The sequence below is a fragment of the Triplophysa rosa genome, linkage group LG9 (genome assembly GCF_024868665.1).
Source record: "Triplophysa rosa linkage group LG9, Trosa_1v2, whole genome shotgun sequence".
Taxonomy (NCBI): domain Eukaryota; kingdom Metazoa; phylum Chordata; class Actinopteri; order Cypriniformes; family Nemacheilidae; genus Triplophysa; species Triplophysa rosa.
The window spans coordinates 11719778-12008135 of record NC_079898.1 but is presented as its reverse complement, the minus strand read 5'-3'; the positions used below and the strand labels follow the sequence as shown (position 1 = coordinate 12008135).

General features: G+C 38.8%; 19 protein-coding genes across 47 annotated transcripts; 11 read left to right on the top strand and 8 right to left on the bottom strand.

Moving 5' to 3' along the window:
- Nucleotides 1–9862: 9862 nt before the first annotated feature.
- gabrb1 (gamma-aminobutyric acid type A receptor subunit beta1) lies at nt 9863–24734 on the top strand. Its single transcript, XM_057342832.1, has 9 exons — nt 9863–10794; nt 10883–10974; nt 11089–11156; nt 17063–17283; nt 19083–19165; nt 22106–22240; nt 22603–22755; nt 23148–23398; nt 23529–24734. The coding sequence occupies exons 1-9, from the start codon at nt 10691–10693 to the stop codon at nt 23874–23876; spliced, it is 1455 nt and encodes a 484-aa protein (XP_057198815.1). The 5' UTR covers nt 9863–10690; the 3' UTR covers nt 23877–24734.
- A 163-nt stretch (nt 24735–24897) lies between these two features.
- On the bottom strand, nt 24898–29257 carry commd8 (COMM domain containing 8). The gene is made up of 5 exons (XM_057342834.1): nt 29033–29257; nt 28344–28499; nt 27539–27691; nt 27267–27422; nt 24898–27176 (listed from the first exon to the last, which is right to left on the bottom strand). Exons 1-5 carry the CDS (start codon nt 29075–29077, stop codon nt 27156–27158), a joined length of 531 nt encoding a protein of 176 aa, XP_057198817.1. The 5' UTR covers nt 29078–29257; the 3' UTR covers nt 24898–27155.
- Nucleotides 29258–41531: 12274 nt separating this feature from the next.
- Nucleotides 41532–61627, top strand: atp10d (ATPase phospholipid transporting 10D). The gene is given in 22 exon segments (XM_057342830.1): nt 41532–43329; nt 43332–43735; nt 47266–47470; nt 47763–47848; nt 47953–48059; nt 48151–48282; nt 49937–50049; nt 50535–50787; nt 51044–51258; nt 51422–51598; nt 51778–52411; nt 53924–54021; nt 54191–54317; nt 54583–54767; nt 57323–57611; nt 57714–57790; nt 57933–58058; nt 58152–58352; nt 58445–58525; nt 59254–59358; nt 59495–59682; nt 60037–61627. Coding segments are annotated over 22 exon segments (4092 nt in total). The 5' UTR covers nt 41532–43254; the 3' UTR covers nt 60251–61627.
- Nucleotides 61628–62259: 632 nt separating this feature from the next.
- Nucleotides 62260–67617, top strand: dapp1 (dual adaptor of phosphotyrosine and 3-phosphoinositides). 2 transcript variants are annotated; one of them, XM_057342032.1, is made up of 9 exons: nt 62260–62407; nt 63841–63963; nt 64623–64756; nt 64838–64968; nt 65410–65457; nt 65615–65677; nt 65791–65842; nt 66835–66922; nt 67094–67617. In XM_057342032.1, exons 1-8 carry the CDS (start codon nt 62346–62348, stop codon nt 66900–66902), a joined length of 681 nt encoding a protein of 226 aa, XP_057198015.1. In that variant the 5' UTR covers nt 62260–62345; the 3' UTR covers nt 66903–66922; nt 67094–67617. The 2 variants fall into 2 exon arrangements, with proteins under 2 accessions (XP_057198015.1, XP_057198014.1); XM_057342031.1 differs by having other exon boundaries at nt 65757–65842.
- Nucleotides 67618–67792: 175 nt separating this feature from the next.
- lamtor3 (late endosomal/lysosomal adaptor, MAPK and MTOR activator 3) lies at nt 67793–69085 on the bottom strand. Of its 2 annotated transcripts, none has more exons than XM_057342034.1 (7): nt 68993–69071; nt 68763–68803; nt 68636–68670; nt 68488–68546; nt 68268–68401; nt 68123–68186; nt 67793–68034 (listed from the first exon to the last, which is right to left on the bottom strand). In XM_057342034.1, exons 2-7 carry the CDS (start codon nt 68769–68771, stop codon nt 67961–67963), a joined length of 375 nt encoding a protein of 124 aa, XP_057198017.1. In that variant the 5' UTR covers nt 68772–68803; nt 68993–69071; the 3' UTR covers nt 67793–67960. The 2 variants fall into 2 exon arrangements, with proteins under 2 accessions (XP_057198017.1, XP_057198016.1); XM_057342033.1 differs by having other exon boundaries at nt 67794–68034; nt 68763–68799; nt 68992–69085.
- Nucleotides 69086–70556: 1471 nt separating this feature from the next.
- On the top strand, nt 70557–73579 carry LOC130559289 (visual pigment-like receptor peropsin). Its single transcript, XM_057342262.1, has 6 exons — nt 70557–70694; nt 71024–71214; nt 71881–71896; nt 72846–72921; nt 73216–73384; nt 73541–73579. Exons 1-6 carry the CDS (start codon nt 70568–70570, stop codon nt 73577–73579), a joined length of 618 nt encoding a protein of 205 aa, XP_057198245.1. The 5' UTR covers nt 70557–70567.
- A 244-nt stretch (nt 73580–73823) lies between these two features.
- Nucleotides 73824–87350, bottom strand: LOC130559719 (glutamyl aminopeptidase-like). The gene is made up of 20 exons (XM_057342958.1): nt 86647–87350; nt 84444–84585; nt 83757–83888; nt 83541–83661; nt 83279–83433; nt 78435–78548; nt 78028–78162; nt 77866–77931; nt 77716–77781; nt 77462–77622; nt 77219–77298; nt 76989–77125; nt 76834–76889; nt 76539–76689; nt 76282–76355; nt 75428–75532; nt 75173–75346; nt 74933–75073; nt 74761–74842; nt 73824–74090 (listed from the first exon to the last, which is right to left on the bottom strand). The coding sequence occupies exons 1-20, from the start codon at nt 87309–87311 to the stop codon at nt 73944–73946; spliced, it is 2904 nt and encodes a 967-aa protein (XP_057198941.1). The 5' UTR covers nt 87312–87350; the 3' UTR covers nt 73824–73943.
- Nucleotides 87351–111733: 24383 nt separating this feature from the next.
- On the top strand, nt 111734–116540 carry rrh (retinal pigment epithelium-derived rhodopsin homolog). Its single transcript, XM_057342960.1, has 7 exons — nt 111734–112041; nt 112371–112561; nt 113009–113108; nt 113191–113344; nt 113642–113810; nt 114065–114243; nt 116433–116540. The coding sequence occupies exons 1-7, from the start codon at nt 111915–111917 to the stop codon at nt 116536–116538; spliced, it is 1026 nt and encodes a 341-aa protein (XP_057198943.1). The 5' UTR covers nt 111734–111914; the 3' UTR covers nt 116539–116540.
- Nucleotides 116541–116875: 335 nt separating this feature from the next.
- Nucleotides 116876–127958, bottom strand: enpep (glutamyl aminopeptidase). Its single transcript, XM_057342959.1, has 20 exons — nt 127321–127958; nt 125158–125299; nt 124528–124659; nt 124306–124426; nt 124045–124199; nt 122189–122302; nt 121778–121912; nt 121616–121681; nt 121466–121531; nt 121212–121372; nt 121004–121083; nt 120777–120910; nt 120622–120677; nt 120327–120477; nt 120069–120142; nt 118397–118501; nt 118142–118315; nt 117902–118042; nt 117731–117812; nt 116876–117049 (listed from the first exon to the last, which is right to left on the bottom strand). Exons 1-20 carry the CDS (start codon nt 127956–127958, stop codon nt 116903–116905), a joined length of 2874 nt encoding a protein of 957 aa, XP_057198942.1. The 3' UTR covers nt 116876–116902.
- A 1133-nt stretch (nt 127959–129091) lies between these two features.
- Nucleotides 129092–135953, bottom strand: lrit3b (leucine-rich repeat, immunoglobulin-like and transmembrane domains 3b). Its single transcript, XM_057341844.1, has 5 exons — nt 133909–135953; nt 133114–133575; nt 132377–132684; nt 130871–130933; nt 129092–130713 (listed from the first exon to the last, which is right to left on the bottom strand). Exons 1-5 carry the CDS (start codon nt 134031–134033, stop codon nt 130277–130279), a joined length of 1395 nt encoding a protein of 464 aa, XP_057197827.1. The 5' UTR covers nt 134034–135953; the 3' UTR covers nt 129092–130276.
- Nucleotides 135954–136063: 110 nt separating this feature from the next.
- metap1 (methionyl aminopeptidase 1) lies at nt 136064–144697 on the top strand. Of its 3 annotated transcripts, XM_057341840.1 has the most exons (13): nt 136083–136221; nt 136597–136671; nt 137131–137182; nt 137303–137412; nt 137683–137743; nt 139987–140010; nt 141040–141131; nt 142011–142094; nt 142335–142473; nt 142940–143071; nt 143224–143367; nt 143535–143600; nt 143675–144697. In XM_057341840.1, exons 2-13 carry the CDS (start codon nt 136627–136629, stop codon nt 143839–143841), a joined length of 1116 nt encoding a protein of 371 aa, XP_057197823.1. In that variant the 5' UTR covers nt 136083–136221; nt 136597–136626; the 3' UTR covers nt 143842–144697. The 3 variants fall into 3 exon arrangements, with proteins under 3 accessions (XP_057197820.1, XP_057197821.1, XP_057197823.1); XM_057341837.1 differs by lacking the exon at nt 136597–136671 and having other exon boundaries at nt 136064–136221; XM_057341838.1 differs by lacking the exons at nt 136597–136671; nt 139987–140010 and having other exon boundaries at nt 136064–136221.
- A 127-nt stretch (nt 144698–144824) lies between these two features.
- On the bottom strand, nt 144825–149937 carry LOC130559013 (alcohol dehydrogenase 1-like). Its single transcript, XM_057341841.1, has 9 exons — nt 149834–149937; nt 148993–149094; nt 148757–148898; nt 147767–147854; nt 147467–147686; nt 147098–147358; nt 146884–147016; nt 146648–146786; nt 144825–146554 (listed from the first exon to the last, which is right to left on the bottom strand). Exons 1-9 carry the CDS (start codon nt 149849–149851, stop codon nt 146524–146526), a joined length of 1134 nt encoding a protein of 377 aa, XP_057197824.1. The 5' UTR covers nt 149852–149937; the 3' UTR covers nt 144825–146523.
- A 1122-nt stretch (nt 149938–151059) lies between these two features.
- fam241a (family with sequence similarity 241 member A) lies at nt 151060–153778 on the bottom strand. Its single transcript, XM_057341843.1, has 2 exons — nt 153555–153778; nt 151060–152984 (listed from the first exon to the last, which is right to left on the bottom strand). The coding sequence occupies exons 1-2, from the start codon at nt 153747–153749 to the stop codon at nt 152688–152690; spliced, it is 492 nt and encodes a 163-aa protein (XP_057197826.1). The 5' UTR covers nt 153750–153778; the 3' UTR covers nt 151060–152687.
- Nucleotides 153779–154261: 483 nt separating this feature from the next.
- eif4eb (eukaryotic translation initiation factor 4eb) lies at nt 154262–157453 on the top strand. The gene is made up of 7 exons (XM_057341842.1): nt 154262–154332; nt 155118–155221; nt 155623–155718; nt 155818–155881; nt 156266–156379; nt 156493–156632; nt 156730–157453. The coding sequence occupies exons 1-7, from the start codon at nt 154288–154290 to the stop codon at nt 156842–156844; spliced, it is 678 nt and encodes a 225-aa protein (XP_057197825.1). The 5' UTR covers nt 154262–154287; the 3' UTR covers nt 156845–157453.
- Nucleotides 157454–160233: 2780 nt separating this feature from the next.
- On the top strand, nt 160234–178562 carry lingo2b (leucine rich repeat and Ig domain containing 2b). 5 transcript variants are annotated; one of them, XM_057341831.1, is made up of 3 exons: nt 163547–163661; nt 172859–173009; nt 176007–178562. In XM_057341831.1, exons 2-3 carry the CDS (start codon nt 173004–173006, stop codon nt 177834–177836), a joined length of 1836 nt encoding a protein of 611 aa, XP_057197814.1. In that variant the 5' UTR covers nt 163547–163661; nt 172859–173003; the 3' UTR covers nt 177837–178562. The 5 variants fall into 5 exon arrangements, with proteins under 5 accessions (XP_057197818.1, XP_057197814.1, XP_057197815.1 ...); XM_057341830.1 differs by lacking the exon at nt 163547–163661 and adding an exon at nt 163918–164321; XM_057341835.1 differs by lacking the exons at nt 163547–163661; nt 172859–173009 and adding an exon at nt 160234–160480.
- Nucleotides 178563–184348: 5786 nt separating this feature from the next.
- On the top strand, nt 184349–190140 carry c9orf72 (C9orf72-SMCR8 complex subunit). The gene is made up of 10 exons (XM_057341836.1): nt 184349–184453; nt 184935–185492; nt 185587–185682; nt 186111–186175; nt 186288–186360; nt 186442–186558; nt 187142–187377; nt 188390–188447; nt 188547–188656; nt 189546–190140. The coding sequence occupies exons 2-10, from the start codon at nt 185046–185048 to the stop codon at nt 189730–189732; spliced, it is 1389 nt and encodes a 462-aa protein (XP_057197819.1). The 5' UTR covers nt 184349–184453; nt 184935–185045; the 3' UTR covers nt 189733–190140.
- A 2864-nt stretch (nt 190141–193004) lies between these two features.
- kiaa1109 (KIAA1109 ortholog) lies at nt 193005–248013 on the top strand. Of its 11 annotated transcripts, none has more exons than XM_057341825.1 (87): nt 193005–193140; nt 196957–197062; nt 197573–197689; nt 197795–197873; nt 197986–198050; nt 198238–198412; nt 199484–199565; nt 199717–199910; nt 201151–201230; nt 206665–206812; nt 206903–207059; nt 207217–207295; nt 207751–207842; nt 209567–209684; nt 209767–209922; nt 210023–210120; nt 210485–210666; nt 210744–210850; nt 211747–211952; nt 212213–212422; nt 212744–212881; nt 212962–213138; nt 213265–213393; nt 213490–213609; nt 213991–214271; nt 214368–214612; nt 214719–214914; nt 215209–216004; nt 216079–216149; nt 216230–216403; nt 217088–217208; nt 217291–217434; nt 218550–218671; nt 218930–219114; nt 219234–219455; nt 219551–219759; nt 219871–220022; nt 220164–220314; nt 220400–220552; nt 220841–221090; nt 221170–221315; nt 221441–221666; nt 221943–222107; nt 222309–222487; nt 222608–222777; nt 222860–223575; nt 223658–223903; nt 223980–224073; nt 224547–224597; nt 225960–226166; nt 226239–226468; nt 226561–226790; nt 226924–227029; nt 228188–228285; nt 228365–228550; nt 228636–228804; nt 228881–229092; nt 229200–229398; nt 229494–229553; nt 229808–230034; nt 230181–230399; nt 231027–231157; nt 231248–231371; nt 231478–231593; nt 231670–231739; nt 232003–232053; nt 234087–234193; nt 234286–234489; nt 234682–234862; nt 234984–235167; nt 236693–236854; nt 236934–237073; nt 237174–237372; nt 237945–238148; nt 240465–240641; nt 240743–240880; nt 240969–241184; nt 242463–242613; nt 242702–242859; nt 242956–243145; nt 243220–243434; nt 243550–243801; nt 243880–244098; nt 244191–244385; nt 244571–244705; nt 246578–246746; nt 246899–248013. In XM_057341825.1, the coding sequence occupies exons 2-87, from the start codon at nt 196969–196971 to the stop codon at nt 247116–247118; spliced, it is 14919 nt and encodes a 4972-aa protein (XP_057197808.1). In that variant the 5' UTR covers nt 193005–193140; nt 196957–196968; the 3' UTR covers nt 247119–248013. The 11 variants fall into 11 exon arrangements, with proteins under 11 accessions (XP_057197808.1, XP_057197807.1, XP_057197803.1 ...); XM_057341824.1 differs by having other exon boundaries at nt 233961–234193; nt 234984–235080; XM_057341820.1 differs by having other exon boundaries at nt 233961–234193; nt 240975–241184.
- Nucleotides 248014–249484: 1471 nt separating this feature from the next.
- nsd2 (nuclear receptor binding SET domain protein 2) lies at nt 249485–262381 on the bottom strand. 7 transcript variants are annotated; one of them, XM_057341710.1, is made up of 24 exons: nt 262076–262156; nt 259615–260363; nt 259199–259391; nt 258744–258904; nt 257905–258351; nt 257743–257823; nt 257466–257637; nt 257170–257235; nt 256927–257042; nt 256754–256844; nt 256538–256650; nt 256293–256403; nt 256094–256217; nt 255828–256016; nt 255429–255608; nt 255185–255341; nt 254837–255039; nt 254636–254739; nt 253726–253995; nt 253520–253636; nt 253137–253278; nt 252912–253018; nt 250718–250913; nt 249485–250537 (listed from the first exon to the last, which is right to left on the bottom strand). In XM_057341710.1, exons 1-24 carry the CDS (start codon nt 262092–262094, stop codon nt 250197–250199), a joined length of 4449 nt encoding a protein of 1482 aa, XP_057197693.1. In that variant the 5' UTR covers nt 262095–262156; the 3' UTR covers nt 249485–250196. The 7 variants fall into 7 exon arrangements, with proteins under 7 accessions (XP_057197693.1, XP_057197694.1, XP_057197691.1 ...); XM_057341711.1 differs by having other exon boundaries at nt 257170–257232; XM_057341708.1 differs by lacking the exon at nt 262076–262156 and adding an exon at nt 262163–262381 and having other exon boundaries at nt 255185–255608.
- A 771-nt stretch (nt 262382–263152) lies between these two features.
- Nucleotides 263153–282227, top strand: letm1 (leucine zipper-EF-hand containing transmembrane protein 1). 5 transcript variants are annotated; one of them, XM_057341713.1, is made up of 15 exons: nt 263153–263433; nt 268210–268267; nt 268368–268830; nt 271470–271613; nt 271741–271878; nt 272077–272280; nt 272458–272577; nt 272666–272797; nt 273590–273760; nt 273843–273962; nt 275338–275472; nt 275641–275834; nt 276068–276100; nt 276542–276698; nt 276834–282227. In XM_057341713.1, exons 1-15 carry the CDS (start codon nt 263355–263357, stop codon nt 276984–276986), a joined length of 2301 nt encoding a protein of 766 aa, XP_057197696.1. In that variant the 5' UTR covers nt 263153–263354; the 3' UTR covers nt 276987–282227. The 5 variants fall into 5 exon arrangements, with proteins under 5 accessions (XP_057197696.1, XP_057197698.1, XP_057197695.1 ...); XM_057341715.1 differs by having other exon boundaries at nt 268365–268830; nt 276560–276698; XM_057341712.1 differs by having other exon boundaries at nt 268365–268830.
- The last annotated feature ends 6131 nt before the right edge of the window (nt 282228–288358 follow it).

The window sequence follows — 288358 nt, the reverse complement described above, 5'->3', positions numbered from 1 at the left end:
TGAATCCCCTAACCACGCCCCTAAACCTAACATCAGTGGCGCGAAAGCAAACCGTACTAAAATGTACGAATGAGATCGTACAAATTCATACAAATTAGCCAAAATTAGTCACCTTGTAAAATAGTTGCGTTTTTGCAGTGAGATTGTGTTGCTTCATCACAGGTGCCTATGAGTTTTCCGACACCTTCACGCCTCTAAACACATGGAGATATAACTATGTTTCAGTGTTTATGATGTCATACCTCTCTCTCTTATGTGAGGGGAAGACAATATTTAACTGCTTGGACAGATAAACTTCCAGAAATGACAAAAATGCCTGGACACACACATTAAAATGACTGGCGGAGTGTGAACACGTACTGTACACTAGGGATGTAACGATTCACCGTGAGCCGGTTGAAAATTGGTTATAATGAGTGACGATTCAAATCGGTTGAGGTGTGAACTGAATCGCAATACATTTTTTGAACAGCAGGGGCCGCTATTTTCACTGCAAATCTAAACGTGGACATGCTGATATTTCTTAAATGCAAAAAATCCAAGAAAAGCTCAGACAGTATTAGTTTGTTTATATTAAAGAGACTTTTTCTATTATTAATTTGTTATAAAATTGCAGTTTAGTTTTGTTATTTGAAATAAAACATTATTTTATTATACAAATTAACGTGAAGCATTTAAGAAATAATGCAAGGGAAGTTGTTCATTTCTAAATTAGTTTCAACTCATTTTGTAAAAATAAATCGTGAGTAAATCGTGAATAAATCGCATCGTGAGATCAGAATCGTGACTCGCATCGCATCGTGAGCTGAGTGAATCGTTACATCCCTACTGTACACACACTTTGAACATTTGTGCTCCTGCTCATTGTCCCATGAGATGGACTCTGTAGTGGATAACAGGCACAGATGGCCACTGTCAAGACTGCTGATAAAGTAAAACATCAAGAACCGTTTCACATTGCAGAACACACAGACACACACCATCTTCTGATGCTATGGAGTTCACACTGGATTATAAATTTAAACTTACAGTATGATGAACACTCACATCTCCTGTCTGCTGACTGCTTCTGGAGGGTGATGTGATTCAGGACCATGGTAGAGTCCTTTTGACCTACTAGAGATTCAATTGTTTTAGTATAGCTTTAAGTTTAAAAATATTCACACATTTAACTGCAGTATAAATCTTTCATGTTTTAGTGGGGATGGTGTGTGAGTAAAAATGTATGTCCTGTATATGAACCCCGCAGATGGATGAACAGTCTGAATTTCATCTATAGATAGAAGTAAAGCCCATTTGTGGTAAGCCATCTTGAAGCCATCAGCCTGAATAAATGATGCCTTGATGACCGAAGAGTGTGGAACTTCTAAAGATTTCAGCAGAGTGAGAGAGAGTGATCAAGATAAAGAGAGAAAGTAAAGATAACTAGCATGCATCCGCATGCACTATCATGGAGACATTTTAATCAAGAGCTTCCTCAGGATGTAATTTTATACATGTCTGATTTGATAGCGGAAATGAAGTACCCGTCTCGCATTACTCTACTGTGAGCAAACAAACAACACTGATCCTCACATCCGTTTATTGCCACCTCAAACTTATTTGAAATTCCACAGTCGCAAAACACTACAAAATCTAGTACACCTGACTCTTACCGAACTTGAGAAGTGAAGTTCAACCAGGGGCGCGTGTGGGGATTTAAAAAGGTTCCAGGGAAGTATGTGAAAAGATTTTGCTTTGTTAAACCTATAAAACAAATATTACGTCTATAAATTAAGAGGAAACAGTACCATTATTATTTGTTTAAATCGTTACCTTTTTGGGAAAAGACAACACATTTTTAGTCTCAAACTATTAGAACAATATCAAACTAATGATATTAATACACAATGAACTAACACAAACAGTTGTATTGGAATTAATGTATTACTAAAGGGTAAAATTAACATTAGTAAATGCTTCAGGTGTGTTATTCATTGTTAGTTTATGTAAGTGAAAACTTGATTAATTGCATCCAGAATAACACTTTGTGTTTACATAATATATACAGGTATACTGTATATAAACACATACACGTACACATACATGTAGCCTATTTAGGAAATATCTGCATACATACAGTATATTAAAGGGTTCACCCAAAAATTTTAATTCTGTCAACATTTACTCACCTTTAGGTTGTTCCAAATCTGTATGGATTTCTTTGTTCTGCTAAACACAAAGGAAGATATTTGTAAGAATGTCAGTAACCAAACAGATCTCATCCCCCATTGACTCCTTATTTTCCCTACTATGGTAGTAAATGGGGGATGAGATCAGTTTGGTTACTGACATTCTTACAAATATCTTCCTTTGTGTTTACCAGAACAAAATTAATATACACACAGTGCAGACATATTATTATAAACACAAAATTTTTCCTGGATGCGATCAATCGCAATTAATTGTGGAATAACCCTGTGATAGTACACTAAGAGAGACAAATTCTGCTTTGGATCTCAATCTTTGGGGAGAGAGACGGGCTTCACAGATTTATGTGTGCAACGAGGCAAGATGTTCACACATTTCCCCATGGCTTATTTAAACATATACACCAACACTTATAAAACAGACACTCACAGATAGGAGTGGGTTTTTAATGTAAGCGGTTAGTTCTCAGTGTTCTTGTAAAGGCGTGAGTGTGTGTAAATGTGTCTTTAAGTGCAGTTTTTATACTCGTAGGATGGTACAGTGTTTCCATCACAGATGTTTTGGGTGGGAGGCAAGGGATTTAGGATGAGATGTTAATTAATAAATCAGACATACAGAAACAACAGAAATATTAATACAAGCTCAGAAAATAACCTGAACCTGGAACTCATTTCTGAAGTCCACCACACACATCACTGTTGTTTTATGGCAACAGAAACATGCAAGATCAGCCTCAAGAGTAGATTGGACATTTGACATCAAACATTTCTTAGGCTTTCATCTTTGTTACAACAAAAGCAAACACCATTAAATGAAAATATATATACATGCACAGGAACAGCGTGGGATTCAGCGTGTTCAGAAAAGAAAGTGAGAGAGAGAGAACAGTACGTGTGTGCGGATGCTTTGAAAGCAGTGGGTCATGGCATGGGTCAATAAATCTACTTCAGGTCTAGCATTTGGAATAGTTCAGCGTCCCTCCTCTTCTCTCTTTCTCCCTTGTTCGCTTCCTCTCTCCATTACTCAGATTGCTATGGAGGCAGTGAAGAGCTTTTTCCATCTACCCTTTAAATACACAGCGCTATTCACAGAGGACACCCTAACAGCACAAACACACTACAGACACTCATCTAAAGACCATCGGGAACTTCTTCTCTCCAAGAAAAGGCATACACACACGCCCATTCACAAGTCTTGGAAAGATGTGTGAAGTACATAGACGTCTGATGATCAAAATGGTCTGTACAAAACACACAAAAGTCTGTGTCTGTGTGTGTGTGTGTGTGTGTGTGTGTGTGTGTGTGTCACTGTATTGCACACATCTATGAGAACATGTCACATCTCACCTGTCAATTCAGTAACGTGAAGTGAAAAGATATGAAATAAACTAGAGGCATTTTTAGTACTAGCCAAGCCTCCAGATGCCATGTGACAAAGCTAATTTCTCAAATAGTAATGAAAAATATTGTTTCCAAACGCTCCCATCTGCTGTGTTTCAGATAGTCCTGCATTCGTCACATTGGTTAACCAGGGTTGTACATTTTTAGATTTTGAGTAAAGATGAGACGTTTTGTGGATTTTTGTGAATTGTTTAAAGTGTTTATGGGTAAATTTTGTTTTCATGGGGACTTTAAATAAAGAGAAACTTCTTTAAGTTCTTCCTCCTGTTATTCATAATAACGGCCGGAGGTATTATACAATGACACAAGCTCAGAATAATGAAACAATGTGTATGATTAAGCATAGGCGTTTTTGTTGGCTCAGATGTGCAGTTTCATTATCCTCAGTATGACGTGCCCTCTAGATTTTTTGGAGCATAACCAGAAACGCAATATGGTAGCCGTCCAATCTGACTATCAATGACCTCAACACCGGTCTATTTTTCAATTCTCATCAATTCATTCTGACCAGGACAGTGTAGTTATTACGTTAGGGTTTTCAGTCATTTCATATTACGTGATTCATCTCAACTAAGTGACTCATTTACGCACAATCCTCCTTGAGGTATGATGACGTTTGCGCCTTTAGTCAAAGATAGAGATGTTTTTCTGCCAAGTAATAAGGGTAAAAACATTTCTATTAAATATAGACATAACTATCACTCTGAAGTAAAGAAAGGCTCGAGTCGGTTGCCAACTTTCCGTACCAAATTGGGTTGATCTCCATTTGTTCCAGCCAGGGCACAACCCAATCACATCGCTTCTATTATCCAACACATTTTTTAATGTCAGATTACACCAGCAGTATTAACAAGTGTCACAAAAGGATTTATGCAAGTGCCTGTGTAATAATAGCTTTATCTGAAATAGGGTCAGACAACTCATAAACAGACCGCTGGCACGTCGCCATGGCAACACCCAGTCCTGCCACCCCACTGAAGTACTGCCAACACATCTGACATTTTTCAAACGACACAGAAGCACAAAACACAAATACATGTGTCCTCTAAATCGACACAGGATGTCCAGAATGATTGACACAACATCTTTAATTGTGTCTAGGGGGGCCCTACAAAGCAGTCACAGGGGTCTGTGTAGTCATTTATTCAAGCAACACAGGCTGCAGATGCTGAACCATACAGAACAGTCAGAGGTCCAGACCTAACCCACTGGGCCTTTATACAGCGTAATTGCCTGATGGGGCTCTTTTTGATTTAAAAGCATATTTACTTAAATTTTGTCAAAGACAACACAAGTTTTGCACTGTTTACATGCTGCTTTGACTGAACGCAATTGCAAGACCAGTTAAACAGAAGTGATTTGTTTGATTGACAGCAATAAACCCAGATTCATAATTAGCATCTCAAGTAATCTTTCCTGTATAAATGACCCATCTGTGGCATGATAAACACAGCTGAATACACAATCATTAAGATCTTTATAAGAACAACATTCTGTCTGTGGGCCTGTAGTGTGTATGCCAGAGAAAACAACAAGTTAGACAGTAAACAGTACACTGTCAAAATTATGATGTGTAAAATATATTCCAAGTAAACAGATGTCCAGAAATATTCCACAGAGTTATTAGTAATATCTTCTGCCAGCTCTTATCACCAGAAATGTTGTAACAAACACGCACCATTATTTTGGTTTCCTACACAACACATACACTGAGAATAATTAGATTCTGCTTACCTCGTTTCCTCGACGTTTTTAATACTCTCTTCCAATCAGCCTTAGGCTCTCTTAATCTGAGTCTGTTGTATTTTTTTGTTTACCGGTTTGTGAAAGTCTGAACGATGAAGTTACCAATGTATTATTTTGGCAGTAGCGCCACCTGGTGCCACTACTGCAGCATTGGCGTAGCAAAAGTTTTGTCTGGGCATGCTATGCAATATTTTGATTGAACAAAACGTAATGCACGCAAAAAAATATGTTGAAGAGAGAGCTACGTGGCATCTATGGTAGACAGAACCTAAATGCGAGGCCACAATGAAAACATAACGTAAGGTAAATGAGGGAGGAGCTTCATCGTCCGCACCTGTCAATCATCCGTGACGATTCTTCCAGCATTCCTCCTCCACATAAACCCCTCCCCTAGTTTAATATACTTTCAAATTAACCATGAGAAAGTCTTAAAATATTTAAATTCGACTCATTTATTTGATAATTAACTGCCTATGTACCGCTAAAACCACGATAAAGTAATCTTTTTTTGTCTTCCCTAGAGGTGTGCACGTGACTGCTGTCAAGATTGAATGAGGTGAACTGAGTTTTGCTCCGCACACAGTAAATCTACAAAAAATTAAGATGTCATGAAAACTGACACGTGAATTCCTGCAAACTTTTATGTTTGTTATCATGTGGATCCACTGGTGACGAGCACAGCAGTGGTGTCCTATAATTCAACAAGCCTAATTCCTGAAAGCCAGTGGCGGATCTAGGAATTTTTAAAAGCAGGGGCCACATTGGGGCCACAATTTACAGAGGGGGGCCAAGTATAATGCACAATTCTTTTTCATTTTTCAATTGCACAAAACACTGAAGAGGAGGAGTTAGAGAATGATGCAGGATTATTAATGATAAACAACAGAGATGAGTACAGCTCAGTAAGTAAGCCAACACAACACGACACAAAAGTTTTATATACAGTACTTGTAAACATACTTTTGGTATGACCAAATACTATAGGGTTTTAAGTGTCAGACTATCCGTCCCTGAACTATTTTACTTCTCTGAGCTGTTAACTAATATGTGAATGCTATATTTATATCTAGCTGCTAAACAAATAAGGTAGGCTACATTTAGATTACAAACTAGTGTATTGTTGTAGCTGCATGGCTCAACGCTAAGGATTTTTCAACTGGCCCAGGCAGTGATTCAAATGTTTACTTGCTCTGCCAACATTTTCACTGGCCCTGCCACAAAAAATAAATAGTTTTTGTTATCGTTGTTTTTGACCCATTGTGTTATCTTGTATTCTAATTAGCAATCTTATATGACACCAAAATTCAGTGGCGTAACTTTGTTTCGAAAAGTGGTTGGGACAGAGATGATGAAAACAATACTTTAATAAATAGTTTCTGTAATAACTGGGAATATTTATCATAATAGTGGGCAGTCCGTCCATTAGCTACTCCGCTTTTCAACACCAGCTCTCACAGTAGGCCTATGTGGCAAACTGTCATTTGGGGAAGGTCACTTGGCTGTTGCGGTTCATTACACTTAAAAACAGTTTATTCCTATGACAAAAAATGTCACTTGTTCATTGGTTTACGCGTTTTTGTGCTTGGACACTGGATGCACAAGCAAGCGCCGCGAGTGCCGATGATGCACACATTTTTATACTGGCTGCGTTTCTGGAGTCGTGGCTCTTTGTCTTCCGCAAATATAACTTACGAATTAAAAACATTGCTTAAAGATAAAATCAAATGCAATAATCAAAATGCAAAATAATATTTTCAGATAACCGAATGCATATTTTTCACTGTGTTGTTACCAGTGTTGGGCAAGTTACTCTGAAAAAGTAATTAATTACTAGTTACTAATTACATATTCAATAGTGTAATTAGATTACTTTACAAATTACTCTCTCCAACAAGTATTTAATTACTTATTACTAATTACTTTCTATATCCTATATCAACCTTGATTTGTTAGGTGATTCAAAGAAAGGCATGAAATGGCTCTTTTCATTCATTCAAATAAATAATATAAATCTACATAAAGTAGTATTATTAACTGACCAAAGTATTACAAATGTGAGAATTATATATTAAAGCACGGATTTCAAAGTTAGACTTTGAATTTTGATGTCCATTCACACACACATATATTACACTAAGTATTTAGTTTAATACATCAGAAGTAACTGTAATTAAATTACAGAAAAAATAGAGTAATCCCTTACTTTACTTTTTCAAGGGAAAAGTAATTAAATTACAGTAACTAATTACTTAGTAACTAGTTACACCCAACACTGGTTGTTACATATAAAAATGAATTAACTTAACTGCTGTTTTCCAGGATACAAGTTGGGTATTTTGACATACTTCTGTATGTAACGTTATTACACGGAAAGAAAGAAAGAGGTCTGATCGAGCAAGTCACAAATCCGTCAACTGTCTCGAGCGTCTTCCACACTGGCTATCGGGTACTCGCATGAACCATGAGCTGACTAGCTTTCTAACGTTAGACAAGAGAAGTTAAGTGACAGCAACCATCATATGCCTTTTTACTTTAAAGTGTTTAGGTATTTACCGTTAAGGGGACGACGACAGTGAAAACATAAACAAACAGCTGTATGCAGAAATTGTTAGATCTAATGGACGAAATAAGCCCATGCAGTTTACATATAAACGCGACCGGAGATGACAGGAAAACACATTGAAAGCAGCGGTTTTTATTTCTGCTTAGACAGCCGAGTCGCGTCCAAACACTGTAAGTGTGTGTTAGAAGTCTGGAATGGTGAGAAAACATTGTGCTTTGTACGTTTTTTATCTTTAAACCAACTTTTTAGGTCTTCATTAGCCGGAAAAGTTTAAATCCTGGGTGGAGGCTCCAGAGGCCCTGGGATGAGAGGGGCACTTCAGGGGCCAATACGATTCCAAATGGAGCCAGCTAGTGCCCCTCTGGCCCCACCCCTAGATCCGCCAGTGCAAAGCCATACGAGGAGAAACAGCAGGTGAATGATGTGGATGGATGCTGTTATTATATGTGCAGTCTGTGGTGTTCACAGTATAAGAGCAGCTTCTCAGTAAGGTGCATGAACCATGCTGTGAGGTGTAGGAGGTGAATGTGACTCTGCATTGATTCTTTGCTTCTGTTTGCATTAATGATGTCTACTGCATGCGAATGTGATCAGTGTGCGCTCACAATATGTTTTTTAATCATTGTGTTTGTCTTGTTTTATAATGAAACATCTTAAAAACAACAGGATACATATTACATTTATTTTAAAATGAAATATTAACACTTAACGAACTGAAAAAGAATAGCCTATGTATTTGATCCTTTTGTTATAGTCGATTGGAACATTTTTGTTTTGAGACATTTCTCACTGCATAATATCACATATACTTCATATATCTTTTGCTATAATAAGCAGGTTTTTATGAGATGTCAAATTCAGTGCACTTTGCAGTATACATTGGGGGCCTTGAATGCAAATAAGATGGTGCTTGTTGCACTGTTGTCAGGGGATTTCTTTGAATGCTTCTGAATACTGTTCAGAGAGGACCAAATGAGCTTCCCTGTTTGCTTTGGAAAATGTGGCCCAGAACAACTTCCTGTTTCAGCTTTTTAACACTGCACAAACGTTCAGAATACGTTCAGAACGATCAGAACACAACCAACAGAGATTTTTTAACTGAATCAAAACTAAACAAATATCTTTAACGTTAAACAATTTTCTTTTAAGTAAGACACAACACTGCAGGTAGATGTTTCTGATGTTCAAAACTAATTTGGTTCTGGTCCGGCCTGTTCTAATCTCAAAGTAATATTCTCTATTAGTTGGCTCTCCGCACAAGCCTGTGTACACTACCTTGGATGAGCATGCAACCTGCTTTGTATGTCTAGGAGGATAAAAACACAGGCGTCAGCAAATGTCTCACACTCTTCACTCCAGTTTTTGAGTTTTTCAATTGACCCAAATAGTTCTTAAATACTACAAACAGAGGGGGGAGATGTAGGAAATCTACATTATGCTAGCAGAAATTATGTATTATTAATGAAAAACTCAATAGGTTTTTTCTCATTTAACCAAGACTGCACTTCTGTGTCCCAGAAGACACAAAAGAAAAAACAGAAAATGTGCTGTAAATTCTCTGTTGAAGAGTTACAGAATTTACATGATGCACTTTGTTGACCCTGTTGTTTAATTTTAATGATGGCAAGAAAAGGCGCCACTGTTGCATTGCCTTGCTAGAACTTCAATGAGACTCCACATGATGGCACCACACTAGGCTATTTCACTACAGTTTAGAGAAAAAAGGTAATGTTAAACAGCAGATGCTTTTGTATGTCCATGCAAAACCACAACTTGTGCTTTAATGCTATAATGACAGGCAAATCAATGCTGAATAAAATTTCATATGGAAATATGCCACATACTCTCAGGTACTCAAAGCATTTCAAAACACTTTTGAGAAAGTACAGAATAACACTGCAAGTACTATGATTGTTCTCCAAGTCACCTTACGTAATAGTGTAAAGCGTATATAGCCTAGCTATATTTTTGTCTTTCTGTGTGCACTTAAATTAATTAATTAATTAATTAATTGAATAACTTCTGGCTTAGTTTACAGATAATATTATAAAGCAGGCCTATATTTATTATATTAGATGATTTCACTTTTTTGTATGACAACAGAACACATCCCTTTGTATTTTAGACTTCAAAGACTTCAAAGTGGGCTCTTGTAGTTCTTCACATCACCAATCCTGCGCCCTGTCCTCCTCGACGCATAAATTATTTCTACATCCTCCAGATATTAATGCGCTTTTTCGCGGCCTCTGCTGTTTTAATACATTTTTCTAGTTTCTAACAAATATTTCAGTCTGTCTTGGGCGTGTGATGCGGGATGAATTGAACGATGGCGCGAAAGCACCGAGTCGTCCAGGTGCACACACACCTCCAACAAAAAAATGCGCAGTTCATGATGCGCGCTCCTGCGGCGCGCTTCTACAAATCAGAATCATCACTTAGGTGCACAGAACGGATAGGTGAACACATCTCAACGCAAGTGTACGTTCAGGCTGCCGTGAGCTGTCGTGTCCGGTGACCCGCTGGAGCGCAGCGCGCCGGGGGCGATGGGATCTGACCGGCATACTGATACGCTTCGCAAGCAGCATCCCCGCGACCTCGGCGACCGCAGCATCAGCACCGGGGAGCCGATGCAGGAGAACCTCTCCACCTGTCACTTTGGTTGCTAAATCCTTTTGCGTTTCATTATTTTGATGTTGGTTACACAGCCGCGCATGCGTTGCTGTGTAGTGGAAATTGCGGGACCGCTTCTTCAGACTAAGTTTACCGATTCTGTTGCCGTTTATCTCACTCGATGATGAGAGGGATGCTGAGCGCTTGGACTCACTGGCGCGCTGGGATCTTGTGTCTCCACATGTTTGTGGTTTTAACGTTTGGCCGAAGCCCGCCGGCGAACAGGTAAGATGCCGAGCTAATGTGTTTGTCCGTACATGATCCGCCTGCATGCATTAAGTCTGTTTCTTTAAAAGCCCACTTATCTCCCCAGTGTAAACGAGCCCAGCAACATGTCATACGTCAAAGTCACCGTGGATAAACTACTCAAAGGCTACGACATTCGTCTGAGGCCTGATTTCGGAGGTAAAGAAGTTGTATTGTGCAGCTACACGTTTCTTTTACTCGGTTACCATTTTGACGGATGATCAAGTGTCAGATGCTGTGTTAAAGAGATTGTGGTGTCTGTGCGCTTTGCAGGTCCTCCGGTTGATGTCGGTATGAGTATTGATATCTCCAGTATCGACATGGTGTCGGAAGTGAACATGGTGAGTAACGTGAACAGTCCACAGGTGCTGCTTTAAGAGATAGTGGTTTAATAATATTTGTGGGTTAAGATATCCTATTAAAGCTACAGGGAAGAATAAAGTGGGGGAAATGGACTGTAGTTCCATGGACTATAAAATAAAAGTGCTGTTTCTAGTTCACCGAGGAGCAGATTCGATTTTTGTAATGTGTGATCTTTTCTTACACAACCTACACATACATTAGCAAATTGATTTGGAACTGGCACAAAAATGTAATGTATATTATACTGTATACACAATCCTTTATGAAACATAAAAGTAATCATGTAATTTAACATTTTATTATATTATATTATTGAAATTATAACTGCATACAATGTTAAGAAAATGTTTATCAATAATTTTTTTGTGTGGCAGGTGTCTTCGTACAGTACACGTTAGCTGGCTTAGCAAGAATATATAACATTAAAATATATAGCCTGTTTAACCCCAGGTGTGGCCTTCAGGTCTAAGCTGAGGTTGTCACAGGTGAACTATACAAAGTGTCACATGTCCCATGCTGGAAAAAGCTTTTTTTAGTGAATTATTGATAGAGGGCATGAACAAACCCATTTCTGTGTTGGTCTGTCATACATTAATTATTTTAGTAAGTGGAAGCTTTTCAGGATGGGCACAGTGATTGGAATTGGAGATCCACAGCAAGGAGACAGTAAGCATTAGCAGAAATATCTCGGGATTGTCTTTTTAGACGTTTTGAAATGATTTTATGATGATCATCAGAATGAGCATAATTACTGCATACTGTAAAACTCTACCAATTATTTTCATGCCTTCGTTTGTTTGGCAAGATCAGAGCACAATGAACAGTCCCGAAATTAAGTTATTGTGGAGTTTGAAATAAATGAAGGGTGTCACTGTCTTGTGCTGCAGAGTTATGAGTGGAGTTGATTATGGTAAAATTATGGGGGTTGATTTTCTGCATTGTTGGAAGTGTGGAGGAAATCCTGCATCTGGCGTACTGTACTGTAAGTGTTACCCACACATTTTGTGTTGTATCATCTTCTCATGGTTAATTTTCTCATGTTCTAAATGTGCTGTGCTAGTATCTGAAGAGACTAAAATTAATAAAATTGCAGCTTTAATCAAAAATCAGTTTAGAATATTACATACAAGTTCTGTGTTCCCAGAAATACATTTTTCCTATTTCGCTAATGGAGTGCTGCTGGGATGACATACTGTATTTTTGTAGGCCAACCCGGAAGTTAGTGCCGCACTGGTTCCCTCAACCAAAATGATGACGTCTAACGTAATGCCAAACGATGTAGTTGCTTTTAGCAACTTGTTAGCAACCGCCGTTTTTAAGACACGATAAAGCTTTAAAAAAATCACGAGTGGGTTATAACTGGTGTGTTTTATGTCATAGATTAAAATGTGAAAATGTTTAGAGGTTTTGTTAACCACAGATCTTATAGTCTATTTTAAATAGACTAGGTTGACCATACGTGCCATTTTTTCCAGACACGTCCTGGCCAGGATTTCAGGTGCGTCCTCTGGAGGTTCTTACCTTGAAATATAATGGTTGCTTTTCTGAAATAAAACCTGAAATAATAAACCTTGGTGATGAATGCGGTGGACAAATGCAACATGTGAAGCACCGAAATCCTGGCCATGCAGGACGTGTCCGGGAAAAATGGCACCATAGACTTTGCGATGGAACCTGAAGTGCTAAAATGCTAACTCGCTTCTAGGGTTTGCATACAAGAACACATCACTTATTTGATTTGATTGATAATCTACTGTTGGACCAAAAGTTGATCGCAGAAGATCAGCTCTCTTCTCAGTGCTGTCACATATCCAGTGCTTTTAACTACTGGTTACCTCAACTGCACTCGCTCTGCACACTGAATCACTGCAGTGTGCACTGGTGAAGTTTTCAGTCAAAGATGTGAGAAGTAGATGTGCTACAGTATGTTATGGTGTTTTCCTAAATGAATGTTCAAGAGGAACATGGCCATATAATAATTATCCAGCAGGGTATATAAACCACTGTTTATTTAAATCTGGTCTGGTGTCTGTTCTCCCTCCTCCAGCCCACATCAACTCTCTATCTTAGGTGTGTTGTCCTATATAATCTTCCTATATAATTTCAATTACTCTAGTAGTCCCACAGGGTGAGGATTTAGAGCTAATTGCGGCTGGTGTGCATGATTCTCCAGGGTGCATTAAGAGTTGAGAATAACGCAATTCTTTTCTCACCCTTACAGTAGTCATTCTAAACCTTGTATACTGTATATCTATATCTTTGTGTCTACTTTCTTGTTGCAGATAAAAGGGCGAGGATGAGTAAATCATGACAAATATTTCATTTTTAGGTGAACTTCCTTTGTTGTGTCGAGCTGAGTCAGGACATCATGTTTTCATTCATTCTTTACCCAGCATCCCTTTCTTTTAGTCTGTGTCATTTTGTATCATCTGTTTCTGCTCTTTGGTTTGCTACTTTTAATACTGCTGTGTCCCTCTGATATGAGTGTCTCACACCCTTTTTATCTTGTTTTCTTTTCTGTTTTGAATATGAGCAATAAACATAAAGGCACAACTAGGTACAGTTATATTAAGATATACCAAGAACCAAAATAACCAAAATAACAAACCTAGCAGACTGACTTTCAGTTTTCTTCAACTCTGGGATGTGTCTTTCATGTGATGAGTATACTGTAGATAAATGAGGTTATGAACCTGTCAGATTCGGCTATGGCCTTTGCGTGTGTTATTCTGTTGTTGTTTGTGTGTGTGTGTGTGTCTGTCTGTCAGGGTGCTCTGTAAAGAAGTTTAGGTGCTGGAGTGATGATTTTAAGCGGTTGTTAGGGGCAACAGCTGCTTCTAATAATAGAACCTGACAAAGGCATTTGTCCAAGGCGAACCTGAGGCACACCCATCCTCTCTCGCTCTTTCACATCTCTTTTTCTCTCTCTTTTTCTATCCCTGTCTTCGCTATCTCTCCTCTTTGGCCACTCGCATTACAGAACTGCACCCATCAGATTGGCACCTGACAGGTTTGCAAAACTCCCTGAAGAATCCACACAATGTTCTTCAATAACAAAATACCTTTTATACTTTGTTTTTCCAACTTTCCAACTTAAATCTTCTGCACAGTTCTACACCATTTACAGTATTCAGCCGTGCATACATCCAGTAAATCATCTCAAGATAAAAAGAATGTTCAAGGAAAGTTTGTTTCCCAAAGGCATGTTATGAAGTGATTGCATAGGCACTTTAAAAATCTGCAAACTAGGCTGAATGATGTGCGTGTGTGCACTCTGTGAGATGAATCTTAACCGAAGCTTTGCGGTACAGCTAAGTCAAGTGGGGTGGGGGTTTGTTGAGGAGTGCTGGGACAGGGCTTACAGTCTTCCCCTCAGTATAGGGCACCAACAGTCAATAGAAACATTTGAAGTGCTTTTAAAGCATCACCCACAAGGCTGGCCAGAAATCCCAGTTGGATATACAAAATGGTCTTAAGTTCTTTTTAACAATTTATTTTTGGTAGCTATTTCTTTATTTGTTTAATACAAGATGATGAGAATAATATTGAAAATTATTTCTGCATTGCAGCAAACCCCTTCTACTGTGTATTGCGTAAGAGTAGAGTACACCAATGTCTCACAGCAACCTAGTTCATTTTTCTACTGTAAAGTTTTTGCAATCCACTTGTGGCAATTATGACAATAGAATTTTAGGGAGATGTCTTCACTAAAAGATAAAAGTTTCTATTTATAACACTTTATGCCATCAGAGTTTACTTGATGCAGGCAGGTAATGGAAACTTTTTTATGCCTGACTTTGCAGTAAAAGTCCAGTGTATGAAATTTAGCGTCATTTAGCGGTGAGGTTGCCAATTGCAACCATGCAAAGGCTCACTCCACCCCTCCCTTTCGAAGCACTATGGTGGCTGACACAAAATAAGATGTCGTCACATTTTCACTTATTTGCCGAAGGAGATAATGTTTTTACAAAACGCGCTCTGTAGAGCAGTTTGTCCATTTAGGGCTACTGTAGAAACAACATGGTGAATTTCATGTAAGGGGACCTGCGGTGTATGTAGATAGAAATAGGTCATTGTAAGGTAATGAAAACATAACGCTTGATTATATAAGGTCTTTATACACCTCTGAACACATAGTTATGTATATTATATTGCATTTCTGTCAATAGATCCTCCAAAAAATTACACACTGGGCCGTTAATGTTTCATTTGTTTTAATGATGAAGTAATGTGGTCATCTCACACCAGAGTGATTTTCATCATTTTAATTTAATCATACAGTATTAATTATATTACTAATTTTAATTGCATGTAGATGTATGGTTATGTTAATAGATTTTCCCAATTACCAGTTGTGTATGGATATACTGTTTCTAATAACGTTCACAATCATGATTGGTCTTATTTTGGCATTTAGAATCATGTTGACTATGAGCTTGGAGTTAATTGCATATATTGAAACATACACCTGTGAATATGTGAATAAGTTTGTTCAGTCTAACCTTTGACTTTAACAGTTAAGTCACAGGAACATTCAGATTTCAAGCAGAGACTATTTTTCACATGGGCATACAAAGAATTGCACAGTCACGTAAGTGCCTATACTGAGACTGCTGGCTGAGAGCAGATAATGTATGCTAAGGTAAGCATAGAAAAGCAGATGAATTCCAAGAAAACAAAACACAAATCCTATAACAATTGCAAATGCATTGAAGTAACTAATAAACAATACATGTCCAAGATGTACCTGTATAAGTGAATAGCTATGCTTAGTTTATGTTTAGTCTGTATATTTGTTTACGTGAGTTCAGTTCACTAAGAATAGAAAATTTAAAGGTTATGCACCTGAGACAATAGAAACTTTTGTTACTTTTTTGTTTCTTGTACGTCCTAAGTTAAAGAGATACTTCACTCCAAAATTTAAATTCTGTCATCATCTTCTCACCCTTAGATTGTTACAAACCTGAATAAATTTCTTTTTTTTGCTGAACACACAGGAAGAAATTTGGAAGAATGTCAGATCTCACCCACCATTTACTGCCATAGTAGGGGAAAAGAAATACTAGGGAGTCGATGAGATTTGACAATCTTCCAGATACATGTTCAGCAGAACAAAGTAATGTATACAGGTTTGCAAACAATCTGAGGGTGAGTAAATGCTGACAGAATTTTCATTTTTGGCAGTTATTGGTTGGCTGGCAAGGAGAGAGTTGTTCTATAGCAGTATCATGACTTGAATGTGTAATAAGATGAGTAGATTAGTGGACGTTTCGTGATATTCCAGGCCTGTCTAGTAGCTGGTCATCACAGATGAAAGCATTCATTTTTATTTATCTGGAGGCAACGGCTGGCTGACCTTCAGCTGAATAGAGAAGAATTTGGTGAGGGAGATCTTGGCTGGGGGCAAGGAGAGCTCAGCCTGTAAAATAGCTTGGGGTTGTAGACATCCGCTGTGATATGTCAGAGAGTCAGGCAGACAACATCTCTAAGACTGCAGCAAATACAAAGAAACATGAGGAATGAGATCTACAGCCGTGATAAATCATAGTGTGTGGAATATTTACTGTGTGTTGGTGCTGTAAATGTATGTTTGCATATGCTAATGAGAAGATCTGTGGAGTCGGAAACAATTTCATAGTCATCATTTTTGTTGTTTGTTTGTACACGATTGCTACTTTGTGTAAGCTAGATGAATACATTAAAGCTACCATAAAAATATATATTCTTTACATTTACAAATGTTTCAAATGCTATATTTTTTTCAGTGGAACACACACAAATATTTTTAAAAACACACTCAGAGATTTTTTCATACAATGACAGATATATATAAAAAATTGTTTTGTAAACTGTTTTTCTCTTTGCACGTGTGTGTGTTTTACAGGACTACACCATCACCATGTATTTCCAGCAGTCCTGGCGTGACAAACGTCTGTCCTACACAGGGATCCCTCTCAATCTCACTTTAGATAACCGAGTGGCTGACCAACTTTGGGTGCCTGATACGTACTTCATAAATGACAAAAAATCTTTCGTTCATGGGGTCACGGTAAAGAATCGTATGATCCGCTTGCACCCTGATGGAACTGTGCTGTATGGTCTCAGGTCAGTGTGTTTAAGTGTCTTGGTTTTTAGATGTGTTTCCACAGTTGGATTTGTGTTTGCTATTTTGTTTGTCCATGTGGCTCGTCTGCATTTTTGGTTGACCCTATTCCCTGTCCTAATGTTGCTATTTTGGAATTTAAAGCTCAGTGAGGCATACTCACCCTGTCAGGGAGTAGAGGCATGTTTACCAATGAAATGTGAGGCTGTCTCTGTCCTACTTGAACCAAGAAGGTCTGTAATCGCTGGAGAAAACCATCCGTTAACATTTATGTTCATCACAAGAACTAACTTGTTGTTAGTTCGCGTTATAGTTAAAGTGACAGTTCACCCAAAAACACAAAAATCCTGTCATCATTTACTCACCCTCTTGTCATTTCAAACCTTTATGACTTACTTTCTTCCGCAGAACACAAAAGAAGATATTTTGAAGAAAGTTGGTAATCGAACAGCACTAGTCCCCATTCACTTCTATTGTACGAACACAAAACCAATGCAAGTGAATGGGGGCCAGTTAACAACATTCTTCAAAATATCTTCTTTTGTGTTCTGCAGAATAAAGAAAGTCATACAGGTTTGAAATGACAAGAGGGAGAGTAAACGATGACAGAATTTAAATTTTTGGGTGAACTATCACTTTAATGCAAACCTTATTGTGAAGTGTTACTGCTAACACAACCCTTTTTTAGTTTCATCATTATTGATTTGGGCTGACAACCATCACGTCAGATATTTTGTTCATTTATGACATGCTAAAACAGACCGATGACTCATGTCACTGGACAAAAGACAAAGTAAAGAATCAAATGGTATTTCTTCATTGGGCAAACTGCAGACTTGCTTAGTTCGCAGTGTGATCTGAAGCTTCGAGCCATCTCTCTCAATGCTGTATAATTTATGTGTAATGTACTATGCCTGAGAGGTATGGGCAGAGCATATACCTCCTTAAAATACGCAGAGTTTTAGAAGTGCTCTGTATATAAAAATACACAATTGCTGATTAGATAACCATCTTCCTGCCTCAGAAACTCAATATCACATTAATAAGTCGAAACAAAAGTGTGCTACTGTGGATGTGTGGGGTTTTTATTGCAGTGTTTGTGCTTCCGCTGTCTGAAATAAGTGCTTTAAAGCCAACCTCACCTGGGATTGCAGAACGAAGAAGCAATTCCCTCATAAGTTGACACAAAATGCAGCAGTCACGCACCGAAAGGCCACTGTGTGCTTTTCCGTGTTAATTAAAGCTCAGTAATTAAGATCCAGCCAGAGGCATTTCTGAGAGACTGCAGACATGTCTGAGACCGTGTTCAGGCAATTAAACAGAAGAGGGATAAAGAGCGAGAGAAAGTAGGAGATTTCTCAGAAAGCGAGATGTCAGGAATGTCACGTGCGTCTGCAATTATGATGTTTAACAAGCATCACACTAAAGAACATTTAAATGACACGTGAATGAGCAATACTAATAATAACACAGCAAATGCTACCGTGTATTATTTATCAGACAATTATTTTCTAGCTATTTCACTCAATGGGAGTTGATTAGGAATTGATTATATTAGTTGTTTTGTAAAATATAGAAGCATGCACACTGTGCTTGTCATATTAATGTTAGTTCAGCATGACTGTTGTGCAAAGCTTTCCTGAGCAGGTATAGCATTAACTTTAGATCTCAGTAATCTTACTGTACATTACGGTTGTGTTGTGTAAATGACAGGAGAGATTAAAGAATAGTAAATCATTTTGATAAACTGTACTGAACATCTAAAAAAGTGACTGTTGTTTTTTATACCTGCTATCTGCAGGATAACTACCACAGCTGCGTGTATGATGGATCTGCGCAGATACCCACTGGATGAGCAGAACTGTACACTAGAGATTGAAAGTTGTAAGTACTGTGCATGTTTTAACTGTATGATTGCAGCTTGGAGGGCTCGGTTATATTGTATACTGTACCCAGCACTAATATATTGAATTATGGAAAACATGGACCGGCATGGTACGCGTGGTACTGTAATTAGGGCTGTGAAAATATCAGATTTTTACTTCACGGTTACCGGGTCCAAAAGAATCCACCGTAATGATATTATCACGATATCTGTCTGATGTTTTAATTAAAAAACAAAGAATTTTATTCATAATTAATACACAAATAATGTTGTAACAAGAAACAAGAAATATTGTTTATTTTGTGTTTTCACTTTTTTGGACCAAAAAAAATCATCAATTTGAGTGTAGGTGTTAGAGAGAGCGTTTGTAAGCCTTGTGGCTCTTAAGGCAAAACTTTTAACGTGCTGAATTATTAAAAAATGATCATATGTGTAGAATTAATACAGTTTCGATACTCACGGTTTTGTGTATCACGGTTATTTACACCCCAATAATAAGCAGTATTTACTAGTTACAATATAAATAAAAGTTTTAATTTAATTTAAATTTAAATTACAGTAGCCTTTTCCTTTAAATATTTATTGTAATAATTACAAAGATAACAAATGCACTTTACTAGTTGCTTTGAAAAAGTTTTTTAATAACAATATTATATAACTATAATATGTATGCAACACCTTGCTCAACCAAAAATAATCATTAATTGAAAAGTTTCAAATGTCTTTTTTGCTCAAATGTCATGCTTTGTTCATGATATTCATCTCTATGGTAAAGCTGAACATGTTATGATACATCATATATGTTCATCTTTATGTTCAGCAGGCTCAAAGGTGGAGCAAGAATTTTAGTGGCAGATGTCTTTGTTTGATCAACATTTAACACATTATGTAAATATTACATCTTGAGGAGAAAAATCTATGATTTAGTTGAGCAGGTATTCATAAACATGCAGCTGAAGTCAATAAAGATAAGTGAGAAAAAGAGAGGGTGATAGAAAGGAGAAAGAACATCGAGTGAAATAGCACATTATCACCTGAGAAAATCAGAGCTCACTAATGCAGCCGCTCTAATGCAGAGAGGCTTCTTCATTTCTCACAGCACTTACTAATACAGATCCGTTCTACATTTCAAGTTCAAGTTTCACAGAAATCATTCCAGTTGCTCAGAAAGACGCTGGAATTTTTCCATCACATGCTGCAGTTGCAATGCAGCAAAAGCACTGCTGCTATCAGTTATGTAATCAGAATGAATTTATGCATCATCTCATTTATCCTCAAATATACCATGCTGCAGAGAATCTGGCTGTGCTGACTAATCTCTCTTTCTCATCTTTGACTTTACGTCTTTCTTTGTCGGTCATTCTTTTGCACTCTTTCATCTCTTCCTCTCCATCTCTTTTGCTTTTTGTATCTCTCTTGGTGACAGACAGTGTTTGTAATTGGCTGTCTACTCTGTTGGGCAGACAGCTGTAACCTCGTGACCTCGTGAGCCCCCAAGATGCATATCACAGCATGATGGAGAAACCACAAGACCAACATCACAGCAGACATAAACCATGTCGCTTTCACACAGCAGACATAAACCCTTACGTACATCATATACACAGGGAACAGTCGCTGTAATGTGGACAAAACTCCCCAAGCTGTTTTTTATAAATAGAATGCAAAACAAGGCCTGGAGCCTTTTACACATGTCTTTTATATGATAGAAAGATTTGAAACATGCAGTAATAAATTTGTGTTTTTTATCAATAAACATTGACTAAAACAGACAAATTGTATAAATAAACTATAAAAATATATAATGCAAAATAATGCCTGAAGCCATTTACGAGAGTCTTTTACAACTCTCGTAACAAGATTTCAACATTCTAGTAATTAAACCCTGATATGCGTTTCATTACTCAATACACATTGAATAAAAACAGACAAAATGTATAAGAATACAAAATAAACTAAAAAATATAAATGTATACAATTGCTATGGTGAATTTAATATCAATTCGACTAATTATGGCAAAAGAAAAAAACATTGTTGCAGTTATTTTATTGTTTTGATTGTTTTATTTTTTTAATAGTTTGAACTTTTATTTTGTATTTTTAGTTTTTATGTTTATTTTATTTTATTTTAGTAAATATTTGGCTAATATTTTGTTGTGTTTTATGCAATATTATATTATATTATATTATATTGTTATAGGTTTAACTTATTTTCAGTTTAGTTTGTATTTTCAGTTTTATGATTTGAAAGCAGCATTCTAAAGCAGCATTTGCAGTTTTAGTTTTTCACATAATATAATATACATAATAATATAATATATAATATAATGTAATGTAATGTAATATAATATGTTAATGATAGTTTATTTAAAATGTTGGACAGACATTTGATGTATGCTATCTACTGTAGCTATTGGTTCATTTTATATTAGGAGTAAGAATATTCCTAATACAGTAAAAACGTAATAGGACCCTAAATGGTGCTATTATCATAGAAAATACCTCCATTTGATCTGAATGTTAAAAATCTGACACGCAAACAATTTCATCCTCAAATGTAATAGCAGAGAGGACTCAAAATGATAGGATGGCAAATGACTACAATAGGCCTTCATACAGATTATTGCTGTGTTTCGGTCACTAAGGACTCTGATCTGATGTTCTTTTGTTTTAACTCAATGAAGAACAGAGAGAATTGACTTTATCCCTTTAATCAAGCTGTAATGTTCTGGAGCGCTGTGCTCTCCTGTAGATAAGCAGGGTGTGTCTGCAGGGAATATACTGTCAGTCAGACCTGGACAAGCTTCTCAAAGTTCTTCTCAGTGCAATCACATTCTGATTTACAGAACTGACAAAAGAAGTAACTTTACCTTTGTGGTGGATGTTGATGTGTGTTGTGAGTATATTCTGAACCTTTCAATGTCTCTTTTGTCTCTCAGATGGATACACCACAGATGACATTGAGTTTTACTGGCAGGGTGGGAGTTCAGTGACTGGCGTGGATAACATTGAGCTGCCACAGTTCTCTATCATTGACTATAATATACTCTCTAAAAAAGCTGTGTTTGCCACAGGTACAGTGTGTTCTCTGCATAGTCAGACGAATAGCTTTGTGTATAGACGAGTCAGACCTTCTCGGCCTTTAAAAACTACACCAGGGTTACCTTGAGCTGGAAATCATACAGTACACTGAATTGTATGAAGAGTTTATTTGTGCTTTTTGTAGTTTTAAGTGTTTTGATAAAAAAGGGTCTGCATGTGTTCTGTCTGGGGCTGAGAATTGACTTAACCCCCCAATTGTATGTCTTATGTCTAAATCATTTCACACATTTAACACACATGAATGACAGTTTTTATTTACATGTAAATGTGTTTTAATGTCATCATACCCCATTGACATTTAGTAGGCTACTTATTTTTTATTTCTACTTTTCAGGGTCGTACCCTCGTCTGTCCCTTAGTTTTAAACTAAAGAGAAACATTGGATATTTCATCCTTCAGACCTACATGCCTTCGACCCTCATCACCATCCTGTCCTGGGTCTCCTTCTGGATCAACTACGATGCTTCAGCAGCAAGAGTTGCGCTAGGTGTGTGTTTGTCTTTGTGCGAGGTCACCCTGTACTTTTCACCATCTAAACACACCCCCACTCATGTTTTTTCATTCTCTTAAAGGGACAGTTCACCCAAAAATGAAAATTCTGTCATCATTTACTTATCCTCAGATTGTTCCAAACCTGTATAAATGTCTTTGTTCTGCTAAACACAAAGGAAGATATTTGGAATAATGTCAGTAATCGAGCAGATCTCATCCCCCTTGACTCCCATTTGCTCGGTTACTGACATTCTTCCAAATATCTTCCTACGTGTTAAGCAGAACAAAGACATTTATGAGTAAATGATGACATAATTTTCATTTATGGGTGAACTATCACTTGTACTATTCAAAAGTACAGTTGAAACATATTTGAATTCTCTTTAGGAATCACCACTGTTCTGACAATGACCACAATCAACACTCATCTTAGGGAGACATTACCCAAGATCCCTTATGTGAAAGCCATAGACATCTATCTGATGGGCTGCTTTGTCTTCGTGTTCCTGGCTTTGCTTGAATATGCCTTTGTGAACTACATCTTCTTCGGCCGCGGGCCACACTTACAGAAGAAAGTGTCGGAAAAAGCTGCCAAAAGCAACAATGAGAAAAGTCGAATGGACAGTAACAAAGTTCAGGTGGGCATGGATATACATACGTAGACCACCATAATAAAGAGAACAAGTTTTTTAGGAATCTGTCAAAAACTTCACAAACTGAAACAACTAAATAGTGTTATTGTCCTGTTTTCATTTTTTCTTCATAAAGGTTGATGTCCATGGAAACATCCCCCTCACAAACCTTGATCTGCGTCTTAGCGGGGCTGAGATGCTAGGTGCCCTCGGGGACCCACGGAACACCATGTTCTCTTACGACAGCGCCAGCATCCAATACCGCAGGCCCCTTACAGGTCGTGACCTCTACGGCCGCCCCCCCGCCTCTCTCGAGAGGCCAATGCCACGCAAAAAGAGTCGTCTGAGGAGACGGGCCGCTCAGCTGAAGGTGAAGATCCCAGACTTGACAGATGTAAATGCCATCGACAAATGGTCCCGTGTCATCTTTCCCATCACCTTCACCTTCTTTAATACTGTATACTGGCTGTATTATGTCCAGTAGGGGGCGGCATTAACTCAGCTATCCACACATCAGGTCAGACTCTCTTACCCTCCTTTTGGTCATGACTTGATGTCAGGCAGGAGGAAGGAGTGCATTTTATAAATTGCACTTCCATATATATTGTTTACTAATAGATATTAAATTGAAACAATATATCATTTAAATCTAAATTATTATGAATATCCAATGTTTAATGTAAGTGGTAAAATATATAATAATTAGATTTTTGCACAAGGCTTGTGTGGAATCAGCTTCATATGTGAGACTCAACTGCAAAGACTGAATTGGAAACCACAAACTCACAATTAAAGGAAAATACTTTACCCTGCAAACATCCTGCATGGCAGCACTGCACTTCTATGTCAGACCTGTAAAACAGCATTTGGAGGTCATTCTTACAATTCAGATTGTTTATGTAAATGCCTCAAAGCAACATTCTGGGTTCAATGCAAGTAAAAGAACAATTTGGCTAAAAAAGATGCCCGGAACAATGATGCTGATCTGTAAAGCACTGTTTACTACAACAATATCCACCCACAGGAGTTCATAAAAACGTTCATGCACCTAGACACAGCTTTACAGCTCAATAATAAACAGGATTTGTGTAAACAGAAGTGCTTTACAAAAACAAAAGATTTTTTGTGTACATTTTTGTCTTTAAACCTAGGGTTGGGAATCGTTTCAATTTTATCGATTCCGATTCCAATTCTGATTCTGCTTATCGATTTCGATTCTTATCGATTCCCAGTTTCGATTCCACAGTTGAAAATAAAAATTTAGATATCAACCTGTATGGTCATTTAACCTGCTTATTGACTTGTTTGCAATATATATATATATATATTTATGAGCACCGTTTTGTGTATATTTACACATAGAAACACACCTTTTCTGATTTATTACAATTTGTATTATCATAGTTGAACTACATCATGGTTAAACTGCAGTTACTATAATGCAACTATGGTTAATTTGTGATTCCTGTGCTTTAATGCAAATTCTATAGCTAAACTATGCTTACTATAGTAAAAAATATTGATAATTTTCATAAGGGCTTTTATTGAGATATCAGCAGATGATGCAACGCATGTACTTTTCTGAAAATATGCACACAGGAATTGATAAGAGGAATTCAAATTTTAATCTCAAGTATCCGATTCCTATTCCTTTCGATTCCGATCTGATTCCTAGCCTTTCGATTCCGATTCCAAATTGGAATTGATTTTCGATTCCCAACCCTATAATTAAACCCACTTCATTGTTAGTGTAACTATAACCATACTGTTTGCTTAAAGAAAACCTAAAAAATATTTTTTTGTAGTCAACATTATAGCACCTATTAGAGTTTGACCTTACTGTATATCTTGTATTAAACCCAGAAAAGTCCTTCTATATATAGAGTTACCGTATGTACAAGGCTTGCTAAAGATTACACCTTAACACACAATGTAGCTCTTCTGTGTATGTGTGCCAGTGTCTTTGTGTGCTTAACATACTTTTTGTGCTTAAAATCAGTTCTCGCTAATCTAATGCCAAACATAAGTATACAGCAAAATACAAAACACGATGACAAGCAGGAATTTATTGACTTCACAATTCCTCACAGTATATAAATTTGTACATTACAACATATCAGGAAAGAAAAATGATGTCATCATGGTTTTGTGCTCCTTTTTATAAACCCAAGAACCACCTGCTAATCATTTCATTTAAAGTGGCGGTTGACTTTACTACTTTAAAGCCCAGTATGGATAGCAAGAGTTACAAGAAAAGAGAATTTAGAAATATAATACATGGCCTCCTTTTGTTTGTTCCCTTTGATCCAATCTAAGGCTTTACTGTAAACAGGCATTGCAATTTATCTTCCTGACACTAATAATCTGACCTAAATATGGGAATCATATGTTGATATATAACTATTTATATAGTGTAGGAATTTTGTGTATTTTCTGTATGCACATGCGTTTAGCTTTAAACATTCACTATGTTGTTTGTTATGTATTAACGACACTAACCAAAATAATAGTTGACAGGAAATAACAACCAATTTGTTGTTTTTGTCTTTATGGCTGAACCTGTGCATTCTAAGACAGTTCTTTTTACAGGGTTTCACATACAACAGAAGAGTCAAATTATTCTGAGCGAATTTCCATTTTTACAGAGAACGATGATTACGCAGGGGAAGCACAATAACGTAATCAAACATAAGGGTACTTTCAAGGGCTTTTGTAATGCCCTGCATTGATATTGATATCATCATCAGCTATATAATTACATAAAGTGGCATGTAAATAAGTCGCTTGCTGTGCAAACACTAATATTTCAGTGACAAGCTGCCTGGAAGATAATCTTCTTGGTTATCGATCAAAAGTGAAGCAACATTGTGAGACTCTCCATTTAAACTAATCAAAGACATCTTGAGAATGGAAATGTATAAACAAAGCATATTCAAATTCGCTTTAGCATGAATACACAAAACACGTACACATGAAACTACAACAAACTTGATAGACCATTTATCACTAATGCAAGGTGTTTTGGCCTACAACAGCAAATGCCAAAAACAACCAAACAAAAAGCAAACCTATCCTAAGCGTATTTTTGAACACTATCCTATTACAAACCATTAGCCATGTACGATTTCTGTAATTGCACTTAAACCTGTGGTTTGTGCACTCCGATGCGAGTGTGTCGTAGGAGAATGCTTGACTGACTAAATGAGATTCAGAAGGTGCTTGTATTTGAGTGTATGTATGCATCTGAATTGAGGACTGTAAGCACAGTTGTTCTTAAGGATACTTTATTTTAAATCATAGACATTTTGAATGAATTCAAATAAAATCTCACCAAACCAACTGAAATGTGAAGAGCTGTTTTTGTGCTTGCGTTACTATGAACACACACAACTGTGAAAGAAATCAAAACACTATGTCTGCAACTTTATTTGAGGGTTAAGCGTGTTCACAAACCGACGACCCTCAGGCCTCCTGGGATTGGGAATAATGAGGGCATTAAATCAAGAGAACTTGATTTAGAGCACATTGCAGACTGGGCACCTTGGATTTGACTTTATAATAAAGATTATAAATCATTTGGCACCTCTAACCGGTCAATTCTTGTCGATTATGACCAAGCTTTCACCTGGCCAACAATACAGTCTTTTGAGTTCTGTGTGAATAGCCAAGAGTCAAAGCTACCGTTTCCAGAGTCTTTGTGTACATTCCTGTTTGCCGGCATTGTCTCAATACAGACATCAGAAAAAAATACCAGTCGGTGTCTTCATTTCAATTGCAGTACCACCTAGAATAGAACAAGTGTCAGGAAAGCTGTGTATGGATGCTGCTGTTTACTTAAAATCCTCAATATATATTTGAATTATGACTGCATTACCTTATTAGCTGCCTCGAGTGCACTGATGAGTGTTTGTAGCTCCTCTTTGTTCATTTCTATGTTTGTAGATCTCTGAGTTCCACTATCTTTTAAGTCCAGACTGAGATTTAGCAGAGGAGTGTTTAAGGCTGAAAGCTTATCGCTGGATAATGCCAGCTGGAGTGAGTTGGTAATAAAACAAAATAAGGAGAAAAAAAGCAAGCAGTAGTTTAACAAATTGTAATTGTCATTATATTGTCACACATGAATGTGTATCTATGTGTTTGATGGACCTTTATTTGCCAGTTGAAGTCCTGTAGCTGTGTGCTTGAGATGGCATTGGTCCTGTCCACCAAAGCATGTCTGATCTCATCGAACCTGGACCTCACACACTGCAGAACAGCCTCTGTACGTGCCGTGTCTAAATCACTCAGTAGCTCCCGAACCTACACATTCATGCATGCAATAAAATAACTCATAATAACACAGTGACCCCAAAATTATGTTATTCTTTTTCTGTTATGTTCACTATTTCCCAAAAAACACACATAATGGTAAAAATTGTAGAACTTGATTTGCTTTGGATACCAAATGCATAAATATATTTACTGACATGTAATTTCAAACCTATATTATCTCTATGGTAGCTTTTGAATAGTTGATTCTTTACCTATCACAGCTTTCAGCAGTCAAGCATGTCTGAATAATGAGATTGAAAACAGTATAAAATTCACAGCTCAACCGGGAGCTGTGAATAAATGCATGAAAATGTGTTCTGTGTTCCAGGGAAAATCAACACCATACATTGGAACATTGAGAAGACAAGTAGGAAATAGTGCGCTTAAATAGGGTGTACATGATGGTAATAATATGGAAGGACATTGTTGATCATATGCACACAAAATACAATACAGTAAAAGACTTATGATCAGATTAATCCCACAAACAAGGAAAAAATAATTACATATTAAAAGTTACAAACATGTTTAGTCAACCCAACACAAAAGAAAAGAGGTGGTGTTCTACTTCGTTTAAATTCTTCGCTAACTTACACTTAACATAGATCTAATGTGTGTAGATCTGTTCCCCATTCCTCACCTCTTGATCTGTGCAACCTCTCCCTACAGCAAAACGGATAAAAGATGAGAGGCTATTCATTAAATCCATCCATTCAGTCAAACTCCACCGGTCACTGTAATCTGACCGTCTGGGACCCCGTCGCCCGCACACTTCATCTGCCACCATGTGTACGAGCTTAGACAGAAATAAAGGAAAATTCAGTAGGTCATATTCTAATAGCTTCAATTACAAATACTGTACCATTATGAATGATAAGTTGTTTATGATTAAAATCATTACTTTATGCAGTGTTTGTGCCTTACTTAATGTTGTACACAGAGACCATTATATACTTTCTATAAAAACCAATAATAATAATGTATTTAAATTGTTTAATGAACGACTGTATTATTTTATTCTTTAGTCAACTACCACATGCTATGTGGGTATACTGTATGTTTTAGAGAAATTAGCAAATAAATAAACTCAAGACAGACGTATTATACACCTTGCAGCACTCTAGTGTGCAGTGAAGCCGAATCCATCAGTTTGAGAAATAAATAAACATCATTTTATAGTGACACGCATGAGCTGAGCTGCCTAGGCAAGCAAGCAGACTGCGAAGAGCCGCGTACTGATCATGCGAGATTGAAACCACCTACCAGCTTGTCTGTCTGTCTTCTGTATTATTTAATTAATACTATATGAAATAAAGTGCTTCTACTTACTTTAGGACATTCTTCGGGCGATAATTTCTCGAGCAAGTTTATCATTTTGCTGCAGGAAATCCTCGACTTCAGTGATGTCACCTGATAGCATATCACGTGACCTCTAATACGTAGCGTCTTTGAGATTGCGCCGCATGATTTTGTTCCTTGTCATCGAATATGCAAGAAACATTCCACAATTTAATCAAATTTACACATCAAATTCAAAGAAACCTTTTAATGATATTTACACACTGCAAATTTTGTGTTTTTTGATTACGAGTAAACCCGGAAACATTCGCTCGCGAAATTTCAAAATAAAAGCGTAATAAATAAAAATACACAAACACATACAAATGAAATTATAAATTAAAATGAGATTTTAATGTAATATGTCTTTTTATTTAGACTAGGTCCATAGAACGGCAGGTGATTCGTTTTAAGAAGGGATTACATAAATATAACATAAAAATAAAAGTACTTATCTGAACTATTTTGGAGGTGAAAGTAATAGTCTTTTGTTTTGTATTACTTCACTCAAAATAAAAACTATTAACGATAATATGCTGTGCATGTAGACAGAAGAAAGAGAAAGTTTGTGGGCGTTTCTGTGTTGAGAGAAGGGAGTGAGCACACAGAGGATGCTGCAGGCGACTATATATAATGAAGGCTCGTGCAGTTTTCCAATTTAGCTCCCTGTAAACCAAGTTTTCACCCGCTTATTAAAGTAATTCAAATAAAAGACAATGAATGATTTAAACAAGTGCTTAAATAGCCTGAAACATTAACGTTTATTCCACCGTGTGGCTCGATGAGTCGGTAAGTTTAACGTCTTTGTTATCCTCAAGGTTACATCGTTGCGGTTTTGTTTAATAGACGTTTGATGTGAAGTCTTGGTCGGTGTTTAGTTCTTAAAGGCGAGACAAGCGTTTTACTTTAACCCGAACTCGAGGTCACACAGATATGTTCATCTGTTATAAGTGTCTGAAGTAATGGTTCCGTCTGTGCAGTTCAAAGACAGATTAACATAATTACTTTTACAGCTCTTATCTTTTAGATCACCAAACAAGAAGCTCAGTTAAACCATTTTTTCTTGTATCGCGATAAGCGCGTGATTGGCTGCTTCAGTATCATGTGCTACGGGTATTTTTCTTTCCCTTTCAGCAGTATATCCAGAAATACATTGATGTATTAGTTGTTTTATAAAGCAGAGTTTCTTATTGTGCAGGTTGTCTGACTTTGCAAAGGTCTTGTGTTTGATTTTTTTGAGTTTGGATTTCTGTTGTAAATATTAATCTGATATGAATTGTGAAAATTGCTGTTATCTCTTCTTTGTATAATTGTAATTGGATTGGTTAAGCACATAAACACAAACTTCATGGTTCCTGTTCTTTATTTTAGATGTTGTTTCGGATGTGGTAAAGAATTAAATTCGGCGTTAAATGTTGTACAGGCCAGGAAATATAATATACTGAACATTGAGGGTTGAGATTTAGCAAATATCATCACCTTCATATATCATTGCATGCAGATGTCTTTACTTATTTGTAAACCACGAGGCTGAATCCAGCTTCTTATTCGCAGCTTCGTTTTGAAAGCAGTGTGTGTGTGTGTTTATTGTTTTTTATTTAGTCCTTGCACCTTTTGTATGGAAGGTACTTTTTTGCTTCCTCTTTCTGAATGATTTTGGTTCATCTCTCTTTGGACAAGTACTGGCCTGTAAAATACACGAGGTGAGGAGGCTTTACATGAAACCAGTCAAACACTTCCTCTGCATGAGATGGTATGAGGAAGCAAAAAAATGTCTTGAGTTACAGACACAACTTCTGCATGAAGACATTGCGGATTCCGTGGGCTTTCAGCTCTGTCACAAGTTTAGAATATTCAACAGCATGCATATTGTGAAAAAGTACGGAGCCCGTCTGGTCACCCATCGGAGAAAAAAAACAAGACCCACAAATCCGTGGCCACAGTTTTGTAATTCGTTCCCACAGTTTAAAAAAAACGTACTCGCAGATTAATAAACTGTACCCACGAGTTTCAAATCTGTGCTCTCGGTTTTGTAAACCGTCCCCTCAGTTTTTGAAATTTGTTCCCTTCCCACAAATTCATAATCTGTTCCCACGCTTTCGCAATCCGTTCGCACAACAGTTTTGCAAACTGTACTCGCGGAATTGAAGTCTCTTGAAGAACAAGTTTGTTATATTTTAGATTATATTATAAGTAGGGCTGTCAAACGATTAATCACGATTAATCGCATCCAGAATAAAAGTTTGGGTTTACATAATGTATGTCTGTGTACTGTGCATATTAGGGCTGTGCCGATAAACGATATCATATCGAATCGCGATAGAATGTATTTCAAAAACGATGATAAGCTATTGGCATTTTGACTCGATATGGATTAATCTTACAGTCTAACAGAACGCAGAAATAAACGCAACAACAGTCAGTCAGCGTACAGCTTTTATCATGCGCGTCAAAGTACAAAGTCCATTTCATACTGCACTTGGCAAAGAAAACTCGACATGAGGAGGAAAACATTACTGGAAGCGGAAACAAAGGTGAAACTAACCTCGAGTTGTCATCACGCGGTTTATCAAGTGTCTTATTTTTTTTTCGCAATCGCCGGTTAAACAAAACAAACTTGAGGCGCAATTGTTTTTTAGTTTCTTTGTAACTTTTTTTCAAACGTTTTTATATCCATCGTTAACATATCTGCTAACATGAGCTGGTGCTTATGAAACAAACCAGCGCTGCCCTGTATAGATCAGAGATGTAATGAAGTGAGTTTGTGTGCACATTAAAATATTGAACCTTGTATGTAAGATGCTTGCATGATTAAAGAAATGTACTACAGTTTATGTGAGATGTTTTTTTGAAAGACTAAGGTTCACTGAATGCATTGAATAAACTCGAGGAAGACATTATTGCAGCGTTATGTATGTGCGCAGGTGCTGAGCCAATAGCGTTCGAATGTACGCAGTAACGGAGCCCTTTCATTGGTTGAATGTACTGAATGAACACTCCCTTTACTTAACGAGTCAATTGAGTCAAAATGAGACTGAATGAACTGGTACACGTTGTTTATGGCCTAATATCCTCTGTGTTGCAACAGTGCATTTAATTTAATTGAATTTTAACTGGTTAAAGGTTAACTTTTGTTAATAAACTGTATTAGAAAATAGATTATTTTAAATACAGTTTTTTAATTAAATATATATCGAAATAAATATCGTTATCGATCAATATAGAAAAAAACTATCGAGTTTACTTTTTTGCCATATCGCCCAGCCCTAGTGCATATTCATTTCATATGAATAAACATATACGCATTTATTTAAGAAAAAATAAAATATTAATATTAATAAACATTTACATATAATTTAAATTACTGGCAAATATAAATAAATACAGGTGAACACTAGGGCTGTGCGATTTGGGGAAAATATCTAATTGCGATTTTTTTGACAGACATTGCGATTGCGATTTGATTTGCGATTTTAACTTTTCAAATTCAAGCTTCAGCTCAATATTGTTGTGTGGAGCACAATATGGGTATAGTTACCCTGCTGAAAGAAAACAACAACAAAAAACATTACAGAAATTTTAATTGTTTCCATTAAAACCATTACAAAATTCATTTTTGTAGTGTGTTTTTGGGCATTATTCAAATATTGGTTCCCAACTTCCAGATTACATCACACCAATAGAATCCAACCAGTGTACACTATTATAGTTTCCATTAAAACAAATACAACTCCCATTGTAACCCTTAAATCCATAACATTTTCTATTGTGTTAGTGAATTATTAAAATAGTTCATAGGTTACATGGGCTGATTTATACTTTTTTAAGTATGTGGGATTTTTTAAAACAATTTCAAAATGTGCTGAATGTTTAATTTCATCCAAGTGAAATTAGCAAAACAGTTAGATAGAATTTACATTTGTTTGAAACTCGGAGATAGGCTTGAGTTGACACAGGGTGCGCGCGTGCGTCAAGCCTCGTCCATATTGCCAGATGCCCGTGTGGAGCCGGACTCAAGTAGCCTACTATAAACGTCATTACGAAACAGACTGTGTGTGCGCATCAAGTTTAAACGGCTCGTCCGCGAGACGCGCGAGTATGACACAGGCTGTGTGTGCGCATCAAGTTTAAACGGCTCGTCCGCGAGACGCGCGAGTATGACACAGGCTGTGTGTGCGCATCAGGTTTAAACGGCTCGTCCGCGAGACGCGGCGAAGTGTCGAGTGTGTGCATGCTGTGTGTGCGGTCTTCTGAATTGGATGGTTCTTTAGTATTTATTTGCCTAATATGATCGATCTGACTCTGCAGATGCCATAATAACACACTCTCTCTCTCTCCTGCCTTATGTTTTTTTTTTAATGTCGGACGTTTACGCAGTTGGCTAGGGCAGTGCTGATTGGGCATAACAGAGGTGCGCTCACTCAGTTGGTTAGCAAGAATGCCACTCAAAGCGGGCTTGGAACAGACGCGTTTCTTATTTTTCACATCGCTTCCACATCGCAGCCTCTTGCGATTAGCAAATCGCAACGTCTCACATCGCGATTGCGATTCGATTTCGATTAATCATTCAGCCCTAGTAAACACTTTCTAAATATGTACATGTATGTATTTATAAATACAAAATTAATATGCACAGTACACAGACATCCATTATGTAAACACAGACTTTTATTCTTGATGCGATTAATTGCGATTAATCGTTTGACAGCCCTAATTATAAATTATCTTAATGTGCGCGAGGCGTTTCACTGGCATGAAGTTGGTTTGACATTAAAAGTTCGATATTCGTGAATTTAGGGAATAAACTGTACCCACGAGTTTCCAATCCGTGCTCTCGGTTTTGTAAACCGTCCCCTCAGTTTTTGAAATTTGTACCCACAAATGCATTATCTGTACCCACACTTTCGCAATCCGTTCGGACAGTTTTGCAAACTGTACTCGTTGAATTGAAGCCTCGATCTGTCATAAGAACAGAACAAGCTCCTGCAGGAACATTAAAGAATATTGTATACTGTTTTATTTTAGATTATATTATAAATTGTTTAAATGTGTTTACACACACGCGCGCTTACAGCGCGGATAAAGCGTTGCCATTTAACTAACATAAAGTTGGTTTGACATTAAACGTTCAATATTCCGTTTCTAAAGTTACATACACATTATGGGAGATTATATTATAAATTAATCATCAATTAGTTAAAACAATATGAACATGCAAAAACAACGCACACAAGTCAATGCGCATGAGCTCCACATTGGAATATTGACGCACAAGTACGCAACAAGCAGATGTCTTTCGAGGTTTCCTCCTGTATTTATTATAACATTGATTAGGTTTTATTCTTCAACTCCTTGTGAACTTGCATTACAAATAAACAAATGGACTTTGGAAGATTGTGATGCACGGTTATCTGTGCCAAACCTTCTAAATGCCAGGACCCTTTTTTAATAGAAATATAGAAGAAATACACATTTGTTTCTCTTTAGAGCTGCACAATGGCAAAAAACCCCATAAAGGTTCATTTTAATTATTCCACTTGATATTGTAATTGAATATTAGATTTAACGTTAAGTATAACTTTCTGTAAAGCAATTGAATGTCACTTTTTATATAATCATCCAAAAAACCTGATACTGAAATATTTTATGATGTTGGATCCAACTAGGTCAGTTTTATTTAAAACACATTAATTAAAACTCATCAGAACTGTAGACGAAATAGGTTGTTACTAAATATTATAAAATAGTATGTTATAAAAAAGGTGTTATATTTGCAGCAGGCAGATTGTTCCGTTGTTCATCAGAAACGCGTACTGGAATAAAGTTGGTTTGACGTTGGACGTTCGATATTCGTGAATTTAGGGACCGTCTCTAAAGTTACATACCCATTAAAATACATGTTTCCATAGATTATTGATGTTTATTAAAGGGGTCATACGTGAAGAAATACGTGTTTTTCTGTGTCTTTGGTGTGTTATAAGTTGCCCATGCATGTATTAGACACGTAAAATTGCTAAAATTAAAGTGTCGGAACAAAAGATGCATTTTATCTAAAAGCGAATGCGAACCCAGACCTGCCTGAAACGCCTCGTGTAACCACACCCCGACAAATGTACGTCACTTCGTAACATGATTTTACTTAAGACCGCCCAAATCTAAACGCAAGTGAGGTGGGCATACTTCTCATTGTATCGTCACCGCCGCAGCCATGTCGCGGAGACGCTGTGTGTTTCGTTGTGAAAAGAAAGACTCTTTGTTTGCCATGCCAAAAGATGAGACAACTAAAAACGAATGGTTACATTTTATTTACAACACTGTTCCAGAAAAGTACAATCCGAATGTTCAAGTTTGTGTACCGCATTTCACCGAAGATTGCTATACGAACCTGGGAGAGAGATTAAGACCGGCTGTGCATGAAAGCTTTGGTTAAAAAGTGGGGCCATTCCAACCATTAAAACTTCGCTGGCGCTTCAGATTCGCAACCTGTAAGTATATTTTTATTGTAAAAGACTTTGTTACGGACCAACGCGAGTTGAGTTTGTCGTGTGTTTGTGATCTGCAAATGCAGACACGCGCGCAACGTGAAAAAAGACAACATAAGTCCTAATAATCAGTAATAATGTTCCCACTAGAGGCAACAAATGTCGTGTTTATAATGTCTTTTTATATTTAGTATTTATTTTGGGTTTATTGTCTTTGTTGAGTCGCGACGAGACGTGGCGTAACACTGGTTGATCAAGAAGGGCCAAAGTGCTCGCGTTATTTATACCATTCCCTGCTGTAATGTGAGCTTGTTTCTATCTCACACAAACTCTGTATGATGTATATGGTTGTTTGTTTATAGTCTTTATAACGTCGTATATAAAAGGTAAAACAGTTGGCTCAAGTTGCGCTGGCAAAGTTGATGTATCGGCTTGATCATCTTCATTTTCCGTATCAGAATTGGGCTCGAATTTATATAAGGAAGTACCGATGACATTTTATCACCTGTCAGTACAATTGCGTGGGAACATGATGTTCCGAATATGGTAAGAGGCGTTACATTTCCGTGCAAAGCTTGCAGTATTCGACCAATCACTACGCACTGGTTAACTGGCCAATCATAGCACACCTCGCTTTTCAGAGCGATGAGCTTTGTAAAAAATCAGCGTGTTTCAGAGAGGCGGGGCAAAGAGGAGATACAAACATGCACGGTATGTGGAAAATACAGCATTTTTGAACCTTAAATCGTGTATATGCATTGCATTACATCTAAAACAAACGATAATATTAGTTTTAGCCCTGTCATATGACCCCTTTAAGATAAACCGTCAAACCATATGCAAATGTTCCTATGTGTTTCACTGTACAGTTAGTTTTGTGGCTATAAGTCATTCCCTTTAAATGCTATTGAAGTTAGAAACGTGTATTTTAACGTGTATGTAACTTTAGAGACGTCCCAAAATTTTAATGTCAAACCAACTTTATGCCAGTGAAACGCGGCAATGAACGCGTGCTTTATCCGCGCCAGGCGCACATTAAGATAACTTATGATTAGGGCTGTCAAACGATTAATCACGATTAATCGCATCCAGAATAAAAGTCTGTGTTTAATTCAATTTAATTTATTTATATAGCGCTTAGGGCTGAACGATTAATCGAAATCGAATCGCAATCGCGATGTGAGACGTTGCGATTTGCTAATCGCAAGAGGCTGCGATGTGGAAGCGATGTGAAAAATAGGAAACGCGTCTGTTCCAAGCCCGCTTTGAGTGGCATTCTTGCTAACCAACTGAGTGAGCGCACCTCCGTTATGCCTAATCAGCACTGCCCCAGCCAACTGCGTAAACGTCCGTCATTAAAAAAACAAACATACAGAAGGCAGGAGAGAGTGTGTGTGTGTTATGGCATCTGCAGAGTCAGATCGATCATATTAGGCAAATAAATACTAAAGAACCGTCCAATTCAGAAGACCGCACACACAGCTTGTGTCATACTCGCGCGACTCTGCCCCGCGTTGCGCGTCTCGCGGACGAGCCGTTTAAACTTGACGCGCATACACAGCCTGTCATACTCGCGCGTCTCTGCCCCGCGTTGCGCGTCTCGCGGACGAGCCGTTTAAACTTGACGCGCACACACAGGCTGTCATACTCGCGCGTCCCTGCCCCGCGTTGCGCGTCTCGCGGACGAGCCGTTTAAACTTGACGCGCACACACAGGCTGTCATACTCGCGCGTCTCTGCCCCGCGTTGCGCGTCTCGCGGACGAGCCGTTTAAACTTGACGCGCGCACACACAGCCTGTCATACTCGCGCATCTCTGCCCCGCGTTGCGCGTCTCGCGGACGAGCCGTTTAAACTTGACGCGCATACACAGCCTGTTTCGTAATGACGTTTATAGTACTTGAGTCCGGCTCGGGCATCTGGCAATATGGACGAGGCTTGACGCACGCGCGCACCCTGTGTAAACTCACGCCTAGCTCCGCGTTTCAAACAAATGTAAATTCTATCTAACTGTTTTGCTAATATCACTTGGATGAAATTAAACATTCAGCACATTTTTTTACTTGTTTTAAAAAATCCCACATACTTAAACAATAATAAATCAGCCTATGTAAACTATGAACTATTTTAATAATTCACTAACACAATAGAAAATGTTATGGATTTAAGGGTTACAATGGGAGTTGTATTTGTTTTAATGGAAACTATACTGTAATAGTGTACACTGGTATTTGGATTCTATTGGTGTGATGTAATCTGGAAGTTGGGAACCAATTGAACAACAGTAAGCCCTATTTGAATAATGCCCAAAGCACACTACAAAAATTAAATTTGTAATGGTTTTAATGTAAACAATTAAATGTTTTTATTTTTGTTGTTTTCTTTCAGGGTAACTATACCCATACTGTGCTCCACACAACAATATTGAATTGAAGCTTGAATTAGAAAAGTTAAAATCGCAAATCAAATCGCAATCGCAATGTCTGTCAAAAATATCGCAATTAGATATTTTCCCCAAATTGCACAGCCCTAATAGCGCTTTTCACAATGTGCATTGTTCCAAAGTAGCTTTACAGGAGCAAATCAGAAAAACAAAAGCACAGAAAGGTAAAACACAGCACAGTGCATGGTGTTTATAGACCAAGCAAGATCATTCTAATAAATAATATCTAATAAATAAATAAATGCAGTCTCCCGGTGAGCAAGCCAACACTGCCCTGCTGTTTACATAATGGATGTCTGTGTACTGTGCATATTCATTTTGTATTTATAAACACATACATGTACACAAACGTGTATATTACCTGTATTTATTTATATTTGCCAATAATTTAATGATATGTAAAAATGATATTTAAATGATATGTAAATGTTTATTAATATTAATATTTAATTTTTTCTTAAATAAATGTGTATATTTTTATTAATATGAAATGAATATGCACAGTACTCAGACATGCATTATGTAAACCCAAACTTTTATTCTGGATGCGATTAATCGTGATTAATCGTTTGACAGCCCTATTTATAATATAATCTAAAATATAACAACCTTGTTCTGTTCTTATGACAGAGACTTCAATTCCGCGAGTACAGTTTGCAAAACTGTGTGAACGGATTGCGAAAGCGTGGGCACAGATTATGAATTTGTGGGAACAAATTTCAAAAACTGAGTGGACGATTTACAAAACTGAGAGCACGGATTGGAAACTCGTGGGTACAGTTTATTAATCCAAGAGCACGGTTTTGTAAACTGTGGGAACAGTTTTATAATCTGCAAGTACGGTTTTTAAACTGAGGGAACAAATTACAAAACTGTGGCCATGGATTTGCGGGTCTTGTTTTTTTTTCTCCGACGGGTGACCAGACGGGCTCTGCAAAAAAGAGAAGAAATGGCAGGTAGATTATTATGTCTGTTTTTATGTGTTTAGGAGGAAAGCTCTTTGTACTGCACACAGGGACTCCTGCCATTTTGGCCCCCCGGACTCTGCAATTCAGCTCTTATGGAGCGACTCCGTGTTATTCGACACAGATGTCGACAGCTAATATCCAGAGACACAGGGAGAGGCTGGTACTTTCCTCCTTCATCCCTGCCCCCTAAGAGTAGTCTGGATGCTCAAGACCCTGCGGTTCAGCGGCTCAGCGGTAAGAGAAGAGTCGTGGTAGCACGATGGGGTCCGGACCATGCAGAGTACCAGAACATCTCGAAGGGTTTCAGAAACAACAGCATTCGGACCACCAAATACAACCTTATCAGTTTCATCCCCATGAATCTGTTTCAGCAGTTTCACAGGTTAGATGTTCATAGTTAAAGATCTTTCACTGTTGCTAAGTAGTTTCTTTTCCAGATTTGTTGTCTTTGTCAGAATGATTCATAGACTAGTGAGCTAAATTAGTTTTTTTAGTGTCCGGGCCTTAGCTTGCTGGGAATGTGATGTACTTTATTTGTTAGACAGTTTGCATATTAAATTCCTCTCAGGATTGTTTTAATTCATTTCTTAACCACTTTTCTTTTGCTAAATGTTTCTTTTTCGAATGTCTTGCCATGAGCGTTGCGCTTTTGATATTCTGTCAAGTTAAAAACAGTCCACACGCTTTGAACACCTAGTGCATTCTGTCACATTCCCTTGCACTCTATCTAGCTGAAGGCAAAGCATTTCTAATGTAAACAACAGCCAGGTGAATCACAAATCAGTCTTGATTATACAGTCGTTCAGACAACTCACAATTATTAGCTTTTTGGAAATAGTTTTTCCTAGAATTGTCTAAATTATTTGTGTGTGTATTTTATGTTCTGCTGAGAGTACTGATGAAGTGTTTTGCTGACACAGTTTTGTCTTTTCTGTGACAACAGAGCAGCAAATTTATATTTCCTGTTCCTCGTATTGCTGAATTGGGTGCCGGCAGTGGAAGCATTTCAGAAAGAGATCACCATGATCCCTCTCGCTGTGGTGCTCACAGTTATTGCCTTCAAAGATGCCATGGAGGACTACAGACGGTACCTCTACGACAAGAAAATAAACAACACGCTGACACATGTCTACTGCAGGTCAGTGTGTGTGTTTCTAATGTACAGTGGTGGCCAAAATTATTAGAACGTTAGTATTTTCTACAGCTAAAAAGGGTTTTAAGGCAGTTATTGCTATCTTTTGATGTAGTGTGTCAGTAGAAAATATAACTTCCAAACATTCATTTTGCCATTAATTGTAAAAATTAGATTTTTGTTTGCACAAAGAGTCTGACAACAGCCAGTGCTCCACACAGAGATCTGATCTCATCATCCTCCAGTCTGTCTGGATTGGAATGACATGAAGAAACAACAAACTGAGACAGACTAAATCCAGAAGAACTGTGGCAACATCACCAAGATGCTTCAAGAGACCTACCTGCAAAGCTATAATACTGTTAAAAGTTTTAGGCACTTGTGTAAAGATGATGTAAAATGAGGATGCTGTCAAAAATAATGTCATAAATAGATATAGATTTTCTTTATCAATTAATTTCTATTAATAAATTCATTCAACATTTGGTGTGACCATCCTTCGTGTTTAAAGAAGCTTTTGCCTTAGGTCTACTTGCGCATAGTTTTTCAGGTAGCTTTGCAGGTACTGTAGGTCTCTTGAAGCATCTTGGAGACGTTGCCACAATTCTTCTGTATTTAGTCTGTCTCAGTTTGTTCTGTTTCTTCACGTCATTCCAGACAGACAGGATAATAATGATGATGAGATCAGATATCTGTGTGGAGCACTGGCTGTTGTCACTGGCTGTAATCTCAATGGATTAATTAATGCCTAAATTAATGTTTGGAAAGTAAACTGATGTTTCCTACTGACACAAGACACAAAAGATAGTTAAAAGATGACTTAAAGCCATTTTTAGCTTGTGAAAATACTAGTGTTTAATAAATTTGGCCACCACTGTAGATAAAACAAGACAAAAACAACACTGTCATGAACACTGACTGTCTGAACAGTTCTTGCAACTACTTGCTAAAACCTGGGGGCTTCTCCTTTGACAGTGGCGTATTAATACTGTATCATGAGGAATACATATTTTATTGACCTCTTAATGAAAAAGATCATTATGCTTTGAAAACAAACTTTGGTAACACTTTACTTAAAGCCTTTAGGTATAATGCATTATTAAGGGTTATTAAATGGTGTGATGCATTATAATTGTTCATAATGTTTGTTGTATACATTAAATGTTGTAGTCAAGAATTATAACCAAAATAAAAATGTGAAGTGTAACAATGAATTGATAAGTGTTATAATGTATAAACATTATAAGGTGCATTACAAGGCATAATTAATACAGTAAAACTACTTTTATAATGCATTATACATGTATGCTTTAAGTAAACTTTTTTTATAATATGTATTATTTAACATTAACATTTAATACAAAGCATGGTAATAAATACATAAATAATTAAGACGTAATAAGTACATAAATATGTAATAAAATAATATCAAACACAGAGGCAATGGAAAATCGCATAATATAACACCGAAGAACCTACAAAAACATACTTTGTTGAAACTTCCTTCCCATCCTAAAAAGACTATTGAACTTTCTTTTGATCCAGAAACATCTCATTCTACAATCCCTGGGGTTTGATATCAGAAACTGAAATGTGTGACAGGCTGCCTAATACATATCAATGATGTCCGTTTTGATTTCAATAAGCTGGTACTAGTACTAGTATTAGTACTAGTTAGTAAGTACATGAGGACAAACAACAAACTGTTCCTCAGCTGTTTCGAAAATCTTACTACCCCCAAATAAGTGAATAATGAAACATTTCTGGGCATAAAGTATAACTGGACATTTGGAGAAATCAAGACAGATGAATTGATGAGAGTAAAAGTGTAGAAAATTCTGAAACCTTATGTCCGTCCAGGCTGTATGTTACTCACTCTCTAGTTGTTCCAAACCAGTACAAAATTTAAATATAAGTTTGGTTGAACACAGAGAAAGATATTTGGACGAATGCTGGTAACCAAAAAGTTCTTGGACCCCAATTGACTCCCATAGTAGGAAAAATTAAATTTGTAGTCAAACGTGCCCCAGAACTGTTTGCTGTCCTACATTCTTCAAAATATCTTCTTTTGTGTTCAACAGAACAAAAAATAAATAGCCATTTTCCCTACTATGGTAGTCAATGGGGTCCAAGAACTGGTTGGTTACAAGTATTCGTCCAAATATCTTTCTCTGTGTTCAGAACAAAGAAATGTATACAGATTTGGAACAGCTAAAAGGCGAGTAAATGATGACAGAATTTTTATTTTTGGGTGATCTCTTTAAATACAGTACTACAAATGTACAGTATATGAGCCCTTTAACTAATGAACTGGTTATGCTTTTGTTTACAATAAACATGAGGAACCCGGTGCTGTTATTATACTTGAAAAGCGTTCACTGTTGGCACAGATTCACTAACCATACCCATCGCTTCCAAGAAATAACATTGCACAATTCCTTCCAGCTTTATGCAAAACTTCCTTCTAGACTCTCATTAAGATTAATGATTCATGAATGTGTCTCATTATTCCTTATTGTTTCACTTTAGTTTTTTATGGAGAGATCAAATAAATGGTTTGTTTCTCAAAAAATTGATCAGTATGATGCTATTGTATTGTAATGAGATGAAAGGATATGTAGCATCCCCATGTGGAACTTCTAGTGTGGCTGTGAATGTCACAGTTAACCCCTCCCACACCCATGACCAGTACTCGTGTTTGACTGGGGCCATCATAACATGCTAGAAAAATACGATCCTCGCATATCTACAGCGTGTGGTTAAATGTTAGTGTTCATAAAGTAATGCTGGTAATTATGAGCAGTCCTCCATTATGTTTTATAATAGTAATAACAACAACAGTCTCTGCACCTTAGTCAATGGTGAGTGTCCTCTGTCCCACATTAACGTCACTGGTTGCTCATTACCAGCCCATTTGTCTTCTCAGTTGAAAAACCGCCTCTTGAGTCATAAAAAGCTCTACATGAGTTTGTTTATGATGCCTGGGAGTGTTTCCTGGACGAGGAGCGGCCAGTCTACACGCTGTACATTATTTCATTGTTTCTTAGACACGCTTCACTGTTGAAGCAGGTTTTGGATAGAAACACTTCTCAGGTGTCTGATCTGGCAAGTCAAGTCTTTGGTTTGAATAGGAACGGAGGGAGGACAATGCTTGAGCATTTTACCTAGGGAAGGGTAAGACCTGTCGGACATGCTGGGGATAAAGAAGCGACCTGATTTGGCTGGAATATTCTTACGCGCTGTTTGGCCGGAGCCGAAGGATCGGTATCAAGTCCAGTCATGACTCAGGTGTCGGACCCAGATCAAGGTGGCACTATCAAAGATCAGGCAAAAAAGAGAAGGGTTGTCATCCCATGTTGGACCGAAGATGAAGAGGCGAAGGAATTGCAGAAGTCATACAGCAAAAACAAGGTCAGAACGACCAAATACACATTTCTGTCTTTCATTCCCAAGAATCTTTTCGAGCAGCTCCATCGGTTCGCCAACGTATACTTCTTATTCTTGGGCGCGTTGAACTTTGTGCCTGTCGTGAATGCCTTCCAGCCGGAGATCTCCATCATTCCTATTATTTTAGTGATGTCTGTAACTGCTGTCAAAGACCTTTGGGAGGATCAGCGACGGAGGAGATCGGACAAAAAGGTCAATAACCGCTTGTGTGATGTGTATGACAGGTAAACCCATGAAATTTTCTGAAAACCATATGAGAATTTAAAATGCATGCATAGACACGTGCTCTCATCTATAGATGCATGTGTGTACTTTAACCTGTATGGCAGCTGATATCTGCTATCAGCGGGTTATGGCACACTCGTGGTATCATGCAAATCAATTGCTTATGATTTGTTTGTTTTGTTTTTGCACGAGTCATACAGTTTTGTTCTTAACATGTAGGAAAAGCATTATTTAATCTATAGCTGTAAGGTGGTCTGCCCACATATTTCTTTATAATGCACATTTGACGCTTATTTATTTTTTCTAATCCAACACTGGCTTGATCTCTAAACAATGATGTATTGCTTCATAATGGCACGTGAAGAAACATGACTGGTTTGTCAACACGCAGCCATGTTAAAAACAAGGGAATTTGCATATTTAAGTGTCCAATCATAGCAGATTAATTTCTTCTAGCCTGTAGTGCTAAAACCGGTTTCTTGGTTTATGCTGTTTCATAATTGTGATTCTACCTGTGAAAATGCAACTTAAAGTCTCAGTGAAATTAAAAATTACAATGCCTATTTTTTCATGAAATATTGCTCAGTTTATTATCAATGTGGGTCATTCTCTTTTTAAAAATTTGTGGAAATCTGAAAATGCACTTAATTCCTGTAATGACTATCCATCTTAAATGACATATGTTAGATGGCTTGGGCGGAGCATCCGTTAACTTCTCCCCTTCAACTGTCAAGTCTGCTGCCAGTTCCATTTCAAAATGCAACGGCTGTTTAATACATCCAATCAAATCGCAGAGAAAGAGCCACGCCCACTATTTTTCTCATAAGAAATTCCATTTCACTCGGAAATGCGTCAAAATACGGAAGTAAAAACGATCACAACTTCCGGTTCACTGGGACTTCAAGTAATTTTTTATTGATTAATTGATTTTTACGTAAAATCAAACTACATAATGTAAAGAACATTTTGTTAAAATAAAACCTTGATATCTTTGATATTGATTGTGTACAGGCATGTCAAAGATTGAAATCATAGTGAAATTAAAGGCGGGGTAACCCATTTCCAAATTACGCTTTAGACAACTGAGTCGGGCCGAGTACCAAAACAACCTTGTAGCCAATCAGCAGTAAGGTGCACAATGCACAGGACGGACATTAGCCGAGCGCTGACGAAAGCTAAAGATGGGGGTAGGAGTGTGTTTGTTTTGGTGATTTGAACATCAACAACGGCTAAGGTGAAATCGGACACCCCGCCTTTAAAGGGACAGTTCACCTAAAAATGAAAATTCTGTCATCATTTACTCACCCTCAGATTATTCCAAACCTGTATACATTTCTTTGCTCTGATGAACACAGATAAAGATATTAGGAAGAATGTCAGTAACCAAACAGGTCTCACCCATAGGGGATCTCATGCATAGGGGAAATACAGTAATACTGTGGGGGTGAGATCTGTTTGGTTACTGACATTCTTCCAAATATCTTTCTTTGTGTTTAGCAAAACAAAGAAATTTATACAGGTTTGGAACAACCTGAGGATAAGTAAATGATGACAGAATTTTTTTGGGGGGTGAACTGTCCCTTTAATGCTTGAAATCAAATTTGATGCTCACAATCTCATAATTGGATTTTGAGACAGGCAGGGTCACATTATTTCGGTCACAGGTGAAAGTGCACATTTGCAGTTGTGCGAGACTGAGAACAATGGCGGTATATTTTTACTATCACATTATTTGCCTTCTGTCAACAGGAGCTTTGAATTCCCTGAATCTAAGTCACGTCTATTGTATACACTTGCACAAACAGACATGGTGCACTGTTTGTATATACTGAATGTATTTATTATGAAAATGATTTTTAGGTATACTTATAGCACTTTGATACTCTATCCAGTATACAGGCAGCTGTCTGTCGATGACAAAAAACATACAGAAGTGTAAAAATGTATTAGCTGTGTTTGAAGTCTTTCTGTGTTTGTTTTTTTGTTGTAAGCTGTATCAAAACATTAAATACTCTAACATTTGCCTTAGTACAGTTGTTGATGCTGCTGTGTTCAAAAAATCTCCCATGTGATGGTCTTGCCGCAGGGATCATATTAGTTTTCCTGTTGTGTAGCTGTTGCCATGGGAGACAGTGAAGCGCAGCTTTACTTAATTACTCTGACTTTGAGACCTTGGTTGGTGTTGACTTGAGTAGAAACAATACAAGTGTAATGTTAGAATCTGTGCGTGTGGCTTAATTCAAACGATAGACGGATAAACAAAGCAGCACTGGGAAATGCATATTACCTCTATTAAGAGTCTGTTTGCTTTCTATAATAGATTGGGATTTCAGCATGGCAAATACTTCCTAATATTACTTGCAAGACTGGTTTTAGTGCTAGCCAAATGGTGCAGGCCTGTTTTATCATAATAAAACACATACAGTAACTAACTTGACATCACATTCTTTTGATGGTTGTGTAGAAGCAGAAGAGATTTTGTCAGAAAACGCTGCATGGGTTTTGTCAGACTCCTGCTATTAGCTGACAGTGTAGCCACACACAACATCTGTCTACTCTATACCGATTTTATCTCTACAATAATAGCATTAGTAGGTGAAACTAACAAAGTTGGAAGTATTGAATGGTAACACTTTACAGAAAGGCTTTATTGTTAATATTAGTTAAAAGTGTTAGCTGACATTAACTAACATTGAGCAACTTATTTGTCTTGCATTTATGGATCTTTCTTAATCTTAGTTTAAACTAAATATTCATTGTTTGGTCATGTTAGTTTATGCCAACAGACACCACCTTTGATTTGATTCAAGGAACCTTGCAGAAGGTTTGTTCATTGTTAGTTCATGTTACTAGATTGAAGTGATGTTAAAGGTGCTGTGTGTAATTTTTTGGAGGATCTATTTATAGAAATTCAATATAATATACATAACTATGTCTTCAGAGATGTATAAAGACCTTACCTTAAGAAGTGTTATGTTTTTATTACCTTAGAATGAGCTGATTCTATCTACATACACTGCGGGTCCCCTTACATGGAATTCACCATGTTGTTTCTACAGTAGCCCTAAACAGACAAACTGCTCTACAGAACGTGTCTCGTAAATACGTGATCTCCTTCGGCATAGAAGCGAAAACGTAACAACATCTTAGTCCTGTGTCAGCCACCGTAGTTCTTCAAAAGGGAGGGGTTAGGAGTGAGCCGTTGGTTGCAGTTCGCAACCTCACCACTAGATGCCGCTAAATTTCATACACTGTACCTTTAACCAATGGAACCTTATTGTGAAGTTTTGCTGCTGAAATGCATAAAAAGCTGGATGAAAGTGTCTTGCCAAATGTAAAAATAGTGTGTTCTGTATAATATTCTATCAATATGGTGAATAATATCCATAAAGAAATATGTTGGTGTGTTGTCTCTACGAATATCTGGACCTTTTTATGGTTATCTAAATTTTATTTTGAGCACACAAAAGCACATATGAGGATATAAAAAGGTTGCTGTGTGTATTTGTATGTATTTGTGTCTATGAAGGAAGCAGAAGCATTATGTGGAGCGGCGCTGGGCAGAGGTGTGTGTTGGTGACCTGGTCCGTCTCTGCTGTAATGAAATCATACCAGCTGACATGGTGCTGCTACACTCGTCTGATCCTAACGGTGTGTGTCACATCGAGACCGCCAACCTGGATGGAGAAACCAACCTGAAACAGAGGCAGGTGGTCCGTGAGCTGCCACAACAGGTGAGTGACTGTCATCTTTACCACCATTGGCAAATGGTATGAGCACAAGAAAACTGTAAATTCCTAATATTTTTGAAGATATATATATATATATATATATGTATATGTGTATTTTAAATATTTAAAAGCTTTTAAAAACATTGTTGTTTTTATGGAGTTGTTGAATGAAATATACATTGTGCCCTGTGTTTTCAAATTTTACCAAGATAATATCTTGCCTAGAAAACATCTGAGGATTGAGAATGAAAATAAATGTGTCTGTATGTGCATGTACTGTATATGTTTGCCTCAGGGATCCGAATTCATTCCAGAAAGCTTCAGCAGTCGCATCGAGTGTGAAAATCCCAATAATGATTTGAGACGCTTCAGGGGCTTTATGTGAGTAAAGTAGCTGCTTCTGTACATAATAAATAAACACACGGCAACTCTTTAATTATTTAATTTTGAATTCAAAGGTAACGTGTTTGTTTTCACTCACACAGGGAACATCCTGGCAAGATACGCGTTGGACTGCACAGTGAAAATCTGCTGCTGAGGAGCTGTACCGTGAGAAACACAGAGACTGTCATTGGCATCGTGGTCTATGCAGGTCACTTTCACATTTCTGCTCTTAGAGATAAACTTCACCACAGAATGATGTAGCTAACAGATGGAGATAAATGAAATGCACGTGCTTGCAGGTCATGAGACGAAAGCGATGCAGAATAACAGCGGACCGCGCTACAAGCGAAGCAAACTGGAGCGCAGGCTTAATGTAGATGTGCTGTGGAGTGTGGCTTTACTGCTGCTTATGTGCTTTGTTGCTGCTGTAGGTCAGTAGTACTAACAAAGACTATATAAATGAACATCACATTGCAATGGTATTACTAGTATTACTAATGAGGAAATTGTGACACAGTCTTTCACATAAATAGAATTTGTTGTGGTATGAATGAAATGGCTCTCCGGAAGTGTTCCAAATATGGACTTTCCCTAAAGACATCATCATCCATCAGCAAACAATTCTCAGCATCTCAGACCTCTGTACACATTACCCTCACTTAAAACACTGAACTCTCCTCTTTCGCCCCACTCACTGACACTGAAGTCACCAGACTTCTCTCCAGCCACCCCACCACCTGTCCCCTCGACCCAATCCCCACCCATCTCCTTCAGGCCATATCCAGCACACTCACACACATCATCAACATCTCTCGTCTCACTGGCACTTTTCCATCCACATTCAAACAGGCCCAGGTCACTCCCCTACTTAAGAAACCTACATTGGACCCCTCTACCCCCGACAGTTACAGACCTGTCTCTCTCCTCCCATTTATTGCGAAAACACTTGAAAGGGCAGTTTTCAATCAGGTGTCTTCCTGCCTATCCCCGAATAAACTACTGGATGACAAGCAGTCCGGCTTCAAAACAAACCTCCTCTGAGACTGCACTGCTGTCGGTCACAGAAGCACTGCGGCTAGCCAAGGCGGAATCTAAATCCTCTGTCCTGATTCTGCTAGACCTATCTGCAGCGTTTGACACTGTCAATCACCAGATACTGCTAGCAACCCTGTCATCTCTAGGAATCTCAGGCTCTCCTCTCAGCTGGTTCAAATCCTACCTCTCCGGCAGATCCTTCAGGGTGTCATGGAGGGGCTCGCTGTCCACTGCTCACCACAAGATCACTGGGGTCCCTCAGGGATCGGTGCTTGGACCGCTGCTTTTTTCCATCTACAAGACATCCTTGGGACCGATCATACGGGCACACGGCTTCTCCTATCACTGTTATGCTGATGACACCCAGATTTACATCTCATTTCACCCAGATGATACCACTGTAGCAGCTCGCATTACAGCCTGCCTAGAAGACATCTCAGCTTGGATGAAAGAGTATCACCTCCAACTGAACCCTGCCAAGACAGAACCACTTGTATTTCCGGCACACCCTACGGTGCAACACGATCTCACCATCCAACTTGACAATACCACAATCACTCCTTCCAAAACAGCCAGGAACCTCGGAGTAATATTTGATGAACAGCTGTCCTTCAATGATCACATTGCAAAGACAACGCGGTCATGCTGATATGTCTTATTTAACATTAGAAAGGTTAGATCCTATCTCACTGAGCATGCGGCACAACTCCTTGTCCAGTAAATCGCTTTCCCGCTAATTTTCCTTTACAACTCCTTCCTGGTGGAACATTCTTCCTAACTCAGTCCGGTCAACCACATCTCTCACAACATTCAAAAAACTACTTAAAACCCATCTCTTCTGTGAATACTTGACAGACAAATGAAAAAAAATAACCCTGAACTCTCTGTAAGTCGCTTTGGATAAAAGCGTCTGCTAAATGACTATATGTAAATGTAAAGGGCTTTGGTATTTCTCATGCAATTTCTCATGTATTGCTGCTGTAGTTTAAGTTATGAATGTGTTAACATTTCAAGTTTGATTGATTGATGTGGTGTGCTGGTGATTTATAGGTCATGGTCTTTGGTTGAACGGACTAAAGGATCCCATCTTCATGATCCCTGATGACACGCCCCCTGCACTCGCTGCCTTTTACACGTTCTGGACAATGATTATTGTTCTGCAGGTTAGTGACGGTAAACATTTACACATGATATAATCTGAGGGTGCAAAACTATCTCTATTGGTTTAACGCTGTAATGACGTTGTGGAGAGTAGATGAAACTGAAAGCGGAAATTCTACGCCTTACATAGATACCAAACTTGAGTGGGTAGTTCCCAAAGAGCGGTTTGGGAATTATGGCCATTTTTGTTGGCGGTTTTGCTGCATCCAAAAAATAAAGTTTTGATATATTTACAGTGAGAAATTTACTAAATATCTTCATGGAACATGATCCTAATATCCTAATGATTTTTGGCATAAAAGAAAAAATGATTTTGACTCATACAATGTTTTGTTGGCTATTGCTACAAATATACCCGTGATACTTAAGACTGGTTTTGTGGTCCAGGGTCATAATGAATAAGTCTTGTGGTTATAGTATATAGATCAGTATACTGTATGTATATGTTTAAAGCTCCGTCACTCTCTCTTTTTCCTCTGTGTTGCAGGTGCTGATTCCGATCTCACTCTACGTGTCTATAGAGATTGTGAAGCTGGGACAGATTTATTTTATTCAAAATGATATAGATCTGTATAACCCGAGATTTGACACAGGAGTCCAGTGCAGAGCATTGAACATCACAGAAGATCTTGGTCAGATTCAGTATCTTTTCTCCGACAAGACAGGAACCCTCACAGAAAACCGCATGCTGTTCCGTCGCTGTACTGTGGCAGGAACGGAGTACCCTCACTGCGAGAACGGTCAGTTTTCAACCCAACAGAATTCAACCCTTCCCAATTTCCATTTCAGGGTGTGCCATTTATAAAGGGATACTTTACCCGAAATGTTATTCCTATTTACAAGTTAGCATATCACTATTTGCATTTGGAGTAAATAACATCTACCATCTGTGAATAAATTATAACAAAAGTTTCTTTTTGCAACTCACTAAATATTATTTTGGTGAGAGGCTTAATAACTGATAGGCATATGAAAGTTTTGTTTGTCATTCTTCAGCTATTTCTCTGGAGCAGTATGAGGAGCAGGGGTGTGGTGATGTAGATCACTCTCACACACTGAGATCGCGCTCCAGCAAGAAGTCTCTGAGCTGTAAATCTCTCAGCTGCAATCAAAGTTCAGTCTCTCTCAAAACCCTCACGGCAGAGTCTGACACACACTCCGTCCTCGACACGCTCCGCAGGCGCACACTCGGAGCCTTTAGCGGCACCATGGTGAGATGTGAACCCGTTGACCCATAGCTTTTATAAATCTAGCGTGTGTACTTTTCTGTATTAGTCACCCATTAATTTTACTGTACCACACCTCAGTAAGTACTTATCGTCACATATATGTGTGTGTGTGTGTGCGTGTGTGTGTAAATCACGTTTCATTCAGGAGTGTGCAGTTGTTCCAGACCCTCAGCTGAAGGGGAAGCTGGATACCTTGTGTTCACCCATGCATCCCTCTGTCCGCCATGAAGCTGCTGAAATCTCTCACATTCTGGACTTCTTTCTGGCGCTGGCCGTCTGTAACACTGTGGTGGTTTCCTCAGCCACTCAGCCGAGACATGTGGTATGAGCCAAAGCTTTCCTGATATTCAGCTAATCCTGTTAAAATATGAACTCAGGCTCTTATCCACTTATCTATGGTTTTGTTTACTGTAGTCTACTGTTTTAGTCCACTTGCTTCACTTTAGCCTTTCAATGAAAGCTATAATTGTTTTTGTTGTAATTTTGTGAATATAATATCAGGTTCAGATGCCTGTGGGTCGCACTCCCCTACGCTCTCTAGAGGACATGAAGCTTCTGTTGCAGAAGTTGAGTCTACCTCGCTTTCCCATTTCACCCAACCAAAACACAGACAGCCCTAGCAGCCTGACCAAAAAACTCTTCACCCGTGGTCGCTCGGCAATGTACTTCCCCAACAGCGCTTCACAAACGCCCATCACAACCCAACCCTTACCCAACACACCCACTTGCACCCCTTCAGACACTCCCTCCACCCCCTCTACTCCAGTCTTGTTGCGCAGTGGCCCTTGTGGAGATACGAAGGATGCGGAGCTGGCCAAAGGTTATGATGAGACTGACAGCGATGAGGATGATGATGATGAGGAAGATGATTTGCTATATGAGGCAGAGAGCCCGGATGAGGCAGCATTGGTACAAGCAGCAAAGGCTTATGGATGCACTCTTCTGGGCCGGTCTCCAGAGCAGGTCTTGGTGGCTGTTCCAGGTGCAGGACCGCTCTCTATCCCACTGCTGCACGTGCTACCGTTTCATTCTGCCCGCAAGAGGATGTCTGTGGTTGTCCGTCATCCTTTCACAGGAGATGTGATGGTGTACACTAAAGGAGCAGATAATGTCATTATGGAGCTGGCTGAAGGAGGTTTGTGATGTCATAACTTTGTTTTATTAAAGCTGGTTATGCTACAGTTTTGCTAGTGTATGAGTGCAATATTCTTTTGTTGTTTTATTTTTTGTGCAATTGAGTATTTCATATTCGTTCTGCTTAGATATTGTTAGTGATCAAAAGCTACTTTAGGCCCAAAGTATACTATTTTCATTGTATTTACATTGTCCTTGGGCTTTAAAGTAGAATCTGATCTCTTTTTGGATTACTTTAGAAGTGGTTTACTGATATGCGTTATTTAATGGCTGATACCAGTATTGAGAAAGTAATGTGGCTAATATAACAATATATTACAGTAATATTACAGTAAATGAGAGACATACAGAAAATTGGTGAAACTAATGCCGTGTCTACACCGGACGCGACCGGCGCGGCTTGTTCTAATGGGATTGTCGTATCGCGCCGCATCCAGTGTGGACAAAATGTAAAATTATAATAGGTTCTAATGCATTCTATTGTCATTTGTCGTGACGCACCGTGTCACTTGTCTCTTGCTATGAGATCGTTAGGAGGCGTTCCTAGCTTTGGTTGTCCTTGTAACAGTTTGAATAACTGACGAGAGACGGATGACGTGAGCTCCACGTCGTTCATCATTTGCATAAAATTCTCAACTTTTGTCGCTTGACTCCCATCGCTGGACACACCCACTTCCTGTTGCCAACAGTCACTGTCGCCAGAAGTCGCTGGCTCTCCTTTGAAATTAATGAGATCGCGATGCTCTACCGCTGCTAGTCGCTGACGGTCTGAACGGGGCGTACCAGTTATTGTATGATGCTGAACACTTTACAATAAGGTTGTATTTGAAGAGTTTGTTTCCAGATCGAGATAACTCTGGTTAACTGGTTAGATTCTTTTTCAAAAATCATGTTTTTTATTGTGCATTCCAATTAATATCAATCCAACTGCAGTTGGCTTGTTTTGACTTAAGCCATAATAACTAAAAAAATACAGCTAACTAACACAATTAAACAATAAAAACATGATAACATAATACAAAACATGATTTTAAAAAATCTAGTTATCTCATTTTGGAAACAAACTCATTTGTTAACATTAGTAAATGCATAACCTAAAATGAACTAACAGTAAGTAATATAGTTTTCAGCATGTATTAATTGTTGTTACTGTTAATAATTGCCAATGCAGCTGATGTTAACAGGTTCAACATTTGGTTTTAAAAATGTATTAGTAAATGCTGAAACTAACATGAAATAAGATTAATAAATGCTGTAAAAGTATTGCTCGTTACTTCATGTTAGGTAATGCAATAACGGATGTTAACAAAATACAACCTTATCGTAAAGTTTAACCTAAATTCCAAATATTGCCTGGTTGTCTTATCACTAAATTTAACTAAATTCAATTTGAATATTTGTGCAGACCTATTATTTATGCAAAGTTAGATACTATATTGTCACCAATAGTGTTGACCTGTAATAGCTGTAACCCAGTTCATCTGTGTGCTTTGTGTATTCATGTGGGTTGCAGCTAAAGATGGTTTCTCTAGAGAGGTTATGGAACGGACGCAGAGACACCTGGACCAATACGCAAGAGAGGGGCTGCGCACTCTCTGTGTTGCTAAAAAAGTATGCTTGGCTTTCTCACTTCCTTTTTTGAAACAATGAAACTTGAATATGTTCCATCTGCATTCCGTTTGTCAAACTTCATCTGAGAATAGCATCCATTGACAACGCATGAATTTATGTGTGAGTTGTAAATGAAATTGTTTGATGTAATTATTTGTATGATTGAAAGGTGTTAGAAGAGCAGGAATACAAAGGCTGGTTGAAGAGACACGAGTATGCAGAGACCAGTATTGAAAACAGAGAAGAGCTTCTGCTTGAATCTGCCGAGAGACTAGAAACTAATCTCACATTGTTGGGTGAGATTTAAGATTATAGTTTTGCCATCAGAAAAACCTAGAAACCACATATAAGTACCCTAACAAACACCCTGAAAACCATAGCAACCACTTAGAGACTTCCTTTGAAACCATACAAAGCACCTTAGCAATTCCCTAGTAACAACTTGCATCCATTATGGCCTTGAGTTTTGCACTAGACGAGTCAAGCACCACATTTTTTCTCATGAACTGAAGCAAAAATTTAATAAAAATGTAGTATCGTAAATGTTTTCTTGGCTCACAGGGGCGACGGGTATAGTAGACCGTCTGCAGGAGGAGGTGCCCGAGACTATTGAGGCCCTGCAAGAGGCTGGAATTAAAGTGTGGGTCCTTACAGGAGACAAACAAGAGACGGCTATTAATATTGCCTTTGCTTGTAAACTCCTCAGACCGACAGACCAGCTCCTTACAGCCAACTGTGACAGTAAGGTATGAACACGTGTGGGTAGAGGGGGACTGAAGGGAACGTTATTGAACCAAATAAGTGGCCGTTTGCAGTGCACACAGGTATACATTTTTCAGGTATACAGTAATCTGATGTAGCCCTGTAAAGCTTTGGAAAAAATCAACTTTGATGTTAGTAATGTGGACTGGAGGATGGTGCACATGCCCTGCAGTGCCCGTTTCATAGGACGCATGCGCGCCTGACCCCCAGTTAACTTCCAGTTTGTGTTTGGCTTGTGTCTAATAATATAAATGTTTTCATTTATGTTAATATTAATTTGTATTATTATTTTACTGTATAATAACTGTATTAAATAAACGATTTGTTGAATTTTGTATGTTCATTTTATTAAATAAACAATTTGTTGAATGGGTCCTGTAGTTCGGTCGCATTTAAAGCAATATTGAGCCGTTTTGGGGTATGGTTCCCCCAATTGGTTGATAAGCGCAATTGTCTGTTATCAATGTCGTAAATACTGTCACTGTATAAGCTTCCACGTGGCAGCGCAATACACGTGAATTTGTTGAATAAGCAGAAACCGCTGTTACACCATGTCATGCAAAGCACTATTTTGGCTCCCGTGTGGTATACTACTTGGCTATACTAATAGCTCAAACTAGATTCTGAGGTAGCAGCTGGTTGTTAGCCGTTAGCGCATAGCGCGCTAGCTCCATAGCAGCTAACGTTAGTTACATAACACATTTGCAGTCACCCAAAACACAACGCATGGACGTGAATGTGTTTAGTAACCAATGCAAATAATTTTCTGTAGTTATATTTTCGGAAATACACTTGCGACCAGGCCTTGTGCTTTGTGTACTAGGTGCAATCAATAACTTACACTTAACTCGCTATGGGAATAGTGCCTAGCATAGTAACTATAGATACCGATAACATTAGTCTACGTGCATGAACTAAGGAATCAGCAACTTTTGACCATAAAACATTTATTGTGGTTTGGTAGTCATCGTTTACAAGCATAACACTAAATTCATGACCAGGCAAGATCATGCTACGTAAGCTATTGAGACCCGGCAACATTGCATTATCTCTAGTCTACCTTACGGTTATAAATTGTGAACCAGAAACCTTAGTGCGCCAATAAACAACCTGAGCACAGCCAAATTACTAATATGCTCAAAAGTACAGGACAGTAAGAAAAAAATGTACATATAAGGCTTTCAAACCCAGTAGCAGGAAGGCTAACGTTAGGTCTCCATCCGTTTTGCAACCCGTTGCCTCTTGCAGCTCGCCGCACCGAGTGTAAGTCCGTCAGATATTGATTCGTGTTCGGGCTCGAGTCCGATCACTCTCTCTCGTTTCCTCTTTGTTTTATTTGCTGGCTCTGCCATGGTGATGGTTTGGAGACTTGCCTTGAACAAGATCGTTTCGTCTTATTGTTAGATGTTGGCTGACTTCACCCAGGCTATGAGTAAAACGTGACGTGTGCCGTAAAGCAGGTGATGGGCGGGGCTTGGAAACCTACCCGCAAACCAAAGTTACAAGTGTGATTTCAGCTGACAGAGGGCTCCTTAGGTAACAGCGGCAGTAAAATTCGTCTAGTTAAGAGTTGTCTTACCACTAAAATAATTTTAGAGATATTATTTTAAGGTCGAAAAACGGCTCGTTGTTGCTTTAAACAAACCATATGGTACATTGACATCTAGCGGTTGAGCTTGGTATCGGACTCTAATTTCAAAATATTGGAGAGACAAATTTAGGAACAGTTCTTCTCAGTTTCTATTGATTGTTATCAGAAATAATCTACAGGCACTCTATTGTTTGTGAATGTGTACCGGAGGTTAAATTGGGGTCACAAAAGTGCGCATGCGCAGTATCGTTTGTTTATGTTGTTAAGATGAACCCGTTTATATGCAGGTGACCTGAGCTTATGTCCTGCTTGTGATTTTAATTATGTAATTGTCACATTGTTTTTTTACATTGTCTTTTTTCTTTATTTCAAGATACTAAAACTTTTTCAGGTTTAAAGGAATAAAAATTTCATATTTTAAAAAAAAGTTCACCTTATAGTAAAAATTCATGTAAACTTCATGTAAACACTAGTTGTTATGTGTTTTCGTCAAGAGACACAAAAGAACCAATGAGATTTGATGTTGATGACATGTTGCCAAAGCAGATTGTATTAGTATATACTTCTTATGGCTTTAGTTTTGGTAAATAAACTCAAAATGTTAATATTTTTCTTATACCCTACCCTATATTGTTTTGGTTCAGAAGACAAATATTTACTGGAGTTGTTTAAATTAGAAGAAAAATTGTGCCATTTTAATGTAAAAATGTTCAATTAAGAAATGAATTATGTGCAACTGAAAAAATTCTGCGCAAATAAAATAAGTCATTTGTGTGAACTATTCACTATTTAAGAAAATGCAAATAGCAACAGAACATTATGGAAGTGAGAGCTAAAAAAACATTATTGAAGTGGAAGCTCAAAAACAAAGACTGTATTCTAATGTGTTCAACAATCTAATTGGCGTAAAATATGCACAACTGAACTTCTCTGTGTTTTCTCTCTCAGGAGGCATGTGAGGCTCGACTTTACGAGTTACAATGTGAGATCAGACACTTCACCAATGGAGGATCGTCTAGCCATGACATGTTGGAGGATGATAGAAGCACCTCTGACTTTGTGCTGGTCATTGATGGCCGCACGCTGGACTTTGCTCTGCACAATGATCTACAGGAGGCTTTCCTGGACCTCACATGCTGCTGTCGCTCGGTCATATGCTGCAGATCCACCCCCCTGCAGAAGAGCCAAGTGGTACGGCTGGTCCGAGACCAACTCAAAGTCATGACCCTGGCTATAGGTCAGTAGATGAAAGATCTGATTGGCTTCTGGTGAATGAAGCTGTCCATGTAGAGTGTTATGGAGGCTTTGTGAAAATGAAATGCGTGGTTCTCGTTCTCAGGTGATGGAGCTAATGATGTTAGTATGATTCAGATGGCAGACGTTGGCATTGGCATCTCGGGCCAGGAGGGCATGCAGGTATGTGGACAGACACTGAACTATTGTTCTGTTTTTTTCACGTGCCAAGCTAAGCAGTTTTAGTAGAGTTACTAAAAGACATTTCTATCTTACTGAGACCTTATTGTTCATAAAAATATCTAACCTGCTCTTTCTCCTATAGGCGGTGATGTCCAGTGACTTTGCCATCTCAAGATTTAAGTACCTGAGAAAGCTGATTTTGGTTCACGGTCATTGGTGCTATTCACGCTTGGCTAACATGATCCTTTATTTCTTCTACAAGAATGTGGTGAGTTTCATAAGCGTGTAGAAAATCAGGTCAGAATGAATGCGCTGTGGATCCTGTGCCCTTCTTACCATTTTTTTCCTGGTGTCCGTATAGATGTACGTGAACCTGTTGTTCTGGTACCAGTTTTTCTGTGGGTTCTCCGGCAGCACCATGACCAACTCATGGGTTCTCATCTTCTTTAACCTGCTCTTCACCTCCGTCCCTCCACTCGTCTACGGGGTGTTGGACAAAGACGTCTCCGCAGAGACGCTCCTCGACCTGCCTGATCTGTACAAATCTGGACAGAAGTCTCAGGTGGGTTAGATTTCTCCTACACTTCTCTGTTGTATTATAAAATGTGAAGACGTGTATATGGCTTGTTTGTGATTCGTTTGATAACGTTTCAGGCCTATCTTCCCTCAACATTCTGGCTGACCATGCTTGATGCGTTTTACCAGAGCCTAGTGTGCTTCTTCATACCTTACTTTGTAAGTCATTCTCAAGTTTTAGTTTTTAATGATTGTTTGTAAAGGGTTCTTATTTGAATTGAGCGATTTGCATCATTCACAAATGACATTTGGGTGTGCCTAAGAACAGGAAAGGTGCAAATTCCTTTAAAGGTAAAGTGTGCATTGTTTATTTAAAAATACTTTATCTTAGAGCTTTGCAATTAATAGTAATTCACCATTATATTGACAATTTTGCCTTCCGGTGAAAAAAAAATATTGAGGTGAAAGGGTTGTTGTGCAGCATTCCATTTGGCAAGAATCTACTGTGCAGTGCAGCTTTTTTATTTGTTCCTCAGTTGAATTCTATTGAAAAAGACCATTTATTTATTTATGTTTCAAAGGTCAGTGAGTAATCATGGCCGAAATATAATGGCCAAAATAATCATTAATTTTGTCATCGAGAAACCCTACATTCTTCAGTCTGATGTAAATACATGTAAACACACAGTTGCTATCAAAACAATGCTTTTTTTTAAAGGTAGCAATATTGGCTCTAGTCTGTTTGTCCAACCAGTGGATGATGGAAGTTACTAATTTAGCTTTTTCCATTTTGTAGTCCTCACACACCTTTAAGTTTCATATTCATGCTTGAAATCCCTAAATCATTTTCAATGTATTCCTGTAATACTGTATTGTTGTAATGCATCTACGGAGTAATGTATGTACACAGTATAAATGATCACCTAATCTTTTGTTTGTTATGTAAGGCGTATGCAGGGAGTGATATTGGAGTACTCTCATTTGGTTCTCCAATTAATGGCTCCGCCCTCCTCATCATCCTCTTGCATCAGGTCATAGAGAGCCGCACACTGGTGAGTCAGTCATTTACAGTGCAAATTTGTCAGCCACTTTGTTGTTTATAAACACAATATGTATAATACAGTATGTGTATGCTAAATTAAATTGTGTGCAAATCTTTTTTGTGAGGATTATTTTTTTTCTTTGCAGACATGGCTACATGGTGCATTGCTGCTCTTCAGTGCCCTGTTCTATTATGTCTTCGTATTAGTGTTCAGCGTTACATGTGTGACATGCAATTCTCCCACAAACCCTTTCGGCATCGAGACTAAAATGATGTCAGAGGCACCCTACTATTTTGTGTGTGGACTTACCACAGTCCTGGCACTGCTGCCTAGGTACAAAACACACATATTTATTCATTCACTCACCAGTATCACTTTAATTTACAGTTCTGTTCTACATGTACATAATTTAATTGATGTGTAAATTAATAGCTACCAGCCCTTTACCTAAACCTAACTTATTGGGTTAGCGCATACTATAAAACAAAGTGCAACCCCCTTACCAATTGCAATAGTCTATAGCATTCATCTGGTAGCTTAGCAACATGCTGATGTCAGACTTCTGAAATAAGAACTGTCGAGATAGAACATCTTAGTTAAGATGCTAGGCAGTATACATACATGTAGGCACGTATTTGAAGTTATTTTTAGCCTTTTTGTCTCACTCACTGTGTTGTTCTTTCACAGGATTCTGCTCCGTGTCATTTGTAACAGCACCTGTCCTTATGACCTGGTGAAAGCACAGAAAATAGAGCGACTCCCTCCAGTAGACTACTGCTCTAGCGTAAAGCAGTGGAAGGAGAGCAGGGCCGCTGGGAAACTGTCCACAAGAAACATCCCTCAAAACCTCAGTGTGAATGCCGACAATTGTATCACAGAAGCAGGCGCTGTCGTCTTGTGACCAATTACAAAATGGCCACCTTTAACCATATATACAACATTAGTAAAACTAATGACTGTATATTCCTGCACTTTAATGATTGGCAGGAACTCTGACCAATCAGATCACAGATCTGGATTTTCTCTGCCCAATGAGAGTGTTTTTACAGTGACGTGCCTGGACTCTCTCTCTGTCTATGTGGGATACATAGATACCTGAATTGCAGTGCAAATTCGTTTTTTTCGTGGAAGGTGGAATAGACTTGGAGTCGATCTGAGTGGTCCAGCGCTCTATCCAAGCTGCAAGATACACAGAGAGTTGTTTACACTTCACACGTCTCAGGCTGTGCCTGTGGCTTTTTGAATTACACATGCACTCCAGCACCACACAAGAACTGTGTACCTCATGTGATTGAAGAGATCGGAGTAGTTGTGAATCGTGGGTCAGGATGCGGTTTGTGTATGTCAATATATTATGGCTGCTTTGCTCCTACTGTAAGGCAATATATAATACAGTTTTTTATTTTTGAGACTGGGATATTCCCGATATTGCTTGACCATTATTGTAGATGTTGCACGCTTTTTCTCTTTAAGAGAAAACTGTGTAATCTTCCACAAATTTATTTTGTGGTTAAGACAGTTTATGAATTGTCATAGATCAGGAATGATTATAGTCAGACTGACGTGACTTTTAAAGGATACTTCACCCAACAATGATTTCATCATGTATTCACCCTCATGTCATTCTAAACCTGAATGGCTTTCTTCTGCAGAACACAAAAGAAGATATTTTGAAGAATTTTTGTAACCGAACAACACAGGACCCAATTGACTTCCATTGTATAGACATTTCTCACAATATTTTTGTCATAATATACAGGTTTTGAATGATGTGAGGGCAAATAAATGGCAAAATGTTATTTTTTAATTTCAGTGGAGTCGAGTAACTCCAGTTGGAACAAGAAAGTACATTTGCACATCCTTTGTGTTTTTGTTCATCTGGTAACCTCTGAATAATAAGGAAAAGCATTCTTGTTTTATTGATCGTGGACAGCTTTGACATACCAAGATGCTTTTACAAGAAGAACAAAGTGAATTTTCCCTGCTCAGGAATGAAACGAAGCAAAAAAAGCTGATGTATTTGTGACCTGAGGTCTTTGATGCCCATGTTTGTGTACATTGTGCAAGTAAACATGCATTCCAGGTGGATTACCAGTATTTTATTACTTTTTATGTTATGTTATTTTTATTGCAGAAATGAATGCTTGAGTCGAAAATGTGAATGGATAAACAAGATTGATGTATACTTAACTTGTATAGTATTTATAGTTTATGAACATGTTATTTTACATCTCTTGATAGACATTTGTGTTATTTGCGAAATGTAAAATAAAACACTCAAACTTATTCATTGTGCATAAATACAATTCACATACGTATTTCTAATAAGTGTTAGAGAAACATTTTGTCGCATTGGATTTACAAGGTTCTATCTGCACTGTAAAAAACAACTAGTATGATTAACTGTAAAAAATAAGTACAATTTACTTTAAAAAACTGTGTGCAAAACTAATATATATATATATATTATTTATAATAAAAAAAAGGTAAATCCTACTAGTTGTTTTGACAGTGTGCATATTAGCAGTTTTGAAATGTGAACCTCAATTTTTAAGCGTTCCATTTAACTTTTTATTTCTAAAAAAGTCTCAAAAACGTAAAGAAAAACATCACATTGTGTAGGCCTAAACCGTCACAGAATATGTGAAAAACGTAATTTTGACAAAAATGTCAAATAGAACCTTATAATTCGACGAGTTTCTGTGAATATTATTCACTGTCTTAACAACAACATACACATATTAAAGGCTTCCTGACTGCCACTATAAAGTTTTAAATGGTCGTAACTAAACGATCTAATATTACATGTAATGTTACTCCGGGAACTCATTGGTTCTCTAAATAATGGCATCTGTGGGCGGACCTGTTGGACTTCCCCTGTGCTGAACGTGCTTTCGATTGTAAGGCAAAGACAGCAAAGTAACTGTTTTAGTTGAGTCTGAACAGAGATCGGTGTACTACAGTGAATATTTGCGCTGACGGAGTGAACTGAAGAGATGAGCGTCTGCAGTTCAACGCGCAGCTTCGGGGAAGACGTGGACGAGCTCGAGTCTGTCAGGTGAATTTGATCTGTTACTCTGACCTAACTGTTACCCAATAAAAAAAGTAATACCGCCGTGATAGTAAGCGGTGTATCTTTTAAGCTGTTTGTTCCCCTTGATATCCTTTTATCTTATGTTAAGTTACATTTAAACGTGTTTAAGTATTAATCATAATTCGTCATTACCCGTTTGTGATCGCATACAACATTTATGATCAGTCATGAAAATAAAACGCATAGAAAGGACAAATACATATGGTGTGAACAAGCTTTGGTTGTGTTATGTGTTTGTACACCTGCTAAGCCTGTTCTAGAGTATGAGGAAATACTTTCGTTTCATGGACTGTAAAGAAATAGCCTACTGTATAAACAAATCTGACCATTACAATGGATTGTGTCAAGCGCTAAAAGCACCTTTGAATTCAATTTAATTTTATATAGCGCATGTTAATTTAAATGAGTTAGATCATTATTGAACAGTTTTATTTAAAGCTTCAATCAATTTTTGCCTTATTTTATTTATTTTTGACACCAACTACCCTTACGAAAATTTACCATGGTTTTACTACAGTTAAAATTGAAAAATCGTTTACTATGGTTTTTACTGTAGTAAAACCATGGTTTTGCCCTATGAATGCACCAAAAAACCATGGTTACTACACTTGTACCTCAAAGAAAACATGGTTAATTTTGGTAAGGGTAGTTAGCAAGCTGAAGATGACAGGCGCAGTTCTCATCTATAGCCTATCTGTACATTGTGAATTGTATGTGTTCTGCTTGTGGTTTAACATTCTGGCAATTGTTATTCAAATAGTTTTTTTATGGAACGGATATCAGTCTTTTAACTATTGCAACATTTGGAACATAGCAAAACAAAAAGAGGCTACAAAGTAAAAATCGTGATTGTAAAAAAGTGATCCTCCAAAGCAGACAGGAATATCTACTGAACGCAATGGCTTCTTGGGGTTCTGGTCAATGTTTACAAAAAAATCACAATTGTATACCCCAAAATAGAAAGAAAATAAGTTAATATTTAAAATATTTATAAAGTTATTTTGTTTGTTTTTCTATTAAGACCCATATGCTCAGGACATTGTCAGTGTCACATTATACATACTGCTACATCCAGGTCACTGCTCTTAAATAGTTATGACAGAGAAAAAAGGCGCTGTGCAAAACCTGAAACTTACCTGAAACATGTTGCACTCTCAGAATTAAACTTGTTCATTTTGTATCTGATTTTATCATTAGACCTACTCTCTTTTAAAGTGTTGATGTTATGTGCTGGTTTAAGAGATATCAGTCTAATGTGTCATGGGTTGTTATGGGGCAGTTTTAAGAGTAAACACGAGATATGTCGGATATGTTTAGTTTGTGGCATTTTAATGAGTCGGCTCACTGTATGTGTATCTAGTACTCAAGTCTCCTATTTTCTTTGTTGATCTTTGTAGTTGGTATCATTATGATTTGTCCCGGCATGCAGCTGAAGCTCTTCTGCTTTCTAATGGGGTAGATGGGAGTTTTTTGCTTAGAAACAGCAACCGGGGACCTGAATGCTTCGCACTGTCTGTCCGGTAAGATGTCCTTAAATCCTTTATATTATAGTAGTTACATGCTATGAATCACTTTAATATGTATATGTAGAAAACGTACATTATACACATACACAGATTATACACTACATATTCTTTTATCATTGCACTTTACTGTATACTTTTTTGTTATTCCCCCATTTTGTCTGTCGCTGTTCTTTGGTGCTGCTTACGACATTTCAGTTCCCCTTTCTTTTTTTAAAGTGTGAATATAATCACAACTACAGTCTGTTGGTAGCCGCAACCTGCAACCACGTCAGTCGTGCCTATATTTACAATAAAACATGACCTTGAAGGCCTTATTGCTTTTTTTTTTAATTGTGTTAGCAGTCCATCAAAAGATTTAAAAAAATAAACAAATTTACTTATGTTTGGAACAGTCTTTGTGGCCATTTTTATAAAAACAAGAGAGGATCCATTGCAGTCATGTTACATCCTTATTGTATAATGTGAATCAGTTTTTTATTGCCCAGATAACATTTCTCTTATAAGAAATTTGGCCTGCAGTTGCTGGCAGTGGAGAGACATCTAAATCTAAAGAGATCTAAATTTAGTCTTTGTGTTTTGAGCCAATTTAATTGACAGGAGGGGAAAACCTGCTTATCACGATCACATTTCCTGACTTTCCTTGACATGTTCAGGGCAAAGGATTCTGTGAAACACTTCAACGTCCGGCGGCAGTATGGCAGATATTCTTTTGGCTTCAATGAATTTTCCTCTCTACAGGATTTCACCAGTCATATGGCCAATCAGCCCCTGCTAGGCAGCGAGACAGGTAAGTGTACTTTTCCTTCACACAGTTCGCAAACTCACTTTTTATAGTGACCTTGATTCCTGTGTCACTCTTGTAACTAAGGAAATCTCATCGTCCTACGGTTCCCATACCCACGGCAGGTGGAGGAGCCGTCTATATATGAGACTGTGTGTGTGCATACGGCCATGCAGACGGGGCGGCATGAAAATGACTTGGTGCCTAATGCTCCATCAGTAAGTCAATCAGCTTTTATGTGTTAATACTTGAACATATTGAGTGTCTTTTAACATTTACAATTGGGCCGAAAAGTTCGAGTTTAGCATGGCATGGATTTCTCAGTATGGTAGTTGTGTAGGCTACTTGAATGCCAGTAATGACATAGTGATCGGTTACTTGTTTGTTAATATTATACACGTTTGTTAATATTTAGGTGAAGTAAATTAAAGTTGATACAATTGACTAGGGCAAAAAGTCAATAGGATGAATGTTTGAGGCATTTTTATCCTGACTTCATTTACAAAAAAGAAACTGACAGTGCCAGTAGGCAAAGATGGGCACAGAACAGCACAGTTTCACAACGAGAACTATTCGTCCTGATGGTAGAAATGTGCTACATGTCTTAACAGCATGAGCTGTGACCGTGAATCATTAAATAAAACTGTTTTTTTCTACAGCTTGGCACTAAAGAGGGTTATCTGGTAAAACAAGGTGCCATCATAAAGGTATGCATCATATGGTTGTTTGCTCATTACACACATTAGACCCATTTATAGTCAAACTAATGTTTGTGTTAAATGCCAATTCCAGATAATGGGTTAGAGCAAACCCAGTTAAGGAATGTTGGCTGAAAGTATCTCTTTTTATTTGTTTTCTGAGTAGAACTGGAAGCAGAGATGGTTCACATTGCATAGACATGAACTAAAATATTTCAAGGACAAAATGGTAAGTGCATTTTGTGCAGTCAGCCTCAGTAAATAACTGAAGTTGATTATTGGTCTAACAAAAGAAAAATTATTCTTAGTTTGATGAGCCAATTCGAACACTTGATCTGACAGGGTGCTCAGCGGTTCAGTTCGACTACAGTCAGGAGAGGGTCAACTGCTTCTGGTAAGACTTTTATATTATGCCTAATTCACATTGAATTCAAAAATTGAATCAGTGTCAATGAGAATTTAGAACGTTGGTGCTTGTTGGCGTTTGTTGGATCAGTGTGACTTAGCCTTGGTAGCTCCACATTGTGCCCTTTCCCTTACTGTCTTATTTTGAACATTTACTGTATGTTTGTCATCTGTTAATATAAAAAAAGTTACAGAGGAAATTTCCCATGATTTTTCCTCATTTGCATCTGGATCGAAATGTGTTTAGTGAAGATATTATAAAAGTATTCTGCTTTACTGCACATACAAACAGTTGTTGAAATATGAAAGAATGAAACCATACTCTAAAAACGCTGGGTTATTTTGAACCCATTGTTGGGTCAAATATAACAATTTCTTGGGCTAATTACACACAACTGTTTACCTATTTGTTGTGCCACACTACATAACCCTACTATTATTACATCTGAAACTTCTGTAGTTGGGCAAGTGGACAATTACTAGCTATTTTTGACTATTTAAAAATAAGCTATCATATCTGGGTGGCTTGCACTGTTAAGCACAATACACACAATATGTTTGAGTTGGAGAGAACATCATTCCTTTGTATTCAGTTTTACAGTGGGGTGATATAACAAAACATTTCTCGAAGTATAACATTGAAAAAATACATTTAACAGTAATAGAAGTTTAGAACTTTTTTTAAACTAGACTTAAAAGGTCATAACAAGAAATAATTACATATTTGAATTGAATACATATTTGAACCTCCATATTTTAATTTCTCATTATAATACTTTATTCTGTGGACATTTAACATAATTTCTCATATGTAAGTGAGCTTAATTAAGAGGAAGTCTGAACTTCCTCCTGCCCACATGTTTCCATACCATGCTTAATTTCAGAATTTTACTCACCGTGAACACCTATTTAAACTCTTTCTATTAAAACTTGTTATTAAAAATATTTCACTGAACTCTTTTATCTCTGTGTGTCTGATAGTATGGTGTTCCCTGAGAGGACATTTTATCTGTGTGCAAAATCAGGTGCTGAGGCAGATGAATGGATAAAGATACTACGGTGGAAACTGGTAAGAGGAACTTACAAACAAACTGTAACTAGTTAGATACTGAGTGTAAATCCTGGACATTATTTCCTTCTAATGCAATTGTTTACGGGTAGGAATTAAACATCTTTTGTGACTGATCATATTTGTCTTTTGTTAACCTTATCTCTAATGGTGACTGTCCTACATTTTCAGTCACAGATAAAGAGAGGTCGATGACGGTCAACTTGAAGAATAAAAGTATTACAACAACTAAGAGCTGTGCAGTTTTATAGTTTGTAATTACAAAGGGCTGGAACTTCAAAGTTATTACCTCTGAAGGCCTGCTACTTTGGTGACGTGGAGCTAAAAATCCTATGAGCACTGAACCATGCATTAAAGCTCGTGTATATAGAAAAACCAAGTCAAACGAATGTCTGAAGACAGTACACTACTGACATAAGAACTATAATTTAAAGTAGGCTTTGTTTTTTTACTTGTGTTCTGCAAACCAAACTGAAAATGTAGCATAAATATATGTACATACCGCTGCTGTCCTTTTGAAACCTCTTATCTCCATATTTTCATGATGTTTATTTTTTTGCCAGAAATGAGTCACCCTTTATGTTTGTCACTGGGTTTTGCAAATATCTAACTGATAAAAAGTATTAAGTGCTTGTCAACTTTGACAACACAGTATTTAACCATTTTTAAATATTACAGTGCATTTATCATTCCCTGAAAACAGACTATTAGGACATTGGAGGAAGGACAAGTTATTTCTAATGTAATGTCTGAGCTGACAGTAAGTGAATACTCTTGTGTTGTTTAGGAATGTGTACACAGTACCCATTTTCCTATGAAAGAGCACCTTCTGTAAAAATTTATGATGGACCGTAAATAAATATATTTTTCTAAACCAAAGCCTTGGACATATTTATTAATAAGGAGACTCAAGGAACAGGTTACATTCAAAAGAGACATACAGCATCAAGACAATCCAACACAAAATTCAATACAAACATACAGCTCACATTATATATGTACAGATGTATGACCTACAACAGTGTAGTTGAGACGTTTCTAAGCTACTTCCACCACCTGCCTTAATTCTTCTATCAGGGGAACAAGCTCCTTCTCAAGACTAAAGATCAAACCTAAATATACAAAATAATACATATTAGTATAGATCAATCTACTATACTTTTTCCAGATTCTTTCACAACCAAAGTTACTTTGGCTTACCTGTGTTGGCATTACTACTTGCGATGAAACTTATCACTAAGGGTAATCGGTTGAACTGTACAATCTGCCAGGAAATGCATAAAAAACTTTACAACAAGAAATTTTACAAGTAACAAGTCAATAGTGGACTCTGTAAATACTGTACCTGATATGTGTTATAGTAGCAAATGATGCTCTTATTTTTAGACAAGCCCAGCTTGCTGCCCTGGTCAGTTGCCAAAGCAAAGGTAGATAAGAATGTCGGCCGCAGTGCGTATTCAGGTGCATTGTCATTGGCAACTAAAGGTGTAGCACAACCAAGATTTCAGATAGAGTGTGTACAGACAACAAACATGTAAACCAAATGACTAAACTGAGGCGTTTACCTTTGATTACAGGAACCCCATCTCTATCTGTTATTACTATGGCATGGAGCCCTTCAACACTGTGAAAAAAATAAAACTCTTAGGAAACAATATTATTCATTCATTAATATTCTTGTTAGTCATGACAGTTGTTGATGAATCTGTTTACCTTGGCAGTTGTTTATACAGAAAACTCTTCAGATTCTGTAACAGAAACAAACATAATGTCAGGTACCATAATCCACAGAATATACAGCAAGACTTCAAGCGTTAGGGAAAATGTACACTGTACTCACATCTGCCATATTTATGAGAATGGATTGAGTGATTCGCCTGCAGCACCCAAAAGCAAAAAAGACGATAAGAAAATGATACGATATAACACACAATGGCAGTATCTTATTGGGGGGAAATTCTAGGTAGCTACTGACATTTTATACGTTAACGTACAATGCTGACGGGCTTACGTCATCTAATAGTTGTTGGTAATAAGAAACATATTTATAGAAAATGTGACAGTATTACCTTTAATGTTGCTTGATTGAATAGTTCTCAACTTGTTTATGCGCGTTCGTCACATGACAGAAATCGCAAGCTTTTCCTTATACGTAATATCCGTGTCGTAACGTCCGGTCGTTGCTAGAAGGGATACAGCTTCGGCCAGAAGTGGTGCAAAATTTCGCCATATAATTACAATAAATGACATTAGCTAACGCCTACACCTCCCCCAACTCTAAACCTAACCTTACAATAATAAAAAATAGAAATCAATTGTTTTCCGCGGTACTGAAGTGCGCATGCCCAGTGGAGGTATCTGTATCCCTTCTAGTCAAAACCGCCCTCTAGTGGCTCAAGCCAGCTGCAGAGCATCCCTGATTATAAAAAATGACTTTATGTAATAAAGTTGGTAGAAATATATGTTGCTTTCATTATTTTGCATGTGTAAATTAGAATTATATTAGAACTTTATTGATGTTTACATCACACATACAAGGAGTGCCTTTGTGAACTGGTGCATAGCAGAGGCACAGAAATACAATAAATAAACAGAAAAATATTTTCTTTAGAAAAATCAAGGAAATAGTAATAAAGCTACATTAAAGCTACTAAACATTAGAATAATAGTTTTGTTTATTATATCTTTTATTATATATTATTTAAATGGCCTTTTTGCCTTAAATTGGAACATTTGAATTTAAAAATGAATTAAACTTGAGATTATCTGAAAATACTTTTAGCAGCATCACAGTAGTTATTGTACAACTGTACATAGAATTGCGTAAATGCATAGTCAGAGTAACAGAGCACAGAAGTTTAAAAGCAACAAGGGGATGGAAAGATTATCTTGGTTAAACCCAATCCATTCGCCATGGTGGCTTTATTTAAAAAGAAACCACATTTGATAGTATTTAAATGTATTGAATGTACAAAATATATTGTACATCATTTTAAATTAACATTCACTTTTTCAATATGACTTTATGCTGTGATAATTAATCATGAATAATATTACAGTGATGACAATTTATGTTGTTTACAAGTAAGGTAGCTCGTCTTTGAGCGTTTTCGTCTAAAAGTTACATAATAAGATTCCTGAAATAATACTGCCAGATAATGTAGAGTGCATGTGTTTGGCCTCATAAATATTTCACACATAATCCTGGGCCCAAACTGTTTCTTTATCTGACAGATTTAGGATTTTTTTATTAATAGAATGCTACTTTTGTTGTTTTTAAGGTAAAATATTTGAATTAAATTGTACTCACTCTTACAAGAAAGCTTTTCTGCTACTTGGAATGAAAAGCCTTCATGTGTGGATTAACACTGAACGCTCTCTTCAGTTCTCGCAAACCAAGCAGAAAACATAATTAGAGAGCTTTCCATTCCATTGTTTTTCCAGCCTTTCATTCCTACAGTCACCCCACCAACTTCTACATCCCCTAAATCCTACAGCCCCCCTACCCAGCCTCTTCTGTACAGTACAGTTTCATGATTCTCTCACAAGGTAAAACAGTGGACTTCAAGGTTCCTTTAAGATGCAAGATTTGATTTAAATGGATGTGAAAGTTGGAAAAAGAAGAGAAATCTGATTGGTTTGTAAATGGCTTTGTGTGACAAAGAGATGGAATCTGGCTTTCTGAATTCTTCTGAGAGTTTTCCTTATGTTGAAAAGAGTGCCTTCACACAAACAGAGCACAATATTGTCGCTGCATATCTCATCACCGCAGGTAATGTTTGTGCAGTATTTGATTGTATAGCGCTCAAGTTTATTGGCATTTTTATATAAAGAGTTTAGTAAGCTAAAGCCAATGTATTTGTCTTTTACCTTTATTTTCTTACATCTGTGTCCTAGGGTCACATTAGACTGTAGGGTTGTTTTCAAACATTTCTTTTATTTTTTTTTTTTTTTTTTAGCCAAGCGTGGAAAGCAACCAGCAGGGGGAGCCTGTAAAACGGCAAGATGAATGCGTGAAATGTTTTGAATGGACAGGAAACATGCCGGTGTGTGTCCACAGACCTATCAACATCTTCTCTCCTCGTCTGTCTCTCTTGGCAGGGGTGGTCAGTCTGTCTAGTAACATTGTGGTGCTGCTGATGTTTGTGAAGTTCAGAGAGTTGCGCAATGCCACGAATGCTATCATCATTAATCTGGCTTTAACTGACATTGGTGTTGCTGGTATTGGTTACCCCATGTCTGCAGCCTCAGACCTGCACGGGAGCTGGAAATTCGGCTACACGGGTTGCCAGGTGTGCGTCCTTTGCCTGGTTTACAGATACAAAATTAATGATTCTAACCACTTCTCAGCCATATAAAACACAGCACGCGAATAAAAGTACAGTCACGGGTATTTATTGCACAAACTGACCAAAAGCATTACAAAATAACAAACAGCTCGTTTCGCAGACCTTATTGCTCCAAAGCCGTACGACTATACATGAAGATGCCGTGCGTGTCCGTGAATGCATGAAGTCGGTTCCCATTCAAAAGATAAACCGGAACAGCTAGATGCAGTCGGTCGCGGGAGCCAATACCGTTTCACGTTCAAAGCCAACGAACCCTTACAGAAAAGACACATGAATTTCACATGTTTTTCACGTGATCACATGTATACAACATGTGTTTAACATGTGCAAAAAACACGTGTGATCACATGTGAAATGTGTGTTTTTGGAACATTTTGGTGTGAATTCCATGTGAATTCCCACGTGAAACCCATGGGATGACATGTGCAACATGTGGTGACGTGAAGAACATGTGATCATCACATGTGGAGACATGTCGCATATGTTATCCCATGGGTTTCACGTGGGAATTCACATGGAATTCACACCAAAATGTTCCAAAAACACACATTTCACATGTGATCACATGTGTTTTTTGCACATGTGAATTTCGTGCGTCTTTTCTGTAAGGGAAATGACGCCATCGGTCACGAGACATGGGAGAGCCAATGGCATCGAAGGTGACGCAACTTCCTCTGGCGGCAATATTTGAACGTCGTTCTTCGCTGGATTTGAGATTACGGCGGACGGTGATCGCTTTCGCATCTGTTCCTCATTCAATTCAATCGTTTCGCGTTGGCACCCTTGGAATATCTGTATTTTAGTGATGGGAAGTTCGGATCATTTTACTGACTCGGACCTTTGAGTCTCGTTCAGCAAAATGAACAAATCTTTTTTCGAGTCATATCGTTCATTTCGTTCATTTGAGCAAAATATAATTAAAATGTTACATGTTACTTTCCTAACACATCTACTACTTATGCAAACGTTGATCACATTACAAACAATACAAAACTATAATGCTATAAGAAACAGAAAAGATTAATTCATTGTTTACCTGGGTCTTTAGTCTATGATTAGCTCACCACACCTCTTATCTGACAAGTCCTCGGGTTTGACTCGTTCGTTCACGACGTGACAGCTTCGTAAGCTAAACCAATGCAGTCTGAGCCGGAAAGAGAATGGATTAGTTCACCTCTCGAGTCTTCGGTTTCGAGTCGTTCGTTCATCACGTGACAGCCCCGTACGCTTTACCAATGCCGTCTGAGCCGGAAAGAGAATTGAATAGTTCACCTCTTGAGACTTCGGGTTCGAGTCGTTCGTTCTTTTGTCTCAGGACCCATAGAATGTTGCGCAATGTGCATGCACGACTGGACGAATCACTCCCTGAGACGTCATGTAACGCAATTATCCTGTCCATTAAATTTAAATTAAAACCCCGAAACATCATCATTGCAAATTATATTCGATATACATTTTCATAATGACGGTAAAATTCGCATGCCCTTCACGTCGAAAAACGACGCCAAAGGGGTACCTTGCGCGTTCAAAAGTGACGCTGACCCATCGTAAATATGTGACGAGTCGGGATTGAGAATGTGTTGGCTGGGCAGGATATGCTCCTGACCCCACAGGTGCCACCTGCACCATCAACTGGAGGAACAATGATTCGTGAGTTAAGAGTCAAAAACATCAGAAATTATGATTCAGAACATCATTTACTCACCCTCTTGCCATTTCAAACCTGGATGACTTTATTTCTACTGCAGAACACTAAAGAAGATATTTTGAAGAATGTTGGTAACCAAACAACTGCGATACCCATTCACTTCTATTGGGGACACAAGGCCAATGCATGTCAATGGATACTGTACTGCTGTTTTGGTTACCAACATTTTTAAAATGGTCTTCTTTGTGTGCAGCAGAAGAAAATAATGTAAGAGGATTAATCACTTTTTATTTTAGGTCGTTCGTGTCCTACACGATGGCTGTGATCACGATCAACTTCATCATTCCTCTCTCGGTCATGTTCTACTGTTACTACAGTGTTTCTGTTACTGTGAAGAGGTATAAAGCCAATAACTGCTTAGACAGCATCAACATGGATTGGTCAGACCAGATGGATGTGACCAAGGCAAGCAGTTTATTTTTGCACACAAATTCAAGTATATGCATTTCACAGAAAACAATTAATTTAACTGCAAAATCAAAGAAAATGTCAAAAGTTGTTGTATTGTGATATTGTTTTTTTTTTGTAATAATTGAGCATATCATTACTATTAACAACCAGGTTCCAATGACAGCCTCTTCTTCACCTCTAAACCCGTAAATGATCAAAACCCCTAGTGAATTACATATTCATTAGACATTAATGAAATATGGAATGTAATCAGCACTGGACGCTATCTCTACGCTTCACAGTTAATACACCACATATACCATTACTTTCTTATCTTACAGGTTTCTGCAATTCATATCTTAATCTCAGAAATAAAAGCAAATAACAATAGTAAGGAAATGAGCACTTGAACACAATGCTGGGAATTTAAACATCCTTTACAACGTATTTTACAAGCTACAAATTCATTTTCAAGCTGCCCTGAGCAATTAATTCCATTAATTTAACTAAACTTCGTGAACAATGTGTGATGTAATGGCTAGTGGTAAAATCAGTCATGAACTCATGTACAGCACTAAGACACATTGTTCTCCAGCCAGAGCTTTATCTCCTCCAGGTTTCGTTTCATCCATTCAATATTGTTCCTCGCTGTCTCTAGAGCTTGTTTCCTGGGCATCGCACCTGCTCCTGCATTCGGGTTCAATGCAAAAAAGTTCTCCATCTGAAAAGAAATGCGAGATCAATCTACAAAGCATTTTTATAAAAAAAATAACACTGTAAAAAAATCCTGCAAAAAAATGAAATTTTCTGGCAGCTGGGTCACCAGAAATCTTTTTCTGTAATTTGACGTTTTTTGACCGTATTTAAAAAAAGACTAAAAAAATCCCATAAAAAACAGGAAATTTCTGACAGCTGGGGCGCCAGAAATATACTGTAAACATATTTTTTTCCTGTAAAATTTCCTGTTTGTCTTGTAAATTTGCAGTCCTTTTCTGTAATTTGACGGTTTTGACCAATTTTCAAAAATTCGTGAAAATCTGTTAAAACATTTCATAAAATTACAGTTTTGGGGATATTATACGTGAAAAACCTGTAAAAATAACTGTAAAATTACTGTAGTATGTCTAAATTTGCTGTTTTTCAGGAACGGAAAAAACCCTGCACTTTTTGAATGATTAAATACTGTGTTGTTGAAGTTGACAAGCACTTTTTAATACTTTTTATTGGTTAGATATTTGCAAAACCCAATTACAAACATAACTCATAATAATGATTTATGGCAAAGCATACAAATCATGCAATATAGAGATACAAGGTATGATGAGATCATCATAATGCAGTTTTCTAGTAGTAGGCCTAGTGTGTGTAGTATTAATCCAGGTGTGCATTACCTTCCACAGCTGCAGCTTGGTGTTATACGTGCCAGTAATTCTGGAGGGCAGGCGGCCTAAATTCCTGTCATTGATAGTATACCTACCATAGACATGACATCATATACAATATTCGTTTTTTAAAGACCGTTTTTTTTTCATACAACTCATAATTGTTAATGGATAAACTAACCTGTTTACTAAATAGTCCCAGTTAAGCGTGACCCAGTCCCACGCCATGGTTTTACCATATTTGTTTCGGGACACATATTGCACTACGGTAAAAACATCTTGGCTCCTTATAATGCTTTCAGTCTTAGTGGCCTCTAGCAACCTATTAAGAAACATTTTCAATAATTACTGTGTGAATTGTAAAGTACATTTTATGTATAATATTGCAATAGGATTTGAATTAATATTAGTATGGACTTACCTAGACAGAAGTGTGACATCTTCCACTGATACCAGGCCATAGAGCAGCTTGTCTTTCTCCTGTGCGAGATTTGCTGTGAGATATCTCTGGAACATGATCTCCCATCCTGCTGCTGACCCAGAGTTCTTCATACCATAACGATACACCAGCAACCGTAAGTTCACAGCCACACTGCTGCTCCCAGATCAGACAAACAGCCCATTAATACACAGTCTCTAAGTGCACCGGTAGACTTCCTGTGAGTCAATGTATTACCTCAGTGTTCCATTAATCCATTTATTAAAAATATCAGAGGCTTGATTAAGAGCCTCCTGATCCCCCATCTGACATGCGATGCCCAACACCGTCTCTCTCAGGAGCCTGTGCAGACACACACATCATTCAGTTTGTCTGCTGGAGTGCATTTACATTGCAAACTAATATACAGTGGTGTTCAAACGGTCCAGTGTGTCATTTTTTTGGAGGATCTATTGACAGAAATGCAATAATAAACATAACTATGTCTTCAGAGGTGTATGAAGACCCTATATAATGAAGCGTTTTGTTTTTATTATCTTAATGAGCTATTTCTATCTACATACACCGCGGGTCCCCTTACATGCAATGCGCCATGATGTTTCTACAGTAGCCCTAAATGGCCAAACTGCGCGACAGAGCGCGTTTCATATACGTTATCTCCTTCGGCAAAGAAGTGAAAACATGACAACATCTTGTCAGCCTCCGTAGTGCTTTGAAAGGGAGGGTGGAGTGAGCCGTTGGTTGCAATTGACAACCTCACCACTAGATGCCACTAAATCTCAACACTGGACCTTTAATATTTTCATTCATTGAAAAAAATCCATTAGCAAAAGATAATAAAACAGAGTAATACTAAATGATAGTTTTATATGTCCTTATCAATTAAACTTTTCACTATAATCAATTTTTTTGCATTGAGAAAAAATGTAAGCATTTTTACTAGTGGGCATTTTAGACTCACACTTCCCACTCACACACAAACTATTCAGCACATGTACTGTATACATATCCAAGATGGATAGATCCAAAAATGTGTCTTTGGCCTGTGCAATAGGAAAGTCTTTTCACTAGTTCTGCTAAATATCTCTTACCGCTCTGTTTGGGTCCCCTCATCATTCCACCCAAGAGCCTTGGATATCTTCTGCACATGATCACGGAAGAGTTTCTAAACAAATATGACATGAAACACAGTGATATGAAATAGAAATGCCAACATAGTAAATCTCACAGTTAGAATAAAGTCATATTTCAACAGTTTCTTCTACAAGTTTTGTGTCATTTCATTAAAAAGGGCGTTAAAAACACCCATACTCTCAGAAACTTTAAAGTCAAGGCTTTAGAAACCTACCTGGAATTTAGGGTACAGCACTGCATCATCAGCCAGCATGTTTGCCACGTATGAGATTGAAGTTGAGACTCGATCCCACACAATGTACTCGGTTTCATTGATGAGATACTTCATTAAGTTGAAGGCATTTGCATAATCAATGATATCTGCCCTGTTTACCAACAAAAAGCAGCACTGTAAACTTGAAATTCTTAATAACCATAGAAAAATATACGTACTATGTATGCATCTGTTGAAAAGGCATTGAATACAATTGTCCACCATATGCGTTAATGTAAATGTTGCAATGACTCACCGTCCAAATGCAAACACATCATCAATGTAGCTGCTTCGATCGGTTGCGTCATACACCTAAAACACATGTTGGTTATTACATTTTGTTTACTAAGTGCCAACATTGTTTTATTATTTCAATTCGTTTTAAAGAAAAGGATTAGAATAATACAATACCAGATGATCTGCGAGAAGTTGCTCGCTGATAGTGGTCCACATAATGTCATTGTGATGTACTCGGTAAAAGCCCATGTGGTCTTTGTTGACTTTGATGAGACCATCACTGGTAGGAGAATATCCAGGAATGACCAGCTCTGAATAAACACAGAGCAAATGGTAGATCTCCATTAAAAACATGTTAAGAAATGAATCCTCAAAGGTCAATAATCTGAGAAGAAATAAGTTACCTGTCTGTCCCTTGTCAAATATGATGGAGTCATTGTTGGAGTTTAGTGAGTTCCATTTGACAGGAATGGTCCATTTGTAGCTGTGGGACAAGAGTTGAAACATCAAAGAAAAACTTCAGAAAATGCACCAATCGGTGTTGAAATAAGCAGAATCAAACATTAACATGACGTACAGTCAATAAAAGTACTGCACTGATAACCAGTGAATGAAATGTATCGGGATTGCAGGACTGTCAGACTCACCCCAGGGGACTACTGGGCTGAGATGGGTCAGCATTGGGGTCCAGGAGAAACCTGGTCTGGGTGAGTTTAGCATTAGTGTTTGTGGTGGTCAGATTTAGCATAGGATATCCCATCTGCTTGGTCCACGTGTCCATAATGTCTGCTACAGGTCTGCCACTTTCCTAAAATACAGCCAGAGAGATGCGCAATGACTAAACATTCTAAAATTGGACATTAAAGAACGTGGCAAGACATGACCACTAAACGCTGTTTACATTAGTCAAGGCTTTCCAGAAGTCTGCAGTCTTTGCATTCTGGAAGGGGTAAGCCTTCAGGTAACTCTGTGGTGGGAAAAACAAAACGGAAGATTCATTCATTCACAGCCATTGGAAAACCTTTGCAAAAAAAGAGATGTGGTGACTTACTCGACATCCATCCCTAAATGTGTCACGGCCAAGCAGGTCCTCCAGCATTCTTAAAATAGATGCTCCCTAAAACACACAGTGAAGTCGACAATTCACTTTAAGGACAACTGGTAAATGAAGCTGTGAAGCTTTCTGCATCAGCACCACTGTAGGGTACAGTACCTTGCTGTACGAGATGCCATCAAACACTGATGTGATCTCAGCCGGGCTGGACACATCCACAATAATAGGATGGGAGGAGAGAAGTGCATCATCAACCATGACAGGAAACACATCAATGATGAGCATGATGTCACGCTGAAAACAGAAAAAAACCTTTTTACATGACCATCCATTGTTTAACCTCAGAGCTCATGGTAGGTCTGTTTTGAAATATCTTTGTTAGTGTTAAAAATATAATTTCTAAGGAAAAAATGTATCATATATTACGCTCAAAACTGACTCCTGTGCTGTTTGGCAACATATGTGATTCATATTGTGTGCTATATACAGTACATATACTGTATAACATATATAACTTTATTATATTAAATTGTCATGCATCCGGCATGCCTATAGCATGTGCTCACCATTCCCCAGTCGGGTTCTGCTTGTTCCATTCCAACATATTTAAAGAAACTGGCAAAGCCTTCATTCAGCCACAGGTCATCCCACCAGTCCATGGTCACAATATTTCCAAACCACTTCAAATAAAAGACAAAACACTGCTTAAACTGTAGCTCCAAAATAATTCATAACCCAGGTACATTCACGCTCTTGTAACAATGCATTTGACAAAATGTTGTTATTTTAGCTTAGGGACATTTTCTCTTTTGAAGAGAACACTGATGGGGAAAAATGTGTCTCTGCACACTTTTCAGGGAGCTTAACCTTTCTTGGTTCATCCATGCTTTTTATATTAATATACGGTCACTTTTTTGGCCCTGGGTAACTCAGTAACTAGATCATTACCCCAAAAACTTGACTGTGTTGGGCTGTGTGAAGTGTAATATGTAACCGTGTGATGTAGGGATGCTCATTTCGCTTAATTTCCCTAACCGAGAACCGACACTCGTTATCCGAACATTAACAGTTAACCGATAAGATTCTAATAATAAATTGGAATTAGAAAATATATGCCGTCTCATTTCGAAGGCTGCGTCCTCCAGAGGTCGCGTTTGTCCGCCGCATACGCCTTCGCATGCGACATCCGGAGGACGCAGACTTCGAAATGAGACACAGCTACAGTTGACGAGGGTCTGTGACACGTAAAATATACATGTTTTTCACAGATTTATTTTAACGTGCAAACAGCAGCATAACGAATACATTAATAACAGCACCTGCATTCACATATCACATTTTCACGAACCTGCGGCGTTTTGGACAATGGAGAAAATCTAAAATAATATAAATCCAAAGCATAAAATAAACAGGCAAGAAAAAAACTGAATTAAATAACAAATTATGACAAAACGAAAACAGAAGAACCGGCAAAGTTTATTACCGTCAGACAGTTTTTTCATCAAATAAAAATAGCAGGCCTACCTCAATCCAAAGCTTGGAGTTTTTATTTAATAAAGTAACATACGTGTTGTGGTGACAGTCTGGAGCTTGTTGACAATTAGACCCGAGATGCTAGTGCATTTGATAGTATGGCGCTAGCAGCACCTGCTAACATAATCGCCACTGTTACAACATTTAGGATGGACGTGTTTAAAAACACAGATACGTAGGTAATAATTAGTTGCACAAACGCCCTCGGTTATATTTTTAGATTGCACAGATTAAATTTCGGGATAATATGTGATCGAAACGGTCGCAATTTTGAGCTTTCAGGCAATAGTTGTGCGGGCAAATAAGGGAAAGTAAGCTGTGGTGTTTTATGAACAGCAGGCAAAACAAGCTACAGCCGTGTGCCTTTGACAGGACTCAGGAAAGAGAGATCATGTTAGTATACTTTTGCATTACTAAAGCAGATGCACAGATTTTACTGTAGAGATGTATGCTTAGTCTGTCTAATTTTAGAGATTTGATCCACGTTTTTTTTAATGCTGCATAGTCAATTAATGTTTGTTTAAAAAACCTAAAACTATTTCTAACTTATTACTTAAATCAAGTTAAACCACAGATTTTTAACCTTATACATGCATTTTCCTTGTCTTTAGATACCCAAGCGCTTTTGTTACCTGGGGTCTTTAAGCTTCACATCCAGGTAAGAAAAACTTCAGAATAGATACAATTACAGCTATAACTATTCCCAGGTAAGTAAAACATAGGTAAAATTGCAAACAATAGTGTGGGCTCCATACAATTACATTTCTTAAGACGTTTTTATGTACCAACCACCAATAGAAGGCAGATCACCATTCTGTCTCCTCCCTACAACAAACAGTAAAAAATCACCAAATAGAGCAGTTTTTTATTATCAGGCTGTCAGTTGCCACTAACGTTTTCTCAACTTTTTTCTGTGATAATTTAAGATCCTGACATGTGATGACTAAAATCCTTAATCTAGTTAAATATACTGTACAATTAAAAACTACCAGGCTTTAAAAAGTGTATTATAAAAATTTAATTGGAGAAAGGTCAATTAAATGTGCCATCAGCCCGACATGATTGGGATTATCATAGAAGGACAGCCTGTGGTCAGAGGTGTGCCAAACCTGTCGAAAGCATGCTGCCTCCTGTTTGGACTTACCTATGCCCTCGACCTCAAGTATCCCTCAAAACTGGTGTCTACTTTTGAGATATATCAGAGGCTGTTTGTGGGATTGGACCCCATGCGTCCTAAGCCATCATCCAAGTATACAAATCTCCTCACCAAATTGTCTTAGATGATTTCTCAATGGCATCTGGCATTGTTTGCCATCACTTGAAAAAATGCAATCACTTTGGTAGGTGAGTTTACCAAATACCAACTTAAATGTTTTCTTTCTTTTTTTGTTTGTTCTTGACCTTAAGACTCATTTGACGGGTACAAGTTGCTCAGGTAATATAATTTCCATGGTTATTTTCCTTTTGTGTTCATTGTTCTGTGCCTTAATTCATGTGGATTTTGGACTGTGTTCTGTGCCGATCATTACCTCATGAGGTATACAGTAAGTATACTCAACTCAACAGTGTTCTGTGCACAATTTGGGAGTTCTTAAATAATAATAGTTGTTCGAAATATAGAAATACTGTAATAATTTTTGACATTGCAGTTCCAGTGTGATACAATGTGATTTTTATGGCTCACATTTACCTTTATCTAAACATTGCAGATTGTAACAGGTTGAAATTACACTTATAACGTGTTTGTTTTATATTATTGTGTACATGTGTGACCACATTTATTGGTCACACTGTTACAAGTTACATTGAATAAATGTTATTGTCTTCAATCTATCATCCCATCTCTTTCTTCTTCAATTGAATTTGTAATTGTTATTGACAAAGTCTGTTTATGTAAAGTTAATCATTGAAGTGCCTAGAATATAGACATTTAGATTTCTTTTCTGAGGTTATAGCCAGGACTCAATTAAAATGTTTATTCACATATGATTAGGTTAATTTTACTAAGAACATAAAGTTCATAAAACCTCATTAAAATGAGTACAGGTTACTTGTAGCAACCCATAAGTAAGTTACCTGTACCAAGAAAATTAGGTTTATCTAACTGAGTAATAACTGAGTAATACTACTATTAGTTAACAACTTGATTTTGTTGCGTTTGTATTAGGTAATGTTACAGTGTTTATTATACTTAAAAAAAACTGCAAGTTGACTCAACTTAAAACATCCAATGCAGCCACTTGCCTCACTTTTTATAAGTTAGATCTAGTTATTACTTTTTAAAGTGTACATTTAATTCAAAGAATTTGAGCTGGAGCAACGCTGGCAGTGGCACTCCGTTTGGAGGAGTAAAGCCCTGACAAATGTGGCCTCAACAAAGCTGAATTACACGTGTCCTGTTTCGTCGAGTGACTTGCGTGATCGGATTTTAATCTGTCTCGAAAACGTTTCGGAGGGCATTTACACCTAGTCGCACGCGTCTGCACGCTCCGTGAGTTAATGCTTAGCATGTTTTTCTTTCTCCATACAGAAAACTAAAAACATGTACGATTTAATAGTCATTTAAAAATGTATTATGAAATTATTTTGATTATTAAAAAAATATTATTAAACTTAAAATAAACATACCTTTTTTAATCGTTTAACTGATAGTATTAACTGGTCAAAATTTTAATGGTCGGTTAACGGTTCACCGGTCAATATGAGCATCCCTAGTGTGATGATAATCTTTATGGTATCTGTTATTTCTCTTAGGTCTTGTGTTACTGTTAACAGGTCTAATAAACTGCTTTTTTTAATCAATGTTGTACAAGGTAAAATAACATTTATTCTCAGAACAGGATGTTCTGCCAAGACTGACGTATGACTGATAATCAGGGCTGGGAGTAATGAAATACATGTAACTTAGTTACATATTTAAAATACAAAATTTGAGTAACTATTTCATTAGTTACTTTTAAATGGGAAGTAATTAAATTACAGTTACATCTGAAAAGTATTTTAGATTACCAACTTCAATTCTGACTTCTTAGAATTGTGAGACATACACTCACGGTTGTGGACTATAATGTCCAATGATGGAAAACTGTACAACTGATGTTGTTCAAAATAATATGCAGAGGAAAGCCAAGTCATCTGTTTGGTGATCCCTTTGTTTTTACCTTATCAGTGATCCAAAGTATTCCAAATTATTTATTTAGATTAAGTTACAAAATTTGTGTAATCTAACAAAATACATTGCAGATTACTTTTTAAAGCATGTATTTTGTAATCTGCAGTGAAATACATTTTAAAAGTAACCTTCCCAGCCCTGCTGATAATGCCTACTTCAGTATTCATGCTGTGTTCCTGTAGTGTATGAATGACATCAAATCTGCAGTATATGCACATGCAATGATATTATAATGGAACTAACATTACAACCCGTCCACTTTAAACCGGTTTCTGTTTTTTCAGTAGACTTGTTCTGAATAACAGCATGAAAGCACCCCCCAAAAAATACTTTTATTATTTACCGACCCTCATGTCATTCCAAACCTGTATAACTTTATTTATTCTGCAAAACACAGAAGATATTTTGAAGAACGTTGGTAACCAAACAACATCGACCCCCATTGACCTCCATTGTATGGATACAAAACCACAGACATTTCTCAAAATATCTTCTTTTGTGTTCTATGGAAGAAAGTCATATACAGGTTTTTAACCGCATGAGGGTGAATGAATGATGACAGAATTTAAATTAAACAAATTAAAGTGAACCATCTCTTTAAATAAATGTCTCAAATACAATTAAAACAACAGAAAAAACTCAAATGATCACATACATGACCACATATTTATGTGACATCAAATATATTTTTAGTGAATAAGTAACCTGATGGACGAGCTCATGTGCGATGACACTGGCCACACGCTGTTTGTTGTATGACGATGACTCATTCTCATCAAACAGCAGGTTAGTTTCTCTGTAGGTGATCAAACCCCAGTTCTCCATCGCACCCGTCCCAAAATCAGGAATTGCTATCTTATCTGCAACAAAGACAAAACTTATGAAGTCATTTGTGACAACAATGAATCTATGTTCTGTAAATTAGTCCAATAGAGCTTTTACAATAATAAAGATTTCACAGATTTACCTAGTTTCTCTATGGAATATTCCATGTCAAAATACTCCTCATAGTAATCAAATATGATCTTGGTGACATTGGCAGCATAGTTCGCAGTTTCTATCTGTAAAGGCTGAGCGTAGATCCGTAACTGTCAATAGAGAAAGAAAGATTACACTCGGGAATTTTTCTTGTACTCCTGGATTATTATTTCATTGGAATGATCACCGTAAAGCAATTGCTTACTGGTATGTTTCTCTTTGACATCCGCTCCACATATTGAAACTGGTGCACCGCAAAGCATACCAAATAGGTGCTCATCTTTACTGATTTTTTAAAGGAGGTTTTGGTCTTTTGATCTGACAGTGTTTCTATGTTCTGTAAAAGAGAAGGCCAAGAGATGCGTTTATGTTATGAAATCAATTGGAGTGTCCCAAAAGATCAATAATAAAAGGGGAAGACGTCATCCAGTAGAGATAAGATTGACCTCACACACTTTCATACATAGCAGTTGTAAAGCTCCACACAGTTTTAGAGAGTGAATGTACTCAACTTTATTTATATAGCGCTTTTTACAATTTTCATTGTTACAAAGCAGCTGTACATGAGACATATTGACTATAAGCAAAATAATTAAAGTTGTACCTGCAGAAACAAGAAAAAGTTGAAAACACAGAAGACAGACATACCCACATACAAAACACTCCACACACACAATATGCACATGTACTAACACACAGAGACAGAGACATAGACACACACGCGCGCACGCACGCACGCACGCACGCACGTACACAGACAAGTACGCACACACACACGCTCAGTGAGAGCACACATTTAAGATAAAGGAGAGAGAAGCACAGGTCAAATATAACAGACTATAAATTCCTACATGCAATATTAATTAAGTAAAACTTTAAAATTCTAATGTACCTCCACAGGCATGTTGGACAGAGCTTCATATGCACTGTCATGGGTGATGGAGATAGTATAGGTGGCTTTTTTGTTGGGCTCATCAAAACAGGGGAAAGATTTACGAGCGTCCGTGGGTTCATGGTCTGTGGCAGCTATTTTCCTGTAAAACATCAGTGAGGGATTCATTAAACTCAACCTGTGGTTTACATTTACCTCAGTAACCACGTGTGGAGAAAGTTCAAATAAAGTGACATTTTAATAAACATCAAGTCTGATTTAGTATAATCAAACTCACTGCCTGTTATGTGTCCGTGCTCTTGGATTTTACTCAATAGACGGTTTCACTGGAGGCCTATTAATATTTATATTAGGGCTGTCAAACGATTAATCATGACAAATCGCATCCAGAATATAAGTTTGTTTACATAATATGTCTGTGTACTGTGCATATTCATTTTGTATTTATAAACACACACACACACAAACATATATATAGTAAATATTTAGACTACAAGGATTTATTTTGATTTACTAATAATTTAAATTATATATAAATGTTTATACATTTTTATACTTTATATTTTCCTTAAATATATGCATTATGCATAAATGTAATTATGCAATTAAATATATTCATGTTTTATGAATACAAAATTAATATGCACAGTACACAGACATATATTATCTAAGCACAAACTTTTGTTCTGCATATATTATTATTATTATTATTATATGCATTTAATATTTACATTCTTATATTAATATTTGATTGTATATTAATTCTATGAAATTCAATTAAAACTACTCAACAGTTATTGATTCTTTGCGGAGGTCTACCAGAAGTTAAGTTTGGGCCCTATAAAGTTTGTTTATGTTGTTGCCACTGAAACAGTCTATACAGAATTATTTACATCAGGGGTGATACCAAGAAATGCAATAATAGCATTGAAAAACCCATAGTGATACTAACAGCAATAAAATAGTCATTTTAAACTCAAGATATTAAGGGGAAGTTTCCCAGACAGGGATTATCTAAAACCAGGACTAGGCTTTAGATAAATTGGGATATTTAAGTCGTTTAAAAAGAACATACCTTACAAAAAACAGATAAAACAATTGCACTGATATATTTTAAGATATGTTAAAATTATTTTCGATCAAGACACCGCTACCATTTAATTTAGTCTGGGACTAGTCTTAAAACCTGTCTGGGACACCGCCCCTAAATCTGAGAAAAAACTGAGAAGTGATGCAAAGAATAACAGAGCTAAAAACTGCATTACTTCATGGTTGAATTAAAGAGAAATTGATATCTTGTTGGTATGATCTAAACGTTTGGCACAATTTGTTTTAAGAAATTAAGGTGTGAATGAATGACCATTCCCACATCAACAAAAATTCAACACTGCTGAGAGGTTATAAATATTGCTGAATTTTGTTCCATAGAAATCAGTTGTGGAGAAACCAAAGCGGACTGCTCGGCAATACTCGGGCGATTAAAACAAACAGCTCATTTAATATGATTTATGAAGCGTGGCATTGTAAAATACCTAACATCATAATCTCAGTCGGACTTCGCACCAAATTTTATATCTCCCTCAGAAACTATGATTCTTAAACTGTGGGCTAAATTTAGACCTCACATCCAGAGGAAGTGAAGACTGTCCCGGAGCAATCTGTTACCCCCTTACACATACGAGATGTAAGTGTTAGTCTAAATGAGCTGAAACAGAGAATGGTTTGTATCCATCTCGGGACATGCTGGAATATTGTAAGAGGTCATTTATGTTAGTGAGTGTTGGCTGTTGAGGTCAATGAGCAAATCGAAGTTGATTGTTTTCCAACCCAGATATCTCAGATTATGTCCAGAATTTGTTAAGGGAAACATGACTGTTCACCGAGAGTTGAGGTGAACCTATGATCTACTACCCTGAATATTAAAAGGACAGTTTACCCTAAAATGAAATTGTATTTCATGTATTCACCCTTCGTGTCATTTAAAACCTGTATGTGACTCTTCACTCTTCTGTGGACCACAAAATAAGATATTTTGAGACATGTCTCTGTGGTTTTGTGTCCATACAATGGAAGTCAATGTGTCCAATGTTGTTTTGTTACAAACATTTCTCAAAACAAGAAAGAAAGTCACACAGGTTTGGAATGACACGAGAGTGAGTAAATAAAGTGAACTCCTTTACTATGGTCAAGGAGTGATGCTTACTTGAGAACTCCATTAGCCATATAAGTGGTCCTGTAGAAACCCACCAGAGACCCATTGAGCCAGCCTTGGAAGTGCAGAGTGAGAACGTAGCTTTCATCCGTTCCTGTGACTTTCAGTTGCTCGGATGCCTCCACCACCACATACTCTTGTGGCTTGTACTCGAAGCATTCCTTCACTCCGACAGAGGTCAAACTAGATGGCCCTTTGTGCTGTAAAGAGGGCACTGCAGTGACGAACGTCTCCCGGATGTGGAGCCACAGGTGCGAGCTGGGTTGCGTCAGGCTGAGGTGGATGGACACGCTCCCGGTGTAGGTGTCTGTGTTGAGGTCAGGCTCCAGGTGCAAATCGTAATGCAATGGTACGATATGGTCAGGCAGCCGGAAATTGCGCCAGCCACCGTTTGTGCTGTTGGATGGTTTGCAGGGTCCCCGGTCAGCAGGTGGGGGCGGGGTTGATGGTGATGGTGATGGTGTTGGTGATGGTGTTGGTGATGGTGATGGTGACGGTGTCGTGTTGGTTTCATCTTCTGATGAGGAGGTCTTCTGGCTCAAACCGACCCCAAGCCCCACAGCAACAGCTGTCACTACGACAACGGCACAGATGATAGCAGCGTGTTTCCCACGGATAAAGTAACGTTTTTCCTTTCCGAAATCCAGGCTTTCCATGGCGAGCACACAAAGCAAGAATGTGTAAGAAAGTCAGAACAGTCAGACATACACACAACAAACACACACTCTTACGCGTCCTTTCGCCTCCAAGGAGAGAAAACAGCTGTGTCTGGATCTCCAGTCCCACACACACTCATGCAGGGCAGCCTGTGGGCGGCACAGAGGCACGTAACTTAAAGCAGGAGTTACGTTTCACCACTGTCCAAAAAATGGCTTGGATCTCTGTGAAGCCACTGCCACGCAGTTGTCAAATGTCCAGACTGGGAGTGTTTCACGCGCACTGAATCTCACACTGATACATGTGATGCATAGGGGACAGGGGCAGAATTTGTACCGCCCTTCAGTTAAACATAAATCAAAATATGTTAATAAGCATTCAAAGAGGGATGATCATAAACATGCATCCTGTCAGGAAACGTCAGGGGAAGAACACAGATGCAGGTGGCAATGGCAGCAAAAACAATTATTTAAATGAACCAACAAAAACACCCACGATGGGGGACAGACAAAGTAACTAAAAGTATTAAAAAAATGCAAAACCAAAAACTTCCCACGTGGGGGCAAAACCGAAGAGAATAAAAATAAAGACTTAACTGGACAGGACCTTTGGCAAAACTAGACTTTCTTGGTGTAGATCACAACAAGGGGAAAATACAAAACGTACCAGCACAGGACAGCAAACACAAGGGCATTAAACAGGGAGAATAAACAAAGGAGGATAACAATGGGCAGGTGTGGGTAATGAGACACAGGAGGAAAGCTATACGAGGAACGAGAGGGGCGGGGCCAAAGATGAGACACGAGAAAGCACATGGCATGCCAATATCTAAACAATGCCCTTCTCTCCCGCTTTCCGCACAGGCTGGCTGGCTGGTGGTGGGAAGGATCCCTGAGGCCGCGGTTGAACAACGCCGCCACCTCCTCTGCAGCCTCCAGGAACCTGTCCACAAAGTTCATCAGGTCCTCGCAGAGTCGGCGCCAGACCACGACTAACAGGGGGGCAAGTGGCTCCCAGTGGGAGGGCACACAATCAGCATCATTAACACAAAAATGTCAAAACTACCACGTTTACCACATTTCAAGTGAACAAAAATAACACAAATTAAACAATATTACCACACACAGTCACAACAAAAACAACAGATTGACAATTCTAACCTATGCTGTGATATAATGCTCCTTCGCACAAAGGCTTGCTAAAAGTAATGAAACACACGTACCTTTTAAAAAAAGCTGATAGCGCCGCGTGCGAACATTAAACCTCCTTAAAACTGTGTCCTTACATCCGGTTGTAAATTTTCCTTTTCCAAAACTGAACTAACGGAGCCTTCCGTTTGTGAAGCATCGAGAATATGTAACTTTGCTAATTGCTAGCGGCTTCCCTCCACACATATACATACATTAATACGCTGCGTAATGACGCATTATCACAACAACCGGACTAGATTAATCTTTTTTACAAAGTAAACATATAGGCTAGGCTACCATTTTCATTTCCACTTTGTTTAAAATTCTTTAAACGTTAAAACTTTATTATATATTTCAGTATATGTATTACATGAATTTAAAACTGTGTCATGTGGTGGGGGGGCACAACAACCCTGGGGGGCATGGCCCGCGAGTGCCCCCCCTTGGCGCCGGCCCTGGGTCCTCGTTCCCCTGGCGAACACTGCAGAGGAGGCGAGCCTGGAGAGACCGGTCTACGTCCATGGTGCTGCCTGTTGGGTTCAAATCTGGCTGGTTCGTTCTGTCAGGAAATGTCAGGGAAAGAATCCAGATGCAGGCAGCAAAAACAATTATTTATTTAAATGAACCAACAAAAACACCCCCGTTGGGGGACAGACAAGGTAACGAAAAGTATTCAAAAATGCAAAACCAAAAACTTCCCACGTGGGGGAAAACCGAAGAGAATAAAAATAACAAAGACTTAACTGGACAGGACCTTTGGCAAAACTAGACTTTCTTGGGGTAGATCACAACAAGAGGAAAATACAAAACCTACCAGCACAGGACAGCAAACACAAGGGCATTAAACAGGGAGAATAAACAAAGGGAGATAACAATGGGCAGGTGTGGGTAATGAGACACAGGAGGAAAGTTATACGAGGAACGGAAAAGCTATACGAGGAACGAGAGGGGCGGGGCCAAAGACGAGACACGAGAAAGCACATGGCATGCCAATAGGCTTGTTCGACTTGATGCGGCGCCGAAGATCCGACAGGGGAATGACATCAAAGTACCGCGAGAGCGATTCGAAAAACGATACAAAATTTTGCTTTCAAATCGCTCTCGCGGTACTTTGATGTCATCCATTGCAAAAACAATGGTGTTATGAACTGCAAAACGGATTCATCGCGCAGAACCTGTCTTTGTGTATGTAAAATAAATCTGTTGCAAACGTCTTGCCTACGCAGGTGAAAACTGTTTCTTGCAATAACCCGATGTGTACGGTTCCGTCTCGCTTGTAGCTTTTTGGCACGAATGTCTCACTCGGGTAATAAAACAAATATTTCCTTTAATTTGCAAGGTAAAAGTACTGCTTAAAAACGAAAATCATTGCAAGGGACAGGCCAAAAACTTTACACTTACCAGCATAAATACAATTTTAATTATTTTAAATAATATTTATTTGACTTTATTTTTAGGTAATATTGATGAAAGAACATGTAGTGTTGGTATCAGTTTAAATAAAAAATGTATTTGTTGTTATAGTAATTCTATGTCTGATTATTCACCAGGGACACAAAAGGCACCGATTTCGTGGAATGACCCTTGGGTGACTCAAGTTCTCAACACGTTTTTATATTTTTAAACTATTTATGCAGGAAATTTATAAAATGTGCATAGCTAATAGGCCTATGCATAGTATGCTAAATCCTGGGAAAACCTAAACTCCAATAAGTCTTAATCAATTGGTTGTGGACTAAGCAATTAAGTGGGACAGTCGCAAATGAAGCCTATCCAAAACAGCATCCATCATCAAATCCTTAAGAGACAATTAAAATTACAGTGTAAATTCTCATACATTTGGAATTAACAGTTTTAATTATAGATTGTAGGATCAGTTCAATGGTTTAAGCACATTGAACTTAGCACTTTTTTTTTCTTTTTCCGTAAGGGTATATAGTAGTAATTCAACACATGTCAGTCAGGTTAATGTTTAAATAATCGTGTACAAATGAGATATCTATGATTGTCTGGGTGCATGCATTAAAGTACCATTTCTGATGTCTGCTTGACTGGCGCGTTATTGAACCAATCAGATAAGAGAAAACGAAGAGTCATCAGGAACCTCATTTGATTGGTCACAGGAAGGTAGCCCCGCCTCCCCACTCATGCTTGCAAACCCAATGAGTGAGACAATCGTGGCAAAACTGCAAGCCTAGCTACAAGCGAGACGGAACCGTACACATCGGGTTATTGCAAGAAACAGTTTTCACCTGCGTAGGCAAGACGTTTGCAACAGATTTATTTTACATACACAAAGACAGGTTCTGCGCGATGAATCCGTTTTGCAGTTCATAACACCATTGTTTTTGCACGCACACATCTGTTTACAGACTCGCAATGCTTTTGGCCGTATTTCAGCGCAAAAAACGTGTCAAAAGTGTAAGCGTGGAAAAAACGGAGGTCAGAAGAATACAGATCATAATTATTTGACGTAATATGAAGTTGCCGTTTCACAACACATGAATTACGCTTACGAAAAATGATACAATGCTGCAAAACCTGTTTTCTTTCGCTTGCAGCTTGATTTACACCTTTACAAAACTTTTTTGCGAATGCAAATTTATTTTATGCTTGCAATGTCACGTACGCTTTTACAAATGTTATCCTGCGCTTTGAGAAAATAGGGAGTGTTACAAGGCTGTGACTTAAGAAATTATTTTCACATTGTTCATGGGCTACCAAAATCAAGTTGTGTTTGAATTCAACTTTATAGTGGAAATTAGACAATAGAACGTAAAAAAATTACCTATAAAACTTTTGTTCAAGCTGACTTTAAGTTAAATCAAATTGGCTTTACAAGTCACTTGAATTCAAATTAGATTAAACTGACTTTAAAACGTCTAGTTTTGTGTAACTTATAAAAACGTTGAAATGGGTTAAACTTTTAATATAATTTAAGTTCAAGCCAATTTGATTTCATTTAAACATTTCACATTTAAGTTGAAATTTTACAGTGGAATTTATGCTTTCAGTAAAGTTAGAAGTGTCTCAGAATTCTGGGTAATTTTAACTTTTCACCAAGGTGTCATTTAATCACCACAATTTTACTGTGAAAAATGTGGTTTTGGCTTTACGAGTTATTTCAACTTACTACTTCAAAGTAAGTTAAGCAATTTTAACTTATTTGTATAAGTTAAAACAAATATTTTAAGTTCAAATAACTTAGGACATCAAAACATTCAAACACATAGCCGTGGATTATCCCGCTTATACCATGGTTATTTGCCAAGTTAAAGCTTTTATTGATGTTTACAGTGTCATTTTAGATCAAACAGGTGAAAATGATGGTTATTTTGTCAGTTAATTTTAAATGTAATCAAACTGATTGGAGTTACCCATGCGTTAAAGGCTTTTAATGCACACTTTCCAGCCAATCAGAATCCAGTATTCAAACAGACCATGGTATAAATATTTGTAAACAACTAGTAGTCCTCATCCATATGAAACCAACAGATGTAGCCCAATGTGCAAAAGTCAAATAATGTCTCATATAAAAAAACTGCTGTCAAGGTTATTATGGTTTTGTTTTTGCATTATATACTTTTTATTCATCTTTGAATTTTATTTTTATATTTAAGTTTAATTTTAAGTTAAATTTAGCTATTTTGTTGTGTGTTTTTGATAGTTGATCTGCTTTTTTATATTGCTGTATTTTGTTCTTGGTTGTATCATTTTAACGACTCTGAGGCAAGATTTCTCATTTATGTTTAGTTTAAGTTTTTCAAATAATATTCAGGCACATATAAAATAAATGTTTTAATAGTTTTCATTTTAGTAAACTATAATAACCTTGCTGTGTGTTTAACAATGTACCACGTAAGTGTATACGAGGATACCCGTGTTATAATGATTTGGTCTGGCAGATTTGAACCACATAAGCGTGGGGATGGGATGTCCCGTAGCGTCACAGCGAAGCAGAACATTGCTCCCCAGCAGAGCTGTGATCTTTGTGCCAGAGGTCACCACATATGGCCTGCGGCAACGAGAGAGCTCCACTCTTTGAAAGGGAACTCCGGCGAGGCCTGGCGGTCCACTACACGTTAGGAACCGATCCAGCAGGGCCATGGAAGACTCCGGTGCCTTGCTAATATCAAGCAAGGAGGCAAGCCTGCAGTCACACACCCACGGGTTATCCTGTAGACCTGAGAGATAAGGTGACAGAAAGAGAGACAGTAATGACACATTTGAGAAAAGGCCTGTCTGGCACATTGAATCCTTGGAGGTGTGCATGGATACGTAACAGATGCTGTCCTGCATGGCTGAGCTCATTAGAGTCTGGAGCAATGGTTTCCACTGGAGACTAAATGCCGGCGAGCCATATAATGACCGAAGATTCTCAAATCCCACAGAGATAACATCAGTGTTTCTGTGTAAACCAGCCAGATTAGGTAAATATTTCATTACCATAAGACATTAATGACTTCTTTTGGTTTCAGTTACCTTGGTAACTTTTTTCCTTTGACTTACATTTGCATTATTTTCAGTAATACTATTAAAAGTTATGTTCCTATACCGTCTAACTAAAACCTTCTGGTGTGTTTTCAGATCTGCATGCTTCACCTAAAACCACAGAGCGCTGGGGTTGAGTTGTTTCGCTGAGCGAGACGAGCGGCCAGAGAGCGATCAGATGACCGTATCCCTTGGGAGATCTAGTGGAATGACAGCCAAGGCTGGGTTCTTACACAGCACAGTTCTAAGAAAGAAAGAGAAAACAAATAAATAGACAAATAAATTAAGGTGATTTGTAAGCAGCTACCTCATTAAAATAAAATACAAGTCTACGTGACTGCTACAAGCATCTGTTCACACTCAGTTTTCCACTATTAAAAATTCATAAATTAGCTAAATGAACTGTTGAACGCTGCACATGGTGACAGCCATAAGGATGAACCAAACAAGTTTATTAAAATGCTTGTCTGCCCCACACTTCATAGGTGACCTCTTTTAAAGGACGTGAAAACAAGACAACAGGTTAGACCTGGACCTGGTTAGAACATAAGGCCCATAGCCCTTGTTAAGATCAGAGAAGTACATGAACTCTATAACTACCTTTAAATGTATTCTTTTATATAAGAAAACTATTTTATATAAGAAAACTCAGTAATATATTTAGAATATAAGAAAAGTCAATAATATGTCTAGAAAAACCACCATATAATCCCCCCTTTGAGGCTGACAAGCCTCACACTCCAATCAGGTGTTAACCATAAACATAAGGATTTTTAAACTAAGATAAAATGTAACAACCAAAATAGTCAAAAATGATTCATATTGCTCAAAATTATTAATAAATTGCGTGTGCATTTAGTGCATGATATAATAATACTTAGGTTATTAGCAAGCGATATATATTTTAAAAAATCCTTCCACCATTCTGTAAATACTTCATAACATGAGTATTTCTGTATTTTAACCTTCTAAACTTAATTCAATTCTTGACCCTTAGTCGATATTAGCATATGTGTGATCACTATCCATGTTATGTTGACATATAGCATAAACAATCATCTGGCTTGGAACAGTGGCTACAACTGTTCGTTGGAATGACTTCATTATACATGGGCAAATGCATAATGTCACTAAAATGAACGCAATAATGCAAGCCGCAATTAGCATCAAAATTTGTGGTAAACACACTCATGATCCAGTCCCAGTTAAAAGTCTCTGATTTAACCTCAGATTTGGTCAAAGTCTCAATCATTAAAGAGATGTTCTTCATTCCTTCGTCGATGAGATGTCCATCCGCGTCGTTCTCTGGAATATAAGTGCAACAAGTTTCTCCAATGACAGCACAAACTCCTCCTTTCGCTGCTGTCAATTGGTCCAAGACCAAGCGATTTTGCAACACAGTCAATCGTAGTCCACGTAACTCCTCCTTTATGCCTTTCATGACAATGTTCGTGGTATTCATAAATGACGTAAGCTCAAATCTGGTGATCTCAACTTCATTCATCAAGGAACTGACTCCCAACATTCTCCGCCACTGTCCAGATGTGATGATTCTTTGGCACGGGGCTATCAGATAAAAAATCAAACAGTCCTCTTCGTGTCCTCTGTTGTCGTGTCATCTTTTCATGTGGTATGATGATCGCTCCACCATGTAGCTGTACCAAAGAACATAGTCCTGTCCACTCTCTAGGTAATGATAAGTATACTCTGTAGCCGCATAACCAGCAATGTTCTTGTAAGACTCCAGCTCCTTGTCCATCTGGAATATGTAGTGAGGAGCAAACTGCTAAGCACTGATTCCTGATCCATTCAGCGCAAAACAAGAACTCAAGCGCCATTATTGTTTGTGTCAAATTAGGTCGGTTCCATTCATTGACATCCACTTTTAAAGGATATATTAACGCTGTCATCCTCAGACATGTCAGACACATCTGTCGGGTAGTCTGATTAGTTGTAGCTTCATTATGAACAATAAAGCACTTCTCCCTCGGAATCTTTCCCACATGATGTAGTCCCTTTGTTCTTTCGTAGCACACCAACCTGTCTGGTATGTGTCGAACTGTAGCCACTTGACCAAACACACGGTTGATAATCTTGACTTTTTCCAGTGTTTCATTTGCGTACTGTCTGAAGTATAAAGTATCAGATGCTGTAAAAGACGCTACTGCTACTGCTACTAGACACAATTTCTCCACTGTATCTTGGTCCTGATGAGGCCACCAGTCTCCTGCCGCTGTGCTATGAGGAAATTGTGCACAGACATAACAGTTCCTTGGGTTGTTGATTCTCACTTTGTGGTTAGTTAACCTCCACCACAGGTTGTCTGCATAATGGTGTGGAGAGCCCTCCTCATGGTCCATCCAGGTGTCCAAGGATCTGTTCAATAATTCAGCATGATGTCTTTTTTGTCGTAGTCTGGATGGTTGCAGGCATTCATAGTGTAATTCACAGCATCAGAACTTTTGGGATCAGAAAAGTCGGTGTCATTTGAAACAATGTGTCGTTCTGTGATGTTGACTTTCGGTTCTTCATGGAATGATGATCCTCTTCTTGACAGTAAATGATTGCTCAGGTTACCAAAGTTCTTTTCGTTGTCCTTTGTTGTCTCACCATACTCTGAATTAGTTTGATTAATGGTGCCATTGAGTCTACTTTCGTTTATTGTGTTTTGATACAGAATTAATGGCAGAACACCAAGATAGACCAGAAATATTATCACACATGTTGTAAGAAAACGTGTCATTGTCCGTTCTAGCTGTTGATGTTGCATGATCACACAATGTCTTAATTCAACACGTAGTAGGTCGTAGTATATCTCCAGGTAGTACAATCAAACTTGGTGCACTGTAGCGTTAGATGTCCTGTAGCTCTATCAAGCACTGGTCGGAGTGTTGGTCTTGTATGACCAATCTCTGAGTTTATTCCCAGGATGGTAATAGAGAATTGATGTTGTTCCGCTACAGTAGCAAATGCTGCCAGTATACTGCTGTCCCCTCATTCAAAATGTTCAACAGGGACTGGTGTTGACTTAGTTCAAGGAGTGTACTAGCTTGTTCCGATGAAAATGGATCAAACGGAAATCGTCTGGTTTCTGGGGCTTTTAACTTTGGTTGGAAGCAATCATCATCTGTCAACGGCACTGCTTGCTTCCACATATAGTATATAAAAGTCTGTGTTAAAAGTCCAAAGGTACGAATCGATGTCCGTATACGATAATGTCAAATGGCTAGTTGTGTCTAGCCTGTTGGTGAAAGGTGAATCTGGTTCTTTAGAAGAAATTAGTCCTTCTGAGCTTCTTTCCTGATGTAGTGATTGGCTGCTGGTGAAGTTGTGATGACTTGTCAAGACAAAGTTCTCTGTGTCGTAGCTCTGCTCACTCAGCACTCCAGCCGGCTAAGATGATAGCCTCCTAGAAGACTCAGTGTTTCAATGTAATACTGCTGGGCTTTTTCTGAAGTCAGCGCCACTCAGCGTCTTCACAGCTTTGATTCACCAATTTTACGGAAAGGTCAGCTTTCTCGGTTTCTGAGAAAACATAATAAGAATACACACATGTGCACCAGGTGCACTTGCATAACAGTTTTGATTATAGAGCACTTACGATCAAAAATAAAACATCAAACATTTATATGAGTTTTGATGTAAAAATAATAAACAAAGTTAAACAAAAATTTCTAACTACTTGCCTAATATTGTCTAAGATAATGTCTAAACTATTCCCATATATGATTATACAATTCTAAACTCTCACCCTTCCTGTCCAAAAAACAATAAGCAATTCATGGGACACTTCTCAGTCACATTGTTAGACCTACTCCTCGAGTGGTAATTGTAATAACTTCCTCTGTAGCTCCCTTTCTTGAGTTCTCAACTTCATTTCATTCTTTCTGTGTTGTTCGACACTGTGTACGATGTATTCACAAAACTCTCGGTGTGGCTTAGAATTCAATCCGACTACGTCTTCGAGCTTAGTTTTCACTGTTGTTGGCAAAGCGTCGACAATAGCATCTCTGAAGAGTGCTGCCATCACAGGGTCTTCTTCAGGATTTTTCTCCAGTTCTTGTTTCCATCTTTTTAATTGTCTTTGTATGTAGGTGGCTGGATTTTCTTTTTCTCCCATCTGATCTCCCTTTAGTGCCTTTGGGTCTATGCGGGTTGGGTATTCTTTTCTAAGTTCACGCCACATGTCCTGCCTGTGTTTGTCAATTCCTTCCTTCTTAAACAAATTCAGTACATCTTGTTCTTTTTTCCTCTTTACCTCCCGTTTCTTACTTTTGTCTTTTGGCTTATGATTTTTAATCAACCCTTCCATTTCCTCACAGACTGTCATATCAAACGTTCCGCTCTCCTGCCACAAAGTTCTAAGGCTCCTGGTCCGGACAGCCCATTTCTTCGAAACGTCCTCTATCATTTCTTTGCTCACAGGGTATTTACGTCCTAATATTTCTACGGGTGTGGAGGCCATTTCTACTTTATTACTCTTACTCAGTCTGTTAAAGTGAAGCACCCCTCTGTTTTATGGTGACCTATGGCCTTGGTTTTCTGGTGCTATCTGCACGATTAGCTTTTTTAGTGTGAGGGCCTTAAACTGCAGAGGCTCTATCTCCCTCCGTTCATTCGTTGTAGACAATATCCTGCTTTCCCAATTTACGTGTCTTGTTACTGCGTAGACCTGTATTTCGGGATGATTGATCGTTCTGTGGCTTCTTCCTTCACCTGGTTGATAGCCCTGTCTTATTCCTTGCAACAAATAGGGTGCAATTAGGTTGTGTATTGGAATTTTTATAGTCAACGAGACACGCAGTGCCCAAATTTCCAAATCTATTGATTCACGGAAGCAAACTCCTTCCAAATAGTTTCTCAATATCCTTACTTTGCAACACCTGTCTACTATTTCTCTCCAATTCATGTATGGCCAAATTTGCTCAATTTGTTCCAAGTTCTGAACTTCTATTAATTCTTCTAGGAGATAATTTTTCTTGTCTTCTGTCAGTGGCCTCTTAATGCCTGCTGAATCCCTATACTCACTCACTTCCGATCATCGCAGATTTTGCCATTTGCTGTTGCAGAAGAATTATCCTGGCCTTCTCATCAGATGTAACTGCATGCTTATCAAGAAGCTGGTTCAGGAGCCAACTGCATCACAAGAACACACATAAGGATTAAGGAGGGAAAACAAGAAACTTCTATTTCTAATTGCCAATACTTAATCTGTCATGTTATCATTTTTGTGTTTACAGGTCAAGGCACTTCCCATCCCTCTTATGAAGGTTTTTAATAATTTGATTGCAAATGGAATGAAGCCGAGCTATATATATATATATATATATATATACACTGCCGTTTAAAAGTTTGTGATCAGTAAAATGTTTTACGTTTTTAAAATAAGTTTCGTCTGCTCACCAAGGCTGCATTTATTTAATTGAAAATACAGTAAAAACATTAATATTCTGAAATATTACTACAATTTAAAGTAACAGTTTTCTACTTGAATATATTTTACAATGTAATTTATTCCTGCGATCAAAGCAGAATTTTCAGCATCATTACTCCAGTCTTCAGTGTCACATGATGCTTAAGAAATCATTCTAATATGCTAATTTGCTGCTCAAGAAATTATGTTTTATAAACAAGGTTCGGGAGGAACACGAGCATATAATTAACATGGCTGGCTTTCAATAATCAATCACCCAATCTTGGCTTCCGCCTATAAATAGTAAAGACGCTTACATTTCTTCTCCCGGATCTCTCGTAACCCTCCCCCATCCCATCTCCTCAACATACCTCTACAGCTCTCAGCACCAGGGGATAGCCCGGGTCAGGGCTCACTCCGGGCCCGGGACCCTTTCCCCGGTCAAGGGGCAGGCGTTCCGAGCTCGGGAGTATTTGCCAAGCTCGGAACCCTCGCCCCCGGCACAGCACGCCAAATACGCATACTATCTGTCCCACATTAATTATTTGTGAGGAGAACTCGTGAAACAATTATTGTGTACAATTGTACAAAATATTTGTGTATAAAAAAATTCTGGATTCTTTGATGAATAGAAAGTTCAAAAGAACAGCGTTTATTTGAAATTAATCTTTTGTAACATTATAAATGTCTTTAATGTGACTTTTGATTTCCAAAAAAATAAAAATAATAATTCTAACTGAGCCCAAACTTTATGAGAGTGCAATGTTACAAAAGCTTTGGATTTCAGATAAATACTGTTCTTTTGAACCTCCAATTCATCAAGGAATCCTGAAAAACTGTTTTCAACATTGATAATAATAAGAAATGATTCTTGAGCAGCAAATTGGCATATCAGAATGTTTTCGGAAGGATGTGACACTGAAGACTGGAGTAACAATAATGAAAATTCAGCTTTGCCATCACAGGAATAAATTATGTTGTAAAATGTATTCAAATAAAAAACAGTTATTTTAGATTGTAATATTTCATTATCGCCCCAAAGAAAGAAAAAAATCCATTGCTTATTTCTTTAACACTGAAGGGTTAATGAGATCTTGCAAACTGGTCCTAGCACAGAAACACAAAAAGATAATACAGATAATGCAAAAAGAGAAAGCTATTGCAATGTACCTGTGTTTGTGTTGATCATGAGGAGACAGGACGCTGTAGAAGTGCACAATCAATGGATCCATAAGCTTCTGTATTCTGTTGCACACATCCAGCATTTGCAGGAACCTGCTGCTGATGGGACGTATTAGGCTCTTATTCTCCAAATGAAGTAAGGACTGAAACTCAGAAAAAACTTCTTTCTTTTTGGGTGATTTTTCAATGTCATACGTACATCAGAGCAAAATTGTTCCACGTATCCCTGGAAAGGTTTTAAAAGGGCCTTGGCTGCATTTGACACAATATGAACAGTGTCTCCACTTATGTCCAGGAGTGAAGGATTTTCTCTTCTGACTAGTGTCTCTACTCCAGACTTTTCCCCTCTCATCACATTGCAGTTATCCAAAAGTATACCAACAACCTGATTCCAGTTCAGGCTATATGACTGGAGAATATCTGTCAATGAGTGTGTGATTGTTAAGGCATCTGCAATATTCATTTTCCTTGAGGCCAGATGCTGGGTTGCCACTTTACCCATATCCTCGTCAAAGTACCGAACAAGAACATTCAGAATCCTGTCCATGTTTCCATCTGTTGCCTCATCTGCATTTAAAGAAAACATCTTCGTTTTCAGCTTAGTTGACAATTCAGTTTTCCAATGAGCAGCAATGCCCTGTGTGCACAGGTAGGAGGCGTGTGCATTAGATATAGACAATCTTGAAAGTGCACTCTTGTCTTTGACAACTGATTGCATTAAATTAACTAGCGGTTGTGAGACTGTGAACGACAGGTCATGCTCCGCTATGAAAGAACATATGCGCACACGGTCAACCATAGATGCATGAACCTCTGTTGTGGTACTTGTCGCACCAGGCAGGGAGCTTGTGTACTGTAGAGCACGAACGGCAGCATTGTGGCTAGCTTCTGATTGATGGCGAGCTAGCACTTTTTTGCCATTATTACCATATTGAAGTCTCCTGTGGCATACAGTGCAAAAACACGTACCTGGCTGTTTGATTTTTTTGGCCCACAAATTAAAAGGCTTGCCATTCTCTCCCATTTCGCTAAGCCAAGCCCATCTCCATTAATTTTTTGCACTTTTGTCGATCTCCGATACATCGGAGCCTTCCTGCATTATTAATGTGTCCATGCTAGGTGAAATATATATCTACCTCAGCCGCAGCCTGACATGCACTTCTCCAAAACCAAGATTAATACGCTACAGTCAGAAAACACTACTGAAAAACCCGGAGTGGATTCAGAGCGGAGTGATTACAGAAGGTGCTTTCGCTCCCCCTCAGCAGAATACTGTCTTTCCTTAATTGAAGGCCTGTTCAAACTAAAATTAAGATGCGAATTACACTATTTGAGAAATGTAAGCCCATTTACTTTTACAAATAAGTTTAAAATGTTTAGAATAAGCCCCTGGCGTGAGTTTTTCCAAGGTATCACTTCAACATTTCTATGGCGACGCAGCACTGCTTATCATGTGACACACCGCAGAGCCGTATTGCTTTTACATAATTTTTCTTTTTTACTTAATTTTCACAAACTGTTAACTATGTAATGAAATATCTGATCTTCCGATTGTCAAATATGTGCATGTGAATGTGTTTTGTTATTTAAACACTTTTATAATGATCACGTTAAGCGGGCGCTGTCATGTTTCTTTCTGCCGCGGTCTGAGATCTGTCGGATTTACATCACGTGAATTCATCCACTTGTCACGGTTCTCAGGGTGAGACACAGAGACAAGGACAGAGTACCCAAATGCAGACAGCGGGTAAGGGGTTAACACAAACTTTAATAATAACTAAAAATACAAAACAAGGACCCACGTGGGGAACATAACAAAACATAGCAACACGGACAGGAACTAACTAGACTGAAAATAATAACATTTGACATGAACACTGTAAACTAAACTAACTACACAACAAGAACTCACCACAAAGACAAACACGACGCAACAGAACAATGATCCAGCACGAGACAGAAGACACAAGGGCATTATAAAGGGGACAAATCAAGAGGAAGCAGGTGCGGGGCATGAACTAATTAACAAACAATAATGAGGAGACGAAAGGGCGGGAACAGAGACGCCACACCGGAGAGTGGAAGACCAACAGGGACAAAACGTCACTCTCCACATAAAACAAGAGGTTCTATCATGGTTCTGCCACTAGGTCAAGAGAAGCAAGACAAGGTGGGGCAGAACCATGACACTTCTCTCAAAATACACAAATGTAAGTGCCTGGTGAACTGGTAGAAGAATTGAGTGATCTTAACAATTGCTTACATTTCAGATACTGAGTATCTGATGTAAATAACACATCAAATTCTATTTGAGGAGATTGTTATTGCCGCTTCCATAGACATCAGTGTGTGTATTTTACAAACTCTTTTTTGCTTATTTTGTGCTTATAGGCGCGTGTATATGTCTGAAGCCTAAAATAAACTTTATGTGGTTGAAAGCACTGCATAGTTGTGATATGTGACAGGATTGAGTCTGTCTCTGGCTCAGTGCCAGCCAAAGCGCTGAATGGTCTAATCACACTGGTGTGATCGTACGCATCAAAGGGTTAACAACATTATGAAAAGTGAATTAAAGACATTAAGGACAGGTGGGAACCCTGCAATTGACGGTTGATGGAAATCCGTCATAGACTCTATGCAATTGACGGAAATCCGTCGTAGCGACGGAGAACTTTAATCCATGAAGTTACTACAGCTTCAGCTTGAAGAGCTAGCAAAAAGCAAGAAAAAGACACAGGCCGTGGTAAAAGACCTAGAAGAGGAAATGACAGCTGTGATGGCACCTGTAAACACAAATCCTCATGTGATGCCACAAGCCTCAATGGTGGTTCCAGGCCAGCCTGCACCAGGAAGTACTCAGCAACAACAACCTGCACCTATTGTTGTCTATGTGAAACCAGGACAGAGATTTCAACAAAAAGGAAGAGGAAGATCAAACTCACAATCAATAAACTGCTGGGGATGCGGCCAGTACGGACACATGAGGAAAGATTGCTTCAGCAACCCATGGCCAATTAACCAAGGCCAGCAAGGCCCACCATGGCAGAGACAACAAGGCAGAACATGGCAACAACCACAACCTCAGCGGCCTCAACAACAGCAACCTCAGCAGCCTCAACAATGGCAGAGATCGCAGAACCCTGAGTGGCGTAACCAAGAGCCACAGCACCAAGGGCCAGTCAACCCATGGCATGGCTCAAATATAGAATACTAGGGATGCCCAGAAAATCCTACAGGGAGGGGTCAGCATCCAATGCTAACAAGGAGCGCTGATCAAGAACCTATGCTGCAGGTTGAAGTTGAAGGCAAAATGACACCAATGATGATAGACACTGGAACAACTTATACTTGTATAAGTCCAAATTATGCCTCTCACCTCCCCATGTCTGGCAAATTTACAAAGACAGTAGGATTTTCGGGAAAAACGCAGCTGATTCCAGTAACAGCTCCAGTCAGTCTGAAAGCTAAAAATAAAGAAGTAACCATACCCATTTTAGTATCAGAACATACACCTGTAACCTTATTAGGAAGGGATGCATTGTGTAAGTTGGATTTGCAAATACTTTGCTCCCCAGACGGCATTTACATTGAAAACTGCGGGGTGAAACAAATGCTCGTGCAAACACCACAGGCCAATGTCTTTTGGATTGGACAAATAGAGGAAGACGTAGAGAAAACAATTGGAAAATGGGGAACATTTATAAGAGAGCAAATTGATGAACCATGGATACCATGTTCAGAATTTCACTGCACAATGAGATATGTCCCTGAAAGAAGAACAGGCTTGGAAAACAAGTGGCTGGCAGAGACAAAGGGACATAAGGTCTCAATGACCTCTCAACATATAATCGTAGGGCCACAAGGAGCGGCATTACAAAATGACGAATTTGAATTCACAAAGGAATGGTTTTGTGTTCAAAACTCTGTTCCCCATGTCACACTCTACGTGAGGAAGGAAAATGAGTCAAAAGATCTAGGCCCAATGATGAAAAAAGCAAAAGACATCACATGGGAAAACACAGATAATCCATTGATATTTATGTCAGCAGACAAACACTATATGAAGATTGTGTGCACCACATTCATAGAGGGAATCCCTAAAGAAGTGGAAGTGGTTGCTAAAAAGGACCTGGTAGCACCCAGAGAAACAAAGCTCCCAAACGCCGAGCTCCTGAAAGAGAGCTAGTTCCTGAGAACTTATGGGCTGCACACAGCGCCGATGTGGGCAGCATTTTGTCAGCCAATTAAAATAAAACCAGGAGCTAAGCTGCCAAGAAAATATCAGTACCCATTACGACCGGAGGCCGTAGAAGGCATAAGAGAGATGATTGAGGGACTGGTTGCAGCAGGAGTGTTGGTCGAAACGTCCAGTTACTGTAACACTCCAATACTTCCTGTGGCTAAAGCAGACAAGACAAAATGGCGATTGGTACATGATCTAAGAGCCATTAACGAGATAGTAGAAGATTACCCAGCAGAGGTTCCGAATCCACATACCCTACTTACCAATATACCCGCAGATGCAAAATACTTCACCGTGATTGATCTTTGTTCAGCATTTTTTAGTATTCCACTAGCGGAGAAGAGTAGACACTTGTTTGCGTTTACCTACGAAGGTAAACAATATAGTACATACAAAAAATTAGCTCAAGGTTACAGGCACTCTCCACATATCTTTAATCAACTACTAAAAGCTGATCTGGAAGACTTGATAATGGACAGCAAGTTAATTCAATACGTGGATGACATATTAATTTGTTCATCTTCACTCGAACAATGCCACAGAGACTCAGTAAGCTGGCAAAAGGAGGACACAAAGCTTCAAAAGCGAAGTTACAATACTGCTTGCCCCAAGTGGAATACTTGGGAAGAACAATTGCTTACAAGACTCGAGTGATTTCACAGGGCCAACTGGAGGGCATAAGCAAAGCACCCTTGCCACAAACAGTAGGCCAGATGATGACATTTTTGGGCATGACTGGATTCAGCTCAGAATGGGTGGAAGATTATGCTGTAAAAGTAGCACCATTGAGAACAGCAATGAAATTAGCAGGACAGCAAAACTTGAGAGCTAGGATAACGGACTAATAATGCAATGATAGCATTTGAATCAGTAAAGAAAGAGTTGCAAAATGCACCAGCGTTAGCCAACCCAGACTATTCAAAACCTTTTCACTTGTATGTGGCCAATAGGTATGCATCGGCAGTCTTGATGCAGGAAACATACAAAGGCAGAGGAAAGCAACCAATCGCATTCTACAGTACAAGACTTGACAACGTTGCACAGGGATATCCACCCTGTTACCAGGGACTTGCAGCAGTCAATTATGCATATGAAAAAGCTTCATCATTGACCATGGGGTATCCAATCTATATCTACACACATCATAAAGTAGTGGAATTGGTGGAACAAGGCAGATTTGTTCTAACACAGGCCAGAAATCTGGCTTATTCAGCCTTACTTACATACCCTGACATAACAATAAAGCATTGTGCTACAGTAAATCCAGCCAATTTCATGCCTTTGGAAGGTGAAGGAACACCTCATGAATGCATAGCGGAATCGCTAGCTTTTACCCACTCAGACCAGATCTAGAATCAACACCATTGATAAATGCCACTGCAGAGTATTTCATTGATGGATCCTGCTTCAGAGATCATTTAGGCAATCATGCGGGATTCTCTGTAATAAGAAAAGAAGGAGAGAACTTTGTTCCAGTGATCTCACAACATTGTGAGCAACCGTGCTCCACACAACTTGCAGAACTGAAAGCCCTGACTACAGCATGCCAGGCTGGAAAAGGGCAGGTTGTGAATATATACACAGACAGCGCGTATGCTCACGGAGTATGCCATATGTACAGTATGGAGCTGTGTGGAAACAGAGAGGATTCAGGAAAAGCGATGGAGCTCCAATACAGCATGCAGAACAGATTATGGAGCTAATATCAGCAATGATGCAACCAAAACAGCTGGCAATCATTAAGTGTCAGGCTCATAAAAAAGGAAATTACTTCGTGATAAAAGGGAACAACGCTGCAGATCTGGAAGCCAAGAAAGCCTCAGGATGCCTAATTGCGGTCATGGCACCCTTGATATTGATACAGCCAGAGCCACGTCCTGAAGATCTTGCCCGGATACAGGACCAAGCAAGTGTTACTGAACAGGCAACATGGCTTCAAAGGGGGGCAACAAAAGACATAAATAAAATATGGAGAACGCATGAAGGATTAATAGTTGCACCACATGTGCTTTTGACTGTGCTGATATCTGATTCACATGGCTTTGATCACTGCAGTCGAGGTGAAATACTCCGAAAGATCAGAAAATAGGGATACTGGTCCCCTTACATGCAAGCAACAGTTGATGATTATCTAACTGGATGTGACATCTGTGCTCAAAACAATGTCAGAAAAGGAACCACAGCACCCATAGGTCATATACCTGTACCAGAAGGTCCTTTTAAGCATTTAGTAATGGACTATGTTGACATGATAAAACCAGTAGGAGGGAAAAGGTACATGTTAGTAATTATTGACAGGTTCAGCAGATGGGTAGAAGCAGTTCCATCAGCAGACCAGGGATCTGGTACTGTGATTAAGTTCTTGACTAGGGAAGTGTTTCCTCGCTTTGGAATTCCCTCTGAGATCAGTTCGGATAATGGCAGTTCATTCATTAAAAAAACTGTAAAGACAGTTTTGCAAAAGTTGCGTCTTAAGCAAAGATTAGGCTGCATTCATCACCCAGCTTTGCAAGGGATTGTTGAACGCTCGAATGGAATTTTGAAGGAGAAGATCAATAAGATCTGTGCAGACACAAAATTGAACTGGGTAGATGCGTTGCCATTGGCCCTAATGAGTTATCGTATGCAAACTAATAGGACTACCAATTTGACACCACATGAAATGCTCACGGGTAGGCCAATGCCGGTACCCTACTTAAGAGGCCCTTACGATGGACCACCGTTAGAACAGTTGCAAGTTGAGTTAAGATCGTACATGAAGCAATTAAGTGTAATACACAAAGCTATATCTTCACAGGAACACAGACGAGAACCCCAGGTTGACAAGAAAGTCCCATGTGCAGTTGTTCCAGGAGATAAGGTATATCTAAGAGTATTTCGCAGGAAGTGGAATGAACCAAGAAGAGAAGGGCCCTACACAGTAGTAAGAGCCACGCCAACAGCATTACAGGTAGAAGGAAGCACCACGTGGTATCATTTGAACCACTGCACCAGAGTCCCTAAACTAAGACAAAGAGCTCCAGAACAAGCAGAAGCAGAAAACCAGTGAGAAGAGTCTGAGGAAGAGCCTATAAACCAGGATGAGAGACCCCAACCCGCTGACGACCGAAATGGAAGCGGAAATACCGTGGAGTCAGCCACGGAGGCTCACTCCCAACGGGAGCCACTCTCAGAGGCGCAGCTGGAGCAGGAGCTCGTCCTGGAGGCACAGCTGGAGCGGGAGCCCGTCCCGGAGGCGCAGCTGGAGCAGGAGCCAGTACCGGAGGCACAGCAGGAGCCAGTCCCGGAGACACAGCAGAACCAGGAGCCGATCTCAGAGATGGAACAGGAGACAGAGGAGCAGAGCCAGGAGCCAAGAGAACCGAGAGAGCCAGAACAGGAATTGGAGCAGGAGCCGCGGCAGGAGTCAGAGCAGGAGAGAGGACACGAGTCCATTGGAGAGCAATCTGGGGAGAGGGTTATATCAGATCCTGATGTACCTGGAGAACTCCGCCCAGAGGGAGATAGAAACGATCAGGGAGAGACCGAGAGGGGAGAGATCGCACAGAGTATCTCAGGGCAGGACGACATGTGGCCTGGTCCAAGTCAGGAAGGAAATCCACGAGATCTTGATTATAGCACTAACATTGATGAACTTATTGCGAGCCTTTCCGGCAGTAGAGAGTCACCAGATGACCACCCAATGGCCGCAGAATTCCCTTCAATCAATTTCGCAGACCTTAAATGGACAATGCCAAATTGGAAAATGTGAAAGAGAGCAACCACAATTTGAAAGACTTTTGGACATTGCAGAGCATAATGAGTGGTACAAGTGGGCTCGTTTCACAGTAGAACAGACTGATCTAGCAGATTGTGTGCTTTGTACACCATCACCTATGAGCAAATTAATTGTTTTGCCAAACCCATTTGATTTTAGAAACTGTGCTTGATACTAATCAAAAAGTTGCACAATCGAGAGGCAGGCGATTCCTTTATGTCCTGCAGAATGTTTAGCCATGGCTAGTAGTCCAGAAATGCATCATCATGTTGCACATCAACGATGGGGGGTAGAGTGTGTAAAGGTAGATGTGAGGATATCACCTATTGAGGTTGAGGCACCAACAATCTATGACATAGATTACTCATTGTATTATGAGTGCTTTAATAAAACAAATAAATCTAATGGAACACAGGTGGGGATGTTCCCAGGCAAATGTGTAACGATTTGGCATCTGGATAAAGAAATGTTTGCTGAAAAAGAAACAGCAGGATATTTAAATAATAGGTTTGCCTCTGCCACAATAACTGACAACATGAAAATCATAGGTTGGGAAAATTGTGAGAATCAAACATTAGCATGGCCATTGATCAGACCATTTGAAAAACAGATTGTACCTATAGCAGATTATTTTTGGGTATGTGGGGATAAGAAATTAAGAACAACACTGCCTGATAATTGGAATGGAATGTGTGCAAGAGTGAAACTATTGCAAAACATTACTGTGTTTCCCTGGAAAATCAACAAGACTTTAGAACCTGAACTGACAATGAGGAGAGTAAAGCGAGCATATGAAACTGATCCCAATATCTTTTTAGATGCATTTGGCCAACCAAGAAATATTCCAAATGAATACAAAGTAAGACATGAAGTTAAAGCTGGATTTGAATCAATTTTTATATGGATCTCGCAGAACAAAAATGAGTGGATCAACTACTTATATTATAACCAACAAAGATTCATTAACTTCACCAATGATGCACTTGATGCCATAGGAGAACAGTTGGCTCCAACAAGCAAAATGGCCTGGCAAAATAGACAAGTGTCATGGTTCTGCCCCACCTTGTCTTGCTTCTCTTGACCTAGTGGCAGAACCATGATAGAACCTCTTGTTTTATGTGGAGAGTGACGTTTTGTCCCTGATGGTCTTCCACTCTCCGGTGTGGCGTCTCTGTTCCCGCCCTTTCGTCTCGTTATTGTTTGTTAATTAGTTCATGTCCTGCACCTGTCCCCTCTTGATTTATCCCCTTTATAATGCCCTTGTGTCTTCTGTCTCGTGCTGGTTCATTGTTCTGTTTGTGTCATGTGGGTGAGTTACTGTTCTGTAGTTAGTTTAGTTTATTGTGGTTATGTCAAGTGTTGTTATTATTTCTAGTCTAGTTAGTCCCTGTCCTTGTTGCTATGTTTTGTTATGTTCCCCCACGTGGGTCTTTGTTTTGTATTTTTTAGTTATAATTAAAGTCTGTCTTGTTAACCCCTTACCCGCTGTCTGCACTTGGGTCCTCTGTCCTTGTCCTCACCACCCACGTTCATGACAGACAAGCACTAAATTGGCTTTTAGCAGAAAAGGGAGGTGTTTGTATAATGTTTGGAGATGACTGTTGTACATATATTCCAAACAATACTGCCCCGGATGGGTCTTTCACAAAAGAAATGGAAAAGTTGAGAAACTTGAGGGATGAAATGACAGCCAATGCTGGATCAGACAAAGAAATTGGAACATGGTTAGAATATTGGGCAAATAATTTTTGTTTAACTTTGTTTGTTATTTTAACATCAAACCTCATATATACCCATTTGATGTTTTATTTTGTGATCATAAGTGCTCTATAATCAAAACTGTTGTGCGAGTGCACTTGGTGCACATGTGTGCATTCTTATTATGTTTTCTCAGAAAGTAAGAAAGCTGACCTTCCCGCAAGTTAGTGAATCAAAGCTGTTAAGAAACTGAGTGATGCTGACTTCAGAAAAGGCCCAGCAGCAGTTACATTTAAACACTGAGTCTTCCAGGAGGCTATTATTGTGCATAATTCTGATCATTTTGTTGATTGTTGTATTTGCACATTGCACTTTTGGGCTCTGTGTACACCCCAGTTATAAGAAGTATTCATAGGAATGATATTACCATAGATGTGTTAATAATCAGACCAATAACTGTTATACAAGTGAATATATGAAGATGATTTAATGATTTAATGATATAATCAGCATGCTTAAGCAATGATTGAGTGTTGTTTGAACTATAAGTATATTTTTTAATCATTTTAACTAAGTATAGAACATATTTCAGCAATATAAAATCCAGTGATGTCGTTGAGGCCTGTTTGAGGCCTGACCTAGATAAAGTTCAGAAGGTCGAACATGTTGTTCACTTTGTGGCCTGAAAACTGGTACCAACAGGAAAACTTATTTTTAAAAACCAAGTGAAGGCCGACATTCCACCATTAGATACAAACCTTGTTGCCTAGAAAATAATAGTGGCAGACAAGAATGATTGGATAATAAAAAATAAAAGATAAAGGGAATTTACCTGATTGGTTTAGGAAAGCACCTCCTTTCCTAAGTTTCACTATAACTGTAGGCTGGAAAACACTTGGTTTTCAGATGACTGGGGACATCTCACTTTGTTTGGCCTGATCAAATAAAGTTAACTCCTTGACACCTGAACCTTCTTTGTCTGAGAGATTTTTTGAACTTCAAGATCGACTTTTACCACATCACTATCATCTTAGCCGGCTGGAGTGCAGAGTGGGCAGAGCTGTGACACAGAAAGCTGTGAGTTGTGAGCCCAGGTTACTCTGATAGTGGCCTTCAGCTCTTCTGCATTGTTGGGTCTGGCATATCACATCTTCCTCTTCACAATACCCCATAGATTTTCTATGGGGTTAAGGTCAGGCGAGTTTGCTGGCCAATTAAGAACAGGGATACCATGGTCCTTAAACCAGGTACTGGTAGCTTTGGCACTGTGTGCATGTCCTGTTGGAAAATGAAATCTGCATCTCCATAAAGTTGGTCAGCAGCAGGAAGCATCTATCCCTTCTAGTCAAAACCGCCCTCTAGTGGCTCAAACCAGCTGCAGAGCATCCCTGATTATAAAAAATGACAATGTAATAAAGTTGGTAGAAAAAAAAAGAATATTATGTTGCTTTCATTATTTTGCATGTGTAAATTAGAATTATATTAGAACTTTATTGATGTTTACATCACACATACAAGGAGTGCCTTTGTGAACTGGTGCATATTAGCAGAGACACAGAAATACAATAAATACACAGAAAAACATTTTCTTTAGAAAAATCAAGGAAATAGTAATAAAGCTACATTAAAGCTACTAAACATTAGAATAATAGTTTTGTTTATTATATATTTTATTATATATTATTTAAATGGCCTTTTTGCCTTAAATTGGAACGTTTGAATTTAAAAATTAATTAAACTTGAGATTATCTGAAAATATTTTTAGCAGCATCACAGTAGTTATTGTACAACTGTACATAGAATTGCGTAAATGCATAGTCAGAGTAACAGAGCACAGAAGTTTAAAAGCAACAAGGGGATGGAAAGATTATCTTGGTTAAACCCAATCCATTCGCCATGGTGGCTTTATTTAAAAAGAAACCACATTTTATAGTATTTAAATGTATTGAATGTACAAAATATATTGTACATCATTTTAAATTAACATTCACTTTTTCAATATGACTTTATGCTGTGATAATTAATCATGAATAATATTACAGTGATGACAATTTATGTTGTTTACAAATAAGGTAGCTCGTCTTTGAGCGTTTTCGTCTAAAAGTTACATAATAAGATTCCTGAAATAATACTGCCAGATAATGTAGAGTGCATGTGTTTGGCCTCATAAATATTTCACACATAATCCTGGGCCCAAACTGTTTCTTTATCTGACAGATTTAGGATTTTTTTATTAATAGAATGCTATTTTTGTTGTTTTTAAGGTAAAATATTTGAATTAAATTGTACTCAATCTTACAAGAAAGCTTTTCTGCTACTTGGAATGAAAAGCCTTCATGTGTGGATTAACACTGAACGCTCTCTTCAGTTCTCGCAAACCAAGCAGAAAACATAATTAGAGAGCTTTCCATTCCATTGTTTTTCCAGCCTTTCATTCCTACAGTCACCCCACCAACTTCTACATCCCCTAAATCCTACAGCCCCCCTACCCAGCCTCTTCTGTACAGTACAGTTTCATGATTCTCTCACAAGGTAAAACAGTGGACTTCAAGGTTCCTTTAAGATGCAAGATTTGATTTAAACGGATGTGAAAGTTGGAAAAAGAAGAGAAATCTGATTGGTTTGTAAATGGCTTTGTGTGACAAAGAGATGGAATCTGGCTTTCTGAATTCTTCTGAGAGTTTTCCTTATGTTGAAAAGAGTGCCTTCACACAAACAGAGCACAATATTGTCGCTGCATATCTCATCACCGCAGGTAATGTTTGTGCAGTATTTGATTGTATAGCGCTCAAGTTTATTGGCATTTTTATATAAAGAGTTTAGTAAACTAAAGCCAATGTATTTGCCTTTTACCTTTATTTTCTTACATCTGTGTCCTAGGGTCACATTAGACTGTAGGGTTGTTTCCAAACATTCCTTGAATTTGACATTTATAGTTTTAGCCAAGCGTGGAAAGCAACCAGCAGGGAGAGCCTGTAAAACGGCAAGATGAATGCGTGAAATGTTTTGAATGGACAGGAAACATGCCGGTGTGTGTCCACAGACCTATTAACATCTTCTCTCCTCGTCTGTCTCTCTTGGCAGGGGTGGTCAGTCTGTCTAGTAACATTGTGGTGCTGCTGATGTTTGTGAAGTTCAGAGAGTTGCGCAATGCCACGAATGCTATCATCATTAATCTGGCTTTAACTGACATTGGTGTTGCTGGTATTGGTTACCCCATGTCTGCAGCCTCAGACCTGCACGGGAGCTGGAAATTCGGCTACACGGGTTGCCAGGTGTGCGTCCTTTGCCTGGTTTACAGATACAAAATTAATGATTTTAAACACTTAATAAAATATTTAACTTTTGTTTATGCAGCATTATTTAGTTAAAGGAACAGCTCACCCAAAAATTAAAATTCTGTCTTTGTTTACTCAACCTCGAGTTGTTCCAAATCGGTAAAATGTCTTTGTTCTGGTGAACACAGAGAAAGATATTTGGAAGGATGCTTATACCCAAACAGTTCTTGGCCACCATTGACTACCATAGTAGGAAAAGTCAACAGTGCTTAAATTCTTCAAAATAAAAATTTACTATGGTTGTCAAAGGTGGTCAAGAACAAAGAAATTTATACAGATTTTTTTTGGGGGGGGTGGACTGTCCCTTTATGTACTTAAGTGCGTCACAAGGCATAGACTGTATGTTATGCTGTTTTGACTCATTCCTAGATGTCTCCTTCATAGATCTATGCTGCTTTGAATATATTCTTTGGAATGGCCAGTATTGGACTGCTCACAATGGTTGCCATTGACAGATATCTTACCATATGTCGGCCTGACATAGGTATGAATTTATCCATTTTTTATACGGTGGAATGTTTACCAAGTTGCTGATTGGATTGTGTGATATTGTGTGCGTGTTACAGGTCAGAAGCTGACAACCATGTCATACACACTTCTTATTGTGGCTGCTTGGCTGAATGCTGTGTTTTGGTCATTCATGCCCATCATAGGCTGGGCAGGATATGCTCCTGACCCCACAGGTGCCACCTGCACCATCAACTGGAGGAACAATGATTCGTGAGTTAAGAGTCAAAAACATCAGAAATTATGATTCAGAACATCATTTACTCACCCTCTTGCCATTTCAAACCTGGATGACTTTATTTCTACTGCAGAACAACACTAAAGAAGATATTTTGAAGAATGTTGGTAACCAAACAACTGCGATACCCATTCACTTCTATTGGGGACACAAGGCCAATGCATGTCAATGGATACTGTACTGCTGTTTTGGTTACCAACATTTTTAAAATGGTCTTCGTTGTGTGCAGCAGAAGAAAATAATGTAAGAGGATTAATCACTTTTTATTTTAGGTCGTTCGTGTCCTACACGATGGCTGTGATCACGATCAACTTCATCATTCCTCTCTCGGTCATGTTCTACTGTTACTACAGTGTTTCTGTTACTGTGAAGAGGTATAAAGCCAATAACTGCTTAGACAGCATCAACATGGATTGGTCAGACCAGATGGATGTGACCAAGGCAAGCAATTTATTTTTGCACACAAATTCAAGTGTATGCATTTCACAGAAAACAAGTAATTTAACTGCAAAATCAAAGAAAATGTCAAAAGTTGTTGTATTGTGATATTGTTTTTTTGTAATAATTGAGCATATCAATTTATTCGATGCATCTTTTTTAATTCCCAACATTGCTATTGTGATTCTCATTACAGTGGAAAGTGACCCAGAATGCTCCCGTCTTCATTTAAATGAATTTATTTGTCTTTTTTGTAGATGTCTATTATAATGATAGTGATGTTCCTGGTAGCCTGGTCACCCTATTCAGTTGTGTGTCTATGGGCATCATTTGGTGATCCCCTAAAGATCCCAGCTTCAATGGCCATAATTGCCCCGCTCTTCGCAAAGTCCTCCACCTTCTACAATCCTTGCATCTATGTCATTGCCAACAAAAAGTAAGTGCCCCTTGTGCCACCTCTGTTACTACAATGTGTTAGTGAAGTATTTCAATGCCATTAGTCTTTGAAGCAAAAAAGCATGTTGAATTACCACTAATCAAAAATAAATCTGTTGCATTACCAGTGCTTGCATTTTTAGAGTCTGCAATTCAATATGGTTGTATATTTAAGCTGTGAATATTTAAAATTGAAACATTTCACGCACAATTTCACCGTTAAAAAGTTCAATAATCAAAATTCGCCTTTTAAATTTAACTTAAAAATTTCAATTTGTTTTAGAATACAACCTTTAATTTTCGACAGACAATTTTCAGTCCATATCATTTCGGTTTAAAAATTCGCTTCCACAAATTCAGTGGTTCAAATTCGTCTTGAAATTCAAAGTTTCACATCCGGGAATTCCAGGAGAAGCAATAGAGCGCCGATTCCGCCAATGCATGATCTCTACCTGCTGCCTGACGGCTTCACCAGTAGGTGGTGCAAGTCGGTTCTGACGAAGACCAAAGCAAGAAATGCAGTTACTTTTTATATGTTTGCAGCACAGGTATAGGTGTCTTTATTGTTGCAGTATTTCAGTTTTTTTTTATTCATTCGTTCATACAATAGGTTATAATTGGCTTTATTTTGTTTGCGTTCTGAGATTTCAGATGAAAAGGCATAATTATTTCCATTGATTTTCTCTTTTAAGTGGTGTAGTTATTCGTTTGTTTAAGTTACATTTATATCCTACATTTACTAAATATTTTACAATTACGTTTTTAAGAAAAGACTGTTATTTATATTGTAGATTATTTTACGTTCTGATGAAAAATTGTTCATTGTTCTTACATCTGTTTTCACTACTATTTCAGTTAGCCTACTATTGTCTGTTTAAAATGTATAATTATTGCTATTTTTCCTATTTAGTTTTAAACCGAAATAAAATGTTTTATTTGAATTTAAATGTTAAGTTTATTGTGATGGTGTTATGTAACTAATGTAATGATTTAAAATCTTGTTGTCTTGTTTTCTGGCACATTTAATCAGATACCATTGCATTTGTCATTCAAATAGCTTCATGCAATTACTTATTTTATTCAAACACAGTATGATTCTGTAATTCACTGTAACATATACAATTTTCTCAACCTCGAAACTCAAACCATTATTTGATGACTTAAGATCGTGCTTATCAAAAGCACGATTTTATGTTTGTATTTGGCGAGCTACAGAAATTATCTTTTGCGTGCATATGATACGCATGTGTTTTGCGTGCACTTTTTATGTACATACCGACTTAACCCACACCATCTTAACCAAGGGGGTAATCATATGCACGTAAAAAGTAATGAATGCGTATAAATAGCAAGCCAAATACAAACATAAACTCTTACTATAGATAGGCAGTACTAGTAGATCTGGTAGGTTATTTAAATAATTAAATTAATATTGTAAATGTATGAATAGTCCACTGATTCCAGGCCACCTGGAATTGTCCCCGTGCTCCATGTCCGTTCCAGGGCTGATAGTGGTGAGCTAAGCTGCCAGTACAAGAAACAAGAATTTTTTCTTGATGATGCATAAGAAGAGATCTATGAGATCAAATAAATTCACTTAATCGAGCAGATGAGTGGACTGTGCTGCAAACATATAAAAAGTATCTGCATTTCTTGCTTTGGTCTTCGTCAGAACCGACTTGCACCACCTACTGGTGATGCAGTCAGGCAGCAGGTAGAGATCATGCATTGGCGGAATCGGCGCTCTATTGCTTCTCCTGGAATTCCCGGATGTGAAACTTTGAATTTCAAGTCGAATTTGAACCACTGAATTTGTGGAAGCGAATTTTTAAACCGAAATTATATGGACTGAAAATTGTCTGTCGAATATTAAAGCTTGTATTTTATAACAAGTTGAATTTTTTAAATGAAATTTAAAAGGCGAATTTTGATTATTGAATTTTTAAACGGTGAAACTGTGTTTGAAATTTTTACATTTGAAAAAATCACAGCTTAAATATGCAACCATGTTGAACTGCAGAACCTTAAAATGCGAGCACTGTTAATACATGCATTTTTTTTCAGTTAGTGCTATTCAGCACGTCTTTTTGCTTCAAACACATTTGTCTCTATTTTACTTCCATAGGTGTTGTATTATCTAATCTATTTTGTCTTGTCTTACTAATAATATGGAGTTGTTGATTCCTGCAGGTTCAGAAGAGCCATCATTGGAATGTTACGATGTCAAACACGGCAGCGAATTACTATTAACAACCAGGTTCCAATGACAGCCTCTTCTTCACCTCTAAACCCGTAAATGATCAAAACCCCCAGTGAATTACATATTCACTCGACATTAATGAAATATGGAATGTAATCAGCACTGGACGCTATCTCTACGCTTCACAGTTAATACACCACATATACCATTACTTTCTTATCTTACAGGTTTCTGCAATTCATATCTTAATGTCAGAAATAAAAGCAAATAACAATAGTAAGGAAATGAGCACTTGAACACAATGCTGGGAATTTAAACATCCTTTACAACGTATTTTACAAGCTACAAATTCATTTTCAAGCTGCCCTGAGCAATTAATTCCATTAATTTAACTAAACTTCGTGAACAATGTGTGATGTAATGGCTAGTGGTAAAATCAGTCATGAACTCATGTACAGCACTAAGACACATTGTTCTCCAGCCAGAGCTTTATCTCCTCCAGGTTTCGTTTCATCCATTCAATATTGTTCCTCACTGTCTCTAGAGCTTGTTTCCTGGGCATCTCACCTGCTCCTGCATTCGGGTTCAATGCAAAAAAGTTCTCCATCTGAAAAGAAATGCGAGATCAATTTACAAAGCATTTTTATAAAAAAAATAACACTGTAAAAAAATCCTGCAAAAAAATTGAAATTTTCTGGAAGCTGGGTCACCAGAAATCTTTTTCTGTAATTTGACGTTTTTTGACCATATTTTAAAAAAGAAAAAAAAAATCCCGTAAAAAACAGGAAATTTCTGACAGCTGGGGCGCCATAAATATACTGTAAACATATTTTTTTTCCTGTTAAATTTCCTGTTTGTCTTGTAAATTTGCAGTCTTTTTCTGTAATTTGACGGTTTTGACTGTATTTTGAAAAATTTGTGAAAATCTGTTAATAAAACATTTCATAAAATTACAGTTTTGGGGATATTATACGTGAAAAACCTGTAAAAATAACTGTAAAATTACTGTAGTATGTCCAAATTTGCTGTTTTTCAGGAACGGAAAAAACCCTGCACTTTTCGAATGATTAAATACTGTGTTGTTGAAGTTGACAAGCACTTTTTAATACTTTTTATTGGTTAGATATTTGCAAAACCCAATTACAAACAAAGGATGACTCATAATAATGATTTATGGCAAAGCATACAAATCATGCAATATAGAGATACAAGGTATGATGAGATCATCATAATGCAGTTTTCTAGTAGTAGGCCTAGTGTGTGTAGTATTAATCCAGGTGTGCATTACCTTCCACAGCTGCAGCTTGGTGTTATACGTGCCAGTAATTCTGGAGGGCAGGCGGCCTAAGTTCCTGTCATTGATATTATACCTACCATAGACATGACATCATATACAATATTCGTTTTTTAAAGACCGTTTTTTTTCATACAACTCATAATTGTTAATGGATAAACTAACCTGTTTACTAAATAATCCCAGTTAAGCGTGACCCAGTCCCACGCCATGGTTTTACCATATTTGTTTCGGGACACATATTGCACTACGGTAAAAACATCTTGGCTCCTTATAATACTTTCAGTCTTAGTGGCCTCTAGCAACCTATTAAGAAACATTTTCAATAATTACTGTGTGAATTGTAAAGTACATTTTATGTATAATATTGCAATAGGATTTGAATTAATATTAGTATGGATTTACCTAGACAGAAGTGTGACATCTTCCACTGACGCCAGGCCATAGAGCAGCTTGTCTTTCTCCTGTGCGAGATCTGCTGTGAGATATCTCTGGAACATGATCTCCCATCCTGCTGCTGACCCAGAGTTCTTCATACCATAACGATACACCAGCAACCGTAAATTCACAGCCACACTGCTGCTCCCAGATCAGACAAACAGCCCATTAATACACAGTCTCGAAGTGCACCGGTAGACTTCCTGTGAGTCAATGTATTACCTCAGTGTTCCATTAATCCATTTATTAAAAATATCAGAGGCTTGATTAAGAGCCTCCTGATCTCCCATCTGACATGCGATGCCCAACACCGTCTCTCTCAGGAGCCTGTGCAGACACACACATCATTCAGTTTGTCTGCTGGAGTGCATTTACATTGCAAACTAATATACAGTGGTGTTCAAACGGTCCAGTGTGTCATTTATTTGGAGGATCTATTGACAGAAATGCAATAATAAACATAACTATGTCTTCAGAGGTGTATGAAGACCCTATATAATGAAGCGTTTTGTTTTTATTATCTTAATGAGCTATTTCTATCTACATACACCGCGGGTCCCCTTACATGCAATGCGCCATGTTGTTTCTACAGTAGCCCTAAATGGACAAACTGCGCGACAGAGCGTGTTTCATATACGTTATCTCCTTCGGCAAAGAAGTGAAAACATGACAACATCTTGTCATCCTCCGTAGCGCTTTGAAAGGGAGGGTGGAGTGAGCCGTTGGTTGCAATTGACAACCTCACCACTAGATGCCACTAAATTTCAACACTGGACCTTTAATATTTTCATTCATTGACAAAAATCCATTAGCAAAAGATAATAAAACAGAGTAATACTAAATAATAGTTCACTGTAAAAAAATTTAAGCCTTCACAACAACAAAAAATCTACTAGTACTAATTTCCCCTCGCTTTTTCTTGTTCACTCAACTTTTTGAAAAAGAAGTTGTACTGACTTAAAACAAGTACTGTAATTGGAGATACAAAAAATAATTAATTGAGGTAATTTAGGATTATTAGTTTTCTTGAGAGGTACAAAAAAATATCATTAGTCATTAGTTGTCACAACATAGTCAAGTTTACATAATGAACAACATAACAAATTATTTTTGTTCGCTGAACATAAATAATGAATATAAATTGGTTATTTAAAAATAATCAAATATTTCTGTCTTTTACTACAATTTGAGTAAACTTTGATCAAACAACAGTTTAAACAGTTTGAGTTACGTTGGGTCTGCACTTACACCTCAACATTGAACACACAAATCTCAACCATGGTAACAATCAAAAACCATCATTCGTTAAAAAAAACTCTAAACACAACAGATAACAAAAAGTAACAACAAGATTAAAGCATAAATTATTCCAGCAAGAACTAAAACACTAATCTTTAAAAGAATGCTGCAGTGCATCTTGGGAACTTTCAAACTCTTGTTTGTTCATTGTACATTGACGTAACTCAATTTTTTACATTTATAGCGGTCTTTTTGAGTGAACTTGCAAAGAATTTTTCACACAACTCATATTTTTAAGTTAATGAAGAAAATGTTTGGTTACAATGAATGAACTTATTAAAAGAAGTTCTGTGAACTTTTTCATGGACTTTTGCTCAACCAACACAACAAAATTAGTTGTTTGAACTTTTTTTGAGTTGGTTTTTTTTACAGTGTGTCCTTATCAATTAAACTTTTCACTATAATCAAATTTTTTGCATTGAGAAAAAATGTAAGCATTTTTACTAGTGGGCATTTTAGACTCACACTTCCCACTCACACACAAACTATTCAGCACATGTACTGTATACATATCCAAGATGGATAGATCCAAAAATGTGTCTTTGGCCTGTGCAAAAGGAAAGTCTTTTCACTAGTTCTGCTAAATATCTCTTACCGCTCTGTTTGGGTCCCCTCATCATTCCACCCAAGAGCCTTGGATATCTTCTGCACATGATCACGGAAGAGTTTCTAAACAAATATGACATGAAACACAGTGATATGAAATAGAAATGCCAACATAGTAAATCTCACAGTGAGAATAAAGTCATATTTCAACAGTTTCTTCTACAAGTTTTGTGTCATTTCATTAAAAAGGGCGTTAAAAACACCCATACTCTCAGAAAATTTTAAAGTCAAGGCTTTAGAAACCTACCTGGAATTTAGGGTACAGCACTGCATCATCAGCCAGCATGTTTGCCACGTATGAGATTGAAGTTGAGACTCGATCCCACACAATGTACTCGGTTTCATTGATGAGATACTTCATTAAGTTGAAGGCATTTGCATAATCAATGATATCTGCCCTGTTTACCAACAAAAAGCAGCACTGTAAACTTGAAATTCTTAATAACCATAGAAAAATATACGTACTATGTATGCATCTGTTGAAAAGGCATTGAATACAATTGTCCACCATATGCGTTAATGTAAATGTTGCAATGACTCACCGTCCAAATGCAAACACATCATCAATGTAGCTGCTTCGATCGGTTGCGTCATACACCTAAAACACATGTTGGTTATTACATTTTGTTTACTAAGTGCCAACATTGTTTTATTATTTCAATTCGTTTTAAAGAAAAGGATTAGAATAATACAATACCAGATGATCTGCGAGAAGTTGCTCGCTGATAGTGGTCCACATAATGTCATTGTGATGTACTCGGTAAAAGCCCATGTGGTCTTTGTTGACTTTGATGAGACCATCACTGGTAGAATATCCAGGAATGACCAGCTCTGAATAAACACAGAGCAAATGGTAGATCTCCATTAAAAACATGTTAAGAAATGAATCCTCAAAGGTCAATAATCTGAGAAGAAATAAGTTACCTGTCTGTCCCTTGTCAAATATGATGGAGTCATTGTTGGAGTTTAGTGAGTTCCATTTGACAGGAATGGTCCATTTGTAGCTGTGGGACAAGAGTGAAAATGCACCAATCGGTGTTGAAATAAGCAGAATCAAACATTAACATGACGTACAGTCAATAAAAGTACTGCACTGATAACCAATCCAGGATTGCAGGACTGTCAGACTCACCCCAGGGGACTACTGGGCTGAGATGGGTCAGCATTGGGGTCCAGGAGAAACCTGGTCTGGGTGAGTTTAGCATTAGTGTTTGTGGTGGTCAGATTTAGCATAGGATATCCCATCTGCTTGGTCCACGTGTCCATAATGTCTGCTACAGGTCTGCCACTTTCCTAAAATACAGCCAGAGAGATGCGCAATGACTAAACATTCTAAAATTGGACATTAAAGAACGTGGCAAGACATGACCACTAAACGCTGTTTACATTAGTCAAGGCTTTCCAGAAGTCTGCAGTCTTTGCATTCTGGAAGGGGTAAGCCTTCAGGTAACTCTGTGGTGGGAAAAACAAAACGGAAGATTCATTCATTCACAGCCATTGGAAAACCTTTGCAAAAAAAGAGATGTGGTGACTTACTCGACATCCATCCCTAAATGTGTCACGGCCAAGCAGGTCCTCCAGCATTCTTAAAATAGATGCTCCCTAAAACACACAGTGAAGTCGACAATTCACTTTAAGGACAACTGGTAAATGAAGCTGTGAAGCTTTCTGCATCAGCACCACTGTAGGGTACAGTACCTTGCTGTACGAGATGCCATCAAACACTGATGTGATCTCAGCCGGGCTGGACACATCCACAATAATAGGATGGGAGGAGAGAAGTGCATCATCAACCATGACAGGAAACACATCACTGATGAGCATGATGTCACGCTGAAAACAGAAAAAAAAACTTTTTTACATGACCATCCATTGTTTAACCTCAGAGCTCATGGTAGGTCTGTTTTGAAATATCTTTGTTAGTGTTAAAAATAAAATTTCTACGGAAAAAATGTATCATATATTACGCTCAAAACTGACTCCTGTGCTCTGTTTGGCAACATATGTGATTCATATTGTGTGCTATATACAGTACATATACTGTATAACATGTATAACTTTATTATATTAAGTTGTCATGCATCCGGCATGCCTATAGCATGTGCTCACCATTCCCCAGTCGGGCTCTGCTTGTTCCACTCCAACATATTCAAAGAAACTGGCAAAGCCTTCATTCAGCCACAGGTCATCCCACCAGTCCATGGTCACAATATTTCCAAACCACTTCAAATAAAAGACAAAACACTGCTTAAACTGTAGCTCCAAAATAATTCATAACCCAGGTACATTCACGCTCTTGTAACAATGCATTTGACAAAATGTTGTTATTTTAGCTTAGGGACATTTTCTCTTTTGAAGAGACCACTGATGGGGAAAAATGTGTCTCTGCACACTTTTCAGGGAGCTTAACCTTTCTTGGTTCATCCGTGTTTTTATACTGTCACTTTTTTGGCCCTGGGTAACTCAGTAACTAGATTGTTTTTTAAATCCCAGATCTGTCCAACAACCTTGGACCTGTCCATAAAAAGATTATCTTATCAATGCACAATGTGACTGTCGTCATTACCCCAAAAACATGACTGTGTTGGGCTGTGTGGAGTGTAATATGTAACCGTGTGATGATAATCTTTATGGTATCTGCTATTTCTCTTAGGTCTTGTGTTACTGTTAACAGGTCTAAAAACTGCTTTTATTAATCAATGTTGTACAAGGTAAAATAAGATTTATTCTCAGAACAGGATGTTCTGCCAAGACCGTTTCTGACGTATGACTGATAATCAGGGCTGGGAGTAATGAAATACATGAAACTTAGTTACATATTTAAAATACAAAATTTGAGTAACTGTATTTGATTACAGTTACTTTTTATTGGGAAGTAATCAAATTACAGTTATATCTGAAAAGTATTTTAGATTACCAAAGTGATTACTTGTAAATGTAATGTCATTTATTGCATTTAAACATTAAACAGGCAATTAATGTAAACAGCAAATTTTGATTCTCTGACTTTGAAAATCTGCAAAAGCATCCTAAACTACAGTTATGCTCATAAGTGTCATACCTCTTCTCTGTTTCCCACAACTGTGAGTTTATAACTCACAATTCTGACTTCTTAGAATTGTGAGACATACACTCACGGTTGTGGACTATAATGTCCAATGATGGGAAACTGTAAAACTGATGTTGTTTAAAATAATATGCAGAGGAAAGCCAAGTCATCTGTTTGGTGATCCCTTTGTTTTTACCTTATCAGTGATCCAAAGTATTCCAAATTATTTATTTAGATTAAGTTACAAAACTTGTGTAATCTAACGAAATACATTGCAGATTACTTTTTAAAGCATGTATTTTGTAATCTGTAGTGAAATACATTTTAAAAGTAACCTTCCCAGCCCTGCTGATAATGCCTACTTCAGTATTCATGCTGTGTTCCTGTAGTGTATGAATGACATCAAATCTGCAGTATATGCACATGCAATGATATTATAATGGAACTAACATTACAACCCGTCCACTTTAAACCGGTTTCTGTTTTTTCAGTAGACTTGTTCTGAATATCAGCATGAAAGCACCCCCAAAAAAATACTTTTATTATTTACCGACCCTCATGTCATTCCAAACCTGTATAACTTTATTTATTCTGCAAAACACAAAAGAAGATATTTTGAAGAACGTTGGTAACCAAACAACATCGACCCCATTGACCTCCATTGTATGGACACAAAACCATCGAGACATTTCTCAAAATATCTTCTTTTGTGTTCTATGGAAGAAAGTCATATACAGGTTTTTAACCACATGAGGGTGAATGAACGATGACAGAATTTAAATTAAACAAATTAAAGTGAACCATCTCTTTAAATAAATGTCTCAAATACAATTAAAACAACAGAAAAAACTCAAATGATCACATACATGACCACATATTTGTGTGACATCAAATATATTTTTAGTGAATAAGTAACCTGATGGACGAGCTCATGTGCGATGACACTGGCCACACGCTGTTTGTTGTATGACGATGACTCATTCTCATCAAACAGCAGGTTAGTTTCTCTGTAGGTGATCAAACCCCAGTTCTCCATCGCACCCGTCCCAAAATCAGGAATTGCTATCTTATCTGCAACAAAGAAAAAATTATGAAGTCATTTGTGACAACAATGAATCTATGTACTGTAAATTAGTCCAATAGAGCTTTTACAATAATAAAGATTTCACAGATTTACCTAGTTTCTCTATGGAATATTCCATGTCAAAATACTCCTCAAAGTAATCAAATATAATCTTGGTGACATTGGCAGCATAGTTCGCAGTTTCTATCTGTAAAGGCTGAGCGTAGATCCGCAACTGTCAATAGAGAAAGAAAGATTCAATGGAGTCTCAGGAATTTTTCTTGTACTCCTGGATTATTATTTCATTGGAACGATCACCGTAAAGCAATTGCTTACTGGTATGTTTCTCTTTGACATCCGCTCCACATATTGAAACTGGTGCACCGCAAAGCATACCAAATAGGTGCTCATCTTTACTGATTTTTTAAAGGAGGTTTTGGTCTTTTGATCTGACAGTGTTTCTATGTTCTGTAAAAGAGAAGGCCAAGAGATGCGTTTATGTTATGAAATCAATTGGAGTGTCCCAAAAGATCAATAATAAAAGGGGAAGACATCATCCAGTAGAGATAAGATTGACCTCACACACTTTCATACATAGCAGTTGTAAAGCTCCACACAGTTTTAGAGAGTGAATGTACTCAACTCAACTTTATTTATATAGCGCTTTTTACAATTTTCATTGTTACAAAGCAGCTGTACATGAGACATATTGACTATAAGCAAAATAATTAAAGTTGTACCTGCAAAAACAAGAAAAAGTTGAAAACACAGAAGACAGACATACTCACATACAAAACACTCCACACACACAATATGCACATGTACTAACACGCACGCACGCACGCACGCACGCTCAGTGAGAGCACACATTTAAGATAAAGGAGAGAGAAGCACAGGTCAAATATAACAGACTATAAATTCCTATATGCAATATTAATTAAGTAAAACTTTAAAATTCTAATGTACCTCCACAGGCATGTTGGACAGAGCTTCATATGCACTGTCATGGGTGATGGAGATAGTATAGGTGGCTTTTTTGTTGGGCTCATCAAAACAGGGGAAAGATTTACGAGCGTCCGTGGGTTCATGGTCTGTGGCAGCGATTTTCCTGTAAAACATCAGTGAGGGATTCATTAAACTCAACCCGTGGTTTACATTTACCTCAGTAACCACGTGTGGAGAAAGTTCAACCAAAGTGACATTTTAATAAACATCAAGTCTGATTTAGTATAATCAAACTCACTGCCTGTTATGTGTCCGTGCTCTTGGATTTTACTCAATAGACGGTTTCACTGGAGGCCTATTAATATTTATATTAGGGCTGTCAAACGATTAATCGTGACAAATCGCATCCAGAATATATGTTTATGTTTACATAATATATGTCTGTGTACTGTGCATATTCATTTTGTATTTATAAACACACACACACAAACATATATATAGTAAATATTTAGACTACAAGGATTTATTTTGATTTACTAATAATTTAAATTATATATAAATGTTTATACATTTTTATACGTTATATTTTTCTTAAATATATGCATTATGCATAAATTTAATTATGCAATTAAATATATTCATGTTTTATGAATACAAAATTAATATGCACAGTACACAGACATATTATCTAAGCACAAACTTTTGTTCTGCATTTGTTATTATTATATGCATTTAATATTTACATTCTTATATTAATATTTGATTGTATATTAATTCTATGAAATTCAATTAAAACTACTCAACAGTTATTGATTCTTTGCGGAGGTCTACCAGAAGTTAAGTTTGGGCCCTATAAAGTTTGTTTATGTTGTTGCCACTGAAACCGTCTATACAGAAGGGGGTGATACCAATAAATAAGGCAATAATAGCATTAATAGCAATAAAATAGTCATTTTAAACTCAAGACATTAAGGGGCAGTTTCCCGGACAGGGATTATCTAAAACCAGGACTAGGCTTTAGATAAATTAGGATATTTAAATCGTTTAAAAAGAACATACCTTACAAAAAACAGACAAAACAATTGCACTGATATATTTTAAGATATGTTAAAATTATTTTCGACCAAGACACCGCTACCATTTAATTTAGTCTGGGACTAGTCTTAAACCCTGTCTGACACCGCCCCTAAATCTGAGAAAAAACTGAGAAGTGATGCAAAGAATAACAGAGCTAAAAACTGCATTACTTCATGGTTGAATTAAAGAGAAATTGATATCTTGTTGGTATGATCTAAACGTTTGGCACAATTTGTTTTAAGAAATTAAGGTCTGAATTTGTTTAGTGCATTTGCTGAAATTTCGCACCATTCCAAAAACCCAAAATAATGACACCATTCCCACATCAACAAAAATTCAACACTGCTGAGAGGTTATAAATATTGCTGAATGGAGAAACCAAAGGGGACTGCTCGGCAATACTCGGGCGATTAAAACAAACAGCTCATTTAACATGATTTATGAAGCGTGGCATTGTAACATACCTAACATCGTAATCTCAGTCGGACTTCGCACCAAATTTTATATCTCCCTCAGAAACTAAGATTCTTAAACTGTGGAAGTGAAGACTGTCCCGGAGCAATCTGTTACCCCCTTACACATACGAGATGTAAGTGTTAGTCTAAATGAGCTGAAACAGAGAATGGTTTGTATCCATCTCGGGACATGCTGGAATATTGTAAGAGGTCATTTATGTTAGTGAGTGTTGGCTGTTGAGGTCAATGAGCAAATCGAAATGGATTTTTTTCCAACCCAGATATCTCAGATTATGTCCAGAATTTGTTAAGGGAAACATGACTGGTCACCGAGAGTTGAGGTGAACCTATGATCTACTGCCCTGAAGATTAAAAGGAAAGTTTACCCTAAAATGAAATTGTATTTCATGTATTCACCTTCGTGTCATTTAAAACCTGTATGTGACTCTTCACTCTTCTGTGGACCACAAAATAAGATATTTTGAGAAATGTCTCTGTGGTTTTGTGTCCATACAATGGAAGTCAATGTGTCCAATGTTGTTTTGTTACAAACATTTCTCAAAACAAGAAAGAAAGTCACACAGGTTTGGAACGACACAAGAGTGAGTAAATAAAGTGAACTCCTTTACTATGGTCAAGGAGTGATGCTTACTTGAGAACTCCATTAGCCATATAAGTGGTCCTGTAGAAACCCACCAGAGACCCATTGAGCCAGCCTTGGAAGTGCAGAGTGAGAACGTAGCTTTCATCCGTTCCTGTGACTTTCAGTTGCTCGGATGCCTCCACCACCACATACTCTTGTGGCTTGTACTCGAAGCATTCCTTCACTCCGACAGAGGTCAAACTAGATGGCCCTTTGTGCTGTAAAGAGGGCACTGCAGTGACGAACGTCTCCCGGATGTGGAGCCACAGGTGCGAGCTGGGTTGCGTCAGGCTGAGGTGGATGGACACGCTCCCGGTGTAGGTGTCTGTGTTGAGGTCAGGCTCCAGGTGCAAATCGTAATGCAATGGTATGATATGGGCAGGCAGCCGGAAATTGCTCCAGCCACCGTTTGTGCTGTTGGATGGTTTGCAGGGTCCCCGGTCAGCAGGCGGGGGCGGGGTTGATGGTGATGGTGTTGGTGACGGTGTCGGTTTGGTTTCATCTTCTGATGAGGAGGTCTTCTGGCTCAAACCGACCCCAAGCCCCACAGCAACAGCCGTCACTACGACAACGGCACAGATGATAGCAGCGTGTTTCCCGCGGATAAAGTAACGTTTTTCCTTCTTCTCGAAATCCAGGCTTTCCATGGCGAGCACACAAAGTAAGAATGTGTAAGAAAATCAGAACACTCAGAACTTTCTCCCTGTGAACCCAGACATACACACACTCTTACTTCGCCTCCAAGGAGAGAAAACAGCTGTGTCTGGATCTCCAGTCCCACACACACTCATGCAGGGCAGTCTGTGGGAGGCACAGAGGTTAAAGCAGGAGTTACGTTTCACCACTGTCCAAAAAATGGCTTGGATCTCTGTGAAGCCACTGCCACGCAGTTGTCAAATGTCCAGACCGGGAGTGTTTCACGCACACTGAATCTCACACTGATACATGCGATACATAGGGGACAGGGGCAGAATTTGTACCGCCCTTCAGTTAAACATAAAGCAAAATATGTTAATAAGCATTCAAAGAGGGATGATCATAAACATGCATCCAAAAGAGTGATAGCGAGGGAGAAGTGGGGGAGGAAGTTAAAATAGAATGGGCAATTATGAAAAGAGGAGGGGTCTTTGAGAAAATAGGGAGTGTTACAAGGCTGTGACTTAAGAAATTATTTCCACATTGTTCATGGGCTACCAAAATCAAGTTGTGTTTGAATTCAACTTTATAATGGAAATTCGACAACAGAACGTAAAAAAATTACCTATAAAACTTTTGTTCAAGCTGACTTTAAGTTAAATCAAATTGGCTTTACAAGTCACTTGAATTCAAATTAGATTAAACTGACTTTAAAAAGTCTAGTTTTGTGTAACTTATAAAAACGTTGAAATGGGTTAAACTTTTAATAGAATTTAATAGAATTTTTCATGTTTCATATAATTTAAGTTCAAGTTACTGGTAAAGCCAATTTGATTTCATTTAAATGAAATTTTACAGTGGAATTTATGCTTTCAGTAAAGTTAAAAGTGTCTCAGAATTCTGGGTAATTTTAACTTTTCACCAAGGTGTCATTTAATCACCACCATTTTACTGTACAAAATGTGGTTTTGGCTTTACGTGTTATTTCAACTTACTACTTTACATTTTTACATGTTTTTACATCAACTCATCAAAGTAAGTTAAGCAATTTTAACTTATTTGTATAAGTTAAAGCAAATATTTTAAGTTCAAATAACTTAGGACATCAAAACATTCAAACACATATTTTAATGAAAACGTTCGAGTTCACAATTACATCTGTGTAACATCAGAGATCATCTGGAATTTTCTGACCATCATACAACCCTCTGTAATCAATAAAGATCATGTGGGAAAACTTACTGCATGTCTTTTTTGAAATCGCATATAAGCAACATTCAAAATTTGATGAATGGTAATCACGTTTGGTCATTTGAGGCACATGTTACAATTAGCGGATGACAAGCAGGTGTGAGTTTGAAATGTGAAAACAATCATAACATCTTATCATTCACCAGAAAGAAAATCTCACACACTTTGCCATTGAAAACACACACACTAGGTATATTGTACTTCACAGGAATGGTGTGTTCAAATCAGTTGTTAAATCTTTATAGCAGAGCAGGAATGTGGACATGAAAGACCCAATCTGATAAATCTGACATTTTCATTGACTTGTTTTCATTAGTCTGCAAGAGGTGGTGAGCAAGAGCTGGAAATGCTGGTGCCGTAAATTCCTTATCTAAGAGTCTGAGTATCCATAATCTCATACAGACTGTCAGAGCCTCATAAAAGAAACAATCCAACACTCAATTTTATCACTCTATAATCACTCTATTATTTAACAGACTATAAACTTAAGTCAGCAAAATAATCATCTTTGCCCCTTAGGCAACCGTAGTAGGAAAAATTAAAATGGTAGTCTAAGGTGCCCCAGAACTGTTTGCTTTCCTACATTCTTCAAAATATCTTATTTTGTGTTCAACAGAACAACGAAAAAAATACAATACTTTTTTCTACTATAGTAGTCAATGATGTCCCAGAAATGTCAGTTGCTAACATTTTTCCAAATATCTTTCTTTGTGTTTATCAGAACAAAGAATTGTATACAGATTTGAAACAATTTGAGGTTGAGTAAATGATGACAGAATTTTCATTTTGGGTGGAGTATCCCTTTAAATCTGTCACAAAACATTCGAGACTGTATTAAAACCATTTCCTTTCATATAGCTTTCATGTTCTGTATTACATGATGTATAACAACAGTGTTTGGTAAAAGAATACAAAGTTAGCTAAATTAACTCCTTGATTTTGGTGAACGGTCTTTGGCTCAAAGCTGCCACCTGGTGGTCATTAAAAAGTAAAATCGAGGAATGACACCAAAGTAATGAATGATCCTTTAGATTTTGAAAAAAAATTCCAGAAATAAGGAAAATTCATTTCTGTGTTTCTAGTTGAGTTCGGTGTGAATGGACATTGAGACGTGAGGTGTTTGTCTTTCATGTATCTCCGAATCAAAAGAGATCAAAAAGTGACCATCTGCTCTGTCCATCTGCATCTTATCTCTGTTGATTTTAGGGGTGTTTATCACTTTCTTTGAGGCTGAAAGAAGCCCAGTAATGTTTTGAGGTAACAGAGACGCCGAGACTTTAGATTGGTTGGGTTTCTTCTGTGAATAGTTTGATTTTGCAGCTGTTTGCTGTTGGTCTGTATTTTGGGAGTTTGCATATTCAGCCATTAAGCCCACCACATTCAGACTGACAATGGCCTCTGATATCCCTGCCATGTTTTGTGCTCTGCATCGATACTCTCCTGCATCTTTATAGGATACTCCATTAAGACTGACAGCTGACCAGTGGATTCCCACTCCAGGAGAGTCTTGGACATCTGCAGGAAATACAAGTGATCGTACGTGAAATCAAAGGAGACAGATTTATGTGACTGGATTTATTAAATTACAAAATTCAGTCCAACAGTGAGATTTTTTAAGGTAACAGACAGGCACAAAGTACACTTAAGCTAATGGTTACCCATGGTAACTTACAGCCAGAGAGTTTTCTGGGCAGTCTTTCAGGTTCCATGCTGCTCTGAAACGGCTTACAACAGCCTTAAAGTAAAGAAAATATATATATTATATAGTGGAGTTGAAATGTCTAAATAAAAGATAAAACATATTCAATAAAAATTATTTTATTAGTGCACAAATTTAAATGAAAGTAAAAAATAATAAAAATCTTCAATTCAACTTTTCTGTTTATTTCCAGGGTTAAAGGGATAGTTCATCCAAAAATGGAAATTCTGTCATGAATTACTGACCCTCAAGTTGTTCCGAACTTGTATAAATGTCTTTGTTCTGATGAACACAAAAAAGATATGTGTGTTAGCAACTGTGATTAATGGGGCACCATTGACTAGTAGAAAGTAGTTTTGTTCTGCTGAACACAAAATTAGATATTTTGAAGATTTTAGGAAAACAAACAGTTGTGGGGCACCTTTGACTACCATTTTATTTTTTTTCTACTATAGGAGTCAATGGTGCCTCAGAAATCCCAGTTGCTTACATTGTTCCAAATATCTTTCTTTGTGTTCAACAGAACAAAGAATTTATACAGGTTTGGAACAACTTGAGGTTGAGTAATTCATAACAGAATTTTCATTTTTGGGAGAACTATCCCTTTAAGTAAGGGATAATCCATGGCTAGCCGTGCATTAAAGGGTTTTAATGCATGACGTGTAGGCTAAGAACCATGCGAAGCGGATTCAAACTGACTGGAGTTACCCGTGCGTTAAAGGCTTTTAATGCACACCTTCCAGCCAATCAGAATCCAGTATTCAAACAGACCATGGTATAAATATTTGTAAACAACTAGTAGTCCTCATCCATATGAAACCAACAGATTTTGGATTTGGATTTGGATTTGGATTCAATTTATTGTCATTGCACATGTACAAGTACAAGGCAACGAAATGTGACCTCTGCATTTAACCCATCCAGAGAGTAGTGAACACACGTACCCCCGGAGCAGTGGGCAGCTATCACTTCAGCGCCCGGGGAGCAAGTAGGGATAAGGTGCCTTGCTCAAGGGCACCTCAGTTGTTACCCGCCAGCCCTGGGAATCGAACCGGCAACCTTCTGGTCATGAGTCCGACTCTCTAACCATTAGGCCACAACTGCCTAATGTGCAAAAGTCAAATAATGTCTCATATAAAAAAACTGCTGTCAAGGTTATTCTGGTTTTGTTTTTGCATTATATACTTTTTATTCATCTTTGAATTTTATTTTTATATTTAAGTTTAATTTTAAGTTAAATTTAGCTATTTTGTTGTGTGTTTTTGATAGTTGATCTGCTTTTTTATATTGCTGTATTTTGTTTTTGGTTATATCATTTTAACGACTCTGAGGCAAGATTTCTCATTTATGTTTAGTTTAAGTTTTTCAAATAATATTCAGGCACATATAAATAAATGTTTTAATAGTTTTCGTTTTAGTAAACTATAATAACCTTGCTGTGTGTTTAACAATGTACCACATAAGTGTATACGAGGATACCCGTGTTATAATGATTTGGTCTGGCGGATTTGAACCACATAAGCGTGGGGATGGGATGTCCCGTAGCGTCACAGCGAAGCAGAACATTGCTCCCCAGCAGAGCTGTGATCTTTGTGCCAGAGGTCACCACATATGGCCTGCGGCAACAAGAGAGCTCCACTCTTTGAAAGGGAACTCCGGCGAGGCCTGGCGGTCCACTACACGTTAGGAACCGATCCAGCAGGGCCATGGAAGACTCCGGTGCCTTGCTAATATCAAGCAAGGAGGCAAGCCTGCAGTCACACACCCACGGGTTATCCTGTAGACCTGAGAGATAAGGTGACAGAAAGAGAGACAGTAATGACACATTTGAGAAAAGGCCTGTCTGGCACATTGAATCCTTGGAGGTGTGCATGGATACGTAACAGATGCTGTCCTGCATGGCTGAGCTCATTAGAGTCTGGAGCAATGGTTTCCATGGAGACTAAATGCCGGCGAGCCATATAATGACCGAAGATTCTCAAATCCCACAGAGATAACATCAGTGTTTCTGTGTAAACCAGCCAGATTAGGTAAATATTTCATTACCATAAGACATTAATGACTTCTTTTGGTTTCAGTTACCTTGGTAACTTTTTTCCTTTTTTGTTATCAGTGACTGACATTTGCATTATTTTCAGTAATACTATTAAAAGTTATGTTCCTATACCGTCTAACTAAAACCTTCTGGTGTGTTTTCAGCTCTGCATGCTTCAGCTAAAACCACAGAGCGCTGGGGTTGAGTTGTTTCGCTGAGCGAGACGAGCGGCCAGAGAGCGATCAGATCATTAGGCAGCGTGTTCAGCCTGTTGCTCGAGAGGTCCAGATAAGTGATATTGCCTAGGTAACGCGCAGCCAGGGGTGGGATTCGTGCCAGGCGGTTATTGTGCAATCCCAGGGTTAGGAGGCGTGGAACATCCCTAAGTCCCTCCCAGGGGAAGGTGGACAGAAGGTTGCCATCCAATCGTAACTCGTGAAGGGAAGACAGGTTCGTAAAACTCCTTGGATGTAAAACAGTGATGAAGTTATACGTGAGCCACAAATAAAGGAGTTCTGGCATAGCAGAGAAAGCTCCTCTAAATATCCTTGACACAGACGTGCGTTCCAGACGAAACTTGACCGTATCCCTTGGGAGATCTAGTGGAATGACAGCCAAGGCTGGGTTCTTACACAGCACAGTTCTAAGAAAGACAGAGAAAACAAATAAATAGACAAATAAATTAAGGTGATTTGTAAGCAGCTACCTCATTAAAATAAAATACAAGTCTACGTGACTGCTACAAGCATCTGTTCACACTCAGTTTTCCACTATTAAAAATTCATAAATTAGCTAAATGAACTGTTGAACGCTGCACATGGTGACAGCCATAAGGATGAACCAAACAAGTTTATTAAAATGCTTGTCTGCCCCACACTTCATAGGTGACCTCTTTTAAAGGACGTGAAAACAAGACAACAGGAGAAGAGAAAGTGTGTGGATGTAAAAACAACCGTTAACAAAAAACGGACTTTACCTGAATTCCTTGCTATTGCTTCCACCGTGGAAAACACACGTGCATAAAGACGGGCATGTTGGATTCTGTGCACAGGCAACCAAAGCCAAAAACAAAGTGAGTTCAGCATGTAGAAATGGATTCATTGCTATGCATGAAGTATCTCAGACACTACTGTCCAGGAGAGATGTGGCACTCCATGTGTGTGCAAAAACGTGCCATTCCCAAACACCAGATTAAACACTAAAAGGATTAGTTCAGATTACTCGGGTGAGGTGCACATCAACACCGACTGTCTAGAAATGGGCCCTGATACTGCCCTGCTGAAAAAAAACAATACCATCAAAGAAATTCTAATGGTTTTAATGGTTATAATGGGAATTGTGGTTTTAGTGAAAACTATAATGGTATAATGGGTCTTTACTGGTAATGTGTTGGGTTTTGTTGGTGGGATGATATCTGGCAGATGGGAACCAATAGACTCCATTGATTCCTAAAATACAGACAAGAGTGCATCAAAGATATAAAACATTGGATGACTAGTAATTTCCTTTTTTTAAACTCTCACAAAACATAAATATTACTTATTGGACCAAAGACACGTAAACAGAATATTTCGGATTATAACCTGCAAATTGAAGGCTGCACTGTTACTCCAACAAATACAGTTAAAGACCTAGACGTTATATTAGACAGCAACCTGTCATTTAAAAATCACATCTCAAATGTCATAAAAACAGCCTTCTTCCACCTTAGTAATGTTGCCAAATTACAATATGTAAATGCAGAAAATATGTGACACAGAAAAGCTAATTCATGCATTTGTGACCGCAAGATTTGAATATCGCAATGTACTACTTAGTGGTTGTCCTGCAGCATCAATAAACAAACTACAGTTAGTTCAGAACGCAGCTGCCAGAGTTCTAACCAGGTCCAGAAAATATGATCACATAACCCCAATGTTATCAACCCTTCACTGGTTACCCATTGAGTATCGTATTGACTTTAAAGTTCTTTTAATCACTTATAAAGTCTTAAATGGTGTAGCCCCTACCTACATAACAGAGCTTCTACCACACTACAACCCATCACGCTCTCTAAGATCTCAAAACTAAACTAACACCTAGAATAACTAAATCCACCAAAAGGGGGCGGAGCTTTCTCATACGTAGCACCTAAACTCTGGAATAGCCTTCCCGATACTATTCGAGGGTCAGACACACTCTCCCAATTTAAATCTAGATTAAAGACACATCTTTACAGCCAAGCATTCACTTAATGCATAATATGCAAAATTTAAAAAAAAATCCTGAGGTAGGGAGAGATTACGCCAGGCCCAGATGAACATCATATGCCCATCCCTAACTAGAGATTACGCCAGCTCCATCTGAACATCCCGTGCCATCCTCCTGCGAGAGCCTGCGGACTGACTGACCATCCCAGCTCCAGCTCAGGCAATTCCATCCCCAACCAAGAGCAAAGACGGACTACTTGTCACATTAATGCTAAATTTACAATACTTAGTATTTAATGCTAAACTTTAGTTTATTAGCAATTTGAAGTTATAACTGCACTCAGTTACATTATGCCATTACTGTTTTCTCTGCTTATAACATTCCTCTGTTGTCTGATATCGATCACGAAATAAGACAAAATTAGAACTAAACAACAAATACAACTTCCTAAATCACTACCAATAAGCTCTCCTTATTTTTCATAAACATTTACTCAGTAACTTTGAATCAGAGTCACTGAGTGCAGCTGTGACACGTCAGAGGAGACCTGGCCCTCCCGGCTGAGACTGGTTTCTCCCGACGTTTTTTTCTCCATTTATTTATCATTGGCTTGCTCACCGGGAGACTGCTTTTATTAGATATTATTTATTATAATGATCTTGCTTGTTTTATAAACACCATGCACTGTGCTGTTTTTCTTATTTTCTCCTGTAAAGCTGCTTCGGAACAATGCACATTGTGAAAAGCGCCATATAAATAAAATTGAATCGAATCGAACTTCACCACATAAAATGTATTATAATTCATAGAGTTTTCTCTGCGTTGTAGTCATTGGTGTTGGCTAAATTAATGGAAAATAATTCAACTGTCTAATTTTTACAGTGATTCACATGATAGTGGTGGAGTGAGTCCCTCCCTCTGATGATCTCAGATGACTGCTGTCTCCCCGTATTTCTCTCTCTCTCTATCGGCCCGACACAGCAGCATGGCGGCGGTGGAGACACGGGAGTGTGAGACGGAAGGTTGCTGCAGTGAAGCCAAACTCCAGTGTCCCACCTGCATCAAACTCGGGATTCAAGGCTCATACTTCTGCTCTCAGGTGAAGCTCTTAACGCCTCGCAAACGTCCGAAGCTTTTCGGATTAGCAGCGCGTGACACGCTACCGGCCTACGAGAACGAGCTCCAGCATTAGCCAGCTAGCTGTTACATATCACGAAGAGGCACTGTACACCTCAATGTCAGCTTTGACGCTTCCGTGGAGTTTCGTGCATGTGGATTTTAAGGACGACATAATTGCCTGAGATGTTTACTTTTATAAAATTAGGTCAAAATACTGTTTTTGCGAGCTGTTTTCTTGTGTTTTTAGGCTCGTTCAGCGCGCTTTAAATGACTTCAGCTCAACGTGGCCGCGTGCTGAACGGTTCAGTTGACAGATCGTTCAGTACTGAATAACCTTCGGTGGTTTTATTTCCAGGCTCGTTAAAGTGAAATAAAAACAGAGGACATGTATCCGAAAGGTCGTCTTTATCATCTGGTGCTGCGCATGAAGGTTTGTCGTTTACTGTATGTGTGCAGTCTGTAGGGGAGTGTCTCTTCATTCTCATGCTCAGATCTGCTGAGGTTGTCTCAAGACACGGTGCTGCCCACTAACGTTACACCATTTTTTGATCTGTTCGGGTAGCCAGCTCACTAGGTTTTTAAACGCAAGGCATGATCTGCTGTCATTGTTGTTGAGAGATTGAAGAGTGACATGATGATGATGATGATGATGATGCTGCCAAGACAACTGTATTGCATGTGTCTGTAAATTACATTTAATGTGCCTTTAATAAATGCAGCATTGTTACTCCTGCTTATAAGAAATCCTTTTATACGGCACCGTAAATGGTATAGCTCAGTATGTAAATTGATGATTTGTATGTGGTTTATTTCTACATAAAAGGAAAACTTGATTTCTTGTTGTCTTAATGTTGCTTGGGTGACAGCTTGAGTTCTTGTATGTTTTCAGGAGTGTTTCAAAGGCAGCTGGGCCACCCATAAAGTGCTCCACAAAAAAGCAAGTATGTGTTTCCCTGTCATTGTTGAGTTTCATTACTAAGGTCTGTGTGTTTGCCTTTTGTGTATGTATTTTGTGCAAATCTTGCATAGTTCCATCGTCAATGTCTGCCTTGTTTCTACAGAGGAAGATCAAATAAAAGATGAAGGCAAGAACTGTGTGGAGAAGGAAATCAACACAGACCCATGGCTTGGCTACAGATACACTGGCAAACTGCGACCCCACTATCCACTGGTAATGACAAAGCACACACGCACACATGCATGAATTATTACATGACGGTGTGTCTATCATTATTACATCATTTATCAATCAGACAATCACTCGATTAGTCTGCAGCGTAACCTTCTGAATTGCAAATCGGGAAGATGTTATGTCATTGAAACCAGTCCGATAGCATTGATGATGCGTTCCCAGTTCATTCCTATCAATCTGACACAGACCAAAATGGATCAATGCATTTAAATGTTAGATTGGTTTGATGTTCTCTTTCTTTTGTTTTAGACACCAATGCGGCTTGTTCCCAGCAACATTCAGAGACCAGACTATGCAGATCATCCGTTGGGTAAGAATTATACACTGCTAGAGTCAAACAAGTGTCTCTCTCTCTCAGGCTGTCTATCTTACCATGCCCTCCATCTGGGTCACTGCACCATTCTGACCAACTGTTTACTGTGTTAAAATATGCCTGTGAACTTTTCACCCTTTCTGTGGAGCACTGAGATATATTCGCTTTCAAACTAATAGGCCTCATCTCATCAGCTGAATTGCCGTTCGATTTTAAATGGAGGCATGCTTCCTGCAACAGTGCACATCTGCTAACCAAAAAATAACCATGAGTGAACATTGCTAAGAAAAACCTGTCAGATTTGTGTTCTATTGGTGCACCTGTAATACCATAATATATCAAATCAAAATTTACCATATTTACTTTGTTAGTGCACATTACTAATTTTGTGGTGAACAATTCATCCGTGCCATTCAAATTTTTGTCTTTGTAATTTTCAATCAAAATCTTAAAATTTGTGACTAAAGCCCGATTTTTACTTCTGCGTTGGTTTTCATTTATACTTCTATGTCGTTGTCGTAGCGGACCACACGCGGCCCGCAAGCGCTGTGATTGGTCTGTTTGAACCCCTCCCTCAGGTAAAAAAAAAAAACTCCGCGATAGCGTCATGTTTATGCAAACGCATTTCCAAATGAATTATCTAAGTAAATTATTTGTTCTTCTGTATTTAACATCTCAAGCTGCAACAAAAGTGACTTGTTTACTTGCCCTTATCACTGCTAATGCTTCTCAAACAAGCTGCTTCTTCTTCGGCTCTTGTCTTGGTTACACAAGCAATACGCGCGTGGACACTGACAACTAGTGGTCATTGCCTATTGATGCGGACAACGACGCACAAGTATGTAACGCATACTTTAAAACATGTAACAAAGGCACTGATCCCAGATCACTTGGATGTCTTGCGGTGTAGCGGCTTGATATATATTTGTAAGCATCAGAATGTTACCACAGGGAGTTACATACAGTGGCTTTAAAATATATGTGCACACTTAAACTACACTTAATAATGTATGAATGTGAACTGGTGATGAGGTTCAGTAATTTTGTGGTACATAGACATACTTTATTTTGTCTGCCATACACGTGTGTTCTCACATAATGTCTGTAAAAATTATGGAGCAATTTACTTGCCTCCCACTGAATTTCATTTTTAATGCTTCTATATGTTAGTCATTTATTATTTACCCTACAACAACTACACGACTGTGCTGTCGAGTGCCCCGCAGTTATGCATTTAGACAGGAAGTACACGTGACTCCAGGAACTGACTTCAGACATGCACATCACCCTGGACCAGTTGTTTAAATATGGCTAATAAAAAATACATGAGTATTATTTTTTTCACAAAAGTAACTTGTTTTTAGTATGATAGGCCTATATTGAAATGAGATATTATCAAGATATTTGTGCTGAAGGTATAAAATTAAATTTTATGTGCTAAAGTCGGCACCAATTGTCAATTTTACTCCCCCTTTACATCTCGAGTAGTGTAAATATAGCATGTTCCTTTCATAAATAGTAGTATTAGTGGTCACTATAGTGTGTATATATAGTTTTTTTTTGTACTGTGTTTTTGCACTAAACATTTTAAATGTTCTTTTTAAAGTGGGGCAAAACCATCTTTTAAATTATTCTAGAGCAAAAACATCATTAAAATTTGGAAAGATGTCAAATTCTAGGCATATCGCTCAGCCCTATTTGCTTTGAGTGATATTTTGTATCTAATGCTGTGACATCCATACAAATATTTTGCATTCACTGTTGTTGCTGTTCATGATGCAACAACACTTCAAACAGAGATACTCAATCACTGTCTTTAAGAACAATTTGAGTTTGCGTACACAGCCTCAATACCGTTAACCCACATGTACTGTACATTTATTTCTCTTCCTATAGTATAGAGGCGTCTCTTGTGAAACACTGTATTTTGTGAGTAAATGTTTATTTGTCCCTCATTAACTAATGCAGCAGACTCTTCCTGTAAGTAACCATTATGGGTTGTGATGAGTTACCATTAGGCTCCTCCTTATAGTTACAGCCTCTCATTCCTGTTATTAACTATTAACTTTAGTTCCTCAAGCCTCGGCTTTCACATACAGAGTGGTGAGAGAGCCTGAATGTCTTTAAAAGCGTCATTCAGTTTAGTGAGGCGTGTGTGTAAGGGTCCACAAGTCTCTTGTGTGTGTGTGGGGTCGGGCTGGTGCGGCGTGCGTCTGAAGCCTCTCTCTCGCTCTGTGCAGCTGCAGAGGTTGGGTTGTTGGCAGGTACGAAGCTCTTGTTTTTACAGTACCACATGGAGCGGTTCACTCCGCAGTGGGCGTGCGAGTGTGTTTTTGTGTGTGAGAGTGTGTGTCTGTAATGGCATGGCTCTGTCTGTTTCTGCATGGCTGATGTGGTTCGCTCAGCTGGAGCTAGGGGTGGACGATGTGACGAAACGTTTGTAAAAAATCTTTGCGCTGTCAATCGATTAATTATTTTATTTGAAAAAATGACAAGATATGGAAATTTGAAATTTTTGAAAGTGATTTGATAGTAGCTGAATTATTTAATTACATATATATATATGTATATGTATGTATATGTATATATATATATATATCTTAGTATATGACCAATAAAATAGCATTGTATAAAAAAAAGCATTGAATAGACATAAAATGTAAGTTTAGAAATCAATGCATGGTTTTATATAATATTTTCATACCGACAACATATCACAGGCCTACACTCCACAGAAATCCATTTTGCTATCAAGTTTTTAAAATCACTCTTTGGATTTGGCAAACAAGAATGTTTTTGTATTTTGGCTGCACCGTTTCTTTTAATTGTTGGTCAAAACAATGTCATTTGATGATCCAAAATATAGAGTTATTTATAGCATCAGTATTTCTGGCATCATTGTGTGCCATGGAAAAATTACAGTCCTCATTCTCCTCATATTACTCTTTATGTTGTGTTATACATAACATAAAGCTGCGCTGCCCATCAATACATGCTAAGGTCTAGTACGATCGTCAAATTTCTGCGTCATACCACCCAGACCCAGCTGGACGTGTCTGTGGTTACACCATGCCAAACTGTCATGTCAGTAGTGTTCAATGGATCAGTGATCATCATATGTGTGTATGTGAGTGTCAGAGGTGATTGTGATGTGCTCATTAGCTGACTGGAGTTCGTGCTGTAAAGATTCTGTTTTATAGTTAGTCAAAATAGTGGTAGTGAAATGCTTTTGTGGGAATGTGTGCGTATCTGTATATGCTACCATGCATTCACATATTTATCTTTGTTTATAGGGATGTCTGAGTCAGAACAGTCCATGAAGGGGACATCTCAGATAAAGATCCTCAATGCGGAAGAGATTGAGGGCATGAGAGTTGTCTGCAAGGTAAACCAACATCATAACCTTCCAAACCATGTAGTTAATGAAATCTTGTCTATGCATTGAATAGACTTAAATTAGCTATTACACGTTACATCCAGATAGAGGCTAAATAAAGGTAGATGATGCTTGATCAGCGTTCGTTGTGAAGTTGTAAGTGAAGATCACATCGTAGTAGCTGACTCGAAATAACTCTTGTTTTGAAATGGGAATGTCAGGTATGGGAATCTTGTGCTCATCTGTTGAAGGTCTGTCACGATTAATAACGGATCAGGGGTGTCTAACTAATGACTGCCAGTGATTTCTTACTGATTTCCTGTTATGCTGTTTTGGCAGTAAATCAAAATCAAGCTGGCCAAAATAAGAATAGAAGTATAATGCAAATGTAAAAAGATGTAACAAAATTAGAATATAATTCATGGTGTAATTTCATCCGGTTAATGCGCATGATTATGATTTGTCATTTTTCTATAGAAATTATATTCACCAGCTGCACTGCCGCAGTCATCTGTTCTATCGCTCCACCCTCACGTTATTTATCAGTCATGAGTGAAGGAGAAACCAGAAACAATATTATATGTCATGGACATCAGTTAGTGTTACTGATGTGTTTATGAAAAGATGATATTAGATCCAAGCCGGACAATGGCATATGCAGCTTTTGAAGAAGCTGATTGGTTGCTGCAACGAGATTCCAGCTCACCAACTGAGAGTGATAATATCACACTTGCTAGAAGTTTTTTCTGCTAGTCGGCAGGGGATGCTTTCCTGCTGAGAGGCACGGTTGTGTTCATCTGATTTTGAAATATTTATGTGAACACTGTCGTAAGCAAAAGCACAGAAGAGTTATGCACGGTTGTAGAGATGACTGTTTGTGTTTTCTAGCTGGCTCGAGAAGTGCTGGACATTGCTGCCATGATGGTGAAATCTGGGGTGACAACGGAGGAGATCGACCACGCAGTGCATTTGGTAAAGCTTCATCTTTTCATCTTCACATGCTCCTGTTTAAATATTGTATGTGCTTAGAAGCAATACGGAAAGTGTTAATGACGTTTACTTAATAGGACGGTGCAATCAGAAAGAAAATTTGATGAAAAGTGTTTTTTGATCTGATGGTTTGTGCTGATATGCTTTTTTTCTGAAAGCTCACCAATATAAAAAAAGTACTAAGTTGCACATTTTTAACATTTGTCCTGTTTATTGGTGAAGGCGTGTACAACTAGGAATTGTTACCCATCTCCTCTGAACTACTACAACTTTCCCAAGTCCTGCTGCACCTCTGTCAATGAAGTCATCTGTCATGGAATACCTGACCGTCGCCCCCTACAGGATGGGGACATACTTAACAGTACGTATCAGCATACATGTGCAATTTAATCCGTTAAATTGTTTGCACACATAGTGCTGCTTTAAAACACATAAACACCTATTTATATCAAATTATATTTTAACTGTCCTCATGGCAGCTAGATGTGAATTGGTTTAATAAGCATTAAAATGTGATTCATAAGATTTGTGCCTCTTTTTATTAATGCAATAAACGTGTATACACAATTAAATTTACCATTGTAGTTTTCAAATTATATATTTATTGATGCATACAGTTCAATATAACTGATACATGGGAACATGCCAGCCACACAACTCTACAGTGAACGGAGAATTGTGTTTCACACATTATTAAAAAAATAACAAATCTCTGCCAGACATAACACTTTACAAGTAATAACAAATGCAAACGCGAGCATTCAGACTGAAATAAACGCACTTGCTACATGCTCGCTGGATCAATCATTTATCATTTTTTCCCGCAGTTGACATAACGGTTTACCACAATAGTTACCATGGAGATCTGAATGAAACCTTTTTTGTGGGCGAGGTGGATGAGGGAGCCAAGAGATTGGTTCAGACCACTTATGAATGTCTTATGCAGGCCATCGACTCGGGTGAGGACAAAACTTATTGCAAACAAGCGCTACACATTTCAATGAGAGTGTAAATTTGTCTCAACAGACAAAAACAACCATCGTTACATGAATTTGAAATAGCTTTTAGTGGAATATCTTGTGTTAAAGAGGCTTGTTGTTTTTACGTCTAGTGAAGCCTGGTATCCGCTATCGTGAACTGGGGAACATCATTCAAAAACATGCGCAGGCTAATGGTTTCTCTGTGGTCCGGAGCTACTGTGGCCATGGCATCCACAAACTGTTTCACACTGCACCCAATGTACCGCACTATGCCAGTAAGTGTATTTACAGACACCAGCATGCTGTCAGAGAAAAGTTATCTGAATGATACCAGCATTGCACATTGTGATGTAATCAGAGCTGGAGAAATTGCAAACTCGTAAAGCAGATCTAGTGTCCTCTGGACAGATCTGAATTTTATATGTTGTTTATATTTGCACAGAGAATAAAGCAGTAGGAGTGATGAAGCCTGGCCATGTGTTCACTATTGAGCCCATGATCTGCGAAGGTAAGAGACAAATCACCAAATTCTTTACTTGAATCCTTAAATCTTATCGTATGTTTAATAAATGCTCGGTGCAGGTGGCTGGCAAGACGAGACGTGGCCAGATGGTTGGACGGCAGTCACTCGCGACGGAAAACGCTCGGCCCAGTTCGAACACACGCTCCTCGTGACGGAGACCGGCTGCGAAATCCTCACGCGTCGTCTGGAGGATAATGGCCACGCTCACTTCCTGTCCCAAATGTAGGATGGTGGGGTCGTATCAGCCCTATTCTGCAGTGGAGGATACAACAGCTCCGCCCCATATCACCGATCAGCCAATCACACTGGTTCTCTGTTGGGCTGGAGATGATTGGCCATGTGGCCGTGTCAGCGGATTTGGGTGGGAAGAGGAGATTTGTTAACTTCTGAATGTGTCACCTGACAGTCACATTAATTCAGCTTGGATCTGAGAAAAGGCGCTGGCCTTTAACTCTGTTACTCTGTCTACATGGGATGCAGAATTATCTGTGTGTGTGTGTGTTTGAGTCAGAGCGTCAGCTGTGTGGACTCTGCCGTCTCATTCTGCTTCAGTGTGTTCGTATGGCTGGCTCGTTGCAGTGTACGGTTATTATTATTATTTTTTGGTGAGCCATTGAAGTTTGAGATGCAACGAGTAATAGAATATACATAGTAAAACACTGGAGGCTCTCCAAATGATATCAGAACAGATATATTCACAGTTAGAATGCATCGTGACAATGAACATTGTAAAACTGTTTCTACCAGCGTTCATAAGGTCCACTTAAATCAGTCGTGTTTTCTCTACGAACACCTAGACGTGAACATTTGGTTAAAAACAATGTTTTTTTATGCTTTGTGAAGGGGGGATAGTTTCTCTGAAAAGGTCCTCTCACTGCAGTTGTCTTTGGTCAATGAAAAGATGATTTTTGTTTGTCTCTAGCGATAAAATCCGAAGGAGAAGAGAATCCCATATAAAAATAAGGCTGAAAAGCAGTTGTAGGCCTTGCGTCATTGATGCTCTCTGTATGTTTAATGCATCTCATGAAATCATCTTCAGTGTTTCGGAATTCAAGCTGAATAAAAGTATATTTTCTCCTTTATTCTGTCCTCTATTTCAGAACAAATTGCAAAAAAAACAATAACAAAACTCGTGAAAGCTTTAACATGTTGTTAAAAGGGTGGTACTGTAGTAATCAGTATTACTGATGTTTTGTTTCTTTATTCACAACGATTTCAAGATATTCCAGTCATAAAGTGTCAGGAGTCCTTCAAAAGTAGTGATTTATTGAAAGGAATGGTTTGAAAGATTTTTTTCTCAGAAGATAAGTATACCTTTATAAGGAAATAACCAGGCCTAGTTTTTTGGCGATCAACTAAGTGTTAAAATTTTGTGGAGTAAAATATAATATAGTTGGATAAAATAAAATAAACAGAGCTATTAACTGCGCATTTACTGGTGGCTGAAAGAATAATCCAAATGCATTTAATACAATTAATGTGCGCATCAAACGAATCTGTGAAGTCAAAAATGAAAGCAAGTTATAGAATTTTGGGTTATTCATCTTTGAATTATCGTTGATGAATTAGCACTGAGTTCTGCTGACATGCCATTTAATTTTTACATTGCAGAACCTAAATATACGATTAAACCATTTTATGTAACAGTTTTAATAACCTCAGTCAGGATTAGTTTCCTTTGAGTATCTATTGTTTTAAGGACACGATAAACAATATTTTAAGCAATAAGGTCTGAGAGAGGCTATGCTATAAGTTACGGCTGCCTCAAGTATATCTCACTTTTGTAAAACGTTTAATTACCACACAAAGTTAAAAAAGGTAACAATGCAACTTTTCACGAAGTAAAATCACTAAAAGCTGTCACAAAATAGTCCCTGATAGACCATAAAAACAACACAATGTTTTCTTTATGTTGCAAAGAGTGCTGCGCAATGAAGAATTGTTGGGTGTAGCAGCCGAGGCTACTGTATGTTTCATCGTAAATAAAAGACCTATTGACCAATCAGTATTTTAACCGTTGATGCATGTTTTTCACTTTTCCATTTTAGTTTTCCCTTATGTAAAGACTAAAGAGGTGACCGTGTATCGGATGATGCAGTAGCCCCCCCTGTATTGGTTGATGTGCAACTATGCCATTAAAAGCCAGATAAAGCAAGAATGGCTTTTTGATAGCTGCTGTTGTGACCTGCATGTAAGGCTTTATTCATTTCTATCATACATTTCTGTCTGCAGTAAGTCCTGCCACCATACTTTTTCCATTTGTTTTTCTATGAATCGTGACAAAAAAGCAAGACCGTGGCCAAAAGACATGCAATAACAGTGAAGAATTTTGATAAAACATTTTCAGCAAATTAGGACTGAATGGAGAAGCAGAGACAGACATATAATAAAACCTTGTTAAATGCCAAATGCTGTAAAATATTTAGTGTTTATGACAGTTTGGACATGTTGACAGGCTTTGAGTTAGAGCAGCAGGGTCGACTGAGTCCCAACATTCCCATTATGGTTATGTAAGCAGGACACATGTTGAAGAATCAGACACACAGGAGGGAAATAAACTGGCTTGACAACATCATAAAATTGTTATGCCAAAACACAAGTGATTTAGAAGCTAGTTTTTTTATTTGCAAAAGATTTCTTGCTGTTTTTTCAATTTTTTTATATGGCAATAATAACTGCGTATAGTAAGTGGATATACTGTAAAATGTGCTTGGTTATAATGCACTATAGTTTTTTCAATTTGCTGATATGTATCTTTTTCTTCAAAGCAGTTTAACATACTATATAAAGCGGTTGGCTAGATAATGCAATAAAAAATTGATCTTTGAACCTTGCTGTTACACATTGTAAACAGGGACAAGGCCATGAATGCTTTAACTTCAAAAACTGGCCGAGTAAAGATCGCCTCTCATTTGGATATATTCAGGATGGTCCGAATGCTGTAAAATAGGAAACAAAGGTTAGTAGTTTTTCATCGTTTATAAGTACACACTGCAGAAACGTGAAAATAACGTGAGGTTTGAAAAATGTACCATTCTCCAGTCTTCATAAGTTTTATGGCATCATTGACCTGCTCCAGACTCATGTTGTGGGTTATAAACTCATCAAGCTTTATTTTGCCAGACATGTAGTCGTGAACAAGTTTTGGAACACCGTCCTTGCTCTTAAAACCTTAAGCCCAAAGGTTACTTTTTTCATACACATGGAACACACAAAGAGCTTTTAATAAATCAATAAATAAAAAAGAACATTGGCTGGTCATGCTTACCTCCAAACAGAGAACCCTTCCAAGTTTTCCCAGATATGAGCTGAATTGGTCGTGCAGAAAAGTCTGACATATCAGTCCACCCGACCAGAACGCTCACACCCCAACCTTTAACACATGACTCCAGTGCACTCCTCTGTGATCAAAGAGGAATTCATTCCCAATCAAAAACCTAAATACATTCATAAATGCGCCTTATCTATCCATCAAATCATACCATTACTTCCGTGTTGCCCACACACTCCAGAGAGAAGTCCACCCCTCCATCGGTCATCTCTGCTAGCACCACGCTGACTGGTTTATCGTACGCTTTCGGATTCACACAATCAGTGGCACCCAAGACCTTTGCCTTCTCAAACTTCTGTTCGTTGATATCCACAGCAAAGATCCGAGAGGCTCCTGCGTTTTTACATCCCATGACGGCGGCGAGGCCTACCGCACCCAGCCCGAATACTGCACACACTGAGCCTGGCGTGACCTTGATCAAACACACACAACAACTCAATGCTGCAATTTCTCAATGTCTGGAGTCGATGTGAACAAGTGTTTATACTCTACATCACTACAAGAGTGTCTGTGTACATACTCCAGCTGTGTTGACAGCAGCTCCATAGCCAGTAGAGATGCCACAGGCGAGCAGACACACGCGGTTGAGCGGGGCATCATCACGGATCTTTGTCACAGCGATCTGATTCAGGACAGTGTACTCAGAGAAGGTGCTGGTGCCCATGAACTGCAGGATGGGTTTACCGCGGCAGGTGAACCGGGTGGTGGGATCAGACATCACATCATAGCGCTTGCTTGACCTGATAGATAAACAAACTTTGAAAGCTTCCAAAAAGGAAGAAAATGAAACAAGTGTGAATTACATGCTTGTTTTTCTCACCAGTTGCGATCACACTGGTTTGTTTTTGGATGCTTGCAGAACCTGCATTCTCCACACTGAGAGATGAAGAGCGGAATGACTTTATCACCTGTTCACCAGAATGCAAAAATACAGATGAATTACATTTATATCACATTTGAGTGATTCTCAACAATATACTTCAAGTTTATTTTATTAAGCATACTTGAGTGAAGTTTAAATGTATTTTGGGGTATGCTTGATCAGTTAAGTATACTTTTATCAGTGTAAGCTTGTAAGTGTATTTCAATACAACTTGGGACTGAATTGGCCCACTTTTAAAGTTTATTATATTTTAAGTATATTTTAAAGCATAACAGTGGTAAACTTTGAGTACACACAGCTAGTACACAACTAGTTTACAACTTTGTACTGCTGTACTGCAATTGTACTGATATGCTGACAGTTTACTAATTTCATACCTGTAGTACATTTTTTATTTTATGTAAGTACACCTTGAAGTATTCGCTCAGCAAAAGTTAAGTAGTTTTTATACCGCAAGTATACTAGTAAGTTTTCTTCAGGGGAACTTAACATCATTCTTACAATATTATTTAATCATTATATGTGCACTTTTCACACTAAAAACTTTATTTTTAATACAGCAACTAATTAAGGTATTAATTTTTAAACTTGAAATACACCTTCAAATATAGTTTAGGCTATCTGGATCAAAAGATTGAGTTCAAGTACAGGCCAAATATTCCTTCACGACATTATATGACTTTTCTGTCAGTATAGATCACTTTGGAAGACATCAACGCTAGATCATTTTTTTAACACTACACAAACGTTTGAACAGAATACAACCAACATAACATTTATAACCCAATAATAATGTTAAATGAATATATTTAAGGTGCAATTATGTATGTAAGATTAAAATATTAAAACTGGAAGTCCTGCTGGGTCAGTGTTTACATCTTGCAACGTGGTCTATAAGTCAAGCATAGTCAAGTTTTCTTTTGTGACCTGGTTTGAAGTCGGTGACTCCAGATCCCACACTCTCCACCACACCGGCCCCTTCGTGACCCAGCACAGTGGGGAAGCCCTGCTTCTGCTGGCTCTCAAACAGGTGATAAAGATCAGTGTGACACACACCTGTAGCTATAACCTACAAAACAGGGAAATCCTTTTCACTCATGAGTCATGTGTTGTTTGGAATCAGTGGTTTGAGTATGTGACAGCTTTCATGGAATGTTACAAACCTTAATTCGTATTTCTCCTTCCTGCGGTGGCGCCACCTCTATTTCCTCTATCACCAGGGGAGCATTGGGCTCCCAGGCAACAGCAGCCCGACATTTAATCACCTAAAGCACATAAAGAATATTGGCTTGGTGTGTTTTGTTTGGACAGACTGTTTAGTGGTTGACTGTAGATATTTATGTAACCGTTGTTCGGGAGCAGCTGCATGTTCTCTGCTCAACTATAGTTGGAGCTTGTCCAGTCATTTGGTTTTGGCCAATGGAAACATAAAACATCTGCCTTTAGAGCCACAACTATTTGCGATTTCACAATCATGGATAAATATTAACCCAATGCATTTTTTATAGTTTAGGTGCTGTTCAAAGTTTTCAATTATTAGAAGACTAATGAAAATTACAATGTATTTTATATACAGTATTTTGCATATATTTCATAAAATTTTCATATATATTTCTTACATAAATGCATATGCAATATATGTGGAATTTTATATTTTTATATTTAAAAGGTTAAAAAAGGTAAAAATATGAATACATATGGAAATAATATAATAGGTTACATAGGCACTTCTAAACTTGTAAATATTTTTATGTCTGTATTAGACAGGTTAAAGCATAATAGTCTTAAGACAACCATAAAAACTTTAGCATTGCTATCGTAATGGTCATAAATAGATTTATACAGAATCAGAATTGAACATTTTTGGGACCTTTTTGCATTGTAAATTTGTACCCATGTGATCAATAGGTCAATGGAGCGTATAAAGAGACTAAGTTAATATTTAAAATGCATTAAGTGCTCCGCAGCACACATTAAAAGAGATCAAAAGACAGCTTTACGAACCTTCCCTGCAGTGGCCATCTCCCAATGTAGTCGTATTGCTGTGCTGAATACAAAGAGAGCAACGATTCTTTGGCACTCGTTTTTATACTCTGGTTTTATACAGATGAAGCAATCTCTCCACCTATTTCTCCCTATACTCTCTCTTTCTTGTCTCTCTTTTGCACTCTGTATTAATGAATTATTCCCTGAAGATATAGTTTTAGATTGATAATTTTGTTGTCTGCAAGTTTTGATAAAAAGGTCAGCAAGTAAATGATAATAATAAAACAACTTAAGTTGCTTCTTTCAGTTTCCAGGATGTTGCATATAGGAATGACATGTTTTGTGCTGCTCAGCAAACATGAGCTCTATAATAAAATGTCACAGGACACTTTTTCCAACTATGAGTCCAATAGGAATAAATATTCTTTTAAGTTAATGTATCTGGTGGGGTGTGAATTTCCCAGGTGCATATGCACACACTGAGCAGTGGTTACAGCTTTTGTTTACTTTTACATTCACACAGTTACTAAATTAAGTTCAACCAACAAACTATATTGAGTTAGAAGATAGATTTTATTTAACACTAATTATACCAATTAAGTAAAATACTTATAAAATTAAGTTTTTTAAAGTTGAACTTTAATTAAATTATGGACACTGGTTAGTCAAAACTACCTAAAAACTTTCATGTCTTGTTTAGAAGAAAAACTTTTGGATTAAAACAACATTTTTGATCATTCTCAATGAGCCTGTCCTCTCTCTTCAGTGCAATAGTAACCAGAATGCACAGAATATACTTTATTTCTAAATTTACTCTTATTATCCAGTCCCACGCAAAGCATTCTGGGAACTGGAGATCCTTAGTCCAATTTTTGCAATGTTGCTATGATATAAGCATCATTCATGTAGCTTGAACTCTAATATATCAAGTTCAAGATGACTGAAAATGTTGAACAAATGTATTTTCAGAACTTCTCAATGCATGTTAAATGGTTAGGGGAGGAGCCTTAAAATCCTAAACTCAATGTGGAAAAATCAAGATAGGTCATTTTATTGAGTTATACTTAAATATTCTTTTAAACCAAATATGCATTTTAAGTTAAGTATAGGTTGATGTAACCTGTTCCTTTCTTCTATGGAACATAAAAGGAGATTGGACATAATATTAGGGACTGAAAGCATCAGTCATCTCATTTATACTCATATTACAGAATGCTCTTCAAATCAACAGTAAAACTAGTTATTCAAAACATATTTATTATCATAACTTCATTTAAGTTCAATGACATTGCAAAATGATTCAAAATATTGAAAAACTGATTCTTTCAAAATAAATTATCCTTCACAAATCATAATTCCCAACCCGCCACAACCAACTCCACCCAAATACAGCAAAAATCATGTGTAAATGATAGCACAAAGCATGATTCCCAAGAATATACTGTCCCTGATTCATACTGACAATAAAAGAAGCATGTATATAATTCAAATTCTGTTTTAAGAGGCATCAGCAGTGTTATGTTGTTTTACAGCAGTACCACAGATAATCAAACATGATTTACATATGATTTAAACATGACATATATATATATATGATAATGTCATCTTGCAACCAGCAGTTTAACCCTGCGTAGAAAGTTAGCATTCATTCATTCATTTTCAAATATAATATTTGTATAAAGACAGTGTGAGACAGGCATTTACATAAATTCTGATTCCTGAATATGGATATTAAAAAATGTACTAAGTTTTCAATTTGGACCATATAAAATAACTTCATTGATACTGATATTGCAATATACTGATATTTATAAGGAGTTATTCTAGAAATATAAATCAGAAAATAAAATCAGCTGACTGAATAAACTCTTTTCTCATCAACTGAATACAAAATACAGTGCATAACCTATAGGTCATTCAGATCAATAAGAGGTAAGCTTCAAAGGTATTGTTCACACAAAAATGAAAATTCAGTCACTTATTTACCCTCATGCACTTCTAAAGACCTGTTAATAACTGACAGCATAAGCCACAATTCACTTTGCATTCACATTAAATGTAAAAACCCAATGTCGGCATTATTCCCAGTTTCTTGTGTTCTGAAAGAGAGTCACACAAGCTTAGAGAAGTATGAGGATGTGCAAATTTTGGCTGCATTTTCATTTTTGTGTGAACTATTCGTTTAATACAGTCGGCGTTTAGGTATCATCACATATGCTTCTCTGTTTGTACTGTTGGAGGGTTTCGTTTAATGCAATAGATAATGCAAGAGGTGTTTAAGAACCCAAATATATTCCAACAGCCCCAGAACATTCACATGCAGTATTAACACATTCAAGTTTTAATACAGAAGGATTACTATTTCCTGGTATGTTAAGGATAAGGAAGGCTGCCCCCTGGTGCATGGGAACAGTAGGGCTGACATGTGGGCAGAGTATACATTCAATAATTGTACCGTTAGCATTACAACTGATTGATATGTACTATTATGTAACTGTCATTAGAATCAGGCTTGACTGATACTCCACTAATACTTTAAAGTGCCAACTAATGACAGACAAGATATCAATACGTACCAATTTAGTCAATGCCAATACTCGGGAGAAGCATGCTTATAAGAAATACCTTCACATCTACTGCACACCTGTGCAAACACTTAAGTAATCACTCCAAAGCAAATCCTCTTAATATTTTCAACCACTCACCCTCTTGTACATACCCACAGATAAAGATACCAAAACACAGAGACCCGCATATAAGGGTAATACGTTCAAAGGACATTCATAAAGCTCTTTTATTTTAAAGGAGTCTCTCCTTTCTTCCATTGCCACTGTGTCTGACCACTGGATCTGAATGCACGTCCGTCCGTCCGTTATTTCTGGATATAAATGATAACAATGCATAGAGTTCCCACAAGGCCAAGGGCTTGTATACCCAGAAACCAGAGCAGCAACCAAAAAACCAGCACAACCACAGGCTCCACAATTTTCTCTCCAAAGTAAAGCTGGGTGAAGCCAATACCCCTCAAACACTTATTCAGCTCTCCGAACAGAGTGCCCAGTCTCTCGCAGTCATCCACCAGTGGAGCCTCTTGTGTAGGTCCTGCTGCTGTCTGTGGCTCTGCTGTAGAGGAGGCACTGTGTGATCTTGCCCTCACCCTGAGGTCATTCTGAAAAATAGGATTGGGGTAAATTATGCAATTGTTTCAGTAACAGCTGGCTATACAGTACAAGACAACAAAAGCACATAGTTTGTGTGGGTGTATTTAGGGATACGCAGTTTGTGTGGGTAGTATACTTGTTTGTATGCACCAGGGCTATATATAGGTATGTTTGTATATTTAGGTTTTATGATTTAGCTCAACTAAATTATAAACTAGTAAATCACAGACTATTTCTGATACCTAACAGATTACTTAGACATTTGTAACCTGTGGTATATTCTTGGAAATATGCTATAGTGTCTTATGTTATAACTCATGAATGTGACAACATTGCAAAACAGTTATTCATAGTCCAGGCTGTGCAAAGCACTGGATAAAGAAAGGGAGAGGCAGGGCAGTGTCTGACATTACAGATCAATTAAATAAATCCAGAACAGTAGTGGGGCATATGAGAACAAGTTAAATCTACATCCACATATTTATCGATATAAAATCCAAAGCAAAACTATCATAATTAAGGCAACAAGACATGCTTTGAGGTTGTTATTAGAGCATAGTATTAGAAACTCGGCTTACCTGTTCAATGTGTCTAGGAACTCTGACAGCAGGCTGAACTCGAAACCCGCTGTGATTGATCGTCCTGCTTAAGCCGTCGTGGCGGTGTGCCTCTGTATCATTCACCATACGATTGGTGCTTGACATCTTTTGGCTTAAAAACAAAACAAAACTGTTAACGCTGACCTGAGATAGGACCGAAAGGGTGAGTACCATCTGGCTGTTGGCGATACTTCCGGTCTCGACTGTCATCAGAATTCTGACGTCATCAGCCACCTTGTGGTCAAAATAATACGGTAATCGGCTCAAAATTGCTGTAATTATTTTAAAACCTTTATTATTAAAACTTAAAATGACACGAAAGTCATGACATTTAGTCATCAGTTTGAATTATATGACAATTATATGACTACGATTATGTTTTGATAAAAGCAGCTCAAAAAAGTCCATTATTTGATTAGATTTATTAGTTCAACCATTTATTTCATTCATTTGTCTTATTTATTAGAAGCGTTTCACGGTTTATTCACACATAAAAACTAAATTAAATTAAAAAAAACAATTAAAGAAAGTTCTTTGTTTAAAACATTTTAAGCCGCCCACCTAGACAAAAAAAAACGCTTCTAGGCATCAAGCGCACTTGAAACTGTCTGGTAGGCGGGTCGAGGTGTTTTTAAACACAGCCTGTGATTCGCTCTCAGCTTTGTGTCAGCCAATCAGAATGAAGCGCTGAAGTTCACCGTGAACGTCCCTTATGAGGCCTGTGAGCGACTCACGTAAAATGGCGACTGCGGAGCCGGTGAGTCAATAAACTTTTTAAACTTTATTTGACACTTTCCAGTCCCCTTCCCTCTGCATCACAAATCTTCCTGCCATTACCAATAACATCAGAGTTAATTGTATAGCAAAATTACTTTTAAGCGTTGTCTTCAGTGAACTTTCTTAAACTTATTCGGCACGTTTGAATGAAGCAGAGCAACAAGTCAGGCTTAAAGTTGTCAGGGCTGTTTCGAGTTAATGACTTTACCAGATGTGTTTTTGTCAGCACTTCCTTATGAGTATTTAGCTTCACGTTTCGTGCTTTTTCTTTAGGAATAAGAAACCCGTCATATCACAACAACTGCCAAAATAATCGGCAGCGATTGGAAAAGATACATTTATTGGATCGCCACCATGCTGAAAAGCAGTGTCAAACACAGCGGTGTCTCCCAGCTGCTACAACATGCTGTTACAATCCAGATAGACATGACACTTTCAGTGTAATTATGTAACAGCATTTGTAATGTGTCTTAAAAACGATTGAAACATAACATGCTTAAATGTAAACACTACTGTAGTCTTTAGGCTAACATTAGACTATGGTCATACTTTACTAGACGTTAAACTAGGGTTTGCAAGCTGTGTATTGAGTTCTGGGTTGTTATGTTAAAAAGAAAATAAAGAGGCATTGAACTCTTTCTTCTGTCAGTATTGTGTGTGTTTTCTGGTGATCAATTTATTTCTTGCTGCTTTGGCATGATTAGAGCTGACTGAAACTGAATTTTGAATTGTCCAAAATTAAAAGTCACGTTTTAAATGTTCCAGGAAATAAACTCAAATTCTTGTAAGAGTGAGGAGGACAACTCTGAACAGACTGACCAGGAGATTGTCAGCCCTGAGAGCTACATCAAACACCCACTACAGAACAGGTATCATTGAAGTCATTCACTTGTTTCTGCAGTACAGCGGTGGTGTCATAATAAAAGTTTATAATATTTAAAAAAAGAAAAAGAAAGTTCCTGTAATCTGATGGAATTTAAGTTTTCAATGAATATTTATTGTTTTTTATAGACTGTTTCAGCTTAAACAAAAGTTACGTGGCTTGAAGTTAACTTCCGGTAGACTGTTGAGTAGTTTTAATTTAATTTAATACAATAATATACAATAAAATATGAATATAAATTAAATATAAAATACATTTTAATATTATAACCAAGCAAAGACTGGAAGGTAACTTCGGGCCAGGCTCGTACGTCTGAGAAAACCGTCTATTTATGTATCATTTTTTATATATAGTGATTTTTATTTTGTTTATATTATTTCCCTAAAGGTGGTGTTTATGGTTCTTTAAAAACGACAAGAGCAAAACATGGCAGGCAAATCTCAGACTGATCTCCAAATTCGACACAGTAGAGGATTTTTGGGCGTAAGACTTTCTTTTTTGCAAGATACAAAATATAAGTGCCACCAGTATTCTTGGATGTCTTGACCATTTTCATTCATTTGATGAATCATCTCTTTCTAGGCTTTATAACCACATTCAGCTCTCCAGTCATTTGATGTCAGGTTGTGACTACTCATTGTTCAAGGTGGGCTTGCATCTGTTGTCATTTTTAGAGTCTTAAAGAGGTAGTTCACCCAAAAATAAATAAACGACTTCTCCGCCTGGTGTTCCAAACACGTGTGTGTATGGAATACAAACAGAGATATTTGTCAGAAATTAGTTTAATTTTGTGTGAATTATGCCTTCATTAAACGGCTCAGTGGAATTTGCATAATATTACATAAAACTCATTACCATGATTTCAAGAGCTTTGAGCTCTCACTGCTGCAATTATAGTATTTGTAAATATTGTTTATGTTTGCGTGTTTTTATTTCTGTTTGTTTGATTTAGACGTGCTTGCTGGTTTCTAGAGGTTATTTATGAGTTTCTTCAGGTTACTGTGCATTTTGGTTTCTGTTTGGGTTGCAGGATGGTATTGAGCCCATGTGGGAGGATGAGAGAAATAAAAGAGGAGGCCGCTGGCTACTCACTCTCAACAAGCAGCAGAGAAAATATGACCTGGACCGCTTTTGGTTGGAAACTGTAAGAGTTCAGAGTTAGTCATTGAACACCCCCTCACCATACATTCATGCACTAGTCATTCATGTACCCTTGTTGCCCCATCTCTGTAACATGTGTCTTTGTCCTGCCCACAGCTGCTGTGCCTCATCGGAGAGGCTTTTGATGACTACAGCGATGGGGTGTGTGGCGCTGTAGTCAACATCCGAACAAAAGGTGATAAAATTGCTGTTTGGACAACTGATTATGAAAACAGAGATGGTATAACACACATAGGGTGAGTTTTTCAAACGTTCAGTTACGTGTAAATAACAATGTGTGCTTGAACTAGTACAACATTTAATTGTGTGTGTGTGTGTGCGTGTGCTTGACAGGAGGGTGTACAAGGAACGGTTAGGAATCCCTATGAACATGACCATTGGCTACCAGTCTCATGCCGATACAGCCACAAAGAGTGGCTCTACAACTAAGAACAAATTTGTGGTATGAATATCTTCAAGGGCCTGAATCCTCTCTCTCTCTCTCCTCCTTCTCTGCCAGCTGAAACCAAAGAAACATGAGGACAGACTGGACTCAAACTTCCGTGATCCCCTGCAAATAGAAAAAAGAGCCCATCACAAACACTCATGGTCTTACACAAAGTATGAGGCAATGTAACATTACCTCTGCTGCTTGTTACATTCACATACACATCTTATAAGTATTATTTCTGTGTCAGATTTACACTTCAATGCTAATATTGTCTTTATAACCAGACAGGTAGAAAACACTCACACTACACAGTTTCCCTAGAACAGGACACATGACCATTCTTTGTTTGACCTTCAGTTGTTCTGAGTTTGTAAAATAGTTACCTTTTTTGAAAAGATATTGTCAATTTATTTAATGGCAGAGAAACGTTAATGTCTGTGTTCTTTTACCCAGCAGCTTTGCTGCTTCAGTGCCTGATGAACATAAACATTTTAATTTATTCAGATTTACCCTAAACATTTCATTGTGATATGTGGCCACCGAGAGCATATAATCAAGCTAATTTGCATAGCGCTGCCTTGCGTCTTTAAGCATTAACTTAATTAAATTTGGGTGTTTACGATTCAATATAAGTGTTTTTATATTGTGAATTTTTTGCATCATATGTTTTTTGCATCATACATTTACATTCCTTGTTAGAATAGTAAACTTTGGGACTTTTTGCAGTATTGTAACATATGCATTGTGGTTGTGTGCATGTAAGTAGTTTGAGTTGGTTCATAGATAAAATAGCAGCATGATCAAATAGGCCCTGAAAATAAACTAGTTTTATGATGGTTCAATTTATTTTGTTTAAAAAGGGGGAAGCACCTTAGTATTCCTCCTCATTCTGTTGCATGTGTTGTGTTGCAAAAAACATCCAGGTTAATCAGCAAAAAAATGATACACTCTTAGAATTATTATAGACTATTTTTCAAGATCTCATCAGGTGAGATCAGAAACAAGGCCAGATTTTTGTTGATCAGCTTACAATTACCTGCAATTATTTGTGTGCAGACTCCATCCAAGCTTTATTTGCACCCTAGGTGTTCTATTCTTGGTACGTTTGTGAATGTTATACTTTTAAAGAAACCTAAGATTCTAGGTTCGCAGTCTTTTTGGCTTGAGAGTTCCAGAATTACTGAGTATTCACAACACTTGACTCAAACTGGTGCGAGAGCAAAACCTGATAACTGTCTCACTGCCACATTATCATCTGAAACTAGCACCTGTAGCTGTCGATTTAACTCAATTCATAGAGCTTGAAACAAGTTTAACGGATCAAACTGCTTCAACAGATTAGTTTAGATGTTGAACGGTGCTGTATATCACAACATCAATGTCTTGGGTAAACCTGATTCTTTGCTGTGGGTGCATGAAAAAGAGGGAACTGTTCAATCTTCTACTTATTGTAGGTCAATATAGTCATTTGTGAAAATATGATTATGGTTCTGTGGTTATTTATACTTTATGTGGCTACAACATGAGACAAGTAGGCAAATGTGAAGGCCTTTTGTTTGACAAGATCTTTTTGTGAAGAACTGTTACTGTTTTTTTAAATAGCTATATTTAAGTTAAGCTCCGCTTGATGCATACAATATAAACGTTTTTGTCGATATAAGTTGAAATCATTGCTTCATTAACATCTTAATATTTACCATATTTTTAGTCAAGCTTTGTAAACATGTTAAATATTGCAGTGCATTTTTAAGTGGACAGTCGGATGCATTAGCGTGTGTCTTTAAATGCATTTAGGTGCCCACATTTGTTATTTACAGATCTTTTACGCCTTCTTCTGTTGCATTTCTTTAGCTCAGCTTGTTTGATCTTTAAACGATCTCTAAAGACCCTGGCTTAAAAGTCATAAGGCTTAATGCTTTTTAAAGGTACTTTGATCAATAAACAGGCCAGATGCTTTATCAGTTTAACAAACATTTTAATAGCCAAACAAATCTTCCACAAAAACCATCAACAAAATCAAACTTGGCAACCCCAAATCTCCATAAAAATTATTCTGGCTTACTGAATTCCTAGGAGCCAGATCCTCATAAAGAAATGTGTAGTATAGCTAAACTTGTCAATAGTTTTTAACATCATCTTGATGTTCTTTGGATGTTTATTCAGTACTGGACAGCGACATAACGAGGCAACCCTCTGATGTGCTATTTGTGGCTCTTTATCTTATACCTCTCTAGCATCTCTAATGAGAGGCCCTTGAATCTGTCTTAGTGACCCTTACAAAACTAATGAGGCTCGTGCAGTTTGTTCACCAATTACTGGTCCAGGGCCGATGGAGAAATGTAGTGCTGAAATCTTAATTTAGACGTCTGTGTTCCATGCTATGTGAATATTTGTAATGTGTGCATTGAGAGGACAGTCAAGGCTACTATGAAAGGCACATACATACTGAGATAAAAAACTATTAACAGCCAGATCTTTGAACTGATATGATAAAAAGATGAAGAATGGGAGTATTATACAACTGCTCTAAATGGGAAGGTCCTATCAGGCATTGCTTTGACAATAAACCCTCTCTCTGACCTCTGAATACCATGTATATGGTTATTCTCATGGCAGGATGTTCTTAGGTGAAGTCATGTCTTATTACTTTATATGTTTGTTTTTGCCTCTAGCTATACAGAATGAATGCTTTTTTATTTTTGCAGCAATCCTGACATCTGGCCGTGGTTTTTGCCAAACATGTTCAGCGTTTCAGCGGTGGACAGCAAGTAAACAGCATACAGGGATCAGTGAATATGCAGTACATTTAAAATTTAGATTAAGTGCTGTTTTCCTCATGCTGGTTATTATTATACTACATGTAGTGTGGGACATTTTCATCTGCCAATGAGCCAAATGTGAAATTAATGTCCATTTAGAGCGTTTTGGAGGGAAGGTTGTGGGATGCAGATATGAGAATATTGTGATTAATGACCACAAGATGGAGACTCAACCTTCACTTTGTCTCTGACAATTAGTCACAACATAAAGAGCTTAAGCCTTTGGCTGTAGCCTGAAGGAACATTTTCCAATATATTCCCACACTTATGATGGCTTTTTGCTTTTTCTGAAGGCATGTTGCCACATATGTATCCTAAAATGTAAGATTTCTATTTGATCTAGTGCCTGTGGTGAAATAGGCTTCATGAATATCAGCTTCAATGCTTTCCCTTACATATACATACAAACATTTCATTCATAGGCCAAAACGTTATAGCCTATTCCTGCCCTCCATAAATCGCAAAACGAGACCACCTGCGAGACAATTCAAGCACCGTTTTGCACGGAGTTTATTTCGTCTCGTTCTGTAGATTTATATTTCTGCCGTCCCACAATTATTTCATTCTCTCAAACGTCGTGCTCAATATCCGAGCACAGCATGACCCTTTCGCCGGCTGTGTTAGAGCGCTGACGGATGACTTTCTATTTATTTTTATGAGATAAAGGGTGTGAAACCGAATTGTGCAGCTACGGGAAAGCGCGCTTTGTCACACAAGTGTGTTTCGCTGGACAGGAGTCCCTCGAGGACTGTTTCTGATGCGCTCTGATGGTTTCCAATGGCAACCGACTGGCCAGTCAGGAGCTGCATATGGAGTGTGTGTGTGAGCTGTGAAGGTGCGTTCTGTTCCCACTTCAACTCTGACACACTGCACGATTATCACTCATTTCGCTTGCACGCGAGACGTTGATATATGCATCTCATTCCCTTATCGTCACAGTGCGCCATCCCGGGTTTTCTCTGTTTGCTTCTTTGAAACAAAGACGCCTTAAATGATCAAACATAGGAGGAAAAAAAACAATCAAAGCGTCTCCTGAATAATTCTGTTGGTTGTTTTTTCGTTTTTTCTTTGCTTTAGGGTTTTTTTTATTCGTGAACAGGCAACGCATCAGCTGTTTCGTCAGATTTAGTTCTTGTTGTCCAGCGCATACGCAGCAAAAAAAATCCGTTAAAACGAAATTTTCTGTCAGCTGCACTGCAAACAATTCACCGATTTTGGCTGCCTTAAATGTTTACATTAAATCAAATTAGCTTTATGAGTCAATTGAACTTAATACAAAATTAATGAAGCTGAAATTGGTAACGTTTTTTAAGTTTTTTTGTAACCTGTAAAATAGCATTTTTTTGTAAAGTAAAATTCCACGTTCTTCATGTTATTCTACACTCAGCTTGACATTTTTAACGCATTTCCAAAATATGCTAAATTCTGTAAAATAAACTAATTACAGTTTTTTACAGTGACGTCTGTGATTGGTCTTTGATTATTAGCGAATCAAGTCTTCTTGTCTATGTGGGCACATGCAGCATTCTGTTAGTGACTCAAAAGCTTATTAAAGGAATTGTTCAGCCAAAAAAAAAAAAAAACACTGTCATCATGTACTCAGTCTCATGTCTTTCAAAACGTGCATGATTCACTTATAGGAACACAGCTGCTTAATCACAGCTGTCGATAATGAATTTTTTGTGACTATCAAATTGAAAGAGGATAACAAGCTTAATGTTTTGTGTGAGCTATTTTTCCAAAAGTGTTGTGTATAAATGTGTAGCCTATAAATACACATCCCTTTGGCTGTTTTTCATCGAAGTGGAGATGTTCCGTCGTCCAGGTGAATTTTTTATAAACTGCTGTTGACAATGTGCCTTGTTTTGTTTATGCTCATTTAGTGTGTCCTTTAAACACAGCACTCCGCCTGAATGTATGGCTGCGACACAATAGGGCCGAGATGAGATGGGTGTCAAAATTGGCAAAGGACTCAGTCTGCACACGTACCTCCATATCTGTGATTTGCCAGCACCACTCCTGGAGAGGAGCTCAGAAGAGCTGTCAGTGTCTAAAAGAAGTGCTGTCTTTGCATTAACAAGTAGTTGTCCAGTTCGGTTGTCTTTACAAAGTGAATTGAACAAATACTTGAATTCAGTTACACAACAGACCATATGCACACAGGGCGAGGATGTACTTCCGCTAAAATCTCAGCCAGCTAAGCCACTTCCTCCCTCATAGCACTGAAGTAATTTTTCACCAAGTGATAACAATGTATTTAGTAAGCAAACGTTCACATTTCAGCAAACCAACAGCACGATTAAAACCTTTTTGGTTGTCGAGACCTAATGTTTGGATAATTTCACTCATGTCGTTGACCGTAATCCTATGTTCATCTTGAAGCGACTGAGTGAAAAACGCCATTGTTCTCTATAGACGAGATGTAACCGAGCTGGCTGAGGTTTTAGTGGAAGTACGTCATCACTCCGTGTGCATGAACCCAGCGGCCACTCTTTTAAGTAAACAAAGTCTGTGTGCACAGAACATAAGGCCATCAAAATAATGTAACCTTCCTCTCGATTTATGCATTAATGTGCTTTAAAACAGGCCTGCCTAAGCTTTACTGAAACTCACTCTGAGAGAATGCATTGTGCGTGTGGGTTAGATGTTGCGTGAACTCACGGAACATTCAATCACAGCATGCTTTCATCTGTTTGATATCAGATCATCATGACAGAATCAGATGACAAGGCTCTACAATCACTGCTGCACCTTTGAAAGCACATTTGGCATTCTGCAGAGCACATGCTGCATACGTTTATGCCCCAGATAGATTGCACTAACAAGCTACTATAAGATCACACGCGTCATGGCTTCATCTATGCAGACGGCCTATTCAATCAATTGTTTAGTTGTTATGAGGGTCTTTAACTGATGGGGCTGTAATTTTATTACCTGCAATCCAGAATTGCATGTGCTGTGGGGTCCTTTGTTTAGAGAGCGGAATGAGAAGCTTGTCATACAAGTATATGGTAATTGTCATCCGCACCATGTTGATATGAATTGGACATGACGTTTCATGTTTCCTAAAGTATTGTCAAGACAATTGCCCTTCACTTTGTCCCATCAGTAGGCTTTTAAATTGAATCTCACATTACACAGATGCAGGACAGGGCGAGACGGCCTGTGTAATCTTAGAGAAGGCGACAGGTTTAAAGCATTTGGCTGGAGCTATTTTAATCTGAAGGCAAGAGCATTAAGTCAGATGCACAATATAGCTGTAGAAAGGCCCCCCTCGGGGCTAGTGTTTTACATTGAAAGAGCTCACAAGGAGGAAGAGAGAATATATGCATGCAGTCTAGCGTGTTTGCCTTCTGCGTTTTTCATTTCGGCTTGTTATAAGCGACTTTGTCTTTTTTCAGTGATAGTGAATAGAAAGTGTAGTTAAGTATGTGTGTATGTGTGTGTGTGTGTGTGTGTGTGTGTGTGTTTATGTGTGTCTTGGGCCTTTCCTTGTGCCACAACCCCCCTCCCCTCCACATCATTCACCCTACATTCTTCATGGGTGAATATCTCCATGACGACCCCATCCGCTGTCTCTTCCTCACACTCCATCTCTGGTCTCCCTCTTTTTCTCTCCTGCCCTCTCTCTCTCTCTCTCTCTCTCTCTCTCTCTCTCTCTCTCTCTGCTTCTTTACTGTGCGTCATAGACATGAAAAGTGTCTAATCCCCTTGTGGAACTCTAACAGACACACACGCAGAACATCCTCGCTTCTCTAGGTAAGACGTCACACACCAGCACGTCACTCTTTCAGAGTGAGCGCGGCTTTACAGCGGGAAACAGCGGACGGAGAAGCTAAGTGAGGGAGGGTGGATAAACGCTTATTGTTCTTGAGCAGCCTGAACTGGAGGTGTGGCATCTGCCGGGCGTTGTCGTGGAGACAGAGTGCTGGCTGTTCCCTCTTCCTCTTGGCTGATCACTCAGACACTGATTACAGGAAGGCTGATCCTTATGGCATCTAGAGCAGCAGCCACAGGTAAACAGCACACATTAAACACTGCAGCTTGCCTACAGCTACAGAGTTAGTGTTACTGTATCTGAGAGTGCCACTCTCTTAGTGTAGGGAGAAAAAAATGTAAATGTAAAGGAAAACGCAGAAGACCTACCTGTAAGAGACTGCGCGTGGCAGGTAGATCGGAGGTGTGTGCGCGCGATGTGAGTCATAGAGGAGAAAGTGGTGATGTATTCTGCCAGGGGTTTCGGCGCGAGCGGCACATTTCCACAGCCCTCTCCTGCTGCGCTTTAGTAGAGAGGTGGGAGAACGAAGAAGCAGGAGTGCGAGGGAGCGATCGCCGTCCTGAGAAATGCGTTATTTCGTCGGCGCGCGCGGCACGCGTAACTGTGTCAGTAGTTCACTTTGTCTGTGATGGTCAGGCGTCGATGTTGATGCGTACATCCATTAGCGGAGCTCTCGGCGGACAGCACACACAGCAATTCTCTCTCATGTGGCATTCAACATTTCCTCGCTCGCGCTGATAGACTAGAGAAGCAGCGGACAGTGATGGATGCTGTGCCTGGGTAAAGAGGAAAAAGTCTGGATTTCAGGGCTGGAGAAGCACAGGTTTAAGCTGTCAGGCACCATCAAGAGGATAGACACCTGCCTTCGGGAAACACAGAGAGAGGTTTGACTGAATAAGTAAGTAACTTACTGAATAAATTAATGCACGAGCGATTCGCGCATTTGCTGCTCGTGTGCCGTCGCATGTTAGAAAAGCACAATTATTTGGTTTGAACCCTGTTAGGGTAAAATATGAACTCAGCAGATATATGAGATATGGAATTCAATTTTCAGGTCCATTAGGGACTGACGGAGAGGAAAAACGGAAACATTGAGGAGGTTGAGGAAATGGACCTGGCTAGTTGATAGAGGCTATTTAGGGTTGTATTGAGGAAAGCACCTGTTTTATCGTTGGAGAGACCCGGGGAGCATCGGATAATCTCTTTCGCTTAGAAAATACATTTAGGCTTTTAACTTTCTTACCATGGTGTAAATTATTAAATCTGTGAATGAGTTGCGTGTACAGTAGGTGTCACTTGATGTGTGAGTCCGTGATTTTTTTTTTTTTTTGAGAGTGTGAATGGGTGTGTGAAAACGGTGAAGGTAGAGAAAAAGTTTGAAACACAACATACAGCCTTAAAATATGTTATATTCAAATACAGCATTTCTGTTGCTGTAATATTATTGGCCCAACTATTTTTTCAGGAGTGCTTATGTTGAGTATTTGGTGTTTTACAGTAGCCTATCATTCTGCTGTGTTTTTTTTTGCCCTCTAGAGTATATTTGAGGAGTTGAGATTTTATCAGATTTTGTCAGAAACAAAGAGAGGGTTATTGGTGGAGTCTGAGAGTGATTACAGAACACTTTTCAGAGAGAAGAGCAAAAATGCTGTTGCTCCAATTCACTCACATACTGTCTTCCACGGTGTGTTGCTTGGTTACAGGCAAAACGTAAAGGTGCGGTCACACTATAGACCTAGTGCTTCATTCTTTACCTTTATTGGTACATGTGAACACAGGAAAACAGAAATGCATGCACATGCAAAAAGTTTTGTCCTCCAAAATTGAAGCTAAGTGAACTCGGGGCTCCGAAATAATTTCACAGGCACACATCTAATCTGAAGATTGAAATCATAGTAAAATTATTGACAATCACACGTTGATGCTCCAGATTTCTCATAATGGATTTTTATCCATTTATCCGCCTGGATTTCACAGATCATGTCTTCGCTACTGGTCTAAAAGCACTTATGGTTTCTTTTGTTAATTTTTTTACTATACGCATGTAGTTAAATATAAAAAATGTATCATTTGAGTCAGTTATAAATGTTCTATTAATTGTGTTTTGTTCAAACGTTTTTGAACACTCTAGAAAATAAAGGTACTTAAAAGGTTCTTCACAGCGGTGCCACAGAACCCTTTTTGGTTCAAAGAACCATTCAGTCAAAGGTTCTTTAAAGAACCATCTCTTTCTTACCTTTTTATAATCTAAAGAACCTTTTTTGCCACAAAAAAACTTTTTGTGTATCAGAAAGGTTCTGTTACACAAAAGGCAGCCAGGTTACTGTTACTAAAGTTGAACCAACATTTCTTTTTTACAGTGAAATTACTGAAGCAGGAAGTTTTTGTAAACCAGCGTTAGACCAGCTTTTTTTTTACATCTTCCGAAGTGGTTCATAAGAAAAATAAATCATTTGATATGAACTGCTTGTTTTAAAAAATTGCAACGTTCCACTTACAACTGTATGGAACATCAGCGTGACTGTGTTTTAGTGTCTAAATGCCACAGAAAACATTTTGATATTGCTGGTTTCTCTACATGTTGTATTGTGAACAAACACCCTAACACCTACTGCTGTATAATCATTTACACTGTATGTCCAAACTAATTAAATCATAACAGCCCCATCAACATCATGCGTATTACCCCTCAGAGGAATTGTAAGTCATTAAAAAAAGTGTAATGTTTTGTTCTTAATGAAGCCCTATAGGGGAATACATTCTTTAACGTAATATTATTAAAATTGCCATGTAATACCAGAAATTGTTAAACCATTTATTCTGTGCTTCATTCTCCCTTGTAAGCAACACTACACCAACAGGTCTGGATTGTATTGTTTACTGCCTTTGCTTTGCTGACATCTTGTAGCAACTGGACCGTAAAAGAAAAGATTTCTCATTTTTCTTTAGCAAAGCAAAATGGTTTACCTAGATTAGCTCTGCCATATTTATTCCTCCAGACTGCTTACAAAGAACTTCAGCAACGCTACAAGAATTGAAGGCTATGTTTTATAGGATTTCTTAGTGATTTAAATACGTTTGTTTCAAGGTAAACATAACCCCCTAAGACATAACCTTCCGATATGGTTGAAGTGTTTTCCAAGGCGTGCCGACATACATTTACATAAATACATTTCTCTTTTGTGCCAGAATGACTTATTAGAATGTGCATACATTCTATCGTTGCAATTACTTTTCGGCAGGGTGCAAAAGATACAAATCAAGAAGGAATAAAGCCAGAGCCACAATTTATAAAAAGGCAGCAAAACATGGTGCCACTGAGAATATACTGCTGTCTGTAGAGAGAGGGGAGGACTGGACGTCTAGAGAGTGTGAGTTCTGTATGTTTAGGAGGTTATACCACTATAAAAATGTATTACAATATGGATATTTTTATATGCAGATAGGTCTCTCTGTAGTACAGGGCAGCTCAGCCTTAGCTACCCATCACACACTTACTATGATATTGAGTTGATGTAATTGAAAACTAGTGGCAAGTGATGTAAAACCTTTCCCCCCCCAGGGATTTGTAAAGCGTGAGTCCATGCTTCAGAGGACAGGCTAATAAGTCTGACAGTTTAGCTGTTGGTTTGATTAAAGAACTTTGAGAGATGTCAACAGGGTTACAAATTAGATACAGTAGTGTTAACAATTTGCAAAATGTGCAGGGACATATGGGGGGGTATAGAGGAGGTGTTTGGGCATGAAGACTGACTTTTGGTGCTTGTGTTTTATTTATTGACACTCATGTTATGTGTATAGTTTACCTGTGTATGTTGGAGTTTTTATACAGAATGTCCAAGCTGCTCTTTTCCATACAAATTTTTCATTGAATAATAAATAAAGAAATTTCTTCCTTCATATATACAGCCTCTCATTTTTGGGGTTGTGTGGAGTGCGGTTTGTTAATCTTTTGTAATGTAAAATTCATATGACTTTTCTTTCTGTAACACAAAGATGTTAGGCAGAAAATTAAGGATTGACAACCTTCACCATTCAATTATATTGCAAAGACAAAGGTAACTTATTTGCAATAAAAGTGACTAGTGGCAGAACATTCAGTGAACATTCTGCCCATCTCATCTCCAATAAGTTTTTGCCTTATGGTAAAAATAACAAAAGTTTTATAGTATTCACTATGACTTTTGAGACTTAAAACACATAAGAAAGAAAAATCAAAGATGAGTTATCTCAGTAGATATAACAGTGTCACAAACATTTCTCGTCAACTGTACACTGCAAACATGCGTATTTCAACTTAAAAACTTTAGTTTAAAAGCTGCCTTAAAATTGTAAATTAAATCAAATTGTCTTTAAGAAGTCACTTGAATTTAAATTTGTATTTAAATACGAATTGTTTTAAGTTTAACGTTTAAAATATTAAACTTAAGTTTAACATTTAAATCTAGTTGCATCTAGTTAAATCTAATTAAAATCTAGTTAAATCTAGTACCCAAATCTAGATTATTTTACCGATACAAGCCAATTATTTTACAGCTCTATACTACTTAATTTATAATAATTGTATAATTTGTTTTATTTTTATTTGTTTCATTTAAAGTTGATATTTAAATGAAACACAACATAAGAACTCCAAGAACTTCTTCGCTGTAAACAATTTCATCCCTTGGGTATCCCTAGAAAAGGGCGAGACAGACCCTGGTCCCTATCTGCTTTCATTGTATGGAAGAGAGCAGTTTAAGATACTAAACAATAAAGAATTTGGTGATCCACAGAGATGAAATGACAACAAACCTATTTTTGTCTAAACACTCCCTCAAGCTTGAAGGTTTATTTCAGGTTGTGCTAATTTTAAGTATTACAGCTCTTTTGTACAAGGCAGTGGCCTACAAATGTCACCAGCTAATCTCACAGGAGATACTCTCACTATATATTTCTTATGATGATAGTTTTATGAGAGGTTTCACAAACTGTCCAGAAAAGCTCAAGTACACTTGAAGTCCCTTAATAACTAGACAGATTCATTATACTGTCAGACGTATGACAAGCCAAAAAATCTGCTCTGAGTGTTCGTGTTTTTAATTAGGCTCCCTTTCAAAGTGCCGATTGCTCTGTTTCAACTCTAGGGACCTGATGGCCCCAGGAGCTTTCTGAACATCTTCCAGGTAGACGGGCAGACTTTTTTCCTAAATGCATTCCCTCCGTTAATGCTGTGAGTCATCTCTAATTAACTAGCTTCCAAACTTTTTTACATTCCAGTATTTCTAAAGGGAGGATCTTTATTCATATTCAGTTGCTGCAGATTACATCCCATTTGTGACTGAATGAGCTATGGTTCAACTTCACATCTGGATACAGCTCACGCCCACCGAGCGCGGAGGTAGAGCACTGTAATTCTTAATATAATTGTTTCTCAAAACCGCCGTCGCTTTACTGAACTTTGCACGTGAGAATGGGGTCATATACTTATTTCTCCTGCTCACTTGCTAGCTTGTTTGGGGACAAACAGTTCTCAAAAAGATGAAGCCCGATAACTGTCTCGCTAATCTGCATTATGTGCATGAATTTGCATATTTCAAGTAACCAACTAAATATGCATGTAAATCGATGCGTGGCAGTGGCAGTGCCAGTCATGTCTGTATGCGAGAGTCTGTGACCGTTTGGCTGAAGAATCTGTTCAGGAAGTTAGCGGTGGCCACTGCCAAAGTAATTTCACTTAGTGGTCCGAGTCTAATTACTTTAGATTAAATTGGATGGCTTATGCCTGGACTTTAAGTACCTTAAGACTACTTTTAATAATTAATTGGTCAACGCGACTATATATTTGGAGAAGATGCATTATATGAAACTTACAAGTTATTAAGGGTTTAATTCATTTAATTGATGGAGAACTTCACAGTGTTGATCAATGCATGCATTTTATCTGTATGTTTCATTGGGAGTATAATTATTCAACCAAGTGCCAAGATTTTCTGGCAAAGCAAGTTCAGACCCATAATGGAAATACACTTCATAGAATCAAAAACAGGCGGCTGTAAAGAGGATTGCCGCTTAGAAAAGTCAACATCCTCTTGATCTAATTCCCTGGACATGCCAAGTAATGCTCTGTCCCACCAAGAGAAGAGCAATATAAATGTGAGGAGCAAATAATTTATGGTTAAAGTGATTCAAAGACAAGATCAACCTATATATGTTTAGGCAAGCATTACTATTACAATTTCTCATTTAGTTTGAACAAACCTTTTTGTCTACTGCAAATAGGAAGCAAGGAACGTAAATCTAAATTTTCCCCATATTCTATTATATTGTAAACAATGAGACTTACAACTTTTTTGCTTGACAGTAATACAAAAGGTGAAAAAATCCCATAGAGTAATATGAAATTGAATAGTTTACCCCAAATAAAAATTCTGTTATCATGATAAATGTTTTGTGTAATGGAAGTCAATGGGGACAAATCATCCAGAACACTTTTACATGAACAAATCCCAGTCACGGTATCTCTTTCTCTGATGTATTTCTTCATCAAGCATCATTACTGGGTGAATCACTTTTGTTAACGTATAAAAGACAGCATACATACAAGAAAAAAGAAAAGAATACACATCCTCTTTTAAAGTTTCATGCACGGTTATGGATGAGGTCCTGTGTGGGTGTGTTTGTGGCGTTAAGGGTTAGTGCAATGTTGGATTTTGTCTGCTGGGTTAATTAGCATTGCAGAAGCAAAGTCTGAAGGCAGTCGGCTCATCAAACCTCGTCTCTTTCTGTTCGTGTGCATGTTTTTGTACACACAGTCTGCATGAATAGGAGAATTCGGCAAGAAAACATAAATGATACTCAACTACACAGGAGCGATATACATACACACAGACAAAAGCATTGGGAGGGAAAACCTGTTGGCCAAATAAACGTGACTACACATACATTAATGGTATTATCCAAACGCGCAGGTGGAAGATGAATCAGTGCCCGATTTCTTTGTCTCATTGGTTTGTTCTTATTCAGGGCAACATGTTCCTCTTTTTGATTTACCGCTTATATTCCTCTCATTATTCCATCTTATATTCTTGTATCCTCGGTTTCTTTTCTCCATTGTGTCTTCAATTATTTTCTCTGCCCTTACATCACATCTATGTGCCCTTCGTGTTTTGAGTTTCTTTCTTTCAAGACGTTGATCGTGTCATTGTTTCTCACAGAATGTCAATGCCGTGCACCCCGGAAAGATTTTCCCGCACCAAAATCGCAATTGCTATGCAACCCTATGGGTAGCTCATGTAACACTTCACTGTGTCCTGCAATGTCTAAAACTATATTTAACTGCATTATTCAAACACGTTCAGTATATTATGCATTAAATTGTATGACCTTATGTTAGTAATGAGACTACATGAAGTGCACAAGACTACATGGTGTAAACGGTCACACTGCTGGACTATTCTGCTATAAGGTGACTTCTAAAGTCAACATTTTCCTATATAAATGACATTATTACAATCCAGGATTGGGATGTTAAACAACCATATTTCTAAGCTCATAATGACTACTTGAGCTTTATGCGTGTAAATGTTCCTATGCTTATAATTTGTGATTCTTACTCTCTAAAGAATCCCGGTTTTAACTCCTGTCATTTGAAAAGCGTGTGCTGACATCCTTGACAAACACATCCCGAATTAAGGCATTAACAGCTGAGCCCAGACACCCTACTGATGTTCAGTAAACATAAACACATTGCATCAGCCCTTACACATGCCCCACCAGAGAGACGGAGAGACGCACATCAACATACTAATTTATTCTGATAGAAAGCTGAAAAGAACATGCTGGAATCATTCTTAATATTCTATATGGAAATTTTTCGATCAACCTTCTTGAGAGGAAAACAGTCATCTAAGAATGAATAAATAACATGATTTGCTCTGTCTGTGGTTTTGAAGCACGTGAGTCGCTAAAGGAATTATGCAAATCAGGCAACGGCACAAAACACTTACTGGCGAACGCAGTTCTCTAACTTGCAGCCTGGCTTAGTTTGGGTGTGAAATGTGGAGGATGTACTGTATATTCATACTACTATGATTTGTCTTACTTTACAGTATCGCTCTCCCACTGCGATGCAGGCGGCGTATTGCTTTTTAAAATAAAGAAAGTGCGCTTACTTGAGCATCTTACATAAAGCTCTGCTTTATTATTTGATCATCATTTGATGGAAAAACGGCTGCCATGGTCACTAGAAAAATGTGCATGCATATTTTTTTATTTACCACCTGCTTTGCTTTTGGCTTTCAACATTAATTGCACCAGCACAGAGATCTGTGAACAAGATGCAATATGAAACAAGGCGTAGTTTTGCTGAAAAGATCAGACGCAAGTTTTGTGACGAACTACCGTATCGTCGAATTCCTCGTTTAAATGTGCCAACCCGCCGACTCCAGCAGAACCATTTGAGTATTGTTAAAGTATTCAGTAGATTTTCACCTGAGCTCATGGGATATGAAACATTCAGAGATAAGAGCTTGATTGACGGCTGGTTGCCATGGGTGCAGAGCTACACAGCGTTTCAATCTTGTGCAATGCGAGAGACGTGCAAAGAAGTGAATGTGTAATAACACAGAGATCAATAGCTGGAGTCAATAGCGCTCCACTGGGCTGGATCAGAGCATCATAGAGATACTACAGCACGCTGACTGAAAGCGACACACGGGGAACACACACAGCCTGTGGCACTTACATTTAGACACCTCTGTATGAAATGATCACCCAATGTAGATCAAGCTCGCGCTGTAGACCTGAATAAAACATGAGATCCCGAGACCCCGAAGGATCAAGGTCAGCGAGCGCGCAGCGTAGGTGCACGAGCTCGCATTTCCCTGGACTTAACGCTGATATATGTACATATGCGTGTACGCTACGTTCAGATTCTCATTCAGACTCACCAACATGCACCGACTTTTGCTTTTCCCCCTGGTGTCATATAGCTCCGACACACACACACATCTACCCGGTGGGAGATGGGACACTGCTCTCTCAGTGGCTGTGGTGGTTTCACTCAATGAAAAATGGATGAGACTAAAATTAGATAAACTAAAATTAGACCAAGTTAATCTACAGAATTGTCCTCAAAGTAAGAAAAACCGCAGGCTTCACAATCCCCGTCTGTGGAGGCGAGACACTGATGTAGATCAATGGAGAGACGCGGGCACATTTTTTCCCAAAGCTCACCTGCAGTGCACGAGAAAATGCTGTGATGTTTATCTCGATACGCTAGAAAGTTTCAGAAGCCTTTTCAACAGTCACATGCTCATAGCTCACTGTTACGATGTGTGCGTATTTGTGAGTATTAAAGGCATGATTCATTCAAAAATGAAGAATATGTCATTATTTCCTCACTCTCATGTTGTTGCCAAACTCATACGGCTTTCTTTCCTTTCCAAAACACAGGAGGAGATATTCAGCAAAGTACAATGAAAGTACATGGGGACTAGAGGCAGTTGTGGTGGTCACCATTCACTTCCATTGCCTAGAAACGAGCGCTTTGGACATTCTGTGAAACACAAGGAAAAAAGTCATACAGCTTTGGATTGAGATGAAAGTGAGTAGTGAGTTTCTATTTATGGGTGAACTATTCCTTTAAAAGCGTCTGAGCGGCAGTGAGATTCAGGACCGAAACCGTGCATTTGTCCAAGCCCAAAACTGTTCCCCACTGCGTGACAACGTATCCTCATATATGATAGCTTATCTCAGTCCTCGAAAAGAGGACTTTGTAATGATTAATTGATTTAGCTTTAGAAATGCTTCTCTAATCCAGGCACCTTTAGCAGGAATCACATCAACGCTCATGCTCTCCCCTGCTGCTGATACTGTCATTGGATCAGCTGGGATGAATTGAATTATTAACTCATTAAAACTTAATAAACTTCTCCTGGCAGTAAGCTGCGCCCCATAAGGAACCACAGGCTTAGCGTTGCCCCCTGATGTTCCACCCTGACGCATCCTCTGTCTTCATTCTCAAACTCACGCTGGCAGGCAGACGTTTCACATGTCGTGTCGCGACGCACCTGATGGAGTTGTGAATGAAACTGGATTGCGCCGAGGCTGAGAAATGCTTCTCCTGTGCACGCAAGGACATTCGCAAAAAAGCGGTCAAAATGCAGCGGCTAGTGTTGCGGCATGTATTGATATTGATTTTAAGAGGAACGCAGAATATTGATTTTACTAATCACTCGAATGAGACAGACTGCGCTCCTCGCACAGAATTGGAGTCATTTGGACCAGTGGAATCTGAAATAGATTTTTAGAGAATTTACACCTCCAACCTTTTCTTGCTGATTTAATGAATTTGAAGAAGTTCGTTTTTTTTGCTCAGTACACAATGGTAACAGAATGTTCCTGTTCTAACAGAGATTATATGAATGCAAAGTATTTGTACAAATGTGAAGAGATGGAAAATAGAAACACTAAATAAAATATGCATCTGGCACACAAAGGGTTTGCAAGTGTAAAAGTATTCATGTATACTGGATATTGTGTGTATGCACCAAATACAGTATGTGGTAATCTATATATAGTTGTTTTCCATTTTTCATAAGCGTACACATGGAGTACACTGTACAAAGGAAGATATATTATACATTTGTGTTATATTGACAAGCTGAAAGCTACACGTCCAGAAAAAAAACGACAAATTTGATTCAGTGCATGCAGGTCAATCTGTAGCTATATTGGTTTTGTAAGTCTTCCAAGTCCTACCAGCCTTCTAAAAACTGTGTGTGGCCCATTTTTATGCCCACAATTATAACCAGTGGGTATTTCGTTTTACGCCCTTTTAGAGTAATGACGACAGTAGAATCCATTATGATTTTATAATTGACTATTTCTTACAAATTATGTCCGCGTAACTTTTCCCAAACGATGCCCTGTTGTAATGATATTTTCAAAGCAATAACTACTCTCATCTCTTCTTCATTATTAAAAGATGCGTAACAAATCATTTTCTAGCATTCAACAGTACGCATTACGTCTGAGGGAGCATTAAACTTAGTAAATTAGCCTAAAAGGGAAAAGCACATGGAAAAAGAGCTTGTGAAATGGACAGATAGTTAGGGATGTTTTAAGGGTCCATTATCTAAAGCAGGAGACTTGGCTGGTTTCTAGGGAAAATCGGAACATGTTGGGCTTTTACGATGGATGCATCAATTTTTAATGCCAAAACCAAATGACTGTAATTTAGATGCTGCTTTAAACGACGCAATCTCATGCAAGATGGATACACAGAAAATGCAAAAATTTCCCCTGTTGATGATCTTCATGTGAGATGGTTTAATCACGCTGTCTATAATAAGGGTTGTATTTCAACTCATTTTATTGAATGCTAGAGGACGTTAATTGATGGATTACTAGTGTCCAGAAGTGACACTATACTATAAACATATCTCTGTTTAGCTTCTTGTGCAGTCATGTGATATTATCCGGCTATTTTAGAGTCCGCGGAGTGTGATATGACTACATTTCTCCATTAATTTATTCTTCACATTGAACACTTAGAAATTAGCCAAATAAAATCGGTCGACTATGTCTAAATTATACATTTGCAGTCTGTGTCTCACAGACCTGTGGAATGCCTGCCTTTTGCTTTCTTCCATTATTGATTTTGATTGGCAAAGCAGGACTTGTGCCAAGCGAGCATGGGGTTTCCATGGTTATGGCATGTTTGGAGATGTCTTTCTGAAAGCAGCCTTTGTATGTGTGTGCGCACGAGGAGAGAGAAAGAGACAATCGATGTACCACAGGGTTCCTATCAGCTAGAATCAGGAAGGGGTTTTGTTTTAGGAAATTTGTATGGAAGAAAGGGGTCGTGTGCATGTGTGTGCATTATAATGGCATAGATTATACATGTGGATGTTTATTAGGGATGAACATGGGTACTTGAGAACTGAGACATAGTAATTGCATGATTGTATTTTTTTAACTTCGGTTTATAAGATGCTGATCGAAAGTGACACAGACATGTCAAAAAGCGTATGCATTTAATCAAATTCGGTTATGTTCTCAGAAGTACATTTACATTTATGCATTTGGCAGATGCTTTTATCCAAAGCCTCTTACATTGCGTTGCATTATATTATACATTTGTATCGGCGTATGTGCAATCCCTGGGATCAAACCCATGACATTGGCGTTATAGCGCCATGCTCTAACCACTGAGCCACAGGAAAGTCAGTACCAGAGGCGTCTGACCAATGTACTGTTTACAATCACATTTTTCCTCTGAAACAGCTAAACAGAGCTTTTAACCCTCATCTATAAATTATTCATTTATACGCCAAGTACACACAATTACCAGAAAGCCCATCTCTAATGTTTGCATTATCTGGAGTGTTAAAAGTTGTGCATGCATTATTAGCAAAAAGCTGTGCACATTTCTGCAGAATTGAAACAAATTTCTATACATCCCCATCTAGTTGTTTATCTCAAATCCATTCTGCAGAACATGTCTACAGATTTCCATTAGTCATACTAACCATGCAACAATTTCTTTCTCAAATCACGTGTCTCTTTCTTTGTCTCATCTTATTCCCTCTCTCTGCAGGTGGCCATGCTGTTCTCTACTTTCGCTTGTGCTGTGGGGTTCTCCCTCCTGTCACTCCTCCTCTTTCAGAGCCCCGCCCATGCCTGTCCTGCCCGCTGCGAGTGTTCTGTGCCCACCCGTTCCGTCTCATGCCATCGCAGACGGCTGGTGCAGGTCCCCGAGGGCATCCCTATAGAGACAAGGGCGTTGGACCTCAGTAAAAACCGTCTACGGATTGTGACGCCCCAAAACTTCTCCTCGCTGCTTCTGCTGGAGGAGCTGGATCTCAGCAACAACCTGTTGTCCTCCGTGGAGCCTAACAGCTTCCGCGCCCAGCCGCGGCTACGGGTGCTTCGACTGCGCAGCAACCAGCTGACCCTGCTGCCTCGAGGAGCGCTGGCCGGCCTCGGTGAGCTCACCCTGCTGGATGTCAGTCAGAACCGCCTTGTTATTCTGCTGGACTACGGCTTCGAGGAGCAGCGGAGACTGCGTGTTCTGGAGCTAAGTGATAATGAGCTGGTGTTTATTGCCCCACGGGCGTTCAGCGGCCTGCCATCCCTGCGCTCTCTGACGCTGCAGCGCTGCAACTTGAGCACGGTGCCCACGCACGCTCTCGCGCATCTGCATGGCCTGACCAGCCTGCGTTTGCGTGACCTGGGCATCGCCGAGCTTCAGGCACACGCTTTCAAGGGTCTTCCACGACTCAAGCATCTGGAGGTGGACCGCTGGCCTCTGTTAGAAGGGTTTCCCACATCAGCTTTGCAGGGGCTGAACCTCAGCTCGCTGTATATTACACACACCAACTTGACGTCCGTGCCGGTCGTGACGCACTTGTTTTATCTGACGCACCTCAATCTGTCGTACAGTCGTATACGGGTCCTGCCAGCGGGATGGTTGCGGGGAATGGACAGGTTGGAGGTCGTACGTGTGCGACAGGCCAACCTGCTCATCGTGGAGCCTCAGGCCTTCCAAGGAGCCTCCTTGCTACGACTTCTCGACCTTTCGTACAACCGTCTCTCCACGCTCGAAAGAGCCGTTTTTCCCGCTTCCGAGTCGTTGCAGAGTCTCCTGATTGGTCAGAATCCTTTAGTGTGCGACTGTCGCCTGCGTTGGCTGCTAGATAGGAATCCACCTTTGCTCTATGGGGAGGTTCAACCTGAATGTAGTTCGCCTGCCCCCCTGGCTGGGAAACTCCTAAGGGACCTGGCGGAAAATCTAATCTCTCGCTATGTTATCTGCACCAAGCCCAGGGTCGTCTCCATGGCAACATATCCGGCACAGGCGGAAGAAGGACAGAGAGCTTGGCTGTACTGCAGTGCGGAGGGTGCACCGCCTCCCTCGGTCTCATGGCTAACACCGCACAGACGCCACATTACCACAAAGAGTACCGGCAGAGTTGTCGTCCATGGCAACGGCTCACTTGAGTTTCGCATGGCAGAGCCTCAGGATAGCGGCATGTATGTGTGCGTGGCATCCAACCCGGCCGGAAACACTACTCTGTCTGTAACTCTCGCTGTGAAAACTTCTGGAATCAGAGACAGAGCGCTTTATGCCAACCGCAGCTTCATTTTTGACCCCGACTACAACAGTTCTCTGGTTAACAGCACTGAAGAGTTCACCATCAGGATGGTGTTGGACTTCACCACCATCTTGGTCTCCACGGCAATGGGCTGCCTCAGCTTCCTGGGTGTTGTTTTGTTCTGTTTCCTGTTGTTGTTCGCATGGAGCCGGGGCAAAGGGAAACACAGAGGAAGCGTGGATATTCAGTATGTTCCACGGAAGAGGAAAGGAGCGAATTCGGAACTTACAGAAACAAGCGGGCCCAGACGAGTCAACATGAAGATGATCTAAACTGTTTACATGTCCGAGGACTTCGCTGGATTGCATGGTCACGTGTGTGTGTTTGTTGAACTTGTGAATCTTCGGTCTTCTGTACTGCAAAAGAAGGATGTATTATCATGACAGTTTACACATGGTATTCCAATGAAAACATTTATCCACATAAAAAAGGAAAGTTGATGAACAAACCAAACCGTGTTATACGTGTCTTCTGCGATGCTTTGTCCGTGGAAAGCATTATTTGGACAGTGCAGACATGTGTATGTTCAAGTTGTTGTATATATTTCATATTTGTGGGAAAGAATGGTATATTTATACACATATATACATATATCTCTATTTACAGATACATTACAGTTAACTTTCAAAACTCTGCAAAAACTCAAGTTGTCTTCCCCGATAAGCAAAGTATCTACTGGAAAAGCCTCGGCAGTGCTGTGTTGTGAAGTGTTTGGTTTTGCTCGGAATTGCTGTTCTCTTGGGATGTCCTATTGTTAGCAGAACCTCTGTGGGGAACTGGGGAGATTCTGCCATTTTGTTGTAAAGATGTTAAAATGCAAGAAGCTCTTTGACATGGTGGGTTCCAGGGGCTGTATTTGTGACTCAGTGGAAGTCTGTGGAACTGTGTGAAAATGTTCTTTTCTGTTTCTTTTTTATGTTCTGTCAAATGCTGCTCAAATGTTTTTACATACTAAATATCTGTTTATATTTTCCAAAGAAAATAAATATAAATCATACAGCTTGATAAGTGTTACTGTCATCTCAAATCACATTCGCGCCCTTCTCAAACGGTCCCTGTTGCACAAAATGTGTGCCTACACCTTAAACTGTTCTGCTCCCTTGACTCAATATTAAAGCTGGAGTGCTTCCTAAACACTTCTCCCATCTAGCTTTGGTTCGAATAAACGGATAATCTCATCCCAACTTGCTCCATTCCAACTGTTTACACTCCTGAAGGAAATTAGCTTAAAGACACTTCACTTAAAGCTGTCCTCCTTGTTGCTGGAATCCAAGAAAGTATTTTATCATCGGAAAAGTGACACGCTTCAGAATTAACATTAAAAAACACACACTTCCGCTTTAACTCAATTTTAAAGAGGAAAGATGGATAGCCAGAAAATGTGTTTGATATCGCCACTATACTAGAATCCGATCACGCCTACTCAAACAGATTAGTCTTCCTCTGTTTAAAGTGCTTTAGATTGATTGCTTTAAACAAAAGTGCAAGGACAGAGTTTTTCATCAGGAGAACGTCCCCTAGAAATGGCTGGCTGAACTGCCGTCCTCTATCTGCTCTACTGACAAGTACCTCGAAGGTATGCTGGTCCTTATTAGGTGAGCTTGTTACACAATCAGCCGCATCTAAATATACCTTTCGGCCCGCCACGTTTATGAATTTAAACAAAAGTAGTTCAACGATATGAGTGTGCCAGTGTTTGCGTCACTGTCGTATGGTGTTTTTTGTCGAGTGTTTGACCTTGCAGTGGTCTGTCAGCACGAGTTGGCGTAAAAATAGGAGATGGGGGCACTTTTCTATGTGAACGAGTCTCCCTCAGAGAAACATTACAGCATCAAGAACTGATGCATAAAGTCTAGCTTCGAGATGGACCTCGGGAACTGCTTGGTATTTGAGAGCTACTGCAGCAGAGACGAAAAGAGAGATAAACATATCAGGAGGTCTAAACTTCATCACTAATCCCCGGAAGAATATTATGTAACATCACATAATATGCAGGACACTTTACCTTTATTTTTCACACATACCTTGAACTCTTTTTGCTAGAACATCCTGGAGGATAGGTTGGATAGTTGAGCCCCAGCTGGAGAAAACATTTAGAAATAAACTTTCTGCCATCACACTCTAAAAAATTCTGGGTCTAAAAGGGGTTAAATTAGCCTAGATAACCTAGCATTTTTAAGAGTGTCCTGTCGTTCCAAACATGTCTGACTTTCTTTCTGTGAATAAAGCTTTTACAAAAAGCACCATAAATGTTGAAAGTGGTCAATAAAAGGTGTGCATGTACTCTATTATCTGAAGCTATATGTATTAATTTACTTGTTTATTCATAATCTTCCCCTCCATTGAGCTGTTAAATGCTGCCATCAATCAGTTTGATTGCACTGGTAAATGGTAGACAGTTTGTAAGAACTGAATAAATCAATGTATTCATTGAAAAAGTTAACAGAATGTTTCGATAAACATGCCCTATGTGACAATTACAATACCTTACACAGGACAAATTCAGTGCTCTCCAAATAAAAAAAAATTGAAAAGTTACACATATATGAAACCTTAAAGTGATAGTTCACCCAAACATGAACATTCTGTCATCATGTACTCACTCTCACTAATTTCACACCTATATAAATTACCTTGTTCTGATGAACACAGAAGATATTCGGAAGAATGTTAGCAATTTTCAGTTCTGGAGCATCATTGACTACCATAGCAGGAAAAATTAAATGGTAGTCAAAGGTGCCCCAGAACTGTTTGTTTTCTTAAATTCTTCAAAATATCTCATTTTTGTGTGTTCAACAGAACAAAAAAGGATACAATATTTTTTTATCCTACTATGGTAGTAGATGATGTCCCAGAACTGACCATTCTTACAAATATCTTTCTTTGTGTTAACAGAACAAAGAAATTTATACAGGTTTGAAACAACCTGAGGGTGAGTAAATGATGATAGAATTTTCATTTTTGGGTGAACTGTCCTCTAGATCTTTTTTTTTTTGAGTTGGGCTCTGATATTTTTTTCTGTGTATAAAAGACATGATTTCTGTCATACCCAAGTTTTGACGTGAAGGAGTGGGGAGATTTTCAGACTTTCATTTCAGATCTCATTTCAGTATAGGTTATTGTGACTTCAGAATACCTGCAATATTCTATGCCAACCGTATGAACCATAATTATGATACTTTTTTAGTGCATTTTTTTCTAAGCCCAATATCATTTCATGTTTTTGTCATTTTTTCCTATAATACTTTAGACGTCACTTTAGCAAACTATGTCAGAAAATCCTGCAGATAATAAACAAATACTAGCTAAAAGCTGTTGTTAGAGGTTGACTGCAAGCGGTATATTTCTTTCATAGTTGCCTTTCCTGACTGTGTTCCCATACAGATAACATTTTGCTCTGAGGAGGTTGTTCCAGCAGTTAGTGTACTGTAAATCACGTCAGATAAAAGGCATCTGCTAAATGACAAGGAATCAATATTTCTACAGAGACCTCATATTTCAGATCCTGAGGAGAACGTTTCATCCGAAACACTTTAAAGTCATTACCCTGTGAATTAATGTCACTGGAAAATGAATGTCGGCTATTGATTAGCCAGGTGTGCTTCACTTCCCCTCATCCTTAAACTCTGAATGGAGCTGAGCAGAAGGCAGGGAATCTTCAGACAGAGCCCTGCCAAATAAGCACAAGAAAAAACAAAAAGGCTTTGATGAGGGGAACAACATGTCACTAGCTGAACACCAGTCATAAATCTTCGAACTTCTCTTATATCTTCAGCGGCTTCGGTTACACCACCACACAAAACAAGCATTCCCTGAGGAACATCTGTGTGGCGGTGTTGCCAGGTTTGTCATTCTGTTCCGATGTCCCATACTCACTTTTTGGCAGTGAAGTCATGCTCGATTTAAGATTGGGCATGCTAACGTGATGGTCACGTTGGGTATATAACCTCCTCTGTTCCGTGGCATTAGAAGGACTAATTTAGGTAAAATAACCCATTACCCTTCTTCTGCGCGTGGCTTGGGGTGCAGACGTTCATCTCCACTCTTCCACACCCCGGAATGATGGGATGAGATACAGGGTGGAGGAAAATCACTCTTTCAGACGTAATGAACACAGCAATGTCTAATCAGTGAGGGTTACGTATAGAGGCGTTCACACAGCCCCATCCAGCTGCAATCGTAATAACCTACACGCTTGTCTGTCCTAAACAGCAAATAATCTGTATTTCTCAGCTTTATGTAGTCAGGCAAATGATGCAGGAGGTAACAGCCCTTACACAAATGATTTTCTTCCTGCGCTGCCTTGTAACCTGGCCTTCGCATGCAAGGATACGGTTGCTAGGCACCGCCTAAACGTGTCGCTAACGCTGCTTCACACTATTGTTGCCATGACAACTTGAAATGCCTTTCTCTCTCTCTGCCTCTTTTTCTCCCCGGTCTCTTTCTTGCCATCACAATAAGTCAACAAGGTTTGTGGCATTGTAATGGAAATGCGAGTGCACAATATATATCGGCCCTCAACTGTGGTTTGAGGTGGCTTGGGTCAAGAGGTGTATTTAGCCACAAAATTGAGATCAATGAACCAGTTCAGTAAGGCTGGATGATGTGTCTTACATACAAAGAGGTAGAAGGATTGTGTGCCATTCAGAATGATCTAAAGTTTATAGCTGACAAAGTGTGCATAGTACATTTTGGAGTGTATACTACTGTATATGAAAAATAAAGCTATAACTTCTCATTCTATTCCAGTGGTATGGTACATGGTAAATAAACAATAAAAAACTGTCTTATGTCTTCGATTTGTCTTTGTGTTCAACAGAACAACAACAAAAAAATGATACAATGATTTTTCCTGCTATGGTAAGTCAGTGATGTCCCAGAAATATATTTCTTTGAGTTCATCAGAACAAGGATTTTTATACAGTATATTTATTTATATAACAATATATTTGGATATATTTGGAAGAACTTGAGGGTGAGTAAATGATGACCGAATTTTCATTATTGGGTGGAGAATTCCTTTAATGCAGCACTGTGCAGACAGACCGATCGACATTTTACTTCAAAGATTCAAGATTCAAAGAAGCTTTATTGGCATGATAAAACACATTTTTACATTGCCAAAGCACAGGAAAATTAAATACATGCACACATACAGATTAAGATAAAAACAAAATACAAGTATATAAGTATCTATATATACATCTCAATATAAACAGAAAAAGAGCAAAGTATTGGTGAAAGTTCTCAGTGAGGGTGACAGGATCCTTTCATATAGTGTCAGTTTGTGTGTGTTGTGTTAGTGTTTTGTTCTGTTGTGCTGATTGTTCTTTTGGCTTGGGCATGTTTTGGGTTGTAAAGTTAGTTCTGAGATCAGTTGGATGAAGGGGCTTCTCTCTGCATGGGTTCAGCTCTTGATGCCTTAAGGCTTTGTGATGGAGAGTCTCTGTATCGCTGTTCTTAAGGTGAGTGTAGAATTTTATAGCTCTTTTTTGTATTCTAATTATTAGAGGATATAGTCCTAATTCTGCTCTGCAGGTTGAGTTTTTCGCTGTACCCGTAGAATGTTTTTGCACATTTCTGTTTGCAGAGTCTCTATTGGGTGTTTGTCCCATTTGGTGAAGTCTTGGTTGGTGAGAGGTCCCCAAACCTCACATCCATACAGCGCGATTGGTTCTATAATTGATTGGATTATTTTCAGACAGATTACAGTTGGGATGCCAATTTTGATATTCTTTTCGATGGCGTAAAAAGCTCTTCGTGCCTTGTCTCTCGGGTCATTCACAGCCTTGTTTAAGTTTCCGGTGTTACTGATGTTTATAGCAAGATATGTGTAGTTTTGGGTGTGTTCTAGGGGCATTTTGTTTAGTTTGAAACTGTGATGTTGGTTTTGGCGACTGGGCATTTTTTGGAATATCTTGATTTTAGTCTTTTTAAGGTTAACTGATTGCGCCCATGTTTGACAGAAAGTGTGCAGGGTGTCTAGATGTTGCTGTAGACCCTCTTTTGTGGGTGACAGCAGCCCCAGATCATCTGCAAAGCATTTCACTTCAGTGTCTAGTAAGGTGGGACCGGGTGCTGGTGACTGTTCTAGAGCTCGAGCTAATTCATTAATGTATATGTTAAATAGTGTAGGATTTAGACTACAGCCCTGTCTCACTCCACAACTCTGGGAGAGAAAGTCTGTGTGCTTGTTGCCGATTTTAACTGCAAATGTGTTATTTTTGTACATTGATTTGATGATGTCGTAGGTTTTTTCACCGATGCCGCATTGAATCAATTGAAGAAAAAATCCCTCATGCCAGATTGAGTCAAAAGATTTTTTGAAGTCAACAAAACATGAGAAGAGCTTTCTTTTATTTTGAGTGGTTTCTTTGTCAATTAAAGTACGAAGAGTGTAGGCTATATATGATCTGATGTGCGGTATTTTGGTTGGAAACCTATTTGGCATTTTCTCAGGATGTTTCGGTCGTTTAGATAATGGTGAAGTCTGCTGTTAAGAATGTTACAGAAGAGTTTACCTGGGTTGCTAGGTAACAAAACGACTAAGCATAAGGTAATTGAATTGCAACCAAAGTCCCGCGAGAACGATTCGAGGGCTATGTGGTCCTCGCGCGACTTTGACTTTGATATGCGGTTCTCGCGCATACCATGAAGTCGACTACACCACAACTTTTCTTACTATAATTCACACCAAAAAAGTGGTAGTTTAACAAAACGACTAAGCACGAGGTAATTGAATTGCCTCTCGGTCTTTCCTCCGCTAGAGGGCGCTGTTTAGTCTCGAGCGCCAGCAGCGCGCTTCTGCGCGTCCCTGTAATGACAGCGGAGAAGAGAACCAGGAAAAGGGTCTCGAGTCGACGCTACGTCTTGTTTTGACCTAAAACAGGTAATAATCTTAATATGTCTCATGCCAACTGTGTTAGTGGAAGAAGACGCCGTGTAATGACTCGCTTTAGCTCGGTGTGTTTTATGCACCCTTACGAATAATACCACTATAGTTTCACTATAATAACCATAGTTTAATTCGTAGTAAAACCATAGCAACCACAAATTTACGTTGGGCTCAATACAATAACATTAATTTGACCGTGGTTACATTTTTTTAAGCATTTTAAGAGGCAGCTTCACTGTATGACAGCTGAATATAGCCCTTTAATTTACATGATTTCAACTAAAATATTGTTTAAAAACATAAAATATTGTTGTTTCGTCCATTGGTGTCTATAAAACATCAGAACCAAATAATAACCTGACAGAACAAATCAGTAGGTTGGAAATCAACAATGCAGTTCCATGTTTGTGGCATTGGACTGGCGTTACATGTTTCCATTCTCCTTTCTGTTCCTCTCCATTGTTTTCTTCTTAAGTGGATTGCACGCGTGTGGTGCAACAGCAGAGGGATGACGCAATCTGCTTGCCACCTCTGAGATCCGCATTGAGAGACTGACAGTATTGTGACACAGGTGTGTGTGGGCACAATGTCTGCAGCCTGTCCTCCTCAATCTCCCGCTGTGGCTAAGACTGAGGTGCTGGTTGATGATTGGTGTCCCGTGCTGGCCGCCACCTTCGCCTACTGGGACAACATCCTGGGACCCCGCGTACGGCACATCTGGGCCCCCAGAGGTCAGGGATTTTCGCTGCTTTGTGATGGAGAGGTCACGTTTTTAGCCAATCACACTCTCAACGGGGAGATTTTGCGAAGCGCTGAGAGCGGTGCGGTGGACGTGAAGTTTTTCGTTCTGGCAGAAAAGGGAGTCATCATTGTCTCGCTCATCTTTGATGGAGAACTCAAAGGGGATAAGAACACTTGTGCTCTGTCGATCATTTTACCGCAGTCAGAGCTAAGCTTCTATCTGCCTCTTCACAGTGTGTGTGTGGAAAGACTCAAACACATCATCCGCAAGGGACGCATCTGCATGCAAAAGGTCTTGCCTGTTCGGTTGTGACTCTTATACTTATTATCTAACAGTTTTCGTTCACTTTGTATTAATGGCTTCTTGTGTCTTGTTTTTCTCGTAGGGTTACAACATCATCTCTGTGTTGTCATCTGAGATCGTTCCCATAATGGAGCTTCTCACCTCCATGAAGAAACACAGTGTACCTGAGGAGGTGGATGTAGGTGTTTCTGTGTTTTGGGGGGCTTTTGGCCATGTTTAAATCACAGTTTAGGATTTAGTGTGGAAAATGATTCGTGAGAGCCAGACCCAAACCCAATCCGATGCTCCTCTCGAAGTGTGACAACTGCATATGTCATAACAGGCACAGTAACAACTGTACCACAGATGCAATTTCAAAGTTATTTATTGGTGTGATTGTGCACCCACATACAAATAACACAACAATGAAAATCAGTGGCTAAAAATGAAGAGTCAGTAAAGGTATTAAATGATATTTAAGATTAAATAAACATGAGATAAACAAAAGACTGATAAATAGTGTTTAATTTCTAACAATGTTATATATTCTGTTAAATTTGACAGTTTAAAAAGAGTAGTCTCGCCTTCTCACTGACCCACATAAAGACATGGTTTTCCTCGTTACAGATAAAGGACACTGTGCTCAATGATGATGATATCGGGGACAGCTGTCACGAAGACTTTTTGCACAAGTGAGACATATGTCTTTAAGAAGCCAATGATCTGAATTGTCTTCATGCCATCAATCTATTACATTATTTGGTGTCTAGTTATCCAGACAGGTTGTGTTATTTCTGTCTTCAGGGCTATCAGCTCTCATCTTCAGACCTGCGGCTGTTCCATGGTGGTTGGCAGCAATCCTGAGAAAGTCAACAAGGTAAATATTCCTGCATTCACAGGGCTGACATTCACACCTAATTCGTACGTGTGCTTTACATTTCGTTGTTTCCTTTGCTAGATTGTGCTCACGCTGTGTTTGTTCCTCACCCCTGCCGAGAGAAAGTGTTCTCGACTGTGTCACCCGGACGGCTTGTTTAAATACGACACTGGCCTGTTTGTTCAGGGTCTCCTCAAGGTATCTCCAGCATCCCTCTGTGGGACACGTAACTACTTTTCATTTGCACATGATTTTGTGCCTCCTTATGGTTTATAATCATTAAGGTTCTTTGGGGCAAATATGGCTGCAGGTGGTTTGCTTTGCTGAACAGTAGTTTTATGTTGTTTTTCGAATGCACCTGTTATTGTTATGGCATCTCGTACAATGTGTGACCCGACAAAGCTCTTTTATTCGGTTGTACCGGTGGATAACCATAAGTGAATACACCTGCTTTACAGTGCTTTTACACAGTTGTCATTAATTTTCACAGTCCCAAAGGGGGAGTCATTAGCTTCACATTAGTTGACTACAAGCTCTGTCACACACAACACAGCTGAGGCACTGAAAATTGAAATATGTGCAAAATCCATCTATTTGAAAAACTTGAATCTAATACAAAGTTGCTTTCAGCATCTTTGATGTTGACAAATCGGGTATTATAGAGATTTCTGTGTTTCCCACTAGTATATACGATTTGCTTGGCCAGTCATGTGCCACTTGACATTTTGATATTTCTTCCTACGCATTAGAAATAAAAAGGTCCCTGTTTTCTCTTTCCCAGGACTCCACAGGGAGTTTTGTGTTGCCATACCGGCAGGTGCTCTACTCCCCCTACCCCACCACCCACATTGATGTGGACATTAACACGGTGAAGCAGATGCCCCCCTGCCACGAGCACATGTACCATCAGCGACGCTACATGCGCTCGGAGCTCAGTGCCCTCTGGAGGGCCGCCAGCGAGGATGACATCAGTCCAGACAACCTCATCAACGCCCAGGACTCCTTCACCCCAGACCTGTATGACCTTTGAACTCTAAATCCTATCTTTAGATGAAGCTCATGATTGTCTCTCCTATTACTGGCAGGATAGGAAATTCTTGTGGTATTTTGTCCAAAGTCATTATATTTTTTCAAGTATAATGAAACGTTAGTCAGTCATTATGGTAAAATAAACCTGGACGCAAAAACCAAAGGGTCTCGTAAATCAGAAGGTTTTTATTAAAGTAATAATGTGGTGTAATAATAATCATCTTGCTGGGGTTGGGGGACACAAGTGTACTACATCAAAACACTACTGTTTTAAAATGACTATATTTCACAGCTTTGAGTAGCTTATTTCTTCCGTAAAAAGGAACGGCAATGTGAGCATAAACATGAAATCATTGTGTTATGTAATCAAAAAGAGACTATAGATTATTATTCGAGACTTGAAACTAGCACATCGGCCGTATGTGGGATTTCAGTTGCCCTAGTGATCATTATATTGATGTGTTGAGTCCAACACATTGGACTCTAGAATGGTGTGATTGACCAATCAAAATCAAGTATTCCAGAGAGTCCAGAGAGTGATATGAATCAATAAAAGGTAGGGAAACCGGTCTTTTGATCTTATTCCTTTGAATCATAACATTTGCTTTGAGATTTTCTGTGTGTAGATGTTTGGCCTTGAAATTGTAAAAACTCTCCACCCTCTGCTAATGTCATGGTTCACTGCTGTGGCCAACACAGTGCTGCATCATTGATTTGTTTTCAAAGACTGTCAATGACAGTTCGGCTGAGAATTTTTCTATTAAAAGTTCACAGAGTTGCTGAGAGGTGGAACAGAGATGTTTCACTTTTCATTTAACCTGATCACTGTATCACTGACTCAACGGACTTTATACATAGTATACAAAAACGACAAATTTTTGACTTTTATATGTCAAATAGTCAACTTCATTTTTTTTTTTTTTTTGAAAGTTTGTAAAGTTTTGAGATGATTTTTAACCCTCTGAATGTGTTAATTACATGTCTCTTTGGCTTTTCTAAGGAATATATTTCAGGACGTGATGCATAGAGATACTCTCGTGAAGTCGTTCATAGATGAGGTGAGTCTGCACTACTCTCCTTAAAAATTCTCTGAAATACTTTACACCAGCGTTCCCTGCTGTGGCCTTGATAACATACGTGTGTGTGTCGTTGCCTAGGTGTTCCTGTTAAAACCAGGTCTGTCTCTTCGGAGTGTGTACTTGTCCCACTTCCTTCTTCTGCTAAACAGGAAGGCCCTGACACTGCTCAGATATATTGAGGATGAGACGTATGTGCAGCAATTTTGACCTTGTTATCTACCACCACAGATATATTTAGGATATACTCACTCATGCACTTTACATACAGTACAGTCCACAAACATGCAATATATATGAAGAGTTCATTAGCAAAAATTCTGAAATAAAAGTCAAAATTTTAGAGACATTTACTTTGCTCTTTTAAAGGGGTCATATGGCGCGAACACGTGTTTTTCTGTGTCTTTGGTGTGTTATAAGTTGCCCATGCATGTTTTAGACACGTAAAATTGAAAAAATTAAAGTGTCGGAACAAAAGATGCATTCTATCTAAAAGCGAATGCTCACCCAGACCTGCCTGAAACACCTCGTGTAACCACACCCCCACAAATCTACGTCAGTTCGTGGTATGATTTGACTAAGACCGCCCAAATGTATACGTAAGTAAGGTGGGCGTACCTGTCAGTACAATTGCTTTGGAACCTGATGTTCCAAATATGGTAAGAGGCGTTACATTTCCGTCACACACTTGCAGTATTCGACCAGTCACTACGCACTGGTTAACTGGCCAATCATAGCACACCTCGCTTTTCAGAGCGATCAGCTTTGTTCAAAATCTGCGCGTTTCAGAGAGGCGGGGCAAAGAGGAGATACAAACATGCACGGTATGTGGAAAATACAGCGTTTTTTAAACTTTAAATTGTGCATACACAACATTGCATTACATCTAAAACAAACGTTAATATTCGTTTTAGCCGTGTCATATGACCCCTTTAACATTTTGAATTTACTATTTGAAATGATGGTCCTCTGAAAAAAGAAAGTAATTTTACTACAAAAATAGTTGTCACAACAAAGATTTGTGCTTATATAGTATCATTATGTCAGATGTGCTTATCACAGTGTTGTTATTGATTATAGGCAGAAGGGGAAAAAAACGTTCAGATCTCTACGCAATCTGAAAACTGATTTGGATTTAACCGTGGAGGGGGATTTAAACATCATCATGGCAATGGCGGAGAAGCTACGAGCAGGTCTTCACTCCTTTGTTTTTGGGAAGTCTTTCTTGACCAGCGTGCAAGAGCGTGACCTCCTCCTGAGCTTCTGACCTCTGAATGTTGCCAGGATGCCTATGGATAATGTCATTAGGTCTCTCGTCAGGACACTGACATCTTTGTTTATTTTGGGCATATTTGTATGTGCTTTGTGTGCGCAGTGCACAGTGTTCTTGAAAGTACTTGTATAAGTGCTGTAGTGCTTTGTTACAACACCTGCTGCCGAAATGTTAATTGGAACAGTTTTGCTGTGAATTAATTATAATCTGTTTAGTGAGGCTGGCAAATTCTTATTTGTGTACAAAAGCTTTGGGAACACTGTTGATGCTTATGAGATTTTTAGCTCGTGGGCCGTTTCCATTCAGACACGTTTGGTTTGCAGTGAATGTTTTTTTTTGTATTACACAAATAGATGTGTATGAACCATTTCAGACATTTTGTTTACAAATTTATTGTGTGATGTGTAACATTGCAAGAAAATAGTAGTAATTTTTTTATCTTTGTTAGTTGGCCCTTATGTGCACGCTTGTTTAAATTGAAATACCATAACAAAAAAAGTCTTATTTGTGTTTGGGAAACTTTTTGCCTTCTCTTTAAAACTGGGTAGAGAGATGGAGCAGGAACCCTCTGTTACATATTGTATAAAAAAAGAGTCTGGCCTATAATAATAATATTTGTCTCATGTTAATTTATATGCTGTACCTTGTTATGATGCGTACATTGCAAAAGCCATTAAAATAATCATAAATGAAGTGCAGAGTATTTTACAATTTAATTCAATGCTTTATAAAAATTATGTTGCTAACAATACTTAATCTGAATATTTTTATGTGGGTGTGACAATAAAACATTGAATGTTATCTTATTTGCCATAGACCCCCTTCTACCTCTTTGCTGAATATACCTCTGCTGTAAAGTGAAATCTAACAGTTAATTATATGCCTTTTACTTGTGCATCTGGCTTGGGACATGAATAAGAAAGCTTGCGGGAATGTGGGAACAGTAAAAATCTGACTCAGTGTAACTAAGTCTCTCGACGTGCCAGGGAGTCAGCAAATAACAGGAAGAGCCCTTTAGACATTTTGATTTCATTTTTATTGTTCCTTAAAATTTTATAAGCCTATAATTCCTCTTCTGTGCTAAATATCACACAGATGACATATTAATGGACCCTAATGATGGTGCAGTAATGGCTTTCTCAACACACTGAGGAATGGGATACTTAAAAAATTCTCAGACCAGACCGCTGTTATGATTGTAAACACTTTGGGTGTACAGTGGCCTGTATCACGAATCCGGTTTCATTTTTTTACCCAGGTAAGTTCACGTTTAGTTTGAGCATACTCAGAGTTTTCGGGCTCAAGAAAGTGGATTGGTTTTGAGTGGGTTTTCGTCGCTATGGTAACTTAGGTTACACGTCTAACCTGCTCCGGAGAAGGTTTTATAGAGCATTTGCTTAGGATATGGTTAGGCTCAAAGAAAATTACCACAAATGTGGTTTTACTCAAAAAACATCTTATTGGAGATGCTATAGGCACAATCAGCTCTTGCTTTTAATTGTTATTGAGAATTTTGTAAATTGAGATATAAAATAAAAAAGTGTATTTGCAACCAGTGTCTTTGATTAAATCAGTATTAAAAAAAAGTTGGAACAACTTAATAATTTCAATAACAAGCAACAATTTTTAAGTTGGTGTTACTTAAAAATACATTTCATCTAAGAGGAAAAAGTCATCTGTCTGACCCAATGTAGTTTAGAAGTTGTCACAACTCAAAAATATTGATGCAAACTGTTGCGTTATTTTGTTGTTGTTGTTGTTGAGTCTACACAATATTTTTTAAGGTGTAGATTTGTTGAGATGTTTGTAACCGTTATTTTACCATGCGTATGGTTTCTACCAGTACATTTTACATGTATTTAATTACATTGTTAATTGTGTAGGCTGTATATTGAATCTCTATTTGTTCCTTTAAAAAACTGCTTTTGTTGGGTTTTGTGAAAACTGACTTTGCAACGTATCAGCTTTATTTTGAGCAGTTGCTGATGTGGTCATATTAATGGAGATTCCTTTGATTGTAGAAACTGCTACAGTTGTGAGTTGTCATAATCTTAAAAAAAACTTGTTTAACACTTCAGTATACACTAACCATGATACTATACACTAACCATGATAATTCACCTAATAAAGCATTGGAAACCTGCCAGCCTGGCAATCGAACTTGCAACCTTTGAGTTTTAAATCTGGCTCTCTAATCATTAGGTCACAACTATCTCTGACCCAATCAAATATTGCCTAATAATTGGACAAGATTAAATGCTCTGCAGTTAAAATACTTCACTATTAACTAACTAACCCTTAACATGTCACATAACCAGCTTTCTGGAATAGCCCCCAGGTGTACATTGAAAAGCACTATAATGCTTCATTCATTCATTCATTCATTCATTCATTCATTCATTCATTCATTCATTCATTCATTCATTCATTCATTCATTCATTCATTCATTCATTCATTCATTCATTCATTGTGTCTTAATATTATGCCTTTACTATTCATTTAGTCATTCATTTGAAGAAAATAATCATATTATATTATTTCATCTATAATTATATAATCAAATAATACATTGTATGTTGTTATGTTATGTTGTTGTTGTTGTGTATAACAAAAAATGTTTACAAGTTTGGAACAACTTGAGGGTGAGTAAATGATGACAGACTTTTCATTTTTGGGTGAACCATATCCCTTTAATGCTTCTGCACCACATTTTTTTTTTTTATTTCAAATCTGGTTTTGTAAATAAAGCAGATCAATATTATGTATACTGCGCAGTATCCTAATCCATCCCCTTTATTAATATGTAATAGACAATGTGTATTTTTGTTGTGGTTAAAATAAAAATAAAAAAATTCCTAAAAGCAGACAGATAAACAAATTACTATATTATTTTTACAGTTCATTATTGTGCATAGTGTTATTTAAAATATTTAAGCAAATCTTATAATACTCTAATATTAGTGCAGGATAATTATAAAACTAAAATCTTTAATGTCTTTAATCTTTAAAAAAAGTAATGTTTTTACATAAAAAAAACGTATATTTGTATTTAGATTCTAAAGAGGTATTGTATTTAATGGACATTTTGACGCGCTTGATCCACGGAGTCTTGCGTTAACCGTGACACAATTTCTCTCATGTTTATTGGCCACATTCCATGTCACTCACGCCAAGGTTCTATGAGCTCACTCTCTGATTGGCTGTGCTGTCCAAAACATAACTGTGATTGGTCAAACCTGACACATGACGCCAAAACAGGAAGCACAGCGCTGTCCATGTATATACTCCGGAAAAGAAATCATTAGTTTGAGAAATGGGTGCTGTCTCCTGAAAGGGGTACAAGAGAATAGCTTTAAGGATCATGGCGACGTGAAATGTAATTACGCACTCTACAAGGCTAGGTGAGTAAACTGCGTGTTTCTATTCAGATCGTGTCTGAGCAGTAACTGCGGCCTACAATACAGCAGAGATTGAGCGATATCTGCCTCCACTCACCGGATCACCTGCTGAGCCCAAGCGCTGCTGTCATATTTACAACCATCTGTTTCTTCACGTTAAAATAAGACAATGGACCAAATAACATCTACATATCTGTACTGGCTGTTCAATGACATGGAAAGGCTTTTCTAAAGATGCCATAAGGGTTAGCATTGTGTTTTATAAATGTTATACTGTCCTGTGTGTTGCGTTAATCTGGGCAAACTACTAAATACACATCGAGTTTCAGTACTGTAAAATTATTATTTATTGTGAACAGTTTGGCACAATGGTTCAGTTGTCAGTCACACAGAAATAATGGGACCCATTATTGTCTTGCATGCCTCGCCTTTTTGTTTCAGTTCTTGGGACAAAACATTTGTCGTTTCTTATGTTGAATTTCTCAGTATTGATTTCGAATCGCTTGTGTGGTTGTTATTAAAGCTCTATCCCATCCTGACACGTGTTTTGGTTGAGCATCTGTCAGGTTTGTAGATGTGTCTGTGTTCCTGTGATGTTACTGCTGGATACCCGGCTCAATACTCTCAGCTGGCATTGAACTCTAAAGTTTCAAAGGTGTTGACATCTCTGTTTCAGTTTCATTTCGGCTGCCACATTAATAGTTAATATCCTGCCAATTATTTTAACCTGTAGGCCTTGGCTGGGCATATGATACCATGGACCTTTTGTGTAAATAAATATAGGGTTACAAATCTTCCTTTCTAAAGGAGAAGTTACACTTGATTTTCTCTTTAAGCAAATGTCCTACTGCAACACTTTTCCCAAAGCCCTTTTGAAAGCCCCGTTCTTGTAATGTCTTTGGTTGGTTGGTTCGGAGGTGAACATGCCACGACTGATCTGAGGAATTTTTCTGTTCCTCTAGTTGTATCGGGCACCAGACAAACATACACATCGGTCACACTTTAAATCTGTTACAATACAATGCACACTATGCAAAACACTGTTATTAAAGGATGGGACAATTTGTATTACTTTGTTACTTAAGTGTTTTGTATATGGTTATAACTAAATTGATACTATTTAGTGTTTTAGTAATGTATAGTATAAGTGAACCTTGGTGGGAAAAAGATATATGACCCATATTTGTTGATATGACGTATAAATTGTATGTTACTGTAGACATAAAAAGATCTAGTTTTACTTGCATAAGTTTATGAAGTGTGACAAAGTTATTTTGGTATGCTATGTCAGCAGCACACCAATTCCTGTAGGCAGGGGGAAGAAGGAAGTAGCTTTCTTAAAGATTTATACACACTGCAAGTCTTAGCAAACCAACCACCTCACGATGCTTTAGCTGTGCTCTTCATCACAGAATCACAGAAATGCTACATAATCTATGTATTACTCTATAGCGTGGTGGTTTGACCCCATTATTACTCTCATTGTTCTGTCTCAATGTGTCTTTGTATTTGACAAAGATATTGTTCTGGACAAACTTGTCATACTAGAATCCAACAGCATTATACACCCATAGTAGCTAGCTTCTGGATAGTAATATTTTTATTTGTCTTGTCTGAATAAGGCAGGACTGGTCTTTGGTTAAAATAGGACATTAAAGCGTTTTTTACAAACATGCAAAAAAACATTACTTGTGTGCATTTTGAGACAAAACAATAACACTGTATTTTAGGATGTGTCCGTGCAACCTGTTTTCCGTTTAGACAGCTCTAACATTTACTTTAATCTAGGACTAGTCTTAAGCCCTATACGGGAAACCATCCGTAAACCTGGAATATTTACGTAAAAGAAGACATAGAGATAATGTACAGGCAGTGAAGCGGAGGGTCTTGTATCACACTGAAGGGGCTTATTTCGCGATAACAGCCGGCTGCTTGTACATTATCCCGCTTATTACACGGCTACTTGCCACATGAGGAAAAAACTGGACACGTGAATTAGAAATTTTTTATTAGCTCATTTTTACCGAATGCTGACCTTCCGCGAGGAAAAGCCATTTACTTTCGGTTTTCAGGAAGGAACGATGTTCAAATGTCAAGAACAGGCAATTTGGTTTAATCGTTTGTAAATATAATGTCATATATGTCATTAAAAGACATGTTTATATTTCATTTGTAAAAAAGAACTGTCAAAATGATTTGCTGCATCCGGGTTACCGTGTGTTGTTAGTTTTGAGAGGCTGTTATCTGGGAATAACGAACCTGCAAATGTCGCGACTGGCCAATCAGAATCAAGCATTCCGTGTAATAAATTGTTGTATTTAAGACTTTCTTGATGTTAAAGATACAGTATATTTAAAAAAAATGATGCAGACACTTTATTTTTGGTTCTACAGCAATACATTGTTACTCAAAAGTTCAAACTAAGCAAATTTTGAAGACTCGTCCCCACAAATACAAGGAAGACGTGGAAGGAAATACAGCTGCAGAAAAAATGAAGAGATCATTTCAGAGACCTTTTTTCTTGTTTTAAAATGTACTATTTATACAGTAGGTATGTGTTTAGGTAAAATTAGTTTTTGCTTCATTCTGTGAACTACTAACAATATTTCTCCCAAATTTCAAATAAAATATTGTTACTATTTGCATTTATTGAACGAAAATTAAAACTGGGGAAACAGGTCAAAATAACAGAAAAGATGCTGTGTATTTTTTCAGATCTCAAATACTGCAAAGAAAACAAGTTCATATTCACTTTTCAGCAATACAACAGTAATGTTTGTACATGCATTTAGAAAAAGTTCAAAAATATTTTTTTATGTGACGACCTGGATTTTTATCAGAGTTTTCATGTGTCTTGTCATTCTGTCAGTCTTTCACTTTACTGTTGGATGACTTTATATCATTCTTGAGGTTTGATTGGAATGGTCGCTTAATTTTTTCCGCGGCTGTGTATGATATAGGGAGATTAATAACATACGATTAAGAACAAAAAGCTGATGTTAAATGTTCACAAAAAAATGCACCAATAGCCATTTTTGGTGTGGTTACTTTCTTTGTGTGATTTTTATTAGATATTATTACTTTCACCTGTGGTACTAATTTATAAAGTCATCTGGGTAAGTAAAAAAGGGAAGCTATTAATTGGATTATGACAGGATTTGATTCTCCCTTTTCAAAAACAACCCTATCAGCTCACAGTCACTACATGTCGTCTGGTATTTGTAATGGTTCATTAATATGAATAATATTTTCAGTTAATAACACTACTGTGTCGGCTCTGTCTAATCTGAACAGTTTCTTTCATATGAATTTGATTGCAGATCGGTCATAATTTGTTTCAATAATATGTTTTTCTCTTACAGTGCATGAAGAGTTAAATTCACATAAGATTTGTGAAATATAGTTTTTGATAGAGACAGTGTGTGAGAGACATGGAATCACAGAGTGGGCGGGTCAGGATGGGAACATGACCTTGGTCAAACCCAGGTGTGCCATGAGCATGACAGCGCAATGTGTCCGAGCACAGAGCTTCTGCTCTTCATAGATTTCTGCTGCTGTCATCTCAGTAAAAGCTGCTGTTTTAAGAGGCTCAAATAAACTCGCATGACTGCACAAAGATTACAGACCTGTTAGAGTTTACTACACTACACAGCATGGACTTCTAGTTATTTGACTGTCAATAAATAATGTGACTTCAGGGGAATAAATAAAACAGTTTCATCAATAATCGATGTTGTGTTTTTGCTATTGTTCTTTAATATTCATTATGGGGTAAATACTGTTTCATTTAATGGTGATTTCTATTGTACTCCTCTGCAGCGGGGTGTAACCATGGATAGCAAAACCAACAACAGTTTCCCCAGTATTGGTGATTTAGATGAGTACCTCAACAAACGCAACTCCAACTTTGTGTGGCTTCTCGTGGGTAAGTGGCCGGTTGATGGCAGTCATTAATTGATTTTTTCAGTCTTGCCCTGAGCAACGCTTCTTGACACGTTGAGACTAAAATTTCTCACATAACAATCTACAAAGCTGTTTACTCAGGATGTTGCATAATGCATTCTGATGACAGACGACCCATTTCTATTCATGCCATGCTGTGTGCTTCAGCGCTTCATTTCCCCTCCACTGTAATAAATGGAAGTGATTCACAAATATCAAATGTGTGAAGAAATCGCTTGAATTTTTCTCGATTCATTTTTTATGTTTATATTGAACGCTTGCATCAAAATCAGATGATTTTTTGCCGTAATTCAAATCACATGTAAATTCATCATTTGTTACAAAATAAGTCTAATTTAATACCAAAAGATTTCAGCATATTATTATGCAGTGACTTATTTAGATGTGTTATTTTGCTGGATATGAATTATCCTCAGTTATTGGTGACTATGATTTATGCATCGCCATGTGTATGGCTTTCTGATTTCCACAGCCACTATTATGTCCTGCGGATGGATCATATACTTGACATACTACAATTCACGCAATATCGGACTCATCCTCACCGTCATCATTAACAGACTCAATAAGAATGGTTACATTCACATTGGTAAGTTTACATCACTGCTAGCTTCTGTGCCCTGTCTTTAGTTGTTTGTTCAGCTTCATTGAAAATCGTCAGTTTTCAATGACGACTGTGTTTTTGGGTTGGCAGGTTCATTTTCATTCTCCGTGCTCTCCGGCAAGGTCATGTTCAGAGATGTCTATTACATTAATGAAGACATGTCTATCAGGTTAGGTGTATTGGACTTCAAACCTCCTCCTAGTAATGTTTCCTGGGTGCCTTTTTCTCTTTGTTTATGTGAAACATCTGTCCGTAACTGTACTGTACATTTTTGCTTCCAGAATTCAAGATGGTTTGCTCATATTTCGATGGTGGAAAATGTATAACCCCAAGCAGAAACTACATGGTCAGTAGACAACACAAAAAATCGTAGATTGATTTGTTCAGGGAGCCTATTTGTGTTTTTATCGTTACTTCAACCTTACAATAAAAAACACTTTATAATTTGATTGATTTATACTTTTATACGGATATAAGTGATGGAGAATGTGGTTGTAGTGATTTTATATTCTCTGTTGTGACTGTGATTGCAGACCCGAAGGCCGAGACGCGACTCTATGTGACTGTTAACGGCTTTGAGTTCCATGTTTATAATCGCACGGACTTGTACACCCGGCTCCAGGAAATATTTGGCCTGGAGCCCACCCTTATCCCACCCCACCGTGATGAGGAGAAAGGTCAAGAGCAAAGAGATGCAACCATGGAGAGGTAATCGTACAACACCGCACTAATACTAGACCTGTAAAGATAATGCTACAAAAGATTAAAGGTGATTTCTGTTATTCCAGCTTGGTATGCAGACACGTCTGCAAGTCACCTGTAGGGTAATTTTCCTAAAAAGTGTAAAGCGTCTGTGGTACTGTTATTAAAAAAGTTGATTTAGCATCCTGAGCAGCCCAACACGGCAACATTATTCAAGCCAAAGGAAAGAGTTTGGAGGTGGTACAATTTTGGAGCAATGGTGGATGGGTTTGGGGGGTGATATTTGGGAAACATTTTTGCAGTGTTACTGTTAAAGCAAGGGTAGGCAGTTTTATTTACATTTATGCATTTGGCAGACGCATTTATCCAAAGTGACTTACATTGCATTATACTATTCATTTGTTTCTAAGTACTGTATTCAACCCATGACTGAGCTACAGGAAAGCTTAGTTATATGATAGTTATAGCAAAGCTGGCTATAAAAGCATAAAAGGGGAAAAGATCCCGCCTTCCATTCAGAGCTCTCTCCACAGCCACGCCTCCTTATTCACAAGTGAGACATTACAGTGCAAAGCACAATATGCAAATACGAGGTTGACAGGCAGGTTGGACAACCTTTCATTGCATTCGGACCGAAGTCAACGATTGGATGAACATTTTATGGTCCTGACACTTGCTGGTAGTGGTAGTAGAGTTGTTGTTATTATTAGTTGAAAATTTTGACAACTTATTGATTGCTATCAGGATGTGGAGACAAGATATTTGTGTAAAGCATTGCCTACCCTAGCTGTAATATATCAAGAGAGGATTCATTTATATTGCAGTGCAATTGTTTTTTTACCATCTGCAGTCATGATCTATAATTTTGGTTTATAGCTTTTTAGTTGTTGAACAGTTTGGGCTCCAGGGTTTGTTTGTAATGGCTGATTCATCATTAATTGATTGTTTTATCAATCCTCCATCTTAATAAGTGTTTAGAGAAAAAATGTGTTCTGTTTTTGCTTTCATGCAATGAACTCAAGCAGCAGTGCATCATATCCTGTTCCAATAAAAACAGGATGTTTTAATTTTTTTAAGTGTTCACATCAAAGCTGAAACTCAGGACGCATCATCGTCATGGAGGTCTCTCATCCCTGTCATCAAAGTCAACATCAGCACAGTGAGTACCTCATTCAACCATTTCCTCTCTCAAGACAAGACACAAATCATTCAAAGGCCATTCAATATCACTCCCACAATCTGTCTATAAAAATGACATATGATTGAAGTGAAGCCACTTGAGTTAGTCTCTTTCCTGTCCTTGCCTTCAGGGTCGTGTAGCGTTCGGTAATCACCATCTTCCTCAGACCCTTTGCATGAATTTTGATGATGCCTTCCTGACGTATGCCACCAAACCACCCAGCAGCCACCTGGATCAGTTCATGCACATCGTGAAGGGCTCTCTGGAGAACGTCCGTGTCATGTTGGTACCAAGCCCTCGATACCTGGGCCTTCAGAATGACGAGTAAGGCTAATAATCTTTAACTTAATTGTGTTCTGTACGAGTTAAAAATCGTTTAAATACAATCCGCATTTAACTGGGAGTGCAATTTTTTATTTATATAAGCATATGATGCAGGTGGCATAGGGTATAGATGGCCAGATACAGGTTCAGTGGAAATGACACCGAATATAGAGAAGGTGTGGTGTAAAAGTGAAAATGGTCTATGGCAGGTGCTCATGACAGGTTTTAAAAAAATACAGAAGACGCAGTGACTTTATAAATAGCAAAAGGGTATAGATATATAAAGAATAGAAGCTGAGTAAATATTTAACCCCACAGGGATTCTTTGAGTAAAAAGATGATACTAGTGTTAACTATCAGAAATGGCAAGTATAATTTTAAAATACTGGTAAGTAAAAAAAAAAACTACAACTAAATTTATATTTATATTAATTTAATGTAAATTAATAGTAATTTATATTAATTGTATAATAATTGTGTTAAATAAACAATTTGTTGAATGGGCGTGTTACTTTGTCGCATTTAAGTTTAGCCAATTAATGGTTCTTCTACTGGTAACCCAAAATAATACTGTCTAGACATACTTTTAACTTGCTAGCTAATGTAATTACTTGTTATTTCTTTTGCTTGTTATCATATATATTATAAATATATATTCTTTGCGGATGTGTACCAGAAGTTAAGTTTGGGCCACAAAAGCGTGTATGCGCATTAACGTTTGTTTTTGTTGTTGCTTTGAAACCGTCTATAATATGAAGTATTTCGTTCACGCACATTTTAATGCCCATTTTGTGTGTACGCAATGTCTATACATCATGCCCTTAGTCCTTTACTGCTTCGTGAGCCAATGAATTAGTTTTACCCTCATGTGTGTTTTTCAAAATATAATTATGAAGGGTTATTAATGTGCTGTTAATTCAAGGCGTGTTTATTTAGCTTTGGAGTTCATTTGTAATAGTTACTTAACAATTTCATGCACTCTATTGTGTAATTTAATTTACATTCTAAATAATATTAACTTAACGACCTGAACATTGCAGCATTAATCTCTTTCTGTATGGATTGGATATTTTCCATTCTTTGTCATTTATAGTTTAGCTGAAAGTTAGCGTGGCTTTATTTTAATTGGTGTAATGAATCTGTGTGTTAGAGGATTAGTCTTGATTGTCAACTGCTCGATTGCTAATGATGGGCTGAGAGTGATGTAGCAGTTGTTTAAAGAATGATTTTCTGTCTCCAGGCCTCCCAGGCTCATGGGGGAGGGCTTTGTGGTCATGCAGTCAAATGATGTGGACATTTACTACTACCAGGATGAACCAGGTAATCTGAGCCTTTGCCGATCTGTCAATATTATCGCATGTGAAAACCATGTTAGTAACATTTTTAAAAATGTTTAGTCATGACATCAGTTTGTACGCCAACCTAGAAGGTTTATTCGCCATGGATTCCCTTGGGAGTTTCTAATCGTTTTAAAAAAGCTGTAGTCGATTTTTTAAAGTAAAATTAGTTAAGGTTAGTTAGCAAGTCAACATTGGTTGACTATTGTTGTCTGTAACATAAATTAAACATGGTCGTATCTCAATCAAATTTTAAACTAATGTGATTTAAACCACTGTGTGTGACTTGCTAACAGTTTGTCACGTAAGCACTACAGCTACAATGTACAGTTTATATTTTTTATGTATTTATAAATATTTGTATATATAAATATAAGTATGAGTTGTTGTAACACCGTGTCCAGTGTTTCCCATAGAATTTTGACAGACTTGTGGCGCTGGTGACGTCACGAACTAATTAGCATATCTGTGACGTCATCACGTCGTGTTAGTGTTAGCACTTATCTGTTTTCTTCTACTCGCTTATCAAGAAAACGGGATCAGTGGAGACTCGCGGGTGCGGAGCCAGGCGCGTGTATAAACAAGTCATTAGACTATGACGGCTCACCGTCTAATCTGTTTCGCCATAGTTTCAAAACGAACTGAAAATATTTTTACACTTTTTATAATAACACAGCGATAACGTTGTTCAAAATAACAGACAATGAAAATGTCTAGCGCAAACCTCTGCATCGCTCCGTGAGACTGCCATCTAGTGGTAGGCTGTAGTTTATGCACGGTTGTGCGTGGATCTGAAGTTGTTTGTGTGTGGATTGTCCAATGCAAAACCACGTAAAGAACATCTCAAAATCCAAATGTACAGAACCGGATGAATGGTCGCGCGTTGCAGGATACACAGATGCACAACTTCTTATTGGTATGCGCAAAACGATTATATATGAACACAAAATAAAACATTGTATTCACAAATCTGGATCTATTTGTACAAATCGCCTCATGTTTATTACAATCTAAATTTCACAGATTCAAATCATACGGCATTTGTTTGTGAATAGTAAAATACAAGTGTAGCTTGTATCACGTTCACGGATGACTGTGCATGCATTTGTTAATCATTTTGAGATGAAATTAATCCCATACATGGAGCTCATCAGAAGAGAGTGCATGCGAACACTCAAGAGGAGGACGCGCACGCGGCCACGCTCCACTCACATCAGAGCGGTGTGTCTCACATTACACTCACGCGCACCGGTAAACCAAATCCCGCTCAGATCCCGCTCTGACATAAAATGTGTCTAGTAAACCTAATTGTTTTCAGTTTAAAATATACTTCTTGAATAAATGTCTCAGTTTAAGTAGTAGGCTGAAAAAGAGCAGTTATGTTTCAGTCCGACATTCTGTGACATTACACTGATTACAGACAATATTTTTTGTCATTTTTCATTTAAAGAGATTGTAAATAAAAATAACTGTATAATAACTGATAAAGTATATTTGATTTTCGTTACTTTATTTTCGTGAATATAGTTGCCATAGTGCGACATTCAAAATAAACGCACAAAATATGAAATGCACTATGAACACCATAAAAGAAACAGGCTCTAACGAAAAATAGACCAAAACAAGGGGAAATGCGGTCTTAAAACGTCAAACCTCAATCGTTACAGCATTTTAGAATGTACTTTTAGAAAGTAGCTGCGTCTTCGAAGGCTGCATGCGTCCTCCGGAGATCACATTTGAGGAGGTTTATTCAGGTTTTATTTCAGAAAAGCAACATGGTTACATTGGGTAAGTGACACAATATCTTCTTAAGAGAAATAAATATAAATGTTATAATGTTTTTAACTGAAATGAGCCTGTATCAAACCTCTTGTCGCCCGCGCACCTCCGCAAATGGATGAGGCGTTTGTAGTTGACGCTCATGCCGTTGCGGTTGTGCTATTATTCAGGCTTCAGGCTCATGCGGTGTACATAGGACAATAATCCAGCAGCAAAAAAGTAAATCACCAAGAGGGCTGAGCGAGCAACTGAGCGTATAGTGAGCGAGTGGAGTGGAATTTTCAGAAAGGTACGGAGCCCCTTTTACGGAACCCTTTTAGGGACATGGGGTGGAAAAAGTATGAAAGGGAAGAGAAAAATATTTTTTAAAGCTTTTGCATTATCTCGCAAAAGTTTTGCGTTCCCACGAGAAACATTGCGTTCCCTCGCAAAACTTTTGCGTTCTCTCGCAAACATATTTGCGTTATCTCGCAAAACTTTTGCGTTCTCTCGCAAACATATTTGCGTTATCTCGCAAAACTTTTGCGTTCTCTCGCAAACACATTTGCGTTATCTCGCAAACACTTCATGTTTAATGTCCCGCTGGCAGAATTTAAGACTAGCTCCATAGTCTACATAAACATTGGTCTATAGTCGCAGATTCCTGGACCAATAACTCGTGAGCTAAACGTTCTTATAACACAAATGACACCTCATTCTATGTAACGTAAACAATGAACTTTAACTTAATTTTCCACAAATCGAGCCTTTTATTGATCTCAGGCCGGAGCCGGCTGAGACAAAAACGAAGGGATCGTCTGCAAAGTGCAAAACCCGAATATCATTAGGCTACTAATAATAGTCATTAACTTAAGTGCTACATACTGTAGTATAACTAAAACCAGTTTAAATTAAATTCAGCAGGAGAGCATTAATGTGTAAACTGAATTTGGTGATACTTCAGTGTAGTGTTGTCACGGTACCAAAATTTCAGTAGTCGGTACCAATACCAGTAAAATTCCACTGTTCTCGGTACCAATTTCGGTACCAAAGCAAAACACCAGTACATGCTAATTGAAACACAATTTTATTAATAAAGCTCATTGTTAATATAAATGTATAAAAAGCAATGCCATTTTGTATACATGACGTATAAGTTAATTGTTGCTGAAACTGTTGTGTGCTCACTGGGGTCTTTCATGCTGATGAACATCCTGCTCAGTCTGCTGCTGTAGAAGACAAATAGAATAAACTTCAGTAAGTCAACTGACTGAACAAACATGCATATGCAATATTAAAACAAACCTCAGTTTTTATACTGCATTTACACAAGATTACTTACATTAAGGTAACTGTATATTAAAATAATAAATGCAACAGATAGATTTTTATTTAGTTTAAATGTGGTTTTTTAAACCTAACAGAGTTATCTATCCAAGACATAAACATTGCTAGTCATACAGTTAGTATGCTAGTTTTCTAGCACAGATTTCAGATAGGCCTATATAAAATAGGTACTGTAAACCCCATCCTGTCCTCCCACTTATTTTACCCCATTACAGTTATAAAAGCGTTAAATGGTTAATAAGGACACTTGACTGGATTAGCATTGGCGCTAACAAATTAACACGCAAACAGGGACGTTTGTTTTAACGTAACCTTTAACTTAACATACAGTATGCTACAACATTCATAATGCAAACGCGAACAGAATTTGAAACTTACCGCTTGAACTTGTTAACTTAAATCCGGATGCTTCCTCGTTTCACCACAAAACTCTGTTCGTTTTCTTCGTGATATGACTTTAATCTGAAGTATTTCTGTGCGCATCTCTTGTGGATCGGAGCCGCGCTTATCCGCTCATCACGTCTTATTGTGTCTATAAAAAGTTTCCGACTGACAACCTGTCAGACAGAGCATCAGTACCCGGTTGACCCGGTACGTCGGTACTACCGGGTCTTGTGAAAATTAGGTACCGACAACTTTTTTATTTTTAGGTACCGACTTGGACCCGAAGTACCGGTACTTTTGACAACACTACTTCAGTGTAACATTTAAGTTATTAATGACTATTTTTGTAGTAATGCTTTTCGGATTTACAGTCACTTTGCAGACGGTTCCTTTGGATTTGTCCATGTCGCCTGCTCAGATGATATCAATTTATATTCTCGTTTTGAGGAAGACTGGGTTGTAGATCCTAATCTAAGGAATTATGTGTTATTTGTGTTATAACAACGTTTAGCTCACAAGGTATTGGGAATCTACTATGAACCGCTCCATTGTTAATGTACGGAGCGGGACAACAGGACGTTTGAATGTTTTGCGAGATAACGCAGATATCTTTGCGAGAGAACGCAAAGGTTTTGCGAGGGAACTCAATGTTTCTCGGGGGAAAGCAAAAGTTTTGCGAGATAACGCAAAAGCTTTAAAAAATATTTTTCTCTTCCCTCTCATTTTTTTCCACCACCATGTCCCTAAAAGGGCTCCGTAGAAAGGCGCTCTCCGCTCCGCGAGAAATATTAACGCTTCGCTCACATGCTCTGACTCACACCAAACAAGTCCAGAAGGAGAGAAGACGCGTAAGCGCTGTTTATCCACTAGTTATTCGATCACAGATACAGTCATTAGCACGGATGGATAAAAAATGTTTTGACGCCAAATATAATTGGGCGTTGGGAATGCATTGTGAAACGCTGGTGTCTACTCTGGACGCGGCGCGATATGATGCGACAAAAGACAATAGAACGCATTAGAACCCATTATAATTGAAAAATTTGACCACACTGGATGCGGCGCAACAAACGCAGCAATCCCATTAGAACAAGCCGTGTGTCGTGTCGTGTTGCGTTGCGTCCGGTGTAGACACAGTGTTAGTCACATAAACAGTTGTTTGTTTTGGAGCAGTTTATGTGTGTTCTAATGTTTCCTGTGTATTCTGTGCAGAGTTTTAGTTTTGTTTTCAGTTTTATTGTACTTGTATTAATATTTTAAGTTAGACTTTATTTTAATATTTGTAATATTCATTTTCATTAAATTTTTAGCTATTTTGATGTGCTCTTGTCATTTTTAATATTTTTGTATCTTTTATGTTGTTCTATATGTTTTATTGGTTTTTATTTCAGTTGTAGTTTGTATTCCTCTGATCGTGCTTGTTTCAGTTGTAGTTTGTATTCATTTTCAGCTGTCAGATTTATCTTAAAGGGATAGTTCACATTCAAAATGAAAATTCTGTCATTATTCACATGCCCTCTTGTCATTTCAAACCTGATTTTCTTTCTTCTGCTAAAGACAAAATAAGATATTTTGAAAAATGTCAGTAACAGAAACCGTTGGTCCCCATTGACTTGCATCGGTTTTATACAATGGAAGTCAATAGGGACTAACGGTTTTTGGTTACCAACATGTTTCAAAATATCTTATTTTTTCTTTAGCAGAAGAAAGAAAATCACACAGGTTTAAAATGCCAACAGTGTGCGTAAATGAAGACAGAATTTTCATTTTGAAGGTGAACTATTCCTTTAAACCTACTATACTTTATTGCTAAAGCAACCGTTCTAATTTCCAGATTTTTAAAAAATAATATTAGGCAGATAATTCTTTTGAATTCAATTAACAAATGTTTTAATACTTTATTAAAGTCTACTCAAACTGTCTTGTAGGTTTGGTCCCAGAGGAGCTTGAGAATGGAGAGACAGAGGCCTGTTCTGAAGACACCAAGCTTCAGGACTTGCCTCCCTGCTGGGGTTTGGACATTGTGTGTGGCAAAGGAACAGATTTTAACTACGGTCCATGGGCTGACAGACAGAGGTACTCTTTCTCACTCACATTCATGTAGTTGTATGTGTTCTTTTTTATGCATTTCTTTCTCATTTTGTAATTTTGACTTCGCCCCTGCAGAGACAGCCTATGGAAGTTTTTTCTACCTGCAGACTATCAGCCAATGAAAGTGAGCGACGTTCCCACACCAGGCAAACCACGACAGATCCTTGCCTTTGAGCTGCGTATGAACATAATAGCTGATGCTACCATAGACCTGCTATTCACCAAGAACAGGGTATTTGTATACTTCTACACACCTATTGACCAACATACTCCTGTGCAGTTGTCATTAACTGTTTACTAAAGCTTGCTATGAGTTTGATTTACAAACAGCCATCAGTAATTTAAAAAAAAATTCAAGTTGTTAACCCATAATCCATTATTCTTCACAGGAAACAAATGCAGTCCATGTAAATGTAGGAGCAGGTTCTTACCTGGAGGTCAACATACCCATGGCTGTTGGCGAAAATGGTAACTAAACTTAACTTTCTAATGGCAGAATTGTAGTAGAGAAGTGAGGGTGATACCTGATGCTTTTACCTTTAGTTATTACTTGTAGCTTGCTATATTACAAAGTAATTCAGCTGCAGTAGAAGCGAGTAATAAAATAGTGCTAACAAAATGTAGCTGATTCTCTGAAATGAACCACACTCCACGCTGTTACCTGATAGAGAAAGCACTGTAGGAGAGAGAGTTTAATGTCTTGGCTTCTTTCACTGTAAAGCTTCAGGAGGAATATAATGTACGGTTTTTGAGTAGTACTATACTGCTGCTTTTGAGCAAAAGTAGATCATTACTAAACATGCTACTGTGTTCTGAAGCATACTAACTACCCAGTACTGCTTGTTATATTATCATAATGTTTGCTAATCTACAGTTTTTCTGTAATTGATTTTCTTTGTGTCCTGTCGCTGTTTCCCTATCAGGTTATTCTCCTACAGTTAAAGGTCAGTTATTACATGTGGATACGACCAGCAGTATGCAGTACAGGACACTTCTGGAGGCAGAGATGCTGGCTGTAAGTGTAGCTCATGATTTTTAGCTCATGCGTGTTTAGGGTACAGAATCATCACAACAGGATTTTTTTTAAGGTAGATCATCTTATATGTGGGTCATTCTCATGAAACCGCTGAAACGTCATGACCGTAAAGATTGTAATTTTGAAACATTGGTAACACAAAAAATTAACTATGAACATAATTGTGTTCTCTACCTTGCTCAAAGCATAATTTTAACATGGGGATGAATTATTGATGTATTTTATAGCTTTTTCTGCTCAAATTGTCATTACCGTAACGCATTATATATTGTAATTAAACATTTTTGTTAATAATATTGTGAAAAAACAATTGGATGCTCTACTATTTAAAAAAATAAAAAATGTACAGATTATTCATGTATATTAAAAATGAAGAAATAATGGAAAGAAATGGTGTCCATGACTGATATTCTCACCCTCCGTAACATTTTTAAATGAAGGTTTACACACAAAAAAAGTTATTTAAATAAAGGTTTGATTTTATGTGAAGAAGCACACCTATCAGTAACTTTCCAATGGCTACCAGGTTAACAGATAACTTTATAATCTTCTAATTAAAAGCTTACCTGTGTACACAACTTTTTTCATTCTCATTACCGCTACAGGTAGTTTTCCAAATAAAATTTTTTTTAACATGTAAAATTGTCTATTAAAATATCCTTTATTAATGTCTTATTGTAATGTCTTCGCTTTGGGATTGTTATGGTATTGACAGCTTTAAATGGTTACGGTAATGAGAAGTTTTTTTTGGAAGAAAAAATGTTTACAAATGTGTGAAACTCTGTTAAAGTTTTAAAATTAATGCTTTTAAACATGTCACACCTTGTTTTTAATGAATTAAAAGGAAATTTGTTGATGTGAGCGTTTTTGAGAAAATCATGTTTGACATTTTTAAACCATGATTTTGTGAGAATCACCCATAAACTGGGAGCAGGGGGAGTATCCTAGAGAAAGTTTCACAGGTCATGTTTGAGAAAGGCCTGGTTTACGATTTATTGTTCACCAAACCCTGATGAGGTCATGTTTATATATACCATTCAAAAAAGTAACAGACCGATATTCAGCAATAAATATGCTAAATTACTAAAGCTTTATTGCACAAAAAAATCATAGTCACAATAAAAACAGATTATGGATAACAAAACCTTGCTTGCATCGGGAGATTTGAAGTCTGACAGTAATTCTCTTTAAATGTATTGTTGAGAGCTTTAAATGTATTACAAAATATGAATTTGCAGACATAATCTTTTTAATCTCGCAAATATTGCATTGTACAATACAAGATGCTTTTCCACTTTGCTGAAAATCACCCACGCAGCACTTTTTTTATAATTCATAACATCTTTAGAGGGCTTTATTGTGCTGACAGTCTAACAGTCAACACAGAGCTGTGAAGCTGCGCTTGAAACAAATGATGCAAGCCATACATTGTGAACGTAATTAGTAATTACTCTTAATATTTAAAACTGCTGCATCTTAATCTCATTTTTTTCCAACTTCCTCCGTCACTGAATTAGACTACACCGTTTTTGCTTTCTCTCTAAAATCCCACCATCTAAAGGCACGTTAGCAAACCCAAGCACAAAACAGTTCGGGCTGCCTCCTTGATTTATCACAAAAATAAACACTTAAAAAATAAACAGCCGGTTGCTTGTCCTCTCTCATGACTGATGTTTCCGTGTATCTGTTTGTCACCCATTCAGTTCCATGTAATCGCTAGTTATCCACGTGTCTGGAACATGCCCCAGTCCTGGCAGTGTGAAATCGAGGTGTACAAAGCCACGTATCACTTCATCTATGCACAGAAGAACTTCTTCACAGGTAACATCTCTCTCTCTCACCTGTAATTCACCATCTGCCGAAGCCTGTCCACCATCTGACCTCATATTAATCTGATCTGTAGATCTAATCCAGGACTGGGCGAGTGATAGTGAACCAGACATCTACTCATTCGTTCCATATTCATGGAAGTTTAAGATCCTCTTTCACCAGTTTGAGATGATCTGGGCTGGCAATCAGCACAACTGGATCGACTGTTCCACCAAACAGCAGGAGAACGGTAGGAGAGACTTTCAGAATGAATCAAATCTAATGCAGAGTGGAGAGAAATGGATGATTTTTGCAGTAACGTCATCCCAGCTAATACGTTTTGTCTGTAGTATATCTCGGTGCCTGTGGGGAAACGCTGAATATTGACTTCACTTTGCCATTTCACGATTTTGTCCCGACCACCTGTAACACACGATTCTGTCTTAAAGTGAGTGTACACCTGCAAATATTTACACACACTTGTCTGTTGTGCGGAATAATGCGCGTGATAAGGCATTAAAGGTGTCGAAAATGAAAATTCTGCCTTCATTTACTCACCCTCATGTTGTTCCAAACCGGCATGACTTTTTTACATCTGTGGAACAGTGCTGTGTAGACTACAAATGTATTTTGGTTTGTTCATCAATTTATCTTTGACTTCATTTTTTATGGTGCTTTCTTTAGCAAGCATTACTTTCCTTTACTCATAACTTTGAGTAAATGAAGGCAGAATTTTCATTTTTGGATGAACTGTGCCTTTAAGAATTTGTGTCATGGAATCATATGGTTTATTCAACTGATCTCTCATCCAGGCTGAAGACACAGACATGCGCTTGTGTCTACCCGACTGTCACCCTAGCCGGTACCCACTGCTCACCCTCACGAAAGATTACCAGCACTGCAAGAGCCCACCAGACGGCAACGTGCCACCAGAAGCACAAGGAGCTCCTTCCAAAAACAGCAAACCTCGCTGGAGGAACATGACTCAATCTGAGTGAGGGAGCATGCTTTCTTTATGTCTCTCCCTCTTCTGCTTTCTCTCACTTTGGAGTAACGTGTGTTTGTTTGTAGGGCTGGCTGGGTGGACTGCTGGAGTGTGCCAAACTTCATGTTGATTATAGACTACACCTGGCATCCCATCTACCCTCAGAAATCTGACCAGCAGCTCAAACAGTCATGTAAGTGTGTAAATAATATACCTATAAACTAGCTGTATGAACAATGAAAAATAATACAATTCTTATATACGAACACACATATGCACTAATTTTTTGTTACATTTTACCTGCGTTATAAAATAATAGTTATATATCAAACAATGAATTAACATTTTCATTTCAAATATTGAATTAGGCTAAAATAAAATAATGCTTTACAACAAGGTTTTATTTGTTAAAGTGATAATTCCCCCTAAAAATGAAAATTCTGTCTTCATTTACTCACCCTCGAGTTGTTTCAAATCTGTATAAATGTATTTGTTTTCATAAACACCTTTTCATGGAAAAATGCTTGTAACCAAACAGTCCTCGTCCATCATTGACTACCATTGTAGGAAAAATAGCTTTATGCATTTTTTACAAAAGAATATACTTTGAAAAATGTAGGAAAGCAAACAGTTCTAGGGCACCTTTGACTGCCATTGTCATTTTACTACTATGGTAGCCACTGGTGGCCAAGAACTGTTTGCTGTCCTACAGTGTTCAACAGAACAAAAAATATATAAAGTAATTTTTCCTACTATGGTAGTCAATGGGGTCCAAGAACTGTTTGGTTACAAGCATTCTTTCATATGAAGTAAATGATGACAGCATTTTCATTTTTGGGTGAACTATACTTTTAAAAGATTATAATTTAACTTTAACTAACAGTATAGTTTTACAGCATTTTTAAGTTTGTTCAAGTTAGTTCATTGTGCATTGAAAGAAATTTTCAAGATTTTTTCAAGATGTAGGCACATTTTAATTTGCTATACACGATTAAGAATCCGGCCTGTTTGTGCATACATTTGTAATGCTAAATTGTAAGCAGATATCAGTCCTTTCATTGATGTTTGTTGCTCAATGTCTCTCCACAGTGTCAGAAATCGAGGAATCCATGTTATCAGCACTGCGACTTCCAGAACTTGTTCCACCTACACCCCTTCCTCCTCCTCCTCCTCCTAGAGTTTCCTCAGACCCCAGCCTGCTGCCCCCAGACCGATTACATGTGGAGATGGAGCTGAGCCCAGACTCTCACATCACACTCTATGGTCCTCTCCTCAGAGCGCTGATGTCCATCAAGGTACACATACACACGTTATACATTTGTTAATTCTGTCTTGTTATTTTATTTTTATTATAGCTTTCCTACATATTAAACTATGCATTACCACATTTAGCATTATATTTGATCTTTTTATTTAAATGGCCAACTTTTGTTTTGTGGAAAGCTCACTGATCACACATCATTAAAAAATAAGTTCATAATAATTGAATTATTAGAAGGTTTTTGGGGATGTTTGCTGTGTTTTAAAACCATTGTTGGGGTGCATATCTGTACAGGAAAATTATTTTGGGGAGGACGACATGTACACAGACTTTGAGGAGTCTCTGTCCACCCCTGTGCTGAGCTCCTGTTCCTCAGCGTCTGGCTGGACCGGGGTGGGCTTAGAAGATAAGGACCGTAAAGACACACCCCACCCTCTCTCCCTACGCCCCTGGGACATCACCGTACTCATCAACTTGCACAAGGTTCACGGACGACTTCCGACGGTCAGTGCCACAGTTCAGATGACCTTGTAATATTTGCTTTTTGTGTTGTAATTGTTTTTTATTTGCATACTGGAATTTTCTCGCGTACAGTTAACCATTTATAGCCACCTCTACAGTACACTGACTGCACTTTGATTTATTGTGTTGATTCTTGTGAGTCCCTTTACAACATCAAAACCACTCTGATTTCATTTACCCAGAACCACAGCCTAAAAATGAACTTAGATGCACCTTTAACATTGTTTGCTCCTTGTGAGTGCTGATGTTTCCCCCAGAAAGCTCAAATCTAGGTGAAATCTCACATATTTGTGGTGTCCACAGCACCACAGTAGTGATGGCCCAGAGGGTCCCACCGGCTTCCTGGAGCGTCTGTGTTTTGAGATGAAAAAAGGCTATAAAGAGACCATGTTACAGCTCGTTCTCTCGCCTATGCATGTGTTTGTCAGTGACAACTATCAGGTATGAGGAAGTAACCTCATTTCTGTTGGAGGTGCTGGAGTTCAGTGTGGTATGTAATTTATTCTCGTTCGCATGTGTAGCGGCCTACGGTCGACGCTGTGTTGCGAGACGGGCATCTGAGCCTCTCGGGGTTGCAGATGAGAGCCCACGCCATGTTCTCGGCAGAGGGTCTACCGGGGGGCAGTGACACGCTTGAATATGCTTGGCTCATTGATGTCCAGGCCGGAGCTCTTACGGGAAGAGTTACTGTGCCACAGGTGACAGATTTATTTATCCGGACATTACAAAACACACGTATGACTATGACATCACCAATGTGTAAGAGAAAGAACTAAAGTACTCCATCAATGTGTTTCATAAAACTGGTCATATTTGTGTTGTAGTGTGCCTCCCTTCTGGAATGGGGCGAGAGCTTTGTTTTCCATGTGCTGTCGCGAGATTTCCAGCTAGATCAGCCAAAACCTACTGTCACCTGCCAACACGGAGTTGATCGTAGAGTCTGTGATGCCAAGGTAGTACAGAAATGCCTGTGTGCTATGTATTGGTGTCAGCCCAGAGAAAATGTTTTGGTCCGTGCCGCCAACAGCTGATCGAGTGTGTGTGTGTAGTTTGCAGGCCTGCCTGGACCCTGTCGGACGTCAGAGGATCTAAAGTACACCATGACTCGATTGACGGCGGATGGAGCCCAGGTTTTCATCGTTGAACATGGATGTGCTGCCAACATTATGGTTGGTAACAGCAGTCAGATTTGTTCAGACTTTGTTTAACTAATTGTTGATGCTTAAAGGGATAGTTCACCCAAAAAGCTGTCATCATTTACTCACCCTCATGTCATTTCAAACCTGTTTTGCTTTGTTTCTTCTGTGGAAAACAAAAGAAGATATTTTGAAGGATGTTGCTAACCAAACAACATTAGACCCCATTGACCTCAATTGTGTGGACACAAAACCACTGAGACAATTCTCAAAATATCTTCTTCTGCTTTTGCGAAAATTCATGTACAGGTTTTAAACGACAAGAGGGTGAAGGAATGATTTATGAATTCAAATTTTTGGGTGAACTTTTCCTTTAAGTAAACAGCACTAATGGAGTTTAATTGTGTTTATCAGACTGGAGCGTTGCGGTTGGCCACGTGTAACCTGCACACAGCTGCGGTCGGTGAAGGTATCAGTGCCGTTCTGCAGGATGTTGTGATCGCTCAGTTCATTGAGCAACAGGAAGTAGTCAGGCTCGGCCTGCCTCCTCCCCTCCTTCGGCGCTCTCATTGGCTGGAAGCCGGTTCTGTGACCTTTAACCTCATCACTGCTGATGTCGCATTGGCTGCTGACCATCCAGCCAAATATGAGGTCCAGAGGCAATTCCTGGAGCTTCATGATATGAAAACTAAGAGGTTTGTGTATTTGTTTCATTTAAGAGTATTGACTATTATGCAGGTGTTGCATATGTCAAGAGTATATTAATAAGTGTTCATCTTGGTGTCTGTTAGACTTTGGTTCCTTTGGCCAGAAGAGAAATACAAGAGAAGCCGTAACCGTTGTGGGTGTCTTGGCGGTTGTCGCTTTTTCGGTGGCTCAGTTGGGGGCCTGGACTTCTTCCGCCTGGAGGAAATCACGCCCTCATCAAGCTCCGCCTTTTCCGGCATTAGCGCTGAGAGTGACATGTCCTATGGCCAGTCATTATTGCATCCAGGAGAATGGATTGTCACTAAGGAAACTCCTAAAATCTCTGACGGTATTTATTTTGAATGTTGAGTGGTACCGTGTGCAATGTTTATGCTGATTGGTTGCTGTATCAATTTATGTGATTGCTAATTGAAAGCTTATTGGTCCACATGCAGGTAAGGGTGTTGGAATTCGGAGAGACACATGTTCTCCTGCTCCAGTGCTGGACATGGAGAAACGTGGCCAGCACCTCAGTCTGCGCGTACCTCAGCGGTCTCATAGCTCTGCCTCCTCGTCAGAGGAAAACTCAACCTCCAGTGCTGCCCTGCCTCTATTGGCTGGAGAGCGAGAGTCTCCCTCCCCTTCTCCAGAGTGAGTCGGAAAAATTTACTCTCGCATATGAAGTATTTTACAAAATAAATTTTGGTTCTTAATGATATATTTTTTTTAATAATTAAAGATTTATTATTGCATTAGTTATATAATTATTAGTAATATAATAAATAATATTATATTTAAAAAATATTTAACATTAGTAAAAATCAAAAATATTTTTATCTAAAATAAATCTTTTTATTATTAAATGAAATGCCAGATTCTTGTGTGATAATAATATTTTCCTAAGTGTAATCAAGTCTATTTTACTACTTTGTTTTATATTTACAGATTAGTGAACGTAACCACAGACGGTCCTGTCCCTGATGGTCCAACTTTACGTTCTCCGCTCCGTTCTCCTCTCAAACGCAAGGCCTCCATCCAATCGGCTCGCCTTGGCAGCACCAAGAGCCTATCAGCTGCCGTCTTCGTAGAGAAAGCCGCGCCTCCTGCTGGTGTGCAGTTTAGCAGCGAGGTTTCCCGCAGCGATGAAAACGTTCTGGACTCGCCCAGGCAGAGAAGAAGCTACGGATCTTTCCCCTTCACTCCGTCAGCTGACTCTAGCACGTTCCATCAGTATCGTTCAGTTGATTCCTCCATGTCCGTAGCCGACAGCGAAGCTTACTTTAGCGCCAATGAGGAGTTCGAACCAATCAGCAGCGATGAAGGGCCAGGCACTTATCCGGGGAGGAAACGCAGGCGGAGACAACAGGGTCAACCCCACACGGAACGTAGCCGGACTTCTATATACCATAGCGTGGAGGGACCTCTGTCAATCGCTGAGACCCGCCCACCTCAATTGCCTAGCCACACCTCCCAAGCCTCATTTGTCTCAGCGCTCGGATTAGAGGAGGAGGGTTCTATTGAAACAGAGAAGGTGGAGCCTGGACTTCTGACAACACAGCCACATTTAATGGCTTGTTACCAAAATTATCTCGCGCATTATCACGTGTCGAACTGGGGTGTTAAGCAGCCAACCAATAAGAGAACATCTAAGTCATCATTGCATCGTCCACTTGACCTTGACACACCCACGAGTGAGGAAAGCTCTGTCACGTTTGACCAGTTGTCCGTCCCTTCTTTTAAGGTTAGGTTATATTACAAATAAACATGTATCAGTACGGAGTAAAACGTTTTTAAGGCATTTCTGCTCTTTTACAGATGGTGAAGGCGGGTTTGTCTGCCAGCTCTCTACTGGACAGAGGAGTACAGCTCAGGGCAGATATAAACAGGTATTAGACATCATAACAAAGTGGTTGTTTCAATATCATGCAGGATTTACATTATAAGCATGTACTGGGTTCATTTGCAGCACACCTTACAAACCCCTGGACAAGCGGGCGATGGAAACCACGGATGAAGACACAGTGATGGAAGACTGGACCGTCGATCAGCCTCTTGCCCAGACGAGAACCACAGCCATCGTAGAAGTCAAAGGGGCAGTCGATGTGGTCCTGACTCCTTTAGTAGCTGAAGCTTTAGACAGGTCAGTAGTATTGTAGCTAGGCTACTGTAGGCAGTCTGTGGGCGTGCCAACGTCATATCTCTCCCACCACACACATTAAAGGGGTCATATGCCGCGAATACGTGTTTTTCTGTGTCTTTGGTGTGTTATAAGTTGCCCATGCATGTATAAGACACGTTAATATTGCAAAAATTCAAGTGTCGGAAACAAAAGATGCATTCTATCTAAAAGCGAATGCTCACCCAGACCTGCCTGAAACGCCTTGTGTAACCACACCCCCACAAATCTACATCAGTTCGTGGTATGATTTGACTAAGACTGCCTAAATGTATACGCAAGTAAGGTGGGCGTACCTGTCAGTACAATTGCTTTGGAACCTGATGTTCCAAATATGGTAAGAGGCGTTACATTTCCATCACACGCTTGCAGTATTCGACCAATCACTACGCACTGGTTAACTGGCCAATCATAGCACACCTCGCTTTTCAGAGCGATGAGCTTTGTTAAAAATCCACGCGTTTCAGAGAGGCGGGGCAAAGAGGAGATACATACATGCACGGTATGTGGAAAATACAGCGATTTGCAACCTTAAATCGTGTAAACACACTGCATTATCTAAAACAAACGATAATATTCGTTTTAGCAGTGTCATTTGACCCCTTTAATAAATGGCAGTACGAAATGCATCTTTGTTGTCTGCTCCAGGTACATAGAGTCCATGGTTCATTTTGCCAGTGTTCGCCACCCAGCATCAATCCTGGACGACCTGCATGGGAAAGTGCTGAATGAAGTGTATCAGATCAGCAAATCCACTGTCTCTGAGCCTGTAAGTGATCAATAGCAGGATGACTTGACGTGATGGTGCATTGAAACATTCACGTGATTGTGATGAATGTTGTGTTTACCAGAGTGCAGCAAAATCAGAGCGCAAAATATCCAAGACTGAAGCCACCCCCGGCTCACTGGGCATGCCTCATGGACAAACTGACCTGTCAGTCAAACCTGACAACGTGAAGATAAAGGGTTTGCAGGCTAATGTCACCATCCCGAAGGTACTTCTGTCTGTGTGGTTCTGTGTTTGTGATTGAAAATGATTTGTGTGCTTGTGTAAACAAAAAGCAAGTCTGTTTATATGTATTTACATGGGAATCTGTGTGTGTGTTTCTAGGTGAATCTGTATGACTGTGTGTTAGTTTTTTGTCAATCTGTGTGTGGTTCTATGTGAATATGTGTATTTGTTTCTGGGTGAATCTGTGTGGTTGTTTCTAGGTGGATCTGTGTGTTCATTTCTAGGTGAATCTGGGTGAATCTGTGTATTTGTTTCTAGGTGAATCTGGGTGTGTTTCTAAGTGAATCTTTTTGAATCTGTGTGTTCATTTCTATGTGAATCTGTGTGTTTGTTTCTAGGTGAATCTGTGTGAATCTTTGTGTGTTTATTTTTGTGAATCTGTGTGTTTGTATCTATGCGTATCTGTGTGTTCATTTCTAGGTGAATCTGTGTGTGTGTTTTTAGGTCAGTCTGTCTGATTTTAAATTAATCTGTGTGTTTGTTTCTAGGTGGATCTGTGTATTTGTTTCTAGGTGAATCTGTGTGAATCTGTGTGTGTGTTTCTAGGTGAATCCGTATGACTCTGTGTGTTAGTTTTAGGTCAATCTGTTTGTGTTTCTATGTGAATGTGTGTGTGTTTCTGGGAGAATCTGTGTGTTTGTTTCGATAAGAATTTTTTGTTTCGATCTGTGTGAATCTGTGTGTGTGTTTCTAGGTGAATCCGTATGACTTTGTGTGTTAGTTTTAGGTCAATCTGTTTGTGTTTCTATGTGAATGTGTGTGTGTTTCTGGGAGAATCTGTGTGTTTGTTTCGATAAGAATCTGTGTGTTTGTTTCTAGGTGTGTTTTCTATCTGTGTGTTTGTTTCTAGGTGGATCTGTGTATTTGTTTCTAGGTGAATCTGTGTGTTTGTTTCGATAAGAATCTGTGTGTTTGTTTCTAGGTGAGTCTGTGTGTGTGTTTATCTGTGAATCTGTGTGTTTGTATCTATGCATATCTGTGTGTTAATTTCTAGGTGAATCTGTGTGTGTGTTTCTAGGTGAATCTGTATGATTTTAAATGAATCTGTGTGTGTGTTTGTAGATTAATCTGTATGAATTTATGTGTGTATGTTTGTAGGTGAATCTGTGTGTGCTTCAAGCATCAGTAGAAGAAGGTTCACCCTCAAATAAGAGTGTCACACATGTCTCTCTCGTGGCCTTGTGCTTTGACCGGATTGCAACTCAGCTGCGCATGAATAGGTAATTCACACTTCTCTCCAAACTCTTCTCTCTTTGATGAGAATGCACCAATACAGACATTTTGGCCAGCAGTTTATAATTTTCGTCTTGGCCAGTAAGCGATATAACAAATAACACACGATTTAAAAGCCTAGATACTGAAATAGTTGTCAATATGTTGTGAATCCCTACTGTGATATAAACATTATTGTGATTGTGTAATTGAAAATAAGGATTCATAGTTTGTACAATACTGACTATATTAATGTGTGATTTTAGAGGTATAGTGGAGGACACAGAGAAACCATCTGCTATGATGGAGAAGTTCTCATCTGCCTCTAAAATGGCTCCCCAGTCCAGCGGTTCTCTCCGTTCTAATGCTGGCATAGAGAAAGGCAAAGAGATTGCAGCCAGACTCAACATTCACCGCATACACAGTCAACTACGCGGCCTTGACTTTTCAGGTACATTTACACTGGCATAATGAAAATTGTATTATTGAATTATTATTCAATAAAGATTAGCAAGATTTTATAGTGTCTAAACTGTATAGTGTCATATTTTTCATACCTGTTTGTTTCAGATCTTGGTGCTTGTGCCATCACTGCCATTCCATTTGAAAAGTCCAAGGTTCTCTTCAGTTTAGAGGAAACTGATGACTTTGTTTTGGTGGACGAAACCGAGCCTTCCATCTCCACTGAGCGTGTGCCAGAACACACCCCAGACTTTTCTCGCTCTGTGGCCAGTGCTGAGAAATGGGGATGGATTATGTTTGAATGTGGGATTGAGAACCTCACTGTCAAAGGTACAGCATTACAATATACACGCATCCTGTTTCATTTTAGATAGCATTGAACATGTTTTAAGAGTCATGAATGCATGTCTCTCTTTCATTCACAGGTGGGCGGCAGTCAGGGGCAGTGCTCTACAGTGCGTTTGGGGTGATGGGTGGGGTTGACAGTGGCGTTAAGGATGGAGTCTCTAAATCGAATGGTTCTAGTGGTTCTCAGACAGGAAGTGGCTATAGCACTGACGTCTCTGACGACAATCTGCCCAATGATGCCCAAAGCCCCGCCTCCGAACCCAACAACTCTGACTCTGATGAACAGGTTCTGATAGCTTTTTCTTTTATACTAAATGGCAGTTTTTATTTCAAGTTTTCATTTAGATTTTGACTTTACTTTTCCTCATGTTGTTTTTATTCACGGCTGTATGTGCAGGATGAGGGGGTGGAGTCTGATGACCTCAAAAAGGACCTGCCTCTGTTGCCTCCGCCTCCTGACTCCAGCAGTATGAAACTGACTATAAAGGAAATCTGGTTCAGTTTTGCTGCCCCAACCAACATTCGCTCTCACGCTCCGGCTATGTCTAGGTACACACATATATGCACTAAATCTGAAGTACTCTTTAAAATAATCAATAATGTATAATACGTATTAATATAATATAATCAGTATATATTATTAGCTCCAGTATATTAGAATCCATCCATCCATGTTGATTGTGTCTCCAGGCAGCTGAATCTCCTGAGCACTGCCACCCCTGCCGTTGGTGCATGGCTGGTACCCATTGACCAGCTGAAATCCTCCCTGGAGAAACTGGACATGGAGTCCACGCTGCGTGTTTGTGCAGTCATGGGCTGCATAATGACCGAGGCCCTCGAGGTCAGACGTGATCACATTATCAATTAACCTGGACCTTCAGCAGAGTTGTGGATTCAATGTGTGTTTATGTGTTTTAATCCAACAGAAAAAGAGCATTCATATTCCGTTTCGGAGCAAGTACAACCGTGTTACAAAGCGAGCCAGATATCTTCACGAGAACCCGTCCTGTCTGCTGTGTAATATTCTGCACCGCTATCTGCAGCAGGCCGATTATAGCGTCATCGAAGAAGCCACCATGGTAAGACTGTATGCATTATCATTTAGCTTTCCTGTGGCTCAGTGGTTAGAGCATGGCGTTAGCAACGGCAAGGTCATGGGTTCGGACCCCGGGGATTGCACATACTCATATACAATGTATAGTATAATGCAATGTAAGTCGCTTTGGATAAAAGCGTCTGCCAAATGCATAAAGGAACTTAAAGTGCATTCATGTGTGTTTCAGGGTCGCAGTTAACACAGTGTTTACTTGCTAACGCTCTGTAATCTTATGCTAATCTAATCTTATCTTTTTACCTTATCTCTCTAGAATGATGGACTTCCTGCTCTGGTGACCCTGAGAAAAGGTTTGGTGGCACTTGCTCGTCAGTGGATGAAATTCATCGTGGTCACTCAGGGATTTAAGGCGGTCGGTCTGCCACGACCCAATCAGATTCCTAAGCCCAAAGAGCCAGAGCCCATTGAGCCCATTGAGCCCGAGCCGACACAGGAGCCCGACTGTGGCGCTGCCCTGCAGAGCGACACCAGCGCTGATGGAGCAGAGTTTGAATTTGATGCGGGTAATTATCATTCACATTTTAATAGTTTACTGAACACACACCAGAATCTGAGGTGAAACCTGTTTTGTGTTATTTTTAGGTACAGTAAGTGAACACACCATGCTGTTAGAAGGAGTATGTAGCCGTCCCGCTCCTGCAGGAAACTGTGCACCTGTGACTGGTGCTGAGATCATGAGAAAACTGTCTAAATCGCACACACACAGCGAGTCGGCTCTTCGGATTAAGGTTTGTGCAGTGTGTTGGTTAACGAAGACCATTTGGTTTCAGTACTTTCAAGAAACAATGGAGCTATATCTCAATTCCTAATGCTAGTTAGTTATGTCTAAAACTTAAATCTTCACGTTTTTTAGGGTTCCCACCCTTACCAGTCCCTGAGCTACACAAGTGGAGATACAGCAGCCGATTCGCCCGCACATGTCTGCCGGACAGGGCTGCAGTCCAATCACAGTCCTCGCAAGGAATCGTTGCTTAGCTACTTAACAGGGAGCATTCACAGTCTGCACAATTTGCTAGACGCCACACCACTTCGAGTGAGCGAACAAACGGCAGCGAAGAGCAGCTCCCTCACACGCACAGGTACACGACTGGCTGGAGTTTATTGCTTTTCACAATTTAGTAGTCAGATGAAAATGTGCAGAAAATTGCATTTTTACTGATGCCGGTGACAGAGCCGTATATTAAGGAATGATTAAACCTATTCTTTAAGTAACAGTTTTCTCCTTTTGTAGTATTGTTTCTCTGCCCCAAATATGTCAAAGGCCATGTAGCGCCGAGACACGAAACGTGAAAGAATGATGCTAAATCTCACCCACTATTTCAGCATCACAAAACAAAACTTTGTCTTGTATGCAGGAAACAGTGTTGGTACAGACATGCTGACGGAGCACCCTTTACTCTCTGAGCCCTTTTCAGTCAGCTTCTACAACTGGATGTCCAACGCTGTCGGCAACCGCACTGTCAACAACGTTCAAGACTCTCCCCTCAATCGCTCCCAACACAACAGCCTGCAGACTGGAGGTGAGTGTGTTTGTTGATCACCATTGACCCCTATTGATTTCCATGTATAGACACAAAATATCTTCTTTTGTGTTTACAGAAAAAAGAGTCCTAAACGGGTTTTTGGGTAAATAAAGGATGACGGAATTGTTATTTTTGGGTGAACTGGTTCTTTAAGGAGGCTTATAGATGGTGTGTTTATTTATCTCTTCATTCTCGCAGGAGTGCTTCCCACAATTCCTTCCGCATCTGATTTTAACACCGTACTGTCGAGTGATCAGAACACGCTGGACACGCACTCTCAACACACACACTCCCAGCACAGCTCAAGCCAGGATGACCTGCTTGAGCCGGATGAGATGAACCTCTGCCCTGCAGCCGTGCAGCTGGCCGACGCGCAGGTACATACATCATCAATACAAAAACACATAGTCGCTCTTAATTTTTTTTTACATGTAAGCACATTTATTCACCCCCTCTCATGTGTCCAAACTGTTTGTGTCGCGGGTTTGACTCTATAGGTGGTGTTTAAGCCATTGTTGAGTTACATCGGTATTCAGCCCCAGGATGCCCCTCCTCTCAGTTATAAGATGTATTTTGGAGAGCATCTGTCTTTCAGCGGCACTCTTGAGTGTTTGAGAGCCGACATCGTCGACTCTGACACCAGCAAAGAGAGAAGGAACAAACTCAGGTAAAGCTAACCTTAACGTTTTATAACCTCACAAGTTCACAAAACAGTTCTCACTTCATCTTGGCCAATATGTGTGTTTCAGGCAAAGCATATTGAATCTTCCCCCGCTTGATTTCAAACCCGCTTTGATGATCGAGACGTTCAGCCTGAATGCCGTCATCCTGGAAAAGTGCATGTCCACCCCTCCCTCCGCCAGCGCGCTGTCTTTCCACGAGCTGAGCCGTCGACCGCAGGCCAGCGTTCACTGCCATTTCACCCTCGCCTGTCAGGCCATCCGTCAACACGTGGATATGGCCCTGGTCCGCCTCATCCATCAATTCAGCACCATGATCGATGACATCAAAGCCACACAGACCGACATCAAACTCAACCGCTACACGGCCGGCTCCTCGTCCCCCACGCCCACCAAGGCGAGGCCGTACCGCGAATTCCGCTCGTCCGATTTTAGCCGCAGCTCTCGTGGGAGTCTGAATGGAGCCTCTCGGTTGGGTACCCAGAAGAGCAAGCGGACCGGTGTGGGCCCGGGGCTCGACACGCTGGCCAGGAATCGAGAGCCTCGTGGGCGGGGCACGCTGGGACGGTCGGAGCGGAGGACGTCGAAAGTGTCACGCAAAGGTTCACGGGACGTGGCGGATCACATGACCATTCAGATGGACGACTCGGACTCCATCACGGTGTCAGAACAGAGCGAGCCGTCGGCCGAGTGCTGGCAGAATATGTACAAGCTGTTGAATTTCTACTCGCTCATATCGGATCCCACAGGCATCCTGGAAAAGAATCAGGAAAATGCGCTCTCAGGTTGGACCTCTAGGGTTGTTTAGGTTGAGTTTTGGGTGTTTGTGCATTATTATGATTCTGTGTTTTAATTTTGGCTGTGCAGAAGGTGGGCGGAGCCCTGCAGATCCTCCATGTCGGTTGGTGTTTGAATCTGAAGGTGAGACGCCGCCCAGTCGCATGGGACGTAGGCGGAGCTTGGTAAGCTCTGAGCCGCAGCACGTCACACTGATCGTGTTCGGTGTTGGCATGGTCAACCGCACGCACTTGGAAGCTGACATTGGAGGACTGACCATGGAGGCGGAGCTTAAGAAAATACATGGCAGTTTTACTCTAAAAGAGAAAATGAAAGGTAACTCAGTCAGCGTTTACACACTTCAAACATCCTGCAGACTCACGAAAACCATGTTGACCATGTTTTCCTGCAGATATACTCCATCAGAAGATGACGGAAACGTGCGCCTCGGCTCACATCGGCTGTGTGAACATTGTGCTTCTGGAAGGAGTCACACCAGACATACAGTCAGTATCTCCTGTAATGTTTAAACTCTTGCTGTGTTTCAAATCCTAGTGAGCTGTCTACCTAGACAGCATTTTAGGGGTCTTTGAAGCGTCCTTGATGGAAAGGCCATTCCTAACTGTAGGCAGCAAAATTGCGTTGCCTCAGTTACTTTGTTTTTGCCAAATTGCAAGGCATTGTTGCATGTATCTGTCGCTGATTCGTGTTCCCAGAATGCATTGCAACAAACTCGCTCATGCTTTTTTTGTTAATTTTAGAGCTGGTACAATTATGCGACACAGTTGTCTTGCCCTCTTTTTGGTTTTAATCAACAATTATTTTCTTAAATGTACATTGTAGATATGTATTTCTACAAATGTATAACATGTTATGAAATCCTTTCTGTGTGGGTAATTTCCCCTATTACCTTCCTTTTTCTCCCTCTCTTTTTCTTTCTGTCGTCTTTTTTCTTTTTTTCTGCCTTATCCGTTGGCAGACTTGAGGATTTTCCAACCTCACCTACCAGCACAACCAAGCAGGAGTTCCTGTATGTCCGTTTTTCCTCAGTAACCCTGTTTAGTCCTCCATAACCATTCAAAACATCTCATAACATCTGTATATCACAGTCCCTCTCAAGTTCCTTCCATTGCTATTTTAACTTTTTTGGACCTTCTGTTGCATCAAAGCGCTTGTTTATCATCTTCAGGTATCGTCTACAATCATAACATACTCATGATGTGATAGTCTTTCTAGGGCTGTCAAACAAATATTGTGTTACATTGAATGACAATATAACATTATTTCAACCAAATTTTGACATTGTATTCTCGAAAAACCTAGTTGAAACCATAGTAAGACACTTAAGTAGACATTTTACTTACATTTAATGTGCTTTCTATGGACATAAAATGACTTTTTTAAATTTCTTTTGATGGGGACATCTTAACATTTTTGACCCATGTATATATATTTAGGAAATATTTAGATGTATTTATTTAGATTTACCTCAAATTTAAATTTTATATATATCATTTATTTTTAAAAATGTTTTCTTAAATATGTTCATGTATGTGTATGTATTAATATGCACAGTACACAGACATATATTATGTATACACAGACTTTTATTCTCGATGCGTTTGACAGCTCTTTCTACTTTCTATGTTAATTTTCTTAATACTTTGTCAATGGGCAGCATATAAATATAGAGGCTATTTTGCTGTTAACTTTTATGGGTGTCAGCAAAGTATAACTTGTAAATGCTATTAAAGTCCCAGTGAAATTAAAAATGACAATTCTTATTTTTTCATGAAATATTGCAGCGTTTATAGTAAATAGCTTATCAATGTGGGTCATTTTCTTTTTCAAATTCATGTACCCTCATAATCTTCAGTTAAAATCAGGCCATTCCCTTCCACCCTGAAATGACTTAAATTAAACGCAAGCCACGGCCACTAATTTTCTCCTTTGAATTCCTTTTCACTCGGAAATGTGTCAGAATACGGAAGTAAAAACGATCGCAACTTCCGGTTCACGGGGACTTTAAGGTGGCAATGTCTGGTACCTTGCACCTCTATGCCCTATTTCCCATTGGGCGGGTAAAAAACTGTACCCTAACTCCTGAAAGCTGTGTCATTCAGTGTTTTTTCACAAATATTTGGAGTTTCTTGACCACTTAATGCATATATCCCCCTAAACTAGTAAACATTCGGACTGGACGTGTCTCCTCAGGCTCATACTTTTTCTTGCCTTTCTCTTCTAATAATCCATCTAGATCTCTGTTTGCTGTTCCCACATCTTGAACGTCCTTCTTTTCAGCCATATTTTCAGCCACTTCACCCAAGTCACATTTCATTCACAAGCATTATCGTAGGCTTTGGCTGAGTGTCTGTTTGTGTTTGTTTATTAGGACGGTGGTGAAGTGTAACATCGCGAAGTCCCAGGCTTTATATAGCGCTCAGCGTGGGCTGAAGACCAACAACGCTGCTGTATTTAAAGTGGGCGCCATCTTCATCAACATCCCACAACACCCCGCAACCCTGCACAGCATGATGGTCCGAAGCTCCCACCAGCTCTCAAAACAAATATCAGACCTTATTCGGCAGCCGTCCAACATGTGAGACACTTTTTCTTCTCAAGTTCTTATTCATTTTTGCAGTGACATTAATTATTGATCTTTTTATATCAGCCCACCTCCCAACCGAGTGGACACGCCCACTCCTCAGCCCCCGGAAGTGAGTGTCAATCAAACTCCGGTGGAGGCCACTGAGTTTCCTCAGCTCCCTGAAGGGCTGGAAAAGAAACCAATCGTGTTGAAGTTCAGCGCTATGCTGGATGGGATCACTATTGGCGCAGCTCTGTTGCCCTCTCTTAAAGCTGAATACAAGATGGGCCGAATGAAGAGTCATGGCATGACAGGTACCCATAATTCCTTCACACAGGACAGGGAGAGTAAAAAATCCAGCTGGACTTCATAACTTTAACTGGTTAATGTCGTGTCTCTGTCACAGGTGCTCAAACACGTTTCACTTTTGAGCTGCCCAATCATAAGCTCTGTTTCCAGTCAAAAGTTTCTCCCGTGGATGTGTCAGCCATGCCCCCCACAGCCAGCCTGACGCTACCTCCCATCACAATGTCAGGACAATACATCATACAGGAGCACGAAGGCCACAGCGACACAGCCTGGGCTCCTGGATACAACAGCTACCTGCAGGGAAACTACCTGCGATGTGTAGCCGAGGTATGCCATTGACCTTTCACTGTTAAATTCTAAATGCTGGGTTTTTATCCCTCAAATACGAAGCTTGTGGCATTGCTTTGCATAGATTTGGTTGTAGTGAGCTTATTGGATTTTTTTTGCTTTGGATTTTCAGATTGGCTCTTTCGAACACAACTTGACCACAGATTTGCTCAACCACCTGGTCTTCCTGCAGAAGGTCTTCATGAAGGAGGTCAATGAGGTCATCCAAAAAGTGTCAGGTATGATGTCACAGAAAACAGTCCAAATCAGGACGGCAAGAAAAAGTAGCGTGCATTTTAAAAAGGTCATTGTAAACAGTTTTAAAACTATTTATTTACTACGAAGTAGATTTTTTAGCACCAAATGTTTTACTTAAAAATAGTTCAATTTGAGTTTCTTAAAGAAAAAAATAAACCCAAAAATACAAATTCTGTCATCATATACTCACCCTCGAGTTGTTCCAAATCTGTATAAATTTCTTTGTTCTGATGAACACAGAGAAAGATATTTGGAAGAATGCTTATAACCAGACAGTTCTTGTCCATCATTGACTACCATAGTAGGAAAAATTGCTTTATACATTACTTTGTTCTGTTAATCACAAAAGAAGATATTTTGAAGATTGTAGGAAAGTAAACAGATTTGGGGCACTTTTGTGAAGTGAAAGTGACCTATTTGTCAGGTATGGTGACCCATACCCGAAATGTGACCTCTGCTTTTAACCCATCCAGAGAGTAGTGAACACACGCACAGCAAGTGGTGAACACACGTACACCCGGAGCAGTGGGCAGCTATCACTGCAGCGCCCGGGGAGCAAGTTCAGTGCCTTGCTCAATGGCACCTCAGTTGTTACCCGCCGGCCCTGAGAATCGAACCGGCAACCTTCTGGTCACGAGTCCAACTCTCTAACCATTAGGCCACGACTGCCCCATTTTGACTACCATTGTAGCTTTTCCTACTGTGGTAGCCAATGGTGGCCAAGAACTGTTTGGTTATAAGCATTTTTCCAAATATCTTTCTCTGTGTTCATCAGAACAAAGACATTTTTACAGATTTGGAACAACTTGAGGGTGAGTAAATGATGACAGAATTTTTATTTTTGGGTGAACTGTTCCTTTAAGATCGTTTTATCTTTTGTCTAAATGAAATGCTACGACGCAGGTATAGTGTTTATTCCACTTTCTCCTCAGTACTTCACTATGACTAATGAAGAGCAAGTTGCTTTGATCAAAAGAGCAGAGCTTAACAAAAACAACTTTTATTGTTTTAAAGATTCTTTCATTTCCTCTTACATCCTCTTCATCTATTTTTCTGACACTCTTCGTCTCTGTTTTTCTGATTCAATCATCATCATAGTTTTCATGCAGACAATTTGTGTGTCCCCTGTGTTTCTGTAGGAGTTGAACAGCCGATCCCTCTTTGGAATGAACACGATGTGTCAGCAGATGGAGACAAACCTAAAATCCTCCTGTATTCTATTAACCTGACATTTAAGGTATCGTCCTAAATTGTGTTTTTATTCTTAAACGTGAACATAAGGACTTTGTAGTGAAATGTGTTTTTCTGTATTGCAGGGGATTCAAATGACAGCCACCACACCCTCCATGAGGGCGGTGCGCTTTGAGACGGGTTGCATTGAGCTCGAACTGTCCAATCGGGTTCAATGTAAGACCACTCCCACAGGAAGTAATTACTTGAAGCTGTTTGGCAAGTGTCAGGTGGATCTCAACCTTGCTTTGGGCCAAATCGTCAAACATCAGGTACGTTCTGGCGTCAGCAAAAAGTCAGCAAATCAGGTTTACTTCATTCGGCATGATACCACCTATTCGTTGTTGTCTCTTGCAGGTGTATGAGGAGGCCGGGTCAGATTTCCACCAGGTGGCGTACTTCCGCACACGAATCGGCTTGCGTAACGCTCTACAGGAAGAGATCAGCGGCTGCACTGACAAAGAGGCGGTCCTGATTACTCTCAACCGTCCAATTGTTTTTGCCCAGCCAGTGGCTTTTGACCGAGGTCAGTCCACGGGTTGTGAGTTTTTGGCTGTTGTTTGATGTTGCTAGGTTTGTAATTGCGTATTTGTGTGTTGTAGCTGTGCTGTTCTGGTTGAATTATAAGGCTGCCTATGATAACTGGAAGGAACAACGCTTGGCTCTTAACTCAGACATTCATATGGCCACCAAAGAGGTGGTGGATAAACTTCCAGCCATACAGCAGACCAGCGTCCAGGCCTTCAGTACTCTCTTCCTCCAGCTCACTGTCAATGACCTGGGCATCTGTCTGCCAATTACCAGCGCCACACCGGTGATATGTGCTCACCGGAACACACCACTTACAGTACTTCTCAATACTCTTAATGGTAGGAATGATTGATGTTAATTGCTTTCTTCCCCTTTTTGCTGTATTTTTAGGTCAATCACAGTATAGATGTGGACAATGGTTCGGCACTGGTGCTGACCATTGAGAGCACATTGATAACAGCCTGCTCCTCTGAGTCTCTGGTTAGCAAAGGCCACTTTAAGAACTTCTGCATTCGATTTGCTGAAGGCTTTGAGACAACTTGGGATGACTGGAAACCAGAGATTAGAGGCGACCTTGTTATGAATGCCTGTGAGTAACCTTCATTCATGTCTATTGTTGGCCCAATAAAACTCTGATAATGATTGAAAAAGCTTAAATGTGTCTTTGGTTTAATGTTTTTTTAGGTGTCGTGCCTGATGGGACTTATGAAGTTTGCTCTAGAACAACAGGCCAGGCCTCATCAGGTTAATAACCAAATGCAAAGCAAAACGCTGTGTACATCCCTTATACTTAAATTGAATAAAATGTGGCGTTCATGATGAACAGTCGAATCTGTTGGAGAGTTATTACATTTTGTTTTAGATTTTAGACGCTTTATTTTCATATGATGGAGTAACATACACCCAAAAAACCACTGATCATTATTAAAGGGGGTCGATTTGAAATCCATGTTTTTGAACCTAAGTAACACTTTATGTCAAATGTTTTTGTACATCAGATAGCAGTAGCGCAGGGACATGGACCCTGAACGTTCTGTGGAAGATGTGTGGTATTGATGTGCACATGGACCCCAACATCGGCAAGCGTCTGAACGCTTTGGGTAACACGCTCACTTCTCTGACGGGTGAGGAGGACACTGATGACATCACAGACCTTAACTCTGTCAACATGGTTGACCTGTCAGACGAGGATGAGAGTGACGGCATGTCTCCCCCCATTCACATGGTCAGAGCTTATGTTGTTTTTGTTTGATATTTTTTTGTAGAGCTGTTATTTGGTTCCGTTAGCTTTAACGTTTCTATTTATATCTGTCTAAATGTTTGTGTAGTTGCGTGCATCTGTGTTTATTTTCAACCGGCCCATGTTTACAGTGTGCTGAAGGTGAACTCAGTCCCAGACTGTCATTCAGGAAGCGGCTGATGAAAAGCATTCTGGGCTTTAGCCTCAGCTCCCCACCCCCCTCACCTTCTGAGTCTCGTAGTATTTCTCCATCATCCGCAATCACTCGGCTAAAGTCGAGAAGTGTTCGCCTGTCATCCACTGCCAGTGCAGAACGAACTAGACATCCCAGGCCCTTATCCTGGGGCTGTGTATGTACCTTACAGCTCCAGTTTGCTTGGTTTGCTTACATTTTCTTTCTTTCTCTCTCTCTCTCTCTCTCTCTCTGTTTTAATGCTCTGAGGGTGGAAGTTGCTCTTTAGATTAGTCAAATCTCTTAAACCCTTGTTGAATTGTGCCGACAACTCTGCCTTGGTTTTGAGCAAATGAAATATGTAGAGGGAGTCTGGATTCCGAAATTTCTTGCTGCTTGTTAGTCCTGTCTGATTCCTGTCCATGAGAAATGAGCGACCAAATCATCTGGTTTCATTGTCAAATTATGCATTTCTCATGGATTGGCTGAACTTTAATCAGTTTGGTTTGTTGGGTGGTGTTGTGATTTTTGTTTGTCTGATGTGTTGGAATGATTCTTTTGGACTGTGTTTTACAGTCTGTGTGATTTAGGAACAGCCTTTAAAGCATGTGTTGGGCGATATGACCGTTTTGTTGTATTGTGGAATTTCCAGCAACAATTTGATATCTATATCTAACCATATTGCGATATGTATTAATACCATGGTTGGTTTTCAAAACATGGCACGATTCTGATCATACCGCCCAACCCTGAGTGTTCCTTATATTTTAGACACTCAGTTTTAACAGTAATGTCCTCCATACAGGAGTCTGTGGACCTGCGCAGACAGGCAGTCATGAGCAACCAGATAATCGATGCTCGTGGACGAAAATTTTCCAAGCGCCTGGTGGACATAAGAGAGCTCAATGAACAGGCAAAAGTCATAGATGATCTCAAGTAAGCACAAACTTTCAAACATTATTGAGCACCTTAATTGTTTTCTGCATGAAGAAAATCCTTAAAATTCTTGTATTTGGAAACTTTAAGGAAACTGGGAGCAAGTGAAGGCACTATAAACCAGGAAATCCAGCGTTATCAGCAGTTGGAATCTGTTGCCGTCAATGATATCCGAAGGGACGTGCGCAAAAAACTACGGCGCTCAAGCATGCGGGTGAGACGGCTGTAATTCAGCTTTATAACAGCCTTATTACAGCTCATAAATCAATCTCATTGCAGCGGTATAATGCTAAATATTTTTAATGCTTGTTTTATTTCAGGCGGCGTCGCTGAAGGATAAGTGGGGTTTAGGGTATAAGCCCAGCTACAGTAACAGCAGGTCCAAAAGCATCTCAACAACAGGCAGACCAGCAATGAAGAGAACCGACAGACCCAGGTACACACACAGACACATAATTACTCACGCATACATTAGCATCCTCGGTTAATTCATTGACTCATTGAATCTGCAGGGATGACCTGCCAGACATCAAAGTAGATGTAGCATCTCCAGCACCACGGGTCACCTTCAACATCGACACGGTAGTGTGCACATCTGTGTGTGCTTGACTGTGTGCATTTGTTCATTCGTTCATTGCCGTATTCATCTTTGTTATTGCCTATTTCCATTTTTGTTGAATGAAATGAATAAGGTTAAGGTTACTCCACGCACATACACACACACTTTGTGCTTTTACTGCTTCACCTATTCAAAGAGCACACTATACTGAACACATCTTCATGGTCATGTGCTGAATATCAGTTTTATTTTTGGATGGGTTTTTATGAGTCTGTTTGTGTTTAAGACGGGTAGTGTGGCTTTGGACACCCCAAGTCCAGCTGACTCTGTATTTAAGGTACCGGAGAAAACCGATCTGATTCAAATCTCTGAATCATCTATGACTCTCTTCTATTACTCATCTGTGCATGAACATCTCGAGACTGAATCTGCCTTTTTAAAACCCAATCAAAAATCACAGGTCAACTCTTATGATTGACACCCTTTTAAACCGTCACTTTCTATCAAGGCACAACATCTCTGAAGGTGGAATGAGGTCTCTCTCTCTCTGACTTGTACACACTAATACTCACACACTTCATGGGTCTCATTCATGAAACACAAGTCGTGCAAATTTTTGTGTAAATCATTCGTAAAGTCATTCTAACATCAATTTTAGGATTCAATAAAATGTTCGTATCATATTATACATCCAATCAATTTGCAGTTTACAACGCAAGCCACGGCCACCGTTTTTTTCTCATTCGAATTTCCGTTTCACTTATGCATCAGAATATGGAAGTTAAAAGATCGCAATTTTCGGGTTTACAGGGACTTTAACATACACATTTTACTATCAAATCTGATGTCTGATTTGTGAATCCGGAGGAAAGTTTTCGTAAGGTCTGTTTTACGCGCAAATTACTCGGAATTTACTCGTATATTTACGAATGTTTCATGAATGAGGCCCTCTATGTGCTGAAGCTGCTGTTGGTCTGACCGAACAGTTCTTGCTTCTTTGAGATGTATGGATGGATCTTGATCTTCATCCATTGCCCTGCTGCTGTTTCATGATGTTGTCATCTGTCCATCTTTTCATTTCTCATCCCTCTCTCCTCCTCTGGGTCTTAGTGGAACTCATCTATTGGGAAAAGGAATTTTGAGGAGTTTTCTTCAGAGTGCTAACTTGGTTATATGAGCTTCAGCCAACAGATACAATTGTAAATACTTACAGAAATGGTTAGATGAATATAACTAAAAGAGTTGGCCTTGAACTGAGTTTTTCCATTTAAACTCCATTTAATAAGATGCCCAGTTGAGGAAATAATTGTAAATGACAGACAGATGGATGAAGGGATTTTTGTTTTGTGAATCATAGATCTGCTTTGTCAGGTTTAGTTCAAGCTATCTTCAAGTCGAGACATTATTACATATGCATTTGCCAGACTATTTTAAAGGACTAACCCAAACCCTTAGAATTGACCCAGTAGAGTAGTTAGTGCCCTTTGATCCCATGAATAGCAGGATATTGGTGAATCTCACAAAACCTGTCATGTTATACTGTATATAAAAAAAATCACAGTGCAAAAGAAAATCTTAATGGTCTTTGAAGTAGACTTTGTCTTAAAGGGACAGTTCACCCCAAAAAAACGTTGAGTTGTTCCAAACCTGTATAAATTTCTTAGTTCTGATGAACACAGAGAAATATATTTGGACGAATGCTTGTAACCTAGTTTTTGGCCACCATCGAGTAAGAAGCATTTCTTTGTAAACTTTTTTTGTTCTGTTGAACAGGAAATGGTTCTAAGGCACAGTTCTTGGCCATCATTGACTACCACAGTAGGAGAAATTGCTTTATACATTACTTTGTTCTGTTAATCACTTATGAAGATATTTTGAAGAATGTGTTTTGGGGCACTTTTGACTACCATTGTAGCTTTTCCTACTATGGTAGCCAATGGTGGCCAAGAACTGTTTGGTTACTGACATTCTTCCAAATATATTTCTCTGTATTCATCAGAACAAAGACATTTATAAAAATTTAGAACAACTCGAGGGTGAATAAATGATGACAGAATATTTATTTTTGGGTGAACTGTCCCTTTAATGCTATAAGTATAACCTGGACATGTTGTGAAATTCACTGACAGTATATAGTTATAATTCACTTATAGAAGTGAATATGTTAGGAGAGATGAATGGATGAATAGATGGATAGAAGCACAGACAGATGTTCTGATTGTTGGCTCTCGCTGGTTGTTGAAGTTCCCGGAGGAGACAGAGATGGACCTGTTGTCTGTCACCACTGATGATCCTGCCCATTACCCATCATGCTCAGTGTTCAGTGCTCCTGGCACACCCGCAGTCTTCTCACCAAGCGTTCCCTTCCAGCCTGACGACAGTCGCCGTGAAGACCTGTCCTCAACTTCCTCAGAAGATTCGGATAAGGACGATGAGTTTGACAGACACAGACCGCAAAGCTACTTCCGCAGACCAGGGTGCGTTCAACATTCGCACATGCTGTGTATTCAATAAAAACTATTGCAAATGCTCCCTGAACTGAACAGTTGTATGTTTATGTGTTTCTCAGGGGCTCTCAGAGGAAAGCAACAGGATTGACCGCGTTGTTCAGTGAGCGTTGGCCGGCCACGTCCCCTCAGCGTGGAGGATTAGCTCCGCCCAGTGAACGGAACATTGACTTTGAGTTGGACGTCCGTGTTGAGATCGACAGCGGCAAGTGTGTGCTGCACCCCAGCACCCAGCCGACTGAACATGAAGATCTTGCGCTGAGGAGGTAAAGCCGTTTGGCAGCTCGCATCTGTTATGTGTTTTATTAAAAGTCAGACTTGAACTCATTTACTTAAACACATTAATTCCTGGTCCTTCGAAAATACTTTTTTGACTTGGATTGGGCTGAGTGTTGATCAGGCATGTAAAGTGTTTCTATATGCATAAAGTTTGTATATTCGGTCTCGATGTTGTGTAGGAGTTGTGAACGGAGCTCCAGGAGTCTGGACCAGGACTCTCCTCCTAAGAAACGGAAGCTGCAGCCAGGTTTTGCCTCCAGCTCTCATTTGCTAAATGCAAAGAGATTTCCCACATCGCTGCAGAGCAAGACCAGTGACATCGAGACCACTGTCTTTTACATTCCTGGAGTGGATGTTAAGGTCTGAAATAATGGGGTTAAAAACACAAACACTTGGATCACTTGGGTCATTTCATCCAAACTAGCAAGCAACAATCATGAAGGCCTGATGTTATTCTCTCTCTCTTTCTCTCTGTTTGCAGCTTCACTACAACTCTAAGATGCTGAAAACAGAATCTCCCAACGCGTCACGCGGCTCCTCACTTCCCAGAACCCTGTCGAAAGAATCCAAGCTGTATGGTATGAGTGATGCACCAGCACCGCCAGCCACAGGCCCTGGCAAGACTAACCCACTCCTCTGCCCCCATCCCCCTCCTCTCCCCTCAGGTACACAATCTCTTCATGTGTCTTCCACCTCTGCTGGCTTCCTGCATGCTCTCTTTCACTGGAGCATGGCACTCACTTTTCAGCTCAGTGTACTACATGATTAGCTCAGTGTTCACTGAGCAGCGCTTACAATTTCCCCAGGATCTTTTCCACTGTTTCTCAACAGAGTGTGTGTCGAGCAACAGCCCGGCTCCCACTTGTAATCACTCCAGTCCGACTCCACTCCAGTCCCAGTTTGAATACTATACGTTCTATCAATACACACTCAAACGGCTGAAATTACCCACTACCCACCGCGAGAGGGCGGAGATTAGATGCACTACACAGAATGAATCAATTAAATGCATGATGCGTAACTGAGTCAATCAATGAAACTATGCAGGAAACATTACATGACAAATAATAAATGAAGAACTGTTGAAATGCAAAAGGAGTTGTATTTTAATGTTTGAGTTTAAGGATCACAGGCAAAAACCGTCACTTTTCCAACCCAAAAACAGTACTTACTATTAGGGCATAGTTTAAGTAGGCGAATTGAGACGCAGGGGGGTTGCGTTCATCAAAAGGGATAGTTCATCAAAAAAGGAAAATTCTTTTATAATTTATTCACAGTCATGTCAGTCCAAACCTGTATGATTTTCTTTCTTCTGCGGAACACAAAAGAAGATATTTTGAAGAGTGTTGTTTACAAAACAACATTGGTCCCCATTGACTTCCATTGTATTGACGCAAAACCACAGAGACATTTCTCAAAATATCTTCTTTTGTGTTCTACAGAAGAAAGTGTCATAAAGTTTTTGAATGACTTGAAGGTGAATACAAGGTGAACTATCCCTTTAATGCGCATTATCAGACTGATTTTGGATTGAGAGAAAAACATATTTTTAAAATAAACATATTTTTCGACTAAATAAATATACATTCCCTACACGGTGTCTACCCTGGACGCGATGCGACGTGACACACGGCTTGTTCTAATGGGATTGTCGCGCCGCATCGCACCACGTCCGGTGTGGACAAAATTAAACATTATAATGGTTTTTAATATAATGTCGCATCGCGCCATCGCCGCATCCGGTGTAGACACGGTGTTACTATGAGATTCCTGCTCTATTTGCACTCGATAAAGCTCACATACTCTGTTTCCCAGTGGATCTTTTTTCTCAGCTTACTTGAAATTGCTTGCCGTGAGACGCTTTCTCTATCAATATTAATTGTTTGTAATATTTTATAAAGGAAACTTTGTCTTTTCTTTATTCAATCTGTAGAATGAAAAACAGTATGCATAATAGTAAAAACTGGAAAATGTTACTATGCTGTTGCTATCATTTATTGTTTTATGCCTGTTTGCTTGGAAAAATCTTGAGCTGTTCTGTTTTGTGTCATGCGTATAACATGCATGCTGGCGCTGCATTAGCTGCCATATGGGCTGTTTGAATCTCCTTGCTTTTATTGCATGAAAAGTCAGTTTAGGTCTGTGGTTCCTACAGTCATGCTGTTGTGTGTTTTTTTTCCCTGTGAGCAGCTAAAGGTAAGGCAGGTGTAGGGGTGAAGACGGCTAAACTGTATGCGTGGGTAGCCCTGCAAACACTGCCAGAGGAAATGGTCATCAGTCCATGTCTGCTGGACTTCCTTGAGAAAGCCCTCGAGACCATTCCCATCACGCCGGTGGACAGAAACTACACCAGTGAGTGCGCCCTAATGCATCCCTCAGAATGATATAAATGACAACAGATGTAATACTTTATGTGTGTGTGTGTGTGTAGCTCTGAATGTTCCTGAGGAGGATGTAGGTCACTTTGATTCTGTGGAACCTCTGGAGGAGTCTCAGGTGTCTCTTGTGTCCTCTGCTACATCTCCATACTCCTCTTTCCCTGTGGATGTGGTGGTATATGTCAGGGTGCAGGTATGTGAGATTTGAACAACATTCCAGTATGCTCGTGCTCTTTCCAAAGCTGCGTCTGGTTCATTTCATTGTGTTTGTTTGTTTGTTTGTTTGTTCACAGCCATCCCAGATTCGATTCAGCTGTCTGCCTATGTCTCGAGTCGAGTGCATGCTGAAACTTCCCTCTCTAGAACTGGTCTTCTCGTCCAATAGGGGTGAGCTTGAGCCCACTAGCTCCGCCCATCCGGCTGACGGCCAGCACACACCCTCCTCTACACCTCCATCAGTACACAATGCCAACAGAGTGCCTGGAAGCAAAGGTTTGTGTGTCCTATAGAATTTTATTTCAGTTTACTTGAGTTTGTAATGAAGTAAATGGACAAAACCGTGCTTTGATTTATGAGGTTCATTGATGTTTTGTGATATGTAGAGTCTTTTAGATTGATAATTAGATATTCCACGTTTAATGCTAATTTATGAATTTTCCAGTATAAATAATTATATTAAGGATTATATACAATTATCATCATATAAAATTTTCTCAAGTCTTGTGTCCACCAAAGCATTTTTCAGCTTTGGTTGCCATAATATGAAATATCTGGCAATGCTATGTGTGTCATTAGTAATAATAAGTGCCATAAGTGTGGTATTTGTCCTGGCTTTCCTGGACTATGATTGGACAACCTGACATTTTACCTCTTGGAGACCAGAAAAAAACCTCTCCAGCTGTTGTTTTCTTTTAAATGTGATATCCCCTTGGCACACAATTGAACAATTTACTTGCCTCAGGTAAAAATGCATTTGTGTACACATGACCGTACTGTCATATACTGTACATTTTTGGTCACACCAGTCAATTCTAATGGTAACTTTCACCCCTTTCACCCCTCAGGCCCATCCACAGGGTTAGGCAGTCCCCTAGGGCGGAGTCGACACCACAGCAGCCAATCAGATCTAACAGGCCCGCCCATTAACTCATCGGGTCTGAGTTTCACTGCCTGTATGTCAGATTTCTCTCTTTATGTGTTCCACCCGTACGGAGCTGGCAAACAAAAATCTGCAGTCACTGGTCTCCCACCTGGACCAGGACCACTGGGTAAGAGCTTCACACAGAGACGTTACTCACAAACATTCTCTCATAGCAAAGATCATTTATTTAAAGGTCCAGTGTGTAATTTTTAGGAGGATCTATTGACAGAAATGCAATATAATATACATAACTATGTGTTCAGAGTAGGGTTGCACGGTGTACCGGTGCCACGGTAGCATCGCGATGCTAAAGCTTCAAAATACCCGCGATGCCTCTCTATTTTTGAAACAGTAGTATCGTAGTACCGTAGTTAATGTTGCATATGCGCATTAATATTTATTTGAACACTTACATCTGCCTTTTTGCTGTGTTTATCTCCAAAATGAATGTGTGTTTTGAATGTCTAGGACGAGTTAATGATTCAAATTGGCGATTTGAACAAGTTGGTTAAATGATTCACTAACTCCGTGGAAAATTGACGCCACCTACTGGCCGTTTTAGTTCTGCATTTAAAGTAAACCTAATATTTCCCTTTATAAAGACTGCTGTATCAATTAAATTTGTCCAACATTTGAATTAGTTCCTACGTGAAAAATGATCTAGTGTACTTTAGTATTTACTACAGTAAACTACTAAAACTCATAGATACTAGTGTTTTTGAGTCTTATCATAGTAAATATTTAAGTATACTACAGTATTTATAGTATTTACAAATGACTAAATGTAAATGTATTTGCTACAATGTATCCAATTACTACAGTTAATACAACAACATATTCTAGTGCAAAGTATAATACTGTTTACTATAGTAAATACAAAATGTTTAATCTAAATCTGTGTTTTTTGTATAGATTTGAATTATATGGCACAGCATCGTGATACTACTTGGTATCGAGATACTTCAGCTGGTATAGTATCGTAAGACATGTTTATGGTACCGTGACAACCTTAGTTCAGAGGTGTATAAAGACATTACATAATGAAGCCTTATGTTTTCATTACCTTAGAATGAGCTATTTCTGTCTACATACACCGCGGGTCCCCATGTTGTTTCTACAGGAGCCCTAAACGGACAAACTGCTCTACAGAACGCATTTCGTAAATGTGATCTCATTTCAGCAAAGACGCAAAAACGTGACGACATCGTATTTAGGGCTGGGCGATTAATCGAAAAGTAACCGAAACCGACATTTAGGACCTCTAATCAACGGTTATTTCGATTACTTTCCCTTTAACATCCATGTCGACGGGTGCCGCTACCTCACTTTTTTCTTATCAGAGCAAAAGAGACTTAAAATACTGCATTATTTCTGGGCGTACACACATTAGTGTTAGAAACTGTAGGTGGTCTACTTTTACGTGCGTACACAAAACGTGATTTTGTAAAATAAAGAAAATGAACTGTGCACATTATCAGCCGTCTCTGTCTCCACTCCAATATTTCTGAAACGCGTCACTAAACTGATCCAAAACTCCGCAAATACTTATCACACAAACATGAAACATATGTCTAAAGAAAGCTTAAAATGTCTACTTTTAAGTGATCAAATTCAGATTGAAATCAAATATTTCATGTTAATGTAGTATGCACGGTAGACGGGTATAGTTGAGAAATATTCTTCCTCCCGTTTAGTGATCGCGGTACTTTTAGTCCAAAAATGTGCGTATTGGGGGAAATATAGATATACTGAAACACGTTTACTTGTACATACAGTATTTCTTTAGACAGACTGGTGAGTTTTAAGCTCCGTTCAACTATAAAAACTCAGTTCAACTCCGTCTGTTTCTTTCATGCGACAGCTCTTATTACCGCAGGACGTGTCTCCAGGGTCCTAAAGTACTCCATTATACCTCAGGACACATGCAGACAGATGATTTGCTGATTTGTGTTGCATTTGTTCTACCGTCTTCAGCTGCAGCAGAGGCAATGTTCCCAAAAAATAACACAAAGATGTGTATTGTTCGAAATGTTCAATAAATAACCATAAATAGTTTGTATTTCCTTTGATTATTTTAAAATAATAAGAAATGTTTAATTAGAAAAAATATATTTACAGTACAAACCATGTCAGTTCAATAATCGTAATCGAGAGAAAATGTTTAATTAATCGAGATTTTGATACTAGGCCAAATCGTACAGCCCTAATCGTATTCCTGTGTTAGCCACCGTAGTGCGTCGAAAGGGAAGGGGAGTGTGGCGTGAGCCGTTGGTTTCATACACTGGACCTTTAATGCTGAATCAACATTGAGATCAATTTGACAATGATTTAATATATAATCAATTATCTTTGCTTTCTGGATGGATACGTTTAGGGTGTATCACTGTACAGTTATTGATATGGATGAGCATTATAAGACAAGCATGTTATTGGCTGTTTTTAGGATCGGTTGAGGACGAGGCCTCCTCAGTCACAGGCAGGAAAGACTCTCTCTCCATTAACTTAGAGTTTGTCAAAGTCAGTCTGTCCAGAATGAGAAGGGCAGGATGTCCAGCATTTATCGATACCTTACTTGCCGGTAAGGGTGGGAAGATGGACACAACTCTTATCAATATCTCAGGTGAATTCCTCTTTATCTAAATGCATCAGAATCGAATTGGTTGAATCAATGTTTCACGTTCATATATATTTATATACATGTGTGGCTTTGTGATCTCCTAGCTGTGTGTGATATCGGTTCCGCTTCCTTTAAGTACGACATGAGACGTCTCAGTGAGATTCTTGCGTTCCCACGAGCTTGGTACCGTCGGAGCATTGCCAGGAGATTGTTTCTAGGAGACCAGACCATTAACCTACCAGGTTACTCTTACACTCGTAATGTAATGCAGATGTTCTGCATTTGAATGCTGGAAACCTTATTGATGATAACTGCTGTGAATGTGTGTAGCATCAGGTCCTGCCACACCAGACTCCGTGGAGAGCATTGCCCAGCACCTTTCTCCTGAGTCTAGCCGTAAAGCGTACTGGAGAACATGGGACGGCCAGACCACTCAGCATCCCTCCTCCTCAGTCTTCAGTGATGCCACAGCAAGCCACGCCCACCTTAAATCTCCAGCCACAGGACGTTCCCGCAGCGTGTCAGACTCCTCAGCGCCGCGTAGAGGTGGGCATGCACACACTGTATTTACACGTTTTGTGTTGTCGAGGGTCATTATGAACAAGTCGATTTAGTCTCATAGGAGTCACACTGCATCTTCAGTGCTAACTGCATGGAATTGTGGGTTTATTATAGGGATGCAATGATATGGTCTTTTCATAATTCAATACACAATACTTGGTTCACAATATGATAATATTAAAAAATATATATAAATCAAACTGAAATTGAACTCTGTCTATTATAGTAGGTGGTGCTGTTACCCCTCATAAAAACAGTACAGCATGAATGGATCTAAAAGCAGGACATACTGTGTGTGTTTGTATCGTCGTTCTGAATCTGATCTCTGCAAAGTCTTTTACAAAAATGCAATTACCTCAGCTTAAAATGTGGTATTTTTGAAGAAACCTATCCATATTTGAGAGGTGATAAAAAACAAATGAAGATAGGATAAAACATTTTTTTCTGTTTAAAAGAGCCTCTATTCTTTTATTTGATACATTGTATGTTTATATATTTAAAGAATAAAATATTCAGGGAGCCATTCGAATTTTGTGAAAATCATAAAAATGCTGGCGCTGGCTGGCAACTTAAAAAAAAAAAAAAACACTGGAAAGAATTAAATATCAGATTTGTTTAAAAAACACTAACGATGTTCCATACAATTTATTTTGTTAAAAATATTGACAGTATTCAAGGTTTAAGTGAACTTTCTGTATGTAAATGAATAAAAATTATATAGATGTCAAATAAAACAATTTTTATTGTTTGTTAAATTTTATTGATTAAGATAGGAAATAAGAAAACTGAATCCTGCGAGAGTGATAAAAGCACAAAATAAAGAAAATATTAATATATTCATGTTGACGCAGGTCACATGTTGCCAGGTTAACCAATAGAATTACACTGTCAAACAATTAATCGCGATGAATCGCATCCAGAATAAAAGTTTGAGTTTACATAATGCACACTGTGCATATTAATTTTGTATTTATAAACACATACACATACATTTAAGAAAAATATATAATATAAAAACGAATACACGATTGTATATCATTTAAATGATTGGTAAATATATATAAATATATTGAAGTATTTCCTAAATATGTATATATGTATGTGTATATAAATACGAAATGAATATTCACAGCACACAGACAAATACTGTATTATGTAAACAAACTTTTTTTCTGGATGCGATTAATCATTTTACTGCCCTAAATTCTGATACATGTCTTAAATGTGCCTTAAAATATATTACATAACAATATATTTTGACAGATTCGGTCATCAAGACCTCGACCCCATCATTCCGGAATGGAAAAGCAGCGGCACAGCTGGGGTCACCGTGGGAGACGCTGGTTGTATTTGCCATCAACCTTAAACAGCTTAACGTCCAGATGAACATGAGCAACGTGATGGGCAACAATACGTGCGTACTCTACCACCACACAACTTTATCTAAACAGATGAATGGTTTAACTGTAAAATATCTCTGTTTGATGTGTGTTTGTAAACAGTTGGACAACGAGTGGATTGAAGAGTCAGGGCCGTCTGTCAGTTGGCAGTAACCGAGATCGGGAGATCAGCATGTCTATTGGACTCGGTCGATCCAAACTGGATTCCAAAGGAGGTGTGGTGGGTGGCAACATTGATGTCAACACTCTGGAGATGGTCTGTAAGTACACAATTCCTTTTCAGTCTCCATCTTTCAATTCATCCTTCATTAAATGAGACTTTCTCCTCGATGTCTAACACCGGATGGTTCTTCTAGCCCATATTTCAGAGCATCCAAATCAGCAGCCCAGCCACAAGATCCAGATCACCATGGGCTCCACAGAGGCTCGGCTGGACTATATGGGCTCCAGCATATTGATGGGCATCTTTAGCAATGCTGACCTCCAGCTTCAAGATGAGTGGAAGGTGAACCTCTGCACCACTGAGGCCAATCTATCTGAGAAAAGGTAAGCAGAACCGAAAGACCTGCCAAGACTACTAACATCAACATAAAAGTGATGGTCTGATGTGTGTCCTCCAGTGAGATCTTTGTGCACGGAGACCTGCAGTGGGACATATTCCAGGTGATCATCTCCCGATCCACCACTCCTGATCTGATAAAGATCGGCATGAAGCTGCAGGAGTTCTTCACGCAGCAGTTTGACACCAGCAAGCGGGCACTGTCCACCTGGGGTCCGGTGCCCTATGTGCCTCCCAAGACCCCCGTCATCAACACAGACAAAGGAGCCGAACTCTGTTAGTGTGCTTGTGTTTGTGTATTTTATTTGGCTTGCATCACAATCATTTTCATCACATGTGTAAAGAGAAGATATTCTATTGAAAATACAAGCATGCATTCTTTTTCTCGCAGATATGGATGCAGCTCATCACAGGCATTGGCCCAATGTGTTGAAGATGGTGGCGGGATGTCACATCTCCCTCTTCCAGATGCCTCTCCCGGAGGATGCTGTGCAACTGGGCGGCTCTATGAGTCTCCATGGCAACCACATGACACTGGCTTGTTTCCATGGCCCCAACTTCCGTTCCAAATCCTGGGTGCTGTTCCACCTCGAAGAGCCCAACATCGCCTTCTGGACTGAAGCACAGAAGATCTGGGAGGATGGTGCGTGTCTTTGATACGATTGGCATTGTGAAATCTCTCTCTCTTGCTTACTTTCATCAAGCTGATTATAAATCACAGGTTTTGGTTGTGTAGGTTCCAGTGATGAATCAACGTACATTGTTCAGACCCTTGACTTTCACCTGGGTCATAACACCATGGTAACCAAGCCTTGCGGTGCGCTGGAGAGTCCCATGGCGACCATCACTAAGGTTACCCGCCGGCGACACGAAAACCCACCGCACGGGGTGGCCACAGTCAAAGAATGGTTCAACTACGTCACTGCCATGAGAACAGAAGGTGTGCATCACTTGGCACCAAAGGAAATACTACACTCGGTTTATGATCGCTGTTCATTGTACCTGTTCATTTGATGTTTTTACTTGGACTAGAGCTGAACCTGCTACGGAACGTGGATGGGAATAATTCAGAAAGCGGAGCAGCGGCGAAGAGCTCCAGTCTTCTGAGTGGCTTCAGAGGCTCCTCCAGCTACAACCACGAAACCGAGACCATCTTTGCCCTTCCCAAAATGCAACTCCAGTTCAAATCCATCCATGTACAGGATCCAGAGGAACCTTCTCTCAGTGGTACGATTCTTTTTCATTTCACACGTGTGGTACATTAGTATAGAGAAGTTACAACTGCAGAAATTTGTCTTATTTTTCGATAAAAAAAGATTCCCAGAGAACACACACGCTGTGTGTGCTAAGTAGCTTAGGATGAACACATCTGTTTAATGTGTATTGAGTGTTGACTGTGAGGTGTGTTGTAGATGCCGGCAGTAAACCCAAAGTGGAGTGCAGCGTGGTGACCGAGTTCACTGATCACATCTGTGTTACCATGGATGCAGAGCTCATCATGTTTCTGCATGACCTGGTGTCAGCATACCTGAAAGAGAAAGAGAGCGGTGAGAGCATAAGCACTGACAATATAACACGACTTTCTGTTCCTCAAGGATCAATCTCTTAACTGTCCTGTATACGGGACAGCTGATTTACTGTCATCACAGTTTTATATAACAATGTATGTAGGAATGTAATTGTTTCTTCTTTTAAAAGAGCGTGCTTAAAATGTTTTAGGTCCTTATACAGCCCCGTATACGGGACACCCACATTTGCTTCCATATTTTTGTGGGAATTCTGATCTAATCTTGAATACTTTGCATGTGAATTCTTCTCTTATCATGACAAACTTTATTTCGTCGGAAAGGTCTAAGACTCGCACATATTTGATCAGTGTTTTATAGAATCATTTGTGTAGGAAGAGAAATTGATTCATAAATCAATTCATAAAGTGTGCATCAAAAATATAGTTTCATACAAATTTCTTGTTTTGTTTACATGTTCCTGTGCTTTTGTATTTTTTCATTGTGTCTGTTAATTGGAAAAGTAAAAAAAGTGAAAAAAGCATGTGTGATCAAATTTCAGATTTAGTGTTAAAACCAATGGAAGCCCCTAGTGGATTTTGGTGGTAGATCAGCTAAAAAACTCACAGATAGTCAAAATGTAACCAGACCAAACTTGATACAACACTTGGTGACCCTTGGGACTTTGACTTATGAAATTTTGTATTATAAACCTTTTAGAATTTTTTTATTACAGTATATATGACAAAATAATAATAAAAAAATTAATAATAATCTGCTAATTCTCTTCTTTCAAACGAGACCAACCGTAGGTCTGTATTCCCAAGAATTCATGAGTTTTCATATGTAGGCTCAAAAAGGGCTGCGCCACTTAAGAGGTTAAGCTTATTTCTATAGCGCTTTTACAGTTTTGCATCATTGTTGCAGAAAACACAAAATAAACAGACAACAAATATAGATTTAGTACAGTAGGAGTAATTGTAATATAAAAGTAGGGAAAATTATAAAATACTTTGTATGTAGAATAAATAAATGATATAATTGAATAAATAAATATAATTAGATAATATACAAAATTAGGAGAGCATTTCAAAACATTTTTCTGTTGATTATTGACTATTTATAGGTGTTTATGTGTTTAGGTAAAATGATCATTTTGTTTCATTCTACTAACTACTAACTACTGTAAACTACTAACACTATTTCTCCCAAATGCAAATAAAAATATTGTTTCTATTTGCATTTATTTGCAGAAAATGAAAACTGGAGAAACCGGTCAAAATAACAGAAAAGATGCTCTGTATTTTTTCAGACCTCAAATACTGCAAAGAAAACAAGTTCATATTCACTTTTAATACAACAGTAATTTTTTGTACATGTATTTAGGGAAAGTTAAAAAAAAACATTTTTTATGTGATAACCTTGATTTTTATCACAGTTTTCATGTGTCTTGTCATGCTGCCAGTCTTTCACACTGCTGTTGGATGACTTTGTGTCACTCCTGAGGTTTGATTTTGTTGAAATTCAACAGACACTGGACTGGAATGATCACAATACATTTAGAAATGCTGATTACATGAACATTTTAATTCTAAGGAGGAATTTCTAAGTCTAATGAAGTTTTCGAATTCGAGTAATACACAGTAATACAATTTTGCTTTCGGCTGATGTACCAAAGATGACATGACTAATAATAATTTTACCCAATAATACCAGAGCTTATATTATCATAGCTAAAGTCCATCTTGAATGAGTCTATTTCCACCATGTGTCTGCCAAATATGCAAATTCAAAGCTTCACACTGGAAAATCAAATCAAATTCTGACAGACAAAATCAAATCTCGCCCTATTTGCTGCTGAATATTGTGCTTCACTAGAGATGTGTTATGAATGCTCATGTTCTCCTGTTACAGCTCTGTTCGCCCCGCGCCTCTTTGCATCTCGACCCGGTCAGAAGAGCCCGACAGCACAGCAGTACGAGACCTCATCAGAGAAGAAAGAGAAGGAAGAGGGTGTAAACTACACCACAGTGGACTGGAGAGAGTTTCTGTGTAATACATGGCATCTGGAGCCCACACTACGGTAACACTCAAATCAACTAAACCTGACACAAATCACCAATGTACAGACGCTTGTGAAGTCATACAAACAAATGTATCTATAATGCTTAATACTTCTATGTGTTTAATAGCAATAGTGAATTGATGTATCATGAACTCTTTGAACCGTTTCAGGCTGATCTCATGGACGGGCCGTAAGATTGATCCCGTAGGAGTGGACTATATCCTGCAAAAACTGGGATTTCATCACGCCAGGACCACCATTCCCAAGTGGCTGCAAAGAGGAGTGATGGACCCTCTGGATAAAGTTCTGTCTGTTCTCATCAAGAAACTTGGCACAGCGCTGCAGGACGAGAAAGAGAAGAGAGGTCAAAGAGACAAAGACGAGCATTAACTCACACTTCAGTGTATTAACACATTTCCGCTTTCTGGAGCCATCTTTGTGAATTTCTTTTTTATACTCTGTCAAAAGCACTGGATTTATTGCGACTACTGTACAACAAACACACATCACAGTCACTGCTATACTGTGTGAACATTGTTTGCTCATATGGCCATAGCTCTTGAATTGACTGAAAGTGTTTTATCGGGAGTGTTTTGATTTCCAGACAGGGTTGAATGATTGCTGCTGAATGCCGTTTTGGGGCTTTTTAACACACATTAAATGCACTTACACTAACATAATACCAGTGATCTTAAGCTACAGTATGCAGGTTTTGCTCTTGGCATCAGTTTACAGGATTTGAAAGTAGCGAGTATCAAAGCACCCTGTGTTTTTTTTCCCTGAGGTGAATTACTGCTGAATGTTGCCAATCAGAGTTTTTACATAGTTTTATTTAATATTTTAAGATCAAATGATACAGGTACTCCTCTGGAGGTCAAGTGTTGAACGTTGTAAAGTTAACTAGAAGTGTACATTTTCTTAAACTTTTACTTTGAGAGTGACCAAATTTTCTGAACACATTTTGGGAGATGATTATAAAGGTATGGCACATATAATCTATACCTGTGGATGAAATCACAACCCCAGAATGTGCAGTGTAATGTGAACTAGCCTATACAGCAAGACTCTTTAACTTAAATAGACAAAAGATGTGTAAATATCTTCAATGCGTAAGCTGTTACCCATGTTAGGCCTGTGGTGATAGTGTCATTTTCTTATCTTTTTTTTGCTGTATATACAATAGACCATTGTATACAGAGGTAAATATGTTCAATGTGCTGATTTCTTAACTGAATAAAATCATTACTACTAAAAGAAATGATTACAGGTGACTTTGAACTTTTACTCCTAACCATGTATGTTCCTCATGCGTTTCACATATGACTTGCTAACACTTTACTATAAGGTTGTATATGTTAACATTAATGTATGAGCTATCATGAACTAACAATGAACGATTCTTCCATAGTAAATGCTGAAATTAACATAAACTAATACATAAAAAAAACATGTTTAATGGACAATGAACTAACGAACAAACATGCTGATAAAGCATATTTAACATATGGCTATATTGTTAGTTCATTTTATCTAGTGCATTTACTAATGTTAACAAATACAACATTATTGTAAAGTGTAACTGACAAATCTTGGCTTAGATGAAAAGAATATGTGACCAGGAATCAAGATGATCAACTTCACAGTCACTGCTTTTTTTATACACATTGCAGAATAGAACCAATGTAAACTCTCTTAGCTTTTGTAGTCTTTTTGACAATGAAATAATCTCTAACAAATTCAAATGAACTACTTTGTGTATAAAATAGGCAAACTGTACCGTTCACAGTATACACAGCAGAATTAAGGCCAGTTGCATAAACTATTTAGACTAGTCTTACAAGTTAGTCGTCTCATTCTTTTCTTCAAGACAGGTCATAGCTTCTTAAAGTCAGTTACATAAAAAATAGATTGGTCTAATTGAAATCTGAAAAGACTGTTTGGTCCTAAATAATCTCTAGTCAGTGAGACAAGTTGTTAAAACGCAGTCTCAATTTATCGGCTAAATTTTTGCAACTGGCCCCTGGGCTTAAGACTAGTTCCAGACTTAAATGAAGTTTGAGCGGTCTTAACTGAAAATAAGTTGCCCTGACATATGTTAACATATGTCAGTGCCTTTGTTGTGTCTCAAGATGCACATCATTTTAATTAAAGCGACTTAAATAGCCTAAATTAACAAAGGCATATAGTCCTAGTTTAGGGTAGTCCTGGTCTATGAAACCGGGCCAAAGCGTTTGATATGTGTCTGCAGTATGCCAATTTTATGTACTCATGCATAATAACCCAGTCCTAAATTTTGTGATCAACCATGCTACCATAAAATTCAGCTTGCAAAAGATTTTTACACAAAACTGAACATTTTAATCAAATTTGTTTCAGAGATGGTCACTAACCGAATTAAATGGCCATATTAATATTCCAAACACAACCACTGTGGCAAGCACTCGTGCTTAATACATTTATCCATTATCTCAACTGGTTTGCAAATAGATTTTACAATAATGTGGAAATGAAATTTAAATGTTAAGATGTGACTATGGATGGATAATTTCCACGTTAACCCTGGCTGGCTGTTGTATAAACTCATTCAGGGTTTCACAACTCAATGTTTTTTAATAATAAAGCAAAGAAATGTTTGGAAATAATACTTTTTGTTCAAAAAGCCAAGCATTAGAGGTGCAATTTCGTGTAGCAAGTTTCACTTAAATGCCGTTGCATTTTTAGCATCTGAACTCCAAAAAGGACACAAAAGACATGCTTCAAAATGCTTTATTTCTTGCAAGTATCACAAGAAGACCTGTCATGATTTCCTCTTAAAACTCTGAATAGGTAGATTTCACAGGCTCATTTAACAACTCTAATATTCTGGTTACGGAAACTCAAAAAAAATGAGCTACAAAAATGAACTGTGCTACAAAAAAATGTGCTGCTCTATAGTTAACAGACTATAAAAATGTAATTCAAGGGCTACTCATAGTGTCTTATTAAAGATACCACTTGTTAAAACAAAATAAAACAAAAAAAAGCGACTCCTGGCACCTGTTACAAACAACAAATCCAGTATTATTATAATTTTGGTCTTTCATATACATTTCCATATACATATCTACTGTTTAAAAAATACACAAACATCTACGCCAAGATTCAAAAGGTGAAAATGTTTCAAGTTTGGCATCTGTAATGCTGTTGATTCAAGGTGTTCCAGCTGTCGGCTCTGCGTGCGATGCACATGCACCCAATTGTGTCTCATACACATGAGAGTGAAACACAGGGAGAGAAGAACCCGATTTTTGGTGGCTCTAAGAAACTCTACAGTGTTAAACACACTTCCCTGATCAGACACGTACAGTGCTTTCAGTTTGGGAGAACAGTCACGGCGACGTCCATATCACTGAATCATTTATGGTGTGGCTGAGGGAAAGGGGGCGGAGTTAGTGGGAGGAAACACATGTTCAATAGTTCTACATCCCACTACACCTCTGTGGCCTTTTTGCGACCCCTCTTTTTAGGAGCAGGTTTGCTGGTGGTTTTAGATTCTGCTCTGCCGGTTGTTTTGGGCTCGGCTCTGCTTCTGTACTTGGGTTTGGTGGATGAGGTCAGTTCAGAGATGGGGGTGTTCTCAGTAGGGCTCTCTGCCTGGGTCCGGATATCAGAGTCTTCATGTTCCTGGCAGCAGAGCTGGCCTGCGAGCGGGTGCGTTCGCAGCGCCCCCTCCTGGTGAGCCTTGCAAAAGGAGTTGGGGCACAGCTGGCAGAAAGCATCAGAGTTCTTTCCACAGACGTCACAGTGGTGCCAAGGGCAGTCCCAACGACCTGCGAGACAACAGGAGTTTCAATTACATTCAAACACCTCATTTCTTCACAAAAAATTTAAATGGTAAATTGATGATATATACGGATAGATATTTTTGACTTTGCCAGTAAAAACATCTATTTTTATTTCTATGTGCACCTTGTTTGGAAATTTGTGAGACAACAAACTTAAGCTCTTACCAAATGGTCTCTTGGTGCGGTCCAGACAGGAAAGGTGATAGGCTTTGGTGCAGCCCTTTTTATCACACAGAACCAGCTCTCCTCCATCACCACAACGGAAACACTCATCCTCTGACTTCTTGCCTTCATTCCGGGCCCTCTTCCTTTTGGGCTTCTTCTTCTGATGCTTGGCTTTGGGCTCAGAAGTATGGCCATTCTGAAGTTGAAGGGGTAAAAAGAACGCTCAAGTTTTTTTTTACCAACATGCACTGTAATCCAGTGTTTTCTGCCGACACAATTTCAGCACAAGGATCCAAGAAACCAAAACGGTACAAGAATTGGATAAAATATAACTGCAAGCAGCAAAGCAGTAAAATATGCATGATAAGGGGTTCAGGAAAACCACTTACAGAATCGTAAATGTCTATTTTTGACCAATAGATGGCACAGTTGAGGTGATCAGGATGTTGTGACCAGGATGTTGTGACAATTACACTGGCAGTGTTTTGACAACACAAAGCATTTCTTTTTTAGAAATGTTGTCTTTTAACCACTAGGGGCCGACAAAGAAACATCTTCAACTTTAACTTTAGCAGGTGGTGCTGTGCTGAAACTGCATGTATGCTGCGGTGATACTTGTAATGACAAGTTTTGATTTGATAAAGCATTGTGAAAATATGTCCATATTGCCTTGTTTGCCAAAGAATTTGACGACACAGTATACAGAAAATGGATTAGTCAAAAAGGGATCCTCCACCCCAAAATGAAAATTCTGTCATGAATAACTTTCCTTAAAGTGGTTGCAAACCTATATAAATTTCTTTGTTCTGTGGAACACAAAGAAAGATATTTTGAAAAATGTTAGCAACTGACATTTCTGGGACACCCTTGACTACCATAGTAGAAAAAATTAAAATGGTAGTCAAAGGTGCCCCAGAACTGCTTGCTGTCCTAAATTCTTCAAAATATGTTATTTTGTGTTTAACAAAACAAAAAACTATTCAGAGGCTGAAAAGTTCCCATGCCAGAACATGCAAATCTGAACGAGCGAAGCAATCGGAGAAAAAAAACATTTTTGCTTCAAGGACAAAAGTTGAACATAAACATGAGCATCAAAGTGAAATTTTGTTGGTGGTACTGGAGGGTTTAAATTAGTGCTGTCAATCGATTAAAAAAATTAATCTGATTAATCACACATTTTTTCTGTGATTAATCACGATTAATCGCACACAACAATTATATTTTAAAATATACTTTTACATTTTAATAATTTCACATTTAATCTTCAAATTGATGTAGAAACAACATATTTCTTTAACAGCATCATTTTATGAAAGCTAACATTTTGATATTAGTATTGTAACTGATGTCTCTATTAAATTGATTATTTTAACATTAATTATAGCCATTCAACAGTATAATTGAGAGCTCATGTAGGAAATTGAAGGACACTTTACAGTCTTTAATGCTAAATTATAAATTAAATGCAGAAGAATTCTCATTAAAGCTATAAAATCACATTGATTTCTTCTTTTATTTCGTTCTTTGATTAACATTAGTGACAGGAGTCACAGCAGCACGTTTAAGGACATGGCCCCTTTAAGAGCTGTCTCAGTACACAGATCCGACCGTCACCGCACTCCCATTTTCACAACTCTTTGCATTCATTTAAGATTTTATTTTACACTTTGAAGTCTGTGCTTAAGAAAATGCTAGACAAAACGGGCTTTCTGACATAATCTTGTGTGGTTTTATTCATTCAAGCACGAAAGAGAACTTAACACGGATGCGCTGTCTGACAGAGATTCACCGACGCAGCCTTCAGCCCGTGACTGTTTACGCCAGACTGGACCTCTCGTTGCGTTTTGCCGTGTCCCACAGTTTAGAAGCTGTCTATCTTCATTGAACGCGTCAAAGCCGTTTCAAATCGCGCTTAAGTGGTTTAAAACCCTGTACACGAATAAGAGCGTGATTACATAATGTAACGCTAGACAAAGGATGTCAAAACAAACGGATGCTGCGTTAATTGCGATAAATATTTTCTTACGCGTTTATTTGAAAAAATTAATCGCATGCGTTAACGTTGTCAGCCCTAGTTTAAATTAAGAAAAATTACAAAATTCAGCACAAATGGTGACCAATCAGAAAATCTTAATAGACTGATAGCATGGTAACCCTTTGTGGCTTGACCCCTTAATAAATGACATGAGCTCACCTTGGGTCTGTCACCTAGGAAACCACTACAGTTGGGCGCTCCACAGCGGCACACGGTTTTTTCATTCCCCAAACAGTCCAGATTATAATTAAAAGTGAGTTCAGTTCCTGAAGACAACACACAAATTAACTTATAAATTATAAATTGCATTTCTAAATATAGATTTCATTGAATTATAAACGAACAAATAAATGAATCTTTGAAATGTTCAGCATTCAAGCTCACCAGCAGGGATGTCACACACAGCAAACAGGCCCACACGTGTGTCTCCGTTAACAGACCATTTCTGAGTCTCACAGTTGGGCTGACAGCTGTGGTTCATGAAACGAGAGTAGTTCCCTTTGGGACCTGCATCTATAATCCGATCCTACACAAACACACACACACACACACGTTCATACTCATGGCAGAAGTTTCACAATCTGTCAGTGCTCTCTATAGGAGCATCTGTAGCGCTGTGACCTGTTGTGTCACTCATTGCCATCAAGTGGCACTCCCCGACACAACACTGTTGTCTGGCTCAGCTGCAGGGGTTCAAACACGTGAGCATGAACGCTGTACAGGAGGAGTGTGTGCTGCATGTGTAAACACACCTCAGCTTTATTTACCTTGTCAATCGTGAGCATATAAAAGTGTGTGATGTCATTCTCCTGAGCATATTTGATTCTGGCTCTGCACTCCTCTTCATCAATGAGTTCACCCACATATTCATTCACAAACTCGCCCTGTAGACACAAATAACCAATCAGCTCACTGGTGCACAAACAGCAACCAATCAGCAATCATAATGACGTAAATCTCCTTTATTACTGACTTTCTTAATGTCTCTCATAGACAGCAGGCCCCAGCCTTTGCCCGCGGTGCGGATGATCTTGGTTTCGGGGTAGAGGCGCTTGGTGAAGTCCTGATTCTGGCAGCGTTCTCCAGCAGGACACACCTGAGGATGGCACTCGTACAGCAGCATGCGGTTCAGACACTCGGATTCGAAGCTGCAGGGTCGCTCGTCCGATGGCTTACAGTTACATTTGGGGATCTCGGAGATGTCTGCAGTGTAGACCTGCACTCGCCCGCAGGGCTTGTTTACCTGAAATCACCCGACTTGGTCAGTGAGGTTAATATAATATGCACATTCTTAAAGGGGTCATATGACACGGCTAAAATGAATATTATCGTTTGTTTTAGATGTAATGCAATGTGTTTACACGATTTAAGGTTCCAAATCGCTGTATTTTCCACATACCGTGCATGTTTGTATCTTCTCTTTGCCCCGCCTCTCTGAAACGCACTGATTTTTAACAAAGCTCATCGCTCTGAAAAGCGAGGTGTGCTATGATTGGCCAGTTAACCAGTGCATAGTGATTGGTCGAATACTGCAAGCGTGACGGAAATGTAACACTTCTTACCATATTTGGAACATCAGGTTCAAAGCAATTGTACTGACAGGTACGCCCACCTTACTTGCGTATACATTTTGGCGGTCTTAGTCAAATCATACCACGAACTGACGTAGATTTGTGGGGGTGTGGTTACACGAGGCGTTTCAGGCAGGTCTGGGTGAGCATTCGCTTTTAGATAGAATGCATCATTTTTGTTCCGACACTTTCATTTTTGCAATTTTACGTGTCTAAAACATGCATGGACAACTTATAACACACCAAAGACACAGAAAAACACGTGTTCGCACCATATGACCCCTTTAACAGTAATGTTCACAATCAAGGTACCTTGATGTATTTAAATGGAGGAGGTTTTTTGTTGTTCTCTTGGGCTTCTTTGGCCTCTCTCTCCATCTTGAGATCGTTAAAACGAGTTTCAGCCTCCAACAGGGCTGGACAGATAAACACAAAGGAAGCATTTAATGACAACTGAATGAGCTGGTATGCAAATGAGCGAGACAAAACGAGTATGGAATTTGATGTCTTTACCATTTTTAAAAACCTTGCCGATGCCGTTTTGCTGATACTTGCTTCCACGGTCTCCCTCCATGTAAGGGAACACTCTGCCCTGATGGGTCCAGAAGTAGTCTTTAGAGCCAAAGAAAAACACCGGGAACTCCCCGATCTCATGCCGCAGGTGCTGGATGTTTGTGGGGATGTTCTTGGGGTGACGGATCTCTGCGGGCCACCATCTAGAAATCAAAATGACATCAAACGTCAGTGTGGGACAATGAGCTCATGATACTACACATTTTGAAGAATATAGTGAGATCTTTCTCACCAATGTTACTACAAACTATTAATGGTTACTTAAGAGACTTAATGTCTGAATCTGACCTGTAGTTCCCCAGTTTGACCCAGATGATGTCTCTGTACTTGGGTTTCTTTCCCAAGCGGCAGTCATTACAGAACCAGCTGCCGTCAGGCATTGCAATGTTCAGACAGTCAGGGTGAAATGCAGCCGGACAAGACTCGCAGCACAGCAGTCTGCCACCTTGAAACCACAAACATATGCATGTTTTTATTAGACAAAAGCACTCAGAGCATGTAAAAACTTTAATAATCACAGTAGAAGTGGTACCTTTAGAGCAGATGAAGCACCAGCTGACGTTGACATGGGAGTGGTGACTGTAGCCCTTCTTAGCCCTGAAGTGGTTTGTGCACACAATGGCAGTAGAGGATAGCATCTCACTACCTGCGGCAACGCACAGATCTCCTGCATGATAGGCCACGGGACAGCGCAAACAACGCATCATCTTACCTGCAAGGAGACAATTGAGAAAATGCTTTGTTTACACCACAGACTAGTTTACAAACCCAGGATGGTGCAAAAACAAACTCATTTTTAAAATGCATGTCGCAAAATAAGCATAGTAAATTAAAAAAAAATTTTTTTGCAATTGAATAAAATGAAATCAAGATATTTTAAATGAATCATAGCAAAGCTCAAAAGGTGGTTTGAAACGCTGAAATCGATTACCTTTGGTGGCTCTTGCAGATCCGCGGCAGCTGAGGCAGGTGTGCAAGGGGCAGCGAAAGCCTCGGTTCTCAAAGACGGTCAGATCGCTCAACCGCACACAGGCCTCGTGATAGAACCGGCCGCAGTGAAGCACACAACAGCGCCGCACTTCTCCTTCGGACTTCTTACAGGAGAAACACACGTGTGCACCTGTGAAGAGAGATAGAGAGATGAAGTTCCCACAGCTCACACTAAAGAGATCAACATTAACTGTGTATGTATCTTACCTGAGGTACAAGGGTTGCAGAGCACCTTTCCTGCCGATCTGTCCAGTCCGATACATTCCAGGTGATATGAGCCGCAGCACTGTCCCTCACATGTCACCAGATCCTCACCTGTCTGCTCACACACCTGTGCACACACAAACACATCAGAGACACACAGCTATGCAGCAGGCAACACACTTAACAGATAGAGGATACTCACCAGGCATACGCTCTCTTTCTTGGCTCCGGGTGTGCGCTCTGTCTTTTTTGAGGTATGTGATTCATCTATGCTGTCACTGGGAGAATCGGGTCTGTGCTCACACACCGAACCCTAAAACACGTTCATATTACAAGAACTTGGAATTAATAACAGTTTACATTTACAGTCACAATTACATGCGATTGCAAACCAAATCGAAACATATTGGTAGAGAATCAGACAATCCAGAATCCAGTACTACTCACCTCTGACTCAGGAGATGATGGGCGGTTCTTTTTAGACGAGACAGGAAGTGATTGCCTGCCTGACTCCTGTTTCCGCTTCCTGACGCGTTTGACCTTGGCAGGAGATTCCTCCACTGAGAAACACATTCAAAAACCCAATTTAAGAGATAAGATGGAAAAGCAAGGCCCAAAAAGAAACAGAGATGTTCTAGGCATTTATTTTTGTTGTAGATTTACTTGGGGCTTTTTTAGACCGTTTCCTTTGATCATCAGATTTCTGTTTCCTCCTCCTCTGTGTCGTGACCGCAGCCTCATCTGATTGTGTCTTCTGACAACATATAAAAACAAAAAGCATTTAACACAAAATCAAACTTGTCCTTTTTTGTAAGTCATCTGCTCTCATTTTGTACCTTTTGGCCTTGACCTTTTGTTTTTTTCGGTTCGTTTTCGAGCTTGCTTTTCTTTCTGGGCTGGGGCGCAACATCCTCCTTTGACTCTCTTACACGTTTAGAGCCTTTCTTCTTTCCTGTAAGAAGCGGTCAGAACGCAGACTCATTTAATACCTTTACAATGTATGCTTTGCATTTTCCTGCCATTAAACTTTTCCACCAACAACTGAAAAGCTACAACTAATAAAGAAACCACCCACATACCTTTAGAAGCCGTATCGTCTTTATCCTTCAAGAGTTTTGGGCTTAGTGCTGATAACTTCAAATCTGCTGTCATAAAAACACACAAAAAATGACTGCAAGAACCAAAATGTGTTTTATTAAGGACATTCAAAGCATAATACTTTAGTAATTGCTTGTGGTTAATAACTGAAGGTCAAATATAGCAAACAAACCACAGATGCCGGTTATTTATATAAGCTACATCAAATTTGAATACCAATAATTTAGCAAACTAACCAGGGGATCTGAACAAACCCCCAACCTAGCCTATGACTCACCTGAAGGCGCAGGAGTACCAGACTGTGTGTTTAAAGTGTCAGAGAGACTGACACCTGCTTTGACCTTCCTCTTCTTCACTGAGTTTGGCGCTGCTGGAAACTTTTGCTTAAGCAGTCTTGGTTTTCTCTGAGGAGCTTGAGCCTGAAGGTCCAAGTCAATGCAGAGTTTGTCCTTCACACAGACAACATTAAAAGACGAAATAAGATCAAATTAGGAACTTTTACAAACTACCACAGAAACAGAAATAATCATATTCGACCATGACAAAAAACACACTTTTTTCCGGGACGTCTGTTTCCTTGCCTTCGTCTTTCTTTTCTTCTGGGGTTCAAGTGTCTCTGGTGCAGTGCAGGGATCCTACGACACAAAGCGATATGAAACATCTCTCAACCCTCATAACTTTATAAAATGATGGTTATCTTTCACAATAATGGTTACCTGAACAGTAGACTTAGTGATAGAGATGTCTTTCTCAGAAGCAGGTGCTGTCTTTATCCACACCGCTGTGGTGCGCGGTTTGCCACGATCCCTTTCTACTGAGGTTTTAGGTGCTTTTTTGGGCAGGGCGGTTTTACCTGCTGAAGTGCTGCTGTCTGTGGGAGGGCAAAGGGGGTCGGTGGTAGGTTTTGAGGAGCTGGGACTGGACTGGGTGGAGTCTGGGGGAGTGAGGCTGACAAGCTCCTGAGACTCATTCTGGTCTTGCTTTGGTCCCTGATTTTGTTGCGCTTGAAGCTCCTGTAGCATGTGAGGGTTAAACTGAGCTTTGCCCTCTTCATACACAAAACTGAATTTGGCCAGTCGCTCCTCTATATGCAGACCCAATGCTTCTGTCGCCTGGGAAATGCCCGTCTCCCACTGCTCCCGGATCTTACGAGGAATTGAGCGCTGAAGAGAGAATCAACCAGCCGTGAGGCTCATAATACTTGCATATGGCCAAACTGTTTTAAAGGAATAGTTCACCCCAAAATTAAAATTCTGTCATCATTTACTCACCCTCTTGTCATTTCGAACCTTTATGACTTTCTTTCTTCCGCAGAACACAAAAGAAGATATTTTGAAGAATGTCGGTACCCGAACAGCGCTGGCCCCCATTCACCTTTATAGTATGGACACAAAACCAATGCAATGGGGGCCAGTTAACGACATTCTTCAAAATATCTTCTTTTGTGTTCTGCGGAAGAAAGTCATACAGGTTTGAAATGACGTGAGGGTGAGTAAATAACATCATTCTTATTTTTGGGTGAACTATCTCTTGCAATCCCATAATATTAACTTACCTTATTTCCACCAGTTTCACTCTGTAGTTTCTTTCCACGGCTAAGTGAGTGATACTGGTCTTTTCCTGAGAAGGTGACCATGCTCTTCTCAAAAACGTATCCTCTCTCTGGGGCATTTCCAAAGTACTGCACATGATACAACAATCCTGTGCGGCTAGTAACTGCGACAAAACAAAAATCATAAAATTGAGAAATTCACTTTGTACAGATGATACATTTCTCATGCTGTCCTGTTGAAAGTGAATTGTGAAGTCCTGCTCTCTATTCATGTTATCTCAGGGTCACGCTTGTGTAAATATAATGTTCACAGGTTTCACTGTGCTCTCCCTATCCATATCAACCCTGTTTAAGTGCTGGGATTGACACGGTAAAGACACTCTTTTCTCGCTTTACAACTATTGGCACTCCTATACATTACAAACACGTAAGTGTTTTCAAATAGATCCAGAACTTACCTTTCGACCTAAAGTGCACATCAAACTCTGGGTCTGTAGTGATCATGCATGGCCACCATGGGTATCCAGACACCTTGGTCCAGATAATGTCTCCCACGGAGTACTGCACATGGGGCTGTGCGTCTGTATCCTTCATTTTCACATCATCCACAACCTGTGCAACATTACTCAGCTCGCACTCCGTCACCGTCTGCTGAATGACAGAAAAAACTGTTATCAAAATGTATAATATTCTGAGAAATGTCTTGTGGTTTTATGTCCATACAATGGAAGTCAATGGGGTCCGATGTTGTTTGGTTACCAACATTTTTCAAAAAAATCATCTTTTGTGTTCTGCAGATAATTGGAAGTCAAACGAATTTTGAATGACATGAGGGCGAGTAAATTATTAGACATTTTTCATTTTTGGATGATACCTGGACAGGGGTGGGAGTTACAGTAGCAGGAATCTCACAGTCATCCATTTCATTAGACTCAGTTGGACGAACACATGGTTCGCTGGTGAGATCATGTGACTTTGGGGTGCTGTGCAGTAGAGGAGATGTATCTGATCTCAAAGTAGAGGCTAAAATGGGGCGCCTCCGATTTGGTGGGGTTCTCTTCCTCACAAGCCCCCTCTTCTTCTTTCTCCTATCGCTCGTGGCCGTTGGAGAGACCAGAACATCATTTGATATTCTCAGCGGTGCATCCGTGTGCTCCGTCACCTCCCCTGCAAAACCTTCTTCATAACGGCTCGATTTTACAACGCATTTAGTAATTTTAAAAGTGAGTTCAGGAGAGGCACTGGACTTCCTCGGAGGGCTGGCGTGCTGAGGCACAGGCTCCACCCCCTTGAGAAGGGACTGTGCAGCTGTGGCGGCACAAAGTTTGGGGATTTTGTCCTGATCGCCATTTAACAAGCGAGAAGTCAAGTCCTTCAGCCGCTCGTGGCTGTGATTATGAGCGTGATTGTGAGTGCTGATCATCTGTAGAACACTTTCTTGAGGTGTAGCTGCCAGCTGGGTGGCAACTTTATCCATAAGCATGGTGGGGTCAGCGCTGCCGTCACCCCGTCCCTTGCATCCGCCGGGTGAATCAGAGGGCTGCTTCATGGTGGTTGGACTCCTTGGCTCGGGCATTGCAGGCAGTGATCTCCCCTTATTGTCTGTCATTACTAACCAGGGGCCTAAAAAACACACAAAGAGATATATACATTAGAAACATTCATTAAAATGATAGTTCACCCAAAAATGACAATTCTGTCACTCACCCTCTTGTCATTTCAAACCTTTATGACTGGCTTTCTTCCGCAAAAGAAGATATTTTGAAGAAAGTTGGTAACCAAACAGCACTGGCCCCCATTCCCTTCTATTGTATGGACACAAAACCAATGCAAGTTAATGGAGGCCATTAACAACATTCTTCAAAATATCTTCTTTTGTGTTCTGTGGAAGGAAAATAGTCATACGGGTTTGAAATGGCAAGAGGGTGAGTAAATTATATCTTTTTTTTATTTCTGGGTGAACTATCACTTCAAGTTAGTAAGCCTAGCATATTTCATCAAAACTGTGAAAGTACAAAATACAAGCCAGTATTATCAAAAATAAATATATTATATTTATATTATCAAATAAAAGAAAGAAAACACCTGAAAATGCTTAAACCAACCACCATCCATTCACATATTAGACAGTATGATAACAAATATGGTAAATGTGACTCGATGTTATTAATGTGGTCATATGGTCAATATGCACCTGTGGCAAATGCTGCTCTTAAAAAGACACACACTCAAAAAAACTCCCTATACGTAAAGTCTTCATCCATGTGCTCGGTGATACAATGTTACTAAACTTAAATGGCTCATTCAGTTATGCCGAAAACGTAGTTTGGAGAACTTCACGCTTATTGGTTTGGTCGCGCGTTAAAATGGCTACCGCGGGAGCGAGCGAGTGGGTGGTCAGCCGCTTTCATTCAAATCAATGAAACGATGGGCCCGACGCCACATCTTCAAAATAATCCTGAAATAAAACATCATATGAATTGCACTATAGCCAAACGAACAACTTCATCTTGAAATCAAACAAACGTACCGTTTATCGAGTTACGCCACGCACCATGGCAGAAGATGAACCCATAACGTTACCAACGTCCGAATTACAACATTTAACTTAACTAAAGCGTTTCAGAAAAGAAGGACTGTTCAAATGCAAATGAATGAGCCGTCCTAAACAAGTACCGGTTATCGCGCAATTGTCATTCAAAACGAGCAGTCAGGATGCCTCGTTAACATCAGTGAAGGGAGATTATGGATGAGGCAGCTTCCAGTGATGGACTCGTTTAGCTATTCCTTCAGCTCAATGAAAAATGTAATTTATACACCAAACGAATCTACGAGCACCTAACGTTATATGTTCTCGGTTAAAAATGTTCACTACCCTAGAGGTCAAATAGGACTAAGAAAATATATGTATCCAGTAGAGTTAAAGTTCACCAAGCCAACTAGGGTAGGGCCAGATCTCATAAAGTAACAGTGAGAGCTAATATAGTGTTAGCAAACAGATGATTCACCAAAAAACAAGCAAAATGCTCATGCTGACCTTTACATTTCTATACTATTTAATGTCTTATGTTAATCTCTGAATTGGTGTCTGGGTTTGGGATTCACACTAGCTGCAGAGCACACTTGTAGTAATTCACTGAAATAATTCTCTAAATGTGGCTGACAAACTAAAAGCTTAGCCAGTTAGCTAGTGAGGCACAGCTGCATCAGCCTGTGACAATAAAACGAATCCTTTATCCATGAGAGAAAATCTGTAATATTCCAACCGGCGCAAATTGAGACTATAGTCCTCCTTAATTATAATGTGCCACGATTTATTCTGTGCGAAAATAAACCTGTTTGCAGCATCTCCATTACTCCCGAGCAGTATTAAGAGGCTTGCGGGAAACTCTCTCATCCCAATCAGCGCCAAAAATACTCACATCCGATTGGCTGACACTCGACGCACAATTCAACCGGTCTTTTCAAATATCACTTTCTTCACGGATATCTCTCCGCCGAACATCTTCACACGTTTCCCTGGCGTACTCCAAACTTCATCGCGGTGTTGTAATTCAAGCTAAACGCGTTCGGTTCTGAAATCATCTGTTTTTGTTTTTATCTCGAAAAATGGCTAAGCGAGGCAGATCACTGCTCGAGGAACTGAGCGGAGAAGGGCTATTCTCACCATGTGACGTCAGATGAAGAGGGCGGGAATTCGCTGTCTGGTTGCCAGTTGCACACAGAAAAGCCCATCTTTGCTTCGTTGTAGGATTTTAAACAGTCACATTATCTTTCACATGAATGTTTATAGCTATTACGCAATTATTTCGTGTTACAAAAGGTCTGTGGAAATAGTTGTATTATTCTGTGGATAATGAGATTTGGTCGCATGGTCGGGTTTCAACTTTAGAGTGTCTGGCAACCTAGAAATAAGCGCGCCAGTACTCACACAAACAAACCTGTTTGAAATGAATGCTAAACGCAGTTTATAGTTATTTTCTATTTCTCTACGAATATTTACAAACTTACAAAGTCACATACCTAAAACACAATTTAATATATTACTAAAAATATTCCATTTAAAATGATATCGCCTGGGTTCATTTCTTGTTTGCTTTTCAGAGCGTATTCGATTTCTTAGTCATATGATTGACGGTATTTCCCGCTCGCAAAGGAGCAGGGCCCGGTTGCATAAAGCACCTTAAGTGTAATTTTCCCTTAAGTGTGTCCTTAAGTATACCTCAAGTTTTACTTAAGTTATTCTCCTTTTGTCTTTGGTAAAGGAAAATCACCCCTTAAGTGTCATACTTAAGGGAAAAACTTAAGGTGCTTTATGCAACCGGGCCCTGCCCAGCCTTCATCATATTTATTCTCCACCACCACCAGGACCACGAATGGCTTCATATGCAGCAATGCCGCCCCCTGCTGTCCGACCTAAACCCACAGGAAGACGGAAGCAAATGCCGAGCACTTGCAAACTCATCGCTGGAATCATCGAGGAGGGTGCAAGGACATACGCCAAACGCTGGGAACTATGACTTCTGTGGATAGTCCATATTAAACCGTCACCGTATTCTTATTGTAAACCCTACATTGACGTTACTCGCCTTCAGCCATATAGACGGGAACAGAATGGCATCGATTTTTCTCACCAGGTCTCGGACACCGTTGTTGAAAACATCTAGGTCATTAAAGAACGAATTCAGAAAAGGTAACTACTCGTAATTTATATTTTTAAACAAAGAATATAGACTAATATGTGGCTTGTTCTAGCTTCATTCGTCGTCCTTAGTTGTATTATTTTCGAAAGGACAACATAGCCGCATGAGCTGTCAAATATGCGGCTAACGTTACCGGTGTACACTATTGAGTTTCCTTCACGTGAGAAAACGTAGCAAGGCCTTTTGACTGTGTTATTCCACAAATTCACTTGTCGTGAACTGCTGTGTCTTTGGATAAATTAGTATTTCCATGACCTAGCCATTTTGCTTGCAAACCTAGAGGATAGCATAATTATTTAACAACTGGTGAAAAGAAAGGCTTATGTGATTAGCTGACAAGCTAACTGTCTAGCGATCACAGATTCGCCCATAAACGTTTTCGTACACTGCGATTCATATGTAACGCTATAGGTCAGTTGTACAGGCACACATAATGGAGATGATCCTGTGCGTCTGTCACACGTGTTTGCGCTTTTGTGTCATGCTCTGTTACTGTAAGTCATTTCCAGAAACATGCTGTAACGACGTTAAGTGTTGTTCGCCGCTGGTGTGTCTGGTTATTGTTATGATCAGCATGCAAGTCGTTTCCACACTTTTAAAGAAACGTTCACGTTTAGGGTTTTATTTCAAGGATTAATATCAGAGCGTAAATTATTCATTGTGATCTTAACGAGACAGACTGACGCTCATACAACGTCGATTCTATCTTAATATCAACGCGTGCTGTTTGTTTAAGTCAAGGAAAAAAGTCATAAGTAATTTTGTTTATGATATCGATTAGTCGCTGTTTAGGCCTATGTCTTTGTAGGGCACATATCTATCACAAGCTTATGAATTGAAGGAGCTCATTGAGGTGATCTGAGGACAGGCTTTCTCACCGTCTGTCGCAAACTGCGGCGATTGCTTCTTCATTTCGACCTTTCATACGACAGGAAGCATGCACACTAATAAAATGACTCGTTGTTTGACGTTATTGGCTTATTGGAGCGCAACCAAATTCAAAAAGTAGTCGTTTAATAAAATAAATATTATTTACATTTTGATTTACTTTTTTTTGCTCAACAGTAGTCATACTTCATCCTCAAGGCTGCAACCTGCATACTAAATTTCACATAATACTTTTACTGTTATTCATTTAGCAGGCCTGTTTATCTTAAGTAATAATGCTATAATACAAAGTAATAACGGAGAATTAAATATATTTATGAAATGAGTTATGGTTGAACTAAGTTGTTTCTGTTTTGCAAGTCTTTGGGCCCCAGATATACAAATGTAGTCAAACTACATTTCTACCCGTAATATAATTTAGACTTCAAATGAAAGTTTGAGGCCTTCATTGCAACACACTAAAAAGCACTGGGTTGAAAATAACCCAGTTTGGGTTGAGTTTGAGACAAATATGGGCAAACCCAGTTATGGGTTATTTTTTAGGTTGTAACAACCAGACCCAACTTTATGGGGTTGATTACTCTAACCTATAACCCCCCCCAAACAAAACAAACTGATGTTTTTAGAGCGAGTAATGCAATTGGGTTGACTGTGCAAATGGCTGTGTGAGGATGGTACTTCATTCAGTATAAATGATGAAAAATAGACATTTAATTTAATACGCAGTTATATCCCTGCACATGTGCTGTAGCAAGTGGTTTTTTCAGCCCTGAGGGAGTTCACTTTCATATGCCTTTTACTTACTTTCCTAACCACAGCATCGTTGCCACAATGTGTTACTGATTTCGAAATCTACGTGAAGTGCTTCCTGAGAAACCTCAGTGTGGACCTTCTTATTCTGAGCCTATCCACAGCAGTGCACCCTGGGTAATGATTAACCACATCTCTGCATGACAGCCTATAAATTACAGGTCCAATCTGGGTATGCATGCATTGTTGGATAAAAATGCCAACATAAATGTAAAGCCCCTTTCTTGCCAGAGTGATTCTTATCAGGGTCACTCCACGGGGCTTCTGCCAAGCTGGTTAAATGTGCCAGCACAGGCTGTGATGTTCTGTACCAGCTGGCACAGGCTACCAACATGAGAGAGAAACATTTGTGTGACTGTGTTGTTTCTTAAAGACAAATGGCACCTGTTGAGTACTTGTAACAAAGCCAAAAGGTTTTGCCGTGTATAGAAGTTAACTTTCTGACCACTGCAGTGGAAAGACCTTTAAAGCTCTATTTGACAGATTTTTGTGTTATATCTGAACTTCGTCATAAAGCATGCCTCTTTCAAAGAGGCTCTTTGTCATAATTCTGTATGGATGGATGTCCCTTGAATGTGACATTGTGTTGTTTTATTTACAGTTTATATACAGTATAAGTCTCTCAAAATACTGAATGTGTAATATTTTAAAAGTACTTCAACATTCAAGTCTTCACTTTCAAATATCTTAGTCCTATTGCATCAGCTTCTGTTACTTGGAAGACATATGTTAAGCCCTATACCTGGTCAAAGCATGTTCTTGGCCTACCCTCTTTCTCAATATCTCTTCCGGACACACCTTAGAGTCTGCTGTACTTGTGTAGTTTCCATAACAACCAAAAACAGAAAGGCAGATTTATGACCACAAAGTTGTGTTATCCACACTACTTTTTACTCCACCCTTAAAGGAAGTTAGATTATTTCAAAAGAAGTCTGTTGTCTTCTTGCAAATACAAAGAGATTTACAAGAGGATAGGGATCCCAATCCTTCTGCCAGCAACCCGACTGACCTCGGGATGTGGTCAGTACAGCTATATTTAGATTGAAAGAAAGTAGAAAGACTGTCAGAAAGCATTTATCCTTTAATATGACCATCATCCCAAGGAGGATTTGGAGTCTGGGGCAAGGGTCTCGAGAGTCTAACAGACGCTGTGGGACAGAGATGAGGGTTCACCTGGTTAAAGGTTTTAAAGACACTCTAGTATAGAAGCTCAATTATATAGCGTTTTTGTAAGATAATATTATTTTACCTGCTTTTGTTGTTTTGTCAAAGAATAAATGGTTATTGTATAATATGGGCCTCACGTTACATAAAGTTGATAAGTAAATGGTTTAGGAGAACACCCGTTTTGTGTGTTGCTGTATTTCAGGTGTAGATACATAAAAAAAAATCTTTTTCATCAGTGTTGGTTACAGCCATAATTTAATCTCCATTCAGCAAAGCCTTTAAAAAAACCTTTCCATCACAGAGATACTCCCGTGTTAGAAATACATTTACTGTAGAGTTGTGCCTGGTATTGGGATATTCATTTAGACTTTGATCCCTTATCCAGTATCTAACTTTAGCATGAGTTAGACGTTGCTGAAATGTGCCCAGTCATTCTCGCGTGTCTACGTCTGCCACAAATGTCAAGCGTGCTTGTGAAGGTCATTAAAAGTTAAGTGCTGTGCTTTAACAACTGAACAAGTCGTGCAATGAGAGGTCTTTAACTGCAACGTGCAACTGGAAGAAGTACATAGGGTTTTAATATAGCGTTGTTTAAAGGGGTCATACGGCGTGAATACGTGTTTTTCTGTGTCTTTGGTGTGTTAAAAGTTGCCCTTGCATGTTTTAGACTCGTAAAATTGCAAAAATGAAAGTGTCGAAACAAAGGATGCATTCTATCTGAAAGCGAATGCTCACCCAGACCTGCCTGAAACGCCTCGTGTAACCACACCCCCACAAATCTACGTCAGTTTGTGGTATGATTTGACTAAGACCGCCCAAATGTATACGCAAGTAAGGTGGGTGTACCTGTCAGTACAATTGCTTTGGCACCTGATGTTCCAAATATGGTAAGAAGTGTTACATTTCTGTCACACACTTGCAGTATTCGACCAATCACTACGCACTGGTTAACTGGCCAATCATAGCACACCTCACTTTTCAGAGCGATGAGCTTTGTTAAAAATCCTGCGCGTTTCAGAGAGGCGGGGCAAAGAGGAGATACAAACATGCACGGTATGTGGAAAATACAGAGTTTTTGAACCTTAAATCTAAAACAAACGATAATATTCATTTTAGCCATGTCATTTGACTCCTTTAATCCTGGGCACCCATTGTTCTGCTCAATTTGGATGTCACTCTTATCTGAGTTCAGTTCATGAAGCTCTCATTCAATGATCTGATGATCGAAGACATACAAAATGTGCAGAGCAGTGATTCCTCAGGACCAGGATTGAATACCACTGGTGGTTTAGAGCCCTTAAAATTCCTTGTCGGACCCTGACTTCTCAAATAGTAAACCGATTAAGGCACACTGGACACAGGTTTTATAATATAATGTGAAACAAGATATAAACAAGACTGGTAATATTTGATTGGTCATGTGATCTCAATATGACCGCCCCTGTGTGGTGACCCGCTCCTTGTAAAATAAATCTTTTATTGGGCTATTGAGTGTACATGATTATTAACACAATTGTTTAAAGTACAATTCAGGTGTATAACCAGTTTTCTCTGGCGACGCATGCACCAGTGGCATGTGTCAAAGTCTCTGCCCTGTCCTTTACCGGCGTTCATGTACTGGCATGTAGTCTGTTTCATGACCTTTTATCTTATACTGTATCATGTTAAAAATGTATGAGTATGATGAGCACACCCATACACACAATAGTGCACACTGCACAAGCTTAGAACATCGCATACCTGTGCAAGGTTGTTCATGCCATTATGTAACGTTTGTTGCATTGTGAAACTTTCAGATTTTTGAAGCCACTTTTTGTCAAGTTCATAAGTTTGCTTTTGTTCTTTTAGAATGTGTTGTTATATCATCAGTCCTGATTTTACCCTCTTGGATTCTCTTTCAGGAAAGTTGACAGAAGGAGCATGCTTTAACTGCAGTGCTCTGCGGTTAGCACCAAACAGGTATATGAAACTGAAGATTGAACACTGTCTTCCACAACTCACCTTTGAACCCATGAAACTAATAGTTTTATTACAAAAAATACTGTGTGTTTTTCAGCAGTCCTGTTGTTCTTGGATGCAGTGTGCGGACTGTCCCGCACTCCGATTTCTCCACGAATCAGCTTCGCTTGACCAGGTCATCTCGTCTCTACTGTGCCATCCTTGTACCTGACCATGTCCTGCCAGGCCACACCCACTCCACCCATCACAGGACGATAGCTTGGCCACAAAACACCTCCGTTCGATGGGTGCATACAACAGGCCGCCTCCATGACGATTCCAAAGTAGAGCGTTCTTTACGTTCACTGAAGGATCGGAATAAAAAGCTGGAGGAGGGTGGGCCGGTCTACAGTCCGACGGTGGATGCAGAGCCAGTGAGACGGACTATAGGGCAACGTGTGATTGATGAGGTGAAGCACTACTATCATGGATTCCGTCTGTTGTGGATAGACACAACCATCGCTGTGCGCATGATGTGGAGGATACTGAACGGAAACACTCTGTCACGCCGTGAGAGGAGACAGGTATTCACACAGTCGAGAGGCATACACTGCAAAACTCAATAGTGGAAATTACCATTTATGTTTTCTGAGCCAGCAAGCATGCCGGGTTATGTGCTATATTATATATACATCAAACAGTGGATACATGCATGTTTTAGGTTTTTAAATAATTGTGCATTGACAGCGCTGTGCACAAGAAGCATTTGCGTAACCGTTTTGAGCTTTGAGTTAATCTTGGTGGACTATAAATTGCCTGTTTGTGTCTTTGGCCCATGGATTTAACCCAGTGTAATGTTATTAAGTATAGAAGGAGGATTTGAAGGTTAGCGTTCTTCCGTAGTTTAATCCCAGCTCTATAAAGCCCGACTGGATCACTTGTGTAGCTTAATGGTTGAAATTGGTGCCATGCGGAGTCTTTAAGGAGTAAACGATTCAAGATTACCCTGTATGTTAAGAGGTCAGGAGAGCTCAGGGACTCCTGAGACTTCAATGAGCCAAATTGAACAAAAACTTTGAAAATATGAAACTGTATAAAGTGTGTGAATTTTAGACTTTGAAGTTTGATGTCAATTCCACTATTGCACACACATATATTACACAAAGTATTTAGTTTAATTACATCAGAATTAACTGTAATTAAATTACAGGGAAAAATAAGAGTAATCCCTTACTTTACTTTTTCAAGGGAAAAGTAATTCTATTACAGTAACTAATCACTTAGTAACTAGTTACACCCAACAATGAATTCTGTCATATACTCACCCTCGAGTTGTTCCAAATCTTTATAAATTTCTTTGTTTAGATGAACACAGAGAAAGATATTTGGAAGAATGCTTGTAACCAAACAGTTCTTGGCCACCATTGACTTCCATAGTAGGAAAAATGACAATGGTAGTCAAAAGTGCCCCAGAACTGTTTGCTTTCCTACATTCTTCAAAATATCTTCTTTTGTGTTCAACAGAACAAAGAAATTTATAAAGCCATTTTTCTTACTATGGTAGTCAAGAACTGGTTGGTTTCAAGCATTCTACCAAATATCTTTCTCTGTGTTCATCAGAACAAAGAAATGTATACAGATTAGGAACAATTTAAGGGTGAGTAAATGAAGACAGAATTGTCATTTTTGGGTGAATTGTTCCTTTAAGATTAATAAATGATCAATACAGCATTGACATTTGTTGGTCCAAAGCCCATGCTGACTCTAGTAAACCGTTGTCCTACTGAAATATGTTGTCTTTAGAGGTAAAAAAAAAAAAAGAGGTTAGAGTAGACCACACTCAACAATGTATGTTAGCTTGGTGTTTATTCAGACTTTGTTCTTCCTCTAAATTTCAGCACAAAAAGATTTCTAAGCTATATGTTTGATCTCAGCCATCACGCCTTTTAATAGTTCCTCTGTTAGCATAGTGCTAATACCTTCCTAGCATCAAATTCCCAGATGTTTGCGTGGTGTGTTGTAAAGTGACACTCTATTGACGCATGTAATCTATAATTATTGAAGGCCTCCCTTGTTATAAATAGAAACTACTTGGTGTCACGGGTCCCTTTGTCTCTAACTATCCGATGAAACAGTCTGTTCTTTTGTTGCTAGAATATTATGTCTGTCATTGTAAGCCCAAGCAATATTGCCGAGATGTGGTCATTTCCTCCGGTGAAGGGTATATGATTCCACAGCACAGAACATACACTAAAGTTACAGTGATCTTGCAAACTTTGGTGCAGTTTATTTAGCGACCTAAGTATAAGAATTACTCCGAACATGCTAGCAGCAGTATTGCTTAGTGAGTTGTTATCAAGAGTTTACAGAGGATTTTTGAGCTCTCATTGAGCTCTGTCAACATTAGCATTGCGAAGGTATGCTAATGTCTCAGCCGTAGTTAGCATCTGTCGCACCTCACTCTCGCTCTTCTCCTCCTGACCCGCTTCATCTTTAATCCCGCCCATTCACAACCAGCCCCACAGCGTGGGTTCCTATAGCTTTTGATCAGCCATCAACCCCCTTCCCGACCCCTCTGCCTGTGTCCTCCTGGCCTCTTCCTTTGGAATGCCTTTGCTGTCCCACTCACTCTTCCATGAATATCTCACACCGCAGGCCTCGCTGTTTTCCACTTCTCTCGCTCTCTCTCTCTCTCACTCTCTCTCTCTCTCTGACTGTGGTGATATACATGTCAATAGGCCAAACACAAAAGCTCTTTTCAAGGCTGCCCGGCTTAAATCTTTCTTCCCTATGGGGCCACTGACACACAGGTGGTATAAGGGGAGTGCGGACCCCCTCATAAAGCTGAAGCTCTTTTGTTATCCTACCTCTCTTTTAATGAATTCATCATGTTTCATTACTGATTAAATATTGTGTGATTGCTGAAGTCACTGCTTGATGTGGACATGCAGAAAAAGGCATTAATATGTGCTTTATAGATACTAATATGCATGTTAATAAGCAAGTAGTTAATAATGAATGAATCTGTACCTTAATAATAAGTGTAACCGTAATAACTTTATTACAGACAACAAATACTGTACTATAATGAGTTTTCTTTTGTGTTCTTTGTAAGCAGAAATTCAAGGTAGTACAAGAAATACTACTATAGATCTATAATTACGTTTATGTGATTGGTTGTGCGATTAGGCTGATGTCAGCGCTTCTCTCTTGTCAATCACAGTTCCTGAGGACGTGCGCAGATGTCTTCCGCCTTCTGCCCTTTCTGGTTTTTATCATCGTTCCATTTATGGAGTTTCTGCTTCCTGTTGTTCTGAAGCTTTTCCCTAACATGCTGCCGTCCACCTTTGAGACACAGTCCAAAAAGGTACGCTGACCTTTCACCTTTGTGTTCTAATTCATAAACATAAACAAGACCGTATTTCTGTTCCTCTGCTTTTACAAAACGTGAGTCTCCATGATCTATTTCTGTTGAGCGTCTGTGTGTTCTGCAGGAGGAACGTCTGAAGAAGGAGCTGAGAGTAAAGCTGGAGATGGCCAAGTTCTTGCAGGACACTATCGAGGAGATCGCACTGAGAAACAAAGCAGCCCAAGGCGATGTGACCGAAGAGTTCTCCACTTTTTTCCAGAAGGTAAAACATTCTCAGATCTCTTTACAAGGAGTAAAGACTCTGTAGTGCCTTGCTCTCTACACAAACTAAAACCTTAAATGCAGCTCTGTATTGCCCCCAAGTGGTGATGTTTATGATTTGTGTTTTGTTGAGACATTAAATGTTGAATATGCAGTGGGAACTTCTCACTCTTCAATCCCCTGTGTCTTTTCTGTGTAGATCCGGGACTCAGGAGAGAGACCCAGTAATGAGCAGATCATACGTTTCTCTAAGCTCTTTGAGGATGAACTGACTTTAGATAATCTGACGCGGCCGCAGCTGGTGGCCTTGTGCAAACTGCTGGAGCTTCAGTCCATCGGCACCAACAACTTCCTGCGCTTCCAGCTCATCATGAAACTGCGTGCCATCCGTGCAGACGACAAGGTAAACAGTGTTATGTTTAATATGACCCATGTCCTTTCATATGGCTTTGAGGCTTAGAATATAGTGTATAGTCATTTGGGCTACTTTATGTTGTTCTTAAATATGAGAGTGAAAAGAATGATATATATGTACGTATGTATATACTGTATTGATTTGTTTATCGTGTGTGATTGACAGCTGATAGCTGAGGAGGGAGTGGACAGTCTGAATGTGAACGAGCTTCAGGCGGCGTGTCGAGTGAGAGGAATGAGAGCTCTGGGTGTGACGGAGGACAGGCTTAGAGAGCAGCTTAAACAGGTGACGCACACAACACGCCGCTCATCAGTTTTTTATTTTATAATGGTCAAATTTCTCATATAATATCGTACGTTTCTGATGGTGCTAGTGGTTGGAGCTTCACCTGAATCAGCACATCCCAACATCTCTGCTGCTGCTGTCTCGAGCCATGTTCCTGCCCGACACGCTGTCCCCTGCAGACCAGCTCAAAACAACCCTACAGAACCTGCCTGAGATCATGGTACAGCTCACCCATAATGAGTACAGAAAAATCCACACAGCCCTGATATTCTTTTGCAATGTAAAAGCCAACAATTATGACCTCATGCCAGAAATGGGTTTATCTTTAACCCTGAAACGACAAAAGTTGTTCATTTTTGGAAGAATATTCAAAATGATGGAAATTATAATACAGTTTCATTAGTTTTTTATGTTCACTACATATCCAATATTCATAATATATTTCCCAACAGTTTCATTTTTGGCATCATCAGCTGTAATGAAAGTCTCAATGATTGTGTGCATTTGTCATATTAAATATTTTTAGGGCTGTCAAATTGATTAATTGTTTATTATAAAATGTTCTTATACATGCCATACATATTTATACATATATATATATATATATATATATATAAATGCATATACGTACATGTATATATTTAAGAAATAAGTGTAATAATATAATTTATATTTTATGTAAATATTTGTTATATATATATATATGGCACAAACATATAAACACAAACATTTATTTTGGAATCTATTATCACAATTAAGTTTGACAGCCCTAATATTTTTGTAATAAATAAATACATTTTGAATAAATAAACAGCAATATTTACCTACATCTTTTATTTTATACACATGCAAATTATCATCATTCTTGTTATTTGGTTTAAAACTCTCTTTTTTTACAATAACATTTTTATTTATTGTTAATATGTAAACTTGGCTTATCAGTCTCAGTGCTAATGCAGCTGGTTGTTCAGGTGTAATAAGACTGTGTTTGGTTGTGTTGTGTGTTTTACAGGCTAAAGAAGCACAGGTGAAGGTGGCAGAGCTGGACTTCTCCAAAGTGGATAACAAGACCAAGCTGGAGGCCACGCTACAGGAGGAGGCAGCTATCCGCGAGGAGCACCGAGAGAAGGAGCTGGAGAGACTGGCCGACGCTGCAGAGAAAGCAAAGGAACAGGCCGCACGGGTCATTAGCACCTCTTTTTACTTTATTCACAGTTTTCTATCATGTGTGTGTGAATGTTTATGGAAGATTGCATTGCTTTCAGGAGGTGGAGGTGCTGGATGCAGACAGACGGGTGGATGCAGAACATGCTCTCTCAAGTGTAGATGTGGCCATCCATTCAGAAACATTACGAGATACCGCACCGGTCCTGGAGGGTATTAAGGTAAAACAAGCACACAACACAATTAATGCTCTTGCACATTCACGGAGCAAAACATGCAAGCTACGAAGCTAGTAGTTTTCTCTTTTTTGAAGGCGGGGCTTCTTGCACCGTCTATTGACCACATTTCTTTCATTGACTTTTTAAGCTGTCTATCTCATTCTCAAAAATTAGATCTCATCGTGTTCGGGTGTTGCTCTTTCTCAGCTCTTCTTGTGTTTGGCATCTTGTTTCATTTTGCATGTTTATTTCTCCAGTTCGAGTAGTGGCAGAGGTATCTGCACATTCAGGTTAGATGCTTTTAAGTTAAGTTAAGTGCTTTTGAAACATGCAGCAAGTCCTCTGGGTTGGTTGTTTTGTGTGGTTTTAAGGTCTACCAAATGTGTTTTGTTGCTTTTCTTTAATCACATTAAAGAACATAATGTGTATGAGATCACTTTTTCCTCATTTGTACACAGCATTTGTATTATCCTCTTATTTGATCCCAAGCACTTTATGTGTCTGCATCAGTGTTGGGGAGCAACTAACATAAACTAGACAAGTTTCAACAGGTGAGAACAGGTTATGAAGTTGTATGACAAAACAGGTTTTCGTTGTCAAAGCATTACGTGTACAGCCACTTATTTCACTTAAATATACAATTTATAAAATATCTAGAAAAATGATCAACTGAAAGTAGGAGGAAAACTTTTTCAAGTACAAGAATATCTGCAAGCACAGCATTCATGTTATTTTCCAGTCTGTGGTCCTGCCGCACCACTTGCTTTTTGCTGTTTGCCGTGGCAGTACAAACCTCACAGCGAGGGGGTTTGGGATATTGATTTTCAGAGCTCGGTTAATCGGAGCTTGTGATTTCAGATGGAAGTATTTGGGGTGGGTTGTGAAGCGAGGAAGAAAGATGTTGACTGTATTATTTGTGCTTTGACAACAGAGCGATCAAAAACCAGTCGAATGTCTCTCAGGCAGTAGGAAGTATGATTCATTTAGAATTGGTTTGGATGCTTCAGTTCAATGATATTGCTCAGCAGACCGATTTAACAGCTCATTTGTGAAACGATTTCCAGATGTCTATGTGCAGCAATAAACATGTTGCGATTTATCAGGTTTGTGTTGTAAAAAAAAAACATGTTAATAATCGTACTTGATGCAAACATACAGTATATGGTCACATTTACATACTTTTAACATCCTCATTGTAATTGTGTCAGATATTAAAAACAAAAATAAATAATTCATGTGAAATAAAATGTATGATCTCACAGGTTGATCATTGGCAGTTAAGCTCAACTTCAAAGGTTCCCCAACTCTGCTCTGCATGTCTGTTAATATCTACTAGCAGTTAGTTGGATGTGTTAATGTGTGTGGGTTTGACCTTTAGGGAGAGGAAATCACCAAGGAGGAGATTGACATGCTGAGTGATGCCTGCACCAAGCTGAAGGAGCAGAAGAAACTCCTCACCAAGGAGAAGGAGGAACTGGAGGACCTCAAGGATGATGTGCAGGAGTATAGCGAGGTGTGTGTGTGCCAGTTTTTGGGGAAATAAATCTACAAACCTGTGTCTTAATTATTGCATATACAGTATCTCTGCATATTTTGCAGGGGCATGAGAAATTATTTTAACATTATTAAAAACAAGGACATGCATCACCTTCAGTTCTGAGATCCACTTGTCTCTGCACAGGACCTGGAGGAGATAAAGAGAGAGCTTTCCAAGACGGGGCAGGAGAAAGAGGTGCAGGAGTCTAAAGCAAGCAAACATCTGTCAAAGCGAGTCAACCGCATGATTGGCAGAGTTGATAAAATCATCAATGAGCTAGAGAAGGACAAGGAGGTGCTAGATGGTCAGATGGACAGCAAAACCACACCACCAATAGGGTAAGAGATCTTCGATTGATGTTCATTGGGTTTCATGTGATGTTGGGTTGAATGGAGAGGCTGTTCATTCGTGCATGTGCATGTCTGTGTGAGATCACAGTGCATGATGGGAAATGGCATTCTGTTGTGCTGTATAGTGTAAAATGGTGGTGGACGAAGAACCTCACAGGGTGAAAACGCCAAAAGAAAAGGGTTCCCAGTCAAATTAAAAACAAATTCTTTTTTTTTTTTAGATTGTTCTTTGAAAAACATAGTGACTTGCCAAGGTAAGGACCGGGGTGACCTTTTGCATTTCTTTTTGTCTCACAAACAGGATTAACTTTGATTGTTTTTAGAAAAAATGCCAAATCAATCCTACGTGATTTAATTTAATATTTTAATCTGTCCAACATTTGCTTGTCCAATGATGTTCTGGTGCTGTTTATTGAATAAACATCCTTCCAGATTTAATCAGCCATTTGACTTGTGCCATGAAACCAAATAACTTTCCTTTCTTTGTGAAACTACAAAATAAAGCTTGTTTGATTTAGTCAGAAATTGACAGAATAACCCGCTTGTTGCGATTGTGAGTTTAAAAGTGCTATCAATTACTAAAGTGTTTCCTGGGAACCCTGCACGACTGTCTCGGCATGTGATTGGCTGATCGGTTAACTCCTCCTCCACTGTCTTACCCTCTGTGTTATCAAGTAATCGTTTCCTGAATGCAGCATGTTCCTGTCCTACAGGGAGAATCTCGTGAGCATCAACGAGCTCATTGCTGTCATGAAGCACATCCAGAACATTCCAGAACACAAGCTGCTGAGCATCTCTGAAGCGCTCGATGAAAACAAGGACGGCAAGTTAGACATCGATGATGTCATCAAGGTAACATGGCGTGAGCTTTTAATATAAACTGAAGACTTTACATCTTTTTTTAGTTGTTCCTTCATTTGATGTTGTGTCATGTGCTTGAATCAGCATGTTTGACTGACATCTGGTGTGTGTGTGTGTGTGTGTTAGGTGGTAGAGCTGATCGATAAGGAGGACATCGATATCTCCACCAACCAGGTAGCAGAGATCATGGTGATGCTGCAAAAGGAGGAAAAGTTGGTGGAGAAGGAGAAAGCCAAGGAGAAGGCGGAAAAAGAGCAGGCAGCTAAACTCCAAAACTAAACTAGAAGTAAACGTCCCTGAAACTATTGAAGACCATGAATGTGTTTAAGGTGTTTCAGAGTGAGACAGAAACTTAAGCTGTAATTATCTTTATTTGATATGTTTTTCTTTTGGTTTGATCAGAGAAAATGTAAAATGTCAAGAGAGATCCTTTGATCTGTTCTGTTATACACAAATTAGGAACAAATTTTGCTTTGTTCAAATAAGTTTTGTAATGACTGAATTGAAAAGTGTATTTATTAGTAGATGAAAAGTACATTTTAGGAAATGCGGCATTTCTGTGCAAGTAGTGACAGCAGAAAGAATTGCATTGGGATTTGCAACTTGTTAAAAATGGTCATTGTTTTTACATTTGTTTGGTGCTGCTAGTAGCACAGAAATGAAACGTTTTAAGCTTTAAGAAACAAAAAGTTATTTAAAATGAATGAATGAAACATTCTCCTCATTTTATCCTTTTGGCAGTGATGTCATTTCCCGAAATCTGAGGTCATTTCCTTTCTTCATCGCCTGTCATTGTCATTCCACTATTCATTTAGTTCCTTCGGCTACTTTTTTAGTTCTCAGCGCATTTTCTTGAGATTCTCGAACATTGCCCAGATGATGTTGATATCATCCTATGTTTATTTTAAAACCAAAGATTATTTGTTATAGAGTTTGCTTTTAATTTTGTCTTGTGAATACACGTTTATCCCACTAAGCCCTGCACCTTGCATGCTACACCGCAACGTTTATTTTATTCAGAAATGTTTTGAACTGACTGAAGGCTATCATCATGGATTGATTTTCATATTTACATTTTGTGGCCTTAGAAACCAAGCATCCCTTTCCCCCAAAAAGTGAAATGGAGATATAATATAGCTATAGAAATATTGAACAATTTATAATTTCTTGGATGTAACAGTAAATGTCTGTGCTATAGGACTCTTTAATATCCGGCTTGTGTTGGTGATAGATGGAGCATGCTTGTGAATACTTGACTGGGTGCCTGAAATGGATACGTGTTTGGAATATATAGAGAAAACTTCAGTGCTCACCCCATCCTCATAATAAGAAGCCCATCTGTATCAGCTCAGTAGATGACCTGAATACGTACTCGGTCCTTACATGGAGAAGTGCGAGTGGTGGCAACGTGTTCTCATGCACACGTATGCACAGCTCCTGCTGACAGCGTGCATTAACTGGAATGCGTTGATCAGCGCCACGCTCGCTGTTTTGTTGGCGTGAGACTGGTAGCGTAGCTTCACGGGGCACATGGGCCGTGAATACATCACTCTCAACCCTAAACATGTCACGCAGAGGGACCAGCATGTCTAACCTGAAAACTCTGGGTTGTGTCTCAGACTGCCAGGCGACAGATCTAGTTGTCTGATTCAAGGTGCCTATTTCACATTGTGTCCCTTCACTTAGAGCTCTTTTACTTGCAGCCTGTGTGTTTAAGGTCTAAATGCCATCGAGAAACTATTTTCACTCGTTAATATAACCATATCACATATTTGCGTTTGAACAGAGGTGATGATGTGTAATTGCACATTGTTGATCTACTCAGGTGGTATGTCTACATTTGCACATCAAGAGATATTTTGAGAGGACGCACACTTGAATTTTTATAGTTGTAGATGGGACGAAGTATTAATATTGTAGGAAGGTATAAAAATACTTTGCTTACTGTGTTTTTGTTATGCAGATTTTAAAAATATTTGGGAGAATTCATAAAGGATGTAGACCACAGATCTAAAGAATTAAATGGTGAGACATGGGACAATTAATATTTATTAGCTTAGTCAAAGCTTGAGCCAAATAATTGAGCTAAATGGATCAAACTTGTTATTAATTCTCCCCTGTTGTAGTATTCTTCTGGACTTTCTGTATCTAGTTATCTCAAAGATATCTAGTTTTCATTAGCTAACTGATGTTACACTAGTTAATTGCAGACTAAAGAGTTTGACAACGGAGTAATGTAGTAAAAACATTAAAATCAATGTGATTCAACACAATACAAATTATAATTTTGTTGTTCAGACAATGTTTGTAAATATAATTTACTTACCAACTTTGTTTTTTCCAAAGTTGTGAATAAAATCAAGCTAATCTTTGAAAAGTCAAATAATGTTTCTTTTTCATTTTCTTTGTCATAAATTCATGTGCATGGGCCATCAGTCACTATATACTTTCACATTTGTCTTTTCATTTTTGCCTTTTTATTTTTGTGTGTTAAGCACCCATTACTGGCCATTGACTGCATGAAATCAGATCCCAGTTATTCTCTCTGTAATGCTGACACTGTTTGTAGAGATTGTGACCACACAAGCGTAACTTGAGTTTCAATCTGTTTGGTTGACAGTCAGGAAATACTCCACTGCTTATAGTTCATGTTTTTTGACACTGAATTTTAAAAAAGTGCTGCAAGTTTAAAGACTTGTGGAAGAAAATAGGAACGTTTTAGGTTTTTTTAGCACACTTAAAGAGTATATATTACGAGATCATGTAGATTACATTTCATGCAGTGTGTAATGTTGCCGCGTATGAATGTAAGCAGTCTGCCAAGTTGCAAATCCGAAGGTGAATGAATAACCAAGTTATTGGCTTGGAAAAAAGGGAGTCGACTCTGAATCACGCAAACGAGTCGTCCCTAGTCCGATTCGCGAACCTCCGCGGATTTACGTCACTACATACAGTCCCCGCCTACGTTTTGCTAGGACTGCCCGCGAAAACTTCACTCTTCTCCCCCAAACACTGTAGCCTCGTTCGCAGTGGACCAATCATATTAGACTAGACCATCTTACCAATCAGATCAGAGAACGCTGACGGAAAGGAGGAGATTAGATGGATGATTCGCCCAACGAATCATTTGAGAATCAAGTCAAGAAGTAAGGTAAGAATAACTGCCTATTATAACAAAATAGGTTAAAAAGGTCTAGGCACATTCGAAGTTGATAAAATAATTGTGATGTTTTACACATTGACATTATTTGACGTTGACATTTGCATGCGAGGCTGTAATAAAGCTTTAGCTCCCTTAACAAATAGAAACTATCCCAAATATAATTAAACTTTCTATATTTAGTTCTGCTCGTTGTAGATCTGAGATTATAACCGGTCACTTCTAAACTTCTGTACATAACATAACATAACAAACATTTAATTTGGTGTCTTAGCTGTCTTACACGGATGAGAAAAAGACTTATAAAAGGGTAGTGTCATTACAGGGACAGTTCCAAATTGACTACCATAGTAGGAAAAAATGCTTTATAATTTCTTTGTTCTGTTGAACACAAAAGAAGACATTTTGAAGAATGTAGGAAAGTAAACCGTTCTGGGGCACTTTTGACTACCATTGTCATTTTCCCTAGTCAATAGTGGCCAAGAACTGGTTACAAGCATTCTTCCAAATATCTTTTTCTGTGTTCATCAGAACAAAGAAATTTATACAGATTTGGAACAACTCGAGGGTGAATAAATGATGACGGAATTTTTATTTTTGGGCGAACTGTCCCTTTAAGGTTATTTCGACTTTTTTAACATTTAATTTTTTATGTTTCTGCCACATCACTAGGGGGTGCTTCAGTCCTACACATGCAGAATTCTTATTGTTATTATGGTCTTAGCAGTTCAGAATGTGTGTGTGTTCATGAGTAGATCATGTGCAAACTCATGCCAGTTACATAGCACTGGTTAATATCACAAACAATCACTTTACCAGTAAGTAGACGAATACCAGCCTAGCTCCCCAAACAGTCATGTCATCACAAGTGTCTTCAACTCAAACAGTTTGACACCCAGACTAAAATATGACTTGAAATGATGCCGTCCACAATAATAACCTGTAAGAAGAACTTCAAGTGGCCTAAATAACTGAGGGGAGAGTGACAGTAAATCATGTTTCTCTAAAGGTAAAGTCACGCGGACTGATAGCTGTGTAAAAGAGATTTATATTTGTAGACTTGTTCAACATCTGTGTGTCTACATGTGAAACCCAACTTTTCTGCTTGGCTGCTTGATGTGTCATGGCTAGACGCTAAAAGACATATAATGTACTGTATGTATTGTAGTTAGGGGTCACTTTATTTCCATAATGTTGCTGAGAGCAATCTCAAACATTTTTATGTGCATGATTTATGTTGTGTTTTTATGTGGTCTCACTCCTCTTACATTTCTTTTTATACTCTTGAAATATGTGAGGAGACAAGGAGAACTTGCTTAAGCTGTCTTAAGTTGCTGCTCATTTTTACAATATGTACGGCACTTTTATGTACGTGCCACATTTAACTAAACATAGTTCAAAACATGTGAAGCTGCTGTAAGTGATGCCATTTATTTATAAGTATGTGTTTTATTTGTGCATAATAATGTCTCTGTCATACCCTATAGGCTCTGTAAATGAAAAGATTGAGATTCTGACCACGGCCCATCATGCCATTTAGAAAGTCTGTAGGCAGAGTTAGGGGAGGACAGCATGTTTGATTGAACAATGATGGATAAGGAAAATCTGTTTGGAAAGATTTTTACGATTTCAAAAAACTCTGTTAAGTGGCGCCACAATAGTTTACAGCAGCTTTAAAGGGATACTCCAACCAAAAATGAAAATTCCGTCATCATTTAATCACCCTCAAGTTGTTCCAAACCCGTTGAACACAAAGAAAGATATTTAGAAGAATGTTAGCGACTGACATTTCTGGGGTAGTCAAAAATGGTAGCCAAAGTGTTTTACCTAAATTCTTCAAAATATCTTCTTTTGTGTTCGACAGAACAAAAAAATCGATAATTTTGTTCAACTATGGTAGTCAATGGTGCCCAAGAAATCTCAGTTGCTATCATTTTTCCAAATATATTTCTTTGTGTTCATCATAACAAAGAAATGTGTACAAATTTGGAACAACTTGTGGGTGAGTAAATCATGACAGAATTTTTGGGTGGACTATCCCTTTAATTGGGAATTTCTTTGGCAACTGGTGCTGGACAACTGTTTTTCTATGTTCAAATGTTTAACCCAGATGATCAAATAAGGTTTTCAAGTATGTATTATGAACCAGTTCCTACAGAGGTCACTCGCTGTACTGCACTTTCAGTGCTTTTCTGAATGGGAATTTCATTGTGCACATGCCACACAAATGTACATGCTTCCATAGACAATCTGCTTTATTTGATTTTTTGCACTAAATAAGCAATCAGGGTAAATGTATGTTCATTTCTTTCATCAGTCTGACATAAAATTAAACTTCAAATAAACTTGCTTTAAATGTCTTTATAGTGTGTTTAGATGGGGAAAAGTTGTCTTTTCTGGAACATAGTGGAAAAGTACATAAGTTTGGAGACAGTGCAATAATGGTTGGAGAATGCTCCTGAAGCAAACATTTACACTAGGCTTACGACACTAAGATGTTGCTGACGTCAAGTAAGCACACTACAATTCTTTCCTTCTACCCTGCTTGGCACACACCACTGTCGGGGAGTGAGCCTCCGGCTGGGCAGACAAGTGTGGCTGTGTGTTTTTTTTTGCTTCCTACAATTGGTCATTTCTAACCTTCTGTTAAAATGCAACAGCAATTTAAAACGTTAGTTTATTTTTGTCATAACTACTTTGTTTAGAGATAAACCTTCAAAAAAGGTGTCCAAGAATGACTGCCTATGAGCAAAATAGCAGATTTCAAATCTAGTATTTTCTGAAATGTTGATGGTATGGAGACAGTCACCATTATGTCTGGAAAAACGTAATGGAAAAAAGTTGTTACAGAATAAGAATACGTGAATAACTTTGTTTTGACAAAAATGTCAGGTAAAGCCTTATAATTCCAAGGCGACGATTTGTCTTTCACTATTCGTACACAATTTGTTTGTTGTGATATGTCAAAATCATTAGACGGTTATCAAAAATATGCCCTTTCCAATAATACAGCACATTTGTATATTTTAGGCTATAGATAATTCTTTTGTGGACCCCTGGGTATGGATTGCAGACAGCCACTTTGAGAACCCCTGTTAAAGACCTGTTATTTTCGTTTCATGGTTGGGCCCATAAGGGTTCCCTTTGGGTTAAATTAACCAAGAAAATGTCCATATTTGACCCAACCATGGGTTGAAATAACCCAGCATAGGTTCATTTGTAACCAAATGGTTGGGTTTGTACCTTTTTGACCCTAACCTTTGTATAGTGTATGAACTGGTTTAAAGGAAAGTCCATAAAGCTGCAACTTTTTGCACAAAACTGCAAGTTTTGGATCACTAGGGGGCAGTGTATGACTGTGTGTACTGATGATAGAGGGCGTTTAAAACATTAAATTTAAAACCCTTATCCTCGTATCAGTATTGTTTTTTTCATATGCATGTCCGATTCATCTTTTAATTTGATACATGCAGACTGAAATGAAAACTGTTATGACAGGAGAACGTTTCATTATCATATAACAAACGAGATGTGGTTCATCCAGTGAACAACAGCGTGATGCGAAAGACTAGATATCACCAGAAGAATGTTTTGAAAGAAACGTGCTTCTTTCCTTCTCTCAAACTTTCTCTCCATCTCTCATCCCTCATCCTTGGTGTGATGAACGGTTTCCAAATGTAAAGATATTATTGGATGGCACGGTGAACCACACACTGCATTCAGGCGAACTCTTCTCCCTCCACGAGTTCTCAGTCTGCCTGTAATAATATTGTTCCTTAAACTCTCTACAAACACATCACCTCTTCACTCCCCGTTCCCCTCAGTTACCCTGCGTCGCCATGGCCCCTGCAGTCATCAGAACCCTGGCAGGGAGACCGGGAAACGTGGTAACCATGCCAACCATTGTGGTCAGTAAGAGGAACTTAAAGATGAGCTCCGTTAGTTACGAGAATTTAGAAGAACAGAGAAAAACAAATACCGATGGTCTGCGTCGGGAAAAAGACGCGGTTTTGACATTGCGAGGTTTGCCCTGACTTGACTTTGAAATGGTAGAATAGTATCATTGACTCACTGTGAAATGTTTGTGAGGTTCGCGGTGTGTGCCAGGGACCGGGCCCAGCAGGATCTGCCTGATGCATGCAATCAGGTGCGTGTGATGCAAACTCACGCGGGTTAAACATACTGCTCGCGCAAACACGTACAAGATTATGTGTGACACGATGAGGAGCTGATGACAGCCGTGTATAATTCTCTAACTCCTGGCATGTACCGTCACAGCAGGCTGGTATCACTAAATGGCTGGAATAGTCCTAAATATAGAGAATGTTAAGCTAGGTCACGCCGTGTTGAATGCGCCATCTTGGGAGGATCACTGCTAGTGCGTTCAATGCAGTGTTTTGTTTTTCTTGTTTGATTAGGAAATATAACTATGGTAGGTCGGTCTTGCTGTGATAAAAACTGCAATAACATTACGCCGAGTCGGTCAGGAAAATCCCCGTGTTCTTTCACCTTCGATTTCTCCATATATCAAACAAAACAAGTAACGGTACATATCAAAACAATAATAGCAGTGGAGTATGATCCTCCCAAGATGGTGGCGCCACCGCAACGTGAAACATAGGGCGTGACGTCAGCTTCACATTCTCTATTGGCCCTCTCCATCACTCTTTCATTTGCTGCTACCAGTGTGATTGAGCTAAACGGGATAGTTCACGCAAAAATGAAAGTTTTGTCATCATTTACTCTTGTCATTTATAACCTGTACGACCTTGTTTCTTCTGCAGAACACAAAAGGAGATATTTTGTTGGTAACCAAACAATGGCAGTACCCATTCATTGTACGGACACAACACCAAAGTGTATGGGTACCACCGTTGTTTGGTTGAATCTCATTTTTGGGTGAACTTTCCAGTTAACAAGCACATATGGATGTTGGGTAGCCTGTTTGTTTGGGTATCTACTTTGTTTCAGGTAAACTTTTTGCCTCATACTGCAGTGTTTGACAAACAATACTATGATATTACAGTGGTTTTATGTCAAGAGGTGTGTTGCAAGTGTACACCGTAGCTTGTTCTAGTTTGGGCCAGTTCCGTGGTGTGTACTTCAGTGTTGTTAAGCGGTGTGTGTGTCGGGGCACTGTTGAGCAGGTGTTAGGGAAGCTGCTCTTTAAGAAGGCTGAAGCATTGGCACAGCTCAGAGGGACGTTAAAACGCGAGAGAGAAAAGGAAAGAGGGAGTTAGAGAGGAGGAAAGTAACTGGTATAAAGTGGATTTCCTGGCTGGAAGACAGCTGGTCATTCCCATGAGACTCATTACCGCTCTCTGACAATCCAGTCCTACATACACAGCCACACGTTCATGAAAACTAGGACTCTGTTTGCCATGAATGTAAAGCCACGATAATACATTTTCTGATCAACATCTCCCCGTTTCTCACAGTTCCTGTCGGTATCCATTCGTTTGCTTGTATTGACACGTTTAAACCTGTTGTTCTGTCTTCTGTGACGGAAACTAGTGATGATAAAAACTAAAATGTTGATCACAGATCCCCTGCAGCCTCACAGATGTTACTGAACTGATGTTGGGAGTTTTGTTGTTGTCATATTTCGTAATCATTGCATTTCATCGGAAGCATCTTCTGCACAATTCCAGTGACACATAAGCTGAAGTGTGCGTGCATGCACACCAGCAGAGGCTTCTTTGAATGTTTTAAGGGTTTCTAGATGCTTGCTTTTATCTATAGTTTGGTTGTGGGTGTAGAGACTGGGTTTTTTTTAGAGCTTTGATACAGCGATATATTGCATGCTTTGTTGTATGCAGTAATATCTTTGCAGATGAGAGTTGTGTCGGTGTGTTTCTGAGTTCAAGGGATAGAATTGAAAAAGTCACTAGTGAAGTTACACATTTCTATTTGTTACTGTGATTTATATTCTTGAGATGAAAATGATGCCCCCTATGTGATGGCATTCCAACCCAAAATATTTGTCCTATAAATAACTGTTGGTAAATCTATTTATTTTTAACTTTTTGTGCATTATTATGGCTTTCTTATCATCTTTGTGGATTTCTAGGTGTATTGTGACCATTCCAGTTCAGTGTCAATGTGAAAGACTGACACATGACAAGACTCACGAAAACTGTGATAAAAATCCAGGTTATCAGAACGTTTCTTAAATACATGTAGAAATATTACTGTTGTATTGCTTAAAAGTGAATATGAACTTGTTTTCTTTGCAGTATTTAATGTTCTGAAAAAATACAGAGCATCTTTTGATCCATTTCTCCAGTTTTAAATGCAAATAGAAACAATATTTTATTAGAAATTTGGGAGAAATATTGTTAGTAGTGCACAGAATGAAACAAAAATGATAATTTTACCTAAACACATACCTATAAATAGAAAATGTCTTTTCCCCCCCCACGGCTGTATATATAAACTTGTCGTTCTACAAGTGTGTGTATAAACCAGCTGAATATTTTTTCTACTGGCAGAGCGTGAGAATCAACTTTCAGGCATGTGATATGTTGTTTCCTGCAATTGTGATTCCAGTGTAAATACATTTACGCTGCATTGCCATGTCTGTGTAAACACTTTATGGTATATTCTGTTTCAAATGGGTCTTTCATTGCAGTGCAAAGACTGCTTCAGATAAGCAAATCTGACTACAATTTAATAACCGCTTAGGGGCCCCACATAAGGTCAACAGCAGCTTACCACAGTCTATGGTGACCCAAGACAGAGATGGAAACTTGAGTCTAAGACTTAAAGGGATAGTTCACCCAAAAATATCATTTATTCGCCCTCATGTCATTTCAAACCTGTCTGCCTTAATTTCTTCTGTAGACCTCGAAATAAGATATTTTGAGAAATGTCGCCGTGGTCTTAGTGAAAGGGGGAGGCAATTTTGTTTGGTTACCAACGTTCTTAAAAATATGTTCTTTTGTGTTCTGTAGAAGAAAAAAAGTCATACAGGTTTGGAATGACATGAGGGTGAATAAATGATGAAAATCATTCATTTTTGGGTGAGCAATGCCTAAAGGATGGGATTTGACTAACTTATATAGTCAAAGTTGGAGATTTGTGAGCAAGACAGGTAGCTCTACAAGAAAAACATTTTTCTAGCAAATCTCTACAAATACTACATTAAACATGCATTGTATGCCCCCACAGAAGGGTTAATAAAACTAATCTCTAACATCTAGAAAACTATTACCAAAAGAGACCTGATACCTGGACTTGGAACAAGAAACTTCAGACTTGATTTGGACTCTGAGTCGGAGACCTGTAAACATATCAGTCTCAAAGCGCTTCTCTCTCTCCATCCCACTCTCAAATGTACAGATGTCTATCACCGGCCAGGTGAGCTCACAAATCAATAGCTGCCATTTAAAACTTTAGTAGCATCCTTATGTACCTGGTGCAGTTTACCAGCTGCCAACACTGCTGCTAACTCCAGTCCCGGCCCACTCGCCCATTGATTGGGACAGATGGTAGTGCTGGAGTACTGCAGAGACTGGACCGCAAGTCCATTTATTCTCATTAGTCTGAGCTCACATTAATACTCTGAGAACAACGCAGAGCGGTCCTGCTACTCGGTTATTTGAAAAGAGGTGCTACTTAAAGATGCGGTTTGATTCAGATGCACAGAGCTTAATGGATCAAGTTTAGGTTTGAAGATGATTTTGCAGGCAGCGCCCCCTCACGCTAAGTGAATTACATATAAAGCAAGGGACTCCAAATTTTGTTTAAATGCGGTCAAAATGCCTCTCTCAAGCTGCACCATTAAGCTTTTGAGGTGTCAATACGTGTGAGACAGTAACACAAGCGCTGCCTCTATGCCGCCTGCTTTCCCAAAGCAGAAAATACATTGTGACGTTAAATGAATATTAAAGCCAACAGCTTCTTTTACCTTGCTTCTTTCGAACAGGGGTCTGCTACAGGGTGTCTGGCACTATGTGTGTGTCCGCGTGTGTTTATGTGCATTTTGTGTGTGCCATTAGAGTGACAGCTCTAGCGATGTCTCCATCACCTTCCTGAAGGGGCGTGTCCCTGCTGTCAGAGGTTTCAATGATAGGTCACCATGTGCCGTGTACTTTGGTCCGGATGTGTCGGAGCCCTTTCCCCTCTTTCCCCCTTCCCAACCCATATTTGTCAGGATTTCTATTGTTTCGCTTATGTTTTTAGGCTGTGAGATTGCCCTTCCTCATGATCTGCATGCATATATCCAGACCCATCATCAAACGCTTGACTGCAGGCTAAATAAACTCTACCCACACACACACACACTGGTATAAAGAGGCCCATTGTCCACAGGCTGCTTTTGTGAATGTGGAATTATCGCAGGGGATTCTCTCAACCATCTTAGAGAAATTGACAGCTTCATAGAGAGAGAGAGAGGAGTGTGGGGGGATAGATGCAGTTGAGGATCTGAAGCCGAGACTCCGGGGGGAGTTTGGACGTCAGCGGGCTGCTTCCTGCTTCTCGTAAGGGT

Coding starts and splice junctions, on each gene's coding strand:
- gabrb1 (XM_057342832.1), top strand. CDS start 10,691: ATGATGAGAGGGATGCTGAGCGCTTGGACTCACTGGCGCGCTGGGATC. Junction 22,241..22,602: donor AAAAGCTGTGTTTGCCACAG/GTACAGTGTGTT, acceptor TCTACTTTTCAG/GGTCGTACCCTCGTCTGTCC. Junction 23,399..23,528: donor TGGACAGTAACAAAGTTCAG/GTGGGCATGGAT, acceptor TTCTTCATAAAG/GTTGATGTCCATGGAAACAT.
- commd8 (XM_057342834.1), bottom strand. CDS start 29,077: ATGATAAACTTGCTCGAGAAATTATCGCCCGAAGAATGTCCTAAA. Junction 28,500..29,032: donor CGCCCGAAGAATGTCCTAAA/GTAAGTAGAAGC, acceptor TTTCTGTCTAAG/CTCGTACACATGGTGGCAGA. Junction 27,692..28,343: donor GAGGTTGCACAGATCAAGAG/GTGAGGAATGGG, acceptor ATGAATGTGTAG/GTTCGGGAGCTACTGAGTGA.
- dapp1 (XM_057342031.1), top strand. CDS start 62,346: ATGAGCGTCTGCAGTTCAACGCGCAGCTTCGGGGAAGACGTGGACGAG. Junction 64,757..64,837: donor CCTGCTAGGCAGCGAGACAG/GTAAGTGTACTT, acceptor CTTGTAACTAAG/GAAATCTCATCGTCCTACGG. Junction 66,923..67,093: donor AGATACTACGGTGGAAACTG/GTAAGAGGAACT, acceptor CTACATTTTCAG/TCACAGATAAAGAGAGGTCG.
- lamtor3 (XM_057342033.1), bottom strand. Junction 68,402..68,487: donor TGGGGTTCCTGTAATCAAAG/GTAAACGCCTCA, acceptor CTACACCTTTAG/TTGCCAATGACAATGCACCT. Junction 68,035..68,122: donor AAGTAGTAATGCCAACACAG/GTAAGCCAAAGT, acceptor TTGTATATTTAG/GTTTGATCTTTAGTCTTGAG.
- LOC130559289 (XM_057342262.1), top strand. CDS start 70,568: ATGGCTTTGTGTGACAAAGAGATGGAATCTGGCTTTCTGAATTCTTCT. Junction 70,695..71,023: donor TGCATATCTCATCACCGCAG/GTAATGTTTGTG, acceptor CTCTCTTGGCAG/GGGTGGTCAGTCTGTCTAGT. Junction 72,922..73,215: donor AACTGGAGGAACAATGATTC/GTGAGTTAAGAG, acceptor TTTTTATTTTAG/GTCGTTCGTGTCCTACACGA.
- LOC130559719 (XM_057342958.1), bottom strand. CDS start 87,311: ATGGAAAGCCTGGATTTCGGAAAGGAAAAACGTTACTTTATCCGTGGG. Junction 78,163..78,434: donor CAGAACCCGACTGGGGAATG/GTGAGCACATGC, acceptor TTCTGTTTTCAG/CGTGACATCATGCTCATCAT. Junction 77,782..77,865: donor CATTTAGGGATGGATGTCGA/GTAAGTCACCAC, acceptor TTCCCACCACAG/AGTTACCTGAAGGCTTACCC.
- rrh (XM_057342960.1), top strand. CDS start 111,915: ATGGCTTTGTGTGACAAAGAGATGGAATCTGGCTTTCTGAATTCTTCT. Junction 112,562..113,008: donor TCGGCTACACGGGTTGCCAG/GTGTGCGTCCTT, acceptor TCTCCTTCATAG/ATCTATGCTGCTTTGAATAT. Junction 113,109..113,190: donor CATATGTCGGCCTGACATAG/GTATGAATTTAT, acceptor TGCGTGTTACAG/GTCAGAAGCTGACAACCATG.
- enpep (XM_057342959.1), bottom strand. CDS start 127,958: ATGGAAAGCCTGGATTTCGAGAAGAAGGAAAAACGTTACTTTATCCGC. Junction 121,913..122,188: donor CAGAGCCCGACTGGGGAATG/GTGAGCACATGC, acceptor TTCTGTTTTCAG/CGTGACATCATGCTCATCAG. Junction 121,084..121,211: donor CAGCCCAGTAGTCCCCTGGG/GTGAGTCTGACA, acceptor CTTGTCCCACAG/CTACAAATGGACCATTCCTG.
- lrit3b (XM_057341844.1), bottom strand. CDS start 134,033: ATGAATCCATTTCTACATGCTGAACTCACTTTGTTTTTGGCTTTGGTT. Junction 133,576..133,908: donor AGCAATAGCAAGGAATTCAG/GTAAAGTCCGTT, acceptor TGTCTTTCTTAG/AACTGTGCTGTGTAAGAACC. Junction 132,685..133,113: donor CCCCAGCGCTCTGTGGTTTT/AGCTGAAGCATG, acceptor ACCTTATCTCTC/AGGTCTACAGGATAACCCGT.
- metap1 (XM_057341837.1), top strand. CDS start 136,108: ATGGCGGCGGTGGAGACACGGGAGTGTGAGACGGAAGGTTGCTGCAGT. Junction 137,413..137,682: donor TGCGACCCCACTATCCACTG/GTAATGACAAAG, acceptor CTTTTGTTTTAG/ACACCAATGCGGCTTGTTCC. Junction 143,601..143,674: donor TGAGCCCATGATCTGCGAAG/GTAAGAGACAAA, acceptor TGCTCGGTGCAG/GTGGCTGGCAAGACGAGACG.
- LOC130559013 (XM_057341841.1), bottom strand. Junction 146,787..146,883: donor GAAGGGTTCTCTGTTTGGAG/GTAAGCATGACC, acceptor TTTGGGCTTAAG/GTTTTAAGAGCAAGGACGGT. Junction 146,555..146,647: donor CTTATGAAGACTGGAGAATG/GTACATTTTTCA, acceptor CCTATTTTACAG/CATTCGGACCATCCTGAATA.
- fam241a (XM_057341843.1), bottom strand. CDS start 153,749: ATGGTACTCACCCTTTCGGTCCTATCTCAGGTCAGCGTTAACAGTTTT. Junction 152,985..153,554: donor TTCCTAGACACATTGAACAG/GTAAGCCGAGTT, acceptor CCTATTTTTCAG/AATGACCTCAGGGTGAGGGC.
- eif4eb (XM_057341842.1), top strand. CDS start 154,288: ATGAGGCCTGTGAGCGACTCACGTAAAATGGCGACTGCGGAGCCG. Junction 155,222..155,622: donor AAACACCCACTACAGAACAG/GTATCATTGAAG, acceptor ATTTCCCTAAAG/GTGGTGTTTATGGTTCTTTA. Junction 155,882..156,265: donor GTGACTACTCATTGTTCAAG/GTGGGCTTGCAT, acceptor TTTGGGTTGCAG/GATGGTATTGAGCCCATGTG.
- c9orf72 (XM_057341836.1), top strand. CDS start 185,046: ATGTCTGCAGCCTGTCCTCCTCAATCTCCCGCTGTGGCTAAGACTGAG. Junction 186,176..186,287: donor CACGAAGACTTTTTGCACAA/GTGAGACATATG, acceptor TTCTGTCTTCAG/GGCTATCAGCTCTCATCTTC. Junction 188,448..188,546: donor TGAAGTCGTTCATAGATGAG/GTGAGTCTGCAC, acceptor GTCGTTGCCTAG/GTGTTCCTGTTAAAACCAGG.
- kiaa1109 (XM_057341819.1), top strand. CDS start 196,969: ATGGATAGCAAAACCAACAACAGTTTCCCCAGTATTGGTGATTTAGAT. Junction 231,372..231,477: donor TACGGCGCTCAAGCATGCGG/GTGAGACGGCTG, acceptor GTTTTATTTCAG/GCGGCGTCGCTGAAGGATAA. Junction 242,860..242,955: donor CAACACTCTGGAGATGGTCT/GTAAGTACACAA, acceptor TGGTTCTTCTAG/CCCATATTTCAGAGCATCCA.
- nsd2 (XM_057341705.1), bottom strand. Junction 257,043..257,169: donor AGACGATACGGCTTCTAAAG/GTATGTGGGTGG, acceptor CGCTTCTTACAG/GAAAGAAGAAAGGCTCTAAA. Junction 253,996..254,635: donor CTCCATTTAAATACATCAAG/GTACCTTGATTG, acceptor GGGTGATTTCAG/GTAAACAAGCCCTGCGGGCG.
- letm1 (XM_057341712.1), top strand. CDS start 263,355: ATGGCATCGATTTTTCTCACCAGGTCTCGGACACCGTTGTTGAAAACA. Junction 268,268..268,364: donor CTGCGGTTAGCACCAAACAG/GTATATGAAACT, acceptor TGTGTTTTTCAG/CAGTCCTGTTGTTCTTGGAT. Junction 272,578..272,665: donor TTAGAGAGCAGCTTAAACAG/GTGACGCACACA, acceptor TGATGGTGCTAG/TGGTTGGAGCTTCACCTGAA.